General features: G+C 33.9%; 25 protein-coding genes, 1 long non-coding RNA gene and 2 pseudogenes across 56 annotated transcripts; 13 read left to right on the top strand and 15 right to left on the bottom strand.

Annotated features, from left to right (window-relative positions):
• The first annotated feature begins 1279 nt into the window (after positions 1-1279).
• On the top strand, positions 1280-2879 carry LOC148240304 (dihydroceramide fatty acyl 2-hydroxylase FAH1-like; annotated as a pseudogene).
• A 2345-nt stretch (positions 2880-5224) lies between these two features.
• Positions 5225-9841, bottom strand: FAH1 (fatty acid hydroxylase 1). Its single transcript, XM_022032814.2, has 7 exons — positions 9665-9841; positions 8490-8567; positions 7778-7870; positions 6999-7195; positions 6750-6855; positions 5925-6071; positions 5225-5611 (listed from the first exon to the last, which is right to left on the bottom strand). Exons 2-7 carry the CDS (start codon positions 8538-8540, stop codon positions 5492-5494), a joined length of 714 nt encoding a protein of 237 aa, XP_021888506.2. The 5' UTR covers positions 8541-8567; positions 9665-9841; the 3' UTR covers positions 5225-5491.
• A 2949-nt stretch (positions 9842-12790) lies between these two features.
• Positions 12791-14675, bottom strand: LOC110824646 (ethylene-responsive nuclear protein / ethylene-regulated nuclear protein (ERT2)). The gene has a single exon (XM_022055182.2). It carries the CDS (start codon positions 14441-14443, stop codon positions 13085-13087), a length of 1359 nt encoding a protein of 452 aa, XP_021910874.1. The 5' UTR covers positions 14444-14675; the 3' UTR covers positions 12791-13084.
• A 5392-nt stretch (positions 14676-20067) lies between these two features.
• On the top strand, positions 20068-23009 carry LOC110807617 (tubulin beta-5 chain). Its single transcript, XM_088211941.1, has 3 exons — positions 20068-20583; positions 21275-21544; positions 22008-23009. Exons 1-3 carry the CDS (start codon positions 20190-20192, stop codon positions 22673-22675), a joined length of 1332 nt encoding a protein of 443 aa, XP_088068067.1. The 5' UTR covers positions 20068-20189; the 3' UTR covers positions 22676-23009.
• A 695-nt stretch (positions 23010-23704) lies between these two features.
• On the top strand, positions 23705-24959 carry LOC110807611 (putative germin-like protein 2-1). Its single transcript, XM_022032778.2, has 2 exons — positions 23705-23954; positions 24160-24959. The coding sequence occupies exons 1-2, from the start codon at positions 23837-23839 to the stop codon at positions 24693-24695; spliced, it is 654 nt and encodes a 217-aa protein (XP_021888470.2). The 5' UTR covers positions 23705-23836; the 3' UTR covers positions 24696-24959.
• A 3712-nt stretch (positions 24960-28671) lies between these two features.
• LOC110807622 (putative germin-like protein 2-1) lies at positions 28672-29956 on the top strand. The gene is made up of 2 exons (XM_022032789.2): positions 28672-28980; positions 29171-29956. Exons 1-2 carry the CDS (start codon positions 28686-28688, stop codon positions 29704-29706), a joined length of 831 nt encoding a protein of 276 aa, XP_021888481.2. The 5' UTR covers positions 28672-28685; the 3' UTR covers positions 29707-29956.
• A 1867-nt stretch (positions 29957-31823) lies between these two features.
• Positions 31824-32950, top strand: LOC110807624 (putative germin-like protein 2-1). The gene is made up of 2 exons (XM_022032794.2): positions 31824-32046; positions 32223-32950. Exons 1-2 carry the CDS (start codon positions 31929-31931, stop codon positions 32756-32758), a joined length of 654 nt encoding a protein of 217 aa, XP_021888486.1. The 5' UTR covers positions 31824-31928; the 3' UTR covers positions 32759-32950.
• An 816-nt stretch (positions 32951-33766) lies between these two features.
• LOC110807610 (putative germin-like protein 2-1) lies at positions 33767-34466 on the top strand (annotated as a pseudogene).
• Positions 34467-34629: 163 nt separating this feature from the next.
• LOC110807638 (uncharacterized) lies at positions 34630-37648 on the top strand. 4 transcript variants are annotated; one of them, XM_022032813.2, is made up of 4 exons: positions 34630-34924; positions 35140-35258; positions 35517-35807; positions 36889-37648. In XM_022032813.2, the coding sequence occupies exons 2-4, from the start codon at positions 35151-35153 to the stop codon at positions 37477-37479; spliced, it is 990 nt and encodes a 329-aa protein (XP_021888505.2). In that variant the 5' UTR covers positions 34630-34924; positions 35140-35150; the 3' UTR covers positions 37480-37648. The 4 variants fall into 4 exon arrangements, with proteins under 4 accessions (XP_021888505.2, XP_021888504.2, XP_088067006.1 ...); XM_022032812.2 differs by having other exon boundaries at positions 34630-34954; XM_022032811.2 differs by having other exon boundaries at positions 34631-34867.
• A 1144-nt stretch (positions 37649-38792) lies between these two features.
• Positions 38793-44881, top strand: AAE14 (acyl-activating enzyme 14). Its single transcript, XM_088210879.1, has 10 exons — positions 38793-39158; positions 40444-40516; positions 41387-41546; positions 41637-41762; positions 41919-42016; positions 42186-42379; positions 42664-42791; positions 43695-44077; positions 44305-44519; positions 44599-44881. The coding sequence occupies exons 1-10, from the start codon at positions 38878-38880 to the stop codon at positions 44729-44731; spliced, it is 1791 nt and encodes a 596-aa protein (XP_088067005.1). The 5' UTR covers positions 38793-38877; the 3' UTR covers positions 44732-44881.
• Positions 44882-46026: 1145 nt separating this feature from the next.
• HEN1 (double-stranded RNA binding protein-related / DsRBD protein-like protein) lies at positions 46027-57854 on the top strand. Its single transcript, XM_088211700.1, has 10 exons — positions 46027-46181; positions 46424-46763; positions 47807-47896; positions 49269-49726; positions 49808-50053; positions 51301-52256; positions 52964-53115; positions 53206-53322; positions 55409-55528; positions 56918-57854. The coding sequence occupies exons 2-10, from the start codon at positions 46491-46493 to the stop codon at positions 57371-57373; spliced, it is 2868 nt and encodes a 955-aa protein (XP_088067826.1). The 5' UTR covers positions 46027-46181; positions 46424-46490; the 3' UTR covers positions 57374-57854.
• Positions 57855-59368: 1514 nt separating this feature from the next.
• Positions 59369-65176, bottom strand: LOC110807607 (dihydroceramide fatty acyl 2-hydroxylase FAH1-like). 2 transcript variants are annotated; one of them, XM_088211701.1, is made up of 8 exons: positions 64820-65176; positions 63981-64044; positions 62999-63088; positions 61861-61953; positions 60982-61178; positions 60735-60840; positions 60086-60232; positions 59369-59767 (listed from the first exon to the last, which is right to left on the bottom strand). In XM_088211701.1, exons 3-8 carry the CDS (start codon positions 63056-63058, stop codon positions 59648-59650), a joined length of 723 nt encoding a protein of 240 aa, XP_088067827.1. In that variant the 5' UTR covers positions 63059-63088; positions 63981-64044; positions 64820-65176; the 3' UTR covers positions 59369-59647. The 2 variants fall into 2 exon arrangements, with proteins under 2 accessions (XP_088067827.1, XP_088067828.1); XM_088211702.1 differs by lacking the exon at positions 63981-64044.
• A 4286-nt stretch (positions 65177-69462) lies between these two features.
• Positions 69463-72912, top strand: LOC110807633 (protein POLLENLESS 3-like). The gene is made up of 5 exons (XM_022032805.2): positions 69463-70056; positions 70515-70727; positions 70863-71008; positions 71089-71157; positions 71268-72912. Exons 1-5 carry the CDS (start codon positions 69856-69858, stop codon positions 72649-72651), a joined length of 2013 nt encoding a protein of 670 aa, XP_021888497.2. The 5' UTR covers positions 69463-69855; the 3' UTR covers positions 72652-72912.
• On the bottom strand, positions 72913-75360 carry LOC110807636 (protein phosphatase 2C family protein). Of its 4 annotated transcripts, none has more exons than XM_088211431.1 (5): positions 75053-75360; positions 74085-74348; positions 73672-73945; positions 73431-73585; positions 72913-73321 (listed from the first exon to the last, which is right to left on the bottom strand). In XM_088211431.1, the coding sequence occupies exons 1-5, from the start codon at positions 75215-75217 to the stop codon at positions 73178-73180; spliced, it is 1002 nt and encodes a 333-aa protein (XP_088067557.1). In that variant the 5' UTR covers positions 75218-75360; the 3' UTR covers positions 72913-73177. The 4 variants fall into 4 exon arrangements, with proteins under 4 accessions (XP_088067557.1, XP_088067560.1, XP_088067559.1 ...); XM_088211434.1 differs by lacking the exon at positions 75053-75360 and adding an exon at positions 74632-74661 and having other exon boundaries at positions 74150-74350; XM_088211433.1 differs by lacking the exon at positions 75053-75360 and adding an exon at positions 74632-74655 and having other exon boundaries at positions 74085-74350.
• On the bottom strand, positions 75052-88278 carry LOC110807635 (6-phosphogluconate dehydrogenase family protein). Of its 5 annotated transcripts, XM_088211428.1 has the most exons (11): positions 87893-88278; positions 86890-86978; positions 86571-86685; positions 85983-86133; positions 80480-80562; positions 79498-79593; positions 78768-78906; positions 77988-78091; positions 77488-77567; positions 76016-76114; positions 75052-75088 (listed from the first exon to the last, which is right to left on the bottom strand). In XM_088211428.1, the coding sequence occupies exons 1-10, from the start codon at positions 88025-88027 to the stop codon at positions 76021-76023; spliced, it is 1086 nt and encodes a 361-aa protein (XP_088067554.1). In that variant the 5' UTR covers positions 88028-88278; the 3' UTR covers positions 75052-75088; positions 76016-76020. The 5 variants fall into 5 exon arrangements, with proteins under 5 accessions (XP_088067554.1, XP_088067553.1, XP_088067556.1 ...); XM_088211427.1 differs by lacking the exon at positions 75052-75088 and having other exon boundaries at positions 75884-76114; XM_088211430.1 differs by lacking the exon at positions 75052-75088 and having other exon boundaries at positions 75884-76114; positions 77988-78072; positions 78764-78906; positions 87893-88271.
• A 313-nt stretch (positions 88279-88591) lies between these two features.
• On the bottom strand, positions 88592-93915 carry GHR1 (Leucine-rich receptor-like protein kinase family protein). Its single transcript, XM_022032766.2, has 3 exons — positions 91527-93915; positions 89849-91396; positions 88592-89341 (listed from the first exon to the last, which is right to left on the bottom strand). The coding sequence occupies exons 1-3, from the start codon at positions 92578-92580 to the stop codon at positions 88758-88760; spliced, it is 3186 nt and encodes a 1061-aa protein (XP_021888458.2). The 5' UTR covers positions 92581-93915; the 3' UTR covers positions 88592-88757.
• Positions 93916-97279: 3364 nt separating this feature from the next.
• Positions 97280-115511, bottom strand: LOC110825568 (GTP binding protein). The gene is made up of 12 exons (XM_088210889.1): positions 115317-115511; positions 114910-115077; positions 112950-113073; positions 109355-109446; positions 105407-105505; positions 103830-103943; positions 102869-102933; positions 102179-102295; positions 101620-101695; positions 98474-98566; positions 98018-98068; positions 97280-97630 (listed from the first exon to the last, which is right to left on the bottom strand). Exons 1-12 carry the CDS (start codon positions 115401-115403, stop codon positions 97532-97534), a joined length of 1185 nt encoding a protein of 394 aa, XP_088067015.1. The 5' UTR covers positions 115404-115511; the 3' UTR covers positions 97280-97531.
• A 612-nt stretch (positions 115512-116123) lies between these two features.
• Positions 116124-118008, top strand: LOC110825569 (uncharacterized). The gene is made up of 2 exons (XR_002541835.2): positions 116124-116699; positions 117339-118008. It is a non-coding gene; the product is annotated as an uncharacterized LOC110825569 (long non-coding RNA).
• A 4508-nt stretch (positions 118009-122516) lies between these two features.
• Positions 122517-126318, top strand: HERK2 (hercules receptor kinase 2). Its single transcript, XM_088211215.1, has one exon. The coding sequence runs from the start codon at positions 123523-123525 to the stop codon at positions 126046-126048; it is 2526 nt and encodes an 841-aa protein (XP_088067341.1). The 5' UTR covers positions 122517-123522; the 3' UTR covers positions 126049-126318.
• A 1213-nt stretch (positions 126319-127531) lies between these two features.
• LOC110813074 (Actin-like ATPase superfamily protein) lies at positions 127532-133959 on the bottom strand. 3 transcript variants are annotated; one of them, XM_022040093.2, is made up of 8 exons: positions 133849-133959; positions 133279-133542; positions 131982-132129; positions 130794-130985; positions 130233-130361; positions 129220-129389; positions 128709-128839; positions 127532-127934 (listed from the first exon to the last, which is right to left on the bottom strand). In XM_022040093.2, the coding sequence occupies exons 2-8, from the start codon at positions 133511-133513 to the stop codon at positions 127857-127859; spliced, it is 1083 nt and encodes a 360-aa protein (XP_021895785.1). In that variant the 5' UTR covers positions 133514-133542; positions 133849-133959; the 3' UTR covers positions 127532-127856. The 3 variants fall into 3 exon arrangements, with proteins under 3 accessions (XP_021895785.1, XP_021895792.1, XP_088066771.1); XM_022040100.2 differs by lacking the exon at positions 133849-133959 and adding an exon at positions 133694-133836; XM_088210645.1 differs by lacking the exons at positions 128709-128839; positions 133849-133959 and having other exon boundaries at positions 133279-133671.
• Positions 133960-134912: 953 nt separating this feature from the next.
• On the bottom strand, positions 134913-145648 carry LOC110813096 (myosin heavy chain-like protein). Of its 4 annotated transcripts, XR_015816059.1 has the most exons (7): positions 145457-145646; positions 142485-144857; positions 140967-141093; positions 139158-139259; positions 136379-136449; positions 135186-135482; positions 134913-134985 (listed from the first exon to the last, which is right to left on the bottom strand). XR_015816059.1 is itself a non-coding variant. In XM_022040112.2 (6 exons), the coding sequence occupies exons 2-5, from the start codon at positions 144776-144778 to the stop codon at positions 136393-136395; spliced, it is 2580 nt and encodes an 859-aa protein (XP_021895804.2). In that variant the 5' UTR covers positions 144779-144857; positions 145457-145646; the 3' UTR covers positions 135008-135482; positions 136379-136392. The 4 variants fall into 4 exon arrangements, 3 of the variants coding, with proteins under 3 accessions (XP_021895804.2, XP_088066769.1, XP_088066770.1); XM_022040112.2 differs by lacking the exon at positions 134913-134985 and having other exon boundaries at positions 135008-135482; XM_088210643.1 differs by lacking the exons at positions 134913-134985; positions 135186-135482; positions 136379-136449; positions 139158-139259; positions 140967-141093 and adding an exon at positions 141438-141651 and having other exon boundaries at positions 145457-145648.
• Positions 145649-152939: 7291 nt separating this feature from the next.
• LOC110807606 (GATA zinc finger protein) lies at positions 152940-153404 on the top strand. The gene has a single exon (XM_022032775.1). It carries the CDS (start codon positions 152940-152942, stop codon positions 153402-153404), a length of 465 nt encoding a protein of 154 aa, XP_021888467.1.
• A 2163-nt stretch (positions 153405-155567) lies between these two features.
• On the bottom strand, positions 155568-165091 carry LOC110807605 (putative ADP-ribosylation factor GTPase-activating protein AGD13). Of its 6 annotated transcripts, none has more exons than XM_088212174.1 (9): positions 164871-165091; positions 164157-164237; positions 163487-163568; positions 163110-163185; positions 158079-158242; positions 157089-157224; positions 156641-156757; positions 156245-156340; positions 155568-156029 (listed from the first exon to the last, which is right to left on the bottom strand). In XM_088212174.1, exons 2-9 carry the CDS (start codon positions 164194-164196, stop codon positions 155748-155750), a joined length of 993 nt encoding a protein of 330 aa, XP_088068300.1. In that variant the 5' UTR covers positions 164197-164237; positions 164871-165091; the 3' UTR covers positions 155568-155747. The 6 variants fall into 6 exon arrangements, with proteins under 6 accessions (XP_088068300.1, XP_088068299.1, XP_088068303.1 ...); XM_088212173.1 differs by having other exon boundaries at positions 164157-164256; positions 164871-165090; XM_088212177.1 differs by having other exon boundaries at positions 164172-164237; positions 164871-165089.
• Positions 165092-166171: 1080 nt separating this feature from the next.
• Positions 166172-171189, bottom strand: RFNR2 (root FNR 2). 3 transcript variants are annotated; one of them, XR_002538504.2, is made up of 6 exons: positions 170958-171189; positions 170698-170754; positions 168965-169297; positions 168257-168476; positions 166367-167052; positions 166172-166278 (listed from the first exon to the last, which is right to left on the bottom strand). XR_002538504.2 is itself a non-coding variant. In XM_022032796.2 (6 exons), exons 1-5 carry the CDS (start codon positions 170979-170981, stop codon positions 166553-166555), a joined length of 1134 nt encoding a protein of 377 aa, XP_021888488.2. In that variant the 5' UTR covers positions 170982-171189; the 3' UTR covers positions 166172-166278; positions 166520-166552. The 3 variants fall into 3 exon arrangements, 2 of the variants coding, with proteins under 2 accessions (XP_021888488.2, XP_021888487.2); XM_022032796.2 differs by having other exon boundaries at positions 166520-167052; XM_022032795.2 differs by having other exon boundaries at positions 166172-167052.
• Positions 171190-172861: 1672 nt separating this feature from the next.
• Positions 172862-176297, bottom strand: LOC110807604 (putative beta-D-xylosidase 5). Its single transcript, XM_022032773.2, has 6 exons — positions 175665-176297; positions 175036-175511; positions 174842-174942; positions 174422-174763; positions 173880-174293; positions 172862-173661 (listed from the first exon to the last, which is right to left on the bottom strand). Exons 1-6 carry the CDS (start codon positions 176130-176132, stop codon positions 173042-173044), a joined length of 2421 nt encoding a protein of 806 aa, XP_021888465.2. The 5' UTR covers positions 176133-176297; the 3' UTR covers positions 172862-173041.
• A 3051-nt stretch (positions 176298-179348) lies between these two features.
• On the bottom strand, positions 179349-182742 carry LOC110807631 (putative beta-D-xylosidase 5). The gene is made up of 6 exons (XM_022032803.2): positions 182235-182742; positions 181446-181921; positions 181192-181292; positions 180762-181103; positions 180240-180653; positions 179349-180124 (listed from the first exon to the last, which is right to left on the bottom strand). Exons 1-6 carry the CDS (start codon positions 182700-182702, stop codon positions 179505-179507), a joined length of 2421 nt encoding a protein of 806 aa, XP_021888495.2. The 5' UTR covers positions 182703-182742; the 3' UTR covers positions 179349-179504.
• A 1265-nt stretch (positions 182743-184007) lies between these two features.
• On the bottom strand, positions 184008-204384 carry CAND3 (tobamovirus multiplication protein). 8 transcript variants are annotated; one of them, XM_088210683.1, is made up of 13 exons: positions 204012-204384; positions 200567-200617; positions 199854-199887; positions 194401-194487; positions 194233-194299; positions 193253-193430; positions 192861-192956; positions 191693-191753; positions 186614-186678; positions 186329-186403; positions 186133-186208; positions 185404-185570; positions 184008-184464 (listed from the first exon to the last, which is right to left on the bottom strand). In XM_088210683.1, exons 1-13 carry the CDS (start codon positions 204120-204122, stop codon positions 184426-184428), a joined length of 1107 nt encoding a protein of 368 aa, XP_088066809.1. In that variant the 5' UTR covers positions 204123-204384; the 3' UTR covers positions 184008-184425. The 8 variants fall into 8 exon arrangements, with proteins under 8 accessions (XP_088066809.1, XP_088066812.1, XP_088066813.1 ...); XM_088210686.1 differs by having other exon boundaries at positions 184008-184443; positions 204012-204383; XM_088210687.1 differs by having other exon boundaries at positions 184008-184425; positions 204012-204383.
• Positions 204385-205891: 1507 nt separating this feature from the next.
• AGL29 (AGAMOUS-like 29) lies at positions 205892-206657 on the bottom strand. The gene has a single exon (XM_088211466.1). The coding sequence runs from the start codon at positions 206522-206524 to the stop codon at positions 205943-205945; it is 582 nt and encodes a 193-aa protein (XP_088067592.1). The 5' UTR covers positions 206525-206657; the 3' UTR covers positions 205892-205942.
• Positions 206658-209908: the final 3251 nt, after the last annotated feature.

Genomic DNA, 209908 nt, shown 5'->3' with positions numbered 1-209908 from the left:
ATTATAAGTAAAAAATATTAAAAACTAAATTATAATAAATGTTAAATTTTTTATATTAATTTATTAATTTAATTTCATCTGTTTTATTTAAAAAAATTATAAAATATTTTAAAAATAATTAAAATTTAATTAAATAAACTTATTTTTATTAACTTTTAATTCGCTATTATAAAAATTTACACACAAAAAATACTAAAAGTTATATATATTATATATATATGTATGTATGTATACTAACCTTTATTATACTTCAATTCATTGAAAACCTTTATAAGGATGCATTAAGAACAAAATACTAAAAAAAAAATTCTAATTACACCTACATTGTATATATTATTTTTAAAATTATTTTCCAAACATGTAAGTATATTTCACAAAATTTATGATATTTGTAAGCAAACGAAACATTACCGATACTAAAATTTCATACACCCTTAATGTCACGATAAAATATGAGACTTATTTTTAGATATACAATATCGATAGTAAAAGAATCTATAGAAATTCATATATAATTATATAATTAAATTTTGCGAGATTGAAAAAACAAGTAAAGAAGAAAGAGTCTCTCATCCTATAACTCCTATGTCACCATGAGTATACTGTATTTTTTCCTTATCTTACTAAAATATCGAAACATAATGTGATATGAAATAGACTTATACAAAGTTGTAATAATGTGATATTATATTGCATATGTTTCTACCAACTTATACATTAAGCCATTAAAATATCAACATGTAGAAAAAAAAAATCAAAATGTGTAATAGTTATTAGAATTAAATCAAATTAAACTAGATACTCGTACTGAATCAAAGAGAATGAATACGGAAACGTATCTGAATCTATAGCGAAAGAAATTTTCTCATAGTACGGTAAATCTTTCAAATCGACACGTGATTTTTAAATTTTTTTTTTTTTACTGATGGGATAACAAGAAAAATAAAATTTATGTATAATTTGGGGACCATAACCGACTTTTTATATCGTCAACTTTTGTCATTTTTCACTTTACCCATTATAAAATGAGAAATTACAAATATAATATCTGAAATATATTACAAACTCATACTTAAATCTGATATATTAAAAGTCATCATCGTTTAACTGTAATTGATCATTTTTAAACGAACTTTATAAATTGATAGTGTGTTACATACACCAAAACTCACATTAAGGTCATTTGTTGATAAAAACTTCAACAATAGTATCTTACTTTCTAAAGAGTATGTTTTTTATATTACTTATCTTCAGCTGCACACGGTAAAAGGTCACCAAGATGGTTGCAAAAGACTTCAAAGTCAACTTCAATAAACCCCGTATCTTCCAGGTAGAGTTGCATTTGATTATGCTCTAAAATACTTGGTAATAACTTGTCGTTGAATCTACACATAAAAGTCGATGTTTGCTTCTTTATTTTAGACTGATGTTCAAAGAATGAAGTTCTGGTTCCCTCTATCTGAACAAAAATAAATACAGATCATCGAATTACAAAACTTCCTCCCAAAAAAATCATTTATGATCCTTCAAAAGATATAGTCGATCGTGTCAGATATTATACGAACATTTTGGTATTGATAAGTTAACTTTGTCATATGCATGTCGGAGGCAAAATGCTGGCAAGGAAAATTTTCTGCTACGATGTAAAATGTTTCTAGGATTGTCGGTTTACGTTCAGTCTTTCATAGCTCGATTTCTTCTTACAGTTCAAGAGTCTCATTCCTATCTTATTCAATTGTTTAAAAGGGAAGGAGAGGTCCCTTGGCTTGGTTACTTCCTCTTTTGTTTCTTCAATTTTCGCCTTCTTAAGTGTTTTACTGGTTTTGTTCTTGATTTTAACTGTGTTAGAATGTATAACAGGTTGGTCATCTTGGAGAAGATTATGAAGAGTGGGTTCACCTACCTATTGTAAGCAAGGAAGGCCCTAAGTTTTTTTAGAGTGATTTTGGTAGGTATGAGTTGATGCAGTGTGGCTGTGTGATGCAATTAGCTCTCAAGTGTACTGTTTAAGAACTTATTTCTTAAAACGATATCTAAAAAACTCTGCTTGCGATGTTTGGTTAACCTCAAATCTTTAAGTAGATATATTAACTTCAACATATGAACTTATTTCTATCTGCTTCATGGCTGCCATCATAAGCACTCCATGGATGACCTTCAGCTTGTTTTTCCTCCACCTGCAAACAGTCATTCTATACATACCGGTACCTGTTTTATCTTCTTCTAGTTGCAGCATGTAAGCATATCATTAGTTGAAGTGTTTTGCATTAACCTCTTCTTTTTCTCTATTTTCCTCTGTTTCTTCACATGCTGTAGCATTTCAAGGAACTCAAGATATTATAACTTCGTAACGTTTCATCAAATTCAATTTTATAGAAGATCTCAATATTAATCTTGGCATTATACCCTTACAGTCATTCAATTGTTAATATCATTTTTTTTTGTGTTTCTTCAATTGATTGCATGGGTTCTGAAGATATACCTCTACAATATCTTGCGCACAATTTTTAAAACTTAAGATTCTCGGTGAGTACTATTCGTGTTTTGCTTGTAACACAACGAAACTGCAACACAGGATTTACCCAGAATGCGTTCGATTTGTTTATGCAGAAAAGAAATTATACCCAAAGAATCAAATATGCTCTTCAAAATTTTTCTAAAACTATTCTTAAAGAACAGTGGATCTGGTATTACAAAACCAGTTTTATCTAAGCTTTGGTTGCTTCTTTTTTTTGGCAGAAACATCACTTAAATCATCACTTCAGGATTCAAAACATGGGCTTTGGAATCACCTCATCATTTTGGGACAGAGTGTTTGGGACACTTCCTCCTCAAGGAAAAGATGTGAAAGCTAGATAAATTCAATTGGGTGTGGTAGAGTGAGTGTTGTCTTGTGATCACAGCTTATAAGTTTAGGGTTTCAAAGAGCCTATGATTAAGTTTTTCTCCTAAATTATTCTCTGTTCTTTCTGCTGTATGGTTGTATCTCCCTAATTTTCAAACTTGACTTGTAGAATCTAGATTGCTTCTTCAAGAGTTTGTAACTTTTTCACGACCATGTCAGTCAATCTTGTGCTGTTCTTTCTCTACATCTTGGTGGTTTTGTATAAAATGGAAGTGTTGCTTTTTCTTTGATTTATTAATTCTATCTGTATCTATAAGTTTTGTTTATGTTTATTCAGTTCATCAACTTATGGAATGTGTTTGTCGAGGAATTTCAAAAAACTTTCATCATTCACTTTGTCTTTTGGAAAAATTGTATTTTCCACACAATTAGTTGGAATTAGAAATCATGGAGGAGGGTCTTATGTTGCTGCTCTTCATTCTCTTCATTCCAGGCTTAAGCTCCATGCACTTCTTCTTCTTCTCTTCTTCTGGATCTATGGTCTATATGGTTTTGACAATACCCTTCTTCAGCACTGAACCTGTCCTCGAGGACAAAATCAGGAAATTGGTATATGAAGTGATTTTATGTTTCTGTGTGTCACTTCATTAAGAGGTAAATCAAGCCACCATGCCAAAACTTGCTCGACATTCTTACCGCCCCATGCACCATACCTTTCTACAATATATTAAGGAGCTCAACTTGGATTTACACATCTAGAGTAGAATCTAGCAGGTCCTCCCTGCAAATGGTGTTGCTACCTAGTATACATTTCTTCAACATTCTTTGAGACTGCAACACCTAGTGTATTTAAGCTCAATCAGCAATTGCAATTTTCAGGCCACATAACCAATCTGCTTCGGAATCTTGTAGTGTTCATTATAGAGTTATAGAACTTGGAAAGAGATCACTCTTAAGCTTGAATTATAGTTGTGTTGTACTATAATTCGGCTTGTAAAGATTTTATCTCGATCACTGATTATAATTTAAGGAACTCAATTATGACATTCCAGAAACTGCACACGTGTACAAAGTAGTTCTCGTTAGCCGAATGATAGTCATTCAAGCTTAAAAGTGATCTCTTTTCAAGCTCTATAACTTTACATTGATTGAACTATAATCACCTTCAGCTCAGTGGTAAAATTTTTTAAATAATCAGCAACATATGATTGAATTGTTAAGACAACAACTCTTTGCTATCAAACTTGAATGAAACAGAAGAGAATAAAAAAGAAGACTAAGTTGCAACTTTGAAGTGAATGGTTCAATGTTGCTCAAACTCCAGCCATTTAGGTAAGTTGAGCGGCAAAGAGAAGGAAGTTTCCACTTGATCCAATATTTTATGAACCCTATAAAATTCTTAAGAGGTTGGTTATATGGCCTAAAAATTGCAATTGTTAGAGTGAGCTTCAATACATTAGGTGTTGCAGTCTGAAAGAATGTTGAAGAAGTATACACTAGGTAGCCACACCATTTGCAGAGAAGACCTGCTAGATTCTACTCTAGATGTGTAACTCCAAGTCGAGCTCCTTAATATATTGCAGAAAAGTATAGTGCATGGGGCGGTAAGAATGTCGAGCAAGTTTTGGTATGGTGGCTTCATTTTCCTCTTAATAAAGTGATACACAGAGATATAAAATACTTCATATACCAATTTCCTGATTTTGACCCCAGGGACAAGTTCAATGTTGAAGTGGAGGCTATTGTGAAAACCATATAGACCACAAAGCCCGCAGAAAAGAAGAAGAAGAAGTGCATGGAGCTTAAGCCTGGAACGAAGAGAATGAAAAGCAGCAACAGAAGACCCTCCTCTATGATTTTTTACAAGAAGAATCAAGGGGTAAACATTTTTTAGATATTATTACTGAGATACTGTTAGAATTGCTTAAAATTCCGGATTGATGAGTAGAAATAGAAAGAAAGCGATGGAGAAAGGTAAACACTTCTGTACATAACTGAAATCACCATCTAATCGGAAATCAACTTTCTCTCCAAATTCGTCTCTCGATCTATCTCTAATTTCTCCAATAATTCTTCTTTCTCAAGTACCTTTTGCTTAATCTAATTAGGATTAATACTTTCTAAAAATACTATATTTTAGGCATTCAAGTGTATTATTCTATTACATTCTAGTCACCCATTCGCGTTCAACATTTTTGGTACTCGATATCCGAAAAGGTTAATACTACAACGATTGATTCTTCTTATTTGTAGCATAGTCACAATTATGTTACAATCTTCTAACACAGTTCTTTTGTGAAAAGAATGTGATAAATGAATGAACATAAACGAAATTTATAAATATAAATAAAATTAATAAATCAAAGAAAAAGCAAGAAATATTGAACATTACTTCCATTTTATACAAAACCACCATCATATAGAGAAAGTACAGCAAAAAAATTGACATGGTCATGAAAAGTTACTAACTCTTGAAGATGCAATCTACATTCTACAAGTCAGATTTTAGGGTTAGGGAGATATAACTAGATAGTAGAAAGAACAAAGAATAAATTGGGAGAAAAAGTTAATCATAGGCCTTTTGAAACCCCAACTTTATAAGATGTGACCACAAGGCAACACTCACTCTACCACACCCAATTGAATTTATCTAGCTTTCACATCTTTTCCTTGGGGAGGAAGTGTCCCAAACACTCTATCCCAAAATGATGAAGTGATTCCAAAGCCCATGTTTTGAATCCTGAAGTGATGATTTAAGTGATATTTCTGCCAGAAAAAAGCAAACAAAGCTTAGATAAAAACTAGTTTCGTAATACCACATCCATTGTTCTTTAATAAATAATTTTAGAAAAATTCTAAATAGCATATTTGATTCTTTAGGTATAATTTCTGTCCTGCATAAACAAATTGAATGCGTTCTGAGCAAAGCCTGTGTTGCAGTTTCATTCCTGTTATGAGCAAAATAGGAATATAGTACCTCACCAAGAATCTTAAGTTTTAAAATCATGTGCAAGACATTATAGAGGTAGATAATTTGCAACAATGACAAGACACGAATTAGCGGCAGAAGGACCATCACCTTAAGAGATTTGGCTACTTCCTTTTTGGGCTGACCATGGTGCAGGTAGTAATGAGTGCAATCATACATCACATAGCCTAGCAAACCACCACCAAATAAAGCGGGAGCAGTGGACGGAGTGGCTAACAGCTTAATCAAGTTCCAGAACTAGCAAAGGACAGTGTGTAAGGAAAAAAATTAACCCAATTACTGGATACCATCAAATAAACATTGAAGTATGCACATCACGGAAAGGAAAAATATAGACAAGCATACAACCATTAAATAGAATTTAGTGCAACACCCTTAAGTTAATTTTTTTATAGGCAAGCCTAAACAAGCATGCATATATACTAGTACTACTTAGTTGTTAAACACTAAGCATTCTGCGTTCTATAATCACCAACAACCTGTAAGTTGAATATTGGCCTCTCCCTACACCAAACATATCTGCTTTTTTTTTAAATCAAAACCCATGCAATCAATTGAAGAACACACAGGAAAAATGATATTAACAATTGAATGACTGTAAGGATATAATGCCAAGATTAATATTGAGTTCTTCCATAAAAATGAGTTCCATAAAAAATTACAAAGTTATGATATAATGCCAACATGCTTTGCAAAGACACATGTAATCAGTTGAAGAGCATATAAAGAAAACGAATTAGCAATCCAGTAACTGTAAGGATATAATATCAAGCTAGACTTGTCACCACAAAACTACAAGGTCTTAAGTTTCATGAAATGCTACAATATGTGAAAGAGAAAAAAAGAAAGGTAATCACAAATTACTTTTAACCATAGTAATTACTTGCTGCTACCAGGAGAAGGCAATATACATACTGGTACTAATAGAATGGCTGTTGCAGCAGGAGGAAAAACAAGCCGAAGGCCATCCATGGGGTGCTTATGATGGCAGCCATGAAGAAGATAGTGCATGGTGTTTCCCCTTAAATAAGTTCTCAGTTATGTTAGTTTGGTAGTATGACTAACCTAATAAATGATAGAATCTGAAGAAAACATAGGGTGATGGTTGGTGTGCACGTGTGAAATATGTCTGAGAAGGAAAGAAAAGAGAGCAAGATAACTAACCAGTAACTTTTTGTTTTGATATGAAAAAGGAAACGATGTAAACTGTACTCCATCAATGTCCACACAAATATGCCTAAGGCCACCGTGAAAACAATGTCTGGAACAGTATGGCCCATCTTCACAGACATTGAGATAAACCAAACGACAACTGGCAGCCAAATGACTGGAATTGCCCACCAAACTGTCCGAGTCAAGAACTGTTTACAAAAATCAAGTTAAAACTGTACAACCATTTAATCTTTGGTCGTTCCTTCATTTCCATCATTCTAATTAGTAAATAATTGCATATTAGTAACATTTCATGCCTAAATGTTATCTTCCACACATCTATGGTTTACCATAATGATTATTGGAAATTTCTATGGATAAAGAAAAAATTCATGTGGTAGGATATATTAGAGATTTGAGAGTAACCAAATATGGCATGGAGGGGGTTTTAGACATCATCTTAAGAAATAAGTTCTTAAACAGTACACTTGATAGTTAATCGCTTCACACAGCCAAGGTATTGAGAAAACTCTCATTTTTAACTCATTGATTTTCCTAAAAGTGAGATTAAAGAGATATTTATCATGCTTACACAAGATTTCAATCTAATTATGATTTCAGAAGTCTAATCAAAAATCTAGAACTTAAAGGAATTAAATATAATAAAAATTTGATATTGATAAAGTTGTACTAATAGAGTCCAAAGCAATATGAGAATTCGTGATTGAAAAGAAACAATTCCTAATCAATTTAGAAAATTTAGTACAAATCCATGCTGCATAAACTCATACCTCCCAAAAATCACTCTCAAAAAACCTAGGGCCTTCCTTGCTTACAATAGGTTGGTGAACCCACTCCTCATAATCTTCTCCAAGGTGACCAACCTGTTATACATTCTAGCATAGTTAAAATCAGGATGAAACACTTAAGAAGGAGAAAAATGAAGAAACAAAAGAGGTAGTAACCAAGCCAGCGTGAATTATGTCCCTTTTAAACAACTGAATCAGGTAGGAATGAGACCCTTGGACTGTAAGCAAAATTGAGCTATGAGAGACTGAATGTAAACCAACAATCCTGGAAACATTTTATATCATAACAGAAAATTTTCCGTGCCAGGAATTCACCTCCAACATGTGTCCGACAAAGTTAACTTATCAATACCAAAATGTTCATATAATACGCGACTTGATCGACCATATCTTTTGAAGGATCATAAATGACTTTCTTGGGAGGAAAAATTTTGTAATTCCAATATCTGTTTTTATTTTTGTTCACATAAAGGGGGCTAGAACCCCTGATCGTTAACTCCAGACAAAGAGATCAGAGTGAAGTGAACTAAATGACATTACCGTATTTTGAAGACTTAAATTTATAATAAATTATCTGTATAGAAGTTCTCCAAACATCAGTCTAAAATAATGAAGCAAACATCAAATTTTATGCATAGATTCAAAAACAAGCTATTACCGAATACTTTACGAACATAATTAAATGCAACTCTACCTGAAAAACGAGGGGCTTATTCAAGTCGACCGTGAAGCCTTTAGCAACCATGTTGGCGACCTTTTACCTTTTATGCAGCTGAAGATAAGTTAAAAACAAAAAGAAAAGCATAGTCTTTAGAAAGTAATATATTGTTACACATTATGTTTCTTTCTATTTTGTCATTTATGGAAAAACTTTTCTAAAGATGTATGCTGGGATATTGAAACTTCACAGTACTAAGTATAGAGTTTTTAGTGAGATTTCTTCGAAGTTTTTTAGTCTTACAAACGCAAGATTTCATTCTTTCATTTTTATAGTTATAAAATACAAAAATCTTGTTGAAAAAATTCTTGAGCACAGGCATGGCCTCAACAAATGGATGCAAGATATATGCACTAAATATTCATATTTAAAATAAAAATCCATATAGTTAAAAATATACATTGACGATTGCAGATTTACATCATCAAGATTTTGCATTAATAATGTTCCCTTAACCCCCTTCTTCCCTCTTTGAATAATCTAGACACCCTGTCTTTACCCATCAATTGCTTAAACTTCCAGATATTGAGAATTCACCAAATATTTGCGGCATTAATACACCAAGAAATAGCATTTATTTACATGTTAATATAAAGTCAAACATTCAGTACTTCCCACGAGAAAAAATAAATTTTTTTTTGCTCAGAAACCATAACTACTCACACCCAATTCATTAATTTTTCAGAAAGAAAAGGAAAGTCTAAATCTATGCTTCACCTATAAATATAATTTTGTCTTTCGTCAAGAATGCTCTTTGATTAAGAACCCACATAATAACCATCACGTTACAAGAAACCCAAGAGATAGCAATGAAAAGAAGAAATCACACAAATAGTTCTGTAAAAATACAAATCGAAAGAACACAATGCATTTTAAGGGCTTAAAATACGAAAGTTTACCGAAATGTTATCGCTTTCACGAGCAAGCACCTCAATAATTTTGAAAATGCAAAAAAGAAAATCCAACCAAACAGAAAATTATAGAAAGAAAAAAAAAAGAAGTATTAAAGAACCGTCCAGAATGCACTTAAGAAAAAACACATTAGAAACACCCAAGAACCCCAAATTTCCCGAGAAAATTACAATTTACCCGAGAAAAACAAAAAAAAAAAAATCAAGAACAAGATCCCTAAAACCACGATTAATACTAACCGAAGACAATGCGAGAGGCCACCAGGAGAAATCTCTCTTTCTATCTATAACCTCTCCCTTTATAATCCCCAGTACCGCACCACCACCACCACCACCGCAATAAAACGTTCTCGTTCTTGTGGTGGCGTTTTTTTTTTTTTTTTTCTCTGTTTCCTGAAAGTGGTGTAATGAATAGAGATATCTCGCAGACAGAGGGGATTATTTGGGTATATATACGGAGGATGGAAGTGGAAGATCTGAACCGTTGATTTAAAATAGTATCAGAAAAATCATCCAGCGGATCCTCACCTTGCATTCTGATGATTACGAGGCTGGCGCTTTTAAAATACAATTATAAAATTACTATAAAATTAAATTTAGCTTATTTACTTATTTGGTAAATATGATAATTTCAAATTATTTACTTGCGGTTAAAATTTTTAAGTAAATAAAAATAAAATAATTGGAGGAGTAATTATTAACCAAAATCTAATTAATTGAAATTTTTAATATAGTTATTATAATTTTTTTTGGCTCGAATATATAATTTTATTATTTTATTTTTATATTTTTTAAAACGTATCGTTCGAGATCTGACATTTTATAAATTTTTTAAGTTATTTGTTACGTTAGAATTAATTAAAATTTTTACACGTATGTTATGTCATACAATATTTGTTAATATGAAATTAAAAAAAAAACAATTATTTTATATAATAGATATAGGTTGATGTAGTTCTCATATTATATTAAATTTTTAAAATAGTTTTAGTTTATACAGATTTTTTGTAGTATTGATATATTTCAAATATATATATATAATGTAATATAATATAATTAAAAACATAAAATATATATGTGTTATACTTAAATGTATTTAAAAAAAAATTATGTTAACCGATATGAACTACTAATAAAGTAAATTGGTCGTTTTCTTAGTATAAATCGGAGAATGCACACTCCTAAATTTATCGGTAATACATTTTAGAAACAGACAGAGAAGTTAATTCGAGTTGAAATTTTTCCTACCAAATAGAACTTAAAAGGACGTAATCTTGATCACTAATCATAGTTTTGAGTAATCTACGAAGTTTGAATATAGTATATATAAAAGTCGTAACTACTGTTTGTGACACGAAAAAATGTACGAGTGCCTTGAAATGAGATACTTTGCAAGTTTGTCCAAAACCACCTATCTAAATTACTTGTTTGTCTTATAACGTAGATAATTTTTCAAAAATATTTATTTAAATGTCAAAGTACAAAATTTTTAAGATTAATAACGAACATATGAATCCCGAAGAAGATAATAATTCAAATGGCTTAAAATACAATTTCAAACATCTTACTCCATTTATTTCCAATAAGAAAAAAAAATATTATTTTATAAATAATGCAAATTCCAGAGTTGCCTTAAGCACACCTTCATAGAATTTTTTATGAACATGACTCATAGTTCATGAAAAAATCAACAAGTCTCATTTCTCTTCGAAGAAAATCTTAGTTTCGAAAAAAAAAAGATAACGGTGTCTTTTATCCATCTTGTAAATACTGTATCATATATTTTAACGAAAAATCACGACCCCGTATATATTTTAATCTCTTAGAGGAAAGTTTGTGCAACAGCAAAGATCGTCACCTCCGTCATTTGAATTGACGGCATGTGGCACTATGCACATCGTCTCTCCCTTTTCTAACCAAAGCTCACGGGTTCGGAAAACCACATGAATTTGTTAATTGTGGGTATCATTTTCTCTACGAGATATCGATATATAAATGTCGCATTAACTACAAACACAAAAGCTATTTGCTTCGGCTAAACCTATATAGTAGTAAAGTAACAAATCTTATTATTAAGAGAGATTATAAAATTAATACTTTGTTTAAAGGGTGGATAATATAACCTCCTTATATGCACTTACCCTCTCTACATTCCAAAGAATTGTACATTTATATCACCTCCTTTACTTGTCAAATTTGCCATAGAAGTCTAAGAAAATACTATTTTACAACATACCCATTTCATCACAACTTGCCAATTCTAATAAAGATACCGCAGTAATTATATATATATATGTATATAATATATATATGTGTGTGTAAGAGGGGCAGGTAAATTGAATTAGACGCGTGAGATTTGGATCATTGTGATGTACAACCAACCCTAAATTACTCCTACACCTACTCTGCTTCACGGGTGCCGTGCTCTGTTTTTCTCTTTTAGATGGTTGAAAAAAAAAAAAGAAGCAAAAAGCACGCCAACTGTTTGATAAAATGCCTGTCATAATAAATTCTATAATCACAATTATAACACTTTTGATTTTCGTATTATCATTATCATCTATACCCTTTTTCTCCACTCTCATGAACTTTATTTTTTCTTAATACCCATTTGGATTTACTCCATGAATTCTCTCAAATGGTGTATAAAATTTATTAAAAGTCGATGACATTGTGGATTATTAGATTGATAGTATTATTATCGATCGTATTATCATATAATTTCTTGAATCGTGTATAAATTTTGTTACTTTCCTGAATAGTTGATCGTCTCGATGAAATTATGGGTTCGAGTTATCATGCGAAAAAGGTTTGATTTTTTAACTTTTGTTTACTTACAAATAGAATCTTATATGGGTTTTCCCTGTTGAAAATACATTGAGTATTCAAAATTCAAAGGCGTGGGGATTTCTGCCCCATTAAACTATTTGTACATTTTGACAAGTCAAAAAGTATATTATGAATTATGATCATTATATTATATTATAGTGATTTGTAAATATCATGCGTCTCCTGTGAGATATTATTTTGCCTACCCCATGAGCTTTGTGGGGTTATTCATAAAATGCTTCCCCAATGAGATATAAAGATGATGAACCCATGATTCCTTATCATCCATCATCCAAAACTCCAACCGAAACCACAATCTCGGCGATTTTCGTCCCCTAATTGATTGAATTTTATCATTTGAAGGGTTATTCGAATCTTAATCCTTCGTAACTATTTCAACTAAAAAAATTTAGCCGTGTTAAAATCGTTATTTTTTCCGACTAAAAATACTAAAATAATCAAACCCTTAACAACTGAGCTATTTTACCAGCAATCATGGGTTAATTTGGCAAAAAGGAGCAAACCCATTTGAGAAAATTGAACTGTCAAGGCTCTATGGATCTTTTATAAGAGAAGTGGATTAACCAAGTGGTACATGTCATGTTGCAGAGCAACACTTCAAATTTACAAAATTAAGCAATGAAGAAATTCAACTTTGTAACTTGTTATCTGTAGAAAGAATTTACAATTCAGAGTAAAATACTTTTGACATTTGGTTTGCCAACAAAAAGGTTGGAACTTGTATGTGTGTGTATCTCTCCGGATTCCAATCTTTGAAACCATCATCTTCACAAAACAAGAGAAGACAAGAAAAACCTAACTTTACCAATCTCACCTAGAGATTGGAAGAGAACAATAAGCATCTCCACTCTTTCTCATCTTCCCAAAAATCCATAGCATCCAACTCCAACCAACTGTGAGTACAAGAGCTAAAACCTTACCTCCCAAAAGACCCACAAGCACAATCAGCAAAAGAATTAGATACACAGGAGAATTTGTTCCAAGCACAACACTTTTCTTCTTCTCTTCAACTCCCAATACTTTCCCACTAACATTCAAGTCTTCCCCTTTGCATCTTTCCTGCTCTATCTCTTCAACTAATGCATGTAAAATCTCATCCTTTTCTTGCCCACCGCTAATGACATGCTCTTCTTCCTCTTCAATGGTACTTAATCTGTTAAACCAAGCAGGCTCTCCATAACTGGCTTCTTGCTCAGTTTCCTTCTTCTCCTTCCCTTTCTTCCTCACATGTCTCAGCTTCTTGGGCACAAACTTATGCACAATCTTGGATGTGAATTTGGCACGCCGGCTACGTTCAGATTTACAAATCAAAACTGGGTTTTTCTTATCTTCTTCTTCTTCTTCCATAAACCTCGCCATATTCATACATTCTCTTCTCTTCTCTCCACCAACTGAAACACGTTCCAGTTCCCTCATTCTACTTTCTTCAACAATTTCCTCAGCTTGAATCCCCTCTACAGAACTTTCCATTTCAATTCCCTCATTTAACCCACAAGATTCATCTTGTTGTACAACCAATTGGTTCGTAGATTGGTTTGTAGAATCCTCGCATCGTCCCATTCCGAACCATACCAACAAACTTTTCTTCACAGACAATCTCTGGATCAAACAACTCAAGACCCTCTCGGCATCCACTGACGGACCCAGGAATTTCAACACACGAGCCATTACACACTCGAGGAAAAGCAGGAGGAACGCCGACATTGTGATCGCCAGGACCAGTTTCTTCGTGCTCATGGCAAGAACTACCACCAGGAACGTCTTTACAGCAGTCAAAACCACGCTCCTCTCCTCGCACGCCTTGTGTTCGACGAAACTCCCGACGGCTCCACCAACTTCCTCCTCTTCCCCTTGACTGATTTTGACTTGCCGATCTGGGTCCTCCACAGAAACAGACGCACGAACCGGCTCCGGCGGAAGCGGCGGCAGCGTAGGAGGTGAAGCAGCAGTACACGAGGAATTCGAAGTACGGACCTCAAGGGGCTTAATGTGCTTGCGTTTGGACGATTTCTTGAGACGATCCCGGTTTTTAACGAAGAGATCAACAAGGGAGGTGGGAAAACCAGTCTCCACCACTAGAGATCCGCCGTGTTTGGGAGCATGAAGGTCGGCGACAAGCTTAGATATCTTGGCCACCTTAGCTTTCTTCCATGGAAGAGGCATTTTCATGGAGGAAAAAAAAAAAAAAAACTCCGAGATGCCTCCACCGGAAAGAAATTCAGATGGGTTTTGAAGTGGAGAAGGTCACGGTAATGGCCTACATGGTGGTCCGAGCTTAATTATAAATGAAGCTGTTTGGAAATCAGACGGGGCCGAGTGGGAAGACGTGAGAAAATGAATGATGACAGGGAAGGAGACGCGTGAGAGAAATTCTGGGGTTTTACGGTTTTTTTTTTTTCTCTCTGTTACTTTCTGTTCTCAGTAATTTTTTTTTTTTTTTTTTTACAGTTTTAAGTTTTACTGGATTTGAGTTGTCAACTTTGGTAATTTTGTTAGGGTGTTAAATCTGTTAGGTAAAATTTTGTTTTATATAAAATTTTTGTATTATAATATATAATTAATTTCAACTATATAATTTATTAATTATATATTAATGGGTTATAACCCATTAATTAAATTCTATTTTTTTTTACTACAAATGATGAAAAAAATAAAAAAAAATTTTAATTTTTAATTTTTTACACACACACACACACATATATATATATATAGTATGTTTTTTTATTTAATTATTATAAATCATGTTTTGAAAGTAAAATTGAAATTCATTATGTGCAAGTAAAATGTACATCTTTAATACAAGCTCTTGAACTATACGAGATCGTATTGATTGACCGTAAAAGTTAAAATCCAATTCATAAATAAATATATTTACTATCTTAATTACTACGAATTTGATTAGTGTAGACAATATTATAAAAATAAAATTTAAATTTATTATCCTCGTGTAAAATATATATCTTTAAAATATTTGGATAAAAGAAATTTTGAAAGAAAAATGAGCCTTCAAGATCAAATTTTCTTAGAGCTTTAAGCAGAAAGTTTTCAGTCAATTTGGTAATTATTTTGTCGTAATATATTTTTTAAGCAGATTCAGGCACAAAATGTTATATTTTATCGTGAGAATAGTAATAATATATCTAACGATGGCGATGAAGACAAATTAGTAGTGACGACAATAATCATAAAGATGAGATGATGATAGTAGCTATAATAATGGTATTAAAACAACAATGGAAGTGACAACAATAACAAAAAGTGTGAATACAGTTACTCAGTACCAGTATTAACATACATAACAGTAATAATATCATTAGTGATGATCGAGTTTACAATGGTAGCAGCTGCAATAAAATGGTGGTTCGATGACAAAAAGGACAATGAAGAAAGCAACATCGATTAAGGATCAGTGAGAGTGGGGTGATAGTTTTAATGGTGGAAAGGCAGTGGTGGTGGGGCGATGACTAAAACGATGGAGGTAGTTGCGGAGACCACAATAGTGATGACGAGAATGGTGGTGACAATAATAAATATAACAGTGACTTTGATGATAGTGGTCATGGTGGTAGACAATACAACAACATCAAAGTAGAGCTAGTGGTGGACAATACAACAATATCGAGAATTGTATTAACGACGGAGTGGTAGTAGCAACAATGATAAATGTGACATCTAAAGTACTGTCAAGTAACATTTAAGAAATAATATTACTTATTTAAAAACGGTTAATATTTTATATGAATGATATTTACACTCGAACTTATTTAGTATCTGATTTGCTCTTACTCGATCCTATAAGAAATATTTTTTCAAACTTATGAAATAGAGTAAGAAATGTTACTCACTCCTTAGTCTACCTTACCCAATGTATAAAACTTAGTATTTAAGTATATTGCATATATATATATATATCTAATAGAATAAGAAATGTTTCCACTAATTAGCTTTTCCTTCTCTTAATAATTATATACTTTATAACCTACCTAACTTTTTCAACAACACGTAGTATCCACACCAAAATGTAGCTTTCAATAGTTGTTCACAATCAAATTATTTGAACTCTCTCTATCAAACCTAATGTCGATAGACAAAAACTAAGGCCACTATTTATTCTAAGGACAAAATTTAGAATTATATTTTTTTTATCATATTATAATTAATTTTTATGTTTTAAATAAATTATAAATATTTTAAGATATTATGAAAGTCAATTAAATCAACCCATTTTGTAAAATATTAAGATAAGGATAAATTTTGCCCATATTTTATTTTTAATAGAATTTAAAAATATGATAATTAAAGATTAATCTTAATTAATTTAATTAAAATATAAAAGTATATTGTAATTTTGATATTAGAATAATGTAAAAATATAAAAACCACATATATATATATATAATATAATGATCAATCTTGGACTTGAAGTTTTGAGCATGAGTTTCACATTTTTCTTATTTATTATTATTATTATATTTTAGTGATGAAGTATTTATTTTATTAAAATTAATTAATTAATTATTATTATTATTGTAATAAGAGTTTAATAAAATTAAAGGAGATACCAATTTATTCCCACTACACAACTTGATATGATTATTGGATCAACAAAAGGTACTTTCAAAGGTGGTAAAACTTTATTCAAAATAAAATATGTGTTATTTATACATGCTAATATTATATAATGTGAAAATTGTACTAAAACATATATATATATATATATATACACACACACACACACACATATAATTACAGCACATATAAATGCATCTTTCATATAGAATATCACATACTCTTTTGTTCTAAAGATTCCTACTTAGTGATTAATCATGAGTCTAATTTTTTCACATTATTTTCATGGTTAATTTTTGTAACATGTGATATGAATCATGTGCTATGGTGTTATTCTTTTCTCTCAAAAGAATATATATATATATATATGTATATTAATTATTTATAAATTATAAAATATATTTTGTATAACTTTTTTAATTTAGTTTTTGGTAAGGGTTCTTTTATATTTTAAAAAATCTCATTTTTACTTATAATTTGATGTTAAATCGATTATTCGTATGAGTAGATTAATTTCATGTCCACTATACATAATTTTATAACTTGTTATATTGATTTTGTCACTTTAATCCAAATTAAGAAAACCTAATCGCGATGAAATATTTTTTATTTGAATACATCGTGGCTTAATTGAACTGAATATTGTAACCCAATCAATATATAATAACTAAAGTCTATTTATTATTAAATCAAACATTATAAGTTTTTTTAACCATCAATCCATAATGCAAAACGATAGACTCTACTATTCTCAATGATATTTAAACACGTAATTTTCAAGTGTAAATTTTGTTTTTAGCCCATTTAATTACGAATAGACGAAAATAAATATTTTTACTTATAATACATTTATAAAGTCATGGACTCTATTATTTGTAGTAATATTTAAATCCGTAACTTTCAAGTAAAATATAAAACTTTCTTACAATACATTTACAAAGTCATGAACTCTATTATTCTCAGTGATATTTAAATCCGTAACTTTCAAGTAAAGTGTAAAATTTTCTTATAGTACATTTATAAAGTCACAAACTCTATTATTTTAAGTGATATTTAAATCTGTAACTTTCAAGTAAAGTGTAAAACTTTCTTTTAGCCAATTTAATAAAGAATTAGTAAAAATAAACATTTTTACTTGATTTATTTTTATTTTTTCTCACTAGATTATGACAATTATCTACAATATTGATTTCCTGGTTATATACAATATTTTTATTTTGTATATTTCTTTTCTCAAAAAATTTTCAAAATAACAAGAACATATATTCAATAATTGTGAGAGATAAGATAAGATCTTAGTTCTTTACCAAAAAATAGTTATATACATGTATGTGTGTGTATACATATATATATATAAATAATCTTTAATGGGTGAATATAAGTCAAGAAAGTAGAGATGGACTAGAATCATGTTAGGGTTTTGTGTTTTAGAATAAAATAGGATATGAGGATCCAATAAGCTCGGGTGGATGATTGTAAAGTTCGATCTTTTTTTAATATTACTTTAATTTAGTTGTTAGTAGAAAAAGAAGAGAAAGGGAGAAGCATGAAATGGTAATGATGATTAACCAAATTTCTTTTGGCTATTTATAGGCTTTGTGGAAATAAAGTAAAAGGCTCTTTTGTTTTTCGAACTTTTTTATTTATTTATTGCGATCTTAATATACACAAATGCATAACTCTCAGAAATTTCAATCGTACTTATATTCATCAGTGTATAAATTGAGTTCAAGTTTTTTTTAATCACTTTTTATTAGTGAATTTCTGACGTATATGAATGAGTACAGTTCATTTGATAAATTCTTATATCTTTATTTATCTCACAGATATTTGAATTTTTTAAAAGTATATGAACACGTAGAAGAGAAATATTTATCTCTACTAAATCCAATATATAAATTTAACTTATTTAATTAACAATTAAGATGAAATAGGATCAGAAACAACGAATAAGAAACACCTAAAGTTTTATGATTGTGATACACATGAGACAATCAAATACGCCCGCACAAACACACACACACACATAATGTGAGAGCAGAGATGTTTCTTTGTGCTTTTAGATTTAAGCAAATATGATATTATGAAAAACTCAATAATAAAAACATCTATAAGTAATAACCTATGCAATTGACATTTCTTAACTGAACAGTCTAATATTTTTTTATTTTATAAAAAAATTGAGAATATTCGAGTCAAATTACTTATTCTCAGGTGTCATCGTTAAAAAGTTGTGTTATGATTTATATATGTATTTCAAATAATTAATATAATATATAAATTTTTATTAAAAAATATAGTACGTATTGGGTTAAGTACACATAAAAAACTTAGCAATAATAAATATACACTTATATAGAGTCAGAACTCCTTATTAACTTCTCCTACTATTCTCCTTCTCCTTCTTCCATTTTTAGTTCTTCTTTTTCCACCCTCTCTTTTTTTTTTTTTTAAAGAAAAAAACCACTACTTTAAGCAACCCTAGTTTCTTTCTTAGCTTTGATTCACCCTCCATGCCTAGTATTCATGGCTTTTTCAAGAAAGCTTACTTGCTTGCTCCATTTCTTTTTCAAGAAAAGGGCCTCTAAGTTTTGGGCAAGTTTTAGGATTTGGGCTAAGCTTTCTTAACGGAAGAACGGGTTGAATGTGTTTCGATAATTAAACTAATGGGCTTGGGATTAAGGATTTCTTAGAGATAATGGGTAAAGTTTTTTTTTTTTTCGAAATAAAATAATAATATTACATTATATTATTACTATAACTTTTTCTTTATTGAATCTAATCATTTGCTAATCTTAAAATTGAGTTACAACCTATGTAACACTCTTACTTTTCTTTCCTATTTATTTTTGTTTACTCGGAAATAAAAATTTCGAGGCGTAAAATTGAATATAATTATAAAAGTAGAAGAACCCAGATTCTAAATATACAAATTTAAACTTAAAAAAATAATTTTTTAATTCTTAAAAAATAAGAGATAGTGGGATTGATCGAGAAAAATCTATTGTTCTTATTATAAGATCGTGGGATTGGATTCGTAGATATTTGATAAAAGGAATAATTTTCTAATTTAAGAATAATTAAAAATAGAATTTACGACTCGTAAGATTGATTTTAATTAATTAAAATTTTAAAAAAAATAAAAAAAGGCTACCAATAAAAAAAATTCAAACTAAAAACAAAAATTTAAAGACCAAAATTAACCCCACGAAAAAAAATCCCTCCTTTATATCTCCAAGTCCTCTTCTTCTTCACTGTCACCTTCCATTTCCCGCGAATCCATCGATCCTTTCCTCCACTCGCTCTCTCCGGACAACCAAAACTTTTCCTTCACTTTTCCGGAAAAATGAGAGAAATCCTGCACATCCAAGGTGGCCAGTGCGGCAACCAGATCGGAGCCAAGTTCTGGGAAGTGATCTGCGACGAGCACGGCATTGACCATACCGGAAAGTACAGTGGCGATTCAGATCTACAGCTTGAACGCATCAATGTCTACTATAACGAGGCCAATGGCGGCAGGTATGTTCCTCGCGCCGTGCTCATGGATCTGGAGCCGGGAACCATGGACTCGGTCAGATCTGGGCCGTTCGGGCAGATCTTTAGGCCGGATAACTTCGTTTTCGGTCAGTCAGGGGCGGGAAACAACTGGGCTAAGGGTCATTATACGGAGGGAGCTGAGTTGATCGATGCGGTGCTCGATGTTGTCAGGAAGGAGGCTGAGAATTGTGATTGCTTGCAGGGTGAGTCTCCGATTCATATGTCGTTTGTCAAGTTTCTTTCTTTCTTACTCGCTGGATCTGGAATTTGCTTGATGATTTTGGAGTAGATCTTGTGAAAATGATGTGGGATATTTATGCTTTTCGTTGAATTTTTTTTTTCTTTTTTCTTTTTCTTTTTTTTTTCATCTGTCTCCGTTTTGGGTTATAAAAATTTCTAAAAATTTTTCTTAACTTGTCTGTAATCAGGAGAAAAATTTCTTGTCTTTGATCTGATCATGTTTCTGTTTCTTCATCGATATTTGTCTTGATAGGTTATCCGTGGATTTCCGTTTTACAAATGGAAGTTTTATTCACGTAATGGTTATATGTATTCTTATCTGCCCTTATATTGCGTTTTTTTCAGTTCATATGTTTTCCCTGAGGTTAGTTCATTTGCTGAAATTTGGATGTAAGAAAATTATGTTGAATGCCCCAGAAAGATCTCAACTTAGATCTACCATTTATGTACTACAGGCTTTGTTTTTCTTTTGCTCACTTATGATTTCGGTTTCTGTGTCTATCTTGCTTCATATCTGTTCCACATTTATGGGTGACTCGTTTCTCTTTTACTTTTTGTCCATCTAAATGCCAGCAGGAATACTGCTTATCATGCTATGATTTGAACTGTTTGAACTCACCTTATCTTTTTTTTAAATGATTAACTTTGGAATAGGATTCCAAGTCTGTCATTCATTGGGTGGAGGCACTGGTTCTGGCATGGGAACTCTTCTTATATCCAAGATCAGGGAGGAGTATCCGGATCGAATGATGTTGACATTTTCCGTCTTCCCTTCTCCAAAAGTTTCAGACACGGTTGTTGAGCCATACAATGCAACTCTTTCTGTTCATCAACTTGTTGAGAATGCTGATGAATGCATGGTGTTGGACAACGAGGCTCTATATGATATTTGCTTCCGAACTCTGAAGCTTGCCACCCCAACTTGTAAGTTCTATACTTTTAGCTCGCAATTTTGATAATCGATGTTGGTTTGAAGGATCTCTGCTGTTTTCAAATTTTTAAGATAGACTATGAAGTGATATATTAAGTGTACTAACTGGCAACAATTTGATAATGGTGTTTTGGTAGAAAACTGTTCCTGTTAGGGTCGGTGGCTAGTCATTCTTGTTTCTTGTGAAAGGAGAAGCTGGTTGTTTAAGAGTCTTTTACCTTTTATTGGTTATTAAGATCTGAATTTATTGCTCATGCATGGACCCGACACAAATTACCCATCCCCTTTTTGCCTCCATAAATAAGAGGATAATGTGTTGTCTGATTGAACTTATATTGGATTTTTCTTAGCTTTAATTGAACGAAGCTGTTGTATAGTTGTACAACTTGAGTAATTATTGACTTCTATCGTTGAACAATCTTGGATGGAATACGATCTAACTTGGTTTTTCTTTAGTTGGTGATCTCAACCATCTTATATCTGCTACAATGAGTGGTGTCACATGTTGTCTTCGGTTTCCTGGACAACTAAACTCTGACCTTAGGAAGCTTGCTGTTAACCTCATCCCATTCCCACGTCTCCATTTCTTCATGGTTGGGTTTGCACCTTTGACCTCAAGAGGATCACAGCAGTACCGTGCCCTTACTGTTCCCGAATTGACACAACAAATGTGGGATGCCAAGAACATGATGTGCGCTGCTGATCCACGCCATGGTCGCTACTTGACTGCATCTGCCATGTTCCGTGGTAAAATGAGTACTAAGGAGGTTGATGAGCAGATGATTAATGTCCAAAACAAGAACTCTTCCTACTTCGTTGAGTGGATTCCTAACAATGTCAAGTCTAGTGTTTGTGATATTCCACCAAAGGGTCTGAAAATGGCGTCCACATTCATTGGAAACTCTACTTCGATTCAGGAGATGTTCAGGCGTGTGAGCGAGCAATTCACAGCCATGTTCAGGAGGAAGGCTTTCTTGCACTGGTACACAGGCGAGGGAATGGATGAGATGGAATTTACGGAGGCGGAGAGTAACATGAACGATCTGGTGGCCGAGTATCAACAATACCAGGATGCCACTGCTGACGACGAATACGAGGAAGAAGAAGAGTTGGAAGAATCTTGAGGGAGTCAAATCACCCTGTAATTTTTCAGTTTGATCTGAAAATTTTAAATTTGTTGCAGATCTTTTCTGTGAGTGGTTTATGATGTTTATGTTGTTGGGAGGTCAAAGTAGATTTGACTTTCGTATATGTGTATGGGTGGGTTTTACCACTATATGCTTTGTGTTAAATTTGAATGGTGAATATTGTAATGGGGGTAGATGCAGACATATCACATGCCTGAGACCTGTAACTCTTAAACGGCTCTGTGATTTTTGTCTTCTATGCTTGTATTTTGATTAGGAAACTGATGCACTGTTTATTGTATAAAATGTTTTTTAATTCTTATTTTCTAAATTCATATCTTCCCATTGAAAAAAATATAAACTTTATGAACTAAGAATGTTTTGTTTGCATATATATATATATATATATACAATGATAGTTATATAAATAATATAATTCAAAAAATTAAGAGGGGCTGGGAACTGTGTGGTTCACATATAATGTATATCTTCTGGATTTCTACTAAACAAGTGGGCATTTCACCATTTCTTCCCATTAATATACACATAATTAATATATACAAAATATCATATACACCATATATATTTATATTATATGTACGTAAATTATAAATTTTAATAGGGTATGCAGGAAGTTGTCTGTACCCATCCGTGTATATACATACACATATGGCAGCAAATCAGAGAATTTCCTACGAAGACTGAAACTAAAAATCAACTTAAAATTCTAAGATAAGACAAGAAGAGGCGGCAGAAATTTTATGTTTCAGATTAATTTGAAGTATATATATATACACACATAAATACGTGATGTTTTGACTTGAGTGTTTGCCTGCTTGGACGGCATATGAAGAGGTCCACATATTGCAGACTTAAACTTTTCCTTATTTTAGTCGACAGCCATACATATATGTGTATATATACATATATATATATATATGAAAAATACGACCAAGTCTTGAAGTTGTTGGGCGGCATGTGAAGCTGCAAACTTATTGATTACACACGTTTTCTCAGCTTAGGAGCCGATATAAATAGAAGCAGCATGTACATGCGCCATAACTACTACTTTCAGTTCACTTTTCTTACTAAGAAAGAAAATCCTTCAATATATATATACATATATATAGCTTCAACTGATTGATTACACATTGTCAAATGGCCAACGTTCATTTCCTTTTCCTCACACTTGTAGCACTTTCTTTCACGGTTGTGTCCCTGGCAGCCGATCATAGCCCTCTTCAAGATTTTTGTGTTGCTCATCCCACTAGCCAAGGTACATATGAACAATACATACATACATATATATATATATATACAAACACCTTCACGGCTTTCTCTTTCTTCAATGCATATATATATGTATATTATGTGGGTGTGAACAACATATAAGTGCATGCAATGTAAATCTTTGAATGAGTTATATCCACAAGTTTTTAACATTCTTAACTTATTTTCCTACATTTATACGATGATGGCAGTGTTGGTGAATGGTTTCACTTGCAAGGATCCCAAGCTTGTTCAGGCCAACGATTTCTTCTTCAGTGGATTACACTTGACAGGCAACACATCCAACCCTGTCGGTTCTAAGGTGACTCCCGTGAGCGTGGCCCAAATCCCAGGATTAAACACTCTTGGCATCTCATTGGCTCGTATTGACTATGCACCATGGGGAATTAACCCACCTCACACCCATCCTCGTGCCTCTGAGATCTTGACAGTCCTTGAAGGTCGCCTCGAAGTGGGTTTTGTAACATCAAACCCCCAAAACAAACTTACAACTTTGATCTTGAACAAGGGTGATGTGTTTGTTTTCCCTGTCGGACTTGTCCATTTCCAGAGAAACGTGGGACACAGTAATGCCATTGCAATTGCTGCTCTTAGTAGCCAGAATCCTGGTGTCATTACAATTGCCAACTCTTTGTTTGGATCTACACCTGATATTAGCAGCGACATTCTTGCCAAGGCTTTTCAGTTGGAGAAAAATGCTGTAATCAATCTCCAATCAAAGTTCTAGATCACAAGCAAGCTAGTTGATGGTTTACTTGAACAAACTCATGGGTGGCACATCTAATTATCCTCTTTCTTTTCTTAAATTTTATTTGTAATAGCATATGATGTCTTCTAGTGACCTCGTGTAATTTTATTTGGTTGAGATTGTCCGTTCCTTTTTTTCGTTAAATTTATGTTTAAAATGACGTGTATTAATTCATGTTGTAATATTTTATCGATTTATATTCATTTTATTGCCAATCAAGAAAAAAAGTGATTCATTATTATATATTTGTTAGTTCGATTGAGTTTGTTAAAAATATTGTCATTCAAAGAAGAATTGTATTTTTCAATTGATTATTTTTGTATTAATGGAGAACCCTCATTTATAAATGCACATTAATGGTTATCCACAAAATAAACTATACACATTCTGCCATCGTTCGTGAAATCAAACAGTTACTATTATAGGATTAGTATAAAACAATTTTGGGAAAGAAGTAAAAATTTGGGTTCGTGGGGTATTTTTGAAAGAAAAATAAGAAACTGAAGGTCAAAACACAATTAAGAAAAAATAAGCCACGTAAGACCGCCCAATCAGCAGTCCTGACGAACCAGAGCGCGCTGCATGGTAAGACACGTTGACTCGATACCACATGGAAGGCCACGTTGGCAATCTGCGTGCCCACGATCAGACGATTCGGATGCGTTCCTGCGCTCGTGGACGGTCCGGATTCTTTTCTTCCTTAGGCACGATTGGACGGTTGCAATTAAACGCGATGAACGGCCCCGATTCATTCCCTCTTTAAATACGATCGTATGGTTCAGATTAAATCGCAATGAACGGTGTATATTCATTTTATTTTTAAATGTGATGGGACAGTCGAGATCAAATGCAATAAACGATCCAAATTCAAGGGAGATGGATATAAATATCTCACTTTATACCGAACCTAAACTCTAGCTGCTAGCCCTCCGCCGGAGAAGAAAAACTAGTCACCGGAGAAAGGAGCCAACCACCGTCCGCCGCCACACCAGAACCATCTTCGACTGCCAATAAAGGTAAAAATTCTTCTATTCAATAAGAATTTGATTTTAAACATCCCCATGGCCTTTGGAGAAAAAAAAAACGGTAGATGAGGCAGAAACTGCGGGTAAATCCCGGTTGCGCCGTTGCAAAAATAAAACTAAAAATCGCATTCGATGAGCCCCTTCTCGTTTCTCATTTCGTGTGATTTTTCCACGATTGTGTTCACCATTCTGTGTTTTACAGCTTGACCGAAGAAAAATACCCAACCGCGAAGGTGAGCCGGCGGAGCCGTTTCACTGAAAAATCTCGTTGCCGATAAGTTTTTATTTTTCGACTTTTTCAGCCAACTGAGTCCCGTTAACGTGTTTTCTCACAAGGATGAGTATAAAACCGACCAAAACAAATCGAAAACAGCCAGTTGGAGGCAAACTACCACCGCAGGCGATGGTGTCGTTGTGCCAAAATTTTAAAATATGCTGAAAAAAATTTTTAACACTGATTTTGAGTTTATTTTTTGGTATTTCTAGATATGTGAAGCGTGTTTTAATTTCCGTAAAAAAATTCAAAAAATTCGAAAATTGCTAGTAGGCGCAGTAGAAAATTCAATATTTCGGTTATCAATTCGGGTAAAATCCATCACCTTACTCCCTGTTATGAATTTGAAGTTTAATTATAAATAATACGGTATTAATTGTGTGATTTACAGTTAAATTGTGAAACTGAAAATTAAATATAAACAAAAAATTGACTGATTAAGTGAATTAATGAAATAGTTGTCTTACTGGATATCTTAGGAGATGGTGGTCGGACCCGCTACATAAAGAACTCTACTATAAATGTTACCTCATACCGGACAGGGTATTAAGGTTTGGTAATTTAGCGCTTATACCGGATGAGGTATGAGAATGACCTGTTTCACGCTCATACCGGACGGAGTATTGAAAGATGATACCTTTGATGTTTATACCAAACGGGACATGGAAACGATCCGATTCACCCTCATATCGGACATGATATTGAATGATGATATTTTTGGCGTTCATACCGGACAGGGTATGGAGACAGCCGGTTAGTTGACAAGTTTTGTTAGGATTCACATGTAATGAGACATACCTTTGGGCCCTCAGAGATACTAGTAAGTAAATAAAAAGAGAAAGTTGTTATTCTGCCTAATTGAATATGAGATTATGATGTCGTTTGTGTTATTACTACTATAGGTCGATTTTGAAAATCTCGCTACGATAAATATGTAACAAATGATTTTATTTATTATAAATGAATTTACTTAATTTAAGAGCTCCATTTGTTGGTTTTATGATTTTTACAAATCTTCATTTCTGTATTAGTAAGTGATGTGATATTCTTACTAAATTAGTGTAGTTCACTTTTTCATTAATCATTTCAGATAAAGAGGACTAAGATCCAGATCCCAATCAATAAGGGGTTGTGAATAATTCACAACTCGGACTCCCTTCAATGACTAGTGAAGATCGTTCTAGGATACCTAATTGTTTACCTTTCATTTATTTCTTAATTTTTCGCTTGTTCTTTTAGAAGAGGCATTTCAGTAACTTTATTGGGTATTATGAATTATTACGTAAAAAATGTAAATTCTAACTCTATTATTTCACTTCCGTATTTAGTTTATTATTTTCTTTTCTTTTAAGTTTCGGGGTTGTTACAGCAATTTTTAACATTACCATATTCAAACAACTATTTTCTTCAATATTATTCCTTCAAAAGTTTCAATTTCTAAGCACTTGTAGCACTTTCTTTCTCTATAGCCATGCTAATGGATTATACTCTTTCATCAAATTTATGTTTCTCAATCCAATACCTAGGGTGTTTCTCTTTCTTTTAAACATATACACACACACACACACATATATGCTCATACTTCTAAATATGTGTATATATATACACATATCATGTACATATTTATAATCAATTCTTAAGATTTTCATATCGTAATGCTTTTTATTCACTTGGATATTAATGAGTGAATCTTGTCAAAATGATTTTCACCACATGGATTGCACTTGATTGCCAACACATTCAATGCCATGGGGTCTAAAGTGACCTTAGTGAGAATTGCTCAAATGGCAAAATTTAATACTCTTGACATCTCGTTCGCTAGCCTCGCTACGCCCCATGTGGAATTAATCCTCCTCCCACCGACCCCTCTCGTGCCTTGAAGAACTGTCAAGATTAGTAAGACTATGTTGCTTTTAAGTAAAGTATATTTGCTTCTTCGATATGTAAATTGGCTATAATTTATATGACATTCATTTAATACACACTTAGGAAGAATTCAATGAAGAACAAGTATGTTCTTGCCCCATTTTTCTCTCTTCTCTATTTTGTTCTTACTGCCAACATTGATAGCCCTTTGAAGGTCGTGCTGAAGTAGTTTTATTGCTTCGTATTGGAAATGATTTGCAGTAATTGATGAACTGATGAAGGAGATACAATGATAATGATCAGTTCTCTCCAGTTAAACAGTAATTAATTAATATTATTTCTTAGAATTATAAAAAGATATATAACAAATATCAGAAATATATTTATTCAGGTGTTTTAACAGGTCATGAAGGAATCAGCTGGCTTATCCATTTATACGTACACATATGTACACCTATATACGCACAGGTTGAACCTGTCTTCAAGATCCTTTCCTATTTTTGTCGCCTTACGGTCAGTTTTTATAGTTTTCTGATTCATATATATACATATATAATGTGCATATCTTAATCATCTATAATTTCCTGGGCGTATAGTTATGATTTTTAATATTGATAATCTCTCTTCTTACAGCTACCAATTCAAAAATTAATGATCAGACAAGAACCGGCCTCCAGATCTAATACAACATACAAACAGACCCATATGTATGTGTTTTACATATGTACTCTATCCATTTCAAATCGAACAGTATACATATATATATATGAAAAATATGACCGAGTATTTAAGTTATTGGGCGGCATGCGAAGCTGCAAATTAATTAATTACATACATTCTCTCAACTTATATGGAGCCTATATAAATAGAAGCAACATGTTCATGTGCCATCACTACTACTTTCAGTTCACGTTTCTTACTGAGAAAATCCATCAATATATATACATATATATAGCTTCAACTGATATTAAACAGTGTCAAATGGCCAGCGCTCGTTTCCTTTTCCTTGCACTTGTAGCACTTTCTTTCACGGTTGTGTCCCTGGCGGCCGATCATGGCCCTCTTCAAGATTTTTGTGTTGCTGATTCCACTAGCCAAGGTACATATGAATATAGATATAGACACACACCCTTTACGGCTTTCTCTTTCTTAAATGTAAATATATATGTATATGTATATATGGGTGTGTACAATATATATGTGCATGCAATGTAAATCTTTGAATGAGTTATATCCACAAGTTTTTAACATTCTTAACTTATTTTCCTACATTTATACGATGATGGCAGTGTTGGTGAATGGTTTGACTTGCAAGGATCCCAAGCTTGTTCAGGCCAACGATTTCTTCTTCAGTGGATTACACTTGACAGGCAACACATCCAACCCTGTCGGTTCTAAGGTGACTCCTGTGAGCGTGGCCCAAATCCCAGGATTAAACACTCTTGGTATCTCGCTGGCTCGCATTGACTACTCACCATGGGGAATTAATCCACCCCACACCCATCCTCGTGCCTCGGAGATCCTGACAGTCCTTGAAGGTCGCCTCGAAGTGGGTTTTGTAACATCAAACCCCCAAAACAAACTTACAACTTTGATCTTGAACAAGGGTGATGTGTTTGTTTTCCCTGTCGGCCTTGTCCATTTCCAGAGAAACGTGGGACACAGCAATGCCATTGCAATTGCTGCTCTTAGTAGCCAGAATCCTGGTGTCATTACAATTGCCAACTCTTTGTTTGGATCTACACCTGATATTAGCGGCGACATTCTTGCCAGGGCTTTTCAGTTGGAGAAAAATGCTGTAATCAATCTTCAATCAAAGTTCTAGATCACAAGCAAGCTAGTTGATGGTCTACTTGAACAAACTCATGGGTGGCACATCTAATTACAAAATTATATTTTGTAATAGTTTACGATGTCTTCTAATATTTTGTGTGATTTTATTTCGTTAAAATTTTTCGTTACATTTTTTTTTGAATTTACGTTGAAAATGATGTCTACTAGTTCATCTTGTGATATTTTATCAATTTTTTTTTTTTATTTGATTGCCAAAAAAACATAAAAGTAATTCATCGTTATCATTTGTTAGTCACGTCTGAGTACCTCTATTTTACATTTGCATATATTTGCTCGTTAATGAAATAAGCTATGCACAAGATAATACATACACGAAAGAATCACAGTCTTACCCATTGCAATTATTATAAAAAATACTGATAAAATTATTTATACGTTAATCTTGTGTTTTATGCTCGAACGAAACATATTAAGCTCGATTATAATTTTTTTTAAGGAACAATTGTTGACAATTAGTTATATACTCCTTTCATTTCTATTAAGAATCAAATCGACAATGTTTTTACTAAGCCATTAGGGGCAAGCGTTTTCTCTAACATATATTCTTCTCCAACTTCCCATAGTGTATAAAAATGAACGGAAAGATAAAAAAATAAAAATCATTCATATTCTAGAGTCAACAATCAAAAGAAAAATAGAGTTATATTCTCAACAGAAGACTACAGTAATCCAATTAGTTCAAGAGCGAAGAAATCTGTAAACAAGCATTAAAAATATAGTCATATTTTACTTACACGTATTACATTTTTTTTTTGTTTTAACTCAATTTAAAAATTCAAATAGATTCTGAGATAAAACAAGAAGAGATAATAAAAATTTATAAAGCAAATTAATTATATATATATATAAATGTACGGAAAATTTTGAACTTAATCTTTAATTGCTTGACCATAAATGGAGCTACGCATTGCAACTTTTAACTTTTCGATATTTAATAATTACTTTCTTCAATATTATTTCTTCAAAAGTTTTAATTTTTAAGCACTTGTAACAATAGTGTATAACTTATGTTATTATAAAATTAACGTGTTCACTATTAGATATTTACATTTTTATAATTATTTAACAGTTTTATCGTTAAAGAATTTTTTAACTATTAATTTATTTATTAAAGTATCTACTTATTATAGAATCAACGAAAATTTGGTAAATCCACCACGGATTCGGGATATATTCGCGTCTTGTAGATCTAAAAACCAGGTTGGATTCAAGTTTTGTAAAACTATTATGAACTCGACTTATTATCATCTTTTAATAGCTATGAATGAATAACTAAACTTTTTTCGTCAGAGTTCTCTAATCATTTTAATCGAGAAGCAACATTTCTTACTGTTTATGTATAGAATGTTAAGATTAAGAACCTCGAGAGAAGAGTTGTGATTTCAACGACGGTTAGGGAGTTTGTCGAAGTGTGATTATATCTTCGTATTATTTATATCTACATATGGTAGTTCCTCAATTCACTTGTTTATCCTCTTCGATGTACAAGTAAAACCAGCAAGTTAAAGTTGAATCCATGTTAGCACAAAGATGCTTCACCAACATCTATCCAGATCCAGTAACATAAAGAATAATTAATTAATACTGTTGCTTAGACTGAGTATAACAAATAGCAGAAACATACTTATTCACGAATTTTTAAACTGGTAATCAAGGAATCAGCTGGGTTATCCATTCAAACATATACATATGTACACCTATAAACGTACAGGTTCAACCTGTCTTAAGAATCCTTAATCATTTTTTGTCGCCTTATGGTCTGTTTTTATAGTTTCCTGATGTATCTTAATCATCTACAAAATTTCCTGGGAGTATATTATGATTTTAATATTGATATTCTCTCTTCTTACAGCCATCAATTCAAAGATTAATGATCAGACAAGAGCCGGCCTCCAGATCTAATACAACATACGAACAGACCCAATGTATATGTTTTATATAGATACTCTTATCCATTTCGAATCAAATAGTATACATAAATATATGAAAAATATGACCAAGTGTTTAAGTTATTGGGGCGGCATGTGAAGCTGCAAATTAACATATACTTTCTCAACTTGTATGGAGCCTATATAAATAGCAGCACCATGTATATTCTCTACGTCCCACAACTACTACTCTCATTCAAATTCCTTACTAAGAAAATCCCTCAATATATATATAGCTTCAAATAATTATAAACATTGTCAAGCTATGGCTAATCTTCATTTCCTTTTCCTCGGACTTGTAGCACTTTCTTTCTCGGTTATGTCCATGGCAGCTGATCAAAGCCCTCTTCAAGATTTTTGTGTTGCTAATCCCAACGGCCAAGGTACATAGGATATATCTGTTTATATATGTATATACATAAGTATGTACATATATACACCCTTTGCAGCTTTCTGTTTATTCAAATCAAATATATTTTTAGAATTCCTGTGCATACAATGTAAATCTTGAAGACTGATTTATGTTCAAAAGTTGTTGACATTCTTTTAACTTTGGCAGTGATTGTGAATGGTTTGGCTTGCAAGGATCCTATCCTCGTTCAAGCCAGTGATTTCTTCTTTAGTGGATTACATTTGACTGGCAACACATCCAACCCAGTGGGATCCAAAGTGACTGCTGTTAACGTGGCCCAAATTCCTGGACTCAACACTCTTGGCATCTCCTTGGCTCGTGTTGACTATGCACCATGGGGAATCAATCCGCCTCATACCCACCCTCGTGCCTCGGAAATCCTGACAGTCATCGAAGGCCGCCTAGAAGTGGGTTTTGTAACATCAAACCCCCAAAATAAACTCATAACTACAATCTTGAACAAGGGCGATATATTTGTGTTTCCCGTTGGGCTTATACATTTCCAAAGAAATGTTGGAGATGCTAATGCTATTGCCATTGCTGCTCTTAGTAGTCAGAATCCAGGAGTTATCACAATTGCGAACTCTCTATTTGGGTCTACACCTGATATTAGCAGCGATATTCTTGTCAAGGCTTTCCAATTGGACAAAAATGTTGTGACCAATCTTCAATCCAAGTTTTAGATCACAAGCAAGCTAGTAATCGTCTACTCAAACAAACTCGTTCGCGGCACGTCTCTCATTCGTGTAGTTAATCGTATTTTGTAATAGTCTATGTTGTGTTTTATTGCAACATGTAGTAGCTCGTGTTGTAATATCTTGTCGGTTTGTACTCGTTTCATTTTCATAGAAGCATAATATGATATTTTGTTATCTATATGTTTTGTTGTTTTAATAAAAATTGTATTTTTCAATTAGTTGATTTTGAATTCAGAAAAAAACCCTCGTATACACTCGTACATGTTAGTTCGTATGGATAATAAAATATAAACAAAATAATATAAGCACGAAAGAATTTTAAAATTTTATATATCATGAAATGATGTGATAATATTTTTATACAATTTATTTATTTGTTAATCACGGATTTCATATTCGAATAAAGATATCGATTATTTTCTTTCTCCGTGGCCATTGACAACTGGTTATATACTCTTCTTCAAGATTTTTATGTTACTGAATCCATATACAGACCCGTTATGAGTATATATATATACAAATTATATCTGATTCAGATTAAATCATAGACATTATATAAATATGTGTCTATATATATACACACATATATGAAAAGTATGACCAAGTCTTGAAGTTGTTGGGCGGCATGTGAAGCTGCAGATTAATTAAATCACAATACATTTTCTCAACTTATAAGGAACCTATATAAATAGAAGCAGCATATATATACTCTTATGTGCCATATCTGCTACTTTCAGTTCTCATTCCTTTCAAAGAAAATCACTATATATATATATATAGCTTGAATTAATTACTATAAACATTGTCAAATTATGGCCAATGTTCATGTCCTTCTCGTCGGACTTGTAGCACTTTCTTTCTCGGCTATGTCCCTGGCTGCCGATCATAGCCCTCTTCAAGACTTTTGTGTTGCTTATCCCAGTAGCCGAAGTACGTACGAAACACGTGTGTACGTATATATATACACACACACACACACACAAACACATCCTTTGTAGCTCTCTCTTTATTCAATGCAAATAAATGTGTAGAATAATATGAAAATCTTGGAGAGTGAGTTATTTTAACAAGTTTTTTAACTTACTTTGCTCCACAGATGCAATGGTGGCAGTGCTGGTGAATGGTTTGGCTTGCAAAGATCCTCCTCAACCTGTTCGAGCAAACGATTTCTTCTTTAGTGGATTACACTTGATAACTAATACATCTAACGCTGTTGGGATCCAAAGTGACTGCTGCAAACGTTGCTCAGATCCCAGGACTTAATACTCTTGGTATTTCATTGGCACGTATTGACTATGCACCATGGGGAATTAATCCACCACACACTCATCCTCGTGCCTCAGAGATTTTGACAGTCCTTGAAGGTCGCCTTGAAGTGGGTTTCGTAACATCAAACCCCCCAAAACAAACTCATAACAATGATTCTAAACAAGGGCGATGTATTCGTTTTCCCTGTCGGACTTGTCCATTTCCAGAGAAATGTGGGGACACAGTAATGCCATTGCCATTGCTGCTCTGAGCAGCCAGAATCATGGAGTCATCACACTTGCCAACTCTCTGTTTGGATCTACACCTGACATTAACAGTGATGTTCTTGCTAAGGCTTTTCCAGTTGGACAAAAATGCTGCAATCAATCTTACAATCAAAGTTCTAAGTCACAAGCAAGCTATGATGGTCTTCTCTCATCACTAATTCCTAATTCTGTCTCTATATGTATAAACAATAATATTTTAAATAAATTATCTTATATATTTATATCATATTTATCATTATTTATATTATTTTTATATAATATTTTAATTTTAAAATGTGGTTAATATGATGTCATTTTTCTTTTTTAATTCTAATTTCGGGTCGGGTGAGAGTCCCTAGTTCTGTGGTTTATGGAGGAGAGGACTGTGAGAAATAAAAATGGAATAGGGAGAGAGCAGAGAAGTGGGAGTCGAACGAAGGATGGAGAAGAAGACCAAAGTTTTCTTTTTTGGGGATAAGCATTGGAGGGAGGAACTCTTCTTCTCAGCTTTTCTGGACTCTTGATTCTTCTACCGTCTTGAGGGTTTCATCTTTAGTGAAACCAGAGAGGAGAACGGAAGGTGAAATCAGAGTTTTGTTTTCTCTATTTTTCTGATTTAGCTGAGAATTCCGAAGAGGTAACATACAGAAGCCAAGAAATCAACTTGGTTGGCCCCCTCTTCTTGCGTTGTTAATGATGTTCTCTTTGTTTTTCAGAGTGATCTGAGAGTTACATTATGGGACAAAATAGTATTAGTAAAAAATGTAATGGAAGTTTTCTGTTTCTTCTCTTTATAAGGGCATATGCTTATATCTTTCCTTTTCTCTCTCTCTCTCTCTCTTCTCATGGTAGATTTTTGGTCTATGGAACATTGGAATGGAGTTTTGAGGGTCCCGTTGGACCTTAAGCACAAGAATTATTACAGAGTTGCAGCATCTCTTTGCTTCTCATGTGCTTCAAGAATGCTTATTGTAAGTTTCTTTCTTCTTTGATCCTCATTTAGCTTTCTGTCTAATGCAAAGAATAAAGCAAAAAGCAAAAAAAAAAAAAAAGGAAAAAAAGGAACTACCATTTCATGTTGGTTAGATGAATTTTCCTAATGTCCTGCATGAATTGGCTTTTCTTCATCCGACGACCCACAGGTGGACTCGTTTTTTTCAGTCTTTAATATCTCTACCAGCTTTCAAAAATTGAATTGCCTGAACCTGTTTTTATGTTTAAATGAGTAGGTGCCTTCTGCAAATGTGATATTCTTTAATGGGGATAGAGTTCAAGGGACTGGGAATCCAGTAATTGAGAGGCTCTCTGATTTACAGATAATAGCTGATGTTCTTGTTTCTAAATTTGGTGGTTCTGTTAATGCTTGGGTTATTGAGGCATCTGTTTTTAATGGGCCTTTTGCGGTGTACAATGATTTCGTTCCTTCTGTGAATCGATGGGGGGAGCCGAAGTCATACTCTGCTGTCGGATTTCCAGCCTCTACATCAACTATTTCACTCTTATCAAATTTCCTTGAGGAGGTAATTTCACCAATCAAGTTGTTTTCTTGTTCTGTTTTGTTTCCCATGTTCTTCTTGAGAATGTCTTTGTTTTTAATTACACTTATGGAATGGCATCCCATAACATGAACCCTTTTGGAAATTATTGAACTAGAGGAGAATATGTAAGTCATCTGCGCTTTCTAAGTTGGCCAAATTTCTCTGATGTAACATACAAATATTTAGAAGGTGTTTGGATGTGCTAAAAGAAATGCGTTGAAAGTAGTAGGCTGCTTTAAGTTTCTTAAAGGATGTACTCACTTATCTTAAAAACAAAAGCGATTATATGTTTAGATAAAACATCGATTCCAAAAAAAAAACTGATGTTTTCTATAAGAACAGATAATAGATATCTATATTTATCATAAGTATCTTATAACTTGCATTATTGTGTATTTAGATTATTAATTTGAGACCATCTAAATGATAGTTAAGTAAATTTGTTAGATGAAACAAAAAATAAAAAAGATGATAGTAGGATTCTTCTTTTTCACATTTTAGAATCACTTTTGAGAATCTAATCGCCATCTTACTTTGTATGTTATGAAACCTACATACTAGATTGAGATACTTAAAGCTGCTTAGAAGCAACTAATAATCAATCTCCAACACTCTGTTAGACTTTGACACATTTTCTAGCTAGGATATCTTTATACCATCTGTAGATTGTATTTTTCTGATAACAGTGGCAAAATAGTGGGTTCGTATGGGGTCATCCTCTTAGCTCTGTGGAAGATTTGGTGGAACTTATTGATATATTGATTGTATTGTAAATTTTGTACATGGACGGCATCCCCTTAGTAACTATATGAAAACAATTCATACTTTATATCTAAAAAAGAAAGAATAGCAGACTCATACTTGGGGGATTCAGATCTCTTGCTCGGACTCTTGTTCCTAGGAAAGAACATAAATGTCTTTGCCAACAACTACATCTTTGTTTCGTTTCACTAGGCCCATAGAATGGATAGTTTCGCTAGTTATTCCATGTGCAATTTAACATTTTCTGAGATTTATGAAACGTGTTACTCTAGTGAATTCCTAATGAATTTTGTTAATATAGGCAAAGAATATCATGCCAGTACATAAGAAAGAACCATGCTTGACCGGAGCATCTGCATCATATTTTTGTCAACCCACAACATTAATCCTTGGATTTAGTAAGGGTGGAACTGTTGTTAATCAGATTGTTACTGAGTGCAGCCTCCTAGGAGTAAAATCTCCAGAACATCAATCCCCATTGAAGGAGCAACAAGTGGGTAGTGAATTCACTAAAATCACGGAAGAAAGCCAAATCATTCCAAGGACTAAGGAAAGCTTTCTAGACAGCATAAAAGAAATCCATTATGTGGATGTTGGCTTGAATTTATGTGGAGCATATATCACCGATCCCAATGTCATTGAGAATATATCGAAACGGTGTGCGCAGGGAGATAAGAGCATCCGTTTTGTCCTTCATGGAACCCCTAGACAGTGGTGTGATAGCCGAAGAGATTGGATTCGGGAGGAAAAGGACAAATTGGTTCATCTGCTTAATTCTAGAGCTTGGAAGAGTAATGGGAACTTGCAGGTTTCTGAAAGGTTCTATTTTGCTGATAGCCCTCCTGATGTGCAAATGCATTTTGAGATTATTGAGAAAATGGATGTTAGTTGAGAGTTGAAAGTTGATAAGCATGTAATGGAATCTAGATATTGTAGAAATGCTATAATATCTGTGTATATGACTGTAATATAGATTTCTTCTTGAGGATCCTTTCCCTCTTTTTGTTGAGAGGATTTACAGGTTTGTTTACTTCAAATGTTAAGTTATTTTAGTTGGTTGCTTTTTTTGGGCATTGTATGAATTTTCAGTACAATATACATACACATATATATATATATATTATCTGTTTGAGAAAAGCAAGTTGAAGGAGGGAGATCTTGTGAGAAAAGTTTCTTTGCTTGGCCAATGTTATGTTGGTGACATTTCCTTATCTAATTTACTTTTTCTTTACCTAATTTCCTTGAAAATATTTTACACACAGACCATTCACCAGTTTTATTCCAAAAATAGAAAATAAAATTAAAACTCTTAAAATACAGAAAACAAAATTTTCCAAAAATTTGAATTCCTGTTCATATATATTTTTTTCTGTACAGATAATACACATATTAATCAATTAGATAAGAAATAAACACTAATCATAATATTACAGAAATACCTTTTAAGTAAGAACACGCATAGGAGCATAAGTTGGTTCGAATTTACGATATGTTTTAGATAATAATATATCAACTATTAAGTTAAACAATAATATATTAATTATTGAGCAAAATAGTAGTTTGATTTGAATTTTTTTTTTCGAGATAAAAGTTAGTAGATGTATTAAACAATGGTACCAAAGAGGTACCGTCTATATACAAAAGTGTTACATATCTAAGAGAATATCGGTAACAGCTCCAATATCATCGAAAGATTATAAGTTACAACTCAAAAAGATGGAGACAAAATAATATAAATATTTATCTATCCTCAATATTTACAATAGTATCTTCATTATCATAAAAAATCCTTTTTATTTTCAAATAATTTAAAATATAGTAAAGGGGATAAGACGATTAGTATGATTGTTCGAGTTTAAACCCTCCCGAGCTCAAGAGTTCATCATGATTTGCTTTTATACTACTAAAAAAGTTTTGAGAGAGTGTTTTTTTGGCTTTATTTTTTTGTATAAAGTTTAATAAAAAAATACATGCATTGATTGATGAGGTGAAAAACAAGTATTAGTCGTAATATATACAAGAAAAGAAAAGCTTTCGAACGAGAATATATACGAGAGTACATCTTGACTCGAGAAAATAATATTTTGTAGAAAAAGGAGGGTAGTCTCAATGTTGAAATTACTGAGAATAAGTTGAACAAACATTAAATAATAAGCAGTTTTCTTTTTCTTTCTTTCTTTTTTGATGAATAAGATAATATGCAGTGAAATTATCCATACAGATAATACGTTGTCCAATCAAATCTCTCGAGAACTTCGACTTTCAAGAACCAAGCTTTCAAGTTCCTTTCATGCAAAAACCAGAGCTTTCCATGTCTCTTCTAACACCAGAGAGAAACCACCGAGAATTTCCGAATTACCCTCCGCCGGAGATGGGATATTACTCGCAGGCTCATATATGCCAGTGTTTAACTCGCTTATCAACTCTCAAGCGGAACTCCATTGTCACCTTCTCGGGCCACCGGAAGAAAACTGGCCACGAGTTCGTTCGTTCTGTTCTGAGTTTGGCTGGTGGGCTGCTTAAACTTGGGGTTAGAAACGGCGACGTTGTGGCCATCTCTGCCTTCAACAGGTACTACCACTTTCTCTGAATCTTCATATCTGATCAAACGCCACCTAGGAAAAAAGAGAAAATTTGTTTCTTTTACAAGTTAGTAAGGAGAAAGTAGAAAGCTTTTCTTTTCTTTTCTCCTGCTTGGCCAAACTTAAATGAACTGTTCTTGGGAAACTTTCTTGATCAATGGTTTTCTTTCAAAGGCTTGTACAGTGTGTTTGTTACTGGAAAAAGGGTGCTTTGCATTTGGCCTCTGGAGCGATGTGGGTTTTAGAAGTAATGTCAAAATAGTTGTTTGTTCTTCTAAAACTTGTTTGTTGAAAATTAATTTTGAGATTTCAAGTGTAAATTTTTATTTTTTTAAAACTTGTACATTATAATTTTGTGTTAAAACCTGTCAAAAACAGATTTTGGTTTGATGAATTTCCAAACGCTGCCTTGTGGGTTTCTATTGTGTTGACCTGGGTACTCTGGCTTAATTTCAGTGAATATCTTTGAACAGAAGTTGATTATTGCTATTAATCTATTGTAGTTTTCTTTGAATAAAGTATGATCAACTCTGTAGTTTGAATCTTAAAAGTCAGAAGCTAATGAAACTGTGGAAATGACTTCACAGGTGTAAATTTAAAAACATGTTTAGCAGTTCAAGAAATATAGGGTAAATTATTAAATTAGTTCTTAAAATTTGAAACCTATTATAATTTGGTTCTTAATATCTTTTATTTATTTCAAATCCTTTCATTGTTATGTCATATTTAAATACTTTAAAAAATAGCTCAAAAGAATGACTTTGACTAAGTTTTTTGTCATTATTAATTTAATTATTTAGTTAAAATTATTAAAGTTTTATTTGGGAATGGAAGAACAACGTCGAGAATCAAATTGTAACTAAAAATATTACGAACCAAATTATAATACGTGACAAACTTTACGGACTAATTTGATAAAAATATTCAAAAACAAGTAACATTTAAAAATATATATACATTTACACACACGCAGTAGCATATGTAATGACATGAGGTTTCTAAGATATGAACAAGAATCTCGTGCTTCTAAGATAATCCGAATTCATACAGTTCAATTAGCTCTCAAACGTTTGTAGTGACGGAGAAAAGTTCAATTTGTTATTGGTTGTAAATGTTAATTGACTTGAATTTGATCATGGGTATATATAACTACGGAACTGTAAGTTTTAACCGGTAATACATAACTAGTTTACAAATTTGATATTATGCATAGAGTTGTTTGGTTAGTTTTGGTAATTTATATTCTCATGAACATGAAATGGGTATTGCTTCAGTGATTGGTATTTGGAGTGGTTACTGGCTGTTTCCTTTGTTGGAGGTGTAGTTGCTCCTTTGAATTATAGATGGGTGAGTTGTTGACTTCTTCTCTTGGTATTTCCATTTCGTTTCTAGGCTCATTAATTTGATTCATCCATGTTGAAATAAATGAGCTACACCATACTCTATATCTCAGTTTATCTATATTAACTTTAAAAAGACAAATAATAGGAGGTGCTTATTACAATTTGGTCTCTAATACAACCTCTACGTTTCTCTATTTGCTTCAAACATCCAGTTTCTAATGGGGAAAACTAAAATGGTTAAGACATATTTGAATGTTTGAAGGTTATTTTTGCTGTCTTATGATTGATATATGTGTATTAATTAATTAAGGAATGTATGAATTTACTTTTTAAAAAAAAAAGAGACGAAGTGAAACAATGAAAATGTGATTGAAGGTAAGTTGAGAAATGACAAAACAGGCAAAATCATGCTTGATATGCTTGCGATGATTACATAGAAAAATCTAGGAGGTAGAAGCAACAACATGCTTGTAGTGATATTTATGCAGAAGAACCGAGAGGGTGCCATAGTCGAAATGTAATTCCAGATAAGGAAACATGCATATTGAATCAAGGTAGAGAATCCTTCTATTAGGAGCCTAGACAGCGAATGTGTCCTTGATTTGTTGTTTGATTCGAGCAATTCTTTTAACATAATGGAAATTCATAAAGATAGGAAAGTGATCACTTATTATGGCTTACAAACTTAGAGGAAGTGCTAAATTTATGTGGCTCTAAGATCACTGATTTTTTCAAATCTGCATTTTCCAGTTCCTTAGTTCGCAAAGCTTTAGTAAGGCTATAATCATCAATAAGATGTTGCTTCATTACAACCATCAATTTCCTTAAATTAGTGATTATTTTTCTTGCTTACTATATCATTTTCAACTCTCAGAGCTTCGAAGAAGCAAGATCAGCTATGCTAACAGTTGAACCGGTAATGTTGGTAACTGATGAGTGCTGTAGCTTCTGGAATCTGGAAATCCGGAACAATGCTATAGCTTCTTTAAGGTGGAATGTGTCCTTGGTTTCCAATGATTTAGATGGAAGGAAAAGTATGCTACTTACTAAACATTAGGTGATAACTTATATATATACAGTTATTGTTAGAATTTGAAGCTTTGACTTTAGTTTACTTGTTATAGATTCTCCACTATCGCAATTGTTGCCACTATTGACCATGGAAATGGTTAAGGAGCATTGCGAGAGACGGCTGCCATCAACTTACTCCTGGGCCCCTGATGGGTCTGCAATAATATGTTTCACATCAGGTAAACTTTCTGTTTTTATTTATCAAATGGGAAATAGTCAAAAGACAAATGACTCGTTCTTTAAATTGTGATTTTTAGATTTTTTTAATTTCAAGTTCTTTACTGTTTTTAACTTCAAATTGTAAGTGTTTCAGCTTTCTTGCTTCTTTGCTGTAGGCACAACTGGAAGGCCAAAAGGTGTTACAATAAGCCATTCAGCTCTTATTGTACAATCCTTGGCGAAAATTGCAATTGTTGGTTATGGTGAGGATGATGTATGCCTTTCTTCCGGAAAATCTATAAATCTATTATGTGCTATCAGAAGAATCTGACATTCAGACTCTGCATGATGAGTGGGGCTGAGCTGTAAATATGGCACAAGGAATAGCATCTTCATTATGGTTTCTTTAGTAGTTACTCTCTAATTCGCTCTTGTATTTACAGGTTTATTTGCACACAGCTCCACTGTGTCATATTGGTGGTTTGTCTTCGGCTATGGCCATGCTAATGGTCGGAGCTCGCCACATCTTTACGCCTAAATTTGATGCAAAATTCGCCCTTCAAGCCATAGAACAACATCATGTGACTTCACTAATCACCGTCCCTGCTATAATGGCTGATCTAATTTCCATAATTAGGTAACTGCAGCACAGTCCAATTTCTCACTAGAACAAATACGAGCTGTTCAGTAGTTGTTAGGACTGTCCATTATGATGCTGGAAAAAATTCGTGGATGAATTAAGCTATAACCCATAAGCAAAGATGTATTCCTTTTTCATCATCTCACACAAGCAAAGACGTTATTGTGATACACTAGTCCTGCATAAGAAAGATATGTGGTTGTTGAGCTTTATATAAGTACTGGAATCATATACTAATAACTTGAGTTTAAATTTTTTCATGTTCTATTTTTCTTTTTCAGGAAGAATAAAGATTGGACAACAAAAGAGAGTGTGAAAAAAATACTGAATGGAGGTGGAGGTCTATCAAGGGAGCTTATAAAAGATGTAACCAACATCTTTCCCAGAGCTAAACTCCTTTCAGCTTATGGTAAGTCTCACTTATCCTGCTTTTTCTACTTCACATTAGGGATACAAGACTTCCAGTTATAGAAATCGTTTTATTATTAGCTGTTGTTGCGATGTAAGTTACAAAAAATGCCTTTTAGTTAGTTATAATAACTATTACTTAGTTAGAATGGTTGGTACATTCCTTCCTTTACGAGAGATCGTGAATTTGAGTCGGGTTGTGCTTTCGTATATGTCATGATTTGGAGATTATTTCTATTGAATTATGTTTCATATACGTGTGCCATCTAATTAACAAATATATGAATTTATTGAAAGAAAATGTGGAACGACAAGTCACATATCTGACTTCATATGAATTTGGGGATGTAGAATTGATAAAGGCAGTAAAATTGTCTTTTTCGTCTTTGCTCTGGGGCCTAATTGGATGTCTTCAAGCTGACGAAGACAAACAAGCTTAAGCAGATTAAATATCCAATCAACTGGGCTTTTAAGCAGGTTAAATGATGAATAGCTCTTAGGATAACTTTTTTGTCTGACTCTACAACATCAAGTAAGGAAAGATCACGATTTTTGGTAAAACTGACTGTATTGTCACTTGATCATACCGTTTGATTAATTTGTATGCTAACTTATACTGGGTTTCAAGCATTTATAATAATAACCATATTAGATTCGTAAATATGCTCTTTCCTTTTTTCGGAAGTTTAAACAGGCTCTTCTAAGGAGCTGGATTCATTTTACTTTAGACAATGTAATCATCTGATTTAACCAAGCTGAAGTGCTAAGGAGACTTATAAAAATGCTCAATAAACAAACATGATCAAAAGTGATAGTCCTGATTCTTTATGTTTCTTCCCAAACTTCTTCATTTCTGAATTTCATGAGCATTGTACTTACACTTCTTTCCTCTTGATTTCTGAAGGGATGACAGAGACGTGTTCTTCATTAACGTTCTTGAACCTCTGGGACCCAACACTCAAAACAACAGACTTGCTGTTGTTTTATACAGAAAAATTGAATTCAATTGACCATCCACAAGGTGTTTGTGTTGGGAAGCCTGCTCCTCATATTGAATTGAAGATTTCTACTGATGGCACTTCTCAAGCTGGGAGAATCTTAACTAGGGGACCACATGTAATGCTAGGATATTGGGGTGAAAGTCAAGAAAAGAAATCAAATGCTGCAGTTGAAGGTTGGCTCGACACAGGTGACATTGGCTCCATCAATGAGTCTGGTAATCTGTGGCTCGTTGGACGATCAAATGGTCGAATAAAGAGTGGTGGGGAGAATGTTTACCCTGAAGAGGTAAGTATCATAAACATTTTCTTTAAATCTATCTTTCACTAAATTGATTTGAAATAATCTGGGGAAAATTCTGTGGTTGGGAGGATGCATTGGAAAAACTCTCTTTCAAGAAATCAAGGAAAAAAGTTGTTCCCTTCCATTTTACGCTTTTCTTGTGGAAAATGAAATGTAGATACTTAACATACTCACTTTCCTATGAGTCTAAAAGTGCAGTTTGCTCGGTGTAGGTAGAGACGATTTTATTACAACATCCCGGCATTATTGCTATTGTAGTTGTGGGAGTCCCAGATGCTCGCCTGACAGAAATGGTGGTTGCTTGTATTCGTTTAAGAGACAATTGGCAATGGACTGATAGTACCTGCAAACAATCAGCTGAAAACCACGAGTTGATTTTATCGAGTGAGATTCTGCTGCACCACTGCAGGATGAGGAATTTAACTGGGTATCAGTCTCATGAGTCTTATGTAAACAATGACATGTACTATCCTTTGTTTCAAATTGAAAGTTTGAATCTTTTGCAGGTTTAAACTACCAAAGCTGTTTATTTTGTGGAGGAAGCCATTTCCACTAACCACAACTGGGAAAGTGAAAAGAGACCAAGTTAGGAGAGAAGTTATGTTACATCTACAATTCTTTCCAACCAGCCATCTATGATACTCATCAATTATTTTTTGTTAGCAATTGATCGGATGATTTATGCTACGATAAATCAATTCTACCCGGCTAAGATTAGATAATTCAATTTTGAATTTAAATTTTTGTATTTTAGATAAATTTCTTTCAATATATCAATCTCTTTCTACACTTCGATTCTGAAATGAGTATTTGTTTTTTCATTGCTAAGTTCATAACTAGCAAATTTTTTCTTTTCGAGAAAAAAAAAATGAATACAAGCAAGCAACAGGATATAATCGTTCCTGAACGAGAATGGGAACCAAACGAAGGAAGGGCTCCCGACAAACATAAGTCTCATCCGGACTTGAAAGGATCCCTCAGAGTAAGAGAATGCGCAATCATATTATAACTTTTAGAAATCTATTAGTTATAGAAGAAACAAAGCTTTAAAAGCTAGAACGTCATCGACAATAAACCATATTCTTTCAATCTAATTACATTGCGAAAACAAGTGTTCGATATAACTTCAAAACTTTTCATTACACAAAGTAAATATTTGGCACATCTAATATAACTTGACATTTACTTATAACTACTTTTAACATCCTAACCCTTTTTTTTTTTTTGAAGTAACAAAGAGAGGTAAAAGTATAAAAAGATTAAGAGCCTCTCAAACATATTTCGGGCCAAAAAACTTCCATAACATCATTCGTGATAAACTGTTGGAGATCACACGAGACATGAACATGCAGATGAAGACCAAACTACAACGAGAAGTCAAAATTCGCCAATCAGTTAGCGGATTTATTCTTTTTGTGCTATACATGCCGAATTTTGACACGTTAATCTTTCAAAAACAAATACTTAATATTACTCTAAATTTATTTTTTATTATTATATAGTAAATTAATTTTAAAAATAATTAATATTTTTTAATAATATAATTATTATAACCAACTTTATACGTAAAAAATCGTAATAAAAATTGTAATAATTAATAAAAATATATTTTATTAAATCGTATTTAATTTAAATAGTATAATCATTTATCATAATTATTAGTAATTTAAATTCAAAATTCATCATTATTTTGTTTTAAAAGAAAATAATTATTTTGAATTAACACTTAAATAAAAAAAAGTGTATATATATATATATATATATATATATTTCTGATTTTTTTTCTCCAAACAGAGCTTAACTTGAAAGTGTCAGTTTGACTTGTGAAGTCAGAGAACATTGAAATGACATGGAAAGAAAATTCCCTGCCAGAATATTTGAATTTCCAGAAATACCCTCGTCCCTTTCCTTCCACCTCTATATAAACCATTTTTGTTTTTCTAAAACCTCTCTCTCCCCCCCTTACAAAAACCCATACATGTAATCCAAGCAAACTCTATCTCCCTCTCTTTTCCGTGCGGTTTATGCAGGCACATAACAAGCATATCGTATTAGCTTCTCTTCTCTGCTTGCCATTGCTGGTGGAAAGGTACGTTTCGTGATTCTTTTCTTGTAATCGTTTTCGTTTTAATTGATTCATATCTTAATTTTTTGTTTCTCTGATTTTCCCCCCCTTATAATTTGGGAATTTGAACGAATTTTGGTTTGAAATTCGTTCGTCTGTGAAATTCGTTCATCTTTCTGCTAAATGTTATCGCCGTAGCCTCCCGTTTGTCTGTGGTTGTTGAACTGCCACTTTGTTTGACTTCAGTTTGACGTTTATTTTGCCAGAGGATACGACGGAGGCTTTCGCCTTTAAACTGTTTAGTATATTTAATCAAGCACATAGCGGGTGGTGATGGAAGCTGGAAGGTTTCCAGCTATTGTAGGGAAGAAGCCAACTCTTTCACCAAAGGCTATTATACATCAGAAATTTGGTACCAGTGCATGCTATAAGATAGAGGAAGTACAAGACTTTACTCAAAATGGCTGCCCGGGATTGGTGGTTTCTCAGAAGGGGCCTTGTCTTTATCGCTGCTTCTTGGAGCTTCCGAATTTATCTGTTATGTCCGAAACCTTCAGGAAAAAGAAAGACGCTGAGCAATCTGCTGCTGAGATGGCTTTAGAGAAGGTTTGAGTTATCGGTTTCCATGAGCATTTTTTATTTATATTTTTCCTGAGAAAATATTAAAATTAATATGTTCTATGCGCTTGATTGCTGGGGATGTGTGTATTGCCTCACTTCCGAAGGATGATTTTTCAGAAAAAAAGAAAAACAGAAGCAGTTGAGCTACCCAGTTTTACTTTCACTAATTAATCTAGGCTATAAATAACTTGAAAGGTAAGAAGAACATTCTTGATGTTAACAAGAGTCTGCTAATTAGGTTTGCAAATATAAGATTGGATACTTTGATTCATTTATTTCCCCGCTGTACCTTGAGGCTTCCTAAAAGGTTTATGTCTGCGGCTCTTAAAATGACGTAGTTAAAAGCTTCCATAACTAAAGGAAAGAGTGAGGTAGGACTTCCCTCGAATAAAGGAAAAGGATGCTACTTTCACAGTAATTGCAAAGGGAAGTTGGAGAAATACAAGTATTCACCCATCATCCCATCTAGCACCAAAAAATTTATCTTTGTGGGTATGTATTATATATATGTGCACACATACTAAGATAAAAAGATATAGATATACACACATACACAAATATAATCTTTTTTGACAGAAAAAGAAATGTTATTGATGGCTTTCTTCTGGAAGAAAAAAAAAGGGGAATGGAAACATTATATAAAATAATTATTGGTTCCTTTTCCTCCTCTTGATGGCTTTCTTCTGGTATATGTCTTATCAGTTTCATACCATTAATTTGATTGGTGGGTGCTTGGTGTGTTTTATTTATTTATTTGCTTTGTTCCATAATGAGTTAATGTGCAAAATTTGTATATTTGTTCTCTAGGAAAGTAATGTGTTTATTGAACTCTTGGTCAGTATTCTTGTCATGTTTTAAACACATGGGCTTGCAAATTGGTTGTTCTTTGATTTAAGGATGCTTGATTTTTTGTCTCTTTCTTGTTTTCTGCTTGTTCACATTAATGATAAATTTGAGGAAGATAGTGGAATATTTCGCTTCCCTTTGTTCGCATAATTGATTTCTCTATTCTTTTTTTCTTGTTGCAGCTAGGCTTTTGTTCTTCAACAAATATCCTCACTGTGGAGGAAGCATGGAATGATCTTATTTCTCGTGTTAGTTATTTGTTTTCCAATGAGGTTGGTGATTTCTACTTATCTTTAAGTGGCTTTTTTCTACCATAAAAAAAATATGCCAATGAAATACTTTTACATTGTCTGACTCGTTTTCATCTTGGGTTATTATTGTTTTGGAGATCTGTGTATTTAGTTACTTTTAAGAAAGCTACTAAGTGCTTCCTCAGAAAAAAGAGCTATTCAATGAGAACAATGAATAATCCTTGAAGAAGAGGTAGCAAAAGCTAGAAAAGGTCTTCAGGTTATCTCAAAGATGGATGCTTATTGTGATTGCCTTCTGAAGCTTGTCACATCAACTCACCCTTGTCTAAGTCATTACTCCTTTCAATTTTCCTGAGAATTGAGGAACTGTAGGCAGATACTCGACCATCTTATTCTTTCTTTTAGACCCCATTGATTGATGAAAAAATGACAGTAGTAATAAGATTAGCATCTTATCAGGATTGAACCTTGGATATTGAACTTTTTCAGGACAAAAAGAGTCGATACTTAAGAAACATGATGGACAAGATTTTGAAACTTTTATTCTAATGATTACATGCTTCCCCGAGAAAAAAAATCATTTTCATAGTAAGCTGTTATATCACTTCAGCAATTCTGCCAATGTTATTCTTCAATGATTTAAATTTTAGTTCTATTTTATCTAGGTCTGTTCATTTCTTTCTCCACTCAGGGTAGCCATGAGTAACTAATGAAACCATCTTTTGTTCTTGTACTTTTTAGCACATTTTGTTGAAACATATCTGATTTGAGCAAAGAGAGCTTCAACAGAATACTTGGAGAAAATTGACAAAGAACTAAAAGATCTTATGTCTGGAAAGGAAGAGTAAATACTTGACAAATGGGAAGGCCAATTAAATGAGACTACTGTGTTTTGGCAGTAGGGATGTGTAGTTTGAGTGAGAAAACTAATGGTAATCTAGCGAACCAAATTTAAGGTTTTGATATTATCTGATGTGAGGCAAAGAGAGGTTGAACATGATACTTGGAAAAAATTAGCGAAGAACCAAAACTAGATATATCAAAATGTTAGTAATCAATCAATATCTTAATAATGTTTGTAGAATAATCATAAAAGTGCAGGTAACAACTAAATTAGGGTATCCTATATAGGCTTTAAAACACCACAAAGACAAGTAAACAAATAAATCAACTAAATAGGAAAGGCTAATTAGCAAAAACTCAATAATAGAAAAGAACCATGTAAAATCTTCCTTTTCCTTTTAGTATAAAATTTTCCACAAGCTTCTTTTCCTTTTTGGCTCTACATCAGTTTGTTTGATATAGACCTTCTTGGTGGTGCCTTGAGCTTTTGACTATTCTAGTTATCTTTCTCTGACCTATTTTAGCTATAACTATTTTATCATGCTTGTAGTTTCTTTCATCTCTTCATCCACTGAGTGGTCACTTTAGAGCAGCATTGCGAAGAGATGGTGATCTTTGTGGCTTACTTCCTGTTTCTGTCATTGCTGTGTTTGATGCAAAGCTTATCAATCTCTGTAAAGCAATTGATGATAAAGTGGAATCAAATCCATTTCTAGTCTTGTTATATACTGTGAAGGCTGTTGCAAGGTTATCAGGGTCTCTTGTTGCTTTTGGAACACATTTTTCCATCAGGAGACAAAATCCATACCCTCGTGAGATCATTGAAGCTTCAGCAACTCAACCAGCAGGTCTTGCAGAAAGCATGTGGGTCAAGGCCATACATATTCCATGTGAACTGGGGAAGGCTGTTGAATCTGTAAGTCTCAATGTTCTTTCAAGTGGGTATTACCTGGATGTTATTGCAAAAAAACTTGGTTTAACAGACGGGAACAGGGTTCTGATGTCGAGGTAAGTGATGCGCACATGTATGTATGTGTTTGCATTTCATCAACGTGCAGAATCAATTCAAATGCTTACTTTTTTCCGCAGGCCAATTGGAAAAACATCTTCAGAGAAAAGATTGTACTTCTCCGGTCCAAGGTCGGATTCATTTGATTTTTCATCTGGAGTTCAAAATTCTTTAGAAGCTTTTCATTTTGAAGGATCTCTAAATGAAAGGGCAAGCAACTTGTATGGTCAACCCATATATGGCGATGCAATCTTGGCATCAATTGGATACATGTGGAAGTCTCAGGATCTTTTTTGTGAAGATGTTACCCTGCAATCATACTACAGGTGCTTTCTGATGCTACTCAAAAGTCCTGTTAAAATTGAGCTATTCATATATTATTTTATTTGCTGATTCCAATGGTTGATGCAGTGAACCCTGACCTCTATTTTTTCTTCACGTATAGTATAATCTTTTGGTGTCTGGGTTAGGATGGAATGTAACATACTAATAATTGTTTATCCCTTGGTTTGATTTGATGTGCTACATTATAGATTGGCTATATTTGGAGTTTTAGAGATTAATAGCTTGCTGCCAGTCGGGGCATGCTTACTTATATGATAATTTTAATTATTAAAATAAACATTTTAATGTTCAATGATTATTTATGGATGTTGTGTTGTGATGACCATAAGTAATTTAGAACAAGAATTTGGGGTGAGGTTGGATTTGATTTAAAATCTTTTGGACATTTGTGTTGCTTTTAGAAACTTGTAGGTCCTATTCTTGGTTTTCATTTTTCAACTGTTCCAGGTTCAGCTGATCACTATCAAATGATGATAGGATGGATGCTTAACTTTGAAATTTTCATAATGTGATTAAATTCCAAACTATGTTTAGTTTTGCTTTATTTAATTTAACTTATTTATTTAATTTTTCGTAATAGTTTCTTGCTTTAGGCATATGGCCCAATGTGATTCTTTTTTTTTTTAAATAACAAGTATGTCATGTAGATTAAATCAACCACACCATTATGGTGTCTCCCATTTACAGAATATTTACAAATCTGTTATAATATATATTACATTCCCAAAACCCTCCATCCTGTAAATGTCGTGTCCCAACATCAAAGATCCAAAATAATGTAATCATCTATCTTTAATTTTAGACATCTCCCCTTCTATGCTCTCAAAACCCATACTATTCATGTAGATATGCTAACAGAAGGATTCAATAGTGCGATGTTCCAAGTATTTATCTTTAAGTTGAAAATGGAAGATGCATATTCACTAGCTTGAGAGGGAGTGTTGGAAAATTGCTCAATTTTCTGTCTTAATATTAAAATATTAATCTTCCTGAAAATATAATACCAGTTAAGTAATCCTTCTGATATGGAGATTTGTTTTGATTTGATTTGCTATGATTAGTTTTTTGTTTTTTTTTTATGTTTGTGACAGCAATATACCCAATATATGTTCATTCTTCATATATAAAAGGTTCAGTTTCTCTCTAAATTCTAAAATTAGCATGCGTGTTTTGTTGTAGAAACTTGGAGGCTTGCATTTTTATATTCTCGTCATATTTGCTTATGCAGGATAATTTTAGGCAAGATACCAAGTGGGACCTATAAGCTGTCTCGGGATGCATTACTCGCAGCAGAGCTGCCTATCGCATTCACCACTAAAACAAATTGGAGAGGTTCCTTTCCAAGGGAAATCCTTTGTGCATTTTGTCGTCAACACTGGCTAGGAGAACCTGTATTTTCCAATTTGAGTATTCCTCTAGAAGAATCATCTGACTTTTTAAGTTCATCAAAGAATTCGAAGGTCTTAGAGTCAGCCAAACCAGAGTTGGAGAAAGCAAATGGAGGTGCAACTGTTGCTAATGGCCTTGAGTCAGTAGGATTAGGAAGTTCTCTTGGATTTGAAGTAAAAATATTTTCAAAATCTCAAGAACTAATTATGGACTTTTTGCTTAAAAAATTTTATAAGAAACAGAATGATTCCATCCAAATTGCCTCTTTGAAAGTTCTTTCATGGATAGATGCATATCTTAAGGGCTCTAATATGCATTTGGAGGAGGTAACATACTCAGCTGATGCCCTACATACTTATTTTTATCGTGCCCAAAATCTTTTTAAGGAATTTGCATTTTTTGTAAACATAGAAAAACAACACAATGTGGTTCAAAGAGACAAGTCACTAGAATCAAGCTGTATGAATGCTCAGGACACCGCACAAAGACAGTGCATTGGTTCTTCGAGGATAAGTGGTCCAGATTCCAGTGTATATCCATCTAATGGTTCCTTGATATGTATAGGTTATTCTGTGTTTCTGGTGCCAGAAGATGAATCATGGAAAGAACTTCTGGAAAATCAGGAGGAGTTTGAATTTGAGATGGGGACTGGAGCAGTGATTCCATCTCTTGAAGCAGTTGTAGCTCAGATGTCTGTTGGACAGTCTGCTTGCTTCAATACATTATTGCTTCCTAAAGAGCTGATTTTAGCTGCAGCAGATGATTCAGTGAGGATTCGTTCTTTGTTATCTACAAGTGAGTTGCCTATTTTTTTTCTTTCTTCCTTTTTTATTTTTTGGTCAGAGTGCCTACTGCCTGTCAAAAAACGACTTTTTCTCATACTCTGAAACCATTGAATTTCCAAAGAAATTTAGATTTCAAAATTGATGATCTCAGTTGTGACCAATTTTTTCCTTTGTCACATTTCTTCAAAACATTAGTGTACCAGTAAATTAATAAGAATAACCAAAAGAAGAAAATCGATTTTTTTGCTGAAAGTTAGGTTGTATGATAAATGGTTCTTGAATTGTCTCCATGTTCCTTGAGTCAAGCCGTGCAGTATAAGTTTTATGTATTTGTCACTGCTGCAATGAATTCCTTTAACATTATGCAACTTAAAAATTTATTTTATACATTGGAAGAATCCATTTTGTTATTAATAGACCAGTAAAGGGGAAAAGAATAACTGAAAGAAAGAATTAGTTATTCATCAAAGCTTTATGTATTCAAAGATCAAAAGTAAAAGCGGATATATAGCCCAAAGACTAGAACAAAAATTCGTATATTTGCATCAAGCTTTCGAAGTTTCTGTATTAATTTAACATTGATTATTTTAGTGAAACTGTTGTCCACTGCAAAAATGATCTCTTCACTTTTTAGTAGGCCTGTGCATTTCTTTTATTTCAACTCGTTCTGTTGAGATCTAGCAGATTCATCATTTCTTTCCATTCATATTTTTGCAGAAGCCTGCTATTTGGAGTATGCTGTAATTCTGTTGCGGGTATCTGAACCACCTGAAGAACGAATGGAACAGGCACTTTTTAGCCCTCCACTTTCAAGGCAACGAGTGGAATATGCATTGCAGCATATTAAAGAGTCTTCTGCCACCACTTTGGTATTTGCTTCATGTGTCTGATTTGCTCAAAAGTATACTAATGTTTTTTGAAATGTAACATTCAAGATTTTTTTTCTATTTTACTTTTAGGTGGACTTCGGATGTGGATCTGGAAGTTTATTGGACTCTTTATTAGATTATTCAACCTCTCTGGAAACAATTGTAGGCATTGATATTTCACAGAAGAGTCTCACCCGAGCAGCAAAGGTAGTCTGGAACTGTTTACCTCTTCCCATTAATTAAATTTTCTTTCTTCCAGATGAGGATTAGGATCAGTAATGCATATTCTTCAATGATTTTCTTATAAGAAGGGTCCCTCACCCTCATAGTTCAAAGCTAGTATCCTCTCAGTTTAAGAGGGTGTTTGGGTAGTATTCTTTTATGGATAAAGGCCCTTAAAGCACATTTTAGTTAAAAATAAGCTCTTAGGCCTTTCAATTACTCTTGGAAATGCTAAAAGCTATGGAACTTGTAGCCCAATAATCATAGCTCCCCTGACTAGCTTTTCTTAAAGAGCTTTAAGTTGAATTTTGACCAAAAGAACTCTTATCAGAACAAATTATTATAGTTAAAAGAACTTTTATCTAAAGAATAACTAATTCTACTAGTTATTTTACTAAATTTTCAGCTTAAAACTCTAATTTTGCTATAACAGCTCATTAGAGTCTAAAAGCTAGAAAGAAAAGCATCCCAATGGTTTTTCTGCTTGCAGTAGAATGAGCTTAAAGATCAATAGAACAAAAAAAGCCATATGCACTTAAAGCGCCCCCAGAAGAAAAATCCAATATGTTTGTGAAGCTTATGTTGTATATGTTGATTGGATCAAATTTATTTAAGACAGGAAAATCATGAAATTCTTTTCTTTTTCCTACGTAAGGATTACAGAATACGTACAGTAAGTATTGTTACAATTTAGGAAACTAATTAAACCTGAATTCATACGAGTGTGGGATACTAATTTATACTATTACAACCAAATTATTCCTATAGCTGATACACAGTACATATTAATTATAAGTCATTATATCGTGTGACTCTTTTCTATGCTCATCCTTAGCTGGTGAATATATATTGTTCATTCGCAACTTGCTAGGAATTATTTGAAATGGAATACTAGGCAACCCTTATGCGAGAATATCTCCTACCTGATTGCCTGAAGATATATATGGAGTAGATATCAACCCACTCTAGTGTTCCTTTTACAAAATATTTGTCCACTTTCACAGATTTGATTATATCATGTCGCAAAACATATGAGTAATACTAATAGCTTTTTTTTTTGCTGCAGTATAACCTAATTGGTGCATTCCATTTGATTTTCATGTCATCTAGAACAAATTTGAACCATAAAATTTTAGATATTCCTTGAACATTGCAGTGAATTCTGATTCATCACTTGATCTTACTACCATATTTTGCTTTTTACTCCTATAAGTTACCAAATTTCTACCAAGGAAAGTATAATATCCTAACAACTACTCAAGTTGCAGACTTAGCACTAGTGTGGCTTTTGATCTCAATTCTTTTGCTTTTTCTACAGTATTCCTTTTTTCCATATGGCCTTTAGATAACAAAATTTGGTGAATTGCTTGTAGATGAGCTTTTTTTGGATTGTGCATAAATTGATTCACCACGCTCGGTGCATATGTCAGGTCAGGCTAAGTGTAAGAAAGATAATCAATCTCCTGATTAGGCTCTGATATATTCCTTTATCTATGGCTTCATCTTCACTTGCTTCGCCAAGCTTGTGATTCGAATTCATGCGGGTGTGTTGAAATTGGTAGTGAAACCAGTTGAGAGGAAACTTGTTTTCTTCACAAATCAGAATTCTACAGCTTTGATATCCTGTGGAGAAACATGAAAACTTGTGTATTTTCCCATATAGAAGCTGCATAATAATACAGTTCGGTTAGTTACAATTTAGGCAACTAATAAGACATTAGTGCCTATAGATCAGATGATAGTAATCTACATTACTTGCAGCCATATTATTTCTACAGTTCATATACGATAAATATTAATTACAGAACATTAGCACGATTTTCTTTATATAGGTCAGATCATGCGAGTTTTTTCCCGAAAGATGGTTGCGGTTTGATAGTATGCCTTTGCGCGATCTTAAAACATTCTTTTTTACTAAACCTTTCCTTTGTCAATCATGTGGATTTTATCTCTTTTCTTTTACCATCATGTTATGTTTCTTCTCTGTGTCCACAAATGTTTTTATATATATATGCATATATAATTCTGTTAATTATGTTCGATATATATGTGGATTTTGTGTACATGGCAGATGCTTCATTCAAAACTAAGCATGAAGGCCACAGGCATCAATTCTGCAGTCCTTTATGATGGCTCCATCTTAGATTTCGATTCACGATTGCATGGATTTGATATAGGCACATGCTTGGAGGTATCCTATATTCTTATCCCCTCTTCACTTAAATCTTTTTTCATTAAATTTTCTTCTGAGGAATGTCGACATAAGTGGATACGCGGACTTGCCTTCCATTGTTATTTAGTCATAATTCATTTATCAATATTATATATTTATCGAAGGTTCAACGTAGTGCGTATGTCTAGATTTGATGGCATGTCATATATGAATGGCGTGTACTTACTTTGCTGTGTATGAAGCTTGTAAGATGAGAAAGGGGCTGTGTATGAACCTTTTAAGATAAGAAAGGGAAAACAGGAAAATTTAATTTACTGTAGTTTAATTTGCAACTGCTGTTTCCAGAACACCATGAGAAAATTCCCATATTTTATGGATATTCTTTTTAGTATTAGGATAACTATGGAAAGGTTATATAGAATTTGAAATTTCTGAGAATATAAAAACTGAAAATTTGCAGGTAATGAGTCTTTTCGGGATGACCTGTCATTCCGTGTTACTGAAAGCCCACTATAGGTTCCTGTAGAGCAGCTTATAAGATCCTTGACACATTAGAAATAAGCTAAGTTAGCAACTCAATAGAATCCCTGATGCAGAATGGGATAAGCTCAGATGAAACACTTTAGCTACATTTTGGGAATGGTAGGGTAAGGCGTAAGGTTCCTTAGCCTACCCTGTCTAGTTTTTGGAAGTAAATTTTCTTATGGTAGGCTAAGACACTCCAGCTGCACACGGTGCCACCTCCTCTGTTTACTTCATCACTGGCCTCGACTACCTCCGTTCCCATCATTATTGCCACTACCAGAACCTTCACTCTCTATTGGAATCATCACCTCAATTGCACCTCTGTTATAGTTACCACCAACATTGTCATCAATGCTACTATTGTCCCTACAGCTGCCACCTGTACTCCTCTATTGTTGTAACTGTTAGCACTGATATTTTGGTTGTTGCTGTCACTGACACTGTCTCTACCTCCTGCTACCATCGCTACCATCTCTCTTATCATTATTGCTACTACCAACTATTGAAATGAATTAAGAAGGTAACATGTTTCTTGTGGTACATTATTCATTTCCTTCTTTAATCATCCCAAACATTAAACATATATGGTATGTTAGGATTTTACCCGTCAGTATCTTATCATTCCCTAACCTACACCTTCTCCTACTCACCTCACTACCATACCGAGTTACCAAAGCATAGTCTTTTCTATTAGAAGGTATTTATATATTATTTATGTAATCTTAGTAGTCTCATGTGTTTCTAAATAATATAGGCTGTTCCAGTCATATTAGTTGGATTTAGGAATTATTTTGATTGTATCTTTTTCTGATGGTGAGCGTGTAGTCCTATTTTGTCAAATTGCTTCGGGTTTTCGTCTAACATTTTCTATACAAATGATAGGTGATCGAGCATATGGAGGAGGATCAGGCCTGTCTGTTTGGTGAAGTTGTTCTGAGTCATTTTCAGCCAAAGGTTCTTATAATTTCCACTCCAAACTATGAATACAATGTGATACTCCAGAGGTCTAGTATGACAGTAAACCAAGAAGATGATCCAGAGGAGAATACTCAACTGCAGTCATGCAAATTTCGGAATCATGACCACAAGTTTGAGTGGACAAGGGAGCAGTTTAGTTGCTGGGCAACTAAGCTAGCAACAAAGCATAATTACTTGGTAGAATTCGGTGGGGTTGGTGGCTCTGCTGATGTCGAACCTGGATTTGCTTCGCAGATTGCTGTATTTAGAAGGAAATTATCATGTCAGGATGATGGTCTTCTGAAAAAGGAAAATTCCGTCAAATGTTACAACGTTTTATGGGAGTGGAAGAACAGGGAAGGCTCGGATTCTGCTGCATGACAAACATCTGATTATTTTTAATTTAAAGGAGCATGAAAAAGATTTTGATCTTTAGTTAGAATATAAGACTGTTCTTTTGGTAGATTATCAAGGTTCATTGAGCAAAGAACAGTTGTCTAACAAAATATAGTTTTTAGGGGACGGGTTGGCAGAGGACCGGTGCATTCAGCTGTTTCCCGGCTAAAGGGGGCTCGCGGTCGCTGGCTTCTTGTTTATTTGTCTATATATAAATACTCATTTGATCCTAATTCTCAGCAACTGATATTTTCGTACCCTAAGTTTTTGTTTGGGGGAAGAAAGGGGTAGATAACCCCTCCTAATTATTTAAGAAAATCAACTCGACCCTCTCTAATTCTCTGTATCAATTGTTACCATTTGATAGCATATCGTTGTAAATGGCAACTATAACAGTGTTTGTAGACTTGTATATTCTGTGTTATCATATATTTTATCAAATAGTACCAAGGGTTTATATTTTTTATCAAGTATTTTATAAATGTTGTCAAAGTATCTATTTACTGCTATATGTGTTTTCACTTGTTATTAGGAGTCTATTTTTTGTTACCATATATATTATTTACTATGCGTTTTATGAAATTTCACCTAAGAATTGATGTTTTGTAAGCATATATGGCATGAAATATCAAAGTTCTTTGTGTCTTTATGTTCATGTATACTATTATAGGTTATCAAGAGTTTATATTTTACTAAATATGAAACACTACTAAACCTTTATATTTTGTGACCATATGCATGATGTAAAGTTACCAAGGCATATATGATATAAAATATTTCCAAACATATATCTTTTGTTACCAAATTCATTATGAAGTGTTATCGAGAGTCTATATTTTATCACCACATATCTCTTAAATCGTAACAAGAATTTTTTTTTTTTTTTTTTTGTATTTCATCATAAACTGTTACTAAAATTTGATGTTTTATTAATATATAATTCTTAATTTTTTTATAAGTCTACGATTTGTTATCTAACACACATCTATAATTCGTTATCGTACATAAAGTAATTTGCATTTGGTTTTGACATGTTAGTTTTCGTAAAATAATAAAACAACATTCTAACACGATAACAAATTGATAGAGTAGCATGATAACATGCGATCTAAATAAGGTGTAAATCATTGATGTGTTAGTCAATATCTTTTGTTCGATTTTTTTGAACCGTAAATCAATCAACTCTACATTAGCCAATGAAATTTCGCAAATTGTATCGTTATCAATCGATTAGCACTATACATATATTAGAGAAATATATTTATCTACTCAGTTCTTTTGAAGGGTGTGATCTTGACCATGAAGTATGAGATTATCAATAGTATAAAGGAAGAACAAATCGGAGCCATAGGAGATTTTGTTCTTGCAGATCTAAATCAAATTCACAAGTTGAGCCTATATTTTTCAGCTATTCACTATAACTCAGCTCTATTCCAAAACAAGCTCATCTTCTTGGTGCACAGATAATCCATCAGTTTTGTTCAAACTCAAGTCTCTTCAGACTTGTCATCCAATAGACTGCTTATATGGCTAACTTATGGCTCAGAGTATAGCTAAATGGACCCATATAAATACTTATGAAGATTTAAGATCTGAATAAGTTTGCAGTGACAGTGTAATATAGTAACCATCTCATAAATTTCTGATTCTTCAAAAAAAACAAGAGATAGTTACATTACTGTCTTGATCAAGACTATTCATGTAAACAATGTAATCAAGGGTAGTTGTTCTCCTAATTGTAATTTAAAAAAAAAAAAAGATTCTGATGTTGTTGTGAATAAAGATATCCTCTCCATTCGGATAGTAATTTTCGGAAGTTCATACTTGCCACATGAAAATTCCAATTTTCCATAACAGAACAATGAAATTTTTTTTTAAAAAAAAAAAAACCTAATAAACAAGCTCTGTAAGTTTATAAATTGGATATGAAGGGGCATGAAAAGATAAACAAACAACAATTTAAATGACCAATGAAAAGTATGAACGGAATGAAAAATTAATAAATAAGAGAAAGAAACCACAAAATATTGAATGTTACATCCATTTTATACAAACCTCCCCCCCCAAATGATACCACATGAGGGACATGGTCCATCAAATGCTGCTAACTCTTGAAGAACCATCTAGAGTTAATCCGAGGACTAGAGAGAAATAACTAGACAGGAGAAAGAAATATAAAAAAAGAATATTTTTGGGAGCACAATAATAAAAAGGCATTTTGAAAACCCAGCCCTTCTCAGCTAACACAACCAATAAAATTTATGTACCCTTCTCAGCTTTACTCTGGGGAGGAAGTGTACCCAAGACCCTGTCCCAAAATGATGAAGTGATTCCAAAGCCCATATTTTGAATCCGGAAGTGATGATTTAAGTGATATTTCTGCAGGGCCCAAAAAAAAAAAAGGCAAGCAAAGCTTAGAGAATAATCCATTTCCGTCAATAAAATATCCATTCTTTCTGAAAAATAGTAGACAAATTCCAAATAGCAAAATTCTAGGTACATTTCTTTTTCCGCAGAAGCAAATTCAACCCATTCTGGGCAAAAGCCCATGTTGTTGCAGTTTCATTCATTGTACGCGCAAATATTAGTAGTTCTCAGCAAGAATCTTGAGTTTTAAAACCCTTTCTAAAAATTGGTGGTAAGGTAGATTATGTGCAAGAAATGACAAGAGAAATGAATTAGTAGCAGGACATTCACCTTAAGAGATTTAGGTACTCCCTTTGTGGGCTGACCATGGTGCAGGTAGTAATGAGTGACATCATACATCACATAGCCTAGCAAACCACCACCAAATAAAGCAGGAGCAGTGGAAGGAGTGGCTAAAACCTTAATCAAGTTCCAGAACTGGTAGAGATACGAGTGTAAGAAAAAGAACTGTAGACTCAATTAATGCACACCATCAAATAAACACTGAAGCACGCAGATCACAAAAGAACATGCAAACAAGCACATAAATATTTCATAGAATTTAGTGTTCTAGCTTACATTGATTTTCTTCATAGACAAACATGAAACACATGTATGCAGTCTGCTAGTACTATTAAGTAAAATATTAAGCATACTATAACCACTGGACCAACAAGTTTAATATAATTTTTTCTGTCTCAACAGGTAAACATGCTTTGCAAAGACACATGTAATCAGTTGAAGAGCATATAAAGAAAACGAATTAGCAATCCAGTGACTGTAAGGATATAATATCAAGCTAGACTTGTCACCACAAAACTACAAGGTCTTAAGTTTCATGAAATGCTACAATATGTGAGAGAAAAAAAGAAAGGTAATCACAAATTACTTTTAACCATAATAATTACTTGCTGCTACCAGGAGAAGGCAATATACATACTGGTACTAATAGAACGGCTGTTGCTGCAGGAGGAAAAACAAGCCGAAGGCCATCCATAGGGTGCTTATGATGGCAGCCATGAAGAAGATAATGCATGGTGTTTCCCCTGAAATAAGTTCTCTGTTAAATTAGTCTAGTAGTATGCTAAAACCAAACATTGATGGTTTCTGGAAAAACATAGGGTGGTAGTTCATGTGCATTATGCTTTGTTCTGAGAAGGAAAAGAAAAGAGAGCAAGATAACTAACCAGTAACTCTTTGTTTTGATATGAAAAAGGAAACGGTGCAAAGTGTATTCCAGCAATGTCCACACAAATATGCCAAAGGCCACAATCAAGGCAATTTCTGGAACAGTATGGCCCATCTTCACAGACAATGAGATAAAATAGAAAACAACTGGCAGCCAAATGACTGGAATTGCCCACCAAACAGTGCGAGTCAAGAACTGTTTCAAACAAAAGCAAGTCAAAACTGCAAAACCATTTTTAACCTTTAATCCTTCCTTCATTTCTAGACATAAGGAATATATAATCTTCATTTCTACTCAAAATTGCAAAACCATTTTTAACCTTTAATCTTTCCTTCATTTCTAGACATAAGGAACATATAATCTTGAACGATGCATCATTTTATATTATAAATAATTGCATGTTGGTAATATTTCATGCCTAAGACTTAACTTCCACACATCTATGAGTTACCTCAAAAATGACTGGAAATTTATGTAGATAACAAACCCATGATGTAGGCCAAATTAAGGTTAATTTACCATTCAGGACAATGGTAACCTACATTTCATACCAAAGGTTCTTAAGCATCTCACTTGAGAGTTAGTTGCATATGTAACCAAGATATTGAGAAAATCCTCATTTTCAATCATAGATTTCCATCGGAAGTGAGTCGTCATGAGTATTTATAATGCTTAAACATAAAATCTCAATCTAATTATAACTATAGAAGTCTTAAGAGAAATTTACAACTTAAAAGAACTAAAGTATTAAATAAAATCCTGATACTAAAAAATTACGATAATATACTCATAATAAAATAATTCATGATTCAAATGATATATAATTTCTAATGTTTTTAGAAAATTTAGGATCAATCCATTCTGCACCAAGTCGTACCTCCCAAAATTCACTCTCGAAAAACCTAGGGCCTTCCTTGCTTACAATAGGTTGGTGAACCCACTCCTGATACGCGTCCCCAAGATGACCAACCTGTTATACATTGTCACATAGTTAAAATCAAGAACAAACCAATAAAACACTAAGAATATTTACTACCTTGAAATGACTTATGCACCAAACGCCTCAAATTAATATTTCAAATGAGAGGAAAAAATAAGAAAAGTTAAAGAAAGAAAAAAGGCAGTAACCAAGCCCGGATGACTTTTTTGTTCCTCTATAGACAGTTGAATAGGTAGGAACAACACTTTCAAACTGCAAGGTAGAAATTGAACTATGGAAGAGGGAAGTTAAAACAACAATTCCAAATATATTTTCTATGATAACAGAAAACTTCCCCTGCCAACATTTTGTTTCCAACCTGTGACAGTAATGGAAATTAACTTATTTATAACAAAAAGTCCATATAATGCCCGAAGTTGATAAACTATATTTTTTTAAGGATAATAAAGGACCTCTTGTTGGAAAGTTTTTATACTTCAGAGACCATTTTTTCAAATAAATGGGACTAGAATCCCTGATCTTTAACTCCCAACAGACAGACCAGTGAGAAATCAGCCAAATGACTTTCTTGGTGGAAAATATTTGCAATTTGAAGACACTTTTCTTTGCTCAGATAAAGGGACCTGGAACCCCTAAACTTTATCTCTAGTGAGATAGAACAATGGGAAACGATCCAGATGGCTTAGGCATAGGAAGACACCCTTTTTTTCAGATAAAGGGAGCTAGAACCTCTGATCTTTAACTCCACGCAGAGAGATTAGTGAGAAATGAGCCAAATGACTTTCTTAGTGGAGAATTTTAGCACTTTAAAGACCCTTTTTCTTTGGTTTAGATAAAGGAGGCTAGAACACCAGATCTTAACTCCACGTAGAGAGATCAGTGCGAAATGAGCGAAATGACTTTAGCAGCAGAAGAGTTAAATTTATAAGTTATTTGCATGAAAGGAACTTGATTCCCCAAATGCCAGTAAAATATCAAGCCACTACAATAAAAATGCAAACATCAATGCATATGCATGGATTTAGAAACATGCTACTATTAGATACTTAAGGAACATGGTAAAATGCAACTCTACCTGGAAGACAAGGGGTTTATTCAGGTCCACCGTGAAAGCCGTGAAGTCTTGGGCAACCATGTTGGCAAACTCTTATGAAGCTGCAGACAACTAATAAAAAAAAACATACTCTTCAGAAAATAGTATGTCATAACACATTATTGTTCTTCCTATTTTGTCATGTATGGAAAATTTTTGCTAGAGATGCATGTTTGGTCTTGAAATTTCAAAGCAGTGAGTTAAGAATTTTTAGTCAAATGCTCTTCAAAGTTTCACATATCTACAAATGCGAGGTTAAACTCTCATGTTAGTTAGATAATACACAAAGTATGATTGAAAAAATTTTTGTGCATAGTTTTGACTAATATAAAAAAACACATTAAAAATATATATAATAGATTTTGCATTAAAAATGTTTCCTTGATCCCCTTCTTCCCTCTCTCAGAAATGGAGGCAGCCTGTCATTACTCATCAATGTGCTTAACCTCCCAAATATATTAAGGATTTACAGAAACTTTTACAGCATCCAGGACAGCCAACTTCTTTACAATAAGAATTGTTCATATATAATCCAAAACAATATTTAAAAATAATAAATTTCCTTAATTGTAAATTTGAAAGAGGAAAGAAGAAAATCCATCCTAATCAGTGGAGCCTACCAAAACTAATCCACTTTAGTTATGGTTATTGTCTTGCCTGCTACCAATAAGCAGTTAAACAAAATCAGATTCAGAAGACAAGAAACATGAGATTTCAGTTGCTTCCCCATATTTTCTAAGTAACCAAACAGAGAATCGATCAAGAAACTGACGCAGAAGCACTTCAGAAAATCATATCAGAAAACAACCAAGAAGCCTGAATTTCCCAATAAAACCACAACTTTCCCGAGACAAAACAGGAAAAAAATTTTCCCAAATCCAGAAACTACAACTAGAAAGTGAAGATAAGAGGTAGAAATCGCATTTAATACGACAACTAACCCAAATGGAAAGAAACCACTAACCCAAGAGAACGCAGCTCGAATCTAAAGGCTACCACGAGAAGTCCTTGAAACTTCTCCTTTTAATCTATAAAAAGCATGGAAGCAAAATCAAATGCATACCAAGAGAAAATAGAAAAAGAAACAAATAAATGAGGTGAATAGATTTTGTATCCTTAGAGTTAAATAACATATTATGAACATAACAGAGGCTGAAACCATAAAACAGTACCAGACGAATAGCAACATGAACATAATAACGCAAGCAAAAGCTATAAGATCAAAGAACAAAGAAATAGCAATTGTAGCAAACCCACTTTTAAGAAATAAATCGATGTTGAAGAAAGATAACACTTGAGTGCTTAAATGCAGATATCTACATCAATAGCAATTATACCAAACCCACTTTTAAGAAATAAACTGACGTTGCAGAAAAATAACACTTGAGTGCTGAAATGCAGATGTATACATTTAAACACATAGATACATCCATAAACAATTAGAGAAGAAGGCTCAAAACAAATCTTAAAAAAAAAAACAAAAAAAACAGGCCGAAATCCACACATTTCTCTTACCAGAAATTAAAAGAAGATCTAATATTTTTTAAAAAAAAAAAAAACTCAAGCACAATATGCTTAAACCGCAATAAACAACATATAAGCCTGAATGGCTTAACATAATAAAGGATTTAACCAATTCTAGACTAAGCCACTGAAGTAGAACTTAAACAGCACAGAATGTAGAAAGATGAAATCAAGTTGAATACCGAGTTTTTAAAAACCAAATCTGTGAATAAAACCAGAACCTCTCTCAAGCAGATCAGATAACGGCTTTGAAATCCGAAAATGGATTCGAAATTTTACCTAACTGGAGAAGATAAGGGAGAAACGAGGATGGCAAAGTTCGACCGGGAAGGCAACTCTGAAGCTTCAAATCCTCAAAGCTTGCTTGTCATTGGCTCGAATCAGTGAATACGACGAATGTACGAAGAAGAAAAGGAGAGCTCACAGGACTTGAACCCTGAAGAAGAGCGGCGATATACCAATGCTTGTTTACGATTTCCGGCGTTGATAATGGCGGAAGCAAGTGCAAGAACAGCTTCAGATTTTGTTCTGTGTGGAGTTCAGCTGGAGCAGTAGAAAGAGAAAGAGAGTAGCAGAAGGGAAAGAGGTGATTGCGCTGGAGGAGGAAAACGGGTCCTCTCACGTTCTATTCTTCAAATGCTTTGCCAGGCTGGCGCTATTTTAAATTACAGCTCAGCAGATTTTTGGGGGGGAGGGGGGGAGATTTCTTTGCGTGTATATACTCACATGGGTTTCATGGTGTCAGCCTGGAACTTTTAGACTCCGTGCTTGGATATCCAAGATACTATTCTGTCGTCACCAATGGGATCATTGGAAAGCATACACGTATTTATATATATATATATATACACACACACACACACACACACGTGTAACACAAACACACACACACATATATATATATATGTAAATACAGGTTATATCATATGATATGAAATAAAAAATTGTTTACTATAATTAATATTTTTCCATATAGTGTAATATTTTTAATAAAAATTGGAGTTAATTAATTAAATTTATAAAATAAGATTTTTATTAAATTATTAATTTAAATCAAGATAATAGCAAATTTTACAATTTAATTTTTTCAAAATTAGGATATTACATCATCAAACTTTCCTAATATGGCATATAGGTCGATAATTTTACATTATAAAATTACCCAAATTAGATTTTTATAAATAGTAAAGTTTTTAATGGCATATTGACCAAAATAGAATATATATATATATATATATATAAAAGCCATAATTTTTATGTTCTATTAGTCATGCCAAATTGGTATGTGTATTCTAATTGAAGCATTTAATATTTTATATTATGTTAATGCATACAATTAGTACATTACTTAACTTAACATTTGTTTTTTCTTAATATATATATATATATGGATGATTCAACTTTTGACTTATATATGTGTAAAAAGCATGCACGTTATGCATATATATATATATAGTTATATATATGCATGTTTGTATGTAACACCAAAGAATAAAAAAATTAATAACATGATTAAGTTCAAAGTACATAAATATGCTTTTAGCCACCTTATTATAACTTACATGTCTCAACCTCCTATAATGAATTGTGATCATCATGTTATTTTTCTTTTTGGTGGAGGAAATTTTTTTAATATATATTTTGCATTTGAATCCTTTTAATTTAATCCATCCGAATTCGATCTAACGTGATTTTTTTTTCTTAATTTCTAACATATAATTTTAAGATGTTAAAATAGATATCTATCTCGAATTTCCTATGTAATGCATTAGATATATCGTTACTATGCATAAACAAATACGAAATTTTTGGAAATTTATTAATACTTTGAACGAATATGATCTTGAAGAAGTTTTACCATTTCGTCGAAAAATTTGGAATTTGACGTTACATGTAAGTATCTTTAACGTACTCGTGATTTATGGTATTTAAAAGTTATTTTAAATTTTTATTAATATTTAACTCTTTATTAGTTTTGATACGACTTATAAGTATATAATTTCTCTATAACTACATATTGTTCTGTATATTACTGTTTTGAAAATAAACTTTATATCAATATTATATTGTAGTATAAATGAGATCTTGACTTATTTAATAAAATTATTTACTTCTGATGAGAATATACATGAATTTGAAAGTTGTTTTGAAGCTCTTAATCTGATTATAATTTGATACTATCAACCGGGTAAACATTAAAATTTATCATAAATATATTTCTTTTGAACTATACTATATGGATTAAATATGATTTTGGGTTTTGATGTATGAATATGTATATGACCGACACTATAGGGGGTTAAATATGGTTTTGGATCATGTCACAAGGATGTAATGTGGTTATAACTGCTTGGAATTATGAGATTATTTTAATTGTTCACTGAGTTGTAAGCTCAACTTTCTCCGTTTTTTTTTTACAGATTTTAAGAAATTAACTGCATACAAAAGTTACGAGATGCGAAATTGATTGATAAATCCAACCTATACACTAAAAATCTCTTATTATATTTTTAGTTTTGGATGTGGAGATTATTTATTAGAAAATTTAATCCTTGAGTTTTACGGGTTAATGGTACTTCCTGAAATTTATTTATTAGTTAATTATTTGATATTTATTCGTTGCATCACAGGAAAACTTCTCTAAGAACAACTAAGGCAAAGTAATATATATCATAGGGATATAAGAGCAAATCAAGTACGTGGTTAGGCTTAACTGAGTACATGTACATAAAAGCTCTATTAAAAAGGTTCAATATTAAAATTCGAAAGAAAGAGTTGCTACCAATATCTCGGAATTCATCTCTCTAAATAGTTTTTCCAAAGACACTTTAATAAAGAGATTGGATGAAGACTACCTTATGTTTTGGAAATATAAGCAATCACCTTGGGCAACACTATGTACTAAGTCCAAAATCATTTAAACTTTAAGATTTACGTGTTGGTGTTAGAAAATTCGAATGCGAGTCATTTGAGCATTGTGAAAAATATCTTTAAATATATGAAGAAAACCAACGGTACTTCTCTAACTGATGACTTAGTTCCTAACTTAAAAATTAAAGGACAACCTCAATAAGGTATAGATGATAGGAAATAAATTTTTGGTTTCGTCTTCATCCTCAATTAAGGAGTTGTAAGTTGGTAGAGTGTCAAACGAACAACTAGAGTCGATTCAACAGATAGATCAAAATAATTTGTTATTGGTGAAGCTGCTAAGAAATAGTTCGGATCTCCAATTATCATATTACTTAGAATTATTGCAAACTTTGCTCCAGTAATTGTAATTTAACAATAATGGTGTCATTACTCAAGTCAAGAAACCAAGATATCACCAATGGATGAAACATATTTTTAAAAAAATTGATTTAATTCATTATATCATTGCGCGGGGAGATATAAACTTTGAAAAAATAATAAAAAGTACCCCATTGTAAAAATCTCTTCTTAAATATTGCACCTGTGTTACTAATACAAGTATAACTGTTTAAAATGATACACGGTTGTATTATAACGTCTCATCAATTGTGTAAGAAATTTATAAATTGAATATGCATATTATGTTAGTAACACAAGAATTTATAAATATTATTTAAATCAATATCCTATTTCATATTATTTATGATAAGAGATATAATAAATCATTCAAGAATAGTTATATATGAAACAGAAGTTAGAGAATCTTGATTTGACATAATTTTTTTGAATAATTACAATATTAGAAGTGATCAAGAAAATTTATTATATATTATTTGATAAAATCTCACTAATTGTGCAATATGTTTATGAATTGAATAAGTATATAATGTTGATAATACAAAATTTGTGAATATTATTAAAAAAATATACTCTATTTTAGGTGATTCATGAAAAGAGATATTACAAGGTCTTGGAAGATTAGTACATATTCATACAATTTAGGCAATGTTGATTTCAACACAATAATAAAGTTAATATTATGATAAACGTATAGAAGATTATTGGTAATACGTACAGTAAACTAATTTTTGACATAATTTTTTAATAATTAAATATTAAATATCAATTAAGAAACTACCGTGTTATATATTCTTTATTGATAATTTTTTAAAATATATCAAAATTATAATAGTCAAGTCAAACAAATTAGATATACCTTCATAAGAGAATGAGAAATTCATAGTTACAACGTAATATTTTTTAGGTTAAAGAATGCAAAAGAAATATACTAAAATCATGACAACTATTTTATTTCATGATACGATACAAATGAGGATGAATTTTATATAAAACATATGAATTGTGAAGTCCAATGATTGAGAGAAACATATTAGAAGTTTAGAAATATTTTTAGAATATGTGAAGAAATAGAACTCGAGACTGAACTCCAAGAAATGTGTTTTCGGAGTTAGTTTAGCAAAACTAGCTATTAGGGTACTTTGTAATTAATAGAGAGTAGACTTACAAATTCAAGATATCTTTGAAATTTATAATTTATATTCATGTTAAAGTTATTATCTCGTGGGAATCTACAAATAAAAATTATACGAAGCTCCAAAAAAATCGTGAATTTACATAAAATTCTTATAAGTTGTATTTTATTTTTTTTATTGTTAATATTGAATTTTCTATCGTATTGTTATTATATTTTACTTAAAAATTTACGACGTAAATATGATTATATCTGCCGGGACCTATATTTTAATATAAATTTAATTTTATTTGGAATAATTTTTTTAAGAAACATATAAATTTTTAAATGATATTATTGACTTGTAACACCTACCACTAATTTTTCCCTAAATATAACAAAAAAAAAAAGTAGGTAAAAATATTTAAATTATCAATTAAGAAAGGAGCGTGAGAACACGCGCATGATATGCGTAACCGTCTGCGAAGCCCAACGGCTATTATAAAACGGCTAGTTTCTTTCTTTCCAGAATTTTTCTCTCACTTTCTCTCCTCACTCATCATCACTCTCCGTTCTGATATCATTTTGTACCCTCAAATCCCTTTCAGTTTCCGTTTAAATCTTTCATTCTCGAAGTGAAAATTCTTTCTTAGAAATTCCGAGAAGTTTTTTCTTTCCTCCCGGAGAGGGGGGAGTAGTATATCTTACAGCTAGAACCACTTTCTTGGCGATTCATCGTAAGGCTTCAAACATTTTCCCAAGAAAGTGACAACTTTCTCTATTGATTTTTATCACCAAACGCTGAATTTCGTTTTCTCCATAAGACAAGAGGAAGTAGGTTGGTTTTCAAGTAGCGGGAACGGTTTCTTGAGATTTCAAGAAAAGGGTACTGGAAATTTTCCCGAGAAAGTGATAAGAGTACTCGTAAGAAATGTGGGCCAACGACAGGAAACCGCTGGGAAGGGGATTCTCTACGCCACAGCCAACGTGGAACTCAAGGCCGAGAGATTCTCTGGTAATGCCGATGTCGGAGAGGAAGAGTTCTTCTCCAGTGCATAAAGGTGATCTCTTTCATGTCGTCCATAAGGTGCCTGCTGGCGACTCGCCTTATGTCAGGGCTAAACATGTTCAGGTAATCTGTTTTTCCTTTTGCTGCGATTCTTTCTTTTGGTTTTTTTTTTCCTGGGTTTGTTGCTTTTTCTTCTTATCTCTGTAGGGTTTGTGTTTGATTTTTTTCTTTATTGAAAATTTTCTTTATTTCTTGATTTTCTCCCCTCTGGTTGTCTTTTCCTTCTCTGCTTCAGTTATTCATTAATTGAAACTGGCTGACCCCATTAGGTTAAACTCCTTTAGTTTTCTAAATAGTAACGTAATACATTGAAAATCTTCCTAAGAAAGGAATTAACTGTCCACGGAGGTCTACCCGGCCACGAACCCTCTGTTTGTTTCTAGGGAAGTTGTATGAGAAAATATTGGATTATGATAGTGCACCTTTGGCTTAGAGGAGTTAGAAATTCTCACTGTGAAATTGAACCCATCTTCATCCATTCTGCCTTTTGTTATTCTGCTTACTCAATTTGCAAAAAACAGTTGATAGAGAAAGATCCAGGCAGAGCAATTTCCTTATTCTGGGCTGCAATAAATGCTGGGGATAGAATTGACAGTGCCTTAAAAGACATGGCAGTCGTGATGAAACAATTGAATCGATCCGATGAAGCAATCGAGGCCATTAAATCTTTTCGCCACCTCTGTCCTTACGATGCTCAGGAATCTCTAGATAATGTGCTTGTTGAACTTTACAAGGTAAGGCACCAGTCCTTGCTACTAACTAGTTCATTTGGAAATTAGTAAAATCTCAATCAAGAAGACTACTTTGTCAAGGAAATTCCGAAACCTTATATATGTGATAATTGCGTATATTACTTTCTGGTTTCCCAGAGATCCAGAAGGATTGAAGAAGAGGTTGAACTCCTTCAACACAAACTGAAGAACATTGAAGGTGTAACCTTTGGTGGGAAGAGAACAAAGACAGCCAGGTCTCAAGGAAAGAAGATTCAAATAACTGTTGAACAAGAGAAATCAAGGTGGATATGTTCTTCATTTTGTTATCTTCAGAAAATATTGGATGCTAATTTTCTATCTAACTTCAGTATTGGGTGTTCAGGATTTTAGGCAACTTGGCCTGGGCTTACCTTCAGCAGCATAATTATGGAAGTGCAGAACAATATTACAGGTGACTTTTTTACTTCTATTTAATTTAAAGTGACAAGATATCCAGAAAAAACCCCAGTTAGAGATGGCACATATTCTACAATTTTGAAGAGAATGGTTGCAAAATTGCAGGAAAGCTTTGTCCTTGGAGGTTGATAAGAACAAGCAATGCAATCTGGCAATTTGTTTAATGCATATGAATAGAATTGCAGAAGCAAAATCACTTCTTCTCGCTGTAAGAGATTCGCCTAAGAAAAGACAGATGGATGAGTCGTGCGCAAAATCATTTGAACGCGCTTATCAAATTCTAAGAGAGAAAGAATCACAACATGAACGAAATGGAAGATCTGAAGACAGTTTCTATGTGGTTGACAATGAGAGCTCAAACTCTGACAAAAATGGTTTGGATAATTGGAGCAATGGTTGTTGTTCTGAAAGCTCATTGGAGATGTCCAATTTTGCAGACGGAATGAAGAGAAATCAGAATGGGAAAGAAACTGAAGCAAGTTTAGGGAATAACAGCTACTCAACATGTACTAGAAGGAAATCAGGAATTTTCCTTACACAACCAAGAAGATGCTCATGGGGTTTGGAGGATGAAAATTACAGAGAAATATGGGGAAAAAGTTTGGGTGGAAGTTCGGTTAGGAAATTGTCATTCGAACAAAATAAAATCACCGAGAATGCGTTTTCGCATGCATCCGGAAATCTGAAATCAGGTATTCTACTTACACAACCAAGAAGATGCTCATGGGGTTTGAAGGATGAAAAATATAGAGAAAGATTGGGAAAAAGTTTGGGTGGAAGTTCGGTTAGGAAATTGTCATTTGAGCAAGCTAAAATAACCGAGAATGCATTTTCGCATGCATCCGGAAATCTGATAGAAGAACCAGTAACATGCACCGATGACAATGTAGAGTCTCATTCAGGAGTTCTACTTACACAACCAAGAGTTTCATTGGGGATTAATGAAGATCAGAGAGGAAAATGGGGAGAGAATATGGTTGATAGTTCTCCTAGACAATTATCGTTTGAGTACAAAAATCAGAAAGAAGAACCAGTTGATGAAAACCCAGAAAATTTAAAGGATAAAGCTAAGAAGAGTTGGGCTGATATTGCAGAAGAAGACGAAGAAATGTATAAAGAATTAGTTTGTGGAGATACTCCAAGTAAATATTTTGATGGTTTGAAGAGCAAAGAAGAAGAAGAAAAATTTAGTGACGAAAATCTGGATACCAACTTGATGTATCAAAGCCCTTATTATCCATTGAGTCAGACAGAAGCTGCAGGACAAGAGCTGAAATCATTTTATCAGAAAGATGGATATAATGGTACATCTGGAAATGCTGTTTCATCTAGAAATCCTACAGCTCGTCGATCTTTATATTTCGGAGGCGACAGCAATTCTTTGCCCTTGAAAGAAAAAGATTCCTTTACTGGGAAGAACATAAGCATGACGAGGAGAAACAGGTTGAAGGTTTTCACAGAAATAACTCTACTTCCAGACAGTCCATGAATCATTATACGGAACTGCAGACAAAGGATCAGGTTCGGTATAAGCATTTTAGTCTCTTCATGCTCATTCCATGAATCACTTCATGTTCATTCCATCGTTACTGTCAATTGCATCTTTCCCATTATATACTAAATGAAAAGATAGAGGCTGTGTTACCCTTAATATAGTGTGTGGAAAAGTGTACAATATATGTGGTTACCGTTTATGTAAATCATGTGGAGAAGTGGTTCCCTCCAAAATACATAAGCATGTTCTATGGCATCTTAGGAACAAATTCTTTAGATATAATCTTGAAAAATTACATAAATCCCAGAATATATGCATAGCCGAGCTTTCTTACTAAATAGGAAATAATGAAACAACTGGGCAAGAAATTTAGGTTGTGGAAAAAACTAACATCCTTCATCAATTGTTTCCAGATATTTCTGCTCTTGAAAGTAATCAAACAAGAACGAATAATAACAGAACTTCAAATCTCGACTTCAACTCACCCAGGAACTTGCTTGTAATATTAAGTTTATACGAACTAGATCAGCTGAAAGATACAAACTATGCAAGATATATCATCTTTACTATCTCTAGACAATGCCTCTTCGATCAACTTTTCAGATGCTTCCTGCGCATTTTTAGCATCTTTAATGCAATCGATAGCCTCCTGGTTTGACATAACCTGCAGAAAAAAATGTGATTTTGCTCGCTATTAACATGACTTCTCATCGGAAATGGTTAAGAATGCAGCAGGTTATGTTTTATTAAATCGAAACTCTACAATATCTTGCCTTCCACAGGCCATCACTTGCCAAAATGATCAATTCAGTATCCTCATCAATCACTTCACTTCTCACATCTGGTTTCGACGTGATATGATCCTTTAGTTTTCCATCTCCGAATGCTCTTGTCATCGCTAGTTGCCCATCCACACGTGGGACATTTCCTGTAAAGATACCAAATACTTAGTAATCAACCCGAAAAAGGACAAAAGGTAAAAAAAGAATATATTTAAGGAAATAAGTCAGTCACCAGGCTTTTGAGATACAAATCCACCTTTGCTCTCAACCAAATCTCTCTCTTTCTCAGGTTCATGATCTGTGGTTATTTGTTTGGCTTTCCCATTTGTGCATAAGATTGCTCGAGAATCGCCAACACTTGCGACAATTAGTGTCTTTCTGTCTATAAGTATTGCAGTAACTGTTGTGGAGCCTCCTCGGAAACCAGCAACATTCTTCAAGATCTCGTCGTCTGTAACTTTGTAGGCTCTCTTGATAGCTTGCTTTGGGTTTGTCCAGAAAGCAGGCTGAGATTGAATTGACAATAACGTATCAAATCATTGAAAATACTGTTAAAAATAATTCAATTATGCATCAAAATGTATACGTTATGACTAATTTTACAATCTAAAAATTGAACTACAATATCTTAAGATTAAAGAAAACCTGAGATAATATGTTATCAAAGAGATGTGTGTGCAAATATTCAGCAACTTGAGAACCCGAATGACCATCAAAGATCGCGTATAATCCCAGTTGATGCCGATTGACACGCCTAGTTTCAACCACGATATAATCTTCCATTCCATGTCCCATTTTTCCTTTCACCAAATCATATCCATGGCTCACTTTTGGACTTAAAGGCTGTTCTTCATCATCATCATCATCATCATCTTCTTCTTCTTCTTCATCTGCAGGTTCAGTCTCCTCCTGCATACACAGTACTGTGAATATACCTCTAATACCCTCTTACCAGCCATCAAAATGTATATATATATGTACACGTTAACTGAATATACAGTCACCATGGTCATTTCTTCTAGGCTAGAATTAAAAAGAGCAAGCATGAGAAAGAATATTAAAGATGTATAAACTATGCATTACCTTAACAAACAAGACCAACATAAAATTTAACTAAGAACTGGAATTAGAAACTGCACAAATGTAATACAGTATATACATTTACTTTAGAACAAAATATTAGATTAGTCCACCTTTTTGTTAAGAGAGCCATTGTCCCATCTAAAAATGTGTATTTAAATTTGTTAATTAGCAACTAAAATTTATAAATTAAGTAAATAAAATATAATAAAAGTATAAACACAGTATTATTTTTTCATTAAATTCCTATTTAATTTTGGTAAAATAATTAAAAAAAATTACATATCATCCTGCACATCAAACTGTTTTCTATATTTGGAAAATACTTATGCATATAGTCATTATCATAAATATAAAAGAATGTATATATACCAGATAATATATATATATATATATATGTATATATTTGGCTAGTTGCACATATATATGAGAATTACAAGATGTGAAAATTAACAAAAATGGAAAAAAAAGAATAAGAAAAAGGTGCAAGCAGAATACAAGAGAGATGAAGTTGAGGAATTAAAGATGCATACCTTCTCACCAGCGAATTGAATTTCCTCCACTAATCTCTGCAACCAACAAATTATATATATAATATATAAATGTTTATATACATTTATATATATATATATATGTATGTATATATATAACATGCATGTATAAAACGTAGTACATAATATACATCGGGAAATCAGCATGAAGCTCGAAAACTACCTTCATATTATCCCCTTCAAAGTTGAAAAACTATTAAGTATGATGTGCATAAAGTTAAGTGCTTGTTTATATACATTTATATTTATATATGTATGTATATATATAACATACATGTATAAAACGTAGTACATAATACACATCGGAAAACCAGCGTGAAGCTCGAAAACTACCTTTCATATTATCCCCTTCAAAGTTGAAAAACTACCAACTATTATGTGCATAAAGTTAAAAGCTTGTTTATATACATACGTATATATATACATATAACGTGTATGCATACAACATGCATCGGGAAACCAGCGTGAAGCTCGAAAACTACCTTCATATTATCCCCTTCAAAGTTGAAGAACTACCAACTATTATGCGCATAAAGTTCAGAGCTTGTTTATATACATATGTGTATATATATATATAACGTGTATGCATACAACATGCATCCGGAAACCAGCGTGAAGCTCGAAAACTACCTTCATATTATCCCCTTCAAAGTTCAAAACTACTAACAATTATGTGCATAAAGTTAAGAGCTTGTTTATATACATATGTATATATATACATATAACGTTTATGCATACAAGATGCATCGGGAAACCAGCGTGAAGCTCGAAAACTACCTTCATATTATCCCCTTCAAAGTTGAAAAACTACTAACAATTATGTGCATAAAGTTAAGAGCTGGTTTATATACATATGTATATATATATATATATATATAACGTGTATGCATACAACATGCATCGGGAAACCAGCGTGACGTGAATTAATAGCGTTCCAGTGTTTACACGTGTCAAGCGGTGCCGAAGCAATTAGACACCACGTGTGCGAATGATGACAAGCGGCCGTGATGATATCCGAAAGGCTGGAATCCGGCTACCCACCACCTAAGGAAAGGTAGAATGTTTATTGAGATATGGCTGTTTGTACAGTTGCTCCCTATACATATATATATATGTATATATATGCATATTGTAGATTGAAGATTAAAAGGAATATTATCTTCTTTCTACAGTCTTATTAATTAGGTTGTATGACAATGAGATTTATGCCTTGTAATACGGAGAAGAAGATAGTTATATGCATCTGTTTTACAATGGCTGCATCTACTTGTCGGTATCCTTCATGCTACTGATAGTGAGATTTATGTCTCTAAGATATGTTCTTCCAGAGTAAATAACAGAGTACAAACAGTACAGTAATTAGTTGCTTAACTTTAAAAAGTAGAGTATAGTTGCTAGATACAATACATTTTAGATGGGTAAACACAATTTCATCTGGTTCGCTGTCTCTAATGGTCAGTGATAAGGTATAGTACGTCTGTGTCAACATGAAACCATCCACGTACATCATAAAGGAGAGAGTCATTTTTATTTTTGAAGTTTCCTCTGAGTTACTTACTGCTATTCTAGAAGCAATTACTAGTTAGTTAATCTCATCCTTGCCATTGTAATAATGGCGAAAAACACAGGAGAAATCCTCTGAATCATGACCACTGCTGCAGATATCTGTGTATCTGCAAAAACCAAACTTGTTCATTGATCCATGAGCTAATCCATGGAGGGGGTTTAACAGCAAGTTACTAGATTACATGTAGGGAATGCCTACTGGCCAAGCAAATAATCCCATAGACTATGTATAATGCTCACAAAAAATTACAAGTAGCATGTAAGTCCATGATTGAAGAAAGTAACTTTGGTATCTAACTAAATCAAGGGTTTTTTTTAAAGGTTAAATTAATTATACCAAGAGTTGAACTACCATATCTTTTATATATAAAAAAATGAAGCTAACATATGATTACCCTTTCCACTTTGGAAATATATTTATATGGTTGTTATAATTCGAGAACTGGAAAAATAGTGTTAAAGAGATAGACAGAACACAAATATGTGAATCCTTCTGAAATGTAACACAGGTGAGATCCAGTCAAATCAGTAACACAGGGAAATAGATGGAAAACTGTTGAGATGTGCAAAGGGAAAATCTGGAAAGGAGAGAACTCGGAAAACAGACGAAAACTAATTCTTTAAGGAGAGAGACTGAATGAAAATAGTGACTAAAATGTTTCTCATACTCATGAAATTACATTGTTTAAAACTGAACTGTGATTTTTGTGTCTTAAAACTTTGTCGTTTTGGATGGATGAAGGTTGAGTATTGAGTACTCAGCTGCCCTTGTGGCAGCAGATGCATACAAAGTACGCATTTCTACACATAAGAGAGATAGAGAGACTTAAGGTCGTGTCTAGGGTACTTACATTTTTTGTGCTTGAGAGATCAGTGGGCATCTAAGACCAACCTCTTTAGCAGATTCCGCAGCAAGGTTTAAATCTTTGGCCTGCATCATACAAAGAACGAGTGTTTGTCCTCATACTTGATTCAAGAAATGATAAAAACAATAGTAGAAACATAATCACATCAAAAATGCAGCAAATTAGTTCACTATAGAAAATATTAAACTTATTTTTCTGAATGATTAGATATGCAAATGAATCTAAGCTTATTTTTAATGACAGTGATACGTATTTTTCAAGTTCACAAAGAGAAATGAATGTCAGCTTTTTTTATTGGAAGGGGAAGTATAAATAAGACTCGACTGCGGTAGTAATTTTCCTTTTAAATAATCTTCCAGTGTCCTCTAACCCATTGAGTTAACTGATAAAGCCTTAGCATGCAGACATAAAATTTCATGGAGCAAGATGTAGAATATAATCAAGCCTTCAGAAGAAGATATGAGAATTCATAGTCAACTGCTTACCATTAGTTTAGATGAAAACCCACCGTCATAGTTCCTTGAAGAGGGCACTCCTCCCATCACTCCAGGTACAGGATTATAACTATCACTGTCATGTTGGACATATCCTTGAAAATCAATGAACCAGTTCCAAGGAAAAAATATACAGATATCAACTTTGAGAAGCATCAAGGAGAAGTGGTACATAATTACTTTCTACCTTCTCTCTCATTTAAGACCACCATCAACCTTACAAAATCAGATGGATAATGGAAAAATATCCCATAGATGTGCAATATACATCTGATTCCTATGTGAGTAATGAAATCTTTAAGCTAATAATGAAATCTTAGAGGAAAAATGACGAGGTAAACTGGCAAAGGGAAACTCCATAGTGCAGTTTCCCAATTCCAAATTTAACTGTTCATGATATTTTGGCAAGTTAATGAGGTTTCAGAGTCTCCAGTCAGCTTCATCCAAAACTATTTTTATGCAAATGTATTTCAATCTGCACGAGAGAAGGTACAATAAATTACCGAGGCTTGTACATTTTCAATGTTAGATTTATTGAAAATAATTTTCAATATACGTGTTTATTGAACCTAACAGTTAACGAAATATGTAAGTTTTAGTGACCTTATCTGAAACCATGTCATTATAAAATGCAACTAATTTCCTTCGACAGCCATTATTGTAATCTAAAAGAGCTGGTTCAAGAGCTGGCACTTCTTTTTTCATGTTAATTGAAGGGAAAATATAGAATGCCATTAACAAATGAGACACTAGATAAGTATTGATACCTACTCCAGCATCGAGCACTCGAAGTATTAAAGACTTTTGTCAGAGTACTGGCAGAGACTCCCAGTGATTGGCCAAGAGCAAGGGCTTCTGATACACCAAGCATACTCACAGCCATTGCCAAATTGTTGCACACCTTTGCTGCCTAAGAGATGCATCCATGCAAAGTACATCATAGAAAGAGATTCTGGAAAGTTCAGTGATACATGCAACTGAAACAAGCCTATGAAAGAGAAATATAAGATAACTTGATAGTGCAGTAAGTTACCGTGACTTATATTTTACTTATCATTAGATTTATTTAAATTAGTAACCAAGTCTTGAATTGAATCTTCAAAGTAAACAAAGGAAAGAAAGGAGACCGAAACTTGGCACCAAGCCACCCAAGAATGCACTTCCAGTGAAATGACTAGCAAAGGATAAAGGAATCTAAGGAATAAATTGATCAAAGTATATGTCATGGATGATACTGTATGCAGACCAGACCACATGGGCTTAGCCCCAAGAGAAAATTACATCTTACCAAAATGTAAAAGATGATATTCGCTATCCTTAATTCATCATTCATATAAGTCCCATCTAGAGAGAACTACAACAATGAGAAAAAGAGAACAAGTATGGGCTGGCCAAAAAGTTACATCTAACCAAAATGTAAAAGATGATATTCAGTATCCTTAATTCATCATTCGTGTAAATTCTATCTAGAGAGAACCAAAACAACAAGGAAAGTACTTACTGATCCATTTCCTGCTCCACCACAATAAATTATGTTCTTTCCCATTGAAAAGAATATAGTTTTTGCAGCCAGATAAACATTTTCAGGGCCACCAACCTGATTGACATGCCATCTTAGGTTAATAAGTTACATATAACCAAAATAGCATAGCTTATTTTTTGACAACCTACAACTGCATTTTATTCTACAGATACCACAAGTATAAACATGCTCATCCATACGACCTTATTAAAATGAGACACACAAAATAGCCAAAAATTCCAAGAATCAAACATAATATCTAGACAATATAAATCAATAGAAAACTCCTACGTATTATTTCGAAGGATCAAAAATGCTGGGAAAGGATGACAAACATAGAACTTTCCTTGAGCACGATCAGAAGAGTTCCCACATATTGAAAAAATGTGCGGGTTAAACCATCATTGTGGAAAGATCGAGTTTATCACTGTAGCTCCACCAAAATACAAGCAGAAACATCCTGTACCATTGTGGCTAGAAAGATGGATTAACACTGCATAAGGGTTTGAACCCTTGATCACCCAGGGGAAAAAAAAAGGAAAAAGAATACTTGAGTATTTTACCACTTAAACTACAATCCTGTTAGGGAGCACTATCACCTCGAAAGACATTTTTTTTTTTTTTTTGGAGACTTGAAAGATATTTATATATTATGGAATACTAATAATGATGTTGTAGAATTCACATTAGTGCTGGTGAACTTCATCGAAAATATTTATGTTCCAGCTTAAATGAACTCGGATTGGGGATTTGGGTCCATTAGAAGCATGGATATTAGTAATTGAATAATCAATTCTCAACCATTTAACAAATCAAGATTGTAAGATTAAATAAAGCCAATATCAATATATCTAGGAGAAAACTGACAATGACGCAAACAAAATTGCTTTTTCACTCCAAATGACCATTAGGTCATTGAAACATTATTCTATGCAGCGGGGTGCTAGTGGTGAAGTCATACCATGAAAGTAAGTGTACCAGCTTCTGCAGCAAGAACACCTCCAGATACAGGAGCATCCAACATGACAGGTTTTTCCCAAGAAACTAACAGCAAGATACTAAACACCGTTAAAATGAGAAGGAAATAAGGAAATCAAGTCCAACATGTATTAAGCTTAAGAATATAGTTTATGTGGAAACTCCCAGAAAACCGTTCCTCTTGAAAATTAAGCTTAAACATATTCTGATTGGTAGTGTTGGGGCACCTTCCTGTCAGTAGGTTGGTCCTATGTTATTTTCACTTTACAAAAAAAAACAGATGAATGACCTCAAACACAGTGCAATGCAGCTGCATTAGTAATGAAGCTCTTTTTCTTCAGGACTCCAGTCGACGCAAGGTGCAGGTGCAGTGCAAATGCACTGCAAGACCAAAGCATTAAAGTACTAATGTACCAGTTCCATTCTATTAACAAAGAAGAGAATAGTTTTTGTATACATAGAACTTAAAAATGTCAATTTTGAATGACAAAATTATCTAAACATAAGTCAAATACATCTGCATAATTTCTAATATGCACAAAAACCTAAACATGGTAATATTTATGAGGCAACTAGAGAATGTGGAAATTGTTAGAGGTCAATTGACCTAAAGGTAGTCAATGTACTAGACTATGTGGTAGGCTTAGCCTCAAAACCTAGGTGCACCTCTGTTAGAAAATGAAGAAAATTCATCATCCACTCGTTTACATTACTATTATTAAAATATATTAATATTTAAATGGTATATAATATAAATAATTAATAATTATAGAAACGTTTACGTTTAAAAATCATCTCTTACTTGTATAAATACTTTCACTTCGTAATTCATTTCATATAACAAATATATAAGAAATATATATATATATAAACATATTTATTTTCCGTTTCTTTTTTTATTTGTTAGCATTATGTGCACAATTATCTCCAATATTTCCAACAAGTGGTATCATAGCCACAATGATCAAGAAGGTTATAGTACAATTTCCATAATATAAATTATAGCTTTCACAAGCACAACCCAGCAACAAGTCGTTCCGCTTTTCAATGGAGAAAACTATGGATATTGGAGTATTAGAATGAAAGCTATCTTACATGCATTTGGCTTATGGGAAGTAGTAGAAAATGGTATACCAGAAGTTGAGGGTAACTCTAATACATCAACTCCAGTTACCATAAATTAGCCAAAAAAGAATGCAGAAACGTTAGCCAAAATTCATCTTACCGCCTCAGATACAATATTTTCACGTATAATGAAAGCCACTTCAGCACAAGAGACGTGTGATATCTTGAAGAATGAATTTGAACGAACAAAAAAAGACAAGAATTGTCAAACTTCAATCGATAAGATGTGAGTTTGATAATTTAAAAATGACAGATGGAGAAACCATCAAAGATTATTCTTCAAGAGTAATAGAGCTGGTAAATCAACTAAAAGCATCTGGTGATAACATTATTGATCAACGAGTAGTGGAGAGAATGTCGGTCAATTTGGCAGAAAAGTTTGAAATGGCAGTAACTGTTATAGAGGAATCAAAACACCTATCGATGTCAACCATATCAGAACTTATTGGTTCTCTTCAAGTTCATGAAAACAGGATGTCAAGAAGACATGAAACATCTTTAGAAGGAGCCTTCCAGTCGAAGCATAAACTTTCATCCTCAAGATCAAATAAAAACAAAGGTCCGAGGCAATACAATTCGGGGAACAACAAAGAAGGAGAAAAGAAAGGTAAATTTTATTGTAAAATTTGAAAAAACAAAATCATAAAGAAAGGAATTGTTGGCATAAAGGAAAGCTACAGTGTAATTTCTGCAAAAAATTTGGTCAGATGGAGCACGAATGCAGATTTAAAAGGCAATAAGCAAGCGTGTCTGAGACTATAAATGAAGAAGATCGTCTATTTTATGCTTGTCAGAACATACCTAGTCAGAAGGATGCTTGACTTATTGATAGTGGATGCACTAATTATATGACCAAGTATTCAAATGCATTTAGCGAAATAGATACTTCAGTTAGAGTTCCTATCAAAATGGGCAATGGAGCTATAATAAAATCTGAAGGCAGAGGTACCGTTGCGGTACAGACAAAGAAAGGCACAAAATTAATAAAAAATGTTCTATATGTCCTTGATTTAGATCAAAATTGACTTAGTGTTCCTCAAATGATACAGAATGGGTACTCTCTTCAGTTCAAGGATGGCTCTTTTTCAATATTCGATCCAAAAGGAAACTCAATTGCTTGCGTGAAAATACAACAGAAATGTTTTCCTATACAATGGCAATAGTTGTAAAGGAAAAAATTGCGTATGCTCAGATTGAGGAGGTAGTATGGTTACGGCATAAACACTTCGGACACAGTAACTTACGAAATTTAAAGCTACTTTCATAGAAAAATATGATGAAAGGTCTTCCTGTCATATCAGAGACAAGTGGCATATGTGATGGCTGCCAAGTGGAGAAAATGACAAAACAATCATTTCTAGTAGGACAAGCATGGAGAGCATCAAAGAAACTCGAGTTAGTACATACTGATGTATGTGATCCTATGAGAACTCCTTCACTTGACAATAGCAGGTATTTCATCTTATTTATTGATGACTACTCTCGGATGACATAAGTCTATTTCATGAAAGATCGATCTGAAGTCTTCAAAACTTTCTGCAAATTCAAGAAATTTGTTGAAAAAGAAAGTTCCTGCCAACTTAAGAATCTCATAAGTAATAATGGAAAGGAGTATACGTCCTCAAAATTCAACAATTTTTGTGATGAGGAAGGTATACATCAACTTACTATTCCATATATCACACAATAAAATGGTGTGTCAGAAAGGAAGAACAGAATTGTAATGGAAATGGCAAGATCGATGCTGAAGAATAAAGGTTTACCTAACAAGTTTTGGGCTGAAGAAGTATATACATCAATTTATCTCCAAAATCGGCTTTCTACGAAGGCAGTTGAAGGATGTACACCTTTTGAAGCATGGTCTGGACATAAACCATCTGTAAGTCATTTAAGAGTATTTGGGTGTATTTGCTACATCTATGTACCAAAGGAAAAATGACACAAGCTTGATGATAAAGCACAAAAGGGGATCTTCTTTGGCTACAGTTCTCAGTCAAAAGGATATAGAGCGTACAACCCATACACTTGCAAAGTTCAAGTTAATAGAGATGTTGTATTCGATTAAAATGCTTCTTGGAATTGGGAACATAATGATATTGATAGGAAGTATGTCATAACTCAACCATTTCAACAAGAAGTTTCCTCACCAACATCAACACCAGTTAATCAATCAGGTCAACATTCTTATGAAGAATCCAATAGTAGCTCAGATGACACTGATTCTCCAAGATATGAGTATGATAGTTTATTTGATACACCACCTAAGAAGTTTCGAAGATTGTCAGAGTTATATAGAGATACTTAATAAATTTCTGATCCTAATGTTAAACAATGTGAGTTTTGTTGTTTTGTAACTCATAAACCAAATTGCTATGAAAAAACATCTCAACATGAAGAATGGAGAAATGCCATTAATGAGGAAATTCGCATGATCGAGAAGAACCAGACGTGGGAACTACAAACCAAATCAAACAAAGGTGTTATTGGTGTAAAATGGATATTCAAGATAGGTTAATCCAGATGGTTCAATTCAAAAGCACAAAACCAAACTGGTAGCTAAAAGATATTCACAACAATTTAGGGTGGATTATAATGAGACTTTTTCCCCAGTATCAAGACAAGATACAGTTAGAATTATTGTTACTCTGTCAACACAAAGAAGATGGAAGATTTACCAATTTGATGTGAAATCCCCTTTTCTAAATGAGTTTCTTCAAGAAGAAATTTATATTGAACAACCCCTAGGATTTGAGATCAAGGGGAAAGAAGACAATGTTTTAAGGTTTAAAAAGCGTTATATGGTCTTAAGCAAGCTCCTCGGGCATGGTATAGTCGGATTGATGGGTACTTCATTCAACAAGGGTTTCGAAGGAGTCCGAATGAAGCAACTCTATATATAAAGCCAGAATGAGCAAATATCATTATCATCTCACTTTATGTGGATGACCTTATTATTACAGGAAACAACTCATCTATGATAAAAGCATTCAAGCAAAATATAATGAAGCAGTTTGAGATGATTGATCTTGGCATGATGAATTATTTTATTGGTATGGAGATCAATCAAACAGATGAAAGGATCTTCATATGTCAGAAGAAATACACCATCAATATTTTAAAAAAGTTTAAAATGGAAAATAGTAAGCCTATTTCAATACCATTGACTCAAAATGATAAATTTACTAAAGAATATGACTTTGGAGAAGCTGATATGAAGTAGTACAGAAATATGATTGGTAGTTTATTATACCTAACAGCCACAAGGCCAAACATGATGTATGATGTAAGTATGTTATCCAAATTTATGCAGAAGCCAACCCAAACACATCTGCAAGCAGCTAAAAGAGTTTTTCGCTATCTAAGAGGAACTTCGAACTATGGAATTTGGTACAATCCTATTGAAAACTTAGAGTTGATTGGGTATTCAGACAATGATTGAGCTGGATCTTTGGATGATATAAAGAGTACTTCAGGCTATGTATTTTCTAGTGGAAATGGTGTGTTTTTTTGGCTCAGTCAAAAACAAGATACTATGGCTCAATCAACTGCTGAAGCTGAGTATATAGCAGTATGTGCCGCTGCAAATCAGGCAATATAGAAGGATTTTATCTGAAATTGGTGTAACTCAAAAACAACCCATAAAGATGTTTTGCGATAGCAAGTCAGCAATAGCTATTGCAAAGAATCCAGTTCAACATAGAAAGACTAAACATATCAAAATCAAATATAATTTCGTTCGAGAAGCTAAAAATGAAGGGAAGATCAATCTAATTCATTGCAGCTCAGAAGAACAGCTAGCCGATATATTCACCAAAACACTTTCAAAAATGAAGTTTGATTTCTTCTGAGATAAACTTTGTGTTCAAATGAATTTCTTCAAGAAGGAGTGTTAGAAAATGAAGAAAATTCATCATCTACTGGTTTACATTAGTATTATTAAAATGTACTAATATTTAAATGGTATATAATATAAATAATTAATAACTGTAGAAATGTTTACGGTTAAAAATCATCTCTTACATGTATAAATACTTTCACTTTGTAATTCATTTCATACAAGAAATATATATATATATATATAAACACATTTCTTTCCCGTTTCTTTTCTTATTTGTTAGCACTATTTGCACAATTATCTCCAATATTCCCAACAACCTCCAATATCAATGAGATCTCGACATCACTACAACTTCTTAAGTAAGTGAGAGTACATTGTCAAATTGTAAAATTTCAAAATGATAGAAAAATAAAACCTCTGATGAAGTCGATGGTAAGTTATGCATGTCTAATGCTAGAATGAGCATGAAAATTCAGTTACTGATTATTCTAAAAGAACATTCGGATTGGTAGTGTTAGTGTACCTTTCTTTTCTTTTAAATTGCAATTAGATACAGCTGCAGAGAGCTTTCTTGATGTATGGGGATCAATAGTAGACGAATCTATTAACAACCTTGGTCCCAGGAGATTCGCTCCATGAAGTAAACCATTTGGCCCATTATAGACATCCAATACCTAAGGAAAGCAAATGTAATGATCACGTGGACATCTGTGAACAACCAAGAAAAAGAAAAGAACAACAGAAGTAAACAACTTTGACCATTTGAACTGTCTTGCCAATTTAAAGCTCAAACTAGAGACAACTAGGAGTCCTGAAATATAATTGAATTAGAGTATACCCCTCTCATGTAATATAACTCAATAAACTATATTCTTCATTCTACACAAAAACTATTTTTACATTAACTATTTTTACATATGAAACTTATACTTACTGATACTGACAAGGACAATCAGTTTTGTCCTTATTCTGTAAACAAATAAACTGCGAAGGTGGTGGAAACAGAACGCACAAACAATCTCTTCAACTAGATTAAGAAATCAGTGCTGTATTAAACAATAATAAATGCAAGATGAGATTTTCAGTTATGAAACTGTTATCATAAACTCACATGAGCCGATGAGGGCAACATTGTAATTACAATCTCACTTGTTTCTGCAACCTCAGTAGGTGTCTCTTTCGTGGAAACTCCAATGTCAGAGAACTTCTTCATGGCATCACGGTTTCTGAATTAAAGCAAAACGTGCTAATACAATTCAAAGTAGAGACAAAAGATGATCATTAAATTTATTACGTAAAGAAATGGAACTCCCCACTAAAAATTACATTGGAATATCTTTCTACGCACATTTACTTACAACTGTAATACATCAATGAAACATTTAGAAAGCAAGCATAATCCGAATGCAAGAAAATGTAAAATGTATTACACATCATGAACAGTAACTTTGTATCCAGCTTTAATGAGATTTTTGGCCATTCTCGACCCCATGTTTCCAAGCCCTATGAATCCAATACTCTGTAACACATCAACGAAACAATTCATAATTAATGTAGGAAAAAACAAGCCGTAAAAAAATAACTAAAGATGAAAAAGGAAGCATAATAGTCCCCTATCCATAATAAAAAGAGAAAATGAAGAACACCCACTTAACCATCAATACCTAGCTGAAAGTAGAAATAAAAAGGGTAGCTGATAGAAAACTCGCATATTAAAGGGCTATAATATTCAATAAAAATACACATTCAACTATTCTTCACATTAATAAATCAGAAGCTCTAAATATCCATTTAGTTCAATTTTTATTATTTAATTCCTATGATTAAATTTTTGATTAGTTTCCTTAAATTTTGTGGTAATGAAATTTCCATTTTCAACTTCTGAAATTAAGAACCGGAAATCCACCGCTGAGTAAGTTCAAGGTGGAACAGGAGATGACTCAAACACAAAAATGAAGTTACAAGTTTATTCATATAAACACAGAATTTGATCAAAAAAGGGAACTGAAACGGGGCAAAAGATTATAATTCAATGGAAACTGGAGGTAATATTGCAAAGAAATTAGCAATTCAATCAACTCAAAGGGATGACAAAATTAACACTTGATTATATAGATTTTCTTATTACATACACATGAACTCTTAGCCATAGAACGAACAGTTATCTCATTATCCATGACAAAGGAAAACTTGTATCATTCCTCCAAAATGCATCCAACATGACTCTTCTAATTAACCTCAAACAAGAAAAAGCACATACCCAAAATCTACTATGCAAGCCACTCTTTACCGACCGGTAAAAAATCACAGATACCAAGTTCACAATTTTTCAAACAGTGAACAGTCACGTGTGATTCTTGAACTCAAATGATCAAAAACTAGAAACTTAAGCGAAAAGAGTTAGAGAACGAAATAGAAGAAGAAAAGCTTAACCTCAAAATCGGACGAGCCTTGCAACGAAGAAAAACCCCGTAGTATCGATACTGAAGGTTGAAAGGGAGAAGACATTAGTATAGGTTTTTGCTTCGATAAACGAAGTAGAGACTTGGCTCTGCTGAAGGTCGCCATTGATAAACCTTCAGACTGCAGCCTCCTTGAGGAAAGTAAAGTTACGGCCTTTTTGGTTATTGCATTAGTCCGTAAAAGACGGTTACAGTGCAAGAAAGATACCAGATCATGTTGTACTCTCACTGCCAAGTTGGTATGTATTAGAATAAACTTTGCAAATAAACAATAATTTATGGTCAATCAAGTAATTTGCTGTAAATACTGGGGTCATTGTATTTTTCTTCTGCAAATACTTTACAAATCTCCATTAATGACAGAGAGAGATTTTATTCCTCACAAATTGTATGGTGTTTCACTATATACCCTTTATATTATATTATAATTATTTTATGTGTATCATATAATTAATAAATATTAATTTATTCGAATAAAATAAAAAATTTACTACAACACCCAAATCTCTTCTCTAGCCTGTCAACCTTCTCCAATACTTACATGGTGAACCCAGGTTCTGTGTATCACCTAATTTGCTTTATTATTTTTACACATGTCAAAGTAAACTTCCATCCAAATCCATGAAATACTACCATATGAGATAAGAGCCTTTTTTAAGCCATGGAAGACTGAAGAACATTTGAAGATTTTGCATAGATTCAAACTATGATCCATTTATACAACAAATGGTTAATTAACATTGAGCTAAACCTCTGAAATGCCTACATCAAACATTTGACAAGGGAGACCAGTGAGATTCTGAATTCCCGGAAAATTTTTAATCCACATAAAAATATCAAATGGATGACAGATCTTCATATATGGTCTTGATGCCTGGCCTCTCTGAAACAGATCGAATACATCGCAGAGCTATTCCGAGGACCTCCTTCATTCCCTTTTCGGAAGCCGGATTACCCATTTCCGGATTTAAAGCAGAATCAAAGCATTCCACCCCACGACCTTCTGCCACTCTCAACCTCACCCAATCCGTCAAGTCTACTCCTTCCTGTTCACTAGAAATCACATCTCCAGCACATCTTCCAGTTAGAAGTTCCAAAAGTATCACCCCAAAGGCATAAACATCCGACTTAAAAGAAGGCATCGGTTTCTTAGAAGCAGCCAACTCTGGTGCACGGTAACCCAGGATCCCAGCATCAAGAATTTGTTCAAGGGTGCCAGCTTGTGTCATGAGTCGATGGAGGCAGTAATCAGCAACACGTGCATTCATGTCAGGTCCATCTAACAAGATGTTGGTTGCTTTGATGTTACCGTGTGGAACAGCTCGGTCAAAATGGAGATAGTTCAGGCCCCGTGCAACATCAACTGCTATTTTGAGCCTCTGGCCCCAGATTAATGGGGGACCTTTCCTTCCAGGACGATCTAAGAATTCCAAAATATTAGTAGCTAAACAAAGATTAGGTGCAGAAAGTCAGAATGCACAAGCAGATACTTTATTTCCACTAAAAAATCATGTTCCGGCAGCAAAATGAGAAATTATAATTGCACGAAAAATCAAATAATGCAGTCTGTCAGATTAATCAGAAAGAGGTACCCAGTCCATAAAAGAATCTCATCAGTATATATAGAGAATAATAATTATCAAAGAGGTTATTTGAGTGTTAGCCTACTCCCAGTTGAATACATACTTTGATGGGTTATATAACTTCTAGACTTCGTTAATGTCATACATACATGTTTAAGGAAGACAAAATGAAGCATGTGAAGCTCCTTCAAAAGTGTGTCTCAAGTTATAAAGGTGCTGAAAATCCATAGGATATGGTAGTAATTAAGACACTGAGTAGAAGGGTTTTCAACAGCTGGGTTTTGGAAAATCATAATAAATTCAGAAAAAATAGACATTAAGCTGCTGACAGGATAGAAGCTTACCATAAAGAAAGCTTGCTAGACTTCCAGGTGAGATATAATCTGAAAGAATAAGCTTCTCATGCTGGGTGGGTCCCCAGTAGTATCCTCTCAAGGTCACAACATTTGGGTGCCTAATGTTTGCAAATTTTTTTGCTTCCTTGGCAAAATCTTTTCTTTGCTTTGCTACTCCTTCCCTTAGCCACTTTACAGTTAAGAACACCCCATTATCCAGTGTTGCCCTGTAAGAAGTTCCATGACTGCTTCTCCCCAATACTTCAGCAGGTGCCCTTGACAGCTCCTCAGGTGTCAATGTGAGTGTATCATCAAGAAAATATAGTTCACCAACCAATCGATCTGGTGATCGGACATCCAGTCTTGCTAAGTATTCAGCAGTGAATGAATCCCCAGAGCCTGGTGACCAAGACAAACGGCTATTCTTTGATGGAGAGTAGCCAGTTGCTACTGTCAATTTCTCATCTGGACTAATAATCTCAGATGAGGATCCCTTCCTGGTAGCAACAAGATCCTCGGCTGAAACAATCAAACCACCTCTACTATCAGTTCCACTGATTCCAGAAGAGTGTGTTGGAGTTTTCCTGTGAATATCTTTTGCTGTAACATGTTCTGATCGGTTTCTTTTTGATATGCGGATGTAGTGTATGAAAATAGAAAGCAGGATAAAAATGATAACAGCAACCACACATGAAACTATTATTACCACTTTAACAATAGTGTTTATCGGTTTCCTCTTGGAACTTTCAGTAGTGGAATTATCCAATCCGGGAGAACCACTTGGTAAATGTAGCCTAGTATTTCCAGGGTAGAAAGAAGAGGCAGGAAACTTCCTCAAATTTTTTGGAACTACCCCAGAAAGATCATTGTGTGAAACATTAAAGCTCTCAATGTTGCTGGACAAGTTGTTGGGTAGAGGACCAGTAAAATGATTTTCAGATATATCTAATGAAGTTAAGGAGACCATGTCAGCCATTGAAGTGGGCAGAGAACCAGAGAAATTGTTTGCTGCAAGATTGAGCATCAGAAGTCCAGTCAACGATCCAAATTGATCAGGAAAATATCCACTGAGTCGATTGTGAGAAAGATCAAGAATCTGGAGATTGGCTTTTGGTGAAGAAGAAAGTGGGAGCTCAAGAGCACTTGTCAGGAAATTGTTTTCAAGATGGAGTTCTTGCAAAGTGGCCATAGAGAGTAATCCACTTAGAATAGGACCATCAAACTGGTTGGAACTCATATCAAGGACTCTAAGTTTTGGGAACTGTACAATAACTTTTGGAATATTGCCACTAAGGGCATTGCGAGAGAGATTCAGATGATTTAGACGCAAAAATTGAGCTGTAACTTCTGGGAATGACCCTGCTAATCTATTCTGGCTGAGGTCAAGATGCTCAATGTTTCCCCATTTCATCATTCTGGTCAGATTTCCTTCAAACTGGTTATTTGATAGATCAAGAACTGCACAATTTCCAGTCAACTGAGGCAGTTCACCGGTTAGCCTGTTGGAGGAGAGATTGAGGATGCGCAAATTTGTTGACATAATTATACTTATTGGCCCTGAAAGAAACAATCATGTTATCCATATGAATAATACTTACTAGGGAATAAGACAAAGTGAATGGAGCTTAATGTATTAAGATTTTAGTACCTCATAAACATGGGAAAAATTTAGTAGTTAAGGACATACCTGAGAGATTGTTGCCACTCAAATCCAGTTCAGTTAGAAGTGAAGAATCCCCTTTCAATAGGTTGTTAGGAACAAAACCTGAAAATTTGTTGTTGCTTAGCTTGAGCACTTGAAGATCATAAGCAAAGTCAAAACCAGGCAATTCCCCGTACAGTTGATTGTAGCTCAGATCCAACACCTTCAAGTTCTCAAACAGCAGTTCACTCCCACTTACCAATGACCCATTAATCTGGTTATGGCTGAGAATTAAGTACTTAATACTCTCGGAGATACCTGGTAATAATTTCTCAGAACCAGAGCTCACTAGCATATTTCCACTAAAATCAACATAACTGGCATTTGAGAGAAGGAAAAACTCCCCATCTAGATGACCATCAAACATATTCAGATGCAAGTCAAGCACCTGAAGACCTGAAATGCTCTCAAACCCCTCCGGGATTCTGCCAGTAAACCTATTTGAAGACAGATTAACATAAAGAAGATTATACAACTTTGTAATCGATATTGGCAGTGGACCGGACAAGGAGTTCCTGCTCATGTCCAAAGAGTGGATGGAAGTCATCGCTGAAATCGAATCAGGAATTTCACCCGAGAAGTTGTTTCCAGCTAATGAAAGATTTCGCAAGCTGTCTAGTTTACCAATCCCCGGTGGCAACGATGAGGAGAAGAGATTGTTAGACAAGTCTAGGAACTCAAGGTTCTTGACGTCACCTATATTATCAGGCAATGTGCCTGATATAGAGTTGTTAGCCATTGAGAGCTTAACAAGCATAGTGAGGTTTGAAAACACACTCAAGTCTGCATCTGCAGAAAGATCCAAGTTATCCAGCACAACGCCTGCTATATTTGCACCATTACAGACAATCCCATTCCAAGATGAAGGGCATCCATTAAAGTCAATGGACTCATCATTCCATGAATCAAGGACAAAGCCAGTAGGGTCATGCTTGATTCCCTTCTTGAATTCAAGCAATGCCAAAATGTCCTGAGAAGGAAGTTGTCCCACGGCAGAGATGATAAACAGGGAAAGCACCAAAAGCTTAAATAGTTTCATATTACTTCTCCAAAACTCGACTAATGAATGCACAATTTCCAGAACAGACAGAACCTCTTCACCCTATAAACCAGATATTGCAGCAGACCCAGATGAATGCGACAGAGACGACAGTAAAAACAAGAAAGACGCAACAATTTTTCCCTCAACACCGCCGAAAAAATGTGCTTCTAAAGCTCCTAAACCCACTATTTCGGCCAAGATTCACAAATTCAACTGCAAAAACTTCAAATTTGCACATCAACTTGGCACATTACCTTATGCTGAAGCTAAATCTTGAGAGACCAGCTCTTCAAGGAACTGAGTCTGCTTCCAAAAAGAATCAGCAGTGAAGACAGGGCTTGTAGGAAAAATCTCCAACTACACAACTCAAAGCATTAAATGGGATAGATGAACTAGAAAGAGTTATAGGTCCCATTCAGAGATCTACATACAGAAAGTACAACACTTGTTACCAAGTTCCCACTTCGAAAGAACAATGCCGGCTCAGTAAAAACTCTCTTAAGAAAGACCAAGCTCGAAGGTAACAAAACGAGTTGGTTAGACATTAAAGAGCTGGGCAACAAATAGGCTAACTGCAAGTAGAGAGGATGACCCAAGTACTATACGGTGGTACACTGAGCTAGAAAAATCCATGAAGAATGAGAAATGGGTATTCGTATTAATGGCTAATTATCAAAAAGTAATTTTTAGGACAAGAAAACCCCGAGTAACTATCCATTTATCTATTCAAATGGACCAAAAACCCTAACACTCTTTACTGAGAGTGACAACGAAACCCATAAAGGAAGCGCCTTTTTGCGACTTTGTCTCTATACTTTTCTCTCTCTCTAGAATAGCATGTGAGAGAGACACCCAAAACAAAACCCAATTTGTTTGCATTGGGTAATCAAAATAAAAAATAAAAATTTGCTTTTTTTTTTTGGTTCAGTCTTTTGAGGGAGGATTAGTGTCAGGAAATGACATAAAAGATAGCGGGAAATGTAAGTTTTTTTTTGCAGATAATTAGAAAATTACCGCCAAAATAAGACAAGGAATCTGACATTTTACAATGTGGACGTCAAAGGGATTATTAAATCTAGTTTGAAGGTTGTGTTTGCCTTCCTGGAAAGTTAAAAGAAAATCCCAAAAGCTTTTATCTTTAAAGTAAAAAATAAAAATAAAAAAAACCAGTAGTGGGTGACTGAGGGAGGAGTGTTCATGGAGGAGGAGGAGGAGGAAGAAGAAGAAGAAGTCCCACGTAGGACGACCTGCTTCAGTGCCCCATTGACGAGGGTTTTCTTTCATTTAATTTGCAGGACAGAGGCAAGTTCCGATAACACACAGCACACAGCACACGAGGTAGGTGAGAGGGAAATAATGAGAAATGGAAAACGGTGGGTCCCATTTCTTCCAACATTTTCCAATGAGAGATTGACACGTGGACGAATAATCTTCTTGATAATTTATTTTTAAACTCAGCAGTGAGCTTTATTATATATATATATATATATATACACACACACACACACAAAATATTTATAGATTTGGTATTATTATACTATATATTATTAAGTGAAGTATAAGCATAATAATCTTATGAGTGAAATTAGGGTATAAACCTCACCCTACAAAAGCTACACTATCAAAAAATATTAATCATTTTGTAATTAATTTAAATAAATCCATATATTAATAAAATAAAATTTAAGGTATATATATATATGTATATGTATATGCATGCAATGCACCAACTATTAATAGTCAAAACTTTTTTAAAGTTTATGTCTTTAAACTAAGTGGAAATTTAAAATATATATATATAATAATTTGAGTGAAGAAATAAAATAAAATATTAAGATTATTATTTTTTACATAATAATTTAAAAATATTAAACAATATTACAGAATTTGATTCATAAGGCCGAATTCAACCAAACTTTCATCTGTTCCTGTGAGAAAATACACTTAGGGTCCTCGGTGGATAAAAAAAAGACAGAAAATCGAAACTTACTGGCGGTGGGGTTCTCCGGTACAGCGGTTCCTCCGGCTCACGTCGTGGTTGGGTGTTTTGCTCCGGCCAACCTGTAGAAAAAGAAACGGTTATCACAATAGTGAAAAAATTACATCGAACGGGAATCGAAAATAGTCTCATCGGATGCAAAAATCGAGACACCACGCGACAGTGCCGCTGAGGTTTGACGGCTTTTTCTGACCAATTGGCCGGTGCTTTCGCTCCGATTTGGCCATAGGTGGGTTTAGAATCAAATTCTGAACAAATGGTAGAATATGTATCTCGTTTGGTGGCCGAAAATTGCTCCAGTACGGCGGCGGGTGGCGACAGTCGGCTCCTCGGCGGCTAGGATGTCTTCTACGGCGAGGGGCTCTGGCAGCTAGGGTTAGGGTTTTGGTGCGGATGAAATTATTTATACCCATCCGCTTTTGATCTGGGCCGTCAATCGCTTTTAATCTGTACCGTCCGATCGCGATTAAATAAAGAATGAATCTGAACTGTTCATCGCGATTCAATCTGAGCCGTCCATGCGCGATTCAATCTGGACCGTCCGTGCATGCAGAAACATACTTTATTTATTTTAGGGTTGTGTGTGTGTAGAGATATATATATATATATATATCTAGAGAGAGAGAGACTCTTGATTCAAGCACTAAATCTATATATAACACATGAAATATGAGAAAGGAATCAACTTCCTAAAAAAAAAATGCATTTCCCTTTCATAATGTTATCAAATATCTACTTCATGGACCCTTAAATAAATAAGGTCGAGAGATCATTCACGTGCCAACTTCAATCTCTATTTTACATGTATATATCATCATCATCATCATCATTGTCAACAAGAATCTTATATAAACTACTATATCACCTTCGTAATACAAAATATTTTAGTGTATTTATAGTATAATAAATTTTTCGTAAATATAAAATAAATATATATTTTAAGAAACAAAATATATATATATATATATACACACTTAACTTGTATCGAAAAACTACTACACTTATTTATTCGAGTTTAAACATTCGTTTTTTTATTTAATTCTTAGTTTAGTGTAATTAAGTTAAGTTCTAAACTAACGAGCACCCTTAATTAATTATATTACGAACTTTAAACGTACATTTAGTATTCTAAATATTTCTCGAAAATTAAAATTACTCTAAGATTTAAAATAAGATGGATATATACAAGGAGATTATCACATGGTCCGGTACCTACGGCATTATTCTATGCCATTTTGGTAATATGTATACATTTTATTTTGATGTGTGAGAAATTTTGGAAGTCAATTATTTTTGGAGAGTGACCTATAAATGGTTAGTCTTGTTTTCTATCATTGTATTGTTAAAAAGTTAAAAAGACAAATATGTATGTATGTATGTATGTATATATATATATAATATACTCAACTAACTCCAAATCATTTTTTTAAGAAAAAGAAATAAAAGTATGATAATGTGTTGTCTTTTTATGAAATAAGTTAAATTTTTTGGATTAACTATTTCATCAATTTTACCAAAAAATGAAACATATATATATATATATATAAGGGTTAAGATATGTGCTTTTTAAATAAAATCATTTCAATATATAAAAATAGTTTTAAATTCTCTAAATTTATATATTTACGTATGTATTTATTCACAAACATTATATATCAGGTATATTTGCATAAAAGACTTTTAAGACTTTATAGTAACTCCAAAACTGTATTGTTGTTATCGAATCCGAACACAATTTGTTGTATCTCCAATATAGTAACACGAATCTTCAAATAGTTTTGAACTAATATCTTGACATAATGTTAAGACCAAAACACAAAACGTAACCTCATATTTCAGAATTACGAAAAAATTTAAATATAATTTTAAAAATACAATTCAGATGCAATCTCAAGACTCTAAAATTATTTCGACAATATAGCTTTTGTAACTTCAAAATTGATCGCAATTGATGTTAAATATATATATATATATATTTTTAAGAGAGAATAAAACTCATTATTTTATCTCGGTCTTTTTTCTAAACAAATTTTCGTCTCGTTAGTATTTTTATAACGAATTTTTTTTTACGAAACGATGTACTATATATATATTTTTTTGTAATAATATTTTAACAAGAACACATTTTTATAAAATATACATCCAAGAGGGTATCATTATGAACCTCTAAATTCCTTCACCTCATGGATGTCTGGACTCCTCTTATACCCCCATTGACTGTAAGTAGAGTTCTTTAAGAAACTTCTACTTCTAAAACTTGGTTTTTAAGAAAATTTCTCATTCCCTCTTCTTGTTTTTGTGTTTTGTATCATGTTCTTGATTTATTTTAATCTCTAAAGTGATATACTAAATGTATATTGAAGTATATGAGTGGAATAATTGGCCCACTCCCTCTTCTTAGTGGAACTTTCTTGTTCTTCATTTTTGAAACTGTAACTCTAAACCTAATTCTATTGGGTCTCTCAGATTAATAATTTCCACTTTCTACATAATTTGGGAATGGAATTTGGCTGTCTCCACTCACATTATGACAGGGGTGGAAGTCCTGGCAACTACTGTAAAATAATTATTGAAAAATATCATAAAGGAAGTTGAAAATTTTAGGTTTAGAACTACTACAACTTTAATTTATTTTAATAATATATTAAGGGTGTCAAAAGTAATTTACTCTTGTCCAGAGTGAGAAACTAAAAGAAATAGCAGATCTGAAAGTGCACAAAATTTACTTATAAAAATTGGGAGACAGAGTTTTAAAAACCAACATAATACATCAAAAGTTTTCACGTTAAGGGACTCAACTCGACTTATCCCTACAAACTGCAAAACGGATTACACGTGTTTTGATATACTGCTAACCCACGAAATCTCACAGATCGAAATAATGAATCTCGCCCTGATCTTGGGTCGGAGAAAACGAACTTCGAAATAGCTTCTCGGGAGACATATGCCTCATTTCTTCCCACCGCCGGAAACATTGAACTTGAAAAATATTACGTCTCCGTCTTGAACAACATATGTTTTCCCCTCCTGCCTGTACTTTCCAGCGGCCTGGATGACGAGAGAAAGTTAGAACATCTGGAGAAGGGATTGAGAACTAAAACTGAGATAATGGAACCCTAGATAGATGTCAATGCATGTCAAGACTCAAAATCAAATTTTAACATGTCTAACCTCTGCCTGATGCTACGTAATATCATATCATTTGGTGCCTCATAATGTTGGCCCCTTAAAAAGATTAAAAGTAAAAGAGAGATACCAACTGATGCGTTAAGCTCAGTTTGATGTTTCCATTTCTATATAGAGATGTCTATAGTATAATCAAGGATACAGTTGAGCAATTGATGACTATTTACATTTCTTGCAGCAGGCAAACAAGTAGATACAGCAGAAAAATATCAGATGCGGATGAGTATGAACAATTCGAGATTAGCATACCTTAACTGCAGATTCACTACCAAGTTCCTTCAGATCCTCAAATTTCATGACCTAAACATCGTCGGGAAGCACGGGTCAGGATATCAACTGAAGTGTCAATAGAAATCCAATAATTTATTATCACTAGGATCAAAATTAATATATTCTCCCTTCATTTTGATGACAACAAAGACATGAATACAAAACTGAAGCACAATTCAGATCTTGGAAACCTTTTTCTTCCTTTTGTTTTTTTAGAAAAGAAAATCTTTTCTTTCTAAAATTACTCCTTTCCTTGAAAACCCTTCATTTAATGAGAGGAGGACCTTTTGGGGAAAGGAGGCATAAGAAAATAGGTAGTTCAAAGATTTCACAGATGATAGTCCTAGTGATAAAGTGACTTCTAAATTTTCATGGGTGCTAATTTACTGATAACTGACATCAAAGAGAGGTTTAGGAGCATGAATAAGGAGTAACCTCAGCACAAATAAATCCTCTCTCAAAATCGCTATGAATGGTCCCTGCAGCTTGGGGAGCCTTTGTCTGCCGTCTTATTTGCCAGCATTTCACCTGTAAAAGGCAAATTATTTAGACTTCAACTATTAGTTCCTACTAAAGAAAGACTAAGAACATTTTGATGGAAGAGTCAACTAAAGTTCAATGAAAACATCAATCAAGATAAAAGGTTGAACTAAAATCAGGCATAACAGAATCTCCTCCAGTAAGGAAAAAAAGAAAAAGAAATGATATCGGAAAATATGTTTAAACGAAATCTGATTGTAACTGTTATTTGAGAGAAGAAAAGGAATGATACTAGAAATTATGTTTAACTTTAGGATTACTTCTCAAAGAAGGAAAGAGTGCATGTAGGAGAAGGGACATCACTTAAGACCAAATCTCATTGGTAAGAATATCAGCTGCCAACCAATTCAAGCCAAAAAAAAACTCAAAAACATTGCAGCAAAGGCTATAGGAGAAGGGACATCACTTAAGAAGATGACTTGGTGTCTTGGTTGTACGATAGCACCACTAGCACCAACTGACCAAAACCTTCCCTCTTTTTTCTGTAATTATCAATAGTGAGAATACTCTTTTCCCACTTCCCAAGCAAAAAGAAGACACGTTTAGCTTCCAAAAATTATTTCATGGGAAACTACAGTCAGTAAGGGAAGGGTGAGCCAGGTGCATGTAGAGCTTCACAGGAAAGAGTCACTAGCACTCAACTTCCAGGTTGGCTTGTCCACCCTTGCCTACTAATAAGAGAAAGGAGATAAAGAACTAAAACATTCTTCTATTTCAGATTCTCTGAATGTTCACACCCCATATCTGGTAACTAATGGAGATGGAGAGTAGTTTCTCACAATAGTCACATTATTTCTAGCAATAAGAGAAAAAATTAGGGAGCTGCTGAAATAGAGTGCCTCCATTACACAAACATTTCCAAAGATTACCCTCTCCCTAGAACCTACTCTCATCCTGATATAATCATAGAACTCATTTACAACCCAAGTTAATTTTCTCCCACAAACCTGAAATACAAAAATCCCTAGACAAACTGGACTCCAGCCCCCATCTTCAGTCCCACACTTGATCCTAATCACCTTCCACCGAACGGAACCCCCAGCTTTCATCAAGGGCTTTATAAAGCCAACCAGAGATCTAATGCCAAGACCACCCAAGCGACAGGTAGCTTGACAATAACCCATGCCACCACGTCGAACCTCTTCTTAGCCTCACAATCACCCAAAAGAAAATACCACTTGAAAGCCTCCAATCTCTTTATCAAACTAGCTGATATAGGGAAGAAAGAGTGGAAAGAGATGTGCTTGTTAGAAACATGCACTTGACAAGAGTGAGCCTACTTCCTAAACCAAAAGCCATGCTTTCACCCTGCAATCTTTTCTCATATATAGACACCACCAGTTCCCAGATACCTCTATTTGAACTTCACGAACCTAAGGCAACCCCAAATGACTGGAAGCAAGGTGAACGTTTTACCACATAATAGAAGCAAACTTCTCTGGATCCAGCCCCTCCCCAAAAGGAACCAACTTTGACTGAGCCAAATTAATTTTCAGTCCAGAAACAACTTGAGAACATAGGAGCATGCATATGATATTAAGGGGGGCATAACCATCAAGCCTATCAAACAGAAGAGTATTGTCAATGAAAGAACAAGTGAATCACCTCTATAACCTCCTTCCCATTCCTCACAACCAACCACGGAATCATCTAAAACTCCTTAGTTCTACCAATCAATCTATTGAGGACCTCCAACACAATGATGAAAAGATGGGGGTGAGGAAACCCCCTTGCATAAGGCCTCTTGTTGCCCTAAAAGAGTCCAACAGGCCACCATTAACAAAAACCGCAAAGCTCGCTAAAACCATCAGATGCTTAATAATTGGTCTACATCGTCCCATGAGATGTATATAGGACAACACAAATGAGATGTTTGATAGTACAGAAAAACCCACTTCCGGGCTCCAGAACATGCAATTCACATGCCACTCCTAACTCTTGGAATGGGATTGTTCTGCTGGAGATCTTATTTGTGTTGTGGAGATCTGGTTAGGTAGTTGTGGTGCAAAGCTTGGTAAGGCAGTGGCCCAAATTGGAGCTTAGAGTGAAGTGGTGACAGTTATGTTTTATACTGCACATCAGTGGATGAATTCTGGTGAACATTATGGGTGTTACCCTGCAGTTTCAATTATGCATTTTTTTTTATTTTTTAAGTAAAAGGACAGGATGGCTAAGGTTCAATCTGGGTGGCGTTTTAAGATTTCAATGCTTACTAACAGTAGCATGAAAAGTTGAATTTAGGTTTCAATTTCAATGCCAATTGATGTACAGTAAAGATAGCTTAAGAGAACACTTAGAGAAAAATTAAAGAAATTAAAACTAAAGCTAGTGATCTTGGATCCCAACAACCCATACGTCCAGAATAGGGAAATAAATTCCTATCAAACTAAAAATTCTAAATAGAAAATTAAGTTAGAACAGAGAGTAATAGGCTTGAATAGTAAATACACATTTCCTAAATAGTTCTTGACCTCTAAACTAATCATAACTAAGCTGAATATTCTAATAATACATGAAAGGTCATAGTTAACTACTAATTCTGCTAATATATCTTTCTTTTTTTTTAGTGTGGAAAGACTTATTCTGGTGCTATCTTGTAGATATCTTGTACTAATACATACATACCTACATTTTAGCAACTTCCTAAGCTGCATTGTAACACCTTCTAAGTTCTAACTAATTGCCACCTAGGCAAATAAATTATCGAGCACCAAATCTTCTAATTTTCATAATATCATGATAATAAGACAGCATGTCTACAAAGAATTGACCACATTTATAGAAGACAGAATTCTTCAATTCAACAAAGAAAAGCAAAGCATAACTAATAAAAGGTTTAACCACTTTTTTCAGATAGAAAAGAAAAGTATTATTAGATAGAGAAAGAGAGATACAACCACAGAGAATTAGCTATCATCCCTCATAGAAAGAAAAAGATAAATAAATAAAACAGAGAAAACAGACTGTAAAAAGTATTCTTTAAAGAAAAAAGAAGAGGAAAAAGAGAACTGGAAGAAGGAAAATAAAGGTTGACACAATACCTCATCAGCACCTGCTGTGAAGAAGTATATGAGATTAATTGCTGCAAAACCAATCTTTATAATCTTTGGAAGAGCACTGTAATGAGAACAGTGGTCAAGTTATGGTGCTGAAATGCTCAATGCACTTCCATTCAATCCTATCTACCATAGCTCCAGAAATTTTTTTTCCCCAATAAAATTTAGACAGTACCAGAAACTAATAATATTAAGAGGGGAAAAGAGTTTAACTTTTTCTGTTAAAATTGTTACATACAAATATATTTGTATATTTAAGGCTAAGGTGGGGAAGGAAGATGATCAGAAAAATCAGGAAAATGAAAATAGAAAACAATTCATGAAGGAATCAACTTTGTGAGAAAGGTACATATCTTCTCCAAACTTTCAAAACAATTAAGACCCTTATACCACATATTACAGTATAGTAAGGGGCAGCTCAAAAATTTAACTCTATTCCAATAGTTTCAACTGTTAAAGCTTGAAAAGACATTCTGGAACTTTGGGACCATTTCAAGTTCAAGGATGTGGTTGAAAATTATCATATTTATTAGTTTGGACTAACCTTTGTACCTTGTTCTCCTCACAGTACTTAGCAGCTTCAGCTGGCTCCATATCAGAAAGATTTCTCTCTAACGCACAACTAAAAGGAATGATCGTCTCGCCTCCATGTTCCTGCACCCTGTAAAAAGGTAATGGAATGTGCCCATTTTACTAAGCCAGGTTAAAGGAATTTTTTTACTAAAATGAAGGACACAGTCTTATCCTGTAGGTGCTTTAATATGTTTCCCATGCAATGTTAGCTCTGTCTTAGTCATTGGAGAATGTAAACAGGTTCCTATGACATAACTCTTGGGTTCTACAGTTAACTCCCTTCAATTTATCTTGGGTCACTATCCTCTTGGGGCAGGTAATATAATGTGGGGTGCACAACCCTATTAAACTCAAAAGGACTATGGCACAGTACAGTAGAGACTGATGTAACGAAAGGCAAACAGGTAGAGAAACCCATATAAATAGGTACTTGCATGATATCTGATGTACCAATCAAGTGCGATTCACAATTCAGCTAGGTACAAGGTATATAAAAAATCCAAGCATGCATATTTATTGTGCCCAAGTACTTGTGCGTGTGGACATGCCTAAATCCATGCTGTGTGCACCCATGTGTGATAGACAAATAGATTGGAGATCATAAAAGGCCTAAACCTATGCATAAGTAAATTAATAACATGATACAAAGAGAAGAACATACCAAGCATGAATCTTTGGCAAAAACTTGTTTTTCTTTCTTTGGTAATCTCTCTCGTTCATATTAACCTGTATGCAAAAGGACATATTACTACGATCAAAATTACTTGATAAATACTTCCTTCTCTATATTGTAGTAACTTGGAAGAAGAGGAATAGAAGGTTTCTCTTGAAGTGAATTGTTCCCCTCCTCTATAACAAAAATAATATCGCAAACAAGGCACTAGGATGATAGAAGAACAAACTATTTACAACTAAGATAATCATTAAATCCTCATCTTTAAACCAAAAATGACCACTAACCAAAATCTAAAGCTTCCATAACCAAAAATGCCTAACTTTTTAGAAGCTATTCCCAGCTGTGCCAAATCTCATAGAATTAGCTATTCCCAGCTGTACCCAAATCTCATCCTGGATGGAGCCTGCCATCAGATATAGATGGAAACTGCACCCTTTTTCATAGAATCAAAGATCTTTGGCTCTAAACCGTCTGTTTTTTCATCAAGGGTCATACTCTGTCCCTGAGGAGAATCTTGTTGAAAATTTGACTTTGTAACTATACTTTATACCTGTTGGCACCTTCCCTTGGAGCCTTGTTAATGTACTTTTCCTTACAAGGGAAAAAATTACAGATACTTGAAATTAAGATGGATGCAAAACATAACATTCCTGTTAAAACTAAAAAAAATCACAGATCCCTCTTAACCTAATTCTTTTCATGGCTATATAATAATCAATTACTGCCATGAAATTTCAGGTGCACAAAATAACCCTTTTGATAGAGATAGCAATTCTCAAGATTCCGATTAATTAGCTTGGGGTAAGTCAATAAACAACACATTTATTTCAATTCCTTTCTTCTATAGTTGGGACCTTATACTTGAGTTAAATTTTCCCAAAAAGGTGACTTAGTAAAAGAGACAGTAGGTATGCCTTCTCCATTTTACAGAGATAGAGAGACTCACCAAGTAAACAACAGGTTTGGCTGTAAGCAATTGGAAAGTATTTAGTATCTCAATGTCTGCAGCTTTCCAATCACCTAAACGGACATCTTTCCCATCCTCGATCCATGCTTTCACCTGTAAGTATGAAGTACCCAACATTATTTGACATAATGCTACTTATTTTAACACAATCCACATTAAAACATGAACCAATTCTATATTCCTATGTTACAGGTAAGATTTAATACAATCAGATTAAACATGCATGACTCTTCTGGAAACAAGAGTAATTATTTTGTGTAATACACCCATGAAAAGAGATCCACATTACAAGCAGTGACTAAAATGAAGCATCTGTCTAGCTTGTTGATGATCTTTTTTTGTTATTTTGGGCTCAGTCAAGAGTGCCGAAATCCTAGCTGGAAAAGGATGCCAAAATGTAAAACCTTCAATATATACACTAATTTACAAGTTGAACTCAATAATCTCGACAAGTTTCTTCTCTCGGCTAACTTTTTCCATCGCCTGTGACCTTTCTGGTTTTTCAACAGTTTTTCCTATCTATCAGATTTAGGCATCATCTTTACCTTTTCTTTATCCCTTCTCAATGATACAACCTGTTTGTAAAATATAGAGATTCATATGAAAACAAGCACAGCAGCTAGCAGGGTAATGCAACAGTACCATCTAGCCACTGGACAATGCACGAAATTATGTTTGTATTTATCAGATAATTGTCTTGAACTGATTATTCTAAAGTTTAAACTGGTTAAAAATGGCTCAATTTGTTATTTATATATTAACACAAGTCCTCATGCACAAACTCCCTGCGTTAAAAGTATGGATTATGCACAGATTTTCCATACCTTATGCTGAAATTTAATCAACATAAACTTGGCAGCTAAGAATTTAAACTCTAGTTATCTAGCTTTAATACCATATTAAATAACAGATCTAAACTCTAAGCAACTGATTCTAATACTACATTAAACAACAGATTTGAACTGATTTTCTTGAAAGCTTAAGTTGATAGAGAAAGTCTTTGAGAAATTATTATTTCAAATAGAGGAAGCCTTTCGAGAATTATGATTATACTACACTTCTATGCAATTGATAATTCATTATGCACTCATATCCCATCCCTTTATGCAACCTAAAGATCTTAAAGATGGTTCTGGAATTGACTTAATTTTGGGTCCACTTACATAATTACTTCTTCACACACATTTATGCAGGTTTGCTCCAAAATCAAGATAAAGACAGTGAAGAGAACAGTCAAGCAAAACAAGAAAGCAATAAGCTACCACATCAAAGCGTCTTAACAATAAACAAAATAAATAAATAGTCCACTTAACTCATTCTGCAAACAAATTAATGGATAATCTTAACTTCATCAACTATATAAACAATGGATGGTCAAGGCTGGCAGCACAAAAAAATAACAAAGCCATCTATAGTGTTGGCAATATTTCATCAACTCCAGCAGAAGAAGATCTAACATAAGAAAGACAACACTGCAAAGAATACATAACAAGATGACATACGTCTAAAATTGTTTGCATCACTGGTATAAGTATCTAAACCATCAAAGCACCAACCTTTTGACATAACTCAAGCTCAATTTTTAACTGCTTATCATTGCTCCTCTTCATGCTCTTTTCAAGATCTTCTACCTTCTTTTCCAGAAACTCAATATCCTACAGTTACATCAATCAAAGATAGAAATGATTACACTATTCTTCAAAGCAAGATATCATATGAACAAGGTACAGTGGGGTAAGAAAATATGAGAAGAGAACATGCCTCTCTGTTGAAATCTTTAACACACTATTATGTTCTCATCTTTGAATGTAATACATTAAAATTTTTTTTTTTTCCTCTTTCTTTTTTTTTAAGATAAAAATATAGTATATATTGACGAAGTACCAAAAAATGGGTACCGCCCATTTATAAAAGATTTAACAATCATGTTAGCATGTCAATGACATTCTCAAAATCATAATCACTGATAATATCATGACCAAACAAAATAGACCCAAAATAATGAAGTTACTTATCTTTTATGCTAGAAATACTACTCTCAACACTATCAAAAGCTCTACTTTTTTTTTTTTCCCTTTTTCTTCTAGATGTAGTAGTACAGAATTCTGTTATTGAAGTGGAGTAATTTTTTTGCTAGCCCCGAAGCATGGGTCATTAGCTGTCTGGATGGATACTGTCATAATATGCGATCATGCTATAGCAGCAGCAAGGCTGGGGCATTAGTTAAGTATCTTAAAATAGTTTTTTTAAAAAAAATAAAAAAGCAAGCATATTATGTATAAGGCACCAAGGGCGAGTCACCCCTGTATAAAAAATTTACAAGTCTAATGAAATATCAAAAACTTTTCCAAAATCAAATCACCCATATACATTATGTCCCAGAATAAGAGTCCCAAAAGTATCTATCCACTTATCTCTGATTCTACCCAAATCTCCCACACGCCCCTCGAACACTCTATTATTCCTCTCTTTCCACACCACCCAGAAGATAGGTAAAGAATGAGTTTTAGAATTTTTGATTTCTTACAAATCCCATCACAAGCCCAAAGCTCATTTTTCACTATACCCCCAATTACCCAATTGATACCCAACAAACTATACACCATATTCCATAAACTGTAGATTACCGAACACCAGAGAAATAGATGATTGCAGGATTCAGCTGCTTCCTCGCATAAATAACAGCCATTGACCATGATGTGGCATCTTCTCATCAATTTGTCAATGGGGAGGATGCACTCCCACCCTGCTTCCCAGGAAAAAAAAGTAATTCTTGGTGGCACCTTCAGCTTCCATATTTGCGAAGCCGGAAATCTCACCCTTTCCCCCTCATTATTGGCCAAATAGTGATAAAAGGACTTAATTATAAAGATACCATCTTTCATTACTTTCCGCACAACCTTATCCTAGTGATCAACACGGTGCATGTCAGCTAGTAATTGAAGGAGCCTAGTATACTCTCCGACCTCCCAATCATTAAGATTTCTAACAAGATTCATGTCCCAACCACTCCTCCCATCCACCCCTGGAATACCTCCACCACCACATTCTTTCTTAGTGCTAAAGCATATATCCTTGGAAATTGATCCCTAAGTTCGCCCCTCCCAATCTATTCATCCTTCCAAAAAGTTAATGATATTGCCCCTCCCAAGCTTTCATTGAATACACTCAAGAAACTTCAACTTCCTCATACCAATCTTCCTCCATACGCCCACACCATGAGACCAAGTTATGACCCTTCCACTCCCCCTCCCCACAAGATTCCCTCACCTCGCTCCAATAACCCTATGCCACAACCTCCCCTCCTTAGATAAGTATCTCCACAACCACTTTCCTTGTAAAGCACTATTTAAATCCACCAAAGAACGAAGACCCAAACCACCCCTGTTCCTTGGTAGCTTCACTTCCTCCCATTTAATTAGATGATATTTTTTGCTCCCCTCGTCATCCCCCCACAAAAATCGACATTGAATACTCTCTAATTTCTTGGTAATTGTCGTAGAAATAGTATAGACTGATAAATAATAAATAGAGAGATCGTTGAGAACACTTTTGATAAGTGTAAATCCCCCTCCCCCTCCTTTTGAAAGAAAATTCATTTTCTAACCCGCAAGTCTCCCCTCAAAAAGTTCGACAATCGGATCCCAAGATCTTGCATCTTTATATTTAGTACCTAAAGGAAGATCCACATACTTAATAGGCTGCTGTATTGACTTACACCCAAGGACCCTCGCAAATCTGTTGCCATCACCCCTATTACCCAACTTCACTAATTCAAACTTGTGTAGGTTGATATTCAGCCCTGAAACAGCTAGGAAACATAAAACAACACATCTAAGATTCAAGACCATATCCTTATCAGGTTGGTCGAAAATTAAAGTATCATCCGCGAAGAATAAATTTGATACTTCCACCTACCGCTCTCCTCTCCCAACCACAACATCTTTCAGTAAATTCTGATCTCTACCTTTCTCAAGAGGTTTATTCAAAACTTCCATAACAATGATGAATAAGAGTGGGGACAGAGGATCCCCTTGTCTCAATCCTCTTGAAGTCCTAAAAAATGAAGAACGCCACCATTGACCATCACCACAAATGAAACAATAGTAATACAAGCTATCATCCATCTCCTCCACCTCAAACCAAAACTATCCTGCCAAACATATAATCAACAAAATCCCAACTCATATGATCATATGCCTGAATCATGTCCTGTTTGCATAAAATCTCCTCATTCCTCGTACCCACCACCTCATCCACAACTTCACTAGCCACCAAAACTGCATCAATGATTTGTCTTCCCTCCACAAACACATGTTGACACTCACCAATCACCTCCCCAAGCACCCAGGACAACCTTCTAGCAAGAACTTTGGATACGAGCTTGTAAATTCAACCTACTAGACTAATAGGTCTGAAATCTTTAATATCTTTAGCACCCTCCACCTTTACAATCAACACAATGAACGTGGAATTAAGAGATTTCATGAATGTGCCAAATTGATGTAATTCCTTGAAGATATTCACCAAGTCTCCTTGAATAAAGGGCAGAAATCTTACAAAAATTTCATATTGAACCCATCCACCCCGAGGCTTTATCACTATTACATATTGAGTCCTCCTTTGAAAACTCCTCAAGACTGCATCTATTTAACTTGCTAATTTGCTTGAATTGAATCCCATCTAACTTCAACCTCACATCGAACTCTTCCGTCTACAACTGTTTAAAGAAATTCATGGCATCTTCTCTCATATTATCATTTCCCGAAACACTGATATTAGCAATAACAATTTCATCCACATTGTTGCACCTTCTTCTATGGTTGGCTAGACAATGGAAATATTTAGTGTTGCGATCCCCCTCTTTCAACCACCTCTCCCTAGCCTTTTGCCTCCAGAAAATCTCCTTCATGCACATCCTATTCACCAATTCTAATCCCACCACCTCCCTCATTTCCCCCTCCTCCCTTGACAACCCTACATCCCCTTCCAAACAGTCAAGCCCCTCTAACTCATCCATTAACCTATTAGTACCCTCTTTAACCTTTAACCTCTCTTCCCTCACCCAATTCTTTATCGCCATCTTCAACAAAATTAATTTTTTTGCCACCCGAAAGCTACCCTTCCCACTCGCACTCTCCTCCCTCCAAACCCTTGCCACCAAACTTCTAAAACCCTCCGCCTTGAGCCACTTGTTATCTAATCTGAAGGGAATTGGATTAATTAATTGCCAATGATAAATTAATCCCCCACCAATTACCAATGATAAACCCTCCTCCTAAAAATGTATCAAAAGATTTCCTTTCTATCATTGGTAATTGGTAATAGAAGAGGCATGGCTAACAAAATCAACAAACTAGAAACAAAGGCACACAAAGCTAGGCGAGGAGGATTTTCTCTCTTCATTCTCTCTAGAAACAAGTTTAGTTCTTGCAAACATTACCAAATATAAAACAGAAGCACAAGCTCTCAAGACATAAAATAGTAGGCACCAAAGAGCATACCTTTAACCTTAATTCTGCACTAATAACCTCTAAATCCCTCACAGGATCAACAGTATCATCCACATGGATAATATCCGGATCTTCAAATGCACCTATAAAAAATGGCCTGAAGGAAGTTAATCCCACAATAAGGTAGTAACAATTATAAGAAAGTATAACTAAAGAGTAAATGCACAAGGAGTACATCTCTATAAGGCTTCCAAAAGAAACTACTATGAAATAGAGTTCTCATAGGAAATAATTTTTTAATTATTTCATAAGAGTGTAAATAGTAAATTCTACTACATGAATCATAAATAAATTAATTCGAGACAGAAGAACAAACAAATTAGTTTGATCACATTCAAATGGACAAGGTTGCTTGATATTGATCAACTTCTTGAAACATAGAATTTATTAGGAACATAATATAATCCAACAAGAAAATAAACATTGGAACCCACCAAGAAGATATAGCTCAGTTTTGTAAATGAAACAATGGAAAACAAAAACTTTAAAATATTACTTTTAGTGTTTACTAAAAAACTATTTTTTTTATTTTTTTAAAGAACAAAACTATTTTGTTTATATTTTTTAAAGAAAAAAGACTATTTTGCTTATATTTTAATTATTCTACAAATATGTAGCTTTTGCATACTTCAATGAATTAAGAAAATCATAATCACATATAAATTTAAAAAATAAAAATTAGAAAATGCTTTCATGTGTCAAATTGAACCTACTGTTCATGGAAGAATAAAGAAGTATGTCTTGCACTCTATATAGCCATAGAGCTTATAGCGCTCTAAAAAAATCCAAATATGAAACCAATTCCTAGATTTATAAAAAAAAAAAAACTATTTTTCATGCACATAGTTTGTTTTAACTAAAAAAAAAACTAATTTTAATGCAAATAGTCTTTTTTTAAGAAAATATGCCTCTTAAAAATAAATGAATGAAAAATATAATGGTGGAGTAATAAGGCACTCCTCAACTTCTCAAAAGAAAGGGGAACAATATAATTTGTGGATGAAAATGATATTAACACAAACTCAATCAGTCTAGGGGTCATTGACGACTACTCCTAAATTCCAATGTAGTTTGCAAAAGGGTCATATCCACGAATTTACCAAGCGCCTTTGCCCAAAAAGATGCTTGAAATAACATCCAATCCCATAAATCATGAGCAAAAGAACCTAACCTCGAAGATTCTTCGATTTCTTCCAACCAAATTGCCAACAATCCTGCAAATATAACCCCTCTCCAAAATGGTTTCACCAACTCCGACCCCTTTGACATGAGAATAAACAAAGCATTTGATTGAGTAAGGAACCCAATGGACCCCAAAAAGGGAAAATAGCTTGAACTACAAACTCCATATAAGATCACAATGCAAAAAAAGGTAACTATGTGTGTGACTCCCCGCTCTGTTGACACACAAAGTAAAATGTTCAGGGGGATAACACGATTCAGTCTACGCTCTTGGAGTAACTCATAAGTATGAAGCTTGTTAAGAGCTGTTGTCCATACAAACACTTTAATCTTAGAGGGAACCTTACTTTTCTATAACATTTTTGCATAACGAATCGAGATGCTACTAGGGTGTTTAGTTAGGTGATGAAAAAAGGATTTGCAAATATAGGGACTAGAAGGTTCTAAAGACCATTGTCTACAGTAGGTGTTTGTGAAGCATAGGTATCTAACGTATATAGTAAGGCCATTAAATCCTCAGTCTCTCAATCAGGTTCCAAGAAAAGTGAAAGCCCCAAGCAACAACATCATGTGAGTCATAAGGAACAAAGAAATGGGTTCATGATGTCTAGTTGAGATGTTGTAAAAACGTGGATTGACTATCGAAAGGTTATTGCCAATCCAATGGTCTTCACAAAACAGGACTCGGTTACCATTGCCAACCTTTAATCGAGTGAGGGGAAGGAAAATGTTGTATAAGTGTGTTATAGCTTTCCATGGGCTATCGAACTATACAATTTTCCCTACAAGAATACCTCACCCATTCCCTACAACCACCATGGATACTCTTAATCAACTCGAGCCACTACGAATTAGGTTCCTGAAGAAAACATTATAGCTATTTAGGCAATGGTAATACATTCTTAACAGCTAGATCCCCAAATTCCAAAACTTGATCTTCAGGCTAACAGCAGATCTCCACTTAACTAAATGATCCTTACATCCCTCTCCTAACCTTGTCCGTAAAAATCTCCTCATACACCTCTCTAGTCTCTCTACCACCCTAGGTGCTCTAAACAAGAATAAAAAGTACATCGGAATGTTACAAACACACTTGGATAAGGGTGATGTGACCTCCTAATGAAAATAATCCCCTTTTCCAACACTCTAACCTTTTAGACACTTTGCTAACCACTCCCTTCCAAAAAAGAAGTCACTCCTAGAGTTACCCCCTGATGGAATCCCCATATATGTAATTGGCCATGAGAGTTTGGTGCAACTAATCACCTCAAATACTCTTTTAGTTTTTGAAATAACAATCACCTCAAATACTTTATCATATAAGCTAAACAATGAAACTGATAAAATAATACAAATAAGTAAAAATCCTAACCTATTTAGAATGTCAAATTAAAATAAGTCTTAATAATTTAAACAATAGGACCAATAGAACTCCACCTTACGCATGTCGAAAGTGTGAATAAATTAGCTTAATCAAGTTTGAGCTAAATATAGTTACTTGATATTGCTCGAGCTAACAAAAAACGAAAAATTTCACTATGAAAATTTTAGAAACCACTAAGAAAATAAATATTGGAACCCATCGAGACAACAATATTCATGGAAGAAGGAAATATTACTCGTAAACTGACATGGCTTACATATTCATAGTTCTCTAAAAATAACACTAGTATGAAATTAATTCCTAGATAAAACTAATTTACTGCACATAGAACTTTATCCCATAATTAACACAAATATCCTAACTAAACTACTAATATCACACAAATCGTATTAAATGCCCAGTCTATTTAGAATCTAAACTGAAAATATATCTTAACACTTCAAATAATAGTAAGAATACAAATTACTCTCCTCAGCATCATCTACCTATATGAAGAACAATTGTATGCCCCCCCCCCCCCAACCGACAACATGCATATTAATAACTCTTCTCTCTATCTCTCTATAAGTATTCAGTGAATAATTTTCATTCAGAAAAAAACAATCAAATAATTTGTTTACATATTCGCACGCTCTCAACACCACTTTTTCGAACATCATTTGTTGATCGAGTTACAACCACATGCCTATTTTGTCTATGCACTTCTCTTCATGTTCCTAGTTCCTTTTCTAGGACTAAAAGTAAGTGTCAGTCTAGCACATATCAGAAAACTAGCAAACTGGTAATTTCATAATTAGGTTGCATATATTTTGAGGACAACAAAAGGCATAGTGAAACAAGGGAGATTCAGAAATAAGAACTAAATTTAGGGCATAATAACATTCAATGCCTAAAAAACATATAGTAAATAATGAGTCCAGAGATAAGAACTGCACAAAATCATTCATAATGCAGAACAATAAAAACTACAGAAAATAGCTGCATTCAAGATTATGGTTTACTTAAAGATAGATATCTTACGTAAAACATGAAAAATTCCATCAACAGCTCGAATATGGGATAGAAAACTGTTTCCCAACCCTTGACCTTGATGTGCACCTCTAACCAATCCAGCTATATCGTGGATTTCTAGGAAAGCTGAAACCTGCAAATAAAACTTTGTCAATATCTTAAATAACAACAAAGCAGCACATACATAAAACCAAATTAGAAGAAAAAAAAGAATTATATTAACATGGCACCAATAGGGTGCAACCCAAATACACAAAAAAAAACTTCGTAAGACTATCAAAATGTCAACAAGATCCCCAATATCCTCAACAAAATTAAGAAGCCGACCTCAATAAAAAGCAGAGGACTTGGAACTACAAATCTTTACACCTGTAAAAATTATTATCTATACTCTCAAAACCCATTCTTTGTTATTATGCTTATCACCTCGGATGCACCCCCTAGCCTAGATTTCATCCTCAACTGAACTGGCCATCACCCAGCTTACACCTGATATGCAATAAGCAACTTGCCACACTTGAAAAGAAAGAAGGCACCAAAGAAAGAGATTGTTAGGTAACTCAGCTGCCCTCTTACAAATATAACATTAATTCAATCTTTGTTTGGATAGTAGCTATTTGCATGTGACAAGGGTAACTTGTGGGCTTGGGTGTTTGTAGCAAAGTATGGAATCCCATGAGAAGGTAGTGTTACCAAGGGCTCACAGTATTGGTTGTAGAGAAGGATTAGGAAGGGGTGAGATGATATTGGGGATAGACATTTAGGTGCAGGTGGATCATTCTATTCCTGGAATTATCATTAGTGTGAAGTTAAGTTGTGCTACTCTACTATTCCAAGTGAAATTTTGTTGGATGTTTGGTTAGCTAGAAACATAAATCACTTAAAGGAGAATGGGATGGTTGCATTGCTAAATTGCATCACATATACGTGCACCCTAAGTGCAGACCCTCTTCTTTGGTGGCTATGAAAGCAAGGGTACTTTCTATCAAGTCCTACACCCACCCACACAAGAGTGTGGTTATAGAAAATTCCCCTCATGACCTCATGCAGTTAAGAAAAGCATCCTTTTTTACATGATTTTCTTCGCTTTGAAACCGGTTTTCAGGAAGAATTTGAACAATGATAGTCTAAGTGAAAAAAGGAAGGATCTAAATAACTGTTTGTTAATTCCATTTGAAATCCCCCAACCACCTCCTTCTGTGGAGCCCAATGGCACTGCAACTTTGAAAACCGCTTTGAATTTCCTAAAGCTAAAATGGGCCTTTGGAAGTTTGTTCATATAAAAGATTTGGGTCTGGCATGGTACCAAGAGCAATAAAAAGAAACAGCTTGCATCATCCATATTTGCATAGGAAATGGAGGACCTTTCCGTGGTGTATGCTTCCCTTTCCCCAAGATTATAGACACTAATTTCAAATCTTTTCTATTTTGCTCAAAAGATCATCCCAATAAGTCTCAATAGAGGGGAGGATTGGGGGATTTCTTAAATGTTTTGACTACCATTTAAATCCATTTTTGTACCCGGAACAGCAATATTGGTAACTTGTTAATATCATTCTTATTTTCCTTCTAAAATATAGAAATAATAGAATTCTATACTCAGGATATCTCTTTTCCTAGTAATTGAAGCAATAAAACAAATTCGACCAAAAGATTCAATAACAAGTGTTGCATAACAAGCCCAGTAAGGTTCAAACCCGATTTTGAAAAGCTAGATACAACAAGTAACGAAATACTAATCTTGGATCTTTTCTTCCTGGTAATTCGTCAATAGTCCAAACACTCTATCATATTAACAAGCACTTGCAAATGGGTATCACATACCTTTTTCTTATATAGGAAAAAGGCATCACATACTCCTTTGCCAAATTAAGCATTCAACTCAATGCGGCAGATAGTCATTACAACTACAAAGTTCCTCCAATCACCAGATGGAAAAATGTCTAATGCTTCTGAGCCATCTACTAACCTCATTTTTTGGCTTGTATAATTGACAAAGCCATTCAAACCGCTCATCGGGGACATTCACCCGGGCCTCATTAGGCTCAATAGTACAAAAGGGGAAGTTCTCCGCAGGTATAGCCAATTTGGTAAGCGTGTTGAAAAGAGTAGATTTGCCAACATTAGGCAGCCCAACCTGAAACACCAGAAAAAGTTGGTAAAAGATATAATGAGTTCAAGAAATGCAGAACACACACGGTTCAAGTAGGATCAAGTGAAATATACGGCCAGATTGATTTTCAAAAATTCATTCCATTTCCTACGTTTCCGATTATATCAAACAAAAACTAACAGAGATGAATGAAAATCGGGGAAACAAACAAGAAATGAACAAGAACAAAGGCGGTAATGGAAGAAGGATAATGAAGCAAATACAATTCCAATCTTGAGGTGGGATGAGAATCGGCCAAGGATCGGCCTCTCGGCCGGTGCTTCCTTCGATTTTGCTGCTTTGGGAGGCATTTCTCGCCGTCGTAGTTCGCAGGATGACAGAAAAAGAGGCGTAGGGTTTTTGTCCTGAACACAGTGGCGCTCTAGTGTTGTGCTGACGGCTGAGCAGCTCTCTTGTTAAATGGATTTAAAATAGTTTTCTATTTTTTAATATTTGAGAATAAAAGAAATTATCTAATAATCTCAATTATATATATATATTTAAAATAATTTATATAAATTAAAATATAATATATGTAAATTTATTATTTAAATAATTATACGAAATTTACATATCCATATAATGTATATATTTTTAAATAAATCAAAAATTAATATTATTATTTTTATTTATAATTTATTACTATTTTTCTCTTAACTTCTAATATTTGAGAATAAAAGAAATTATCTAATAATTTCAATTATATATATTTTTTTTAAAATAATTTATATAAATTAAAATATAATATATGTAAATTTATTATTTAAATAATTATATGAAATTTACATATCCATATAATGTATATATTTTTAAATAAATCAAAAATTAATATTATTATTTTTATTTATAATTTATTATTATTTTTCTCTTAACTTCTAATATTTATAATTTTCAACTTTCCATTGGGTAAAATTTAATTATATACTTTTTATTTTAATTATTATTTTTTGTAATTTTCACTATAATTTTATATATGTATATATAAATTTTGGTGCATGTATTATTATATATTGTTACATCATATCAAAGCCCATTTTCTTCCCCAAAACGCTCCCGTTTTGAGCAAGGCATTATATGTTCTCTGAGCATCGACAATGGCAGAAGAGAGTACGGGGCAGGCGTACGGCAGAGAAACGGAGATGAAATGGGAGAGAAGTGAGTCGAGATGATGATGGCTGATTGATCATATCGCTAGTCAGAGTAACGACACACAAGAACGACGTAAAGGAGAAAGGAAGAACTGGCGGTGGCTGAAACAGAAGAAGAACTGTCGAGGCGATTCGGCTGCGAAAGAGGGAAGATTTGGATGAGGAAAAGAGAGAGAAATCGAGTTGAGTAAGGAGGAAGAGTACGATATTAAAATTGGGGAGAAATAGAGGGCATAACGGAGACTGAAAAAGGAGAGGGGAAGAAAGAGAAAAAAAAAAAGGTGAACAGAGAAGGATCGGACTCGGTCCGTGGTTTTGAGAAAATGAGAAGGAAAAGTGAAAAGGAAGAAGAAGAAAAAATGAGGAAGGGATGTGATGGTCTGAAGCAAGAGAGGAAGAATTTAGAGACCAGAAGAAAAGAAAAACAGGGATGAAACGAGAAGGCAGCGTCTTCAAAAGGTATACTGAATGCTCATGTTTGTTTTCATTTTCTAAATACATGCATTAATGTGATGTTATGAAAGGGTTGCAAGATGCTGAATGATTAATGTGGGAAAATTTAGGGTCTGTACTGAAATTTATCTTTATCAAGCATGTAGTACAGTTCTTTGAATTTCTATTTGAATTAATTGGAGAAGAATTCTATTGCTGGAATGATGGCGATTGCATCTCTAAATGTTAATATTACTCAACTTGGATTTGGATTAAAGCCTACTGGAGTCTGATGATTTGGCATGAATCCCAGGTTGTGTATAAATAGATAATGATTGATGGCATACAGTTCTTTGAATTCCCATTTGAATTAATTGGAGAAGAATTCTCTTGCTGGAATAATGGCGATTGCATCTCTAAATGTTAGTATTACTCAAATTGGATTTGGATTAAAGCCTACTGGAGTCTGATGATTTGGCATGAATCCCAGGTTGTGTACAAATAGATATGATTGATGGTATACAGTTCTTTGAATTCCCATTTGAATTTATTGGAGAAGAATTCTCTTGCTGGAATGATGGCAATTGCATCTCTAAATGTTAGTATTACTCAAATTGAATTTGGATTAAAGCCTACTGGAGTCTGATGATTTGGCATGAATCCCAGGTTGTGTATGAATAGATAATGATTGATGGCATACAGTTCTTTGAATTCCCATTTGAAGCAACTGGAGAAGAATTCTCTTGCTGGAATGATGGCAATTGCATCTCTAAATGTTAGCATTACTCAAATTGGATTTGGATTAAAGCCTACTTGAGTCTGATGATTTGGCATGAATCCCAAGTTGTGTATGAATAGATAATGATTGATGGCATACAGTTCTTTGAATTTCCATTTGAAGCAACTGGAGAAGAATTCTTTTACTGGAATGATGGCAATTGCATCTCTAAATGTTAGTATTACTCAAATTGAATTTGGATTAAAGCCTACTTGAGTCTGATGATTTGGCAGAAATTCCAGGTTGTGTATGAATAGATAATGATTGATGGCATGGTATAGAGTATGCTGTTAGATTGAATTCAGTTTTGTTTTAAGCTTGGAATTTTGAATAAGTAGTTTTTTGGGTATTTCATATGATTATATGATTATATGAAATGTTTGGTTTGAAAAGATAATGTCCAGCTTAGGCTTAGTTTTCCTTTTGCATTTGCTCACATTTTCTTCTTTATTGGGATCATTGTACTGCAATATTTAGGTTTTAAAGTATATGATTATCTGATTATATGAAATGTTTGGCATCATTTGTTATGGTAAAGTGATATTTCTTGAGAATAAATGACATCTCTTATTTGTTATACAAGTTGAGGCAAAGAAAGCATGGCCAAAGTGAACAATGACTTAGGTAAAAGTTGATTGTTCATCGGTTACCATTTATCGATCATTTGCCAACAATCAGTCTTCATCTATTGTCCACCATTCCTCTTCAAATCATCAACAAAAAGATGTGGTTCTTAGCAAAGACTATAAAATATCAACACTATCCAAAGTTAGTTGGAGGAGATGCGAAAGTTGGTATAAACCCTTGCATGATAACACGAAACTGGTTTAAATGAAAGAACGAGTAAACTAATTATCGAGGAGGGGATGAGTAAACAAAATGTCAAGGAGGCCGAAGACTGTAACGAGCAGAGTATAAAACAACCTTTAAAATGATTCCAAAGAAGTCTTTATGAGTACTGCCTTGAAAAATGAATTAAGGATCATCTTTATCGAGTCTTGATGAGGCATAGAGTAGCGATGAACAAGGTAACCAAATCAAGGCAGCACTCGAAATTGATATGAAAAGAAAGTTAAAGGAACTTGAAGCACAAATCTTCGAAATTACTTGCTTAAGTTCTACGCATTCACAATATATTAAAAAATGCAAAATTTCAAAGTTCTACGCGTTCGACAAAGAATATCATGATCATCTGAGTTATTACTATAGTATAGTAGAGTCGTATACTTTTTACTATGAGTTACTTAATAATTATATTACATATGATGCAATTCAATAGTGAATTAATAAAAAATAATTAGAACTCTTGTCGACACTTGCATAAGTAGAGACTGTTACGAGGGTATGGGGCGAATTTGCTCGTTCGCATATACGTCTCATTTATATTAATTTTTAACATATTCTAAGCGAGTACATATTTATTAATTTATACTAACTTTTAGGGACAATTATATATATATATATATATTTATTATCTTATATCCTCATTTTTTTATTAAATTTCAAACAATAAAACACATTATATTATATATTCAACGTTGAATATAATAGTATTAGATTTTAAAGGAGATTATAAATTTATCATGAATGGTAGAATAAAACTTTGATCCTCAAAAGCCATGATTAGACACTATGCCCAATTGGAAAGCTAAATTGTCTCCATTAGGATTTCAAATTAACAAACTGTCCTGATTTGATTAAGTTCAAAGAATTTGTATCATCATAATTCAAATTCAATATATATATATATATTTGTGTATATAAATACATGTATGTATGTCTATATATATATACATATATATAAACTCATAAAAATCTTCACAAGAAACACAAGGTTAGAAACTTGGGTAACACTTGGTCATTGTGACTAGACAAGAATCAACAACAAAATCCAAATTGATGCCATGTCTATCCATCACCACCTATAGATACAATCAATCATTCAAAATTTTAATAATTAATTTCATCATTTTATAAATATATTTACTATAATTTATAATGTTTGATTTAATTATCTTAATAAATTTTTTAATAAAAGTAATATTTTATGATAATTAAATTTTATAATAATTAAAATAATTATAATAACTTAAAATTTTATATTGATCGTATTAACAAAAAAATTATGTTGATTCAATCACACCAACAAATTAAATTAATTATTAATACATAATTGTAGTGGTTTGATTAGACACATAAGCATATGATTCTTTTAATGGTATATAGTTATTATATTTATTACCCATTTAAAAAGGAAGAAGATTTTTTGAATGGTAATCAAGCATATAGAGATATATACATACATATACATATATATATATATATATTATATGTGTGTGTAGTCCCCATGAATAAATAATCAAGGTCGTTGGTGTTTCAAATCTAAATTATATATGTAGTCCCCATGAATAATTTATGGATATGTATATATATATATACTATTTTAACCAACTTTGTCTTCTAATGATTCATAACTATGCATCTTGATTGGCTCATTTTCTTGCTTTACTTTTTTAACTTTTGAGACTTTTATACTAATTTTTATTTTTTTTAAAAGTAAATTATGTTAAGATCTTTATCATATATATATATATATAATATTAAAATTTTTTATTATATTTATTATAATATCACTAATACACTAATAAAAATATCGTATATTGTAACCTCCAACAATTTTAGAATTTTATTGTCATTATTATTAATTTTATTTTTTATTTTTTTATTATTTATTTTATTTATTTAGTTTATTTTAATTTAAATTATAAAAATAAAAATAATAATAATTGTAAAATTGGGTAAAAATATTATTTGGATTTAATTGAAGTTGATTTTGGGAAAAATGGATGAAAATTAGGAACAGCCTGTAGGCGCACTTTAGAGCCGTATTCGGACCCCGAAACAAGTAACGACCCCTCACCCTATTTCCTATCACGATATTAAAGTTCAATAAATGATAAAATGGTATTTCATGAATCAATAAATGTGTGAAATTGTTTAAGGTCGCTAATGGAGTCCGAGTCTGGTGTGTTTGTCGGTCAGCTGTTGTTTGGCCTATTTTACAGTTTTAAATGCAGTATGAGGTCTGATGTTTTCATTTCATAGTTTCGTGTGCATATATAACTGTTTTATTGATCATGGGTTGAAAGACTGAGAACCCGATGTTGTATGTTGTCTTATTTGGCATAAATTACTAGTTTGCTTGTTTGTGTGTGATTTGGTGATGCTGACTGAAGAAAAATGGAATAAAAGGTTATGTAAATTGATAATTGTATAATGTGGTCAGCCTGACTAGATATCCTGGGAGATGATGGACAGACCGAATCCGTAGGGAACCCTACCGGGATTGTGGTCTCTCATACTGGACGGGGTATGGAGACCTTATGTGTTTTGGCGCCCATACCGAACGGGGTATGGGGACGGCCCGTTTCACCCTCATACCGGACGGGGTATTGAGGTTTATAGTTTTGGTGCCCATACCGGACGGAGTATGGGGACGGCCCTAGAATCTGATTACAAGTGTTAAAGGGTTCACGGGTAGCGGGGCCCCTATGGATCCCCATGGATACTAGTAGGCTGGTAAATGAGAAAAAATATATTGTGTAATGATTGAAATGCAAAATGTGTTATAAGTATTATGTTATACAGTTCATATGATTTCATGATGATGATAATGTTATTGCTTTCGTATGTTGTTTTATGAACTTCAACGAGTTAAGTGGATAGTAAATGATTTTATTGTTGATAAAAGAATTTGTTGTAAATTATGCTCAATTAGTCTTTTTGTGTTTTCTACCCACCTTTACCTCAGTGACGGTGAGATAGTGTGATCTCTTTACTGGGCTGGTGTAGCTCATTCCTTATTTAATCATTTCAGATCAGGAAGACATTGTTCCCGAGCCCGTTCCGCAGGAAGACGGCGAAGGGGACGCCTAAAGACTCCGTAGTTATATTTATAGCTTTTGCTTTCGAGTTTCTCTTTTAGTTAGTTTGTTCTTTTATACTTTGAGCACGTTTTTTGTTTTAATGTAAGGAATGTTAATCGAAATTTTTATTTCGCTTCCGCATTTAACATTTTTAATACACATATTTCATTTTAAATTTTCGGGGTCGTTACATATATAATAAAAAAAGATAATACGTGCAAATATATTATGATCGATTGAATCAGTTACACCAGCTAACGACGTTCTTCACTCCGAGTGGCATAGGCGTAGGAAGACGAGTTAAGGTCTCTTAGTATACCTTAGTTTGGTAGTTAATCTGTTGAAAGAATTACATCAAGAATTATATTAACTTAATTTTTGTATATATTCGTATACGTTCTATACTATTTATATCGATCGTAAATTTTTAATTATATTAAATAAAATATTATAAATTACACTTGTAAGTTATTGGGTAAAATTTGAATAGGTAACTTTAAAATAATTTTATTATAAAATATTTGATTAGAAATTATTATTATTATTATTATTATATATTCTCTAGGGATATGTATATATGTATATATATATATATATATATAAATTAGAAACATGTGAAGTAGCGATGCTCAAAATGGTTTCACAGATCCATAAAAGCAGTGATTAGTAGAAAAGTACTAAAAAAAAAGGGTACTCTCTACGGTACGGAAGAAAGGGGCAGACAAAGGAATACACAGCCTTTTGCAATAATTGTGTACATAGATAGATATAGCAAGGGTATTTTTGTAATTTCAGACCAGAGAACAACTGCACTGTTCATCATCTTCTTGGCACCCCATGTGACCCAACTCAAAATAATGGACTCCCTCTTCTCCATCCATTCATGGTTGTCTTTTGTCCATACATATATATAATATATATATATATATGTATGTATGATTATTATTATATACTTTTATATCACTTTTGGGTAATACTACATTTTCTATAATTAGGTGTAAATTTTTTTTTTTTTAAAATTAAAATAGCTATAGAAAGTTGAAAATTTGATCTCACTCTTTTTTTGTCATCTAAAGTATAAATTTTTACTAAAAATTGGATTAAAACAAAATACAAGAAAACAAATAATCAACTGAAAATTACCAAATAAAACGTATTCATAATCTTTACAGGAAGCTTAATAAATGGTATTTTCTGTGTCAGAATCCAAACATGTAATAAACAAACTATAATATATGAATTACTTGTTTTCTGAACAGATTTTCTACCGTATAAGCAAAGAATATATATATAATAATGGTTGAGTGAAGAAGGCAAGGGCGAGCTCTCACGAGTTACAACAGTTACGGGTAGATTCCAAGAGAAAGAAGGGAAGGGAAACAGTTACTAAACGTTATGGAAAAAAATGAAGAACAACAGAGTTGATCGTATCAGATTCTTGGAACTTTTTTGAAGGTACAACAAACAAAAAGGGGGAAGAAAAGAAAAAAAAAAGATGGAGTGAACTTTTTCATTCTGTTTTCCAGCGAACAACCCATGTTCTACTTCCTTGTTTTTAGATAACCCTATCGCCATTTTGTTTGCTACTTTTATTTTCCTTCCTCTACCCACAAGATCCTTCTCGTCATCTTTCTGTGTCATCTGAAAGCTTCTCCTTTTCTTGCATTTATTTTCCGGTTCGCCTTCTTGCTTTGTTTGGCCCAGATCTGGCAAGTTAGCCGGGCGAGTTGACTGCTTGTTGGAAATTAGGTGGAACGGGAAAAAAGTTTTGCAGGTGGGTTTTCTTGAATCTGATATGTTCATTTGCTTTCCGTGGAGCTAAAGCTGGAAACTTTTGAATACGCCTAAATGGGTCTGATGAAGGTAACTGCTATGCATGTTGTTATAGATTCCAGAAATACCAAGTTATTTCTTGAAGAAAGCAGGTTTTTGGGGATGATGTGATTTTATGACTGGGTTTTGGTTTTCACAAGCATTTTTTGTATATGGGTTGCTGTTTGCTTAAAAGAATAGTGATTTTCTTCTTGCTATTTTTGGAAACATAGAAGGGAGGTCGAAAAAGAAGAAAGAGGAGAAACATTAAAAAATAAAGAGAGAGATAAAGGGAGGAGGAGCTTTAGATTGTAGAGACTAGAGAAAATCTGCAATGGGGAAGATCCAATGCAAGGATGTAATGGGTCTTCTTTGCCTCATTATAGTCTCTATTACTATTAAAAATGGAGAAGCTCAATCGAATGGTTTCCTGATAAATTGTGGTTCAAATTCTAGTGTGACTGTGGAAGGTAGGAGATGGGTTGGTGATGTGGATCCTGATCATAACTTCACTCTTAGTTCACCTGGGATTGCTGTCACCACTGCTACATTAAGTGGTGATTCAATCTTTACTCCTCTCTATAAATCTGCCCGAATCTTCGATGATGAGATGAATTACACAATTCACGGAATCCAGGGCACTTATTTAGTTAGGCTTCATTTCTGTCCGTTCCCCTTGGATACCTTCAATGTGAATGAGTCTTTATTTGATGTTATGGCAAATGGTCTAAGACTTGTATCACAATTTGATGTTCCCGGTGAGATTGCACACAAGAATCTCTTCTTGCAGGGTTCGGGATTCAACTTCAGTTCTTTCTCCTTGGTTAAAGAGTATGTTTTACCTATCAATTTGGATGTGCTCGTTATCAAGTTCATTCCTAGTAAAGGATCATTTGGGTTAGTAAATGCTATTGAGATTGTCCCTATTATCAATAAGCTTTTCCCAGATTCAGTTAGTAGAGTGGGAGGCAATGATGTGACCCTGAATCAAAGTGGGCATGGCATTGAAACTATGTATAGGTTGAATGTTGGAGGTCCTGAGATTACTGCAAATCGAGATTCAGATCTTTGGAGAACTTGGGAAGTGGATTTGAATTATATGATCACAGCAAATGCTGGTTCTGAAGTCAGTAGTAGTGCTAATATTACATACGCTTCCACCAATGATTCCTCGGTGGCTCCTCTTGCTGTATATGAAACAGCAAGAACCATGTCCAACACTGAAGTTTTGGAGAAAAGGTTCAACATGTCTTGGAAATTTGAAGTAGATCCTGATTTCGATTACTTGATCAGATTGCATTTCTGCGAGCTGGTTTATGATAAAGCAAACCAGAGAACATTTAGAATCTTCATAAACAATCGGACGGCGGCAAATAGTTTTGATATTTTTGCGCATGCAGGGGGGATGAACAAAGCATATCATCAGGACTACTACGATGCTCTGTCCTCAAAGGTTAATACTCTCTGGATTCAATTGGGTACCGACACAACAGTTGGTGGTTCAGGAGCTGATGCTCTCTTGAACGGCCTGGAGATTTTCAAGCTGAGCCGGAATGGTAATCTTGCTTATGTTGAGAAGTTTGATTCAGCTGGACATTCAGTTGGAAAATCAAAGATGGGAATTCTCTGGGTGGGAATTGGGTCAGGTTTGGCTACTATTGCCATTTTGGCAATAATAACTTTTATCATTTGTTTCTACAAAAATCGGAAGAAAGAATCAAGTGACGCAAAAAGCAACTCTCCTGGATGGCGCCCGTTATTCCTGCATGGGGTCATTGTCAATAGCACTGCTAATGCCAAGGGATCAAAGGGAATGCAGATGCAAAGTGGTTCCATCGGTTCTATGAGAGTTGGCAAGAGGTTTACCTTGACAGAGATTCGTGCGGCAACAAATAACTTCGACGATAATTTGGTAATTGGAGTTGGGGGATTTGGTAAGGTGTATAAAGGGGAGATTGAAGACGGAACTCTAGTGGCAATTAAGCGGTCCAATCCACAATCTGAACAAGGCCTGGCTGAATTTGAAACCGAGATTGAGATGCTCTCAAAGCTCAGGCATCGACATCTTGTGTCCTTGATTGGGTTCTGCGAAGAACAGAATGAAATGATTTTGGTTTATGAATACATGGCAAATGGGACACTCAGGGGTCATCTCTTTGGTAGTGACCTTCCTCCATTGACTTGGAAACAGCGATTAGAAGCATGCATTGGTGCTGCCCGGGGATTACATTATCTTCATACTGGAGCAGAGGGTGGAATAATTCACCGAGATGTTAAGACAACCAACATCCTACTAGATGAAGATTTTGTGGCAAAAATGTCTGATTTTGGTCTGTCAAGAACTGGCCCTTCTTTGGACCATACCCATGTTAGCACTGCAGTGAAAGGAAGCTTTGGATATCTTGACCCTGAATACTTCCGCAGACAACAGTTGACTGAGAAGTCCGATGTCTACTCTTTTGGGGTTGTCTTGTTTGAAGTTGTTTGTGCTCGAGCTGTTATAAATCCAACCTTGCCAAAAGACCAGATTAATCTTGCTGAATGGGCAATGAGGTGGCAAAGGCAAACATCACTGGAAACCATTGTTGACCCTCATCTCAGAGGTAAATATTGTCTGGAATCATTTGAGAAATTTGGTGAGATTGCAGAAAAATGCCTAGCTGATGATGGGAAGAACCGGCCTACAATGGGGGAAGTCTTGTGGCACTTGGAGTATGTCTTGCAACTCCATGAAGCTTGGCTGCAGGCAAACAATAGCGACCATTCCTTATCATCGAGTAGTCAGGCGTTGCAGGATGTTGAAGAGAAAGAAGCTGAAGACGAGCAAAAAGTTGCAGCTAATCTAGATGAACATGATTGAAATACTGGTTTAGACCTGAAGTTGGCAGGAAAGGGAGAAATCTGCAATTGGATCCAACCATGGGAATGCATAAAAGAGAGGATTAGAGATTGTATTCATTTAACAATATTGAATAGTTTTATGAAATTTTTTTTATTTGTTGAATTAATTTTTTATATGAATATGAATTTTTGAGTTGTAATATCCATATCAAGCTAATGCTGAAACTATTACAATCTTACATGTAGTGGACAAGTATATTATGAGAAAATCATGCAATCTTTAGATCAATTCATCATTCTCTAGGAATAAATAACATGTTTGCTGGATTATCCTCTTCTCATGCTTTATCTTATCAACCAAAGTTCATAAGCGATTCTGCAAATTCTCCTCTTAAGATCTTCAACATGACCTTCTATTTTGCCAGTAGAAGTATAGACTTTCATCTGCAACCATTTCAAATTCTTGAAGAACCATAGGAAGATTGTTAGAACGAAGGCAAGTGACTCGAGCATGCATGCAAATTTAATTGAACAACCTAAAATCGCAAAGAAACTTATAGATGGAACCTAAACTCTTTTGATGAATGAAGAAAGGAGGAAGCTTTGGGAACAAAAAAACCTCTCAAACTCCTGTTTCTACCACTAAGTTGTTAGGTAAGTACCTCACCCATGTTGGTATAGGCTCTATTTGCATTGAAAATGAATAGACAAGCAGCCACCTCAAAGAAGAAGCCTGAAATCCAAGATTTGGAAGTCCTCACAATTGTATATGCAGAATACTGAGTTCATCACAACCGTAGAAACTGCAGTTCAAAATCAAGGCTAATATGGGTTCACGCAAAGGGGAAGAAGCCAAAAGCAATAAAAAGTGACCAAATTCATGTAGCCGAACCTTGGTAGAGGACATTTATGCCATTTGTTGAAGAAAAGAAATTGAAGACGCAAGAAGTGAAAACAATCCAAGCAACATAAAAATACAATCTACAGAATGATAAAGATTTAAGAAAGAGCAACAACTAAGGTTGAGATTCAAGTCAAAGAGGTTCAAAAACAAGAACAAGCACCAGAATGTTGTGGTATAGGAAGCTGCAACAAGACAAAGTCAGACGAGAGTTTGGGGCATAAGTTCCAAGATGATGGGGACGGCAACTACTCAGAGAAGAGGGTGGCTATTTAATGAAAGATAGATGAGATAATGTGGTGGGAGACACAGAAATAATGACAAAATTGCAAATAATAAAAAGTTGTGGGTTCGTTATAAATATGTAAAAGTTAAACTAATAGGTCGGATCAGGAAGCATACACTTCTAATCCTACTCCCAATCACTCCTTTATAGGCACATAGTTTCTTACTTGTACCTGCTTCATCAGCTCTTGGTTAGTAGCTTCATTCATAACCAACAAGGATTGATTACCTGGTAACATGTCCAAAGCCCATGTCCAACTTAGACCAACTATAAAATTTTTGGGACAAATGTGTAGGAAAATAAGAAAAATATTCATTCAAGAAAAAGGCTTGACTTCAGAATTGACATTTCATAGAGCAGTATCCAATATTACAGCATAACACAACTAATATAATACACTAGTTATGCTGACCAAAAAGGAAGAAAAGTAACCAAATTGGTCAAGTCATACTCAGGCCTCATGTCTGCTGAATTTACATTCTATCACCAAGTGTACATTCTATCCCCAAGCGTATAAATATAAATTAAGTGTTGCAGAAGTTCTGGGGCAATGAGCCTGCAATCACAAGAATCACTGGCAAGAAAATCTTATTGAGTAGAAGCTTTCCTCTGTGTTGAAATTTACAGTTAAAACCCTTTGTCACCTATGGCAGTTCCCTGTTGATTCTTTCATGAAAAAATTCAAGGCCAATAAAGCTGCCCCAACTGCAGGCTCCACCTGAAGATACAAAGAGTTTGGAGTAAAGACATTGATAAAAAGAATAGGATGCCTGTTGTGATAAATTTCCGTCAGCATGACATGAACAAAGCTTGCAAAAAATTAATCAACAAATAAAACTCACTTGATGCAAGAAGACAAGTACCAAACATTCAGTAAGAACAAAAATAAAATGAAGATAACTCATTACTAAGGGCAAAGAAGGAAATACAAGCTTCCGTGATCAGGAATTGGGTTCACAAATGGCCAATTTAAAAATTGCAAATTGCAAAGCTCGTCTGGTTTAATGTTTACACCTAATTTTCATATTAGCCTCAATATGAAAAGTTGAGACATAATTTTTTTTTACGTTTCAGTCATCACCACCAATATTGAATTTCCCAGAGGTGGATTTCTAACTCATTATTCTCAAAATAAGAGTTAATCAGAAATGGAACAAGTTGAGCCAAATAGCCTGTTAGCACAAGGAATTGCTGTTCTCAATCTCTATAAGATTTATCTCTAATTAATATTGGAGGGAGAACTACATGCAAAAGTAGAGAAGAAGTTATATGCAATGCAACCTTCGGACAGCCTAAATTTGAAAATACTTTGTGGCTTCTGAAAGAGTATCCTAATTACACCAATTCTAGCGTGTAAGCATGCTCCAACAGAAAACAACTGATTAAAAAAATCTGGATTTTGTCTCAACTACATATATTGGTCACTATAGTCAAAAAAATTTTGTGCAAAGGCATGAACTTTCTACAACTTCTAGAAAAGAGAAAAGCAAACCTTTGGTTTAATTGGATGGACCCCAGGAAAATCTCTGCAAATGCAATTTATAACTTCTTTCCCTATATCCCAATTTTTATTAGCTTCAAGGACACCACCAACCATTACAAGAGGGAAAGAGCCCTTGCCATCTGCAGCCAGAAATTAAAATGTGTCTTGAAGAGCTAAGCCCTTCTAAAAGAGCAAGCACAATAGATGCATAAAAGATATATCGCTGAACTTTATGCATGATCTCATGTTCGACTTCCATTCAAAATTATCCAGATGAATATTTTTATTAATAGATATCTGAACACACATAATAGAAAGATTAAATAAAATTAATACTCCATAGGAGGCTAAATTCTTTCTTTATTGGAATTAGTAGCAGCTCACTCCCTAAGCTCTTCCATAAGCAAAAATAAAAGACCATTGTGTCAAATTAATAAGCACCAAGGAGTTTGTGACAACTTAATAATTTTTACTTTAATAAGAAAGATGTTTAATAATTTTAAGTTAGGTAAGTTAGCACCTTTGCCACACAAACAAAGTTTTTGCACAACAGCTTTTACACTTAAAGCCAACTCCTCAACGGCAAAAACTAAGATATTATTTGCCGTTTCATCACCAGCTTCTGCACAGGAAACCACTTCCGGAACAAGTGCAGCAATGCGTGCCCAAGATGGATCAGCATATGTCCACCTGCAAATAGGAAGAAACATAAAACCAGTGATAAAGCCCAATTAATTAATTGCATAGTTATACAGGGGATCGGCTTGCTGCAAAACCATTTTTTACAAGTTAATCATTAAGAACCAATTTCCTGAAATAATCATTTCATTGTTTCTGAAACAAAAATAACATCTTATTTCATTGCATCTCAGTTTTTCACGAAATCTGTGCCTGATCCTTATTGTTAATGCCAATCACAATAAAGAGGTTAAAGCAATAATGCAACTAGGACGCATACAAAAGAAGAAAAAATTGATGAATGAATGATCTATTTATTTCCCTATAAAGCATTATCTGGGTTAGAAAAAGAATAAAACTTCGTAAATTACTTTGAGTTCCATCCACTAAAATGTCAGCCCATCAGAATGTTATTTTTTTAAGATAAAAAACAGGTATACTATGTACAAGGCACCAAGAGGGTGCCGCCTCTGTACAAAAATTTACATGTCTGTCAGTCCATCAGAAAAATGGACCAAATCGATCAAGATGGCATTGAAGGAGATCTTCAATCAATCAAAAACACAAATTTTTCAGGGCTAAAAACTTTGATTGCTTACATTAAATAAAATAACTAAACCAGAAGTGAGAATTTTCATAAATCTTAAGGTTTCACAATGCTCAAATTGAAAAACCGAAAAACAATGTGAGAAGTATCAATCAATTCTATTTGGAACAAGATTAAATAAAATTAACTAAGAGAAAATGAAACCCCTCCCAACACTCTCCAACCAACACACAAGGTTCAATTTAACATTTAGGCAAAAACTATAAGCAAATTTTGACTACCATTCCATTAATTGCAAAGAGAAATACCCTATGAGTTCCTCAGGAGAAGAAAGACCAAGCGCCTTCAAGATAGAACCTGTAAGCATTGTCTCTGGACCTCGACCATCATGAGCTCTGATTACTGCTGTTAATGCCTGTGCAGCAATCCCATAGCCACTGCATTATTGCAACATAATTCATCAAAATATTTATTCGAAACCAATCCATTTCGTATGAAGGAATACAAAGGTGAATAACTCATGCAATGTGAATAATGAACTTCATTTTAGGGGAAAATTGAACCAATCTGAAGAAAGTAGAAGGCTACAGTAAGGTATAACACACTAATCCCTTATATGAAAAAAATAATAATAATAAAAAGACATCAGTTAGGTTAGTTTCAACTGAAATGAAATAAAATAAACTGGTTATTAGTTCATTAAATTTTGAAACAAACAGTTAATTAAGATTCTGACTTCCTTCCTCCTGACTCATTCTAGCTTACATCACGAATGGTTTAAGGTATTAAACAGTAAAAAAGGAAAGAGAAAACATAGATATCATCCAATAGTAATTTTGATAAGAAAAGACACCCATTAGAGTGCGTACCTTCCCCAATCACCCAAGACAGGCCCAGCACCAGCAGCACGAGCTTCTCTACCATCTTCATCAAAAGCACAAGATATGCACCCTGTACCAGCAATTAAAACACAGCCATGGACTTTCCCCATTGTTCCACTTGCTAAAGCTGCAACCGCATCATTTTGAACATACAGCTTGACATGACTAGGGAATATGTCCCTGGGAGTATTTTGATCAGAAGATTCAGGACCAGTTTTAGAGGGACCAATATATTGATAGATAAGCTCCTATTTCTTTAGGCATTTAATATTGGAAAGAGAACATTCAAGAGAGGCCAAAAAGAAAATGATAGTGGATCCTCAATCACCACATTTCATTAGGGTAATGAAATGTGGAAGCTAGATCTAGAAGTGCATATGTCATCTTAAAGGTGTCAAAAGATCACCTTTTCATAGTGGATGTTTTTATTCTTAATCAGTTTGAAAGAGGAGCTATGTTCCTTTTAGTTCATGCGTGATTAACTGTGTTAATCAGTTTGAAAGAGGAGCTATGTTACTTTTAGTTCATCCATGATTAACTGTGCAACATATTGCTGATGGCATATGTGAAAGCTGTTGAAAATTTCCCAAATTTGTTAAACATTTAGTACCATGATATGGACAAGCAAAATTCTCGCTCAACTTAATCCAATCACCTTAATCCCATTTAAACGAAGTCAGTCCCATTTACCATCTTCCACCATTGTACACAATCTACACATATCATATCATGATAATTTCTCTTGTTTGAACTGATGTTAGCACATTGAGACCCGAAATTACAACAAAAGTTCGTAGAGGCAGAAATTTGACAAGCAAAATCTCAGGCAAGTATAGTGATTCTAGTATCATGGAGTTACTGAAAAGGAGAAGAATAAACATTTTTTTCTTCAACATAAACAGTGAAGTATATTATTATAGGCACCAAGGGGTTGTCTGTACAAAAGAAGAGAAAAATGAACATATAGATGAAAATTTAAAAGCTAGTTCTAACTCCACTGAAAAGAAAAAAAAAAAGTAGATGTCAAAATAGGGAAGATTATATTTACTTTCACATAAAGCATGTTATACAATGTCCACAAGCAGTTTGGTAGAAACCCACTCATTTAATATATGAGGATATGGGGATGAATTACTGCAGAATGAAAAAACACTAAGATAATTTCAGATACCATACCTTATCCAATTTAATACTCTTTCCTCGTCCGTAGGGTGGTTAACCCCTGAAACACCTAAACAAACAGCACGTACAGCTGATCGACTGAAACCTGATTTTGAAAGCGCTTCAGCGATAACCTGCTCCAATGTATACCTGGCAGCAGTTTCTGTAGCATATGATCCACAAAGAAAGATCAGAGGATCAAAACGACATAAGACTTCCTTCTACTGCTTTTTCAGGCAGTTAGGTAATTTATTTTGTCAGGAAAGTTGGCATGATAACCAATCTCTGCTTGGCCTTCAAAAAGAGGCCAGGATAAATACAACTACTAGTTGGAAATTGCATTGATGTATAGCCTGCAAACTACTCAGAAGTAGTACAGGCAGAAGTTCTCCAGACAGAAGTAAATTAACGTATCTATTGGATATTGAAACTTGATTCTCGTTTGCATTTTCAATTTCATAAGACCAAGCACATTCAAAAGAGTCAATAAATCACATAGAACAAGATCTTTAAATAGTAAAACACCCATAACAGAATTAAAATTAACAAGAAACCTTAATAGAAAAAAACATGGGGAATTCTTGTCATTATCTGATTGTTGTTAGGGATATGGTAGCAAGAACAGTTAGGCTCTTGCATTAGGTTTGAACGAACTAACTTGACAAATACAGTAACAGGTTGTAAGGCAAAATTCTCTGAGAAAAAAAAAACTTTATTACCAAAATCTGGTACCTCCACAAACTAAAGGAGATACTTGAAGCTTACTGGGACGTTAAAACAAAAGAGTGGAATGCTTATATTCCCACTGCCCAAGCCCCCGGGAAAGTTAAAAAACATAATAGAACAAAGAACTATGGTGGATACTATTTCTAGGAGGCAGTAGACAAAAATGATAGGACTCACTCAAGGTTATCATAAATTTAAAATCCCAAGTAAGGCGGGTATAGTATAAGTCAGAAGTGAAACTGAAATTCAGAGAAGCAATCAAATAACAGATCAAGGGCTTTCAAATAAGCATTTTTTAGAAAGTGAAGGAGTTGAAAACAAACCCCTTTTAACCACGACTGATTGCCAGTCGGACAAAACTTAGAAGCCACATTTCATGAATAACCTCGCATGGCACTAAAATTCATAGCCGGAATGAACAAAGAACACTCAAAAAGCCCCACGATCATGATCTTTAATCATTGAAGAGAACGAAAAAGAACAGTTGGAAATTTCATCAACGCAAAATCTGTGGAAAAAACAGAAGAACACCAATAGTAGAGATAGCAGGGAAGAACAGAAGATATAATTGAGAGAAAAGACAAACCTCCAACACTATTGTGATTGGAGCAGCCGGCAACCGCCCGAGCCAAGATGGGGAGAGGGTCGGGGAGTTGATCAGAGAAGGGAAGGAAAGGAATGCAGACGCAAACAGTGTTAGTAGCACCACCATCCAATCCCAAAACGACGCCGCATCCGTCTCCAGTTTCATACACTTGTTCTACTTGCTCTTCTGTGTTCCCGAAAGCCCATACGTCTCTCTTTCTCTGCCTGTTCTTCATCTCATTCGACCAGAACACCTCTCGTCAATCTGTGTGTTGGCAAGCGGAGAAGAAGAAGAAGAAGAAGCAGAGAGGAGACAAAGAAGGAAAGACAAGTGAAATGAAGATCGATAAGGACTGAAATCGGGTAAAAAAAAAAAAAAAAAATCAAATCAAGAAATAATAATAAGAAAAGATTACTTTTTTATAGGAACCTAAAAACTTAAGAATCAATATGCAAAATGGGTTCCAGTTTTAATACAAGTGCATATAGATATAGATATAGATACAGATATACATATATGTATATATAATCGGAGAAGATTTTGTATGGTAGTGATTGTCAATTTCGTTACTCTGAATATTAATTATGTCTTCTCCTTGAAGCTGAATGTCTTTCATGTGTTTTTTTACCAGGCCGGTTGTTCTTTATTCCCCAAAATCATAATACATATATACACATGCCTATATATATATATATATATATATATATACACACACACACACACATAATTAACAAAATATCTTATAAATTAAGTCATATATATGTGTGTGTGTTTTGATATATATATATATAATATTCATTACAAAAATAAAAGGAAGACTAGAAAATCTTGGCATATTTATTTTATGGTTCAAAAGTTTGACCATCACCAATTTATAATTCCACCTTCAATAATGTACATTATTCTTACATTTAAAATTAAATTTTATATGTTCTTTAATGAACTTCAATAAAAATAAATAAGTAATATATAAATTACATAAACATATCTTATATTTTAATTAATCTCCCAAATTTGAACTTTTTTCTTTTAATTCTCGAAATCTCATTTCTGAAAATTAATTTAAAAATGAAATTCATAAACGTTTCGATTTTAAGTGATTATGGTATTTTTTTTTTCTTATATAGATAGAATACGAGAGATAAAATAACGATTTAGATTATAAAAGTTTACTCGAAAGCAAATTTTATTTTATTCCGAGGAATTGTTTCCTCGATCACTATATTATTCTTGTATTTACTTCATATTTATGCTATTTTTATTCCATTCTTATATTCTTGATTATTTAATATGCATAAGTTGATTATGTATATGCACTAACTAAATACTGTATTCTCATCCTTATTTGATGAAATCGAAATTTGAATCTAACTCAACTCATCGAAATGAGATTATGCGATCAATCTAGAATTCGAAACTATATATTTAAAGTTCAACTAATATAATTCTCCACGAATTATACGAACTTTGGACAGGGGTCGGATCGATTACTAGGGCTTTATGCTAGATTTTATCGAGTTGGACTGATTGAAATAAGCATCTCCATCAAGCTTTTGTTCAATTGCAATGTAATCATTGTTCAGATCTCTGTATATAAATGTATATTGTATACATTAAATGAAAAGGCAAGAGAAAGCACCTCTTAACAGTATGTCCAGCTGTTGAAGAATGGTAGAGAAGATCACCCATATGACATGGGTTTTTACCCTACATTAATTCCAAAAAATCATTAAGAAATTTTCTTCATTCATTAAGCCGTGGAACAGGAACACCCATACGTTACATGTATAGCCTAATTATATTATATGAAGAAGAAAAAATGGGGGGAGCAAATTGGTAGAAGAAGAAACTGGTAAATACAAAAAGAGCTAATTGTGGTAGACTCTGCTTAAGTACAGACTATATACCTACACTCGAAAAGAAAAACGTTAAGTCGTCTCAGCGCCAAAATTAAGAATATGAATCAATCTGAAGTGTCCCACCAATACTCTCCAACTGAAGACACCTACCAAAAACAAGTTACTGCAGGTTGTTGCCTCTGCAAACTTTTCTTCTTCATCTTGCTCTGTTTAACGGGTTGTCAGGACCAAAAATGAGCTGTGAGGTATCATCGGTAAAAACAATAAAATAATAACTTGACCAGGATTTCAGAGACCAAGATGTGATTCCAGAAGCTTTATGTGGGACTAGCTTTTAGTCTCGCCCTGTAAACCATTCATTGCAAATAGAAATCTGTTAGTTTCTTCGTACGGAAGCACCAGAAAGGAACAAAGAAAGGAAGTAATGAACCTCTAACCATTCATGTTTTAGTGAGAAATTAAAAATATAAATGTAGAAGATGAACTTCATTTGTAAAATCTACTTGAAAATTCACTGGTTTTACTATGAGAGGATGTACAACCTTTACAAAGCAACCATAGCGAAACCTTTACAAAGCAATTGAAAAAACAACCTATTAAATTATTCTAACTAAACTTGACACAATACATTTCAAATTCTAATAAAGTTAATAGATTCGAGATACTTTATCTTAGAGAATATATTAAGTATGGATTCATATAAAATAAATGTCGATTTGCAAATGCATTCCACAAACTAATGTTCACTTTTATCAAACATAACAAAACAGATCTAAAGTGAGAAATGCATTTAGAGCAGAGGATGAAGGACATATAAGTTTGGGGATTCTTCAGAGAAGTAGAAGAATGATAATTTAGAGATTGATGAATCTGGAGAGACTTAAACTTCTCCCAGAAGAGAGATCTTTTAGGGATAATTTTAAGAAATATTTATAATCGATATTGTAGAGAAAACTATCCTTTAAATTCTCTCGCGTGCAAATATGTGTATTCGCCTTAATGTTTTTTTTAAATAAATGTAGTCACCTTAATGTTAATATTTAATTGTTGAACAAAAATCCTATTTGCCATATGCATGAAGTAAATGGCATAGAATGGTCATTAAGATTCTAAAATACATGATGGTCTTATGTAAATTTTCATAATATTTTGGTATCAAAAAGAAAGAACTGTCTACAAATCCTCTGGCAGACAGATAAAGTGCACATTTCTAGTTCGAAAGCTAAATAATGGAATGTTACCAAGATAAAGTCAATCAGACTAGTAGACCCCCAGTCAATTCCCTTCTAACAAGCTTCAAGATCTCAATAATCTGTTACAAGCAACAAACAACACTTCATTAGAAGTTTTACATCCAAATTACCATAACTTAAAAGGCATAGATGTGAGGTATGACAAGTCCTAGAAAAATTTAAAAAAAAAGGAAGAAAAGCATCAAAATCAATGCCTCCCACTCCATTTGGAACTTAGCCACAAAATTATCCATAAAGAAATCATGAGCCTTTGCCCAAAAAGCAGCAAAAATTACCATTTTATCCCAAAGGAGAGATGAATAAAAATGACAATCCTTAAAGAATCTAGCATTACCGCTCCAACCATAATACTCAAAAACAAGCAACTCCTCCTCCCAAAGCATACTATCTTCCTTCTTCCACACACCTCCAACTAAGGTGCATAAAGAGGAAACACTCAAGGAAAGAGTGAACACCACACCCACCTTGAGACAGATAAAACACATCTCAGAAAAAGACAAGAAGGATTGCAAATTTGCAAGAAATAGTTATTGTCGAGCCTGTTCTGAACAGTCATCCAAATAGAAACCTTGAACTTAGAAGGAACTTTGGCTTTCCAGAAATGTTGAAAGTCTCATTATGACAATTTAAATTATAAGTGAGGTGAGAAAAGAGAGACTTCTGGGTCAAACTAGAGGTTCATGGTCCAAATTTTGCTATTGGATAATGGAGAGACGCTAAAAGGAGCAAGGATGTTCAGCAAAGAGATCATATCAACAGACTCAATCATTAAGACTCCTGAAGAAAAATAAGTTCCAAGATAGTGTTGTTGGGCATATTTGTAAATGTCTTGATTAGGTTCTACTAGAAGCTCAATAGAGTGGTTGAGAGCGGTCGGGGAATTCAAACATGCTTTTGTAAAGGGAGATAGATTCTTGATGTGGCTTCCATTGTTTATGAGGTTGTTGCCTCCATGATTAAGTGGCGTAGAAGGGCTTTATTTGCAAGTTCGATATGGACAAAGTTTATGATCATGTATCTTAAGCATTTCCGCTCTACATGCAAAGAAGATCAGTTTTTGTGGAAAAGTGGCGCCCATGGATTAATTATTGCATTTCTTTGCACCTCTAGGAGCTTGGGACAAGCTTGCCCTCTCTCTGCCCTTATCATCATATTTTCATTCAGGCACTCAATATACTATTGCTAGAGTGAAGAACCAACAAATGATTTAGGATTTGACTGTGACGACAGGGAGGAAGATGTGGAGGTGATCTGATTTACTTTTTGTCGATGATACTCTATCATTTTCCAAATGTAGTTTCAAAGTTATCCTTAACATTAGAAGCATTCTTCTTTACTTCTAGGAAGTCCTGAGCTTGAAGATTAATATGGCTAAGTTAAAGTGAGAAAAGAGTGGTACATGGAGTCATAAGCTAGGATCTTGAGTTCTAGGTTGTCTTCCTTGCCTTCAAAGTACTCGGGTATGCCTTTAAGGGCCAATTTATTGGAGAAAGAAGATTCCATGTGGGGGGCTTGTCATGTAGTTAAATTTCCTCTTAACTTGGGAGGAGTTGATATCAAGCCTTCAGTGAGCTTCAATGGAGCATTTCTTCATAAATGGCTTTGGAACTTTATGCTTCATATGATAGAGGACTACTAGGGCAACGTTCAAGCTGGAGGAATGAGGTTGAAAGACCAAAAAAGCCAAGGGGACCACGTAGCTCTAGTCTATGGAGAAGGATCAATAAGGAGGGAGGATGTTGAGGTGTGTATTCATTTCAAGGTGGCAATTTGAAGAGAGTTAGTGTTGGGAAGAAATTTGCTACAGCTCTTCCCTACCTCCCATCCAGTTCCCTGATTTATTTCCATTGGCTAGAACCAAAGATGTTCTTGTTAGCAACTATTTTCCAGGGGTTGGAGGTTGTAAGGAACTTGAGTGATTAGGAGAAGGAACCACATTTGGTTTACTTCATAGGATTTAAACTATGAAGATAGCCAGTCTAGGGAGGATAAATGATATGGAGGCATGTTAAAAATTTCCCTTTTCACTCAAGTTGTTCTATGTTCAAATCCCTCATCCATCCTTAACTAAATTGCATAGAGTCTCAAACTTTAAATTTTCAAATAAATTGCACACGCATGGTGCATGACTCACAAATCTCAGTCAACCATGCCCATTAATTGTATGAAATTTCATTTTGCTTCCATACACATCTAACTTAATTTTAGATTATAAGTTAAACTAGCATGGTAAGAAAAGATTATGAATGGTTCAAAGTTGAGAAGTCATGATCAGAAGTTGAAAATCCTTGATGTTGGCATTTCAAAAAGAAATATGCCAGTACCATCCAATACTACATGATCACCGGCAGTGAGAAAATATTAGCAATTGTAGGGTGCTTTCATGAAAACAACTTCAAGTGGATAATAGCAATCTCAGCGGAACTAATTTTAGCTTCTTAAAACAAAACTATTATGAAGACTGACATAAATAATAAAAAGCAACAAATGCAGCCATCAAAAAGACGAAAAACTCAACCTAAGAATTCCTTCAGCCAAAAACAGCTAAAATAACCGTGTGAGTTTCGATAATATTGTTAGGTAAATGCACGGTCCAGTTTAAAATTCTTTTCACTGAGAAGCACTAGTTAGCGGTAAATGTGTTTCCAAGTACTGAAGGTCATGCCAGTGAATCAGATACATCTTATGCTCAGGGAAAAAACAGACAAGAAAAACTTCAAAATTTGTAAATGCTGTGCTTCCAAGAGGGAAAGAACTGTAGACTTACTCCAGGATAATGTTGCAATATAGGGGAGTAGTGGTCAAGTGCAATATATATCTTCTCCAGCAGACTCAAAAGTGTATCCACCTCATCACCCAAAAGATCAACCTGAGTCCAAGACCAAGACCATCAAAATATTGCTTTTACTCAAGAAAGATAAATTTAGAAATTTATTCTAGTTCGAACTTATTCACAAACGACACATGATATCGTCACACGACCATTGGAACAATTTTGTTACAAATATTACCTATAAGGAAAGCTTAAAATACTAACATTGGACCATTACCACCCAAATAACCTGCCAATCATACAACAATCATATATACATTTCAAGTTTGTTTTTTAGGGACTATTGACCAAAAACAATTGTATACTCAAAAAGAAAAACTTGCTTTTTAGGAATATCTTATTAAAAGGATCATTTGACAGTCTTGAATATCCTAATTGAAGTTCCTGTACTTTTGGCTCGTAGTTATTCCTCACTTGCATAAATACATGAGTAGCAGCACTGAGAAACAACAAAAACCCAGTATAAAACAGTTTACTCTGTTTCCGGCGACTCGCCAGACTTTTCTATTTTAAACTTTTGTTATTTTACATGACAACAATCATTACTGTATGCATTAATATGCAAAAATCTTTCAATTGATTTCTTTTACTCCCCTTCTAGCCAAGGTAACGTGCTTCTAAATTTTGACTTCTGAAGTAATAAGAATTATCTGAATCACAAAAGTCAATTTTCCATTCAAAGAAACATTATACAAAACCTTTTTGGTTTGCAAGGTTGGAGTAAATCACCTAAAATATTTGCACTATTTTCCATCTAACCCACTCATCATTATGCATTCACTTATTTTTTATCTAGCCCGCGTATTTGAAGCAGTTGAGTGTTTACAATTGCTGAAGGAAATGTACTTAAACTAGTTGAATGTTTAGCTCATCATTTTTTCCCCCTTTTCTCATGGAAAATTTTAGGAATTACTGAAGAAAATATACTTAAAAGTAGTTGAGCGCATTAAGTTATTCAACACAAGTAGATTCTTATTCGAAAAATAACCAGTTATGGGTTTGTAAAAAGTAACAATGGTAATTATGGAGTTAAATGTGCCAAAACATAGTATTTAACCTACATTATATTTATAAGTATATATTTTTAATTTTATGATGATTTCGAATGAGTACCTTAATGAATTAGTTGATAAAAGAAATAAAGAGTTAGAAATGTAGTGTTTATTTGTTACATGTTTAAAAGCTCCTCCTAAGCTCCTTCTATTAAGCACCATTCTTTCTACATTATTAAAGAATAAAAGAAGTGCTTAAAGCTGCTTATAAGCAGCAAGTAAGCAATCTCAAACACCTTTTATCTGCTTAAACAACCCCATAGATAAAAGGATCCTTTAAGTTCCACTTTTCAATATCTTGTTTTTAGTTTTTCTGCCCTCTTGTAGATCAATTAGTGCAGGTAACACAACTCCACAGCATTTTCCACACAGAATATTGCCTATATCTTATTTCTCAACATCTGCCAAGGAGCAATAAACAACTAAAAAGAATACTTTAAAATGTTGAGATGCCACATGATTATGAGGAGCAATATCAACTAAATATAAATCTTGCACTGAAGGTGCAGCAGTACATGTTGGTATGAGAAATGAAAGCACGTGTAAATCCAGGACGAATTGCGATGTTATATAATATATACCCAAAAGTTTTGTTATTATCAGCAGACTAACAGTGTGACACAAACTATGAAACTGACATGAAAATAAAGCATATTAATCTATTTAATTCTGAGGATACATGATGACATACCTCAGTTTCAGCCTTATGAAGGTCCGAACATCTCCTTTCAAGCCTCTGCTTGTACATTGATTCCTTTGTTTTGATTAAATCAACTTTCTCAATAAGAGAATTGAATAGAAAATTCAAACTTTTCAACCTGAAAATCAAGTCACTTGCACATTACAGTTTTTCATGTCAAGACAACCATCCCAAATTTAAGCCGTTTGCATTTTATGGCTTTCATGTCAACTAGTTCTGAGCATGGACTTAAAGATGAATGCTACCAAGACAAAAGATTTGTGAAAGTAGGTGGCAGAAAATAGATAGGAGCAGTTCATGTAAGAAGTTGGACTTACAGCACCAAGGTGTAAAGTTTGACACGTGTAAATCTAGAAAAAGATTTCTTTGGTGGATACAATCCAAGCATCAAGTTATCATGTATTAATAATTAAGACACAAAGTACCTTCTTGAGGAGATTGATTTGTATATGGTTCTCAGCATGCCTATCTAAATTGACTGTCCTCAAGATGAGAACCAAGGCCACCTAAATCATCACTCCAGCATAATCTGAATAGCATGCTTTATTAAAAGTATCTCTGATGAAATAGGAGCTATCTGCATTAGCTTTTATTGGAGTCCAACTTCCAAATTTCACCAATTTTGACACCATAACCATGCTAAGGGGCAGATTCAAACCTGACAGGTGAGTTACTCCTAAGAACATATGTTATTGACAGTTGTTAAAGAAATTCATATGCCTGAGACTCACTTTATTAACCCAAAAATGCAACAACAAAACTATGGTAAGGATCATTACAAGATTTCTGCCGACTTAACAATCAGGCAGGTTTCCAATTTTGCCAGCCTAAATTTAGAACCCAGATTTACCCGATGCTCGAGTTAGGGGCAGCTCAGAAAATCACATAAAAGTTAGTGTTATTACCAAAAAGAAGAGTTTTCAAGTCAACATATGAAAATTCAGATACAAACTAACATTTGTAAGTTAGGGGCAGCTCAAAAAATCATATAAGTTAGTGTTAGTCCAAATAAGAAGAGTTTTCAAGTCAACATAAGAATTCAGATACAAAATAACGATTCAGTAAGTAGAGTTCATACATGAATGAAAGTCCACCATCTACAGAAAACTAGTATGAAAAGAGTCCTAGACCAACCCAGATTTGTCAGATGCTTAAGTTAGGGGCAGCTAAAAAAATCATATAAAAGTTAGAGTTATTACCAAAAAGAAGAGTTTTCAAGTCAGCATAGGAATTCAGGTACAAGAACATTTCAGTTATTAGGGTTATACATAAATGAAAATCACTAGTATGAAAATAATCCTTCTGGACCTACCCAAACCACCCCCTTTCCCCACAAAGAGAGTTTCCCTTATCAGACGATTTTCCATTTCATCATTCAGAGACATTCTGTACGACAATCAGTCGTAACTAGTAGATAAAACATGCAAGAGAAACAAACGAATGGCATCCATAATAGCTAAATGTAGATTTGTAAATTGAAATAAAAAATAGATAGGGGTAAATAAGTACCTCAAATTGTTCTGAGTTATATTTTCTGCTATCCTACATTCAAAATCAGCCACTTCTTTCAATAATCCCTCAACAAGAACAACCACTGATTTCATTTGCTTTCTATGTTCTTTATCTTTTGCTTCAACCTTTAACAAAGAGTTCTGCTTTTCTCGGTTCACAGCAAGAAGCATACTCTTCTCATCATTGGTTTCAGTCAACTCTTTCATTGTCAGTTCAAGCTTATGACTTAACTTGTTTATTTCCAACTTATATAGCTCAATTTGCTTCATCGATTCATCTAAATCACTCTTCAGAACCTCTGATTTTTCACAGCTCTCCAGCATCTCTTTCTGTTGCTGATTTAACTGATCTGATAAATTGTTTAATTCCTGAGATGCTAAGACAAATTTCTTTCTTTCATTAGCCAATGCATCCTCAGATTGCTGCAATAACTTCTCTCTTTCTTCATGCAAAGCTTCCAACAAGAGTATCTCCTGCTTCAATCTTTCCTTCTCGGCCACCTCCAATCTTAGCACTCTTTCTCTTTCCAATAAATTAGTTCCAAGTGCAATTCGACTATCCTTTTCAGCAACATATTTTGTGTTCATGTCGCTGAGCTTGTCTTCAGCTTCTCTGATGGCTTCTCTGAATATGACTCCATATAAATCTTGCATAATAAGCAATTCAATATTTGAATCTTCACAGTGGCATTTGCTTGTTTGTGCAGCTTCGGAAGCAGCTTCTCTTAACAGAATTGGATAAACTTCTTGAATAATATCTTGTTTCATATCTGACTTGGTGATGCATTGAACCTGGGCCATCAACTCTCTGAGAAGGCAGTTATAGACATCGCTATTCATAGAAGCTTCAATATGTGCATCTTCAACAGCACATTCAAGATTTCTGATCACCTCCGAAAAACTTTGCTCCGCCAAAGATTGTTGTGAGATCTTCTCTGCAGCATCAGAAACTTGTGACAAAAGGCGGTTTACTTCCTTCTTCTTGTCCGTAAGCAAGTCCCTTAATTGGTGATTCTCTGAAAGAAGGGAATTTAATCTGTTCTTCAAAGTATCAAGGCTCTCAGAATTGTTGCTATAGGCAGGATTTTTCTCATTTTCTACAAGAATGTTGTCCAATTTCAAAATGATATCTGGAATCATTTTCCTCAACGTATCAAACTCCTTATCCTTCCTCAAAGGCCACGAAGAACTCCTTTCCCTCAAGTATTCTCTTTTGAGGCTAAAATAATCTTCAGTCATCTCATGAATCATATAGTCATGGTCTCTCTTCATTTTACCCATCTCAATCTTAAAGTAATTCACTAATTCATCCTTTGTCATATGCTTTAATTGGGCAACGTCCAGATTCTCTGGAATAGTGATTAGTGACTCTTCATGTTTTCCATTCCCCTCCCAAAGTGATGAGGACAGAAGATGATTGCCTGAAACCTTGCAGTGAAAATGATCTGTTCCAAGAGAAGTTGACTGCCCAATTTCAGGAACAGAGAGTGACTTCGAAATTGCATCCAACTCCTGTCGCAAACCTGAGATTTCTTTCATCTTCTCAAGCCAATTTAAACTTTTGTTACAGTGTAATTGGGCATTTTGTTCCCATAAATTTCTTTCAAACTCTTCTTTAAGACTCCTAATACAATTTCTTATCACCATATCCTCAATCTCTTCTTGAAATTCACGCTCCAGATGCCACTGCCAAAGAGATGAATCAGACAAGCGTACCATATCATCCATATGCTTGAATGAAGTGTCTACTGTGTTCTTTAAACTATCAAATGTTTTGTCAATGTTTATCCATGTTTTGGATACATTTTCTTCTAAAATACCACCCAGTCCCACCAACTCAGAACCTGAATTAATCCTCCTCATGGAACTAGATGCTTTGATCTTGTCAACTTCTTTCCTTAGCATCTTAAAGTGCTCTTTATATACATTTTTAAGACAGCTTAAAGATATTCTTATACTGCCATGCTCTTGCAGAACTTCTGAAAAGCTTGAAAATGACTCTTTCCGCATCACTTGATACCCTAAAGAACCATTTTCATCTGGATGCACTTTATAATGATTTAAAATTTTCTGCAAGCTAGCAATTTCCAAGTCTTTCTGAGCAATCTTCTCAGAAGCTTCCTGCTCAACGGCGTTGACCATGGCCCTGATGACAGAGTCACTCACCATCCTTGAAATGGTCAACCTATCCTTAATATCTTCAAGATATGAATCAAAATCCTCAAGAAACTCAACCTCCAAATTCTCACCCTCTCTAACATTACCACTTGTCCCATCATCACGCGAATCCATGTTACAACTAATAGTTCTTAAACTCACCAGTTTTTGAGAAGTCAACAAATCCAATGACTACAGAGTTTGACAATAATGACTGAAACAAAAAAGAGCAGACTATTTAGTTCAAATTCCATAAATAGGGAACTTAATAATAAGCTTGTCAGAAACACATAGCGCACAAGGTCACCAAAACAAGAAACGGCATACATGCACTGGAAATAATACAAGTACTAAAATTCAAAACCAAAAACCCGTTGCGAATAGCTTTTTCTTTTCTCATATGTGCTAGAATTAAACGACTTCGCTTGATTGGTTAAAGAAAATGAAATGAGACAAAAAAAAAAAAAAAAGAAAGAAAGAAAGAAAGAGAAGAAAACTTGATAAAATTTCAAACTTCTCAATTTAGGTAGTAGAACAATTGCATAGACTTTAAATTGAATAACTTCCCATCACTTTCCCAGCAGCCAATCGAAGCAATGAGCTGAAGCAGAGTTTTCAGTTAAAAAGCTGAAAACATACCGAAAACTGAAAATGACCACGAAAATCGTAATTCTAAACCCCAAACTACAACTTCAAATTACAAATGAATCAATGAAACCAAAAGAAAAAAGATTTAAAACCATGGAGAAAGAGAAAGAGCTCAAAACTCAACTCACGCAGTAGAACCAAAAATAAAATGAGAAGCAAACTTACAAGTAAGCCGAGAAGTTTAACGGTCAAAAAAGTCTTGAAAATCCCGAGACGAAGGTTGAATATTTGAAAAGCTGCTGTAATGGAAGTTTCTCTTTCATCATCTCTGAGTCTCAGGTTTCTTTTGGTTTTTTAGGGTTTTTGGGAAAAAAATACCAACCAAGAGATGAAAATATCAGACAGTCCAAAAAGAAAAATGAAGGAAAAGCAAAAGGGCATTTGGTGAGCGGGAGAATAAAGAAAGTGAAATTAACCCCAGCTTTAATCTTATTTACGTAAATGCCCTTCGACTTCGTCAACGGTCAACTCGATTTTTGTCTCTTCTGAACTCCTCCGCTAACGGTGGAATTTGGATATGCTGCCACCACATAGATATGTGTTTAATTATTTTTAATTAAAAATAACATTTTATTACTTACTTGTATATATATAATTTATATATTCATTTAGATAATGTATAAAAATTATTTCATAAAAAAATAAAATCTCGTAATATATAATTTTACATTTAAAATTTTGCTTTTATTCTTAATTAAAAATTAAAATTTACTTACTTTTATAAAATTTATATTTTCTACGAGAATTTTGTTTATCATTTTAAGTTCTATATACTTAGTATAAGTTGAATTATATACAACATTATATTTGAGATAAATATAGCGAATTTTATATATATAAAAAAATAATTATTTCTTATATAATATATTTCATTTACAATAATTCAATTATTATATTACAATAATTTTGTGCTTATCTTTTATAAACTTTTAACAATATTAGGTAATTTTTTCGTAACTTAAGAGATCAAAAATTTTTCGAAAAAAAATTAAATTTGTCTACAGTATTGTAATGATCGTTTGAACGACCACCGTAACTATTGTTTCCAAAGCATTTAGAGATAAAAGAGTATATTTGAACTGTAATATATTTTTATTGGTCTCAATCAGAAGTAAAGTAAAAATAAGTTACGAGATAAAGCACAAAACATAAAATTGTCACTTAGATGCCGAAGAAAAATCTTAGTACTTTAAAAGCAACTTTGTTACACAACATAGAAGGAGATATCATGTATAGGAGCTCTCCAAAGTGCTTTGGTGCTCTTAACTTATGGGTATATATTGTGTACACATATAATATAAAGATACATATATATATATATATATTTTTGTATTGTTTTGTATTATTTTAAATAGTGATGACCCATTTTAAAAAAAATATTTTATATAAATATAATTTTACCTATGAATTTATCAAGTCAAAATAATTAAAATAAAAAATAAAATATTAAGATATATACTCTTTATACAAAATATTTTTTCAAGCTAAGAAAAAAAATTAATATTTACTTGGCCATGATAATTAAATAGTGTTTAGAATATTTGTATATCCAATTGGATAAGTAAATAATTTGTTAATTAATAAAGTTAATTATTAATTAGTCAAATTAATTTTTTTAATTAAGCAATTATGATCACATCATCATGTCTTGGCTTTAACACTATTTTTTTTTTCCTTTTTTCTTTTTTAATCAAAAAGCATATATCTAATTTATATTTTATTTGATTAAATAATTATTACATTCTTTCTTTTTTAAAAAAAATTAAATTTAAATTTAAATTGTACTTTATATGTACCATCATTTATAAAATTATTTTATATTATATTATATTATATTTAACATCTATATTTTAAATTTATAACTTTTTATTAAAAAAAATTTGTTCCTAAATAATTAACTATACAATTTATTTTGACCATCAATTATATCAACTAAATTATGAGGAATAAATAGTACATGAAATAATTGAATATTTATTTATTTTAATTAATACATATTGCATTATGAATTACTATAAAATATTTTAAAAGCGATATGATCAGTAATTCACAGTTTTACAGTCTGATTTAGTTCGTGAGTATTTTCAAAGTGATTTAATAAACCACTCACAATTTCACCATATGATTTAGTTTATAAGTAGTTTAATAATACCATTTGTAATTTCATAGTATGTTTTAGTTCATAAGTATTTTATAAATGAATTTCAACAAAACTCAATAATAATTTTAAGATTAAAATATTATAGTGATCTTTTTTATCCTTTTTTTTTATAAATTTTTTGTTATATCATAATCTCTTTCTTTTATACAGAAGTTCTTTTGATTATTTGGCACCTAGTTACGAAATCGCATTGATGGCCTCCGACTCGTGTCTGAGCTCGTCTGAGTGCTAGATTTGCCTCAATTATTTGTCTCTTGCCTTCAGCTTTCCTCAAGTTAGCTTCCGCTATTTCAAGAGTTTGCTGAGCTTCTTGTGGATCGATGTTTGATAAAACTTATTATAAAAATATTTTTAATACAAGTTAATTATAGAAGAAATTAATATAATCAAATGTGCTAATAGGGTGGGCCTAAAGCTTGAATGGGGTAATTGTTGGGAAGATTAGGCTAAAATGGTTGGCTCATGTGTATGGTTTGGAGTAGGCAATTGGGTTTAACTTTATAGATTAGATTAGATGGGTTTGTCTAATTCTAAAAGATTAACTTAATTAACACATAAAAAAAAACATGTTATTATTTTAAATTTCTTTAAAAATTGTTGGTTTCAAAATTTATTTAAACTTTTTTTTAAAAAAAAAAAACAAAATTTACAATAGCCAACATCATAATACACTTTTTGATATATTTAAAACAAAAATCTATAATAATGAGCTTTTTAAAAGTAATTTTGATTTTATTAAAAAGTTTGCACTTAAATTTTTAAAAGTCAATTTCACTAAAAATACAACTTTTGCTTTTTCAAAATAACTTTACTTCTTATAGTAATTTTAGTAAACAAATATTATAAACATACTTTGGAAACTTATGGTATAAGTTACAACTGCCTCTAAAGTATTCATTTGATTTGAGGACAATTTGTAAAGTAAAAGTCGGTTGTTAAATGTAATAATAAACAACGTAAAGCAGATTGTGACATGAATGTTTTCACCGTTAAGCTAATAACAACGGGGATGATTGCAAAATAACATCATATGTTTTTTGGTTGAAATATTTGATTTCACCATCAACTTTTTTGAAAAATGTTCAAATTGCACTATGTTTTTTTTTTTTTTTTTTTATTTAAGTCAAGTATACTTTTAAGAATGTATGAATCAATCCATAATTATTAGAAAAAATTTGTAACACCCAAATAAAAATAAATATTTTTGTTATTTATTTATTTATTTGGATTTTTATTTAATTTAATTCAATGAAAGTAAAAATAATTATAATGATAAAATTGGGTAAAAATATTATTTGGATTTAATTGAAATAGATTTTGGGAAAAAAGGGTGAAAATTTAGATTCTGGAGGTATTTTTGAAATGAAAATCAGAAATCATGGGTCAAAACGTAAATTAGAAAAGTTGTGCCACGTCAACACCACGTCAGCAGCCACGTCAGCGGCCCGGTCAGCAGCCTCGGCCAACCAGGACGCGCCGCATGGCAAGGACACGCTGACCAGGGGACAGGCCACGGGGGCGATCCGCGTGCGCGCAATCGGACGGCCCAGATCCGTTCCCGCGTGCACGGACGGCCCAGATTCATGCGCACGGACGGCCCAGATTCACGCTCACGGACGGCCCAGATTCGATCAGGTACGAACGGTCCAGATTGCATCACGATGAACGGTTCAGATTTAATCCCAATTAAATCGCGATCGAACGACCCAGATTCAATCTTGATGGACGGTCAAGATTAAAAGGCAAAGGGTATAAATACCCCACCCACACCTGACCAAAGAAACCCTAGCCACCAGTGCTCGCCGGAGGAGCCGGCCGCCGCCACCCGCCGCCACACCGGGGAAGTTTCCGACCGTCGATCGAGGTAATTTTTCTCCCCCTTGCTCGTTTTTCGATCCTGAGTCCGCCTATGGCCAAACCGGAGCCAAACCACCGGCCAAACGGCCGGAAAACTCAGCTGAAACTCAGTGGCGCCGCCGTGCCCCTATTCGATTTTTTCCTCCGATGAGGCCTTCCCGGCCTCCGTTTGATGCAAATTTTATACCACTGTGATCACCGTTCTTTTCTCTACAGGTTTATCAGAGCCAAACATTAAAACGCGACTCACGCCGGAGGAGCCACCGTACCCGAGAGCACCGCCGCCGGTAAGTTTTGATTTTTTGTGATTTTTTGGCCCACCGAGGGCCCTAGGGTTGTTCTATCGCAGGGACCGATGCAAGCGTGGCTGAATTCGACCGAAAACGGCTGAAAACGGCCAACCCGAGGCGAATCGCCGCCGCTTGCGGCGACGCCGTCACCGGAGCACGGCGGAGCCACCGTGCCGGAATTGCGATATTGGCCGAAAGGCGCCCTAGGTCTAATATGGGATTTTTTGGGACACGTGCAGGTACCAGTAGTGCGTTTCAGTTCTCTAGAAAAAATTCAGAAAAAATTTGGGATAGCCTGTAGGCGCACTGTAGAGCCGTATTCAGACCCCGAAACAAGTAAGGACCCATCACCCTATTTTCTATCACGATATTAAAGCTAAGTAAATAATTAAACTGTACTGTGTGACTTTATAGATGTATAATTGATTAAGGTTGCCAATGGAGCCCGAATCTGATACTGTGTTGGTCTGTTATTGTTTGATTTAATTTTCATTATTAAATGCAGCATGATGTTTGATGTAATTATATTATGGTCTCGTATGCATGAATCATGGTTTCTTTTATTACGGTTGGTATTATGCTTAACCCGATACTGTGTTGTCTTGTTTGATGTCCATTATTAATTTACATGTTGTGTGTGTTTAGATGATTGAAACCAAGAAAAAAGGCAAAAAGGTTATGTGAATTGATAAGTGGGTAATGTGGACAGCCTGACTAGATATCTTGGGAGATGGTGGACGGACCGAGTCCGTAGGGAACCCTACCGGGAACGTGGTCTCTCATGCCGGATGGGGTATGGAGACCTTCTGTGTTTTGGTGCCCATACCGGACGGGGTATGGGGACGACCTATTTCACCCTCATACCGGACGGGGTATGGGGATGGCTCTGGAATCTGATTACAAGTATTAAGGGTAACGGATAGCGGGACCCCTATGGATCCCCATGGATACTAGTAGGCTGGTGAATGAGGAAAAGTGATTGTGTAATGATTGAATTGCAAAGGCGTAATAAGTATTATGTTACACAGTTTATATGATTTCATGATGATGATAATGTTATTGCTTTCGTATGTTGTTTTATAGATCTCACCGAGGTAAGTGAATGGTAAAGGTTTTATTACTGATAAATGAGTTTATTGTAAATTATGCTCCATTGGTCTTTTTGTGTTTTCTACCCACCTTTACCTCCGTGGCGGTGAGATAATGTGATGTCTTTACTGGGCTGGTGTAGCTCATTCCTTATTTAACCATTTCAGATCAGAAAGACATTGTTCCCGAGCCCGTTCCGCAGGAAGACGGCGAAGGGGACGCCTAAAGACTCCGTAGTTATATTTATAGTTTTTATTTTTGAGTTTCTCTTTTAGTTAGTTTGTTCTTTTATACTTTGAGCACGTTTTTGGTTTCAGTGTAAGGGATGTTAATCAAAATTTTTATTACGCTTCCGCATTTGACATTTTTAATACACATATTTAATTCTAAATTTTCGGGACCGTTACAAAATTAATATAATCAAATATCAAATACGTGGACAATGATATAATATATTCTTATTCACATGGACACCCAATATAAAAAAGGGATTTATCTATACCATATGAACTGTTTTTTCCATTCATTTTTCTCTTACTAAATATTTAATCTATTCAATAAAATAATAAGAAAAAATTGTCGATGAAACCGACAACAATGCCCTATGTTTATGAAGCCACTGATGAAATAACATAAAAAATGGTGAAGGCTCGTGGAATTTTTTTCATCAACAAGATGAGACTTCCTTGTTGATGGAGGTTGCAACCTTTCTCTTGATAGTAGATGAATGGGAAAAAGATAATGGGAAGAGGATGAGGAGGTTGAAGGCTCGTGGAGCTTCGTTCGCAAAGGGAAAGGGATTTTCTCATCGATGGAGCTTGAAAGCCATGCTTTCTTTTGACAATGGATGAATGGATGAAATTGGTTGAGGCTCGTGAAGCTCCATTTATAAAAGGGATGAGACTTTATCATTAATAGAGCTAGCAACCACACATTCTATTGATGGTGTATGAATGAGAAGTCGACGGTGGAGGAGTGAGGACGAGGGTGAAGAGCTATAGAGATTCGTTTGTAAAAGAGATGAGACTTCCTTACTGATGAGCATGTAACCATAGTTTCTCTCGATGGTGGATGAATGATAAGTTGATGGTGGAGGAATGAGGAAGATGTTGGAGGACTATAGAGCTTCGTTTGTAAGAGAGATGGGACTTCCTCGCTGATGGAGTGTGTAACACTACTTTCTCTCAATCGCGGAAGAACGGAAAGTCGATGGTGGAGGAACGAAAAAAAGAGTAGAGTCTCGTGGAGCTCTATTTACAAAGTCGATGAGATTTCTTCGTCAGTAAAGCTCGCTGCCACACTTTCTCCTGAGATGAATGAAGGAGAAGCTGATGGTGGAGGAATGGGGAAAAAGGTGGTGGCTCATGGAGCTCTGTTCATAAAAGGAACGAGATTTCCTCATCGATGGAGACCTTGTGGCCATGTTATCTCTATACAGTGGATGAACAAGGATGACGGTAGAGGATCGATGGTGGATAAACGAGGAACGAAGCAAGATGGGTCGAAGGCACATACATAATCCTTTTTATATGAGTCCACATAGATGTCACATATTATCTACGCAACATCCACGTAAACTAAAACGAATGATATCATTATCTACGTGTGTTTATATTTGACGATATTAATTTTTTCCAACAGTTAAGAAATGATTCATACATTGTTAAAAATTGGTAGTTGATTTAAATACAAAAAAAAAAAGTTCATGATACAATTTTAAATATTTTAAAAAATTTAAGAGTAAATTTTTACAATATATTCCGTATAATGAATGGGTAACAAGTATCTTATTTACCCTTTCAATAAAGAGAAAGAAAATATCAAACAAAAATAAAGTTTATGGAATAAAGTTTAAAGAAATATATATATATATATTTTATAAATTTTTTTAAAATAATTAATATATACTGTTTTGTTTTTGTCTTTTTATTTATTTTTTAATATTTAATATTTTTTTATCAGTTAAAAGACAAATAACAAGCGGCGATAAATCGTTGCCCCGACAACAAGTCACGAGTTTCTCTCTCTACGTACACCAATTTCAACTATTGCAGTCTAAAAGTTCTCCAAAACACCCAAACGACACCGTTTCGCCTCGATAATCGTTTCCGTAAACTCATCGAAACGACATCGTTTCGCCTCGGCAATCGTCTCCTCCCCCACCACATATAAACTACCTGTTACGCTGCACCACATTAGCCAACTACGGACTGCACATATATAGTACCTGACAGAAGAAAGAAAAAATTAAATGGCTTCTACTTCTTTCTCCAGATCATCTCCGCCGTTGATCGCGACCGTGATGATGATCGTGATCGTCACCGGATCATTCGCCAGAGAACTACGGCCGTCCGATCACGGGCTGGAGTACCAAGGGGCTCCGCCGGAGGGACTGAAGTCACCGGAAATGTTATCCTTCTTCGGCACATCCTCCGGTTCTTCTACGTCCGAGACCGATGACATGGCGCTGCCGAGGGCCATGAACTCATCATCTTCCCACGACTCGTGGTGGTGGGGCCGAGGCCGGCGCGGGGGTAACGGCGGAGAAAACGATCGCGTGCGGCAGGTTTTGGTGGTGACGAGCTTGGTATGCGGCGTGACAGGTGGGATATTACTGGGTGCTTCTGCTTTGATTTGTCTTTTAAGATACCAAAAGGAGAAACCACCATCGCCATCTTCTTTATCACCTTCATGCATGATCGATAATGGCAAGTAGTGCCTAATTTTTTTTTTAAAATTAATTAATTAATTAATTTCAGTGCTTGATTAATTTAATTCTCCTTTTTTTTTTTTTTCATTTTTGGGTATAATGTAAATATTAAAGTGAGTTTAATTATTAATAGGAGGGATTTTTAGTTTTATTGTAATTCTAATATTTTCAGAATATATATATATATATGTATGTATGTATGTATCTCTCTCTCTCTCTCTCTCTCTATATATATATATATGTATATAGCCTCACTGGGTTTTTTTGTTGTAAAATTATTTGGATGTTGAAGTCTTCTTTTGTTTTTTTTTATTTGGTGTCTTCCTTTTCTGTTTGGTAATTAATTAATTAATTTAATTCTCCCAAACACTATATGTATATGTATATGTGTGTATATATATATATTGCAGTGAACATATAACATGCAAGAGGTATATTTAATGGTTTAATGGTCAGATACTGTATGAGTCGTTGTCGGCTGGTGGAATAGTTTGATACAGCTCAGTTTAAGTTGGATTAAGTTTTCAAATAATTAAATAATTTCATATTAAATGCCTGTATAAGCATAAATAACTTAATAAATTCTATATAAATATACAGTATATATATATATATATTTTATGTCCCTACCCATCTTTGAAAAAATTTATCCCATGTCTATGCTTCATTAAATAACGACGCGCGCGCGTGTGTATATATACATATATGTATATATGTATATATGTAATGATAATTAAAAATATATTTATTATATAAAATAATTTTTGCATATATATTTATTAATTTGTTTGTTCAATAAATTTTAGTTTTTTAATGAACAATAAAAAAATTGTGTATTTTATATTAATTAATTAATTAATTAGCCAAATATTTTTTAATTTTTTATTACGAAATGGAAATTGAAATAAATAAATAAATAAAATTTAGAGATGAAATTGTAATAAATATTAAAATTTAATGATTGATTTAATTTATTATCATGGGGATGGTAGGAATCAATTTCATCTACATGTTCTTTTAATAAAAGAAGAAAAAAAACAACAAGTGGGTCTACATAAATAAATCTATATATATATATATGTGTGTGTGTGTAGAGTGTATGTGTATATGTATATTTGAAGTAGTGGAAAGTATATATTCTTATATGAGTAGTCAATTTATTTTTCCTTTTTCTTTAATCTTTCTTGGATACTTGTTTAAGGGCAGTATGTATAGGCCATGGATTTGTTGGTCCCCATCCCTAGCTACAATAAATTCACTAATAGTACTCACCACTAATGACTCCAAAAACACTTTTGAATAAATCTATATGTATATATATATATATATAGATTTAGAGAACATCACATGCTACTTAAGTTGCTCAGTCTGGTATGATAGCAATGAAAAATGGGGAATTACCATGTTTAAATTGGGAATGGGGATGGAGAAGAAGAGTCATTGTGTGTTCTTGTGGTTTAGGGTTTTTTTTAAGCTAATGGTTGAACCACAAGATAAAGAGGTTACCATGAGAGAAAACCACAGTGACTCTTGACAGTATATTCTTCTTCTTGCTTCTTTCTTAACATGTCACATTAACAATGGTGGTGCTACCCACTGGTCTTCTCTGTAATGAAGGAGGTGGTAGTGGAAATGGATAAAGAAGGCTGAGGCATTGCCTCCATGAATGGGCTTAATTACCCAACTGCTACAAGACGAGGGTTGAGTCGGAGTGATGTTGGTTTTGTTTCTTGATTTAGAAAGAAACTGAAGAGGAGGGTGGGTGGTAGCAACATTGTTGGCCTCATTAGAGAAGAAGAAGATGAACAGAGAGAGAGAGAGAGAGAGAGAGAGGGAGTAGAGAGATGAATATGCATCTTTTCTCTCTTCGAGTTCTACGATCTATTCGCATATTGACTTTTACTCGTCTTTCCTGTTAATCACACAGCTAGTATCGAAAACAATTTTCCCAATCTCATATGTGAAGAGAGACATACATATTCTTCAATTCCTTGTTTCTCAAGTCTTTGCACTTGAATTTTTTAACTTTCTTCCAGCAGAAAAACAAAGTGAAAAAAGAAAAAGAGGGCATTCGCTATCTTTTCACAGACACTTCAACAACTATATGAGCAGTAGATGCAAAAATTCCAACTGGAAGACACTAATATGGGATTAAAGCATCTCAAGAAATAGCATGGAAGGGCCATTCTCTATTCTCAAATTAAATGAGAATATGAAAAATATATATTTTAAATAAAATGAATAAATACAATTATAGGGAGGCAAGGGTAAGGTTCCATTCCACAAGAAATGAGTGACCCAATGAATGTTACAGATTTCTCACTAGAACAGAAGAGTAATAATATGTACTTACTGGTCCAGAGGCAGCCACTCTAGATCTAGTTCTAGATCACCAGATTCAACATTCTGGAGCTTCAATGACACCTCTTGTCTCACCTTCCCATCAACAATGTTAATGATGCTGTCCTCCAGAAGGGCGTTGTCATGCGATTTCAGCCATTTTCCAATTTGCATGTTTCCGAACATTTCAGGGTCTCCAAAAGCCATCGCAGAAGTTATCAACGGTTGGATATCAATCTCGGCTTCTCCCATTATGTCATCGGCTGAAAACGTGTCATGATCAAATACTTGCTGCAATATTCAGCACTCAAAACAGTAAGAAGAATATCATGCTTAGTGAATGCTGCAATAGAGCAAATGGAAGAGCAAATTTTCATGTTTAGTAACCAAATACATTGATGTAACTAATCTTTCAGGCTGGGCTAGGATGGTTTACCCAGATAAAGATAGTTATCATTCGAAGGTTTTGATAGTGATAATATAAATAAAGAAAATGGAATCCTTACCAACTTTACAGGCCCATAATTCTGAGGAACAGAGAGCATCAGTTCTTCATTCCAGACTGGATTCAAGTTACTCCTGACAACAGTTGTCTGAACAGTCTAGAAACATCAACAGCATCTTCGTCATTAGTAGGATGTAAACTCACTAAAGAAAGTAACCAACTTCAGTTCTCAGTGTTTAACAAACCTAAGTTATTAATAGACAATTGGAAGCTCGAAATACAATACCAATGGGGATAAACTCAAAAGACAATCATGTTATGCAGATAGTCTGCAAGTCTGGAACAACTTTAGCATGCTAAAGGAAACAAGAAGCCAAGTTGGTGTAGGAATCCATGATCAAGAACATTATAGAAGGCTCAAGCTTGAGATCAAAGGAGAAAATAAAAGATTACTCACCTGTTGCCCCAGGTTCAGGATAACATAGGGATCACTTGACATCATATCTCTTATGGCTAGATTAATTCCTTTTTTGACTTTGACCTTCAGCAATCCAATAAATTCTACCATGCCTTCCTGCTACCACTTCCAATGTTAAATGAAGCGAAGTACTTCATAATGAAAACAAATAAACATTAAATCCATTTTCACTTTTGCTGCAATTACTAGATAAGACCACATAAACTGCCACTGTATGAGAACTGGCACATAGAATATGTGCCCTGTAGAACTTGGAATGACAATATTAGAAAGACTTTCCAAAAGGGTATTGTCAACATGATAACCTCCTAAGATTTTCAAATAATCCTCCAGAAGTTTGTGACAGAACGAAAGGAAAAAAAGAAGGTTAAGTAAAAAAGAGAAAACTTCTTAAAAAAAAAAAATAAAAAAAGAAAAAAAGAATTACCGTCTTTTGTGATGAATTCGATCGAAAACTATCCATAATCTTTCTAGAAAAACTCGATGTAAGAGAAGCAGAAGTACTCTTTCCAGATGTGATCCGCAAGCTTGGCTTCAAGAATTCTTGACGCTCGTACTTTGACCTAAATGAAAAGTTAATGCATCAATAGTTGTCCTAATAACTAATGTAGGTCTTTCAGAATATTTGTTGCACAGTCGAATAAAATTTTGACATAAAACAACCCCAAATTTAAACAGTAAAAGGACTAAGACCCTAATTGCATATGTGCAATCAACACCATTGGATGACAGATTATGAGCCCAAGTTGGACAAACACAACATATTTGACAGCTTATGTGAATTACACAGGGAAAGATATCTAGCATAAGATATTTCAAACCATAATGCCTTGAATAGTTTTTCAAAGGAATAGAAGAATGATGATTTTAGTGCTCCCAGAGGATCTGTCCACAGCCTACTCCACGCCATCATAGAGGTTTTGAGTGTCTTCTTCTCAGGGATTTTAATGTTCCTTTCAGTCATTTAGTAGCGGGCTACTACCCATGATAATAGGGGTAGATGGATTGAAGACCTCTATGGAGCTTCTAGGGCTCATAACTCACTTCATGCTGATTATATGGGAATCTATGAAGGTCTTAACCTTGCGAAAGCCAAAAAAATGACCAGAATCATTTTCGAAACAAATGCTCTGGAAGTCATAAACCTTATCAAGAAAAACTACTCTGATCATCATCCGCTCAAATATCTGCTGGAAGAATGATGACAAAGCTTGTCAAATTTTGAAGTGGAGATTATCCACACTAGACACAGGGAACAAATTTGCAGATGCCTGACAATCTTAGGTCTTAAAATGGTAGGGAAAAGGAGCACCTGTGTCACTCTGCCATAATATTGTCAACATCCTTGTTGACAATACCATTGTAACTTATTGGGATTTCCTTTTCTCTAAAAAAAGAGACTAAAAATTTTGTCAACCTTATGAATCTTGTACGATCCTCATGGCTAGCATCTGGTCCAGGCTTGTTAACTCCTTCAGGTATAAATGCCTCGTATATTGAATTAGCAGAGGAGTTTCCTCCAACTTCAATCATGGCATCAATTTCATCATCAGACCAATCATCCAATGTCACAGATAAAACCTGGACCAAACGTTATGCTTTTATGAGAAAAAAGTGTCTAATCCATGAGACAAAGTAAAGAAAGCGTAAACAGAACCCAGAGAACAAATGTATAGGTTATAATGACAGAACAACTGACATCCATGTAAAAAATGATCATAAGAATAAATATGGACAAAATGATTTAAACAATTTCACGGACCCATGAAGCTCTGTGGCATAAAAGCATTTGAACTGAAAAAGAAAAAGAATCTTCTAATGCAAAGATAAAAGAAATGAGAAATTTACAAAAAAAAAAAAAAGAAAAAAACTAATTGAACATAAAATAAGAGAGAGTTGATTGTTCATAGGCAAAGACATCAAGTTGGTCTCAGTATTACCAAACAATAGCAGTATACTGCAACAAGACCGTGAAGTTTCATTTAAAAATTAAGACCCTGATACTTTTTATACAAAATTTCATTAAATTACCATATAAATAGAAAATTTAAAAACTCAACCAGTTGCTACTTCGACAAACAGATGAATGTTCTAATAGATTAAGCTCCAGATAAATAATTTGACATTACTCTAGACAACCAAAAGGCTATTAAGAATTCAAGGAAGCAAATAAACAGCAGCTGAATTCACACATTATGTTTTCTTTAGACAGTTAGAATATGCTGTAGCTGATACAGAATTATTTACTCTATATGCCCTCAGTTACAGTTAATATCTATACTGCTGATCATATACTGGTCATAGATATGAAAATAGTATCACTTTTGCTACTATATAAATTGCAAATACTTCAAATGTAATATTACAGCTAAGTTTTTCTAGCACCACTATCCTGTTAAACTACAAATCTGTTATTTGATAATTCTATATCTTGATTTCATTAGGTTACCAGAAAACTATATATATATATACGAGTTGTGATCCAACAAGTTAAAGACGGATCTTATTCTATTAAGACTCCTAGGAAAAAAAGGGATTTACACTTACTTTATGAGATTTTAATATCAAATCTAGATCCTGGTTATTTAGCTCCTACAATCTAGGAAACAAATCTTCCTAGAGTTAGCTCTTTTTAGGACTTCTACACTCTCCTCAAGCTACACATAGATGTTAACCATACCAAACTTGGAACTCAGATCTCCAAGTTCTTTTTTACTAACGATTTTGTCATAATGTCAGTAGTATGTTGACATATAGGAATGTGTATCACATGAATCATCTGTTGTTATATTTTCTCTTTTATGAAGTGTCTGTCTACTTCAACATGTTCCGTGATCATGATGAACTAGATTCTTTGCAATACTTATTGATGATAGGTTGTCAGTTGGAGTGGAATTTTCACCTCATAATTGTTTTAGGATATGCTCAATCCAAATACCTTCACAAATTTCGAGAGCCATAGTCCTGAACTTGGCTTTTGTACTACTTTTAGAAACAATGGATTGTTTCTTACATCGTCATGTTACTTAGTTTCCCCATACATATGAGCAGTTCCTAAATGTTGATCTCCTGCCCATTACTAACCTTGCCTGATCAACATCTGTGAATAATTTCACGTCCCTCCATGAGCTCTTCTTGAAGTATAATCGCTTACTGGAGTCATCTTTTGGTATCTCAGGATCCCATTAATAGCACCAAAATGTTCCTTAGTGGGATGATTCATAAACCGACTCACTACACTAATCTCTGATATTGCACTCGACTCTTACTTTACTTAGGTGATGAACATTGCTCTATATCCTCTTGAGTTTTCCTCTTCCTTGGGTATACCATGAACTCTCCATTCTTGGTTAGTCGTGGGCTTACCAGTTGTTGGCAATTTTTATGGGGTTCAATCTCACTATCTCCACTATCTTTCAAGGTGTTGGGGTTACCATCACTGTTTTACAACTAGTTGAGGATAGATTATGGTTCCATAGCTTGATTGTTTCCATTGTTTGACGTTAAAGTTGATTGTTTTCTCCTATTTGATCCCAAATATGGGATCCTTGTTGCTCTCTCTCCCATTGAATTCCAAGTTTGAGGTAGAATTATTTGGTTTTAGAGAATGTCACATCCATAATGGTATAAAATCGTTTGTTGCTTGCGGAATAACACTTGTATCTTATTTGGTTTTGAGTGCATCCAAGGAAGAAATATTTTACTACGAGTTTATTGTGGCATTGTGAGTGAATATGACAAATGCAATATACCTAGATGTTTTTAGAGGAATTGATGAAATGGTTTGGTTTTGAAGATATGTTACGAGTAGTTTTTGGCTTGGTGTTAGAATGTTTAATATTCTTGAGGGTATTCCATTGATAAGGGAAGTGGCAGTGACTATGACTTCCTTCGGAAATAGTATGGAACATGAGTAGCAAATAAGAGTGATCTAGCAAACTCTAAGATGTGACAATTCTTTCTTTCTGCAATATTGTTTTGTTGGGGTGTATTGACGCATGAACTCCAATACATAATGCCTTGTGTTTCTAAATATCTTCCAAGGGTTTTGGGTAAAGTACTCCTTGACATTATTACTTCTAAGTATCTGAAATTTTCTAAAAAATTGGATTTGAATCATTGTGTTGAACTTTTGAAATATCTCTCCAACTTTAAATTTTTCTTTCATAAGATATACTCATGTGATCCTAGAGTGCTCATCAATATAGACAAACCATCTTGCTCTCGTAATATCTTTTACCCTGAATGGTCCCCATACATCACTATAAATTAATGAGAATATACTTGACTCTCTATAAGGTTGAGGTCGATAAGAATTACGAGAATGTTTGGCAAATTAGCATATTTCACATTGGAAATTCTTAAAATCTATATTGATGACTAACAAGGGAATAAGTTTTTGTAGATAATGAAGGTTGAGGTGTCTTAGTCTATAGTGCCACAACATAATTGCATCTTCTTGCCTTTACTAAGAGGTAAACCCGGATGGTTGTTCCTAGATGGTTGCTTTTGAGGATACAGAGTCTATATCACACCTTAGCAGTATCAATCGTCCTCTCTGAACTTAGTTCCTGATATTCAGACAGGCTTGAATCAAATTTAGCAACATAATTTAGCTCGTGAGTGAATTTACTAACAGATAGTAGGTTGCAATTTACTCTAGGAACAAAAAATGTTGTATTTAAGGTTATATCCCTAGTTAGCGGTAGAGAACCCTCTCCAAAAACTCAAGCTAAAGTCTCATTTGCAACTTTTACAAACATGTTCTCATGCTAGGGATTATAAGTAGCGAAGATTCTACAATCACCAGTCATGTGGTTTGAAGCACCACAATCCATGATCCAATGTTGTCCAATTTTTGCCTTAGAAGTTATAGCATTTACAGAGTTACTTAAGTGAGCCATTGACCTAGTGCCGTCCAGTAGGCTGTTTGTTTGATAAGCATTGATTAATTTTTGCAAAAGCTACATTTGCTCCTTACTAAACAACATTATTTCTGTTGGAGTGGAGTCTTCCCTTACAGCTAGATTTCCTTTTGCTTTACTGTTCGGATTCCTTGATCGTCTCAATCTACTGGTTTCCATGGCGTTGCCAGCAGATTTTCGTTGAATGCTTTGGTTTCCAACAATGATCACATCTAGGTCTTCCTTTCTTCTGTTTTGTCTTTCTCTGGCTTATCCGAATGTTTTGGACAGCAAGTGCAAACTTTCAGGTGTTTGCAGCGGATTGAGGTTCCTAAGCATGACTTTCTCTCTGCTTTCCTCCATGCATACCTTGGAGGACACATCGTAGACAGTAGGTATTGGTTTCGAACCTAGAATCCTCCCTCAAACATCATCAAGTTCCTTGATGAGTCTGAGCAAGAGCTTGTAGAGCCTTTTTCTTTCCACAAATTGTTCGTACCTCAAGTTATCTTCATGACGCTTTCATTGATGTTCTTCGAACATGTCAAGCTGCTACCAATTGTGGGTCAAGAGGTTGAAGTATTGGGTTACATGAGATCTTTTTGCCGCAAGTCATGGAGTGTGCTCTTCATTGCAAACAACTCAGATGAGTTATCTACTTTGGAGCAAATTTCTTTTGTTGCATCCCAAATCTCCTTTGCTGATCCAAATAGAAGAAAGTTCTCCCCCATTTCATTTCTCATTGAGTTGATGAGCTAAGACATCACCATATTGTTTTTAGTTTTCCAAGCTCGATACTTTGGGTCTTCTTTTGGTGGAGGAACTGCCGCTCCAGTGAGGTAATCATCCTTCCCCTTTCTAAACATGAAAATTATTATCGGTTGCAAGCATGGGAGGTAATTCTGGCTATTTAGTTTATGCCCGGTGATGGACCCCACAGGGCTGTTCGTTCCACCATTAATTCCTATCCGAAAATTTTCAGGATTGGACATGATTTCAGATGTCATGGATTGCTGGCTGTTCATTCCTTATTTTGTCACTTTTGTGATGGTTTACTAACGATGATGAAGGTGATTCAGAGACGGCTCTGATGCCATGTTATTTAATAATTCTATATCTTGATTTCATTAGGTTACCAGAATTACACATATATAGTAGAAAGTTAAAAGAGTTGTGACCCAACAACTTATTTTATGGGATCCTAGAATCAAACGTAGATCCTGGTTATCCAGCTCCCACAATCTAAGAAACAAATCTTCTCTTGCAATCTAAGAGTTCTTCTCCTACAATCTAGGAAGCAAATCTTTCTAGAGCCAACTTTATTTAGGACTTCTACAATATCAAAGGACCAAATATCAGAAACAATACATATATCAATCTTCTGTAAAAGACTTGTTTTTGGAGAGTGAACTGAGCTATATTCAGTTTGAGTAACTAAGAATAACAAATCATATTTTTTGCTCCTGTGCCAATATTGTTTTCTATATGAAGTAACCAAAACAAGAGACAACTTCTTTTTTTGAGAGAAAAAGAGCAGTAGTTACCTTTGACACATGCGTCCCAAGACTTCTGTGCACACCGCAACATTTTAAGCATATAAAAACTCCAATATTTGCTGACCTGAAATGCAGTTCTTAACTGATCATTAATTCTCATTCTCACAACAAAAAAAAAAAAGAGAAGTTGTCAAATGATTCCATCAGCAACCTTCACTGTTCCCAACCACTAACCAAAACTTCCCATGATAAGTTTAGCATTTCAAGCATTGCGAACCCACAACTAAAACCAACTACTACCCTAAATAATTTACTTATAAGGTGAATAATATAGTTCTACATCATACATCAAGTCAACTGCATCTAGTCACAAGAACATAAGAGAGAATCAAGAAATGAAACAGTATATTAGTAATAAGTCTTACGCCCATTTAGGATCTGGAGCATCACAATCAGCACAAACACGATTATCACTTTGACGCAATAAATCCTTTAATCTTCTTTTACCTACATACAAGAAGGCATATTGTGCATTAACTTTAAAGTACTTGTGTACGTGCATGTGAAATTACCACGTTGTGCATCAGAAAAGAAAGACCAGGTTCTACAGATGAAAGAAACAGGGGGTGAGAAAGGTGTAGAAATTGTTTCCAAAATATGGTAGCAAACCAAAAAAAATTATATTAGCCAAGGCTGCTTGTAACAATATAGACGATGTCGGAACTATATAGTAATACTACAAGCGTAGGTCACAGACTCAAACAGAAGTAGAAAAGCATATTAGTTCTGTTGCATTTATATGCTACAGGGCCAACAAAAGCACTGCAATATGATAGAACCACCTTTATGCAAAATCCATTTCCTCCGGAAATGACATGAAGCAAATATGGGGAGAAACTTTGAATATTCCTAGCAGAAACATATCCGAGAATGTGTAAATTTCCACCTACAAAATTGAAGTTCCATGGAACCTCATACTATTTTGCAGTTAATATCCATGACCAACATCAGCAAGCTCTACATTAGCAAATTTCAAAATTTCTCTGCTACAAAATGCGTACCATTTCAATTACTTTTTGAGTACTATAATCATACCTGAAGAAGCCTTACCAATTTCCAATGGTCGGTTACTCATCTCTTCACTAAAAATCCACAATCATCCAGCAAAAGAAAAGCCTAGATTCAACAAAATATCCTCCAGGGTGGAAGGGGGAAAAGAAATGCAAACACATGTTTAGTATGGAGTCTAAACAAAAACCCAACAGAAAAGACGCGAATAGCAGCAAAAAGCTACGGTTCAAAAGAGACAAAATAAAAGCAAATACCACCCGGGCTTTCATTGTAATCATAACCTTGACCCACTTTTTCTCCCAGAGGAATAAAAGGAACCAGTGAAGTCTATAAAGAACAGCAGTAGTAGATCACAATTTACACAGAGGATGATGCGTTATAATCAAGGTTTGCACAAATCAATTACACGAAGTATAGAACTACAACTAACGCGGACGTACATCAGATCATTTGATTCAACATCAAACCAAAAACGTATTTAAAAACGTTCTAATACGTTCTCCACATTCAGCAAACGAGGGCTACAAAAATCCTAAGAAATCAAATTACAGCAGCTAAAAATCAATCTCCGAGAAATGATGTAACACACATTACATACGAAGAGTTAATGAATACTCGCACTGATCAAAACATATTTACATTCGCGTGAACGAGAGTATCAACCCCGCAGTGATCTCAATGATTGATTTAAACGAAGAGAAAGGAAGGAAAAGATCTCGATAAGGATTTGAAAATCACCGGTGAAATTGAGGTATCAAGACATTGAATCCAGAGGCTATTGAGATTCCGAGATTTGATTCTGCAAGCAACCCGGTGTAGAGCGAGCGAGCGAGCGAGAGAGAGGTGGAGTTTTCAGAGAAATCCGATGACAAAAGCTATGTACTTTCTGAGCTGACCACATGATGAAAGCTTCTCTTCTCTATTATTAATTGTTTATCATCATCCATCAACATTATTATTATTATTTATTTTGTTATAATTTAATTATTTTTCCTCACTATTTATTTTTTATTTAAAATAATTACATTATATTTAAATAAAATTAATAAAAACATTTTTTTGGGTAAAAAATAAAATAAACTTATGATTTAAAATAAATGAGATATTTTAAAATTAAATTATAATAAAAATATTAAAAAATGTTCATGTGCCGTTATTATTGTCACGATAATAAGTGCAAATAAGAATAAAACCAGCCGATAAGTTATGTTGGGACCGAACAAGTACCAACTAGTTACTTATGAATGTATAAAAAACAACATTAGCTAATTTGTGATTCGAAAATAAAATAAAATTTGTATATAATTACTCGTAAATTATTAGTATAATAAAACTAGTCGACTTGTAATTCAGAAACAAAACAAGTTATAAAAGACTTGTAAGTCGTGAGTCGTGAGTAAAATGAGCTCTTATAGGTTATTAATGAAATTCTTAAATAGCAAATTTAGAGAAGATGATATAGACACAAATTATATACGAACTCCTTAAATTGTATATACATTTCTCTTCCCTTTACGCTCGCTTTATTTATGTGAATGACTCGTTCTTATTCTTGAATTTGATATTATATCCTTTGTTGAGTATATAATTACATGGGTTCGTATGTTGAATTTGATCAAAGAAAAATTTTCTTTTTAGGTTGCATTTAGATTAAGTTGAATTCTCTTTAGAAATAAGATAGAAACTATATATTATTTAATAGCTTGAGAATTATATCCTTCAAAGAACTGTTAACGATATATTTGTAAATTGTGTTTTAGTGTGTAAAACTTGATCGAATCGAGTACATAATCCTTTCGGGCTTTTTATGTATATAGGGAAGTGGAAGAATGTGAGTGCTATTTACATTATGAACATTCGGCTAACGGAATGAGATGGTGATCATAACTCTTATGATTATAATACTAACTAAACATCTGTTGTTTCGGAATATGATGATCATGGCTAACAAATATTATGATCTATTTTAGCGAGAAACAACATTCTTGACATGAAGTAATATTGTGATGTCAAGGAGAACAAAACATGTAATCACAAAATAGAAATGCTAACTTACCGCGAGTGTTTATTAAACTATTTCCTGTTCTCGATGAATCCTAGAGCAATTACAGCTGTTCATGTAACTCGAAGAGGCCATTTGAATCTTCTGCATTTCGGAATGAGAAGAAAAGCATTATGGTGATAACAATCTTCACAATCACCTAAAAGGAAAACATTATTCAAACTACAATCACCTAACAGGGAAGACGGCTCCTGTTGAGGTTCTCTACGACCAATCCAAAGATGGTGACTTTAATCTCACCATAACTTACATGTTTTTTACTGTTACATCTCGTTTAATAAAACGAAATGCAATGGTAACAGCAGCACTAGTTGCAGTGACTTACCTAAGTCGCCATAAAGTTTTCCTCTCGACAATGTCAATACACCTCCACATGCCATTGTTTGTTCTTTTTCAGTTGTGAAAGTTTGGTATCCCAGTTTTCACCTCTCTGCTCCGCAACTCTCTTCAACGTGTCTTGAATTCCTGGCATCATCCCCTTAAGCCCGCAGAAATATATGTGGGCACCACCATCCAGCAGTTTGAAGATTTCATTGCTGTATTCCTCAATCTTATCCTGAACATACATCTTACCCCCATTCTTGTTCTTTTGTTCTCTGCTCAATGCCTTGTCGTAACGGAAGTTATTGGGGCAGTCCTGAAGATACTTGGTGAATTCGTCATCATATAGAAGACTGTCAGTATTAGCAACCCCAAGGAAAAGCCATGCAAGGCCACCAAACTTGAATGTAGGGACATCTTCCATGAACATTCGCCGGAGGTATCCTCTAAATGGAGCTATACCAGTACCAGTAGCTATCATTATGTGAGTTGCATTTGGGTCATCTTCAGGTAGAAGCATTATCTTTCCAGAGGGACCTGGAAAAAGATTCTAGTTTAGTACCTTGAACTGTGACTGATATCATAAAAAAATAAGCCAAACCGAATACTAGAAATCTGAAAGTTTATGAATTCTGTAGGTGATTGAGCTAACTTAGTTAAGGTAAAATAAACCACAACAACAGAGCCTAGATCTTTTCAATCTCACTCCATACACCCTTTCCCCTTCATCTATTGTGCTTTCAATATGAGGTTCAATTCCTATACCCGAAAAAGAAATACAAGCCTTAAATGGAAGGGGGGAAAACCAAAGGAGAAAAGCACAAATATAACAACAATTTAATTCAACAACTTTTTTGCTTGCCAAAATCTTAAGATGGTTCAACATCAAAACTGGAAAGACATGCGACTTCAATTCAGATATATGCTATTCTTATGTATCATAGATGACAGATTAAACCAAAGAAACTGTAAGAGTTTGTCTTTGATAGATCATTCTCACCATCACAAAACCAAAAAGGCAAAAACCTATAAAGAAAAGAAGACAACAAGTGTTCCACAAAAGGGCTTAAAATTGGAAGCAAGAAGAAACATTGCAGACTGACAAGTCCACCTGGTTTCTTAGGGTTTTCACCCTGTGAAACAATTAATCTGGAAAAAGTTACACCTCAGGAAAGAACAAATTTGCCTAGTGTTCCACCCAATGAGAACTATCAATCTCTAGAGTCAAGCAACCTCGTCCTCTCCAGTGCTTAAATGATAAAATTGCAAAAGAACATAAAGTCAGGAAAAAAAATACTGGTAGTTGCTGAACATTACCAACTTTACAAACAAAATAATGGAGAGTAAACATAAGAGCGGAAGTAGAGAGCTTTAGCTCACAAACACATCTCTTTCATCAAGTGAAGAAAATATCAAGTGAAAATGGAATATTTGACATGCTTTTTAACTTTGTTTAAAACTCAACCCTCCTTTCCATAACTCACTTGAAAGAACTGCACATGCTCACCCACTTCTTGATTGTAAAATATTCTTATCAATTAATTACACTGGCCAATCCTTTTATGTCCAAGTATCCATTATCACCCTATAATCTATATTCACAACAATGGAACCATTATTTGAAAGAAATAAGTGAAGATATTAACAAATTCAAGTGTCAAATTTTTAATCAATTGAAGTAATACAGGTAAAGGAAAAAAAAAACTAAAGAGATGGCTTCCACCCATTTTCTAGACTGTACCTGTGATCCGAACTTTATCTCCAGGCTTGCTGTTACATAGGAAGTTGCTGCATACACCACTTTTTGAAGGATCCTCCTCCCCAGTTTCAGGATCATAGTAGAGAGCCCGGCGGACACACAAACTTGCCGTCTTGCCATCAAAAGAATCTCCATATCTGGTTGATGCAATCGAATACAGACGAACATTGTGAGGCGCCCCTGGTTTCTTAGGATTTTCACCCTGTAAAACATTTTTTTTTTGAAAAATTAGCAGAAGAAAAATGAAGTTTCATGTACATGGACGGCACCCCCTTGGTGCCTTTTAATATATTTCTCCTCTTTTATTTCAAAAAAAAAAAAAGAAATGAAGTTTCACCCTGTAAAACAATTAATCAGAAAAAAGTAAAATTACACATCAAGAAAGAACAAATTTTGCTGAGCTACCACTTGATGATTATGGACATTGCTAGGACATTAAACTGGCATAAATAGCAGCATCATCATGCAGCCTAACAATCAACATATACAATACTCCTATTGACATTCAGCAAGCAAGATAAATTGTTGATGGAAGACCATTGATCAATCTTCAATTTAAATATCATCATTTATGAATTCGTTGAGATTTTACTTAATTGCAAATACTGACCATCAAGAAGGCAAAAAGTCCATTTGGTAAGGAGTAGAAACAAAATAACCAAGGTATTAAATGAAACCAAAAGAACTTACGGGAGGAATAACACCATAGCTCTGTCCTTCCCAATATGGAACATTGCCACCATGATCGATCACAATATGACAAGTTTCACCTGGAGCTTCGGGCCCAACAAGCCTCTCAACAGAAACAATTGTTGCAGTGTAAGGTTCCTTGGGCTTGTATATATTTAACGGGGGCTCTTTGGCATCTTCTAATTTTAAAGGAGCCACTGCAATCTTAGACCTGCTGGCTTGTTGCACTGACATGCGCACTGTGAACTGATTTGTCTTCCTTGCATTTCTTAATTTTAGATCCAATCTTAAGACAGGAGCCCATGACTTATTACTGAAGCTTATATTGTGTGTCTGCAAAAAAGCATAGCACAACTCTATTAAGAATTGATTTATCATAGGCTACCAACATAAAATATTTTCCTTGTAAGAAGCTTCTACGACCTAGAAGTAACAGTAAAACATGTTCAGAAAATCAATGCCTATGCATCAACAAAAAGCAAGACACTTTTACTCAACCTTGTCATGTAGGTGAACTTGTGAACAGACTGCAGAATAGACTGAAATCAATATATGTGTGGAAGAATGGTCATAATATGATAATAAGTTAAAAAAAAAAACATGGAACTCCCATATACCACTTCCTACGGTGTTTAACACACCGGACAAACCAAGATGGCTGTCTGTTAGTATGTTGTTAGTTACATTTTGCCTATTATGAGCACCTTCAGTGAATGGGCATTAATTATATGTGGATGCATTTTAATAATTTCAAGGTTTTGAAGGAGTTAAGATCAAGCAACACAAATAAATTTATTCTACCTTGCTGCGTGCAAATTCAAGATCCTAATAGCATCAAAGGGGAAATATTTGGAGGAAATGACAGCAATACAGCTTTTTTTACACAAATTTAAACAGAGAAATGACTTGAAAAAGAAGTTAAATAAAAAGCCAGGGCCTCAGGAGGAAGGTGGCATATCTGAAATACATAGAAAATGCCATATTTCTTAGTGAAAAATAGAGTATAGGAATATCTCAAGCCTAAGATAAATAGACAAAAACACAGGCCAATAAATGTTTCAAGCATTAGATAAAGCATGGGTGAGGAATGAAGTAACATTTACTTAATTTGATAAATTCACACTAGAACTAGCAAGTAACAACATTTTCCCACCATTTCTATAATTAACTTTCATAAAATGTCGGGTGTCATCACGCTATTCATGATGAGTCAGAAAGTGTTCAAGCCGATTAATAATATAACCATTCAAATAACATCCATGGTATTGAATACCAAATGGATTTTCAAGAACAAAATATAAAACTCATTTACCACCTTATTCATAAAGCACACTGAAGTCTGTAAAATCACTGTAACCAGGTCGTAGGATCCACACTTACTCTTGTTCAAAGATAAAGCCACAACAACATTACTAAACATATTGGACACAGAGTAGCTCTTCCTTTACTCTTGTTGAAAGAGATGTCCAATTACAAAGGGAAGCAAAATCAATCTGTGCATTAAACCCCGGTACTGTTTTTTTTTTTTTTCCTTTTTTTTTTGGGAGAAGCTGACAATGAAATATTAAAGAAGGGGAACAAACAGACAAATTCAAAATCCAATCGGTATAATTTGAAAGTGTTTGTTTGCTGCCAAGAAAACAGAAAAGCTATCACTTTCAAATGAAAATCGCATAGCACCATCATCCCTTCAATTACTTAACAAACAGAAAGATCATAGTAAATTAGTTTACCTTCAACACAGATTTCCTACGGATCGTATCGCTCCCAACAGGAACAGCCACAGCAACCTGCAACAAAACTCACAAACCAGTCAGCCCAATCTCCAAAAACGACTGTACCCAGAAAAGGAAAAAACAAAAAAAATAAGCCAGTGAGAAAATGCAAGGAAATAAATTCCAATCCATTTTGGTTTTCTTTCTCTGGGTTTTCCCGGCGACCAAACAAGAAGTGACAAGACTGAGATAATCAAAATGGGGTAATGGGTTCTGACCTGAGTTAGAGCTGACTGAGCCATGATGATCGGATGAAAGATCGAGAGAGGCAGAGATTTTTGGGGAGGGACAAGACCGGAGAGTAAGATCTAAGGGCTAATTATAGGGGTTTAGTAATCCGATCGGAGAATGCAGAGACAGAGAGGAGATTGTAACAGGAAGATTGATCCTTTGGGAATGTGCAAAAGACACTTTTCTTCTTTCTACTCTGGCTCCTCACCCTACCTCAAGTGTTGCTCCCTAATTATTTTAATTCTTAATTAGAGTTTATTTAATTTTTCCATTAATTAAAATTATATAATTTGATATTAAATATTTTTTTATATTTGATTTTTGAATTTCTAAGAAAAATTATACAAAAAATTTCATTAAAAAATCAATATATTTATATATATATATATTTATGTTTTTATTATTAATTCATGTTGGTGTTTAATAAAATTAAAATAATATTAATTATAATATATGATAAATGAAAAATTCATAAAAAATTTATATATTTATTCATAAATTTAAATAAAAATATTGTGTAAATTAAAAGTTTATTAATTAAAATAATTTACTATAATAATTATTAAGCATGTACTCAATAAAAAAAATGATATATAATATATATTAATCATTCTTTACTTATGTGTTTTAGTTTTATTTTATATAAATTAAAATAATATTAGTTATAATACACTATAAATAAAAATAGCATATACAATGCATACATTTAATACATATTTTGTAATAAAAATAAATGTATTATTTATTAAAATAAATTTTTATAATAATTAATGGATAGGTGATAAATAAAGAATAATTTAATTATATGCTAGCTGTTTTAAAGGTAGTACACATAAATAATCAAATTAATTATTATATATCATGAATATACTTATATTCATTGGATCATATTAATTAAATCTAAATATATAATTAAATCAATAAATTATGTACATATATGTATGTAGTATTTTGTTTTGGGAAATATGAATATATTAAATTAGTTAAAATTAATTAACAATTTTAATAAAAAATAAATACTAAATTTATTTAAAAATAACAGTCTCCTCGATCATCTTTTTATTTCTTTGACTGCTAAAGAGAATTTTTTAATCCGTCATAAACTTATTTTTCTCAAGATTTCTAATCACCATTGATAACTCCTCAAGAGCATACCTCCTGATCCCGAGTACCGAATTTACTACCTTGACAATACTTTTTCACCGTTATCGTTTTATTCTTTGTTCGTGATTTTATTTTTTCCATCTCTTTCTTGGTTTATTTTTTAGTTTCTTTATCGTGTCGATTCTTATAGTTTTTTTTTTTGTTACTAAGAAAGCGAAATGAAATTGTGATGGCGAATAACACAACAAATTTTGTTTTTTTTTTTTTTGAGATTGTGTTTGGTGGGTAGGGAGAAAATTCGATGAAGGAAAAGAAAAACAAGAGTTTGAAAATCTTTCTTGTAATTTCCGTAAAACAAAATTTCTTAGCTCTACAATTATAAGCCTTAAGGGAGCGATTAAACCGTTGTCTGTATTCAATTTTGTATCTCTAACGTGCATATGTTTATATTAGTTTTTATTAACAATATATCCAATAAGTTAAAATAAATTAAAGTCGGATTTTAAAATAATAAAAAATAATTTTTTTTTACTTATTTAGTATTTTTCAAAAATTAACATAAATTATTGGTCGTCTGTAATATTACCCTTTTGATAAATTTAAATTATTATCTACGAAAACACTATTTTTATTGTGTCTCCGAGTAGTCAATATCTATATTAAGGAAAATCTAAACATAAATTAATAAAATTTACTTATAAAAAATATAAGCATGCATGTTTTTGTTGTTTTAAAATAAATTTAATTTAATAAAAAATAAAAAATAAAAAAAGTTGAGTTTACATGACAAGAACATAGAAGAAAAGTAGGAAATAACCCAATATTCCAAAGAGAAGATTACATGCAAGGCTGCCTTTCCTCCTTTTTGTTTTGTCAGCGAGAAGAAAGCTAATTACATGATTAGATAAAACCAGGAATCTTACTTTCTGATCACTTGATCTCTTTCTCCATTCATTTTGTCTGCGAGCTAAGTAAAATCAACATCGAAAGTGAAGGAAGCTTCTCCATCTCCAACAATAATTGAATGTTGACCGGCCGGCAACACAGCGTGTGCTTGGTAATCCACGATGCTCAAAGCCTTGCACGCATTAAACTGAAACGGCACTGTGACTGTCTGTCCTGCACGAATACCGACTCTCTTGAAACCAATCACTTGTTTGATGGGTGCTCCAAGAATTCCTTCAGGTGCTTTGGAGTAAACAATCACCACTTGGTCACCGTCTCTTGTTCCTGTATTCGTGATTTGGATTTGTGTGTTAATGGTGTAGTGAGTGTCACATGCAAGACCATCTTCGATCTTGACAGACGGGCATGTAGGCTTTTGGGCACCTGGTCTGTAGTCGATGTCATGGCAGTGTTGGAGTTTGGTGAGCTTTACTTTGAGTGATTGGAGATTAAGGGGTTGAATTTTGTAGGTGAATTGACTATAGCTAAGGCCGTAGCCGAAGGGATACACTGTCGTCCCATTGTAAAATTTATAAGTTCTACCTGGGTAACTTAAGTCATCTACTGGTCTTAACTGCATAGATGTCATTGGTAGCTTCTCCACATAGCTGCCTTCGTACCAAGTGATCGGTAATCTTCCTCCTGGTGATTAGTAGTTTTATAACCAATTAGTACCCATTATATATATATATATAAGTATGTTTGTAAGTATGTATTAATATATTTGTATATATTATCTAGTTGGGTATATACTTTTTTTTTGGGTAAAAAAGTATATATCCAACAATCTTTTAACGAGGTCATAGAAAAACATGTCCAATTCAAACTCACAGTAGATAAAAGAATAATCAGCTACGTACCAGGATTATAAGTCCCAAAAACGACATCAGCAATCGCACGACCACCTTCTTGTCCAGGGTATCCAGCCCATATAATAGCTTTGATTTTGGGATTGTTCTTTGCGAAAGTGATATCCACTCCACCGGCTGACATTATGATAAGAACAACTGGACCTTTGGCAGCATCTGCAACTTGGTTAATGAGTTGAGTTTGGAAACCTGGTAAGAAGAGATTTAGTCTATCCAAGCTTTCAGCTTCGACCTTGAGATTTAGTCCCACCACGATCACAGTAGCATCGGCAACCTTTGCAGCATCAACAGCAGCGCCTATAAGTTTATCGTTATTGCAAAGTACATCTTCACATCCTTGCTGAGTTTGTACTTTCGTATACGTAGAGAATCCATCGACGGGAGTAACATACCGACACGGATCGCCTGCCAATATTCATGATTTTTTGTGGCACCCATAAGTTGATGAATAATATGTATTTACAATATTGTAAAAGATAGTTTATATAAATATTTGGGTTGATGAGAATATATATATATATATAGATAGATACCTGCGTAATTTCCAATCATGACATCGGTAACTGTGGCATGGGGGCCGACTACGGCTAAGTTCTTGACTGCATTGCGATCGAAAGGTAAGGTTCCATTATCATTCTTCAAAAGAACAATTCCCTGTCTAGCTGCTTCTGCGGCTAAATCAATGTTTGAAGGAGAGCAAATGTCCTTTTTGCCAAGATTTTTGAATTGAGGAATTCCATCAAAATACCCAAGTCGCATCATCAACATGTAAAGATTTCTCAACGCCTTATCCACATCTTCTACTCTCACCTTTCCTTGTCTAATCGAGCTCATTGTAAACTTTGGGTAGAAGTCGCCACAGTCCAAATCCAACCCTGTAACATTAACTCCATCAATCAAAAGTCTGTAATACAAGACTAATTTCTTACTAGTTAATTAAAGTGATTACTTGCCTGCTTTTAGGGTTTGAGCAACGGCATCCTCATTCGTGTCATTGATAAATTGATGCTTGTTTACCATTACTTCAATGGAGTCACAATCTGATACTAAGTATCTGGTAGTTCATACATATATGTCAGTAACAAAAAATTGAATAGTAATATTATAAAATGCTCTTAAGACATGCATGTGATTAGTAGTGAAGTACCCGTGAAGACCCCAATCTCCTCTGACAGTCTGGTTCAAGAGTTTTGGGTCGGCGCATGTGGGTATGCCGTTGACACGATTGTAAGAACACATAATGCTACTGACATCACCTTCTTTAACACACATTTCAAAAGGCTTGAGAAAAGTCTCCACCATATCTTGCTCGGTCACCCTGGCATCGAAATGAAGACGATCGATTCCTTTCCAGTTGTCTACATCGTATGCAGCGTAATGCTTACAACATGCAGAAACCTTGAGTGGTCTTGCATTCAAGTCATGGACGTGTTCAGTTCCTCTAACGTCCTGTAAGCCTCTAACAAAGTTTGCCGCATATCGGCCAACCACAAAAGGATCTTCCCCGGGTGTCTCTTGAATTCTTCCCCATCTTGGGTCGCGAACTACGTTGATCACTGGGCTCCAAAATGTTAATCCGGCTCGACCTAGGTTGTACATTGCTCTTGCTTCATTTGAAATAACCTGTCACATACATTCTCGTAAATCAAGCGATACACATATTTTAATCACGATGCAACATAAATAAACTTACCAACCATTATTCAAATGGTACATAAACTATTAGAGATTTTCATAATTGGGCAATGCGAAATTATATCTCTTTAACATTGGTACCTGGCCGATTCTTTTCCATAGGTCCTCATTAAACGAAGCAGTCGAAAGGATAACTGTAGGAAAACTTGTTGCACCAGGAACCACTGCGTCGAAACGGGAGCCACCTCCGACGGATGAGACACCATGCAATGCCTCATTCCACCACTCGTACTTTGGCAATCCTAACCTTGGCACCCCGGGGGACGTACTCCCAAGTAGCAATACCTTCTCTTCCACCGATAATCGATCTACCAAATCCTCTACCCTCACGCTATAGGGAAGGGATGTGTCGCAGAAACCAAGGGTGGAACCGTCTAATTTTACAGCACTCAAATGTGCTGGATCACACACATAAGTGAAAAGAGGAGGCTCGGGCGTAGCATCATTGAGTTTATCAGACATTGTAAAATCTTCTGCAACAATGCATGTTAAACAAAACAAGCTATAACCCAGAGAAGCGTACACCATAAACTCAATAATTTTACCCATACTGGATTTGTGTAATCAATTCTTTGAAACTCAATTGATATGTTTAATCCAGTTTACCCTCTTCTTTTATAGTGGATAAATTTACTATTTTTATCAGATCCCTATAAATGATCTTGTTTATTTTAGTCAAAAACAATTCAAACAGTTTCAGTTTTTTGTGAGGGTTTTTCTTTTTTAGATCAGAATGACAAATGAGAAACTTAAAAGTTCTTACTGTACTAACCATAAAAAAGAAACCTCCCAGACATTGTTGATGTAGTTCTTATCCTGTAATTATTTTTCTCTTTCAGTTTTTTTCTGCTGAATTATCATTACAAGCTCCTATTTTTCTGGAAAATTATCGTAATACAAGTCATTATCGTTTAATATTTATGCTTTTTCTGTTTGAATTAAACGAGATAGTAATTTAGTTATTTCTTGAAAATAAAGATTTGTTTTTAGATCGAATTAGATAACAATTCAATTTAAATTTGATCTAATTTTACGGGATGATTAAGAATATAATAAAAGATAAATCCATAACAAAATTTTAAACCGTTAGAGATATGACGTTGTAAACAAGTGTGTTTTTTGTGACTGTCCGAAGACGTGGTTAGTATGTAAAAAGTTTGTATCTAATCCTTAGATATGTCCTTGTGAGATTATCATATAGTATGTAACGCCCCGACGTCCTATTAGGGCTCGGATGTTGGTAGACGAAAGATTAAAATAATATTTTTTTTTAATTTTATAATACGCATCGGTTCACATATTATTAATAATATTCTAACAACAGATAAATTTTTTTTTTTACTCCAAACAATGAACTAAAGAAGAGCATAAATTTTTAGAAAGAGTTTTCAAAGAAATGCTTAAAACCACTTGTGTGAAAAACCGTTATTTGTTACTTCATTTATTAAAATTTTTGTATTTAATCGTTGATATATTTATTTATTTATTTATATTTTAAAATATTTATTTTCGAATTCATAAAATACTCCAAATATATTTTTCTACAATTGTATTCAAAATCAGTGTCCAAATCTAGAAAATCTTCTTTTTGTACTTGTAAAATTTTGCATTTGATTGTGGAGCTTGATTTCAGATTTATTTCTTACTTCGTTTTATATTTCTCTTTTGTATTTATTTATTTATGCAGTATATTAAATTTCGAATTTTCATATCTTTCATAACAAAAATTATTTGGGATTCACATCTTATTTAATATTTATATTTTTGTATCTTATTTCTTTTCAGATTTACTTGAATTTTACTTTACACTTTCACATTAGATACACACTTTATTTCACACTTTCAAACATTAAATTTTTACATTCACATTGGATCACATTCTCACTTCGGATACACACTGCAATAACATTAACTGAATTCACATGTCAAATTATTATGAATTTTACACAATACACTGAAATTTTAACACATGATACTACTTTCAAACTAGTATCAGTAAGGACAAAAGGGATCTCAACTACCAACATAGACATGAACACTGATAATAGATAAAGGAAGTACCACATCAGTACTTCGCCAGATGTTCACTAAACAGACTCTCATTCAGTATGGATAACAGATAAACAAATAACATAAGTACCACAGTTGTACTTTATCAGGTGGTTATTGAATATAATCTATACTTCATGGACATACACCGATCATCCATCCATGTCGTAGGGTTTGCCCACACTTATTTTGTCGAATTTCAGTCACACTTGCATATACCCCTCCATGATACATGACAAAAACGGATTTTTAAGTTTTTCGTAATTTTTATTTTACTTTTCAAAAATTTTAAATTTTTATTTCTCAAACAGTTGGTCTAATTTTCTATTTTGAACTAAATGTCACTCGTTGGTGTAACTAAAGATATTTTTTCTCTTTATTTGATAAGATTTTTCCAATATACTCTCAATTGTTTTACTACTTGAATATTCTCTTCAAATTTCGATATTTACAAATTCTTATCCCAACATATTGTATTCATTTATTTCCTTAAGTTACTCTTGCCATTGATATGTCTTTTCATTAATTTGCTATGTTACCCTCGTTATATGACATTCTTGTTTCTCCATGGGATTTCTCTTGTTTCTATATTTCCCAATTCTTGTAGATTTTTGAATTTTTATTACTTGACTTAGCTCATTTCTTACTTCTTCTCCCATTTCCTTTGGATATTTTGTTTCTTAAATATAGTTGTACACACGTTGTATTCCAATTTTGCCTAATGACTTACGTGCACATTTATCCCTAATTACATCTAATTGAAACTTGAATTGTCTTCTTCCATATTATATCTGAAGTCCCATATCACTTTGCTTTATGTTTCCATCGATATTTTATTATTTTCGTTTTCTTAGTGTTTTAAAATTAGTAACCTCCTACCAAATTTAACTATCTTATAGTTAATTTGACTTGCATATATACATATATGCATGTTTATTTTTAGTTAAATAAAAACTTTCTTTTTAGCTTTTCGCATCCGAATTCTACCCTTAATCATCGATTGCATTTCTTGATCCCAAATTTGAAGGTTTATTCAAATCTTCCAACAAAATTCTTGTATGCCATTCCCCAAAGCATTTTCTTAGCCTCCCTAAGTAATCCTTTTTATTTGCTCGTTTCTTTTTATTTTCTTATTCTACCTACCAAATTCCCAATCCAAACAATATCATTATAGCGAGTTCACACCATAATCATATTTAACACAAGCAAAAAATCAGTGAAAGCAAGTTAAAATAAATCAAACAGAAACTAAGACCAACCATGTGTGTGTGTGTGGACTACGTTTGGCTAGGGAGAAAATTCAATGAAAGAAAAGAAAAAAAAGAGTTTGAAAATCTCCTTTGTAATTCCCATAAAACAAATTTCTTAGCTCTACAATTATACACATAGAGAAGGCGATTAAACCATTGTCTGTATTCCATTTTATATATCTAATGTACATATATTTATATTGATTTTTATTAATAATACATTCAATATTGTTTGTCCATAGTATTACCATTTTGAGAAATTAAAATTATTATATACGAAAACACTATTGTTATTCATTCAAATATATTGAATTATATCAACAAATTATCAATATCTATATTGAAAAAAATCAACATAAATTAATAAAGTTTATCTCTAAGTAATGTAAGTATACTGTCTTTTTGTTATTTTAAAATAAATATAATTTAATAAAAATTAAAAAATCAAGCATCAATGACAAAAACATTGGAAGAAAACAATGAAATAACACAATATTACAATGGAGAATTGATTAAAGAGAAGATTACATGCAAGGCTGGCTTTCCTCCTTTTATATTATTAGGACTCCTTTACTTACTTTTGTGATCACTTGATCTCTTTCTCCACTCATTTGTCTATGAGCTAAGTAAAATTAACATCGTAAGTGTAGGAAGCTACTCCATCTCCAACAACGATTGAATGCTGACCGGCCGGCAACACAGTGTGTGCTTGGTAATCCACGATGCTCAAAGCCTTGCACGCATTAAACTGAAACGGTACTGTTACTGTCTGTCCTGCACGAATACCGACTCTCCTAAAACCAATCACTTGTTTGATGGGTGCTCCAAGAATCCCTTCAGGTGCTTTGGAGTAAACAATCACTGCTTGGTCACCGTCTCTTGTTCCTGTATTCGTGATTTGAATTTGTGTGTTAATGGTGTAGTGAGTGTCACATGCAAGACCATCTTCGATCTTGACAGACGGGCATGTAGGCTTTTGGGTACCTGGTTTGTAGTCGATGTCATGGCAGTGTTGGAATCTTGTGAGTTTTACATCGAGTGTACTGGGATTAGGAGATTGAATTTTGTAGGTGAATTGACTATAACTAAGGCCATAGCCGAAGGGATACACTGTAGTTCCATTGTAAAATTTATAAGTTCTACCAGGATAACCTAAATTGTCTAGTGGTCTCAACTGCATAGATGTCATTGGTAGCTTCTCGACGTAGCTGCCTTCGTACCAAGTGATTGGCAATCTTCCTCCTGATAATTAGTAATTCTATAACCAATTAGTACCCTTTATGTTTATGAAGTAAGGAATGTAATAACAATTTACCTAAGCAGTGAGTGGTAGATAGAAAAATAATTTGTTACCTACCAGGATTATAAGTCCCAAAGACGACATCAGCAATCGCACGGCCACCTTCTTGTCCTGGGTATCCAGCCCATAAAATAGCTTTGATTTTGGGATTGTTCTTTGCAAAAGTGATATCTATTCCACCGGCTGACATGATGATAAGAACAACTGGGCCTTTAGCAGCATCTGCAACTTGATTAATGAGTTGAGTTTGGAAACCTGGTAAGAAGAGATGTAGCCTATCCAAGCTTTCAGCTTCAACCTTGAGACTTAATCCCACCATGATCACAGTAGCATCAGCAGTCTTTGCAGCATCAACTGCAGCACCTATAAGTTTATCGTTATTGCAAAGTACATCTTCACATCCTTGTTGGGTCTGGACATTTGTATACGTAGAGAAGCCATCGGTTGGAGTAATATATCGACATGGAGTACCTACCAATATTCATGATTTTTCCCGTGAGTTTATGCAATAATATGTACGTAAAATATCGTGAAATACAATTTATATTTATGGGTTGATAAATATATATATATATATACCTGCATAGTTTCCAATCATGATATCGGTAACACTAGCATGGGGGCCGACTACGGCTAAGTTCTTGATTGTATTGCGATCGAAAGGTAAGGTTCCATTATCATTCTTCAAAAGAACAATTCCCTGTCTAGCTGCTTCAACGGCTAAATCAATGTTTCGAGAAGAGCAAATGTCCTTCTTGCCAAGATTCTTGAATTCAGGACTTCCATCAAAATACCCAAGTCGCATCATCAACATGTAAAGATTTCTTAGTGCTTTGTCTACATCTTCTACACTCACTTTTCCTTGTCTAATCGAACTCATTGTAAACTTTGGGTAGTAGTTACCGCAGTCCAAATCCAACCCTATATTAGTAACTCAATCAAAAGTTTGTCTCCCATGCAACCAGAAAAATACAAGACCAGTTTCTTAAAAGTTAAAGCGATAACTTGCCTGCTTTTAGGGTTTGTGCAACAGCATCCTCATTTGTGTCATTGATAAATTGGTGGTTGTCTACCATTACTTCAATGGAGTCACAATCCGATACCAAGTATCTGGTAGTTCATATATATATATGTATATATGTTTATATGTGTGTCAGTAATGAAAGAAAATGAATAATAATATTATAAGATGCTCTTATAACGTATATGGGATTATTTAACACATATATATATATATATAGAGAGGGGTAAATAGTGAAGTACCCGCGAAGACCCCAATCTCCTCTGACAGTTTGGTTCAAGAGTTTTGGATCGGCGCATGTGGGTATGCCGTTGACACGATTGTAGGAACACATAATGCTACTGACATCGCCTTCTTTAACACACATTTCAAAAGGCTTAAGAAAAGTCTCCACCATATCTTGCTCGGTCACCCTGGCATCGAAATGAAGGCGATCAACTCCTTTCCAGTTGTCTACATCGTAGGCAGCGTAATGCTTGCAACATGCAGAAACCTTGAGTGGTCTTGCATTCAAGTCAGGTATGTGTTCGGTTCCCCTAACATCCTGTAAACCTCTAACAAAGTTTGCTGCATATCGGCCCACCACGAAAGGATCTTCCCCAGGTGTCTCTTGAGTTCTTCCCCATCTTGGATCTCGAACTACGTTGATCACCGGACTCCAAAATGTTAACCCAGCTCGACCAAGGTTGTACATTGCTCTTGCTTCATTTGAAACAACCTGTCCACACATTGACGCACATCTTTCAATCACAATGCAATATAAATACCTTCAAACAAGTACATACACAGAAAACACATATCAACTCGAACCCGTAATCTCTTGGAAAGAGATACACCAATCATTTAATTAATGGTGGTTAGTTCTCTACTTAGATAATTATATATATTATGTTGGTAATTTTAATTTTCTTATGTGTTAAATTTGAACTTAGAATCATTTAGTCTGGGAAAAAATTATTCAAATGGTATATGAACTCTTAGAGATTTTTGTAATACGTCAATGTGAAATTATATTTCTTTAATATTAGTACCTGGCCGATTCTTTTCCATAGGTCTTCATTAAAAGAAGCAGTCGAAAGGATAACAGTAGGAAAGCTTGTTGCACCGGGAACCACTGCGTCGAAACGGGAGCCACCTCCGACGGATGAGACACCATGCAATGCCTCATTCCACCACTCGTACTTTGGCAATCCTAACCTTGGCACCCCGGGGGACGTACTCCCAAGTAGCAATACCTTCTCTTCCACTGATAATTGATCTACCAAATCCTCTACCCTCACACTATAGGGGAGAGACTTGTCACAGAAACCAAGGGTGGAAACATCTAACTTTACAGCACTCAAATGTGCTGGATCACACACATAAGTAAAAGGAGGCTGCTCAGGCGCAGTAGCACTGGCTTCATTTGACATTATAAAATCTTCTGCAACAATACATGTTAAGCAAATTACAGTATAACCCAGAGAAGCATACACCATAAACTCAATAATTTTTCCCATTCTGGCTTTCTTTAACAGAAACTTGATTCGTTTAATCCAGTTTAGTTTCTTCTTTTATAATGGATAAATTTACTATTTTTATGTTCTATCTATAAATGACCATCTTTCTTTTTTTTTTCCATATCCTATGCTAAGTCAAAAGCAATCTGCCATTTTAAATCAAACACTTGTAATTTTTTGCGACTTTTTTTTTGAAGACCAGAATAATTGAAGCAAAACTTAATTGAATAACATTTGAATTTTAATTATAATCAAAACAATGAACTTACTGCTTCTATTTATGGTTTTTCAGACTGATGTAATTATGTGGGTTGATTAAGAATACAATCAGAGATAAATCTATAAAAAAAATTTAAACCATTAGATATTGGACAATGTAAACAAATGTCTCTTCTCTGAGCAGGAGATGTGGTGGTTAACATTTTGTGATTGTAAGAAGATATGGTTAATATATCAGAAGCCTGTATGTATAGATTCCTTAGGCATGCCCTTGTGATATTATCATATGGTAAGTTTTGGTAAGGTGGCATGTGGAGGGGCAGAGCTTTCGAACTTGATTAATCCGATTCGTCCAAATTTGATCTATTATAATTAAGTTCGAATTAATAAATATGATTAGTACATAATTAATATAATAAAATAGTTTAGTCGGACGAACTTTTGAAAGCGTAGTATTTTATTAGTGATCTTTTCGAAACCTTGGCAAAGTGTAAGAACTATGAAGTTCAGTAAGGCATAACTTATGGCCATAGGTAAAAGTATTTGAGACAGTAGCTGCTCATGTTTCAACACCACTAATGGATAGTGTATTGAGAATGACTCGATGATGGGGATTGCCTGGGTTATTAGAGAGTAGGTGCATTGGAAGTGGAACCATGTGGCTAATTCAATAGATAATAGGTTAGAGAAAATAAACTCACCAGTCAAACAAAATTGAAAGTTAGAAAAACTATCTCCATCACTTTCAAGTATAGAAATAGTGATAGATTTATGTATCTAGCATTATTATAAACCAATATTTTTTAGCATATCTTGCTTGTCTCTTTAGATATTGGAATATAAAGTTCTGCATGATCATATATATTTACAGAAACCACACTAGAAAAGAATGTCATGGACTCTCATTTATAAGATACAAACCATACATCTACCCTGTATATACATATGTGTATATATCTATTTTTTGAAGTTAAAGAGATCTTAAACAACATTTGATAATGTAAATCAGTCATTTCCCAGTAACAACAAACTGGGTTTTCAGCTCACTATTAAAGAACTAATCTCAGACTGAATAAAAACACAAAATGCAACCAAGAGAAAAGTAGTCTACAGATATATGTGATCGATCATTGGTCAATAACAGCTCTGAAGTAATCTATAGTTATAAAATATCATCTGAACAGCTTCATATAACTAGAGAATTTAGTAAGGAAAGAAGAAGAAAACCAGAACCCATTTAGCTTTTTCTTTTTTTCTATTTACACGTTCTAAGGTCAAAAACACGGCCATTCATGGCAAAACCTTACGGCTTTAATCTGCCTGTCTTTGTCAAGAATGTGGTAAGACATCAGCTTTCCTTCCAAAGTCTTCTCAGCTCTTTTTAAACACCTCCACTTGGTTTTCAAGTATTTGGCAGGTTATGAAGCTAGATAGGACTCCCTCTGGACACCTGCTTTATTATAACCTTTGGTCAATGGCATTTTCCTTTTTTCTCCTACAAAATCTACTCCATGCTTAATCCCTTAACAGACGAGTGAGAAAGCTGTAAACAACGAATTTCATCCATATTCTAATTCTATAGAATAGAATGAGAATACAAACACAAATACAATAGAAATTTTAATGATACAGAGACGATAGAAATTCTAACTCCAAGTCAATTCCATAACCAATTCAAATTAGTTTGTTTATGTGATTTAATTATAAAATGAATGCAAAAATTATGATTAACCGCTAATATCAAATAATTAAAATCTATAAATTGAATGAAAATAGGATAAGTTTTGAACCAAAAGTAATGTAACAGTTACTGAATTACTCACACCTAGGATGATGATAAGGAAGCTCTAGTCTAAAGCAACAAAAACTATCCTCTCGAACTTTTGCCCATTTGAACATAATGATTTCAAATGGATCCTTAGAGATGATATAATAGATAAAATAGATCTTATAACATACGGGAATCTCCAATCATATATTCAGAAAATAAATACAAAATACAACAAGATCTCTCCTCCCCCACCATTTTCCTTTTCAATAAGGGCTTCTTTAGTTAACTTCATATGTAATTCCAGTCGATTCTAATATAATTATTAGGATGTTTTTATGTGCAAATTGAATAACAATTTTCATACTTGAATCAATCTGCTCCTATTTTGAATTTGTTGGAGATGAAATTATAATTCCTACCAAAAGAAATAAAAATTAAAAATTATATTCGAGGAATTGATAGTAAAGGAATAGATGTATATACACGAAGACATGTTATAATCCAACTCCGCAATCAAGGATATTAACTAATTAAAAAGAAAGGGATAAGAAATTAATGGTATTAGGAATTGAAAAAAACGGACTATAAGTGCAAAGGCTTACAAGATTACTTCGGGAGCTTAAAACATTCAAGTAGCTAAAATATTTTTTAAAGAAAATATAGACATGAAAAAACCTAAATGTGATTTGAAAGATAAAAAAGAACACAAACCTGATTTTGTGAGCTGGTAGCTGTAGTCCAGAGCCGAGGACGATGTACCACTGCTGAATTATCACTGACGAAAGTTATCGTTCTTGATTCTTCTTGTGTGTTAGCTAATACTAAGGGTGGCAATTCTCTCATGATCCATAATACAAATGCTGAGGGTAGTGAAGAACCTAGAAAAACATTTTGGGAACTTATATAATCAAAATAAAGTAGTTAAAACCCAAACTATTTCTATGATAAAAAAACTAGGAAAAAGAAGGAATTGTCACAGCTGTTATTGGACAACTGTCATGATTTATCCCAATTAATTTCGACAAATATAACCCAAATCTTTTAAGGAAGTAATAAAGTACACAAAAAATTTAATTCCTCATAACTTCTCCAAAGAGATTAGACTCATGGTTCCATGACCATCTAGTAAGGCTACAACATTAGCAAAATTTGTGTATTGATTTTTAGGCTATGTTGGAAACAGATCACAAATTCCAATTCCACATGAAATTTCATATTAAATCAATTTTGCATAATCAAACCACAATTCGCACCCGCTCTTAATTGAATTAAGGCAGGATTTTAAATAAACTCAACATTACTTCTGGATTTTTTCCGAACATAACCCTAAAAGTCCAAAAAAAAAAAAACTCTTCGTATCCAGATAAGGCATATCATGAACTCTATCACAGTTTATTGTTGCAGACAACTGAAAATTGAAAAGTAAAGTTGTATCAATACCTATAAAATAGTATAAAATCAGTAAAAGAGACGTATAAAGACCATTGCTTTTCAGTTGATTCCAGTGATAAAGCACCTACAATTGCAAAAATAACATGAAAGTTGGAAAAAATAAAAATGATTAAGGATACAACAGTAAACAAACCACAGATGAAAAGTATAAAACAGAAAAAAAAAATGGCCAACAAATACATACAGAAATATCAGTTAGGAGGTCTATTAAAGCACTAGAAGTGAAGCACACAACACAGACTACAGCCAAGCCTGCAACCTGGACACAACATAAGTCAGAAAATTATGATAATGTGATTATAAACAATGCAAATGATGATAATATCAATATGAAAAGAACAACCACCTAATGCATGAATACATAGAGAAAGATGTCCCGGATGTAACAGGTTTCTAGAGATGTTCTAAACAACATTAGTACCATTAACCAAGGAGGAGCAATGTAACTAAAGGATATAGCAAAAATAACCTTCCAAGTCTCTGAGGAAGCTCTGTCGGATCTAACTTTCTTCATTTTTCGGCATAACATATATCCTGTATATTAAGTGCCAAGTGACAGTCAAGCCCATAGCAAAACATCTTAATGTGGAAAAGAGTAAACCGGAGAAAAATAAACCTGTCAACAAAATGAAACAATTTAACTATGTATGTTCATGTGATTTCATTAAAAATTTCATATTTTCTAAAATTGTTCCATGCATACGATATTGGAAAGTCGAGCAGCATAGAGAAGCATACATAAACAACTACTATCTTGTTTCAAAATTTATTGAATACTTAAACAGCTTCCAAACAACTCTAGTTTGAAACTTCTAATGGCTGGAGAAACCCCATAGGTGGCACCTCACCTATTTACTTGTGACTTCTACTAAGTGGTTGCTCAGCATGATGCATCAATATAATAAATGGGGGAAGATATAATCCTTATAACAAGGAAGCAGTTAAGTGTATCAATTCTATACTCTGCTCTGCCTCTTATTAGTTCCGCTTGCTGATGCTTTTAACAGGCTACAAGAATGGGGTCGGTTCTGAGTTTTATAAACTGACTAAATGCACACTTTGAGTTTAAGGATCCCATACCATCAAGTGCTTAGAGTGGAGAACGCTTTGGGATTTCTCCATTAACCTTTTGGGCATCAAGTGGCTGACACATGGGTTCATTCATGATGAGCTGCTAGCTTACGATTGGTATTCCTCATGCCATTTTCTAGACCACTGGAGATAATGATTAGTGGGGCATTATATTTAATTTTTCTAATCCAGAGACCAAAGGTTATGTTTTGTTTCCTTTGTTTTAACTGTCATACTTTTCTTCATGGGAAGATTTAAAGGAGGCCATGTATATTCTATCTCCACTGCAATTCCTATTTTTGCGAGTGGCATTGCCAATTAGAATTGGATTATTAAGAGTGTGATTCCTAAGAATAGATAACTGTGTTAGAGATGAAAAACAAATGAAAAATTTTCCATCCAAGAGAGAAAGACTCTAACAGCCTCTCACTCATCTGATCCCCTGCTGCAGCCAGCCTAGTTCTTGGTAGCAGTTATGCTGCCAGCAACAACAAAAAAAAACTCCCAGTTATTGAATGGAAATCGTCCGACATCCTGCTTGAGGATAAATTGGGTATCCTTGGCATCACAGAAAATGGTTTTGAAGATTTCACAGCCTTTTTCTTTTAACCTAGAAATACATTGGTTCTTCAGGGAATTTTGTGAACCTCTGAAGTCAAAGACAAAAGACAGAAGATCGACTCCTGACCTTGTCTCTGGGTAGGAATGATAGAGGAAGATTCTTGCAGCTCTGGGAACAGAAAAGAATTGTAGAAGAATAATGATATCCCTTAAGGGCAAAGGTGCAGATTGGTGGTGGAGAAAATTCTCGGCCGTGTACACAACATGCAGCCTTATCATGGAGTAAGGGGGAAAGAGGTTCTGGGAGAATCGATTTTGTCCGGTCATGAAATTAATAAATCAATGTGGGCTGTGAATGATGTTAGGTTGTTTGATCTTCCATGCAAAAAGGGGTGGCTGGTGGCATCTTGATCATGTTGAAAGACAGCAGGCTCTAATTTGTGAAGGACATTAAAGGCAAAGTGTTAGTCTCCTAAGAATTCCTTAGTAAGGTCACAAAGTTTTGATGGCTTTTCTCTGGCATATACGGTAAAAGTGAAGAGCAGAACTGTAGTTTATTGTGATGGCCAATCAGTTCGGCATATCTTCATCCCTTATTCCTCTACCTTTTGGGTCACTTAGGAATAGAGGAACAATAGAACCTTCGAGAGTATCACATTCTCATTTGCCTTCATTCAAGAGGATCGGCTTAAGGCCCATGTAATTTTGTCTAAAGGCCATCCCCTTCTAGACAAATTTGCTCTTGTTGGTCTGTTTGGTCTCTTCTCTGTGAGAGAGTTGTGAATTTTTTATACATGTTGCATCCCTTTAGAGCCTCTTTAATATTGCACTCTCCTTTATCTAAAAAAAAATAGTTATGTACATGGGTGGAATCTGCTTGGTGCCCTTTTATGATCTTTCCTATTTTTCTCTTAAAATACCAGAAATGAAGGTAAAAATGTTGGTCAAACAAATTAGATAAAAAAGACTGGGAACTGGAGTAACTTACCAGAAATCTGTGCATTTCAACATGTCCAACTAAGTTGGAGCATGCAATGGACATAATGTACTTTCTTACTAACAGCTCATCTTTTTGGCAGATTTAATTCATGCTGACATCAGTAGATGCACCACAATTTAAGTCATGTTCCACTGTTGAAGCCATAAACCAGAAACGCCTTATAAGTACCTACCAAACAGACTGAAGTACTACGTCCATAGTTCAAACATTAAACTATTTTCATTTCTCGTCATACTTAAAATAGATATGTTAGGTTTAATTGCTGGATACCAGATGGTAATAATAACCACTGATTAATAACTTTCAAGCAGTTGTACCATCACATTTGCATCTTCCATATTTTGAAGTCCAGGCATTCAGTTCAGTTTCTAGCCAATTTGAAAGGTTCACTACTAAAAATATAACCAACATGATTTCTTTAGTCATTTTGTTTCCCTGGACCCAAGTTACTTTTTAGGACGTAGGTAGCTTCCATACCTTTCAGTTTTAAAGTCTACACTCAGAAGGAGAGGAACTAAACATTCTGAAAATGATGACATGGCAAAACCTTTTGGCGAAAACAATGACCGATGAAATTTAAGTCAATACAAACTGAACCACAGGAATCTTTTTATCATTCCACCTAACAAGTCTGCCTCAAGTTTGGCGCTCTTTCTGCCCCTTACAGAAGACAAATCTCAATTTTAAAATATGAATCATGGACCCACTGCTAAAAATGCAGTTGTTAATAGTGGGTGTTAAGATGTTCCGATCAAAAACTATGCTAGCCCAAAAAATGTTATGGAGCATCTAGACTGAATTGGAACATAACAGTTGCTTCAATAACAAATAAAAAAAGGGTCTCAATTGACAGGATATAAAAAAAAAATAAATCAATCAATTCAACAGCAAAAATTCTCGGGATTATCTGAAGTCAAAGAATCCTCTGGGGACTTTTCATGGTATACTTATTTTTAACTCCAATAGTTGTTTCCTGGTTGCATTACTGACACCTCAATTTGTAGTAAACAATATTTACATAGGGGCTGTTGGAACTGGTTTGTCCTCTTCAGCATTTGTATTGGATGAGGAACCACCAATAGTTTGCCTTCAGATTTGACCCCTAACTAACAGCTGATTTATTACTCTTTTGGCTGCGGGGGCAATATGATGGTGCTCATCAACTATCCCAAGTTTTTGCAATATGATTTATTCTTGGATAATGAAACTCAGATCACTAACATAACATGCTGCTCGCTGTTCATCTGTTTCAAATAAGTTGAAATTTGCAGTTATGTCGTAAAAAATTCTTCAGTGTGTTACATTACTAATCTTCTACTTTGAGAACAAGTTTAGTATTGTTGAAATAATATTTGTTCATAATCAAGGGGTAAAGACTAATTTAAAGCAACTTTTTCATCTTGAACCAAGTTAGCTATTAATGTTTTTCCTTACCTCAGATGATTTCTTTGTGTTCAACCCACCAAGCACAAACACCTCCTTTTGAGTCTATAGGTAACCAACTAAGCTTTTTTTTTCTTCAAGTACGTCCCTAATATAAAAGATCTAAGCACCTATTCTACCTCATAGACCCAAACAAGAAAAGACTCAATACCTAAAACTCTATAAAACTTATGAATATCAACTTTAAGAGTGTAACCATTTCCCTGAAAAGCTTTACCCCTCGTCAATAATATATATATCCGCCGTATTCATCTTCTGACCATACATTGGTGGCTGGATGCTAACGTGTGGGAACATGTCAATAGACAAGTTAGTTACAAGCACAATCTCCGGTGCAGCCTACCTTAATTGATGTTTGTATTCATATTTCCAGCCAGCATTCCACATATCTCCTCAAACTTGTCTTTCACAACTTGTCGCTAGTTTTTAAATGCAGACTGTTGATTTCTGCATTACTGCTCAAAGAGCCTTCAAGAATTTATGACCGTTGCTAGGGTGGTTATGCTCGCCTCTGCTATGTCTTATCCAAATTAACCTTGCTCTAATGCTGTTTGAGACAGAACAACCATGTAGATGGGCTAGTTGGCACACTAGATGTCAATACCTACAAATAATTTAAGGATGAATAAAAAGGAATATATAAAGCATTTAAATTAACCTTGAACTAATTCAAATGGATTAATATCTAAGGTATCTATGGACACTGGTGTTGTTCTGGCATTTATATCAAATACTTGACATGTTAGAAGTTAAGGAAGAACAGAGAAATGGGGACTATAAGTTCTTAATGTTAAAACTAGTACTTTTTTATAGTTAATACTCAAATCAATTATGCATTACCAATTACCATTAATTTTTCTTCAAATTCATTTTCATTCACATGAAACTGCTATGTTTCTGAACTAAAGGCTGTAGTTATGTATATTATATTTTCTTCTATTTCTATATGGTTACATTAGATAATAGTTTTTAAACCAAACAAATCCAAATACCCATGCCTGGAATTTAGACTGTTGCTGACCAAGATTATATGTCTTTTGACTATAGATTGTAGCTAAACACTGAAATCCATACTCATACCAAATACTCGCACCTTAGTTCCAATAACATAGCCCAGAGGCAAGAAGTAGAAATAACTTAGTCCTTGCAGAAAAGAGGAATAAAAGAACTAACCTCTTGCAGCAAGAAAGCTATTAGTACCTTTTTTTAAAAAAAAAGCTACTAGTACTAAGGAAATGAAAATGATGCATATTTTTAGAATTAATAAAAGAAAATTTAGATCTAATTATTTCTAGTGAAACTAGGAAAGTCTGTAATGCTTGTATAGAACTTGACTCCTACATAATTTATGGAAAATCTATAGTAGCTGATCTCCCAACTCATGCAGATTTTTTTCTTGCACCGGTTTGCAAAATTACTGAAACACAGAGAGAATAAACAGAATAAAAGAGAGGTCAAATAGTAGTTGCTCACCATAGCAAGCTAATGCTCCTCCTAATAACAGTATAGCAATCGCAAAAAGATTTATGTAGACCTGCAAGAGATTATAGTCATGGTAATACAGCTTGACAAATTTTCAAAATTATGTTGAAGATTCAGAATCTGCATGATATTTTAACCTAATCCAGCAAATGTTTTTGTTGACAGATGTACCTAAATTACTAGATTGATTCCCTGCAGTGAGCGCACTTCAACATTCTAAAGTCAAGATAATTAAGACAAGGTATCTGTTTATAGTAAAAACTAGACTATAATGATCTGATGATAACCTCATTCGAGATCAATTGACAAGAAGTTTTAAGCTGAATATGCACGAGATAACTTGATGCAGTATGGTTTTCACAAAAGTTCATGGCAGAATGAGCCACAATATTCTTTCTTGAAATTTGGTCGAGATGCCCCAAAACTCATGGAGAAGGATGTGGTAGATGAGATTATAACTTTACAAACTTTATACCATGGATGTAATAGTTATAACAAAAGAAAGGACTCAGTATGAATAAATTTGGGAGGAAAGATTATGAAAAGAGGCAGATGAGGGATGTTTCCTACGTAAGGGCGCGGAAGACTATTGTAATCATATCTTACTGTGGTGTCCACTGGTGTATAAGTTATGAACCATGGTATAAGGGGTTATTGGAAATCAGTTGGGTAATAGCGAGTAATGTAAGAGATGAGATTTGGGCTTGAAAAGGTATTAACGATGGGAAGAAACAAGGGGGTCTCATTCTTTTTGTTATTTTTTGGGTTGTGTGGAAAGAAAAAAATAAGAAAGTTTTTGAGGGAGTAGAAGCAGATTTTGATAGAGTTTGAGATGGATGGTTCTAAACTTTGGATTTTTTTTATTATGGGTCAATTCTTTGCATTTTAGGAATCTTATTGACATTCTACTTGAATTATAAAATTTTTGTACATGCATTGACACCTGTTGGAGCTTGTAATTAATGATACACCATACTTTTTATTTAAAAAAAAAAGAATAAAAATTGAAAAGACACAATGTTCAAGGATGAATCATCAAAATAATACTATCATTCGATACACACCATACTTTTTTTTTTCAAAAAATAAAAAATAAAAATTGATAAGACACAATGTTCAAGGATGAATCAAAATATTACTGTTATTCAAAAGCCCATACCTGCTCTATGGTTGATGAATCAATAGAATTACTTCCCATCCCAACCCAGATTAGCATAGCAAATGTCATCATCAGAAGAACAAGTATAACAGTTACCTGCTCACCGAGTTAAGAGTTAATCAATGTGTGTATATACATATAGCGACATTTGTATTCTGAATACATACACAAAAAAGAATATATCCATAGATGTACATATTTATAATTTGAGAGAATAAAGGATATGCATGTATGTACCTATATGTTCACAAAGGTGCTGGCCTTCCATCATCAACATATAGATAGTCACATGTATATTCCTCATTCTTTCAGGTTACAAAAATGCGCATGTGTATATATTTCAGAAGGAAACCAAAACTGCATGAGAAAAAGATAAAATTATCACGGCATACCAAAATCACTATTTTCTGACGGCTTCCAACATGAACTGATCGGAAAGGAAAGCATATTCTGTGACTATCAGCACTTGATGAACTTGGCCTATTTAGCGACTTCTTCAGCAAAGCTTCTAGAAAACTGGGGTCATCATCCTCTTCATCTTCATGATCAGCCTGATGGCAAAGGTCAACCCTATAATAAGAAAAAAAAAAAAAAGGCTGGTAGAAACAAGGGTAGCTGTTGAATATATCAAATTGTTTTCTAATGTACAAGGAAAAATTAAGAAACTAAGAATTCCTTTCCTTAACTTGGAAAAGGCAATACAGGAAAAAAAAATGCAAAATGTGGTATTATATTCCACGGAGACATTCAAGCTTTACTCCTATATCAGTTTCCTCCCAATTTCTAATAAGATTAAAATGGTAATAGGATCGACTTGTAAACGACACGACTATGAGTAATTGAATAATCATAGTACTACAATCCACAAGGTCTCTTATCCTGAAAAGAAAATATCCAATATAAAGCTTCAACATAGTTCATGGTTGTGCTTCTTTTTCTTTAATTTTTTGGTGGAAGTTTGTTCCCTCTTAATTCCTGCCTTCTGCTATTTCTGAATCAACAAAACTATGAGGTAATTACTTCAGTTTCAAATTAATAAAAGAAGGAAAAATCGAAGTTAATAAAACTTGCAGAAAACTCACTGCACTAGGATCAGATACATTTTATATGTGCAATAATCCAATTTCAAGGTTCTTTAGCGACGGTAGTAGAAATGTGGTCTCTTTAAATAAGAACTACTTTGATTGGACTTGACTTGACTCTTTGTCCATCCCTGTTGAAACATTAAATTCTGTATGAAGCCTTAAACACTTGGCATTCGCTATTATATGGATTATGTAGAGAAGCTTTTGCAGATGCCATATTTCTGTTGTTATTATAAGCATTCCAAGATATGTAATTGGACTCTAAAATTAAAAAGCAGAAAACATACCAGAATGACAATAGCAGAAGGAATGCTGCAAAAAATAGAATTCTGGGGAAGGCTGCAAAAGCACAATCTGCCCAATTATTCCACTCTCTGAGAAACAGAGGCAGAGGAAAAACAATTTGCAGAGCTCCTGCTATCATTCCAAATGACTAGTAGAAGCAAGAGATATACCCATTACAATAAAACCGCACGAGTAAAACCAGCATAGCCATGCTTTGCAGGTAGCAGCAGGAGTTAACAGAAAATAAATGAAATAACCTGCCATGTCAAAGCAAAATTCAGAAGTTCCGTTTATATTAGTGGTCGTCCTGTAATGAAGCTCCAATTATCATAATATTATCTGTAGAGATAAGACCACACAGCACTGAAGAGATCCAATCAAAAGAGAGCAACAATTATCACATGCTAAAATTTCAGGATCTTTCTCATTCTTAAGTCAATATATTTAAATCTTTAATGGCAATTTTCTTTCAGCACTATTTAAGAAAACTACTAGACCACATGCTTCTTCATCAGCTAAAAGTTTGTCTCATCTAGATGTGAGAATTTGTCACAGTCAATAGTTTTTTTTTTTCTTTGAGAGAAGTACACATTCAATAGTTTAGGATAAAGAAGGTAAGCCCCACACACCAGTAACGTGAATGCTTTGTGAATCTAAAGGATAAGTATACCTGGACCGTATGAATTTTTATAGCTTGAAGGCAATTATGTCTACTTATATTTATACTTATCTCCTGCTAAAACTTCAGGATCTTTGACATCCTAGACTCATAATGTCAATATATGCAAGTCTTTAATTGCTATTTTTCTTCAGCACTATATACGAACCACAAGAATGGATGCTAAGCCAAAACACCAGTGAAGTCAATGCTTTATCAATCTAAAGTACACCCAAATCCCATGCAATCTCTTTATTTTGAAGGCAATTATTATGTGTCCGTATAACACAGTATCTGCTAACTATCAAAATCTGAACATCTAAAGTCTACAACTTTTTTCACATACATAAAATTACTATGCAACAATCTGAAGACTGTGAAGTTAAATATACAAACTTCTTTTGCATCTAAGAGTCAACTAGAAATATAGCATTCTTGCAAATAATGATAGAGCTCTACTGTATGATGAGAATGAAAAACTAAATAATGTTAGTTTTTGTAGGAGTATACTTGATCAGACTGTATGATGTGAATGAAAATCGTTCTATTTTTCCTTTCACACTCCACGGTGGAAATTTGTTAACTCTGATACAAAAAGATCCACCTTAATAATCCACTCCAGAAGCAACTTATTGATAATATCTAACATTTACTATGTGACTTTTGGACAGTACCTTACTGTTGGTTCGTCCATAATATATATCTGCTTGTAAGCTGGTAAAGATTTGATGTTACAAACCAATTGCCAAACAAATGAGGATACTCAGCAGCCTTAGGTATCCCTTTGGGAGGTGGTCTATTAGAGTTGACACATGGAAGCAAGACAAAGAAACACTAATTTTCCTGCAAATCAGCAGAGAGTGTAGTTTCAGTTTACTTTCTTTATCTGCTGTAGTATATTTTGTCCTTAGATATGTGAGAGTTTCTTCTGTCATTGGGATTTGGGAGTTACTTTTTCTAGGTGGTAGTTTTATAATTGAATCTTATTCTAAGAAGTATATTGTACACAATTCTAGCAAGGGAAATGGGGCAGATTTTGTCATTAAAAAAATAGAGTTCTTCCAAAACTTAAGAGACTGAAGGATTCTCTACTAGTGAGTCCTTAATCTCCTTATACTAGCAAGCGAGCCCTTAACCTCCATTGAACAATTTTTCTCTGTTAGGGCCCTTATCACTCAGTTGGGTCACCTTCTAAAAGTTTACTGGATTTTGCAGTCAGCAAAACCATAACTAGATCCTTTTGACAACATCCTGCTTTGAACATTGTAGTTGCTAAGAGTAAATTTGGGAAAAAGAGCTGGATACATGGAAAATAATTCAAGAAGTTATGCAGGGGACCCAGTTTTCTGCACACAACCCCACAAACTGCTGACATCATCTGCCACCACTCACTCGCTTCCTGCCACTCAGGACTATGGATCCTCCGCTGCCTATCACCAGTCCTCTCTATGACAACTAAGAATCTGCCACCCCAGTCGATGCCTAAAGTCTCCCAAGTTGCATGGTCCCTTACCAACATCCCCAAATCCACGAATCTACGCCATTTTCCAAATAGAACTACACCAAAAAACAATAATCAGCCAACCCACCCCACTCTCATAGAGACAACAGCTGAACGAAATCCTCTGCCATTTTAGCAAACACTGACACCATCAATCTTTTCTCATACCAGCATTATGTCAAAGGATTTTCATTCGATGATCAGGAATCTCCTAGAAAAAGAACCTGACATGAAGAAAAACCATTTCTCTGGCCAACAGCCAACTGCTGTTGGCCTGGAACCGAAAACAAGGTGAAGAAGACAAGAGAGAAAGAGAGAAAGAGAGAACGAGAGAGAGAGAGAGAGTTTTCTCAATATGGTTGGAAGTTATATTGATTGTGAGAGAGAGTTTTCTCAATACGGTTGGAAGTTATATTGATTGTGATGCACGGTACCAATGCAACTCGTCACCCATCTCCCCCACTTCAAAACCCAACCTCCTCAGTATGTACTCCACAAACTCCCAATTCACACAATCATATGTCTTCTCCATGTCTAATTTAATTAGTATACCATCTCTTTTGCTGCTAACCAAATCATCCACCACCTCGTTAGCCACCTTCACCACATCAAGAATCTGTCTCCCTTCTACGAATGCATGTTGGCTCTCCCCAAGCACCTTAGTAAGACGTCTAGCCAACAATTTAGAGATTAATTTATAGATGCATCCCAATAAACTGATAGGTCGAAATTTTTTGATATCTTTATTACCTTTCACCTTAGAAATGAGAATCGAAAAAGTTTAGTTGAGAGATTTCACAAAAGTGTTAGATTCATAAAACTCCTTTAAAACAGCACACAAGTCTTCTCTTAAATTTTCCAAAAATCCTGCAAGAATCGCATATTAAAAACATTAGGACCCGGTGCCTTGTCACCATTGCATTCTTTGAGTCCTTCAAGAATCTCTTCTTCCATGAACTCATGTTTGAGGTCATCTCTGTTATTCTCACTCAACTGCTTGAAATGAAGATTATCCAGCCTTGGTCTATTACTCACAGTCTCCTCATACAAATGTTGAAAGAAACCCCTGGCATGATCTCTCATATCTTCATTCCCCTTGATGCACTGACTATTAATGAATAAATCTTCAACATAATTCCATCTTCCGTGGCTTGCCAAGCAATGAAAGTATCTTGTATTTGCAAGTAATGAAAAATTCTTGTTCTTTGGGCTAGATTTTTGGCAGTGAATGCAGCAGAGTAGATAATTAGCCTCATCTCTTTCTGCCATCTGACTTTTGCACCTGAGGACAAGCACGTCTTTGAGTGGGAAGTTGATTTGTGAACAAAATAACCAAACTAATTTCCTACACGTATAGACAATACAGTTCAGTTTATTGTCCTTATCTATTGTGGTTTCCTTTATATGTAGATGTGGGAGATAGTTTCTACAATTGGTGGCAGTACCTATTTCTTAGGTGGTACTTTTACTCTCCAACCCTCTTTTCTTTATCTAAAAATACTTCTTTTTCCATTAAAAGGAAAGACGAAGAAGAAGAAGAAATGGAGAAGATTTTGCTTCAGGAAAGTAAAATTCCTATCTAAACTTAAGAGATTGATGAATTTTCTCTTAATGAGCCATTTTTTGGGGGGAAGAAAAGAAAATTTCACTGAAGAGTGCCAAGGGCGTATAGCCCAAGTACTAAGAGAATGAGAGAATCTTCAATACATTTGAGTGAAGGCCCTTAAGCGAAAAACAAGGTCCAAAAGCAAATATCCCTCTGTCAAAAGAATAGCAATCATAATTCTTCTGTTCTTTCCTTCCAAATAACCCTAAAAACAAATGGAAGATAAGAGAAATAAGCTTTCTCTTCTCCTATTGCCCAAGATTCTTGAAAAGAAAATACTCTCACACTATGATAGTATCAAGAAATTCAATACTACCACCATCTATTGATGTGCGAGTCCTATCATTTCTTTCAAACTGAATGTTTTACACTAACAGTGTAGCTCATTGTTCGCCTCCAAATATAATTTATCTGGAGTAGTAGGGAAATTGAGATCACTTGGTGAGGTAGAAAGTGTGTCGTCAGTCTAAGAGTTCATGGGGATTAGGAATTGGGAATCTTAGATCAAGACCTGTATTAGCTAAATGACTTCAATACTTTCAACGGGAACCAAACTTTTATGATACAGGGTGATCAACAGTATTCATGAGGATGGAAGGGATGGATGGGATACCATAGCAAGAAGATCCGTATGCCACATCAGTCTCTGGAAAGCTGTCTCCAAGCTCAACCATTGTTCCTTCCCTTTAACCAAACTACAAGTGAGAGATGGCTCTAAAGCTGTGTTTTGGGAAGACATATGGTTTGGGGGCAACCATTGGCACACAATTTCCCCAGTTGTTTCATTATCCTCTAGACTCGATGCACGAATATCCTGTTTCATATCCATCTCAAATGGAAGAATAGCCTGGAACCTTTATTTTAATTGAAACCTAACGGAAAGGGAGGTTTCTGAAATGCAACTCTTACCGATCCTACTGGGACCAATTCAGATTGCAAATCAACTGACACTAGTATTTGGACCCTAGAACCCTCAGACTTTGTACTCCTGCAAATCCTTCGATCACCTCATACGAAATCCAATCTCTAGATACTTCCGTATTATAAACATACTTCAAGAGCATATGTTCTTTGAAAGATTATATTTTTTACACGGACAGCTATCAGTCAAAGGCTTAACGCCAATAAAATGTTACAAGTCCATAAGCCTCAATAAGCACTGTCTCTTGATATTTGTGTGTTACTGAAAAGGAGAGACACATCCACATCTTCTCTTACATTGTAAGATTCTATGGAAGTTGTGGACCAAACCCATTGATTTATTTGGTCCCAGATGGGTTGTCCCTCCCATGGTTGAGGGCTTAAGGGTTAATGATTTCATGGAGAAGGGGTACGAAAGGGAGCCAAGCCCATACGGAAAGGGGCAATATTTGCATCATTGTGGGTGATTTGGCTGGAAAGAGTTGCAGAATTTTTTTTTACTGTTTTCATGAATTGGGGGATAGAGTTACATTTCTTTCTACATTAAGGACCAAAAGCCATGGGAGATGCTCCTATATAGCCATCTAAAAGCTTCATGCAAACTGAGAACCCATTTTTTCTATGTCTTAGAGTATTTTCATTCATGTGCTTTTCATTGTATCTTATGTAATTCTTTCTGTATTTATTTTTCTCTCTTATTCTAATAAAGCTTCTCTTTCTTAAAGATTTTAAAAAAAATAGTAATGGGAGAGACACGGACCATTGGCAATATGCAACCCTCCACCACCCCCACCACCTCTACAATGTCCATTTCCAGCTTTGCACAAATATACATAGATAGTACTTAATTGTGCAGAATTAGAAAGAGCTATCGAAATTTATGAGAATAAATTGCAAAAAATTGAACAATATGAATCATGCGAATGAAATTTCTTACCTATATTAGAACAGCCAATCAATAGATGAAACACCTGGAATTTGACATGTAATTGCATCAAAATAAAGCCAATATACTCAAAATGGAATAACTCAACCACCTCAGCTATACTGAAAACAAAAGTGAAAGTAAACAAAAGGAGGAAATATTTACATCCAGATAACTTATCATATATCAAAATTTCTTGCATAGAGATCAGCTCAAACAGAAGAAAGAGACTAGTTCTATGAAAATAAAGAAATACGAAATTACCCTCTCATCAAAAGCAAAAAGAAAAAGGCAAGGAGGTCAGTGTCATAAAGAAATATGAAATTACCCCCCCTTACACCCTCCCCCCCACCCCACCCCCCAAAAAAAAAAGAAGAAAACAGGACTTACTATGTTTTCTACTATATTGTTCCTAAACCTAGATCAGACATCATCCCTGCCTCACCTTAGTGCAGTAAAGCCAGAAGTTATGACCATATGACCAAGGGTCATATTTGTTTTAGTTTGTGTAGGATACCTTCAGTTGTCTGAGTTACGAGAAGTTTCCAGTGTTTTCAGTTTGTTTAACTAGTCAAAAAGTTGACATGATTTGATCAAGATGCAAGTTCCTAATTTAACCCGGGAATTTCACAAGACATCACCAAAGTATATATTTGAAAAAGATAGAAAAGAAAAACAATTTTCTTAAATCAGTTGGGAAGTCATTGTAAGAAACTGGCACTTACTTTTTGGCGAGTGCAGCCAAGTTGTGAATTCCTCAAGTGAATCCTTATTAACTGGCAACACGAATTGGCAAGAGTAAATGTATGTCTCATTAGAAGCAGTATGCCAGTTAAAATCACGTGTTTTCTCATTCTATATATCAAGCCCATGAAGTGTGCATGTGCAATGAGAGTATCTTTATTTACACTTTTGGAAAAAACGAAGAAAATAGCACAACCTTCAAAACACTATTGTAAGTTGCAATTAGAAACAACCAAATATCTTTACCATAAGGTATACAATTTTTACGAAACATAACAAGGTTTGATCATTAATAGTACAGGGGTAGCAATGATATCAACCATACACGACACTTGCTTATGATGTATTTTCTTGTACAATGGGAGCCACGGCATTCAAGAGAGCCAGTGGAAATGCGTGCATTTACCAATAAAACTGCCAACAAAAAAGTGCACAACTATACCAAATCTTAGTTCAATCAAGCTTGACTTAAATGACCTTTCTTTTTCTTTCCAAAAATACAGAAAAGAAAGCCAGGCTAGAGTTCAGTTCAGTTCTTTTTAGAAGCTTAACTCACAAACACTTCAACATATATATGTGCATATGTGCACATGTGCTTACATACATTCAAATAACCCTAAATATTAAATTGGTTTAGTACACGAATTTGTTTAAATATTAATTTTTGCTCTTTTCGTTCCTCTACTTTCAAAAAATATGTGTACCAGTTCTGGTCCATAAAATACCATTAACATTGTTAGTGGCCTTGCCACGTGAAAGCAAGCTAGACACGAAGTTATTTCTAATTGGGTAAATTTTCACATCAGATGTCACATGATATCTGATATATAAAAAATAGTTTAGTTTGAATTATTTTTTAATATGACAAAAAATAAAAAATAAATAAATTATTCCAGCTTCCAGTCTCCGTCATTTCCTTGCTCTCTTCCCCTCACATTAGATTTATAAACATGATGTGGCTGCAAAGCACACCTGAGAGGAGTTGTTAACTGCAAGGATAGACGGAGCCTTTGAAGGTGGTTAGTTGATAATGATACAACATCATCTGCAGCTAAATCCAGCCCACAGAAATGCAGGACATAGAGTCATACATGAATTATGAGATCAAGGTTCAGAAATAAATAAAAGGCAGCAAGTAAAAAGCTTCCTGAAGACAACCAAACATATGAAGATCTATTATATAACATGCATATAACCACACAACACAGGCAAAGGACAAATGCACTTAAAAAAGTAATCAACATACTTCTTTTGTGTTTCTACACTTCCATGATCACTGTCAAGTACTGCAAGCTGGAAGAATTTATTGATAGATCTTTGTCATCTCCTTTCTCTCTTATGTGAAATTAAAAATTAAAGACATAAAACAAAAAAAAAATGCCTAGTGTATCTTGCAGATGATGAGGGGAAGAGAGGAAGGAGACAGCGGAGACTTGGAAGCTGGAAGAATTTATTTTTTTTATTTTATGTTTTTAATTTTTTAATTTTTGTTTTTATTATGTATAAAATTATTAAAAATTAAAACATTTTTTACACATCAGATACTACGTGGCATATGATGTGAAAATTTTATCCAACCAGAAACAGTCACGTGTCCAACTTCTTACCGCATGGTAAGTCCACTAATGATGTTAATAATATTTAACAGAAAAGAATTAGTACATATTTTTTGAAAGTAGAGAGACCAAGAGAGGAAAAAATTAGTATAGAGACAAATTTAGTATTTAGACTCATTCAGATATGTAGTACCTATATATCATATTATATGAAGATGGATGTATTCCCATGCAATACATAGAGTTTGTTTACCATTTTTTTGACAAAATTCATTTAAATCTTTTGGAAAGGTCAATCTCTTAAAAGGTTTTTATGTAATAAGGTTTCACAATAAAAAACTAAATCTTTTTCTCAGAAAAAATCTGGAAAAGTTACAATTAATTGCTAAACTTTCACTTTTACATAAATATTCTGAGCAAAAAGTCCAAGAAAAGTTAACACAGAGTATCATATAGTTTTGGATTGTCTCAAGTAATACTCAATATTTTTAATTTTTCTATATTGTCCTTTACACATGCTGCAAGTAGGATTCTTTTATCAAAGGTTAAAATTTTCTTTAGGTAACTTCATACATATTGAATATTTTGAAATAGTAATTTTAAGGAAAAAAGAATCAGTTCTTTTATGGTAAAGGTAACAATTATTCCTAAAAGTTTCTAAAATCTCAAAACCTCTCTTCTTTTCCAAAGATTTTCTAATCTCTCACCTTTTTTCTTATCCAAAGTTTCTCAAATTTCATCCCTTTTTATGGTCCAACAATAGCACTTTTCTTAGCATACTTTTTTGCGACTTAGTGCTTGGTTTATACTCCATCTTTTCATTTTCTTTTAGTAATTTCGGAGGAAGAAGAGGATGGAAGTTTTGGGATTTCAGAGAGAACCATGAAAAACTTAGAGATTTTAGGAATTGAATAGAGGGGAGATCCCAATTCTTTAACAATAACCGTTGTTATTAAGTTTATTTCAACAGAAATTTATTATTGAAGAGAAAAGGTACAAATTTGCCTCCAAAACTACTCTATCACATACATAATCTTTCTTGTTAAAATACAAGCAGAATATCTATACATTTTGCAAAGCTGTGACCATTTTATAGGCATTTTCTTTCTTGTTGAAATGAGAGTAAGAAAAACGGCTGAGCAAAAAAGTAGTAAATCCAAATTTCTTCTTTTGCTAAAAATCTCTCACACCGAAGAGAAGAGACAAAGGATCTTCCCAAACCCATTCTTCTCATTCTGGAGGAGAAGACCAAAACTGGAAGGTCGCTTTCTCTTGAGACTAATCTCCAGTGCTTGAGAATTTCTTCCCCATAAGCAAGAAAGAGAGAAAGAAGAGCAGGAATCTCACATATAGAGCAACCATAGTTTAATACTGTCTTTTTGTATAAATTAAGCAAAGTAAAAGGGATAAAGCTAAATCCTCAACCATAACAATAACATCCTAACTTCCATTCAGGAACAGATTCAAAAGAATCTATTTAAAAGAAAAAGAAAAAGAAAATATATTTCCAATCTGTTTAACCAAATGCCATATCTGCCTGAAGTCACTAATTCTCTTCAATAACCTCCAATGATTATAACAGTTTCAAATTGAAACTAACTCACAATTTAACATCTTTCAACCTATCTCCATATACCAAATTGACAGGAAAGAAAAATCAACGGAGCAATTTTCTCTTGTAAGCATCGTAGGCTCCCAAAAATCCCAATGCATCAAAAACCCACATAGGAAGTTCCACTTGAAACTCAAACTTAATCAGATAACTACATTTTTAATATCATCAACAATACCCATTGACCAAAAGGAAATTTTGAATGACCCAAAAAAAAGCAGCAATAAGAAGAAAATAGACCAATAGAACAGAACAAACCTGATAAAAAGCTAGAAAAGCAATAATGCCATCAATACAAGCAAGAGCCAGGTTAACGGCGAGCAGTAATGGTGGAAAACAAGAAGACCCTTTTCTTCCTTCAATCAACATGTTATTTCAGTTCTCCCCACTCACTCCTCCGCCCTCTAAGTTGTCTCTACGTTCTCTCCCCAAATACGAGAGAAGGGGAAATAGAGGGAAGGAGTGAGCGAAGTCAAAGTTGGCCTCGTGGATGTGTGATGCTAAGATGCGTACGGACCGAAAAGGATTTGCTTTCAAGGTATCTTTCATGGGGATCTTTGCTGATTGGGTTTTACTACCTTCGTATCCTGTGGGGAGAGAGAGAGAGAGAGAGAGAGAGAGGGTTTTGTTTTGTTTTTGAAAAAAAACAAAAAAAAAAATTAAAATTAAAATTAAAAATATTTTCTAGTGGACATATAAAAATCAGAAGTGGCATTTTTGGTAATAAAACGAAATCACGGAGGGCGAAAAGGGTAATAAAGGGACAAAAAAGATACGATCTTAGTCAACAGCGCACTCACACGAGTGGCTTTCAAGCATTTGAAAAACGAAGAAGATTTCTTTTTTACTCCTCATAATTTTAATTTTTACTAATACCTTTATTTTTGTATATTTTAATATTACTTACAAAATAATTTAGAATATAATTATTTTATACATTATTAATAATGTATAATAATTAGATGTGAAGTCATAAGTTATAAAGACCTACAAAATCATTCACGAGAGGCTCATTTAGATAGGTATTAAGTTTTGGGCTTTCAGAATTCAATAAATTTTACAAGATTACAATATTGTATCACGTTTTTAGCATCTTGGATTTGCTTATTGATAGCCCACTCTAGACCTAAGTTTGATGACATTAAGAGCTTAATAGTATTCAAGAAGTGGCATTTGATAAGAAACCTTTGAAACCACAACTCTACCTTCCAAAGCCTCGATGTACTTATATCTAAAAGCCTTTTTTAAATCTACTTTGGAAAAACTTTCACTTCTTCATTTTTGGACACTAAATTAACCGATTTATTTGCAATTCATAAGAACAAAGACTTGTTCTTTGTTAGTTAGGTATAAATTAAAACCCTAGAGGAATAAAAATGTTATTATTTATAAAAGATGTTTTTTTTTTGTGTACATCTGTACTTGATTCAAATTTAATATATTGTCTCGAATTATCTATTACTAAAAAACTAAAAGAACTATACATACATCACAATAGAGAAATAAATCGATTACAATTGTATATTTACTATTGAATAGATATTATATATAGTATGATATATGTCTACATATATTTGCTTAATCAATGCACATTACTATATTTATGGAGTATATATGATATATTAAGTTATTTCTTATTAAGTTAAACATTTAAAATAATTATTTATAGTCAATTCTTTTAAATAGTATAAGAAGTAAAATATAAAGTTCTAACATACCACAAGGTATAGATAATTTGTGTTTGATCCACATCCACCATTTTATGTTTATGTATATATATAATTTCAAATGATATGTATCCATGTTTATGTTGTGTCGTGTATGTTTTTAATATTAACCAAAGATTAAAAAAACCTGATTCAAATAAAAAAAAATAGTTAAGAAATACATATAATATAATTTTTTAATCAAAGGAAAAAAATTTAAGCACTCATCCTTAACCTTTGATATAATTAATTTTCTTAGGTGATAATGATATAATCAACAAAACTATCCTTTAAGTAAATTCATGAGTAAGATCTCAGAAAAAATAGAATTTTTTTACCAAATGAGAAATCACTAAAATGTTTTAAACTTGCCACCATAACATATATTTATTCATTAAAAGAAAATTATTTTTAATAAAAAACTTTAATAACTGCCATAATTGTGTAGAAGATGAAGTCATAAAAAAGGACATAAAAGCAGCACTATGGGCATGGAGGTGGCTTAGGTGCCCGAGATTCACTTAATGAAGCAACTAAAGATGAGGATGCCTCGGAAGTCCTCTCATTAATTTTCTTCCATACACTTTGATGGAGCTCTTGAAGATATCCGTTCATCGTTAAGAGTTGATCTGCGTTAAGCTCTTCAACAGGAGTTTCCCACCAATCTTGTGAGTCTTGTTTCCCCTTATTTATCTGTTGAAGAGCCTTCCAACGCCCTTTTTCTGCATCTAGTCGATCAGATAGTTCATTCTGTAATTGGTTAAGGTTATTGATCCTTACCGTTTGGTGAGCCCTAATAAGAGAGTGTATATTATCTTGAGGTGGAGGGATCTCATTAAGGAAACGACTTGCAATTGACTCAAAAGATGGATGCCCAAAGGAGTATGGTTTGCCAGCTGTAGAAAAAACTAAAAAACCAACCTCAACACCACAAAGAGTAACAAGCTCGCTAGCCTTTTTGATAATCCCAGCTCGGCGTTTTGAGAATGCAATCAATCGATCCTCTTCCTTTTCAATCTTTTTCATTTCAATCTTTTGCCTTCCTCTAGTTTTTCTCCCTTCCATTACTACAACTTATTTTAACTTTAATGATAAAATGAAAATATTTTTTATGAATTTCATTTGAGGTTATATATAACACAGGAATGAGGAGAATAAATGTTGCAATGCCATGGATTTAACAAGTTTTTCTTTTAAACTCTCTCTTTATGGGAAATAATCTATATAATAGTATATTTCTTCCATTCAACCTAATAAAATTGGTCTTCTTTCTTCTATCATTATATTTGGGAATGTATTTATATGGTCTTACGTAATTAATACTGCACTTATAGTGTATTTATATAGTCTTAAGTAATTGATAATGCATTTATAAACATTATGAGAGAATATTGACATACAATAAAGTTATTGTTGGAGACTTTATCTTCATATATATACATATATATCATTCGCATCGAATTAGCAACAAAATTTCTATAATAACATAGTAACAAATTTCTGGTGGACATCAGCATTAACAAAATTAAAAAATAACGTATTAATCAATTATTAAATTAGCTTAGTATTTAATAAGAGATTAACATAAGATGTATGTTGGATTGTGGTCTACAAGTGTTGGTAATATATAACTAATTAGTTCTTATGTGATAATAATCCACATGAGAAGTTGATGATAGATTATGGCAAGCAAATTATTGTAATTACATTGGTCAAATTCTTGAATTCATTATTGACCTACTAACCAATTTTAATATATTGCATCTTAACTTAACTAAAAAATTCATTGACATATTAATGACAATTTTTCACAACCTCAACAATTTAGTTTACCCTATAACATCCACTCCTAAATAAATAAGAAAATGAGAAAAATAAATAAAAATTAGAAATTGAATTTAAATGAAAGAGTTTTAAGAATTTTGGGGTTTTATTTAAATTGAAGGACTTCAATGAAAACAAACAAGAAAAATGGGAGTGGAAGTTGAAGGGGGCAAAGAAAATCAAGAAAAACGGACAGTCTTGATCGAACCATCTGACTGATCCAATGATTGAGGTTTTATTGAAGATAAACGGCCCAGATCAAGCCTTGTGATATCTAACGATTGGGGAGGATAGCTATAAAAAGAGAAAAAATTAGGGTTTCTCTTCATTTATGAGAGTAGTCGAAAAAGAGAGAGGGAGAATGAGAGAGGAGATTGTTGCGCAGGGGAAGCCGAGAGGAAAAAAGAAGGAGAGGAACAGAAAAGGGAGGCCAGAGAAGGAGAAGAGGAAGGAGAAAAAAAAATGGTCAAACAGGAAAAGGAAGGGGGAGTCGAGAACGGCTGTCGCGAGGGAAGAAAAGGGAAGAAGAGAAAGGTGAATGTGGGAGAGCGATGAAAGTCAAGTCAAAAGGAAGAAGAAGGAAGAGAATCGGGCTGAGACGCCGTGTGACAGCAGAGACTGAGGCAAGCGAGGTAAAAGGTTCGTCCTTTTCATTTTCCTTATCTTATTTCTTTCAATCATTTTTTATGTTTGTTTATTAATTAGTTTGTAGATTTAAAAATCATCATCTGAATCTCAAACAAGCTAGGGAGCTGCGGGGTGGCCGAGAGGAGGCCATTGAGAGCCAAACCGAGGTCGAATCGTCCTATGCTAGCAAGGTAAAGCTTTTTCATTTTTTGGTGGTTGTTGAGTGGTGGTGGAGTAGGGCTGGTGTTGAGCTGGCCACGCGAGCTCGGCCGAGTCACTCACCAATGCGGGAACTGAGGAGCTTTCCTCAGGAGTGGGGAAACTGACCCACCTGTGGAACTCGAAGGGTCTTCCTTGGGAATGGAGATCAGATTCACCCTTTTGGGATTCCGATTCACCGTTCGGGAAGCTGAAAAGTCTTCATTGAGTACAAAAATTCGATCCAACGAATGAGAAGCCGAAAGATCTTTCTCGAGTACGGATCTTGATATTTTTGGAATTTTTTGTTCGGTTGTCATTAAAACCCGTAAATCTAATTAAGACGTTCAGACGGATCCAGAAAGAGTATTGCATAGGAGTGTAAGTATTTCTAATTCTGAATCTGAATTCGAATTTTTAAAATTGCATGTATTTTATTAATTTATGTGTATTTTAAAATTTGAACGAATACTGACCCGATTTTCAATGAAAAACAGAACCCGAACCTATAACCAGTGAAGCTAAGCTATTAAAAATTTATGAGGAGATGAAACCAATTTGAACATATACTGACCCGATTTTCGATAAAAATAGAACCCAAACCTATAATCAGTGAACCTAAGCTATTGAAAATTTATGAGGAGATGAAACTAGAAAATAAACCCAAAGACTGAGGAATACTTGGACTATGATGATAAATGAATTTAGAATTTAAAGAAATTCCTAATTAAGCGAAAAATTAAAAAAAAAATTAAAAAAGAAAATGAATAATTATAGTTGTGAAACGATCGGTTAAATAAAATTTCAGAGAAAATAGAATAAGAGTAAAATAAATGAGAAATCAGAAATGAGAAGATGCGAGTGATTAGGGTATGAACCCTAAATGTCTTTTTCATTTAGTCTGAATCGAGGAGGGGAAAATATGTGTGTGGATGATGTTCAGCGGATATGGTGAACCTACACATGGATATAGTTTGAAACCTAGTCCATATGTGAATAGTTGTTTGTGAGTGTGAGTCACCTAATAAACGTATTGTTGTGGCCGTTGTGAGATTGTCTTTGTGTGTGTGCTATCCATGCGATGAGAGGAGATCCATTTCGTCTCTCATCGATGACGACATAAACGGCATCGCGCAATGAAACCTTAGAAATGACTTTTTGAGTGTATATGTGATATTTTGTGTGTATGTGGTTATATGGTCATGTTTTGAGGTTATTATTGACATTCGAGAGTATATATGCGTTCTTTCGAGAGTATGTAGATATACACTTGAGGATTGTATATAATATTTGAGAGAATTTATAAATTCGATCAGAAACATGTAAAATGGTGAAAATAATAAATGAATTTTACATTGAAACATCACTATTGTATTTGTTTCATATTATATATTTTGCATTAAATCTTATCTGGGTTGAGAGTACGAAGATACTTATTGAGTTGGTGAAACTCATTAAATTTTACCAAGATATTTTTTAAATAAGAAAGAAGAGTCAGAACCGCTGCCAGACGAATAGAATCTGTAAAAAAGATTCTTATTTTGTATATTTTATGCATATTCAAAAAAAATTCGTTTTATTTTTTAAACTTTAAATTTTGACATCATGTTCTGTATATATAATTACTATACATATATAACATGAAATGTTAGGTTATATAATAAATTTTGATACGTGTATATATATATTTTGTAGGTCCACTGCATGAAACTAATATAAGCATGAATTGCGACTCATTTTAAATGTGTGGTGTTACACACCCGTTATAGATGAAGAAAAACCTACGAAATATCTTTCTTT

Source organism: Carica papaya, chromosome 9 (genome assembly GCF_054855325.1).
Source record: "Carica papaya isolate Zhongbai chromosome 9, ASM5485532v1, whole genome shotgun sequence".
Classification (NCBI taxonomy): Eukaryota; Viridiplantae; Streptophyta; class Magnoliopsida; order Brassicales; family Caricaceae; genus Carica; species Carica papaya.
The sequence above is the reverse complement of the archived record's forward strand: the minus strand, read 5'-3'. Positions and strand labels throughout refer to the sequence as shown.

Bases quoted from the DNA above. Each gene is read 5' to 3' on its own strand.
- FAH1 (XM_022032814.2), bottom strand. From the start codon at position 8,540: ATGGTTGCTAAAGGCTTCACGGTCGACTTGAATAAGCCCCTCGTTTTT. The intron at 7,871-8,489 runs GTAGAGTTGCAT...AATGTATAACAG, and splicing joins ATAAGCCCCTCGTTTTTCAG to GTTGGTCACCTTGGAGAAGA. The intron at 7,196-7,777 runs GTATGAGTTTAT...TTTTGTAAACAG, and splicing joins TTGAGAGTGATTTTTGGGAG to TTCTTGACTCGGACAGTTTG.
- LOC110824646 (XM_022055182.2), bottom strand. From the start codon at position 14,443: ATGAAAATGCCTCTTCCATGGAAGAAAGCTAAGGTGGCCAAGATATCT.
- LOC110807617 (XM_088211941.1), top strand. From the start codon at position 20,190: ATGAGAGAAATCCTGCACATCCAAGGTGGCCAGTGCGGCAACCAGATC. The intron at 20,584-21,274 runs GTGAGTCTCCGA...ACTTTGGAATAG, and splicing joins GAATTGTGATTGCTTGCAGG to GATTCCAAGTCTGTCATTCA. The intron at 21,545-22,007 runs GTAAGTTCTATA...GTTTTTCTTTAG, and splicing joins GAAGCTTGCCACCCCAACTT to TTGGTGATCTCAACCATCTT.
- LOC110807611 (XM_022032778.2), top strand. From the start codon at position 23,837: ATGGCCAACGTTCATTTCCTTTTCCTCACACTTGTAGCACTTTCTTTC. The intron at 23,955-24,159 runs GTACATATGAAC...CGATGATGGCAG, and splicing joins TGCTCATCCCACTAGCCAAG to TGTTGGTGAATGGTTTCACT.
- LOC110807622 (XM_022032789.2), top strand. From the start codon at position 28,686: ATGCGAAGCTGCAAATTAATTAATTACATACATTCTCTCAACTTATAT. The intron at 28,981-29,170 runs GTACATATGAAT...CGATGATGGCAG, and splicing joins TGCTGATTCCACTAGCCAAG to TGTTGGTGAATGGTTTGACT.
- LOC110807624 (XM_022032794.2), top strand. From the start codon at position 31,929: ATGGCTAATCTTCATTTCCTTTTCCTCGGACTTGTAGCACTTTCTTTC. The intron at 32,047-32,222 runs GTACATAGGATA...TAACTTTGGCAG, and splicing joins TGCTAATCCCAACGGCCAAG to TGATTGTGAATGGTTTGGCT.
- LOC110807638 (XM_088210880.1), top strand. From the start codon at position 35,091: ATGCTTATATCTTTCCTTTTCTCTCTCTCTCTCTCTCTTCTCATGGTA. The intron at 35,259-35,516 runs GTAAGTTTCTTT...TTAAATGAGTAG, and splicing joins GTGCTTCAAGAATGCTTATT to GTGCCTTCTGCAAATGTGAT. The intron at 35,808-36,888 runs GTAATTTCACCA...TTGTTAATATAG, and splicing joins TATCAAATTTCCTTGAGGAG to GCAAAGAATATCATGCCAGT.
- AAE14 (XM_088210879.1), top strand. From the start codon at position 38,878: ATGCAAAAACCAGAGCTTTCCATGTCTCTTCTAACACCAGAGAGAAAC. The intron at 41,547-41,636 runs GTATGCTACTTA...TACTTGTTATAG, and splicing joins TGATTTAGATGGAAGGAAAA to ATTCTCCACTATCGCAATTG. The intron at 42,017-42,185 runs GTATGCCTTTCT...TTGTATTTACAG, and splicing joins TTGGTTATGGTGAGGATGAT to GTTTATTTGCACACAGCTCC.
- HEN1 (XM_088211700.1), top strand. From the start codon at position 46,491: ATGGAAGCTGGAAGGTTTCCAGCTATTGTAGGGAAGAAGCCAACTCTT. The intron at 50,054-51,300 runs GTGCTTTCTGAT...TTGCTTATGCAG, and splicing joins ACCCTGCAATCATACTACAG to GATAATTTTAGGCAAGATAC. The intron at 55,529-56,917 runs GTATCCTATATT...TACAAATGATAG, and splicing joins ATATAGGCACATGCTTGGAG to GTGATCGAGCATATGGAGGA.
- LOC110807607 (XM_088211701.1), bottom strand. From the start codon at position 63,058: ATGGTTGCCCAAGACTTCACGGCTTTCACGGTGGACCTGAATAAACCC. The intron at 61,954-62,998 runs GTAGAGTTGCAT...AATGTATAACAG, and splicing joins ATAAACCCCTTGTCTTCCAG to GTTGGTCATCTTGGGGACGC. The intron at 59,768-60,085 runs GTGAATGTCCTG...TGGGCCCTGCAG, and splicing joins GAGTACCTAAATCTCTTAAG to AAATATCACTTAAATCATCA.
- LOC110807633 (XM_022032805.2), top strand. From the start codon at position 69,856: ATGTGGGCCAACGACAGGAAACCGCTGGGAAGGGGATTCTCTACGCCA. The intron at 70,728-70,862 runs GTAAGGCACCAG...CTGGTTTCCCAG, and splicing joins TGCTTGTTGAACTTTACAAG to AGATCCAGAAGGATTGAAGA. The intron at 71,158-71,267 runs GTGACTTTTTTA...GCAAAATTGCAG, and splicing joins AGTGCAGAACAATATTACAG to GAAAGCTTTGTCCTTGGAGG.
- LOC110807636 (XM_088211431.1), bottom strand. From the start codon at position 75,217: ATGCTGATTTCCCGATGTATATTATGTACTACGTTTTATACATGCATG. The intron at 74,349-75,052 runs GTATGCATCTTT...CTGTGTATGCAG, and splicing joins TTCAATTCGCTGGTGAGAAG to GAGGAGACTGAACCTGCAGA. The intron at 73,586-73,671 runs GTGACTGACTTA...GTATCTTTACAG, and splicing joins ATTTGTATCTCAAAAGCCTG to GAAATGTCCCACGTGTGGAT.
- LOC110807635 (XM_088211428.1), bottom strand. From the start codon at position 88,027: ATGGCGACCTTCAGCAGAGCCAAGTCTCTACTTCGTTTATCGAAGCAA. The intron at 77,568-77,987 runs GTAAGCAGTTGA...TGTATGATGCAG, and splicing joins GGTTTTCATCTAAACTAATG to GCCAAAGATTTAAACCTTGC. The intron at 76,115-77,487 runs GTAAGTACCCTA...ACCTTTCCTTAG, and splicing joins ATCTCTCAAGCACAAAAAAT to GTGGTGGGTAGCCGGATTCC.
- GHR1 (XM_022032766.2), bottom strand. From the start codon at position 92,580: ATGAAACTATTTAAGCTTTTGGTGCTTTCCCTGTTTATCATCTCTGCC. The intron at 91,397-91,526 runs GTATGTCCTTAA...TGTTTCTTTCAG, and splicing joins GAGTGGCAACAATCTCTCAG to GGCCAATAAGTATAATTATG. The intron at 89,342-89,848 runs GTAAGCTTCTAT...TGGAATTCTTAG, and splicing joins TCTAGCAAGCTTTCTTTATG to ATCGTCCTGGAAGGAAAGGT.
- LOC110825568 (XM_088210889.1), bottom strand. From the start codon at position 115,403: ATGCCTCCCAAAGCAGCAAAATCGAAGGAAGCACCGGCCGAGAGGCCG. The intron at 113,074-114,909 runs GTTAGTAGATGG...TTTTATTTGCAG, and splicing joins TATACAAGCCAAAAAATGAG to GTTTCAGCTTTCCTAGAAAT. The intron at 109,447-112,949 runs GTAAGATATCTA...CATTTTTTATAG, and splicing joins TGGAATTTTTCATGTTTTAC to GTGCATTTGAAGATCCGGAT.
- HERK2 (XM_088211215.1), top strand. From the start codon at position 123,523: ATGGGGAAGATCCAATGCAAGGATGTAATGGGTCTTCTTTGCCTCATT.
- LOC110813074 (XM_022040093.2), bottom strand. From the start codon at position 133,513: ATGAAGAACAGGCAGAGAAAGAGAGACGTATGGGCTTTCGGGAACACA. The intron at 132,130-133,278 runs GTTTGTCTTTTC...CATATGCTACAG, and splicing joins CAATCACAATAGTGTTGGAG to AAACTGCTGCCAGGTATACA. The intron at 127,935-128,708 runs GTTTGCTTTTCT...TTGTATCTTCAG, and splicing joins TCCATCCAATTAAACCAAAG to GTGGAGCCTGCAGTTGGGGC.
- LOC110813096 (XM_022040112.2), bottom strand. From the start codon at position 144,778: ATGGATTCGCGTGATGATGGGACAAGTGGTAATGTTAGAGAGGGTGAG. The intron at 141,094-142,484 runs GTACTTATTTAC...CTTGATTTTCAG, and splicing joins ATAACTCAGAACAATTTGAG to GTTGAAAAGTTTGAATTTTC. The intron at 139,260-140,966 runs GTATGTCATCAT...TCTTGGACTCAG, and splicing joins TTCATAAGGCTGAAACTGAG to GTTGATCTTTTGGGTGATGA.
- LOC110807606 (XM_022032775.1), top strand. From the start codon at position 152,940: ATGGCTTCTACTTCTTTCTCCAGATCATCTCCGCCGTTGATCGCGACC.
- LOC110807605 (XM_088212174.1), bottom strand. From the start codon at position 164,196: ATGAGTAACCGACCATTGGAAATTGGTAAGGCTTCTTCAG. The intron at 157,225-158,078 runs GTTGACAAAATT...CTTTTCATTTAG, and splicing joins GATCGTACAAGATTCATAAG to GTCAAAGTACGAGCGTCAAG. The intron at 156,341-156,640 runs GTGAGTAATCTT...TGATGTTTCTAG, and splicing joins TCCTGAACCTGGGGCAACAG to ACTGTTCAGACAACTGTTGT.
- RFNR2 (XM_022032795.2), bottom strand. From the start codon at position 170,981: ATGGCTCAGTCAGCTCTAACTCAG. The intron at 170,755-170,957 runs GTCAGAACCCAT...GTTTTGTTGCAG, and splicing joins CTCAGTCAGCTCTAACTCAG to GTTGCTGTGGCTGTTCCTGT. The intron at 167,053-168,256 runs GTACAGTCTAGA...ATCTTTTTCCAG, and splicing joins AGATAAAGTTCGGATCACAG to GTCCCTCTGGAAAGATAATG.
- LOC110807604 (XM_022032773.2), bottom strand. From the start codon at position 176,132: ATGGGTAAAATTATTGAGTTTATGGTGTACGCTTCTCTGGGTTATAGC. The intron at 174,943-175,035 runs GTACTTCACTAC...ATGAACTACCAG, and splicing joins GGAGATTGGGGTCTTCACGG to ATACTTAGTATCAGATTGTG. The intron at 173,662-173,879 runs GTACGTAGCTGA...ACTAATCACCAG, and splicing joins TTTTGGGACTTATAATCCTG to GAGGAAGATTACCGATCACT.
- LOC110807631 (XM_022032803.2), bottom strand. From the start codon at position 182,702: ATGGGAAAAATTATTGAGTTTATGGTGTATGCTTCTCTGGGTTATACT. The intron at 180,654-180,761 runs GTATATATATAT...GAATATTGGTAG, and splicing joins CATGATTGGAAACTATGCAG to GTACTCCATGTCGATATATT. The intron at 180,125-180,239 runs GTAGGTAACAAA...ACTAATTATCAG, and splicing joins CTTTGGGACTTATAATCCTG to GAGGAAGATTGCCAATCACT.
- CAND3 (XM_088210683.1), bottom strand. From the start codon at position 204,122: ATGTTGATTGAAGGAAGAAAAGGGTCTTCTTGTTTTCCACCATTACTG. The intron at 193,431-194,232 runs GTATGTTTTCTG...TTCTTATTATAG, and splicing joins CTTCTGCTATTGTCATTCTG to GGTTGACCTTTGCCATCAGG. The intron at 185,571-186,132 runs GTATTGATACAA...ATGTTTTTCTAG, and splicing joins GATTTTATACTATTTTATAG to GTTCTTCACTACCCTCAGCA.
- AGL29 (XM_088211466.1), bottom strand. From the start codon at position 206,524: ATGGAAGGGAGAAAAACTAGAGGAAGGCAAAAGATTGAAATGAAAAAG.